Source organism: Pelophylax lessonae (genome assembly GCF_965119305.1).
Source record: "Pelophylax lessonae genome assembly, chromosome: 7".
NCBI lineage: Eukaryota > Metazoa > Chordata > Amphibia > Anura > Ranidae > Pelophylax > Pelophylax lessonae.
In genome coordinates, this window is record NC_138774.1 from 63,847,279 (window position 1) to 64,095,451 (window position 248,173).

Here is a 248,173-nt window from a genome sequence, read left to right on the forward strand (position 1 = left end):
GGGTACTCGGGTACTCTGATGACAGGTACTCGGGTACTCTGATGACAGGTACTCGGGTACTCTGATGACAGGTACTCGAGTACTCTGATGACGGGTACTCGAGTACTCTGATGACGGGTACTCGGGTACTCTGATGACGGGTACTCGGGTACTCTGACAGGTACTCGGTTACTCTGATGACAGGTACTCGGGTACTCTGATGACAGGTACTCGGGTACTCTGATGACAGGTACTCGGGTACTTTGAGTACCTGTCAACGGAGTACCCGTCATCAGAGTACCTGAGTACCTGTCACCTACCCATCAGAGTACCCGAGTACCTTCCACCTGCTCATCAGAGTACCTGACGCCTGAAGTACCCAAGTACTTGCCGCCTGCTCATCAGTACCCATCACTACTAATCAGTACTCATCAGTACCTATCACGTATCAGTACTGATCATCAGTACCCATCAGTACAGTATCACCTATCAGTCAGTGAGTACTACTCATCAGTACCTATCACCTGCCTGTCACCTGCCCATCAGAGTACCCGAGTACCTGTCACCTGCCTATCGGAGTACCCGAGTACCTGCCACCTGCTCATCAGTACCAGAGTACCTGTCACCTGCCCAACAAAGTACCCGAGTACCTGTCACCCTTCATACAGCCACCATGTCCAAGTCCAAAAAGGTTTATATACGTCCTCCGTTTAAACCTAAATACCGGTGTTATGGCAGCAGATAGCTGCCATAACCCTGGTATTTTTTTAAACGGTGGACGGTTGGCTTTCCGATAAGGGTGGTCCCAGCGGCGGATTCGCCGTGGGATCATCCTTCCGGAATGGCGAAAGAGGCGCCCCCCCCCCTCCCGACGCGTTCCGGTCCTTTTCCCCGCTTACCGGACCCGCCGACAGCGGGGAAAACGATCCGGTCCCGAATCCTCACAGACAGGATGTCGAGTGAGGGCAAGCTTGCCCTCACTTGACTCTATGGTCTTGGAGGACCGGAGCTACGGAAAAGGAAAAGGAAAACGGAGCAACCGGTTTAAAGGTCCTTTTATTTTTTTTTTTTCATTTTATATTATAATTATTTTTTTTTTTTCTATCTTTTAGTGTACTTGTGAGATCTGAGGACTTCTTGACCCCAGATCTCACAAAAAAGAGGTCCTGTCGTGCCTATTTCTATTACGAGGAATATTTACATTTCTTTTAATAGAAATAAAAATGATCAATTTTTTTTTTTTTAAACGGTGTAAAAATAAAAAATAATAAATAAAATAAATAGTAAAAAAAAAAAAAAATTAAAGCGCCCTGTCCCCGTTAGCTCGCGCGCAGAAGCGAATGCATACAGAAACCCCGCCCACATATGTAAACGGTGTTCAAACCACACATGTGAGGTATCGCCGCGATCGTTAGAGCAAGGGGAATAATTTGAGCCCTAGACCTCCTCTGTAACTCAAAGATGGCAACCTGTAGAAATTTTTAAATTGTCGCCTATGGGGATTTTTTAGTACCAAAGTTTGTCACCATTCCGTGAGCGTGCGCAATTTTGAAACATGACATGTTGGGTATCTATTTACTCGGCGTAACATTATCTTTCACATTATGGAAAAAAATTGGGCTAACTTTACTGGTTTCTTATTTTTTAATTAAAAAAAGTGAATTTTTACCAAAAAAATTGCGTTTGGAAGACCGCTACGCAAATACGGTGTGATAAAAAATATTGCAATAATCTCCATTTTATTCTCTAGGGTCTCTGCTAAAAAAAAATATATAATGTTTGGGGGTTCTAAGCAGTTTTCTAGCAAAACAACTGATTTTAGCTTGTAAACACCAAATGTCAAAAATAGGCCTAGGCAAGTGGCTAGGATGCATGATGATGCTCCTTGGATGTTAGGCCCCTCTATATGGCTAGGCTGTGAAAAAATCTCACACATGTGGTATTGCCATACTCAGGAGGAGTGGCAGAATGTATTTTGGGGTGTCATTTTTGCTGTGTACATGCTATGTGTTAGGAATATCCTATAAATTGACAACTTTGTGTAAAAAAAAAAAGTTTTCATTTTTTTCCCACATTTTCCAAAAACCTGTGGAAAAAAATGATATGTTCAAACGACCCATAATGCCTCATAGAATATACGTTGGAGTGTTTGCTTTCCAAAATGGGGTCATTTTGTGAACTTTTCCATTGTATTGGTGCTCTAGGGCCTTGAAAAGTGTGATAGGTAGTAAGAAAGTTTTATGTGTATTTATGCTCCTAGAACGCCTGAATGTGCTTCTTGGACGTGGAGTCTCTTTTTGTGGCCAGGCTGTGTAAAAGTCTCACACATGTGGTATCGCCATACTCGGAAGGAGTAGCAGAATGTATTTTTGGGTGTAATGTTTGCTGTATACATGCTATGTGTTAGAAATAGCTTATAAATTGACAACTTTGTGGGAAAAAAAAGAAAAAAAAAATTTTTCTTCATTTTCCCAAGAATTGTGGGAAAAAATTACAACTTCAAAAAACTCACCATGCCTCTTACTAAATACCTTGGACTGTCTACTTTACAAAAAGGGGTCATTTGGTCGGTATTTGTACTGTCCTGACATTTCAGGGCCTCAAGAAAGGAGATAGGCAGTCAGTACATCTGGTGTGATCAATTTTCAGTAATTGGTACCATAGCTTCTAGACTCAATAACTTTCACACAGACTAAATAATATACACTAATTTGGGTTAATTTTACCAGAGACATGTAGCAGTATACATTTTGGCCCAAATGTATGAAGAAAAATTTATTTTTTGCAAAATTTCATAATTGAAACTAAAAAAAAGTGTTTTTTTTTCAAAATTTTTGCTCTTTTTTTGCATATATCACGAAAAAAAAAACCCCAGTTGTGATCAAATACCACCAAAAGAAAGCTCTATTTGTGTGAAAAAAATGATAAAAATTTTGTTTGGTTATAGTGTAGCATGACTGAGCAATTGTCATTCAAAGTGTGAGAGTGCTGAAAGCTGAAAATTGGTCTGGGCAGGAAGGGTGTCTAACTGCTCTGTATGGAAGCGGTTAAAACCCAACTTTTAAAGTTTTTTATTTTTGATTAAGCAGTAAAGGGAACCACTTCAGGTTTTATTGCTGTCTATGTTCTTGTGCCAGAACAGGAAGTGGTGGCAAATCTCTAAAATGGGAACAGAGACAAAAAACAAGCCACATTTTTAATAACTTGGAGAAGTGTTAGAATAAAGTGACAAGACATCTCCAATTTCAGGGGGCTGTTCCTGATTTTAGGAGGCTATCCCTGGAATATTTCAGGGGAATGTTCCTGATTGTACCCCAGGGAGCTGTTGGGGGGTTCCTGGGAACTGTGTGTAATCATCATATCTCTCAACACTGTCCACATGCCTTAGTGTTCTGCTGACTGATATCCCACCCACTCACCCCTATTGGTAAGTAGTGTGCTTCTGGAGGCAGCTATGTGCATCCTTAGGCAGAGGAGCCGGTGTAACGTTAGAAAATCATACCCCATGAGAAAACCATACCCACGGCACTTCCTGTCAGGAACAGCTGAGCAGCGTAGCAGTGCGCATGCTCACAGCCCCGGATACGTCATTGAACAGCTGAGAAGCTGACTAGTGCGCATGCACAGAGGGTATGGATTTTTCACGGGGTTGTGTGTAACGTTACACCGCATCAGATGTTGCAGCGTTTACATTAAAACAGCTCGGCTGCAATATGAGTCCTCTCCGCTCCTATCACTGTCACTTCTCTGAACTCGGCTATTAAATATAAAAGCGGGGGCGGGTGTATGGCGGAGATCTCGGCTCCGTGATTTATCTTTTCATACACCCGCCGCCGCTTTTATATTTACTAGCCCAGATCAGGGAAGTGACAGGGATAGGAGCGGAGATGACTCATGGTGCAGCCGAGCTGTTTTCATGTAACCGCCGCAACATCTGAGGCGGTGTAACGTTATTACACACATTCCAATCATTCCGTACCCTCCGAGCATGACGTAGGTGCACCGGAAGTGGTGCACTGGAAGTGACGGGGGTATGGAATTTTTATGGGTATGGTTTTTTTCACGGAACACCGGGTCTACTTCTATTCTGAAGCTGGCATAGGGGGTAGGAGAGATAGTAAGAGAGGCGGATAGGAACAGTACAGTACAGTGCTGTGTGTATATACAGAGTTCCAGTAGCTCATAGTATTTTATTGGAAAACTACAATTTTTTATGATACACAATGCACAGGGCAAACCAAATGTTCTCCAGTTAGTATTTACATCTACTTGAATGAGAGGTTTTGTAAGTGGTGGGTAAGTGCTAGTCCAGTGGTCGCCAACCTTTTGGATCTCATGGACCACTACTAAACTCACAATTTTGAATCCCATGGACAACTAACATGAATTTTACATGCCTTTACACACAGTGCTCCAGCTCTCTGCCCCACTCCCCCTGGATCACACTGCTGCCTTATACACACAATTCTCCAACTCTCTGCCCCCCCCCCACGCAATCTGCATTACACTGCTGCCTTACACAGGCTCATCATTGGATCTCAACTCCTTATCCAGCCATGTGCTCAAGCTCTGTGCTCCCTCCCACAGTCTGTGATCAGCGCTGGAAGTTCCCTCCTTCTTCACCTCCCACTCTCTGCACTACTCCGGCAACTCCCTCTGAGTTTACAGGAGCTGGAACTACAGGGGAGGCATGAGGTATTAATGCGCATTGACAGAATTGACTGTCAGCACACATTGAGAACAAAACCAGAATCATAATTGGTATACATCTGTCACAATGTTGATTTGCAGAACCCCTGAAGACCACTAAAATTTTCTCATGGACTACTGGTTGGCGACTGCTGTGTTTGGCCAATCATATGGGTGAAGGTGCATGGTGGATCTCATTATTTTCAGTGTGAACACCAAGAACTGTAGTACATGTAGCCCTCTTTGGGGGGTTATGACAAATGACCCTCCCCAAGACTCAGTCAGCTGGTTTGAAAATGTTTGTATCTCACATAGAGATAAAACTTTTATCTGAAAGCCGGCCGTCTGAAAAAAGGTACCGGGGTTATGGCAGCTAGATGCTGCCATAACCTTGGTATTTAACATAAAAAAGACATACATTTACAGTTAGGTGCTCGGCAAGTGGTTTTTCAACAGCCAGAATAGAGGAACGCTTACCTAATAATCTCTGGTTCTGGTTTGGATAAAATACAGTATTTCAGTAATGCAGCTCCTGTATGCGAACATATGTTGTCAGCTCTTCTTTTGCTCCACTTCCTCTTCTAGGGTTTTTAAGCAATTCCCCCAGAGACAGAAAGTGCTAATGCATAATTAAATGTGCTCTGTGTGTGTGTGTGTGTGTGTGTGTGTATCTACAGAGATCCAATCCACTTTACATTAGACATTTTTGGGAAAAAACGAAACATGTTGGTTTTGAGATGCTTTAAAAATAAATTAGTGTGCTAAGTCTTTAAAAGTTGCTCACTTAAGCCAAGTGTAAGTCTCCTGGTATTAGTGGAAAAAGTTCACTGGAGGATGAAATTGCATTACAATAAAATTGTATTGTATGCAACGCCTGGATGTCATGGATAAACCCAAATCTCTTTAAAATTTCCCTCAAAACATTCCCACAATTATTGGTGGTCAGTGGCAATGTAAAGACCCACCCAGGTACAGACCCCCCAGTCTAGCCCCTCAATGCAGACCCACCACCAGTGTAGATACCCCCCCACCATAAAACCTTAGGACAGACCTCCCCAGTACAGACAACCCCCAGTACAGACACTCCCAGCCTAATCCCCCCCCCCCCGGTACAGACAACCCTCAGTACAGACCTGCCAATAAGCCACCCCCTAGTAAAGACAACCCCAATACAGACACCCCCCCCCCCAGTGCAGATCCCCATAGTACACACCCCTCTTTAGTGCAGATCCTCTCACTGATCATCGGCAGTTTAGAGTGAGAGAAGTCCATCCCTTGGCTGTATCATATGACCAAAGCCAAGGAAGAGCCTTCCCTTGGCAAACAGACAGAAGCGGCGCTACACTGCCTAAGATACTAGCACTACAGCACCACTTCTACATGTCTGAAGGCAACAACGAAAATAAAGAAAATTAGCATATTTTTACATTTAAAACTATTAAATCTCATATTTCTAAAACTTTGAATGATCATTTGGCCTTGCATTTTCTGTTTATTGTGTTATTATGTGTTTTGTTATTATGGTAAAATGTAGTGAAAGGGTCTCCCTTAGGAACTAAAGAAGCATTCCGCCCAAAATGGATATTCCAGTTATGGGGGAATGCCTGTGAACTGAATTACCCACTAGCACCTGATATCCCTCAGGAACACCAGAGGGTTCATATTCCAGCTGTTGTTCCTGGCTCTTCCTCCACCCCAGCTGTGGAAATATATCATTTTTAGGCAAGGTAATCATTTAATTCAAACATTTGAATATGGAAAACAAAGTAACTTTGGGAGTTGATGGCGTCATTGGTCTTACTTGTAACTTACAATTAGGAGTTCTAAAATGTTCTCTTATAGTTAAATGTGAGAGGTCATTATACATCTTATACAAGTCATCCGGGATAGAGTTTGACTCGGCTAGAAAATTAGCTGCAGCCTTTATTGTCAAAGGTTAGCAAAAAAGGGCATCTTCTACTTGGAGAACATTGCGGCTCTGTCCTTCGTCTGTCACTTGTCAGATAGCCTAAAGAGGAACTTCACTCTCACACCCTGCTCCAATTTTCCCCTATTACCTAATGCTGTGTTGTACTCAAATCGCATACTCATCCACCCAACGAATCCAACATTGTCCTGCTATGATCAGCTTCTCCGCTCCTACCACCCAGGTCCCACTTAGCCATTTTCTTTTGCCATGTAATGGGGTTTAGGCCCCCAATGAAGTTTCCTGCCTACTCTTACTTTAATGAATGGAAGCCAAAGCCTCCTGGGATACCTGCCCCAGGTGAAAATAATGGTGGAGGACGGAGGTGGGCCAGAAAAAAAGATATATGTTATATGTTCCCCATCATACAGCATATCTAAAAAAAATTGTAAAACATTTCTTACCTTCCTAATTGTTTCTTTGAAGCAGGTGTATACCCTATAGACAGTTTCTGTTGTTCAGAATATCTTTCAATATGCTATTAGGGGACAGACTCTGGGACAGTTTTTTAATGTAGTAAGGAGCTGGACTACAGAAACATGTAGAAGGGGACCTACTTGCACTTTCTGCTGTTATGCTTAATTTTGTGTTGCGCTATTTACTCCAGTCAGCAGGGGGAAAACAACAGTCAGTTCCATAAATATTGGGACATCGACACAATTCTAATCTTTTTGGCTCTATACACCACCACAATGGATTTGAAATGAAACAAACAAGATGTGCTTTAACTGCAGACTTTCAGCTTTAATTTGAGGGTATTTACATCCAATCAGGGGAACGGTGTAGGAATTACAACAGTTTGTATATGTGCCTCCCACTTTTTAAGGGACCAAAAGTAATGGGGCAGATTAACAATCATAAATCAAACTTTCACTTTTTAATACTTGGTTGCTAATCCTTGGCAGTCAATTACAGCCTGAAGTCTGGAACGCATAGACATCACCAGAAGCTGGGTGATGGCCGACGATATTGGCCGATATTTTCGTACAAAAAAAGTTTTTCTTTATTTTTTTTATTTGACAGGTACTCTAAAAGAACCCAAACCCCTCCTCTGCACTTAAAAGCAATGAAAACACCAAGTTTGGCTGTTTTGAATGCTGTAATTTTTTTGAATCTGGCACCAGACAGTACCCGGAAGTGATGTCACTCATGACATCACTTCCGGGTTTTTACATCGAGACCCGATCAGAGCCGAATGCGGCTTTGATCGGGCCTTTGGCGGCCGTGCAGGCTGGTTGCCCTGGTCTCCCGGTGGGACGGGAGACCCGGCCGAGCCGTGGAAGGAGGTGGGGGGGGGGACGTCCCTCCCGCTCCTTGTAATGACAGCCAAGCAGCTTCTCAGCCGCCTCAGTTGTCATTACAAGACAGCCAACCGTCGGCTATGGACACCGGTACCTGGGTGATGCCTCTAGCTGCAGGCATCACTCCGGTACAGCACTTTCCCGAAATATCGTCAATATCAGTCACCGTGGTGGCCGATTCCAATATATCGGGGAAAGTGCAGATCGGCCCTCGATACTTCGGCTTTGCCGATAATCGGTGGATCTCTAATTGTTAGTAGGTAAAAATGTAAGTAACTAACAAGTTATGCTATGTGAATGGTAGTAGTCCAGCAGTCAGTAGGAGCTTTGGCCCGTGTTAAGATTGTGGAGGTGGCCAGAGTTAAGAGCTGAGTTTGCTGACCAAACCAGCCTACACAAATACAGAAGAGGTCTCTTTGGACCAGAGAGGACTTTGTGTGGAATTATATGTCATTTGGAAACTCCTTGTATCTAACGTTTGATATACCTCATGCTTATTAAATGGTTCCTTATATCTTCTTTCTATTTTTTTTTTTTAGTTTTGTGTTAATTTATTTTTACATTTATTTTTGGGTGAATATACAACTTTGACTCAGTTTGCAATTTGTTTTGCACTTTTGGTTTGTTGTTTGATTTATGTTGTCTCCATTTGATGTCCATAGTGGCAACAACCTACCTCTTTATGTAATATATAAATTTGTATTCTTGAATCTTTGAATTGATTATAATTATGTGATTGGCGCCTCATGACTTGTCTACTTTGTCCTAGCAAACTGAATAGAATTCCAGCTTTGTATGTCTCTCAGGGACTCTAATCTACATCAAAATTTCCAGTTCCTTTATGACTACCATGGCCTTTGCAAAACCAAATAATGGAGTCACACCCAACTGATGAATGTTTCCATAAAATGAAATAAAGAAAAGCTTAAATAATTAAGTGTGATACCTTCTTCGTAGGAACAGACACAATCTATTGGTGGGAAATCTCACACTAGAGTCTCAGTGGGGTGCTTGTAGAAGAACTGAAATACCAGTCTTTTTTTTTTTTCTTTTTGATCTTTTCTTCTCATAAACTGATTTGTTAAAACATCTTTTATATAGTTTTTCTATGCTATATTTATTTATGTCTTATGAGACAATAGAAACTAACTTATTTATACTATCTGTCTCTTTTCTGTATGTACTAATTTAAATATTTTATATATATTTTACTTACTACTTTCCACCTAATACATAATTTTATTATTACATTTCTTATTTTTATGATCACTACTATAAATACCACAATTTTTACTATTATTATTACTATTATCATCATTTTTTTTATTCTTTTTTCTGTCTTCTCCATTATTTTTTATTTGCTAACCGTGAAGAAGAGGGGAACCTTTTTCTCCTGAAACGCACTGGAAGGGAAGGTACATACACAGAGCCTATGGGCATACCCCAGCTCATAAAAACAACAGAAAAAAATAGCAATAAAATGTAACAGTAACTAAATAAATTTAAACATCCCAAAACTTGCTGCCTAAAATAAAATGGGAGGTGCTCAATCATGCTTACTGGTATAGGTGTTGGGGAAGCAAACCCCTGTCAGCAACACCTTCAACTTTCACTCATCGCTGCTGTGTTAATACCCTTAGGTGTTTACGGGCTCGATTAATTAGGTATCCAGTGTAGCAGCTGTGCCATACCTATTAACATATGTACCCAACTTCCATCTATAAAGAACTAATTAATGCATATTAGTCACATGGTCCTGCGGTTCTGTCACAGTGACATCAGACTCTAACCCGATGTCCCACACCTTTTTGAATTTTTTTGGGCAATACCTATGCATATAGGTTTCTCTATACAAAGGGATGACCGAATTAATCAGCGACTTCCACAAACTCAGAGAAGGTTCAGAAGAGGCTCTCCACTTAAGTGTAATGCTCTTATAAGTGTAAAACAGAAGCAAGTTGAGTAGTGTGCGAACAGCTCTAGAGGATGCCAGAGCACCTACTAGCCCCAGGATACAAACATCCACTGTCTGGGGTATGTGGACAGTAGTTAAATTGGTGACAAAAGTGAGCACGTCAGTCCAAAAGACTTTCAGGATAGGACAGGACCAAATCATGTGTAGATAGTTGGCTGAATCAGTTTGGCAACACCAACAGCACATTGGGCAGTCTGGGTAGATTTTATGCAATCGGTATGGTGTATAATGGTACTTATGGATAATTTTAACCTGGATAGAATAGACTGGATACGGTCTCTAGAGGATATGAGATGAGAGAAGGGAAGCTCCCACACATCCTCCCAGTCCTCCGTGTCCAGCTACGGCAGTTCCACAACCCAAAAGAAACAAAGGCTCTCCAGTCCATTATGCACAGTCAGTTGTAGTGGCTTGTAAATTGCCAAAAGTGTTTTTATGAGGGAGTCATCACTGAGGAGCAACTCCATATCAGACTGATATAAAGCAAAGGAGTTATATATATAGCAAAAGCATGCCGGAGCTGGAGAAACCGAAAGAAGTATGGGTTAGGTAAGTCAAATGTATTTTTAAGTTGGTGTAACGTCTGCAATGCGCCACCCTCACAAATATGGGACAGATTCCGTATACCATGACTAGCCCACAGACCAGGGTCCAAAATGGACTGAAATTCCTGTAAAGAGGGGCTCATCCATAAGGGAGTATTTAGAGAGTAATGTAACCAACGCCATAGTACCCTGGTTATCCAAAGGAACCTGTAAGTGAGTAAAAACTCTACAAATATTGTTTTACATAGATTTTTCCTGCATAAACCCTGTTTGGTCAATGTTTATTAAGAACGGGAGAACTTTCCTCCATCTGGTAGCAAGAATTTTCGTTAAAATTTTTAAATTTTTAAATTGTAATTTAAAAGCGATATAGGGCGGTATGCTGAACAATATGTGGTGTCCTTCCCGGGTTTTGGAATTAAAAATATATGCGCCTTGGACAGAGAGTTTTCGGGGAGTTTTTCCTCCTTCAGGCATATGGCATACAGCTGCTGGAGTCTTGGAGCTAATTCAGCTATGTACATTTTATACCAGTCTCCCGGAAGGCCATCTGGGTCTGGAGTTTTTTGAGCAGGCAGAGCACGAATTGCTTTCTCTATTTCCTCCACCAAGATCGTGGCTTCCAGAGATTCAACATCTTCCACTGCCAAAATCGACAGGGACAATTGTTGCAAGGTGTCATAGATATCTATAGACACAGGAGGGGCAGGTGATTTATACAGTGAGGCATAATACTCTCTGAATTCAATCAAAATGGCAGTTGGATCAGATGAATGAGGGGAACAACAGTTTGGAACTTGGGTTCCATCACCAGATTGGCAAGACGTCTCCCATGTTTGTCCCCAGACTCAAACAGGCTTGCCCTCAGTAGGTTAGCTTCAGCAGTGGTTGCACTTGTAATGTGTAAAGAAAGCGATCTCCGGGTTTGTTCTAGAGTGGACTAGGTCTCAGAAGAGGCGGCAGCCACAAACGTCGCCACAGCATCCTTCTTCTTAGACTCCAAGTTTGCTAGTTCCAAGCCATACTCCACCCTACCAGACTTGATGGCTGATATATAGTCCCCCTCCCCCGGATAGTGACCTTAAAGGCATCCCAGGTAATCAGTGGAGCTGCCCCACTCTTGTTAGACCCCCAATATTGAGCAATTTTTCCTTTCATGTTTTCTGCAACTTTTTTATTGTTAAGCCAGTGAGGGGCTAGTCTCCAACAGCCCCTCCTGACCCCCCCTCCCCGAGCCGCAGGACGACCTCAATCGGAGAACGGTCCAAAATCCCTGCTGGTAAATAGGAAGCCGCTACAATGAGAGGTAGTGTAGTGGTTGAGCAGAAGGCAACGTCTATCCTGGAACCCGAGCGATGGTCCACATAGAGGTGCAAAAACCGTGTGACATGCGAGTTCTTCCACCTCCATACCTCTGTTAATTGAAGGGCCTGGGCCCAATTGAGGAGGCTTGAATCTGGTAACCGAGTAGGATTGGAAGTGTCCAGCTCCCTATTCAATCTGGCATTAAAATCCCCTGCTATAATCATCCTAGAGGTTAAAAAAGTTTTTGAAATTTTGTCGTAATTGTGGTATAGAATGGATGTGGAGAAGGGGGGTACATACATATTGACTAAAGCAAACAATTGGGCTTCCATTACCAGTAAGCGGATGACAAACAGGCCTTTGGGGCCAGTTATGACATGCTCAACATGACACTGTAAGGATTTGTTTAGTAGATAAGAGACTCCACTGGCGTAGTTGGAGTATGTGGCATGAAAAGATTGCTTGACTCAGTGTTTCAGGAAAGACAATGGTCTACTGCCCGTCATACGGGTCTCTTGAATGAAGAGAATGTGAGGTTTATGGGCCTGTAAGTATTTGAACATTAAAGCTTGTTTAAATCCATTGTTCAGCCCCCGCACGTTCCATAATATTTTGAGTTCTATATCCAGGTGAATTCTAGAGAATTAGCCAGGATGGGAGTCCGAAAGCTGACTAGCCATGCCACACACCCCAACCACCAGAAGATATTATACACCAGCAATAAAATCTGAACATACCAAAAAATAGGAATAATGCAGATTCATATCCTGAGCTTATTAATAGTAAGAAGGCGTAAGCAGCAATATAACAATACCCTACCAACCAACAAGGGAAACTGATGCTGGTTGGTTTCATCCCTAAACTAAAAAAAAAAAACTGTGAGCCTATGGCTTTTAGACTTTTGTCATAGATTGCTTGACTTATGCAGTCACAATTTTCCTGATCCGAAGTCAGGCTCTTGGGGGTCCTCTAAAAAGTGGAGAAGAGGAAAAATGAAGAGAAAAGGTTTATCTGGTCCAGCTCCTTTTTGAAAGTAAAAAAGTACCTGGAAAAAAAAAGAGAATTGGTCCATCCATGCCGATGAAGAACAAGTGCTGGGCGATAAGCCAGGATCGATATGTGAGCCCCAAAAGGAGGCTCTATAATATAGCCATAAGCCCAGCATTGTAGTAAAAACAAAACGGTAACAGGAGGCAAAAAAAAGGAATAAAACTAAACAAACCAACAAATCTCCTTCACAGCTCGGCCTCTTCATGCGATTACAGAACAAAGGTTTTTTCAGTGTGGAGAGCCAAAATTCAACATCCAGGGACTCAAAGAATTTGGTCACCCCAGCGTGGACCACTCTCAGGCGACTCAGGCGAGGGTATACCATACCATAGGGCAGCCCTTTTTCACGAAGACGTCTATGCACATCTTGGATGGTTTCTCTTTTTTTCTGAAGTTCTGTAGAGAAAAATCGGGATAGAAGTGCACAGCCGCTTCACTTAATATGCGATCCCTATCCCAAAAATTTTGAAATCTCACTAGGAATGGACGTGGAGGAGCCCAAGCAATCCGGCGACCCGCAGGAAGGCGATGTACTTGTTCCACAACGTAGGTTGGAGAGCCTGATTATAGGCCAAGGACTTCTTTGAAGCAACTCTCAGCAAACTCAGCAGGGTAGTCGTCCACTGCTTCCTCTGGCAATCTGAGCACCCTGACGTTATTTAGCCTGAGACGGTTCTCAGCATCATCGGATTTTGCCTTAATGGTAAAATACAGCTCTGTTATTTGTCGGGTATGTTGATCTGTCAGATCTTCAGTGGCTGAGACCTGGCTCTCAGATTCAGTAAGGCTGCTGCAGATCTTGTCCTGGTTGGCTCTAATGAGATTACAGTCTTTGGTCAGCTTGTCCATGCAGGAGACCAAGGAAGCTCTACTATGCTCTATTGCAGAGAGAATGGCAGCAGTATCCCCGGTAGGTGCGGGCACTGAGGATGGTGCTGGATGTTCCTGAGATTCAGCCATATTCAGCTCTGCCAGTAGTGTGTATATTCTTCCTGTCAAGATAGTGTCAGGACATGTAGCCGAGACAGGAGGAGGCTTCTTGTTTGGTGTGGAGGCGGCTGATCTGCCTATTAGATCGCATGCCCAGAGTCCCCGTGAGATCACAGACTGTGTACAATGCTGGAGTCAGTCTAGACAGCCCAATGGAGCAGCAAACAGCACCCTGGCAGGCAGTAGATCTGTGTTAGCTGGGAAAATAAGTCTGTCACCGAAGAGCAGGGGAGCAAAGGGTGAATATAGGTGACACTGTGGTGTAAAATGGCAGCCGCACTCAGTGTTAGAGTCGCGCTCCTGGCCTGTCACCAATGCGAATATTATATCTGAAGAGCGCCTCTAAAGTGACCCCAATCAGCGCACTCACAGGCTGGGCCGCACTGGAGGCTGTGCAAGAGAAAGGCTGAGCGCGGAAGGTCTGAGGAGCCTCGGATGGGTACACTTACCTTTGTAGTGTGAACTAATATGGATGCTGCACATGGCGTTGGGACAGGAGCTACGAGTTGACCTCTATGCCGTAGTCTGTGTGTAGAAGCGCTGCTGGGGCAACTCCAGTCGGCACACTAACAGCCTGGGAGGCTCCGGTGGCCGTCTGAGAGATGAGTTGTGAAAAATCTAGACAATTTAAACGGGATGGCAGGAGCTCTGCATGAACATGTCTTCTCAGGTCTCCATCCGGCCATGCCCCGCCCCGCACTGGAATTTTTTTCTCAATGAATATGTTCGAATAATTATCAACCAATTGTTTTTTTTTCCTCTTGAACGCTTTTTTGTGGTGAACAGTTTTTTATATATTATATATCACTGAAGAAGGGGAGGCCCTTTCCCCCCTAAAAAACATTGAATATTGTCATTTAATGAATGTGTTAATAATCATTGAGTTATGTGACCTTACTAGGTGTTCCTATCCCTAAAAAACAAAAAACTAAATAAACACTGGACCAGGGTTTTTCAACCAGGGTTCCTTGAGGAATGAGACAATTCAGCTTCTCTGATAAGTTCCCAGTGACACTTGATCTTTTTAGCTATCTGTAAAGGGGTAATTCTTCCCAATGTTCACAATTGTAAAGAGGATTCTTCCTAATGACCATCACGATAATGTATTGGTTGTAGATATTGTCATTTTTAGCAGGGGTTTCCTGAGACTGGAAAGTTATTTTAAGGGTTCCGCTGTGTTAAAAAGGTTAGGAAAGGCTCTGCTAGATTGATTAATGCCTCGTACACACGTGCAGAACGTCGGCCGAACGATCGGCCGTCTTTTGTCCAGGGCTGTCGTGTCTGTTGAAAAGTGCAAAAGACTGCACAAGAATTTTGTCCGCCGACTACAGCCGACTGCAGAAGTGATGTCATGTGATGGTTAACTTTCCGTGTGTTTTTTCTTTTCTGAGCATGCCCAGTCTTGCAAATCTGCTGTCTGTCGGCCGAATTCTGTATTGACTGGCGAACAATCGGCCGCTCTGGTGTCAGCATACAAAAATTTTAATGCTTGCACGACAGATTCTTTTCGGCCGAAAGTGCGCTGTCGGCTGTCGGAAGCATCATACTAACAAGCCTACAATCGGCCGATCGGTCGTCGGCCGAATCTTTTCGGCCGACAATCTGCACGTGTGTATGGGGCATAAGTGTTTTATCCTCTTTGTTAGAGCAGAGATACAAACTATTGTGGGAAATCTCACAATATGATCCTAAAGGGGTATAAGTGTGATGCTTGTAGAAGAACTGAGATACCAGTTTCGGATTAGGTTGCTTTTTTTTTTTTTTCTTTATGTTCCTGGTCATAATGTTACAATCTATCTAGTTCTGATTCCTGACAATTATGGAAGCTACAGTAAGAGGAAGTAGGCATGAAGATGAGTCATTTGGCACTAAAGTACTTAGGACCAATTTGCTGGAGGAAATTGGATCATGCTTTGCTAGAGTTTTTTGCCTTCCTCTGGATGAACTGGGTATAGAATTGTGTATATTGGATTGTATGGTTGTTTTCTTTTTTTTTTATTGGTTGAACTAGATGGACTTGTGTCTTTTTAAAATCTAACTGCAGTATGTAACTATGTAACCAATCACCTCTCATCACTTCAAACAACAGGAGCAATGTGGTTGGTTAATGTGGGTATTGGCTCCAATTTTCATCACTTTTCATGCGTTAGCCAAAGTTGGTGATCCAAAAACGGAAAGACTGGAATTCTTTGGCTTTTCCATATTTATAATAACATCACTCAGTAGTTCTGGACACAGGGCACAAGTTATGTAACTGAAAGTTCAGCGACAGCCAGAAAAATTATTAGAGGAAATGGAATGTGTTAGTTACAAGGAAAAAGGTGTTCATAATTGAATTGTTTATACAGGATGCATGGCACCTTGTGTGTTCTATTTAAGCCCAACTTTAGCCAAACCCTCACTGATGAGAAACAAAGGCATACCAATTAAAAGAGAAGTATGGGAAAATAAAAAATTAAATTAAAACATAGTCACCTAGATGGCTGCAGCATCGATCCCAGCTGTAGCTGTCCCCAGCCGGCTCTACCCTGAGAACAGAACTAAATCAAACACCGCTGATCACTCAGTTCTCCCCTCCGCTCTGAGCAGAGAGCCGTGATTATCACTGGAGGGGTGAGCTGTGTAGGGGGCGGGAGGGGCTGGCTCAGACTCTCGGGGACTGGCTGTAAGGCGGAGCCAGCTGCCAGTCTGGCATCTGGGTGGGTCCCAATATTAGCCCGCTGTCGTCTGAAAACAGGTCACAGGAGTGCAGAACTAACTGTACTCTGGTGATCAATAGATTCTCCTCAAAAAAAATCAAGCCCAGCAGCGGGCCTTGCCCAGTAATGACACAGAAAGAAAATTCAAGTGAACCTGTGCTTTGGCAATAGATGGCAAAATAACAGGGTCACTATATTGACCACACAGGTGCTGCTGGTTTTTAATTTCCCTTTCCTGCCCCACCTTTCTGTTTCACAAAAGAAGGGTTGATGGAGTGCCAAACCTTAGGGTAAGTATAATTCAGTATGATATCCAGCTCTAAATGGCAACTCTTTATATTATGTGGTTCCTATGGGGGATTTTTTTTTTCATTCCTCTGGATCAGCTTTGGGTATAGGGTTCTGAATATGGCAGATTTATATTCCTTATTATTTATTTATTTTTCCTATTGGTTGAACTAGATGGACATTTTTTCAACCTAACTATGTAACTATGTAGTGCTAGGCAGACAGGAATGCATGTGCAGCTGGGCTGTAGTTGGGGTGGGTCAGGCAAGACGTAGGATGGAAAAGAGAAGAGTCGTTGGTTTTGGGGGAGAAGCCTGCTTTGAGCCCTTGTGGGAAAATTAGGGTCTAAGCCAAGACAATGTTAGCCCACCCAGTAAAGAGAAGTTAAAGGAGATTCTGGGCTGAGTCTTATTCCTAAGGAGGGTAAACCTATACCTGAGGAGGAAAGATTTAAACCTGTCTCAAATGGTAAACTGGCGGTGGCCTGGTAAAGGCGTGTTGGTCAACTTGGCAGTGGTGATAGGGTTTCCAGTGAGACCACCTACCTTGTCATCAGCAATCCTGGTGACTATTGGGTTTGTTTATTCAGCTGGATTCGCAAAAGACTGGGCCTGTAACCACTGAAATCTGAGAAGCTATTTGTAAGTAAGCGAAGATATGTTTCCTGACATGGTCTGCAGATTGAGGAATGTAAAGTTGGGGCAGTTCTGGACTCCCCATTGCTTGAAAAAATGCAGTAAGCATGAGATCACAACAAGTTTGAAACTATGCAAATGTACGTTTATTCATCTTGATAAACAAAGATAAAACCTATGCCTTTTAGGTGCTCACAAATTCCGCTTCATCAGGGCTAAAATATCATAAAATAACATAAAACAAAAACCTATTCTGGTTGGTGTCATGTGACTGTCTCCCCTCCCATGAGGGAGCGCTTGGTGCTTGAACAGCCAATAGCCATGCTTGAGAAATGGCAGACAGGGTAGGGAAAGAGTCCTTAGCCCTGGGTAGGTCCTGACCACGTTAATTTACACAGGCCTCTCTATTCCTCTGCCAATAAGCAGAAAAGCAGGAGAGCAAAAGGAAGACAAATATACCTAATTTAATTAATTAATAAAAATATACAAGTGATACAAAGAATGTATAAACATGCAGACATACATGTAGGCCCTGTTCACACCTCAGCATTTTTCAGCTCGTAAAACGCTCATCTATAAAGTCTCAAAACGCCCCAACAAGCAAAATCCTATTCATTTCAATGGACCCTGTTCACATCTGAGCGTTTTGTCGCCTGAAGCAAAACGCCTAAAGCTCAAAAAAGGACATGAGCTTCTTTTTTGGCAGATTACAAGCATTTTTGTTAGATGTCAATGCCTGCCTCCAAACGCCTGCAATAAACGCCTGAAAAAAGACTGAAAATATGCCTGTAAAAAAGCCCAAAAAAACACCTGAAAACAATATGCTCAGGTGTGAATGGAGCTTTAAAGTGGACCTAAAGTCAAATGTATTTGTTTATGTTGCGTGCATGTAGGTTAAATAATGTGTATTATTTTACATCTATAAAAGGCTTCTATGGAAGAAAATGGGTTTTGACTTTTGATGGGCAGCTAGCTAGGGAGCCATGCTACACCCATTTGGAGGCTTGCCACCATTCCTTTATAGTTGAATACTTTTGGAACGGAATGAATGATATGTTCTTCGTTAGGGGCGTTTGCTCCTTTATTTAAATTAAATGTCAGTATTTTTTGTTTTTCATTTTTATATACACCCTCCGCTGTGTCTAGGTTGCCTTGTTCTGATATTGCTATAGACAATGTAATTTTTAACCTTTGCCTTTCATTAAAGTGATTGTAAAGCTTAGTTTTTTTTCTATAAAATTAGAAAACATGCCTATACCCGCTCTGTGGAATGATTTTGCAGAGAGCAGCCCCAATCCTCTTCTTCTGGGGTCCCCGGCCGGTGCTCCAGGCCCCTCCTCTTCATCAATTTCCCCCAGAGAAAGCGGCCTTCCCTGGGGGCACCTGTCAATGCTTGCTCCTCTAAAGTCCATTGATGCAGACAGCGGGGCTCGGCCCTGCCTCCCGCTCCCGTGTCATCAGATTTGATTGACAGCAGTGACTATCAATCTGTCCAATGAGGAGAGAGACAGTGGCGGGAGCTGCTGCACTCGTGCAGATCTCTAGACTGGATGGGCTCAGGTAAGGTAAATGGGAGGGGGGTGGTCTGGAGAGCAGCTGCAGCAAAGAAAGTTTTTCACCTTAAAGTGGAGTTCCACCAAAAAGTGGAAATTACGCTTATCTAATTCCGCCCCCCCCCCCTCCGGTGCCACATTTGGCACCTTTTTGGGGGGGGGGGGGGTTGAGCGGGTACCTGTTTTTCACCGCGGCGAGGTACGTCACCTGTTCTGCCCCCCTCCTTCTTCCCCTGCTGCCAGACCAGTAAGAGAGCGCAGTGAGCTTTGCGCATGCGCATAAGGGAACCAGCTGTGAAGCTGCAAGGCTTCACTGCTCGGTTCCCTTACCAGCAATGGCAGGAGCACCCAACAGTCGATGGAAACATCGCTGGATTCCAGGAGGGGTAAGTGTCCTAATATTAAAAGTCAGCAGCTACAGTACGAGTAGCTGCGGACTTTTAATTTTTGGAGGGGGAGGGTAGCAGAATTCCGCTTTGATGCATAGAATGCATTTAGGTAAAAAACCTAAAGTGATTGTAAACAATCACCTTGTACAACAACACATTCAGTTAAAAATAGAAATAAAAGGCAGAACATTTTTGTGTAGATATAAAAAAAAAATTATAATTACCTTTTTTCCTCTTTTTTTTTTTATAAATAATCACATTCCCTCTGTTCTCAGCTGCATAAGAGCTGGGGGGAGGAGAAGCAGCAGCGCACGAAGTTTCCCAGTGAATGGCTGTGCAGCGGGGGGGGGGGGGTGTCAGGATGAGATTTTTAATTGGAGGAGAACAGGCTGAGTTCTGACAATATAAATAAAAAGCTAGAGAACTGACAACAGTGTGCTCTCCTGCTTAGTGTGGTCAGTTTTATATAGGAACGCAGAAGGACTGGCAGGATCACCAGGGATTTTACATAAAGGAAGCAATACAAACAGAACAGGAGACTTTCCCATACAAATACATAGTACAGCAGGCACATATCAGGAATATGAAGTGTTGGGGTAACAAATGCTTTAGAACCACTTTAACCATTTTGGGCTGCCCCACGTACATTTACTGCGGCAGGGCGGCCCTTAAATGCAAAATCATGTACCTGTACGATTATTTTTTTTGAAAGGCTCTATGGGACGCGTGCGCACCACCAGAGCCACGCTTCTGCTGTGATTGGACATAGTGGAAGCCAATCAGTGGTTCCGGTGGCCTCCGGATCGTTGGGGAAAATGACAGAAAGGCGGTCTGCCTATGTAAACAAGGCAGACTGCCATTCTGTCAGACAGGAAGAGAGAGATCTTGTGTTCCTACTAATCGGGAACACAGATCTCTCTCTTCCTGCAGTCAGTCTATCCACCACGTAGTTAGAAAGCACTCCCTAGGAGCACACTTAACCCTTTGATTGCCCCTGGTGTTAACCCCTTCCCTGCCAGTGTCATGTATACAGTAACAGTGTATATTTTTAGCACTGATCACTGTATTGGCGTCACTGGTCCACAAAAAGTGGCACTTAGTGTTAGATTTGTCCGCCGCAATGCCGCAGTCCCGCTAAAAATCGCTGATCGATGCCATTACTAATAAAAACAATAAAAAAAATTTAAATACATAAATCTATCCCATAGTTTGTAGACGCTATAACTTTTGCGTGAACCAATCAATATACACTTTTGGGATTTTTTTACCAAGAAGATAAGAAAATTAGATTTTCTACATTTTTTTTATTTGACATGTTTTATAGCAGAAAGTAAAAAATATTGTTTTTTTTTCAAAATTGTCGGTCTTTTTTTGTTTAGCGCAAAATATAAAAACCGCACAGGTGATCAAATACCACCAAAAGAAAGCTCTATTTGTAGGAAAAGAATGACATCAATTTTATTTGGGGACAACATTGTCAGTTAAAGCAACACAGTGCCGAATCGCAAAATATGGCCTGGTCATTAAGGGGGTAAAACCTTCCGGAGCTGAAGTGGTTAAATAATGAATAATGGAAAAAAAAAATATTTGTGTAAGTTTACTACTTCCAGATATTTATTACCTCTCACAGAGATCACAGTACTTCCCTTGACAAATCACAGAATAAGAGGAGACTGAGGAAATGCTTCCGACTGCCTGCAGCAGACTGATAGCAATTTTTTAAATAAAAAAGGTCAGCTTTTCAGAAAAATTATGCTGTCGTTGTAAACTGCGCCCTGTCAGGAATTTATTCATCCAGAAATGTAAACTTACTAAAAAGTTCTTTTTAGGTAAAATTCACCCATATTCAGTATAGTTTTCCTTTAACCACTTAAGCCCCGGAAGATTTTACCCCCTTCCTGACCAGGGGGTATTTCGCGATTCAGCACTGCGTGACTTTAACGGACAATTGCGCGGTCGTGCGACGCTGTACCTAAACTAATTTGACGTCCTTTTTTTCCCACAAACAGAGCTTTCTTTTGGTGGTATTTGATCACCTGTGCGATTTTTTGATCATGTGCTATCAACAAAAAAAGAGCGACAATTTTGCAAAAATAACAATATTTTTCACATTTTTTATATAAAATTCCCCCCCAAAAAAATGTAAAAATCAAAATTTTTTAACATTTTAGGCCAATTTTTTTTTTACCATATGTTTGGTAAAAAAAAAAATCGCAAAAAGCGTATTTTGATTGGTTTGCGCAAAAGTTATTGCGTTTACTATCAAAGGGAAAGATTTTTGTCATTTTTGTTGTTTTTTTTTAACGCGTAATGACGGCGATCTGTGATTTTTTTTGCGGGACTGCGACATTGCGGCGGACAGATCGGACCCTTGACTGACATTTTTGACACTTTTGGGGTTACCAGGGACATTACTACAGTAATCAGTGCTATACATATGCACTGTTACTGTAAAAATGACACTGGCAGTGAAGGGGTTAACTTTATTGGAGAGGGAGGGGTTAAGTGTGTCCCTAGGGGTGTGTTTCTAACTGTGATTGGCTGTGGCTACATGTGTAAGAACAGTGATCAACGGTCCTACATAGTAGAACCGTTTGATCACCAATCTTACACAGGGGAGACTGACAGGCGGCTTTGTTTACATTAGCCTCCTGCCTTTCCTCCGGTGTAACGGAAGATCGCGAGTGCCCGGCGGACATGGGGTCCGCCGGGCACACACACGGGGGGGTCTGTGACCGCGCTGGAGCGTGCCTCTGGCGGCGCGCACTCGCTCCCAAAACCCATACAGGCTAGCGACGTAGTACTATGTCGCTTTCCCTGTGAGGGGCTGACCGCCGCAGTAAATAGTCGTGCGGCGGTCGCCGGTCGGCAAGTGGTTAAGAAGTCACTGAATAATATAATTGTTGCTGTTGGGTTCTTACCACCTTTTCAGTAGACGAAGAGACATTACACATAATGTGATCAGCACCTGTCCATGCCCTCGACCATTCGTATACTTCCACCCAGCCCTGCAGAGCGGCTTGGCCTGAACCTGACCGAGGTTGTGGGAATAATCATTGAATGGTAAGCGAAGCGAAAATTCAGACAAACAGATAAAGTCACGTCTTTGGAGAAACGTGCAGACATGCACAGAGAAGGCCGCTCTTCTTTTGTCCAAGAACAACAGAAAAAGCATCTGACCGCAGAACGCAGCCAGGATCATCTTTGAATGTAAAAAGCCCCATTTAGATGTAAGATAAGAGTCATTACAAAAACGAAAAGCTCCGGCCAAGCAACTAAATACACATTTGAAATACAATACATGCATGTGAGCAACTTTACCTGCTGAGTATTTGTCATACAGAAAGGCCCGGAGTAAAAAATAAGCAAAGCAATAGACGAAGGGCGGGCATGACGAGGGTTAGAGGGGCTTGGAGCATAGGAGGGGGCAGGAAAATTAAGTTGGGACTTTATTTTTGTAGGAGAACTGTGCGGATTGGGCAGAAGTTTGGAAAGATGGAGTTTGGGACAATTAGTGAGGCAACGGAAGGGGAAGGGGGGTGGTCAGTAGTTGGAGAGAAAAAGACAAGGAACATCTGACTGCCCGCCCTAACTTTTTAGAAGGTTGGGTTATGTTGGGTTTCTGAGGTGGCGAGACGTTGGTATTTGTTTGGCGGGGTGCAGGTCCTTTTTAGGTTAATATGGGCTCAAAAAGGTACGGTGTAGGGACCCGCCTGAGGTACGACTCCCTGGTGGTGGGACGTGTATCTGCGAGTTGTCTCCGAGTCGGTGGTTTTGCAGCTGGAGGCCTGAGAGATGACACGCAGGTACAGTCCTTTGGTTTTGATGCCTATTAGGACCTTGTGGCTCCATTCTTTTTGCACTATGTGTTCATGTGATGTTATTTATAGTTATTATTTGTGAGTTTAGTTTTTCATTAATAAAAAGGCTGCTATAGCCAATTAAATCCAACCTTGTGTATGTGGTCTTATTTAAAGGGGTGGGGGTGTTGGTATATCAGTGATCAGCATGCCATATTTGATTCCTTAGTCATGTCCAGTCAGTTTGCTGTCACACTATGTAGTCTGAGGGTAACACTGCTCTTTACAACGTACTGCTCTTCTTGAATCACCTCATTACGTTCTTCTTGCAGTTGCAGCCAAAACCTTTAAAGTGGACCAGCCAATAACTTCTCAAATCCACAATACACAGCAACAGTATAATTTATGAGAAAAACTCCAGCTTGTATCAATAAATAGACATCCTTGAGCTCCAGTCAGTGGCCCTGTCTAGGCTGAGATGATGTAATTGGTTTTCTGCAGGCATCCGGGCAGTGGTGTATTTAGGTTTTGTGCTGCCCTATGCCTGACTAGGTTTGTGCACCCCCTAATTTAAATATGACCCACCCCTCATCTGTACCACAACCCACCCACCACAGACCACAACCACAGTCTATCTGTGCCCATCAGCATAGCCTTATCAGTTCTCCTAAGCTCAGCCTCATCAGTGCCGTCTCATTACTGCCCATCAGTGCAGCCTCATCAGTGTGGCCTCATCAGCGGCCATCAGTACAGCCCGATCAGTGGCCACCAGTGTTGCCTATCAGTGCCCATTAGTGCAGCCTATCATACCGGCAGGTAGCAGTGTGACTGCTTTATGGGGGTGCCAGACTGATTTGCCTCCTGGACCCTGCCCTCTGGCCCAATTCGCCCCATAATACTGGCACTAAACTAAAAGTGTTGCGCAAGCCGGCAGGGACCCTTTTCGTGTGGGAGCTGGGAGGAGGCTGTTTTTTTTTTATTGTGGTGTGCAGCTTTTTTGCTGCCCTCCTGCAAAGTGCCGCCCTAGGCCTAGGCCTTGTTGGCCTAGGCCAAGATACAGCACTGCATCAGGGGCATTTGCTGTCTCTTTTCCACCAGGGATTAAACTGCAACATTGTAACTCTGCAGCAGGTCACAAGGAGAGAGGCTGTAGGGGCTGATGGGCGTTAGCCATTTGTGAACACAGCCATGAACTACACAGGAGGCATCTCAGTCCGGAAAGTATATGGTGACTCTGGATGATGCCTGAATAAGAGAGAAAAGTAGATTAAGGCACAGGGGTTGATTTACTAAAGGCAAATAAACTGTGCACTTCCCAAATTGCAGTTGCACTCTACAAGAGCAGTTGCTCCAGAGCTTAGTAAATGAGCAGAAACCCTGCTGACTTCCATCGTCCAATCATGTGCAAGCAAAAATGTTGTTTTTTTTTTTTTCCTTGCATGTGATTGGGTATTCTTTGCAAAGTGAACCTTCATCTCATTTACTAAGCTCTGCAGCAATTGCATTTGCAGAGTGCAACGGCACACTTTGCAAGGTGCACAGTCTATTTGCCTTTAGTAAATCAACCCCATTGTCAGCGGGAGTACCAAATACATGAAAGTGTTGCATATTACTTACACGATACATGTACTGAACATGAAAAATATATCTTATGATAGGGCTACTTTATTACGGTTACTAATATAGCACCATCAATTTACACAGCACTTACATATGTAGTATACATTCACATCAGTCCCTGCCCTCAAGAAGCTTATAGTCTAAAGTCCCTAACTCACATTCATATATACACATACCAGGGCCAAGCCTATCAGCATGTCTTTGGAGTGTAGGAGGAAACCCACGCAAGTGCAAGAAGAACATAAAAACTCTGTGCAGGTAGTGCCGTGGTTGGGATTCAAACCGACAACCCTTGTGCTGCTAGGCTGCGGAAGTGCTAACCACTTAGTTAGTCACTGGGCTGCCCCTACACCTTACTTTAGGTACATTTAAATCTATCTTTGGTAAGAGCAGAAAAAAGTTTAGCCCTCTTTCAAGATTATATTGTTGCATGTGTCCCTATGGGGGATGCTCAGAGTATGAAAAGAAGCCACCAGCAAGTACATTGCAGGTCCAAATGTTTACTTGTTGTGTGATGTAAAACTGACATCTTAAGGGCACAAAATGTTACCTATAATCCAAGTAAACATTACTCATGCCTTGGCACCTTGATATAGGGATCCTGTGCAGTCCTGAAAGGACAGCATCCTTTCACACAAGTAAACTGCATTTTCCTTGTTTGTGTTCTGGCATCTCTTATAATGGGATGACTGCGCACCCATCATAGGCATCTGTAATATCTGTTGGAGAGATTTACCCTCACTGCCTGTTGGGACAGAAATCATGGTGACCTCTTGGTTTCCATATTGAATGTGTGGATGGGGGAATCAAGTCAGTTTCTTTTTTTGTTCATCCCACTGGTTGAACAAAAAAAAAACTGATTTATGTATGGGCTGCCTTAGGAGCCTGGTTTGGCTGCCAGTAGTTGTGTGCCTGCAGGCTCCAATGCTGGAAATTCAGCCACGGGTGATAGGGAAGGTCAGGCTGATTTACAGTATGTGATAACATCTCAATTCTGCAGGAGGTGATGCCATTTTAGCTATGAAAAGACGTAGATAAGGATTAAGTAAATCCTGAGAATATCCGCTATCTATCTATCTATCTATCTATCTATCTATCTATCTATCTATCTATCTATCTATCTATCTATCTATCTATCTATCTATCTATCTATCTATCTATCTATCTATCTATCTATCTATCTATCTATCTATCTATCTATCTATCTATCTATCTATCTATCTATCTATCTATCTATCTATCTATCATAGTATCTTTTGATCTGTCTATCTATTTATTTATGTATCATCAGTTGTGAATTGGATAAATCTGCACATCTATCTTAAAGCAGGGTTCCAATTGTTTTTGTGTTTATTAAAAGTCAGCAGCTACAAAAATTGTAGCTGCTGAACTTTAATAAACACACACTCACCTGTCCCACGATCCAGCAATGTGGCCCCCCCCGAAGCCTCGATCCTCTCCTTCTCCTCTCTGTGGCGCCGGCATCTCTAGTGTGGGCACCCGGCTGTGACAGCTTGCAGCTTTACAGCCAGGTGCGCGCTGCGCATGCATTGTGAATGGCCGGGCAATGTTCAGATTGCAGGGAGGGAGGGGGAGAGGAGAACTTCCGCTCAAGCCGCCTAGGCGGCCCGAGCGGAAGTGGGAGCGGGTACCTGTCAAAACTAGATACCCGCTCCCCCCCAAAAAAAAATTATGGCATATCAGGGGGTCAGCATAGTTTAAAGCGGAAGTTCCACTTTTGGGTGGAACTCCACTTTAAATATAGGAATAGCAGGGGTCCCCCACCCCCGGACCATGGACTGGTGCCAGTTTGTGGCCTGTTGATGACCAGGCCGCACAGCAGGAGGTGAGTGGCGATCGCGCTCTGCACAGGGCTTTTACAGACCGCTGCCGCCACCCGCCTCCTGCTGTGCGGCCATGCCTATGTATCCTACACCCACCCAGCTGACAATGGCATCCAATCAGCAGGGCAGGGGGTGGGAGGACATGCAGATCGGAATAAAGAGCTCCTCCCACCCCTGCCCTGCTTATAGGATGACATCGTCAGAGTAAGGAGGAGTCGGGAGAGGACACACTGACTGATAATAGGTAGGAGCCCTATGCAGGAGAGGCAGAGCCTGGAATAGGGAAATGTGATGTTAGAGAGGAAAGTAGGGGGGGGGCAGACTGTAGGGGCACTGTTATGGAGGAGGCTGTGATTGCTACGGGCAATATAATATAAAGGGGACTGAACTGTTAAGAGGCTCTGTAATATTTACAGTGCCCCTTTACTGTGCAGTCCCCTTTATATCACAGTGCCCCTTAACAGTGCGGCCCCCTATTCATCACAGCCCACCCTTTACAGTGCAGTCCCCTTTACATCACAGTGCCCCTTTACAGTGCAGCCCCTTTACATCACAGTGCCCCTTTACAGTGCAGCCCCTTTACATCACAGTGCCCCTTTACATTACAGTGCCCCCTTTACATTACAGTGCCCCTTTACAGTGTAGTCCACTTAATATCACAGCCCCCCTTTACAGAGCAGTCCCTGTTGCATTAATGTAAAGGGGCACTGTAATGTAAATGAGAGCTGTGATTTTAAGTAGACTGCATTGTAATGTAAAAGGGGTCTGTGATGTGAAGGGGAACTGAGGACACTGTGGGGTTTATTTACTAAAGCTAGAAATTAGTCACAATTCTGCAGAGAAACGAATCAGCTTCCATATTTTATTGCTAAAGCTTAATTAAAGAAGCTGAGGTTAGAAGCGGATTGGTTTCTCTGCAGAGTTGTGACTTATTTTGCCCTCTCTAGCTTTAGTAAATAAACCCCTGGTTTAAATGGATAACTGTGATGTAAAGGGGGACTGTGGACACTGATATAAAGGGGGAACTGTGATGTAAAGGGGGGTTGTGGTGTGAAGGGGGCTGAGGACAGACTCCGTAAATATCCCCTCCCCCAACCCGTCCACCGGCCAACCTGCTTCTCTTTCCCCCAGAAATTACACAGTGTTTTCAACGTTTTTTTCTACACATTCTTGTTAATCTACATCCAATGCAGGAACCACCTTTAATGTGGAGAACCCCTTTCATTACAGTATTAATAAGCTTAAGTGTTTCCAGCTATTTCTTGGCTGATTCCGCAGACTCTAATCGATTCACTGTGACTTTCCAGTCCTGCGTCATTCCTGCATAGATATCGAGTGATAATCAGATAGAATTTGGAATGAACCTCGTGAAAATGCAGAAACATGAGACCCTGTAGTTCACCCTTTTATGTTACAATGGTGCAGAATGATTACATATCCAGCCATAATGACATTCCACTAACTCCATCTGGAGCTCACAGCATTCCGTCATGAGAGGTACGAAGTTTATAGCTATTATAATGACGAACTTGCTCTGTATAAAGACGGATGTTTAAGTTTTGGCTGGATGTACTCTATATTTACATAAACTCAGTTTTAATTGCTGTCTAATGATGTGATGCTGTGTGAGGTCTCCGGTAGGGGGGGTACTGTACATGGTACTCCAACAAGGCTTGATTGGGAGACCTTGTTGGGGATGTCCCAGGGGGCAGACATGGATTGTTTGCAGGCTTTGTGCTGATATTGTACAGGCTATAACAAACCATATGGATTTCATACAATACAAATGCTATAATTGTCCATAATCATCTTCTTCCCCCTCCCCCTACCCTCTTACGTCCATGGCTCTCTCACCTGTCTTTACTTATCCATGTATGCTGTTCTCTATTCTTCCCTTTCCAATGTGATTGACTCATTTCGTATTTCCTTCCAACTTTTCAAACTCTCTTATTCCCTCTGTCACTCTTTCTCACGCTCTCCTTTTATGACCCTTTCAGTTTTGCAGTATGACACAGCCATAAATGTCTTTGTTCTAATTTTTTCTTTTTTTTCTTCCTTTATCCGTTTTCAGTTTTATCCCTCTTCCCTTCTCTATTCTTTTGCTTCTTCCTTCTCCTTTCCCTTCATATTTATCTTTCAACTTTACCTCACCTCTCCTTGCCTCTCCATCTCTCCTTTCCATCTCACTGCACATCTTCTATCCTTCCCACTCCATACCTTCTATTCTATCCATCCCACTCCATATCTCCTCATCTTCTCCCACTCCACCTATCCTCTCCTCTCCTTCCTACGCCACCTATCCTCTCCTCTCCTTCCCGTGCCACCTATCGCACCCCCCCTTCTACTTCTCATTCCACCTCTTATTCTTACTTCACTTTTCCTCTGTTTCACATTTTACCTTTTCTATCCCTGGTCCATATCTCCTTGCCTTACCAGTTCACCTATAGAGTTGGGGTAAAAGGGTAAGTGGGACCTCAAGCTCCCCAAATGTAGAGGTTCTCACTGGGAAAGGGGAATGGGAATAGGAAAAATTGCTGGATTTTTGGGTACCAATACCTTAACAGTTAACATGAAAGAATGATATTTTCTTTCATGTTAACTGTTAAGGTATTGGTACCCAAAAATCCAGCAATTTTTCCTTGAGGTCCCACTTACCCTTTTACCCCAACTCTATATTGACACTTTTCTGGAAGCTGGTACCATCTTTTTGTATATTATTCTAGGCACTAAATATTCTTACCAGTTCACCTAATCTATCCTTTCCACGCCATCTCTCCTCACATTCCCACTCCAACTCCTCTCCTTCCCATTCCACCTCTCCTCTTCTCTTCCTCCAACTCTTCCTTTCTTCTCCTTCCTATTTTGCCTCTCCCCTCCTTCCAGCTCCGGAACCCAACTCTCTTCTCCTTCTCAATTCATCTTCCTCTCCTCCCCACTCCACATCCCCTTTACTTCCCACTCAATCTCTCCTCTTGTCCCCACTTCACTTTCTCTCTCCTTTTCACTTCATCTCTCCTCTCCTCCCCACTTTACCTTCTCTCTCCTTTCAAATCCATCTCTTCTCCCCAGTTTACCTCTTCTTTCTTTTCCTATTCATCTCTCCTCTTCATCCACTGCATCTTTCACATTACATCTCTCATTTGCTTTCAACACCACTTCTCATTTTCCTCCCATTAATCCTCTCCTTTCCACTCCACATTTCTTGTACCCACTCCACCTTTTCCCTCCCTCTTCTCCACCTCTCTTATCACTTTATCTCTCCCCTCCAACACACTCCACCTCTACTCTCCTACACACTCAATCTCACCTGTTCTCTTCTCCATTTTTACCTTTCCATTCTGTCTCTTCTTTTCCCATTGTCCCCCCCAAGTTCTTTCCAGTTTTCTTTCCTCTCCATCATCAACCTTTTCTTTCCATCTCTCCTCCTCCCTCTTGTGCCCATCTCTCTTTTCCATTTTCAACCCTTCCCTCCTTGTCTCTCTTCTCTGTTGGTCCTTCTTCTCCTCTGATCTTTTCTTTCATCTACCTCACATGTCTCCTCATCCATATCTAATGGTAAAAAGAGAAAGAGGCGCCTCTAAGTGTGGACTGTAAAAATACATTTATTGAATAAATTTATGCACTCACATCTGTGCGTATAAAAAGGCAAATGACAAAACCCTCCTGGGAACTCCAAGACCGGTCAGTAGGGAAAGAAGTCATCCGGTCCGTGCTGCCATCCCGGGGGGACTGATCTCCTCTTCACCGTTGCCGGCAATGACGGCGGAGCAGGAGCGAGGCTCTGGAGTCCTTAGGTGGAAGACGAGGCTTGGTCAGCGGTAGCATATGGATGACGTCACAAGGAATGCGACGCGTCTCTGAGCGTGCGTGCTGCCGAGGGGCAGGCAGCCACGCTCCTTCTTCACAGCAGGAAAATCATATCTATCTAATGGTGCCCATACACTAGACTGAAAATCTTTAGAAAATATGTCATTTGGACAGTTCGTTCATTTTTCGGCCAGTTCATGGACACAAGTCGGTAATCAATTGTGACGTTTTTGAGCCAAAAATACTAGGGACAAGTTTGGAAATAAACAATAAATTGAAAGGTTATGTGTTTCTTGTCCAAACTGTTTGCACTAGGCATATGTGACAAAATGAAGGAAAAACTGATTAATTGATGTCCTTTGAACGATTAACCAATCAAAATTCCATCATCACATGATGGAAAAATTATTTGCTCTCACAGCCGAGTGTTCGTTATTCGGAAATTATTTTGAACGATTTTTCGTATAGTGTATGGCCAGCATTAGTCTCAGTGCTTGCGTTCTCTTTTCACCATTTTTTCCCTCTTTATCTCATCCCTCATATTCTGTCTTTTGTTAATTTTTTTCCAAATGCTTCCTCTTAACCTATGTATCGTTTCCTTCTTTTCACAGGTGATTCAATTGTTTTACAAAGCTACTTATGATGTCCCTCCTTTCATTGTCTCTCCTAATCATCTTGTTTGGAGGATCGCTCTCTGCTCCTCGAACCACCACACAGCCACAGTGCCCAGAGGCAGAAGGGATCCAACACTTGCTGAAACGTCTGCTCATTCTGGAAAAGTTGGTGAGGGACATAAAGGGACAATGTTCACCACCCTGCTGTGGCAATGTGCAGAGCGGTGCCGGTAAGTGAGAAGATTTTATATCACTGATGGTCAACTTGCTAAATTGACAGCCCTTCATTTTCATACCCTATATCACCCAATGGCCTCTTGAAATGTTTAAGGATCCCATCAAACCCTTTATGTAATATACTGTAATAAAAAACATTCACAGGGAGACTGTGATCACAGCCAAAAGGTGCGCATGATGGCATGGGCTAAGACTATACACTGCATTGCACATGCTCCCGAGTAAGTGTATAATTTGTTTTTCTTTAATTGCTAGCGGACATGTAAAAGTCTTTTTTTTTTTTTTTCTTCTTCTTTTTTTTTTTTTAGAAGAGGCTTATACCTTTTTTTTTACTAATTATTTAATTATTTTATGCTTTAAACTTTACAAGAGGGGGCAGTGTATGCCTTGTCATAGTGAAGGAGGAAGGAGTGGTGGATTAGTGACTAAGGAGAATCGATCAGTACTTGTCTGTAATCTGCATATAAAATGCTGGTGAGTTACTTGTGGCATGTAGTTGGAGGTTCCTAGAGGAGGAGAGGAGAAGAGAGAAGAAGGAGAGGAGATGAGGAGAGAAGGAGAAGGAGAGGAGAAGTGAGGAGAAAGAGTAGAGAGGAAGAGAGGTGGAGAGGAGAAGGAGGAGAGAAACAGAGAGGAGACGAGATGGGAAGTACTGGAGAGAAGGAAAAGAAGATGAGAAGAGAGGAGGAGAGGAGAAAGAGAGGATAGGATAGGAGAAGAGAGGAGAAGGAGAGGAGGAGGAGAGACGGAGAGGAGAAGAGAGGAGAAGGAGTGGAGAGAAGGAGAAGAAGAGGAGGAGAGGAAAAGGAGAGGAGAAGGAGGGGAGAAGGAGAGGAGAAGAGAGGAGAAGGAGAGGAGAAGGAGAGGAGAAGGAGAGGAGAAGAGATGAGACGGAGAGGAGAAGAGAGGAGAAGGAATGGAGAGAAGGAGAAGAAGAGGAGGAGAGGAAAAGGAGAGGAGAAGGAGGGGAGAAGAGAGGAGAAGGAGAAGAGAGAAGAAGGAGAGGAGAGACGGAGAGGAGAAGGAGTGGAGAAATTGAGAAGAAGAGGAGAGAGGAGGAGAGAGGAGAAGGAGAGGGGAAGGAGGGAAGAGTAGAAGAGAAGAGAGGAGAAGGAGAGGAGAGATGGAGAGGAGAAGGAATGGAGAGAAGCTGAAGAAGAGAAGGAGAGAGGAGGAGAGGAGAAGGAGAGGAGGAGAGAGGAGTAGGAGTGGAGAGGAGGAGATAGAAAGGAGAAAAGAGGAGAAGGAGAGGAGGGAAGGAGAGAAGAGAGGAGAAGAAAAGGAGAAGAGAGGAGAAGGAGAGCAAAGGAGGGGAAGAGAAGAGAGGAAATGAGAGGCGAGAAAGGGAATAAGAGTAGAGAAGGAAAAAGAGAAGAGAGAAGGGAGAAGGAAATTTTGGGTGTGGAAAAAACTGAACATTTGTAGGTCAGTCTGTGGTAAAACCAGATTGGAGAAGGTTTTATTTAGAATTTTGAACAGTATTATATTTATAATTGAAAGCCCAGGAATGGTTCATACCAATAACTATATGTTCCTGCTCCTTTATTTCTTTCTTCAAGTAATTAGTAAGTAAGGAGAGGCAAAAAAGGAAAAAGAAAATTAAAAGACTGAATAACTAAACCCAAGAACATAAAAGTAATACATTGCAGCCTAACAGTCCTTAGATGTGGTGGCCACATTCATTTTCTTTTTTACATATTTCAAGTACAAATGAAATGTATAAATCTTCCCGAAATCCATTGTCATTGTTGAAAACTTAAACAACATTATCAGCCGCCCTTGTCCTCTGCTGTGGACAACAGAACACCCCCTATATATTATGGAATTAAAGAGAAGGTCATTTTTAGTCCACATCAGGAAGCAGCTTATAGTGACAACGCTGATCCACCATAGATACGGTACAGTGAGGGGGTCTTGTCACCCTAGGACAGGAAGACTGCTACTGGCAGGACCACCAAGTATAAATAAAGAAAAATAAGCTGCAATATAGTATGTTTTTGTTCTTGGTTTTAAATTTAAATATTTGAAAAAGTAATCTTTACCCAGGAAAGGGCCACATGGGGCAAGTTGGTCATCGCTGTTCCATCTGAGATTTTTCCGTCATATATAACAGTAATACAGTTAACACCATACACAACATTACGTGAGCCATACAAGTGTATTAACTTACATTATCATTAGACATTACAGCACGCATATTACAGAAGTATAGACAGGGCTGTTGTAATGTTTAGGGTGGTGTGTATTTTCCAAAGGCCCTTCCTAATGGAACATTTTTTAAAATGGAATATTTTCATTCCACCAGTTATCTGTCACCCTCTCTTGCATCCATCCCCTCCCAAAACAATCTGGTTATAGTCCTTTGAATAGTTTATGTAAAAGCGTTGAAGGTATTCACACGTCCCCCCTGCCCAGAGGGTGTAGTTCTTATGATAGTAGGCAAAGACAAAAAAACATTCCATTATGCCTTTCTGGCCCACAGTGCATCTAGAAAGTCTGGTTTGTAGCACAGACACACACTAATATTACCGTTTATCCAGCTTATATACAGTTGTTTCCAGCTTGTTAGTTTTCATAAGTGTAAGCTAAGTACAAAAGCCAACGTGGATAGCTCATCCCATCACTAGTGTACACAGAGGTCCTCTGGGCAACGGAGAGCATAGTCGGCACCTCCCAATGCAAGGAGACAGTATCAAGCAGCAAGTCATATCATCTTCCCACTCCCAATAAGACAGTTTATCATCAGTTTAAAACTTTTATAAACTTCAGACAAAAAATAAGATAAAAGTGACTCGAATTCGTTATATTCCTTTAAAGTGAATTTTTGCTGTTCTCGTGCTTCTCACTTATCAATGGGAGAAGTCCTGTGAAGTTCAATATCAAACCTATTCGGAGCTTACACAGGGACTAAACGGACAATTGCTAAGCACCTGCCTGCAATTAAAGGCTCATTTACATGACAGATCAGTGCCGTCCTCCATGCAGAGTGCTGGCAGATGCATGTGCATCCACCTCGAAGCAGCCCATACAAGTGGATGCATATAAAGTGCTGGCGCTGACAGGATCGCATATCAAAGTTTGAGGCTGGGTTCACACTGATGCAAATTGGATGCGGGCTTCCCTATATCCAATTGGCATGGCAGGAGAGTGTAATCGGCTCTCAATGGAGCCGGTTCACACAGCTCCAGGACGGTCGCGGTCCACATTGCAGGAGGGTCCTGTGTGTCTTTGGCTCCATTTCAGGTCCGAATTCAGGCAATAATTCGGATCGCATTCACACCTAAAATTGTGAACAGGGACACACTAGACCCCCTGCTGTGGGCCACAGCTGCAGCTAGTGTGAACCCAGCCTCACATGTGGCAGGAGTGGGTGCTCAAATCTGAACGCAGAGGCTCTGCAATCAGATCCATGTACCCGCTCCTGCACGCATGTCAAACTTTGACGTGATTGTGTCAGTGTCGGCACTGCATGTGCTTCCACTTCTATGGGCAGCACCAAGTCTCAGTACTCCTCCTCCTAGGGAAGCCCTCTGCTGTGATGCAAGAAATAGACTGGGTCTTGGGAGGAGTTAAAAATATCAAAATACCTTGATGGGTGAATGTCAGTCTGGAGGAGTGGATATTCCAAGACAGGCTGCATTTGCATGTAAAATGCCATAGGTAAAGCTCATATATGGTCAGGGCCGCTGATAGGGGGGGACCACCATCCCTCTTGTAGGGGGCCCTAGCACACAGGGGGGCCCACACAGAGAGGGGGATTAGTGATGGACAACAATTACAGAAATCTTCCTCCAGCACCTGAATCTGATCTGTCCCTCTCCCTGCTATCAGCTTTTATCTGTTGAGAAAGAGACAGTTGTCCCTCACTAATCCCCCTCCCTTGTTTGCCCCCCCTCCCAGCACTTTTCTCTGCTCAGGAGTTTATTTGTAAATTGTAACTTTGTTTCTCTCTCTCTGTCTCTCTGATCACTGAGCTCCAACTGCACAGCCTGTATATTTTTCTTATCTCATCTTCTTTTTTATTTAACATCGTTTTTTTTTTTTTTTTTAGATTTAGCAGGAATTATGCGAGTTATGTTATATTTGTGTCTGATAATAGTGATTTTGTTGTAATTTTAGCTAAATATATCTTTAATATTTTCTTGAGGGGGCCCTGCCAGGTAGTCTGTACGGGGCCCCGTGATTTCTAACAGCGGCCCTGTGGGTGACTGTCAGTCTGGAGGAGTGGATATTCCAAGATAGGCTGCTTTTGCATGTAAAATGGCATAGGTAAAGCTCATATATGGTGCCGAGACTTCTTGATTAAAATAACTAAAATCCAATCAATGAAAGGAAAGGGCTAGATAATGGTGGTCTTCCTTCAGCCGGGAAAATGAGGCAGGCTCTATTTGACTTTTTTCAGCTTCTAATGCACAATATGAGAAGCTCACAGTGTGCAGTGAAATCAAAGTAAGCAATTTCAGTACAAGAGAGGAGCCTCTACAACTGTCAAGGCTGGAGTTCAGCATTAGTGGAGCAGCGAGAACTCCATAATTTGAGCGGAGGGGGGGCACATGACTTTGAGTAGTTACGCAGCCTGGCTCTCTTCCTCCTATGTTTTCTTTTTTCTCATTCGTTGTTATAAATGGCGCTCCTATTGTGTCAGAGCTCTGAAGCAAGGGGAACATGCACATATGTAAAGCACAGCGCTGTGCTGTGTGCCTACATTCGCACAAAAAATCAAGAGTAATCACAGCGCATTCCTGTCGTTGCAGTGCGATTTGAGCCCATTCCTTTTGAAAAGGTTCATGTTATACTGCATCGCACCAAAGTACTGCATGCACCAATTTTAGAAACGCACTGCAACCGAATCACATGGTCCTTTTGTACCATGCGATCCCATGCAGGCCAATGCAATTTGTTTAAAATCTGCTTTTGGGGTGACATTAACTTTGCACTGACACCCACAACACATCACAAGGATGGTGCGTTTTGAACACGGTGCGGGAAGCAAATCATGGATTTCCCGTACCGTGTTCTAGTGTGAACTGGGTCTTATAAATAGGTTTTCTTTTTTTATGCAGCCATAATGCCTTACCACTAGTTTATAAATGGGACCCTAAATAAATCCATTCTGTATAATATACTCACCTTGTCCTGTATTTCATTGGCACAAAATCTTCCCCATACCTGCGTCCAAACATAAAGCCTAATTCATAGATATTGATCCATGCAGGGTTAGTATAGTACTATTTACCGTCAGCAGTCCTTGCAAACACAATAAGGCAGAGCCAGATAACTTGTATTTTTTTTTTTTTATAAATGGCTGTTTATAAATGGAACCCTATGAACCTACATTCTACAATCACCTTGTCCTGTAGCATCGTATATTTCCTTTGTATGCATCCAAATATTAGGTCCAATTCAAGGCTATTAGTACAGACAAGGTTATTATAGTATCAATTCTCAACAAAAGTTGCTGCAATAACAAAAAAGTAGACTTGGATAAATAGTTTTTATAAATGACTGTTAAATATACTCACCATATCCTGTATTTCTGCTCCAAGAGCAATGGCACCAATCCTTTCCCTGTGTCTGCATCCAAACATAAAGCCCAATTCAAGGGATTGATCCAGACAGAGTTAGTATAGTATTATTTCCCATCAACAGTCCACGCAAACACAATAAGGCAAAGCCAGGTAAATCATTATATATTTACAAATGGCTGTTTATAAATGGACCGTAATGAAACTGGTGCCAAATCCTACCTGTGCCTTGACCCTAAACATAAAGCCCTTTTGAAAGCTATTGATCAAGGTAGGGTTATTATAATATTACTTCTAGCCAACAGTACCTGCAAACACAGGCAATTCGTGTTTTTTATATATGCTTTTTTATAACCGAGACCATAAATTAACCCATTCTACAAAATATACATGCCTTATCCTGTATTTCTGCTCTGAGGGCAGTGGCGCCATATCTTCACTGTTCCTGTGTCCAAATGTAGCACCCTCTAGTGTGTGCTAGTTGGTAGTGTAGGTTTGTTAGTGTAGGAAAATTTAGTTCAGGTCAGGGCTAAGCCTGAGTTCTGGGTCAGGGTTCAGTGAGTCAGGTCTGGATGACTCATCCTGATAGCTCTTCTGATGCCTCCCCCTGGTCTATAAGGTTGTAGAAGCCTCTAAAGCTGGTGGGTGGAGGTTAGGAGGAGCTGCCTGGAATATTTATGAGGGTCTCAGCCAATTCCCAGTAAAAAGGGCTAGAAGGGGACAGGTTCACCTCATAAATAGACACGGGCCATGCCAGCAGGGGCAGTTGGGTGAAAGATGGAGATATAGTGCTGTAGAGAACGTTGGTGGTCCTCTGGGGTACCCCCTATTTTAGGGGTACCTTGACCTGGGGCTTGGGTGCTGTAATGATCCTGCCATAACACATGGAAGAAGTCCTTCCTGGAGGCACAGGAGCAAGAGAGAGGACAGCTGGGGGCTTACAAGGGGGGGGGGGGCGACTGCATATGTAGTCAGTTCTCCCTGAAGACCACGGTGTACCGAGTCTTCATCCCTTCCCTGAGAGATCTCCTGCAGAGCCAGCTGGTTGGGCTGGTGAGAGTCAATCTGGGGCTGTGGAGTAAAGTTAGCCCAGAGGGCAAGTGAAAAGGGCAAATGCAGCCGGTGGGTTTGGTAGTGCCTAAAGAGGTGGTGCTGGGACCAGTAGCAACAGGAAGGAAAATGCAAGCTGATTACTGTATTCTGCTACACAACAAGGGGCTTAGAGTTCAAGTGGGCTGTATATAGACTGTGTATAGAAAGATGTCCCTGAAGTTGTTGCCAAGTTTGTTGCTGAAGTCAAGGGGGCATCCCATATGTTAACTTCCCATCACCATCCAAGTTAATAACCCTGAATAAACTACAAAAACAAAGTCACAGACTGTTCTCTGTCTCTGGAGTTCCTGTGAAAATCCAGGGTGCCTGGCTGGTCAGGGTGGGGGATCCCAGTTCATCTGCAGCCCTTAAGGGGGTGTGCTACACAAACATAATGCCCAATTCAAAGGTTCGGGCAGGGTTTTTATAATAATATTCCTGTCAAAAGTCCCTGCAAACAACAAAGTAGATTCGGGTAAATGTATTTTCTTTCTATTACGGTAATAGCTGTTTATTAATGGGACCCTAAATTACCCCGTCTGCAAAATAGACACCTGTATTTCTGCTCTCAGAGCAATGGCACCATATCTTCTCTGTGCCTGCATCCAAACATAAAGCCCAAATCAAAGCTTTTGGTCTAGGCAAGGTTTTTATAATATTATTTTCTGTCAACAGTCCCTGCAAAAACAAAAAAGCTAGATTTGGGTAAATATTTTTTTAAATAAGTGGCTGTTTATTGATGGGATTAAATGAACCCATTCTGCAAAATATACTCACCTTATCCTGTTTCTGCCCCAAGAGCAGTGGCGCCAAATCTTGCCCGTGCCTTCGTCCAAACATAAAGCCCAATTCAAAGCTATTGATCCCAGCAGAGTTAGTATAGTATTCTTTTCCATCAACAGTCTCTGCAAAAACAAAAAAGCAGATCCAGGTAAATAGCTACTTATTACTATATGACGTGTACATACGACTGTCTCTTTAAAGAACTGAAAAAGCTAGCCAGAGACTTAATTCCGAATTCCTTAGCCAGCGGCTATGGAACCAAAATACCAAGGCCCTTTTTATACAAGAACAGAAGTGCATTCTTCCTTCCCCTTGATGTCCTATAAAGTTTGTATGGATCTTTTTAATTTGGGAGCAACCTAGTATTCACACCGTTCCTGAGATATTATCAGCCATCGGAGTGTGTGGAATGGTAATGTTTTGCTGGATTTGGATGATGCCAAAAGCGAGCATAACCAGGTGCTTTTGTCTTTAAAACGTTTGCCCTTTAGATGCATTGATAATGATCATACTTCTTTTTCGGAATGGAAAGGGGAGTTTAGTCCATTTTTGGCAAAGGTGACTTACAATCTCTGTGTTCCCTCTAGACCCATAAAATTGCTGTTTATCCAGATCCACTGACTGTAGAAATACTCTCTGTAACTGGAGCGGTTTCAGCGCTTTTTCTGTGGGAGTAGAAGATAAAAACATGTTTGAAAATCTCTGCCAGTTTTAAATAGTTTCAAACAGTTTGGGGATTTATTTAGGATCGTTTATACAGTTGGCCTTCAGTCTTTCCTTAATGCATTTTGCCCAGCAAATTCAAGGTTTTAAAGGTCAACTCCAGGCAATGAGTTAATGCAGTCCGGGAAGGGCTAATGCAGAAAACTTTGCAGCTGTGTTAAAGTAAAAATAAAAATTCTTTTGAATTTTAGCTAGTAACAATCAAATTCAACATGATTTGTTTTGTAATGTTGAAGACTAATTAACTCTGGCTATACTATGACTTGGATAAATAAAAACTTTTGCAGACCTGCAGTTTAACTTTAAAATGGCATTTACAAAACAATTACTTTATGATTTAGTAGGGTTCTCACAGTGCTTGTGATGTAGGTCTGTATTTATTTCTCTTATTAATCTTTTCTGTGCAACCTCTCTCCTGTGCCTCTGCCTTTGGTGGTAAAATCAGAGTGGCTTAGTGGGGACTCTGGTTGTGGACCAGGGGGTAGAAGGGAGCAACAGCTGGTCATTGAATATTTGAGTGTGATGTGTTCATATACCATTGGGAGAATAGATAGAGTGGCTCTGTCAGGGTACCAGGAAACCAGACCATATGGTGATGCAGGTAAAATAAAGCAGTTTATTGGAGAAAACAACAATAAACGCACAGCAAGAGTGAGGAAGTGAGAGCAGGAACAAGCCAGGGTCAAGTACAGAAGCGGGTACTCATCCAAGCTGGGGTCAAGTCCATAAGCAGGTAGTCTGCCGATGCCAGGTCAACTGCCGGTGTGAAGTCGAGAGCCTGGAGAGTTGTCAGCCAAGCCAGGTCATACACGGAGGAACACGGAGAACAGAAGACTGCTAGCAGAGATGAACCTTGGAGCGCAAACACAAGGGCAAGGACTGCAACCCATCAGGTGATATATATAGTCAGGTGTGCAGCATCATCACTGTGTGACACCCAAGCAGCAGGCAAGTGATGATGCAAACAGAGTTTATACAGAGCAGCAGTCTGCACATGTCCAAGATGGCTGCCAGCAGAAGGGCAAGGTAAGACCTTGACAGTACCCTCCCCCATCGGCCCCTCCTCTGCGGAGCAAAAAAACGGTTTATGAGGAAAGCGAGCATGGAAAGCACTGAGAAGGGCGGGAGCATGAACATCAGCGGAGGGAACCCAGGAGCGCTCCTCAGGACCATGAACCTTCCAGTGCACAAGGTATTGAACCTGACTCCGGGAACAGACGATAATCCAAGATGCTGCTAACCTAGAACTCCTCATGATTGCCCACAGGAATTGGAGGAGAGCGAGGAAGTGAAGAAGTATAGCGACTGCAAAGACATTGGAGATACGCATGCCAGGAGGAAGACCAAGGGCATAGACCACTGGGTTCACCTTACGGAGGATGCGAAAAGGCCCAACAAAACGGGATGCCGTTTTGGAGTGGGCACCCTGAGGTTGAGATTATGGGTCAACAACCACACCCTCTCCCCAACCCAGTACGAAGGAGCAGATAAATGTCTCTGGTCTGCCTGGAGTTTCTGACTCTGTTCAGAGACCTGTAAAGACTTTCAAATCTGCACCCAAGAGAATGGAGGGCTTGAAGATAATCCTCCACAGCCGGGATGTCCTGTGGCAAGAACAACTCGGGCAATCCAGCAGGTTGGAACCCATAATTGGCCATGAATGAAGACATTTAGGAAGGTGAGTTGATGGCAGAGTGCCTGGAAAACTCAGTGCAGGGTAGCAGATCAACCCAATTGTCCTGATGGTCAGAGATATAGCAGCGGAGAAATTGCTCCAGAGCTTGGTTGGAATGCTCAGCAGCACCATTGGACTGAGGATGGTAGGCCAAGGAGATGGAGAGTCGAATACCCAACTGGGAGCAAAAGTCGCGCTAGAACCTAGAGACAAACTGGCTCCCACAATCCGAGACAATCTCCTTCGGCAACCTGTGTAAATGGAAGACCTCCCTGGCAAACACCTCCTGAGCTGTAGGCAGCCTCCTAAACGGAACACAGTGGCACATTTTGGAGAACCGGTCAATAACCCTGAGGATAACCGTGTAACCTCGAGATGTTCCACAATAAAATCCATGGCCAGGTGAGGCCAGTGATGCTCCAAATTGAGAATTGCATGCAGTAGGCCCAAGGGAAGGTGCCAAGGAGATTTGTTATAGGCACAGACCAAACAAGCAGCTACATACCCAGCAAAATCAGTGCGGAGAGATGGCCACCAGAACTGACAGGAAATAGCCTAGGACATCTGGTTCTTACCAGGATAACCGGCAGTCTTGGAATTGTGGTACGTGCGCAACAGTCTGATGCGCAACCCTTAAGGTACAAAACTTTTGCCAGCAGGTCTTTCTGTGGAAGCATCAGGTTGGGCAGCCAAGAACTGTTCCCCAAGAGGAGAGGTTAAGTTGGTGCGGATGGCAGCCAAGATATGATCTGAAGGTATATCGGCCCTCCCTGGACAACTCAGAATACTGGAGAGACAAGGCATCAGCCTTAACATTCCTGGAGCCTGGCAAATAGGAGACCACATAGATAAAATGAGACAAGAATAAAGCCCGTCTGGCCTGACAGGGTGTGAGCCTCTTGGCCCCTGAGAGATTCGTAAGATTGTTATGATAATAAGTGAGAATGAGAACTGGAACCACAGCACCATTGAGCAAGTGTCTCCACTCCTTGGGAGCCAGGATAATGGCCAAGAGTTCTCTGTCTCCAATCTCATAATTGCATTCAGCTGGAGACAGCTTTCTGGACTAGAACCCACAAGGAAGTAAGGGTCCATCAGGTGTCTGACACTGAGTCAAGAGGGTGCCTATTTCTATCTCAGAAGTGTCCACCTCTAGGACAAAGGGCAAACCAAGATTCGATGAGACAGAATGGGAGCCAAAGCGAAAGCAGATTTAAGGGCCTCAAAAGCTTGGATGGCAGCAGGCATCCAATTATGGGAATCACTGCCCCTCTTGGTCAGATCTGAGATAGCTTCAGCCAAAGAGGAAAGGTTCCTGATACATTTTCAATAATAGTTGGCAAACCCAAGGAAACACTGAATAGAACGGAGACCACTGGGGCCAGACCATTGTAGAACAGCCAAAACCTTCTGAGGGTCCATGGAGAACTTCAGCAGAAATAATGTAGCCCAAGAAGGCAACCTGAGACATTTCTCAAGCTCACAGAAAAGCCCATTTTCATGTAAACTGTTGCAGCACCCTTCTGACATCCAGGTAGTGTGATTCAATGGAGTCCGAGTAAATCAAGATGTCGTCTAAATAGACTACCACGCATTGCTGCAACATATCACGAAAGACATCATTGATGAACTCCTGGAAGACAGTGGGCACATTGCAGAAGCCAAAGGACATAACCAGAGATTCGTAATGACCGGTTCTGGTATTAAACCGGTCTTCCACTCGTCGCACTCCTTGATCCTTACAAGGTTATATGCGGCTCTTAGGCCAAGCTTGGTAAAGACTGTTGCTCCCTTGAGGTGGTCGAACAATTCAGTAGTCAACGGAATCGTGTATTTGATCTTGACCATGATGCAATTGAGGCCCCTATAATCAATGCAAGGTCTCAACTCACCCACTTTTTTCTTTACAAGAAGTGGACTTGCGAATGTGCCCCCGGGCAAGTGCATCTGCAACGTACTCCTCCATGGCCTTATTCTCCACAACTGAAAGAGGATAAACCCTGCCATGAAGGAGAATGGCACCAGGTTGTAAGTCTATAGCACAATCAAACGGATGATGAGGCGGAAGAGTACCCGCACGCACCTTGTCATATACATCTTGATACTCATGATATTCAGTAGGCAACACTGAATCCAAAGAATTACAAAGTACCTTAACAGTCCCATGGATACAAATAGGGCCACACTGTGGAGACCAAGAGAGGATCTCAACCGACTGTCAATCAAAGTTGTGTTTCTGAAGCCAAAGATACCCTAAAACAAGGAAGTAGTGCGGGGACGAAATAACCTGGAAACAGGTCAACTCCCTATGAACAGCCCCTATCGCCATATCAACCGGCACAGTCTCGTGGGTAACCTGTGTCGGGTTGCAGGGGTCTCCTATCAAACACCTCGATGACTAGTGGAGAAACACGAGGCTGCAAGGATATGGAATTCGCAGCAGCATACGTACTGTCACCGCCAGCATCAGGATCTACCAATGCCTGAGTAACCACCGAACGTGCTGCCCAGGAGAGGACAACTGTGATTAGCTGTTTATTTTTACGGGAAACCAGGGATGAGGAATTTCCACCAAAGATCTGCCCCCCGACAGGACCTTAGGTGCGGGCGTTTCCCGAACGGGTTGGACAAGATTTCAGGAAATGCCCAACAAGACCGCAATACAGGCACTGGCCCTCCCTCCTCCTAAAGGCCCGCTCAGCTTCAGAAAGGCTAGTGAACCCCAGCTGCATGGGTACACAGCCAGATGCACCATCCCCAGGAGACGTGGGAGGTGAGGGAGGAATGGGTGGGAAAGAAAACTTAGGAGCTAATCTGGTAGAAGGCCTCCTCAGGCACTCCTTAAACAATGATCTCTCCTTGAGCCTGGTATCAATCAAAATCAGGAAAGAAATGAGAGCCTCGAGCTCGTCAGGAAAAACCTTGGTCGCAATCTCGTCTTTCAATGTATCGGAGAGACCATGAGAGAAGACAGTCACCAGAGCCTCATCATTCAAGCCCACCTCTGCTGCCAGGGTACAAAATTCAATGGCATACTCGGCAAGGGTTTGTGTATACCCTGTTGAATGGACAGGGAAAAAAAAAAAAAGAATGGACAGGAGCTGCTTTGCAGCAGAAGCAGAGTGAGCAGGCACATCGAATACCCTACGAAAGGAGGCAAAAAAAATTTGGGTAATTGAGTATCATAAGATTATCGTTCTTCCATAAGGGATTCGCCCAGGCCAAGGCTTTGTCCAAAAGAAATGAGATTAGGAAGCCCACCTTGGACCTATCAGAAGGAAACGCCTTAGGAACCATCTCATTATAAATGCCCACTTGGTTTAGGAAGCCACGACACTGACTCGGTTCACCCCCATAGTGCTGTGGAAGGGGGGCTGAACCAGTCATCCCTCTAGTAACATTGATTCAAGCTGCAACTGCAGGAGCAACAACAGGAGGAACTACCGGCCTAGCAGCAACAGGAGCAAGGTGCGCTGTGTGTGCAAGTAACGTCTGCAATGCCTGAGCTAACTGATCCAAAAGGTGATCTTGTTGATCGAGCCTGGTAACCAGCATGGGGAGTGTAGGAGTACCTGCATTGTCAGGATTCATCATGGCCCTTGCGTACTGTCAGGGTACCAGGAAACCAGACCACACGGGGATGCAGGTAAAATAAAGCAGTTTATTGGAGCATACAACAATAAATGCACAGCAAGAGAGAGGAAGTCACAGCAGGAACAAGCCGGGGTCAAGTCCAGAAGCGGGTAGTCATCCAAACCGGGGTTGAGTCCATAAGGAGGTAGTCTGCCGATGCCGGGTCATCTGCCCATGTAGGGTCAAGAGCCAGGAGAATCGTCAGCCAAGCCAGGTCATACACGGAGGAACACTGAGAACGGAAGACTGCTAGCAGAGATGCACCTTGGAGCACAAATGCAAGGGCAAGGACTGCAACCCAATAGGTGATAGATATAGTCAGGTGTGCAGCATCATCACTGTGGGACACTGAAACAGCAGGCAAGTGATGATGCAATCAGAGTTTATGAGGCAGCAGTCTGCACATGTCCAAGATGGCTTCCAAAAGGAGGGCAAGGTAAGACCTTGAGAGGGTCTGAGTGTGGTTTGCAGGTGGAAAGGAAGATGCCAAGATGACTATAGCTGGGGGGGGGGGGGGTTAAGAGAGTTAGTGGTACTGGTCATGAACAGTGGAGAGAGGAGTCAGAGAGGTAACTGATCATGGACAGCAGTGAGAGGAGGCAGAATGAGAACTGGTTGATAGGGGCGGAGGGGAGAGAGGCGCAGCAGCTGATCATGTTCAATTGAAAGAGGATGCAGAGGAGAGAATGGAATGGAAGAGGGGAAGAGAGGAGGCAATGAGGGAACTGTTTGTGGACAAGGAGGAGAGGAGGCAAAGAGGGGAAATGGACCAGGGAGTGAGAAGGCAAAGAGAGAACTGATCATGGGCTGGGGGGAAAGGAAGAAAAGAGGGAAGTGATCATTGACAAGGAGGAGAGGAGGCAAAGAGGGAAATGGTCATTGACAAAGGGGAGAGGAGGCAAAGAGGGAACTGATCATGGACAAGGAGGAGAGGAATCAAGGATGGAACTCATCATGGACAAGGGGGAGAGGAGGCAAAGAGGGAGCTGATCATGAACAAGGAGGAGAGGAGGCAAAGATGGAACTGACCATGGACAAGGGAGTAAGAAGGCAAAGAGAGAACTGATCATGGAATGAGGGAAAAGGAAGCAAAGAGGGAACTGATCATGGACAGGGGGGAGAGGAGGCAAAGAGGGAACTGATTATTGGCAAGGGGAGAGGAGGCAAAGAGAGAACTGATTATGGACAGGGTAAGAGGAGACAAAGGGGGAACTGATCATGGATAGGGGGGCACAAGGCAGAGAGAGAACTGTTTGTTGCCAAGGGGTAGGGGGAGAAATGTATGGCAGCTGATTACATTCCTCTGGGAGAGGATGCAAAGGAGGCTGTAAACATGCACGGATGCCTGGAGCCAGGAAGCAGAGAGGGGACTAATCATGCATTGCAAGGGAAAGAACAGTCAATTTCAGTTCATGCTCTTTTTCAGCCATGACACAATGATTGGGGCTTAGTGAGAAGGGAAGGGATTAGCAAATGCATGTCTCTTCCTTTTTTATGAAATGTCATGCAGGATTTAAAATGGACCTGTCAGTAACTTTACAAGACTGCTTGAATAAATTCCTGACATATCACAATATACAACAACAGCATCATATTTCTGAAATGTTCCACGTATAATTAAAAGCCATCCTTGAACTCCAGTCAGTGACTTTGCCTAGGCTGAGAAGATGTCATCAGTCTGCTGCAGGCAGAGTAAGGCATTTTCTCAGTCTCCTCTTCCATAAAAAACAGATTGCAACATTGCAACTTAGTAGAAAGTCAGAGGGTGAGAGGCTGCAGCAGGGGCTTATTTGTTTCAGACATTTGTGAACACAGCCAAGAACCGCACAGTCACCAGAATTTACAATGGCTGTGTTATCCCTAAGCTGGCATCTCAGTCCAGGAAGCAGACGGTGACCCTGGATGAGGGCTGATCAAAGATGGTGTAGTTCTTCTGGAGGCAAAAGCAGTCTGAAGGCATTGTCAGGGGGTGTGCTGTGATCATTACTTAGACAAATTACTTAGCATAATGCACTTAGAATATAAAAATATATTTGATGATGGGTTCTCTTTAATTTCTTCTTGGGAGTTTTTCTACACAATGGCAGGCAGGGGACAGTGTAGAGAACATACTGCACACAGGTAAAGAATAGTGGTCCCTGAAGTTTGCAGCACAACATTTAAAACCTTATGCCCCGTACACACGTACCAATTGTCGGCCGTAAATATTCGGCCAACGTCCGATCGGCTGATTGCCGGCTTGTTAGTATGATGCTTCCGACAACCGACTGCGACTTTTCGGCCAAACAAAATCTGGTGTGCATGCTATATAAAGTTTTGTTGGCCATCACCAGAACGGCGGATTGTTCGTCAGTCAGTACAGATTTCGGCCGACAAAAGCCAGATGAGCAAGACTGGGCATGCTCAGAGAAGAAAAAACACACGGAAAGTAGACCAGAACATGACATCACTTCTGCAGTTGGTTGTTGTTGGCCGACAAAATTCGTGTACAGTCTAGAGCACATTTCAACCAACAAAACAACACTGGACAAAAGACGGCCGATCGGTCGGCCAACAATCGGTGCGTGTGTACGGGGCTTTAGATCATTTATAGTAATAATCTGTAGTTTTAACTCTCCGGATGTAGTCCTTAAGACAGTTTTCTTTCCATATACAAACTGAACATTTTAAACTAGTAGATTTTATTTACACAATAGCCAACCATGAGAAACCTGTCAAAAGCTTTAGTAAATTCCAAATAAGTTACTTCCACAGTCATCCCTCTTTCCAAGTTTCTGCTGCCTTAATAAATCCTTACTGGCTTTCACTTTCGATATGATCTTTGATCTTGATATTACTTTTGTATATGATCCTTACCAAACCCCCTCATGTATTTTTCCCACAACAGAATTTACTTTTTACAGGTCTGTAGTCACTGAATGAAAACCTTGATCCCGTTGTAAATGTTAGTAAAACATTTGCTTTGCATTCCTGCATTGGTACCAGCCCAATACCAGTCTCTAAAAATTAGAAGCAATGGCTTGGAAACAATTGAGCTTAGCTCTTTGAAGACTCTTGGGTGTAAACCATCTGGTCCAGGTGCTTTATTCACCTTTATTTTGTCTAATTGTTCCCAGCATTAAGCCACTGTGCTGAATTTGGGATCATATTAAGAATTATGTTACATTATAAGACAGCTCAAATAATAGAGAAATGTAATATTTTTTTCAGCCAAGGCTAACAAGAAAACCTCTGTGGTTATATGCTGCTCAAACAGAATAATAACATTTATTGTTGCTACCCGTTTTTGTACCATGGGAATAGTTGAAGTGATCCAAAGTTTAGCAATCACGCTTCTGGCTAGCAATATTAGTTCTCTGTAAACTGGAGTAAGGCCATCATAAATTAGAGTGTTTCCTTAAGGCTAAACTCCAGGCAGATAAAAAAAAGACATAAATTAACACAGCTCCGTATTCAGTAATACATCTGTTTTTTTTTTAATTAAATTTCCCGTATTTGACTAAAGCCCCGTACACACGCGTCAAAAATTGGCAGGGAATTTTCGGCCAACGTCCGATCTGCCGATTTTCGGCTTGTTAGTATGATGCTTCCGACAACCGACTCCGACTTTTTGGCCGAATAAAATCTGGTGTGCAGACTATAAAATTTTTGTTGGCCGTCAACACAATGGCCGATTTTCGTGCAGTCAGTACAGATTTCGACAGGGAAAAATCTGATCAGCAAGTCTGGGCATGCTCAGTGAAGAAAGAACACAAAGAAAGCAACCAAACACATGACATCACTTCTGAAGTAGAATTTTGTTGGGCGAGAAAATTTTTGTGCAGTCTAGGCACATTCATACCAACAAAACACAACTCTGGACAAAGAGTCCAGAGAGTCCGTGTGTACGGGGCTTAAGGCAGGCCATAGACGGTGCAAATTTCTTTCCTGCAACTATGGTTTCCCCATCAGCACAGACAGTGCTGACAGGGGAATCCATCCCATTGAGCAATTGTCTTCTCCCGATGGCGGGCGGGGGAGAGGTCAGTGATTATTGCTATAGCAGCCACTAACGATAATAGCAAGTGAATCCGGCAGGCTGGTTCCACCCAAGTTGATATAATGATCAGCTTGGTACAATAAAGAGGTTGTAAACCCTGGGGGGGGGGGGAGGAACCTGTAAGACAAAAACATAATGAGCTATTATGAAATACATACATTAGAACAAAGCTGTCTCAGTGGTGCACACCACTGTGATAACTGAAGGGTGTTTGTGATCCCTGCGCTGTCTGAGGTGATTAGAGACTCCCTGCTGCAGCTCCACTGGTACTGATACTGAACAGTTTAAGTATATTGATATGGGGGTAGTGGTGCGCTTCAGGGGTTAGTTCTTATTAAATCTCTAATAAAGTGGGTATTGTGCAAAAATTCTCAAAAAGGTGCTTATTGTGATCCGTGTGTGCATAAATATTTGTAAAAAGATGGGTGATCAAAGTGCAAGTGCCTGGGGTTGATCTAAAGCAACATATATATAAAAAGATGAGTAACGAATATCTTCCAATTTTCACATAAAATAAAATGTATCAATGTGCCATGTAAAACTTCAATCTCGTTATTAATAAATACACAAATAAATAATATGAGTGCTCAAATAAAGTGCTGCATGCTTCTTCCAATCAAAAAAATGTTCCAAAATATTTCTAATAAGTATAACAATAAGTGAACGTCTCTGTTGCAATATATAAAATATACAATTTCTGTTGTGAAAGTCCAAAATTAAATAAATAAATAAATGAATTCCAAATAAATCTTGTGTATATTTTCTCCTTTGTGACCGTGCTCCAATAATAAAATAAAGTGACTATGTTCTCCTCCACCTGGTGTGTCACCTCTATGTGCGCTAAACTCTCACCTTGAAGGCAAGATAATAATGCCTCTGGTATATATTCAGACTTTTCAATGGATGCTTTTCCTTTTGGGGCTTTGTATACTTCAATCCAGGTCCTAGATCCCTTTTTTTTTTTGAGAGAGGTTTCCTGGATTCCTATAGGTGTCTGCTCGGTCCGCTGTTCTTATCCTATCCTCCTTATTGAGCCTTATAGTGCCTCAGAAACAAAGAGCTTTTATGGTGCAGTATATAATGCCTTTTATTTATATCTATATAAAGTTTCACTTACAGTGTAGCGAAGATAAACAGGCGTATATCAAAACAATCGCCGCTGTGGAGATCGGGCTCCGTCGTAACGTCACTTCCGGGTATAGAGCTCCTCCTACGCGTTACGTCACGAGGTCACGTGACTCCCTGAGGAAGTCACGTGACCTCGTGACGTAACGCGTAGGAGCACCATGAAAGCTCTTTGTTTCTGAGGCACTATAAGGCTCAATAAGGAGGATAGGATAAGAACAGCGGACCGAGCAGACACCTATAGGAATCCAGGAAACCTCTCTCAAAAAAAAAAAAAAAAAAAGGGATCTAGGATCTGGATTGAAGTATACAAAGCCCCAAAAGGAAAAGTATCCATTGAAAAGTCTGAATATATACCAGAGGCATTATTATCTTGCCTTCAAGGTGAGAGTTTAGCGCACATAGAGGTGACACACCAGGTGGAGGAGAACATAGTCACTTTATTTTATTATTGGAGCACGGTCACAAAGGAGAAAATATACACAAGATTTATTTGGAATTCATTTATTTATTTATTTAATTTTGGACTTTCACAACAGAAATTGTATATTTTATATATTGCAACAGAGACGTTCACTTATTGTTATACTTATTAGAAATATTTTGGAACATTTTTTTGATTGGAAGAAGCATGCAGCACTTTATTTGAGCACTCATATTATTTATTTGTGTATTTATTAATAACGAGATTGAAGTTTTACATGGCTCATTGATACATTTTATTTTATGTGAAAATTGGAAGATATTCATTACTCATCTTTTTATATATATGTTGCGTTCAACCCCAGGCACTTGCACTTTGATCACCCATCTTTTTACAAATATTTATGCACACACGGATCACAATAAGCACCTTTTTGAGAATTTTTGCACAATACCCACTTTATTAAAGATTTAATAAGAACTAACCCCTGAAGCGCACCACTACCCCCATATCAATACACTGTGATAACTGACATCTTCCCTGGTGTTTCTTCCAAGTTTGTGAGTGGCCAGAGCTGTGTTGACGTCACTCCCGAGCATGCGCGCGGGAGCCGCCTGTTTGCGGCATGGGTTCTGAAGGTCCAGATGATGACGTCATCAGCTGCAAGCACTCTGAATATCTCCTAAACTGCAGGTTTAGGAGATATTCACAGTACCTACAGGTAAGTCTTATTATCATAGGCTTACCTGTAGGTACAAGTAAAAAGAGAGAGTTTACTTCCTCTTTAGGCATGCCCAATCATGGTTCAGCAGGAACTGTCTATGGCTGGCATTATTATAAGCCTCCTACAATCCCTTGTGTATGAGAGCTCTGCCTGGGAAGGGAAGAAGCAGTACAAAGAACCAGTCAGCTGTGTTGCCGGAACATGTTGATAGGAGAGAGATGAGCTTGTCAGTCTGCTGCTTCTCCATTGACTCTTTGGTCCTGGGGAGGAAGGGGGGGGGACCAATAAGCAATACTTGCAGCAGAGAAAAATCAGGTCTCTTACCCTGCCAGACAGACTGTGCTGTATGACAAAGCTATGTAAATCTGGCAAAAGGGGGATCGAAATGCAGCCAGTTAAGCAGGAACCAGTCGAATTTCAATCCATATATGTCTGTTCCCATGCATAAGAAGTCGATCTAATGATCGACTTTTCGTGAAAAGGCTTGTTGGAAAAGATGTGTTCCATCAGTGCTGCAGCGCTAATCAGCCTACTGGCTGATCGAAAAAAAAACAAAAACGAATGACTGTATGGCCTGCTTAACTTCCAAAATTGGATGAACAGAAATAAGAAATCTTTGTCAGGCAAAACAGCTCCCCTTTATGTATTAATATCTTTTTTTATCTGATTGCCTGGAGCTTAGCTTTAAAGCCCAACATTATCTAAATCATTTTTTCTTATAGTCTTAGCTAGAGTGGAGAATTATTAGAACCCCTGACAGATCAACCCTTGAGATTGTAAACTCGTGCCTTAATGCTTCCTTTTTTGGAGACACCCTGTGAGTCAGGGTGTGGTTGGTTGTCACCAGGACAGGAAGGAAGGGAACATCTCTCCAAAGAGGACACAGACATATTTAAAAATCTGAGAAGTTCTGTGCCTTCCCTACTCCATTCTAAGCAAAGAAAAAGGTTTTGGCTGTTGGGTTGATCATTGATCTTGCCATACTGCCTGTAACATAGATATATGTTAGATGTATACTACATAGATTCCCTAATTTCTCTTTGCTTTTCTTTCAGATGACCCTTCCAGTCTCAAGCCCGTTCCTTGCCCCCAAAACGCTGATGACTGCCCAGAGGGCTGTGGAGGTGATGAAAGGGGTAGTTGTGTTGACGGCCAGTGCCAGTGTAAAGAAGGCTTCATGGGGGACAAATGCCAGCTGAAGACCTGCCCAGAAGACTGCAATGATCAAGGCCGATGCAAAAATGGACGTTGCATCTGCTTCGAAGGATATTCTGGCGTGTCTTGCGGTATCAAAGCTTGTCCAAACAACTGTCACAATAACGGACAGTGCCAAGATGGAGTTTGCATCTGTGATCCCGGATTTTCAGGCGAAGACTGCAGCTCTCGAGTCTGCCCTAGGAACTGTCTTAACCGGGGAAGATGCGAAAACGGACTTTGCGTTTGCTATCCAGGATACGCAGGGGTAGACTGCGGCTCTAGAAGCTGCCCTAATAATTGCAATGACCGGGGCGACTGTGAGGATGGCGCCTGCATGTGTGACACTGGTTTCACCGGACCGGACTGCGGCACCAGAAGCTGCCTCCATGACTGTAATGACAATGGCAAATGCATTGATGGGATCTGCGTTTGCGACCCTGGATACTCTGGGGAAGATTGTGGGTATAAGGGTTGTCCTGAAGATTGTAACGAGCAGGGTCAGTGCATTTCTGGTAAGTGTGTGTGTGATGCCGGATTTGTCGGGCCAGACTGTGGTACTAGAATCTGTTCGCCAGAGTGCGAGAGACGGGGCAGATGTGAAGATGGTGAGTGCATCTGTAACCCGGGCTTCACTGGGGCAGATTGCGAGATCAGAACTTGCCCCAATGACTGTCACAAACAAGGCCAATGTGATGATGGAAAGTGTATATGTGATCCTGGCTACACAGGGCCAGACTGTGCATTAAAGGCCTGCCCCAACAAATGCAACAGCCGAGGCCGATGTCAAAATGGCATTTGTATCTGCAACCCTGGATTTACTGGGCCGGACTGTGCATCCAAAGCCTGCCCCAAAAACTGTAGCGGAAATGGGCAATGCATCAACGGAAAATGTATTTGTAATGCAGGGTTTATTGGCCCAGTGTGCGGGACCAGATCTTGCCCTGCTGAGTGCTCCAACCATGGCCGCTGTGTTAGGGGGACTTGCATCTGCTCACCTGGTTACACAGGAGTGGATTGTAGCATCAGGACTTGCCCCAAAAATTGCCATGACCAAGGTCGATGTGAAGGAGGTGTGTGTTTTTGTGACCCCGGATTTACTGGTCTGGATTGTGGAGCCAAGAGATGTCTCAATGACTGCTATGACCGGGGACACTGTGAAGATGGCGTATGTGTTTGTGATTATGGATTTACTGGGCAGGACTGCGGGTCTAGAACCTGCCCCAATGACTGCTATAACCGGGGTCGGTGTGAAAATGGGGTCTGTGTTTGTGATGCCGGATATAGGGGAGAGGACTGCAATGTCAGAACTTGCCCCAATGACTGCCAGGATCGGGGGCGATGTGAAGATGGGGTATGCGTCTGTGATTTTGGATACACTGGTCTAGATTGCGGTTCTAGGACCTGCCCCAATGATTGCTACAACCATGGTAGGTGTGAAGACGGCGAATGTATTTGTGAACCTGGATATACTGGTCAGGACTGTGCCTTAAGAACATGTCCAGAAAATTGCAACGACCGTGGCACCTGTGATGATGGGAAGTGCATTTGTTTTTCTGGATACACAGGTCCCAACTGTGGATCCAGAACTTGTCCCAATGACTGTAAGGGCAGGGGCCAATGTGAAGATGGCATTTGCATATGTGATCCAGGATATACGGACATAGACTGCGGACTAAAAACATGCATAAATGATTGTCAGAACCAAGGACAATGTGATGACGGCGTATGTATCTGTAATTATGGATACAAAGGCCCAGATTGTAGTGAGAGAACTTGTCCAGAGAACTGCAATAACCGTGGAAGGTGTGAGAATGGAAAATGCGTCTGTGATCCTGGGTACGTCGGTCCGGAATGTAGCTCTCAAGCTTGCCCAGAAAATTGCCATGTTCATGGACGGTGCCAAGATGGAGTCTGTATCTGTAACTCTGGTTTTACAGGGCCTGATTGTTCATCCAAAGCCTGTCCTAAAAACTGTAACAACAACGGGCAGTGTGTCAATGGAAAGTGTGTCTGTGATGCAGGTTTCGTCGGACCTGTTTGTGGTACAAAAGCCTGTCCAGGGAACTGCAGCGGACGTGGCAAATGTATGAATGGCGTCTGCACGTGTAAGAAGGGATACACCGGCCAAGACTGTGCAATAGGTATGTGTTGGAACTTTTACTAGGAAGATGTACAGACAGATGCCTCTTAGTTATCTTGGATCTATTGCATTTTGTTTTAAGCTATACATACTATACATATATATATATATATATATATATATATGGGTCACTGCTTAGGCTACTTGAAAATTAAATGAAAAGAAACTCTAATCTGTTTCTACTAATAGTGTAAAAAAAAAAAAAATAGACCTAGGCAGGTCAAAACTGCAACTTGTCTCAGTTATACCGTAAGGGCTCATTCACATGTGCTTTGATCTCCGCGTTTAGGCCACTCTTCAAAGAGCATTTGACAGGTGGTGAGAAGGGGTTGTATCGCCTCCTCGCCGCCTGCTTTAACCCTTTTGGTCCCGTATTAGCACACCGCTACCTTGTGCGGGAAGGTAAAAGTGGCCCCTACTGACTTGAAAAACAACTGTGAAGTAAAGCATTGCAGACATGGCATGTGTACACCCCCAGCTGCTGCCTGTGCAGCTGAAGAGGGAGCGTTTGCAGAGCAGTAAAACCATGGCTCAACTGCTGGGTTTACAGACCCCCAACCTCTAGTGTGAACAAGCCCTAAAAAAAATAGAAAAATGCATGCATAAATACTATGTTACATTTGTATGGGTTATAAACAGGTGACCAGCATATTCATTTTGCCTTTAATATTCTATATAATACATTAAAACACCAAGGCCACCTAATAAAATACATAAAATGACCTCTAAAATTTATTTTAAAGAGAATGTATTGTATTTTCAACATATATCGATAAACATGAATAAGCTTATTAACAAGACGTGTTAAAGTTTTCAAAATCTTTTTCCTGCGTATAGTTTGTGATTATATAGGTACACGAAGCAGCCAAATTTGCTCAGTGCATTGCTTTGCAGTTCTACACAATAGTTGTGTTTTAATGCTCCATTGAATGTCAAATAGTCAACCGACTTGCTGAAAACCATGTCCACCGCTTGTGGCTGATATTTTAAATTGAATTGATAGCTGTTATATAAAGTAATTGCATGTATCTAATGAGAGATTTTATATATATATATATATATATATATGTTTGAAAAATATACATAGAACCAAGGCTTTTAAACATTTCACTTACACTAATAAAATGAATAACAATAAAGGATATCTTAAACCCTAGAACAAAAATGAAATATATTGCAGCTTAAGAATCCTTAGATGTAGTGGCTGCATTTGTTTTCATATTCCAGGCTAAGAAAATTTTCAGTAAGTACAGAAAATATCTGTTGACCCTGCCAGAAATGCTGTGTAACTTCCTGTGAGCTGACAAACAATGTTATTTTTCCTTCTGTAAACTACTAACCCCCCTCATTACAGCCATGTAATATAAATGAGTAGATAACAACATGTTTGAGGTCCATCTGGGGTAAACACAATGGCTCCATCCATAGATACAGTGAGCATAGCCACTAAGGGACAGGAAATATGTGTTTGGCATTATTTTGGAATTATTAGGTTAAAATAAAGGAACAAAGCCTGAAAAAAAAATCAAACTATTGAACGGTAAGCTGCAAAATCTTACATTTTCAAATTTTTAAGTCAAATTAACACATCTATCTGCATACAGTGCCTTGAAAATCCCCCTAAACATTTCCACATTTTGTCACGTTACAACCAAACATGTAATTGTATTTTATTGGGTTTTTTTTTATGATAGACCACCACAAAGTGGCACATAATTGTGAAGTGGAAGGAAAATGATAAATGGTTTTCAAAATATTTTACAAATAAAAATCTAAAAAGTGTGGCGTTCATTTGTATTCAGCCCCCTTTACTCTGGTACACCTAACTAAAATCTAGTAGAACCAATTGCCTTTAGAAATCACCTAATTGGTGAGTCCACCTGTATGTAATCTCAGTATAAATAAAACCCTCAGAGCTCAGGTGAACAAACAGCATCATGAAGGCCAAGGAACCCACCAGACAGGTCAGAGATAAAGTTGTACAGAAGTTTAAAGCATGGTTAGGTTATAAAATATAAGTGAAATTGAACGCGCTCACAGTGAACAATACTAGATAAATAATAAATGATAAAAAGTGACACGGTGCTCAATAAACCCACAACACAATCCCAAATAATTAGTTGATCTCTTCCTGGATGTTTCAAGCTAAGAAGTCACCCGTGAACTTGTGAATGCCTTCTCCACCAACATCCACATGTACAGGACACTCACCAGATTGTTATGACCCAAATTACAGGTAGTCTAACACAGCAGAGGTAATATTCCATAAGCCTCCAGGGAGAGCCTCTCAATACAGGTACATATGCTTGAGGTATAATATGGGTGAAAAAAGCAGAGATAGGCCTCTCGTGTGCCCTGATGACGTCAGACGTTTACTGATGAAACGCATAGGGTGAGACTAGGACGCAATACGTCACTTCCGCTGTGTGGAATGCAGAGCGGCGTCCCCTGCTATTTTAAAATGCCTGAGAACGTTCATTCATTGTAAGTGGATATTTAATTACTTTAATAAACTGTTCTGATATATTACGCTATGAGAGGCCTATCTCTGCTTTTTTCACCCATACTATACCCCGAGCATATGTATCCCTATTGAGAGGCTCTCCCTGCAGGCTTTTGGGCCTGTTGTGGGATTGTTGAGTACCATGTCCCTTTTTATTATTTATTATTTATCTAGTATTGTTCACTGTGAGCGTGGTCAATTTCACTTATTGTTTGTTTGCTAAGCTTTTATGCTTTATGATGTGGTGCCACATTATATTCATTTAATTACTGTGATTTTGGAATTAACATTCTGCGCAGCTGTGGTGGTGTTTATCACCTTACTCATTTATGGTTAGGTTATAAAAAAATATCCCAAGCTTTGATCTCATGGAGCACTGTTCAATCCATCATCCGAAAATGGAAAGAGTATGGCACAACTGCAACCCTACGAAGACATGGCCGTCCACCTAAACTGACAGGCCGGGCAAGGAGAGCATTAATCAGAGAAGCAACCAAGAGGCCCATGGTAACTCTGAAGAAGCTGCAGATATCAACAGCACAGGTGGGAGAATCTGTCCATAGGACAACTATTAGTCGTGCACTCCACAAATCTGGCCTTTATGGAAGAGTGGCAGGAAGAAAGCCATTGTTGAAAGAAAGCCAGTTTGCCAGAAGCCATGTGGGGGACACAGCAAACATGTGGAAGAAGGTGCTCTGCTCAGATGAGACCAAAATTTAACTTTTTGGCCTTAGAGCAAAATGCTATGTGAGGCAAAACACTAACACTGCACATCACCCTGAACACACCAACCCTTTGAGGAGCTTACCGTGAAACATGGTGGTGGCAGCATCATGTTGTGGGGATGCTTTTCTTCAGCAGGGACAGGGAAGCTGGTCAGAGTTGATGGGAGGATGGATGGAGCCAAATACAGGGTAATCTTAGAAGAAAACCTGTTAGAGTCTGCAAAAGACTTGAGACTGGGGCAGAGGTCCACCTTCCAGCAGAACAACGACCCTAAACATACATCCAGAGCTACAATTAAATAGTTTAGATCAAAGCATATTCATGTGTTAGAATGTTCACAGACACTCTTCATCCAAGCTGACAGAGCTTGAGCTATTTTGCAAAGAAGAATTGGCAAAAATGTCACTCTCTAGATGCGCAAAGCTGGTGGAGACATACTCAAAAGGACTTGCAGCTGTATTGCAGTGAAAGGTAGTTCTACAAAGTAGATATTTATTTGTAAAAAAAATGAAAACTATTTTATCATTTTCCTTCCACTACACAATTATGTTCCACTTTGTGTTGGTCTATCACATAAAATCCCAATAAAATACATTTATGTTTTTGCTTGTAACATGACAAAATGTGGAACGTTTCAAGGGGGTATGAATACTTTTTCAAGGCATTGTAAGTATCTTTTTTCCTTTATTGTGTCCTACTCTATATACTCACCTTTCTGGCAGGAGGCAACTCCTTAAGTCGCTCAACACTTCAAACTCAGCACTTCCAGGAGTCTTGTATGCTACAGTGTGTGGTTCTTTCTGTTGTCCCCTACTAGTCTCAGTTGTTATGTAGGGACTGGCAGGAGAAACCACCGTGCACAGTGGGGGACCAGGGATTCAGCATACCTGGAAGTGTGTCCATTGTGGAAAATCATCCTGGAGAATGTACCTTTAAAACCTTAAAAATGTAAAGACTTTCCACTCATTGGAGAGAAGTAATTCGAAAGAGTCTTCTTTTGCAGGTTGCTTCTTTATCATTTTTTGGGGGAGTGACAGAGTCACCTAATAAAAGTACAGGGTATATACCTGTATTATATATACACATTGGAAAGGCAATCATTAGCTTTAATGTGTCCTTTGAAAGACTAGTTCAGCTCTAAATGATAGAAGTGCCTCAACAGAATATGTACAAAAGTAACTAACTTCAGGACAAAGCATGAATGGAGGTAAATTTGGCTCTCTGCCACGTGTCTGTAGAGAATTGTTGCTCCTATGTGCACTGCAGTTTTTGCTGTTTCCAAAGTTTTCTGAGTTATACTGTGTTTTGTAGAAGTCGTAGACATTGTCACTGTCACTGGTCTTCAGGTGATATCACAGGAAGAATCCGGTATCACCTTGGAGTGGGATCAGCCACAAGCTGCCCCTGATTCCTATGACATCTCTTTCAAAGCCAAGGTATGCACAAAAAAAAAACATTTCCCACATTGATTATCACTGTGTTTATTGTTGAGTATTATGTTGTAATGCCACCAAACAGTCCTTCTTTTTATGTAAAAAGTTGAATTCATCTACATTATGTCCAATATTTTTGTTTTGCTGCTGACATATAGTGCGTCACTTACAGAATACAGGGAACCAGTCATATCACTCCCTGTTCCTGAGCAGATTACAATTTTTTTACCCTGCCCCCAAGGAACATACAGTTCTGTAACCTGCCCCTGCAGAGCTTGATGTGCACTGCCCCAGATGAGCTTTTGATTCTAAAGGAATTCCTGGGGAGCTTAGAATTCTTTACCTGCTCCCAAGGAGCTTATAATTCTGTATCCCGCTCCGAAGATCTTACGAATCTGTACACTGCCCCTCAGGAGTTTCGAATTCTGTACCCTGTTTCTGAGCAGCTTTCAATTCTTTTCTCTGACCTTAAGGAGCTTACAGTTCTGTATCCTGCCCCTGAGGAGCTTAGAATTATGTACCCTGTTTATGAGGAGCTTACATTTTTCTATTCTGACCCCAATGAGCTTACAGTACTGTACCCTGCCCCTGAGGAGTGTACAATTACTACCCTGGTCATACAAGCACAAAGTGCTCCCTCCTTATATCCATAGTATAGACCGGGCTTTCTCAACCAGGGTTATGTGGCACCCCCAGGGTTCCCCTAGTGCTTGCTAGGGGTTCCGAGACCTGTGATCAATTTTTTTCTCTGAGATAAGTAACCTCTGACACCAATGATCTTTTTAGCTATCTGTAAGTTGGGATTCTTTACAATGACCACCAATGTAAGGAGCTTTCTCGCTAGTGACCATCACACTAAAGTACTGTGAGCTTTAGATATAGCAATTATTAGAAGGGGTTCCCTAAGCCCAGAAAGTTAGTTCAAGGGTTCCTCCATTTAAAAAAAAGTTAAGAAAGGTTGGTATAGATAATTGTACAGCATTTGCTCCTATGGTGCCATACACAATCTAGATAGCTTATTTTGATGATTTATGACAAAGAACTGTAGTCCAGGCTAGCCAATTACAGCAAGGCTATATGTAAGAGGCCAGTTAGCCACACAGGCAAAATCTGACTGCCCTTTAGCACCTGTGAATTCAGAGTACCCTATAAAGTAGGTGTGCTGTAAAGAATGTGCAAAGCGACAGGTTTACTTGGAATCTGATTGGCTCTTTTGAATTTTTGAATGTTGTACACCTATCTCAGTATAGGAAATACATTTGAAGCATTTATAGCTAAAATACTCAATTTTGGGGCACAGATAGTTACACAGTTGGTAAAGTTGAATAAAGACTCCAGTTCATTCAAGTTCATTGCAGTTCAATAAAATTCAGCAAGAATGAGATCACTGGTTTATGCAACTGCATTGAATCCAGCTAATATTATGTTATGTTGTTATGCAGAAGGAAAACGGCATTATAACCACCACGATTGAGGGTTCATTGATCTCCTACCATCAGACTGGGTTGGCTCCTGGAGAAGAATATATTGTGAACATCCAACCCCGCAAAGGCTCAACTTTAGGACCAGAAACATCTATAACTGCCAAGACAAGTAAGGGCATATAAGTCCTTGCAGGTTACTCTACTGAAAATAAAATGCTGTCAAGAAAACCCTGACCCTGTGCCAAAAAGTTTAAATAAACCTTAATTTGTGGCATCCCTCCTCCCTTCTATACACCCTGAATTTAAATGCATGGTGCCCATGCTAAAGCCTAGTACACACGGGCTGAATGTCCCCCCCTGTCAGAACACAATAGAATATCACATAGTTAGTACAGCGGCTCCAACCTGAGCTGAACCTGGGTTGAACAGAAAAAAAAACTAGTAGTGTGTACCAGGCTTAAGACTATACACATAAAGATTTCTTTTGTTCACCCCCTCCACTTTACACATTATTTAGTATGCATGCTTTTAACATGAAAAAACAGAAGTTTTATTGCACACATTAGCAAATACATGCGTAAGCCACAGAGCCCCTGCAAGGCATCCCATTTTCTGTGGACCCAACTCTAATTTCTGTGAGTCTCTAACAATGGAAGCACATGCAGATGGACAGGTGTAGGGCAGATAAACCTGAAGGGAGCCCATGCCTTCTTAAAGGCACAGGGGCACACTGAACACCCAGCCCATAGCACCATGGCAGCAAAGGTGTCAGTGCGTTGCCTGACCAGCATAACTCATAGTACAAACAAGTGGGTACTGCCCTCACCTGTAACTGGTCCCTACAGCAAGGAGCATTTGAAAGGCAACGCATATGAAAAAAGCAGAGCTCAAAGCCAACCCTTGAGAGGAAAGATGCTGTAATTCTTATCGGCAGGCTGACTGGTAGCGAGTTATGTGTTCCACAGTTGAAGCTTTATTAGTGGAAATACTGGGTCGGTCCAGCATAACTTGGATCGAATTTACAGATTTTGTCCTTTGGAAAAAAAAATACCAATGAGGCAAAACAGAGTAAAATAGGCTCTTGATGATTCATAGAAAATGTTGATTTACAAGGTCATTAATTTTTTTAGGAAGAAGTAAACATGGACACTGTTACACCGATTTGCACCTCCGTTCGTGAATACCACTGCTGGCATTCTGAGTGCCAAGTGCAGTCAGAAAAAAAAATAAATTGAATTATTTTGTAATAATGCTAGTTTAGTGGGAATCTCACTCCTGCCTTGGCCTGGCTGTATATGTAACAAAACAATTAGCAGATGACATCATTGGAGTAGTAACATTTTAGTGAATAAAGTTTAATTGAGGAAAAAAGTTACATAGTTAGTCTGGTTGAAAAAAGTCCATCTAGTTCAACCACCAAAAGTATGCATAAACTGGCCAATATAAGGTTTGCACCCTTTATTAAAAATGGCTGATGCAGAACTTTTTGTTAAGTGAATTTGTTTTTATATTTCTCGGTTGTCCTAATTTCTTGCATATGAGCCCAATGAAATGCCATAAGCTGTGCATATTCAGTGACATGTTACAATTATTCTTTAGTGAAGTCTCTGTGTTACTCAGTACTCACTTTATTTTTAAGGAATTGAAGCACCACGTGGACTCCGTGTGACCGAAACCACCTCCTCCTCTTTATTCATAAGATGGGATAAACCCCAATTTCTACCTGATCGCTACATTGTGACTCTGATCCATCCGAATGGCAAGGAAAAGAAAATGAGGATCCCTGGAAAGATGGACAGAGCGAAGGTCTCCGGACTGGAGGCAGATACAGAATACAGAATCATACTTAGAGCAGAGAAGGAACAGGAGCAGAGCCAGGACACAGAGGCCAACGGAATCACAGGTGACAAAAGGGCAATGGTGGGGGAGGGCGTGGCATGATGGAGTGTTGTCCTTTATATCTTTATAAAATATTCCCTAAAGGTTGACTGTCCCCGTAGTCTCCACAGTGGATTTCAACTACTGCTTGTCTTCTCAGGAATTTAAAATAAGGAGATAATCAAAATGGGAGAGTGAGACCTTGTTGTAGTGTTCATGCTTATTGCTTGAAGCTGTAAGCCCAAGTTCAGAGATATGAGATGAACAATAATTAAGCCTACTAAAACCTATCCAAAAATATACTTTTGGATGGGCCAACTCTTTAAATTTAGGTAATGCCTATTCAATCTTTTAGTTCTGGATGGAGAAAGACAGGGCTTGATTACCTGCTCTGTTTTTTGCTGTATATGGCCCTGATAGGTTTATCTCAGCTCAATCAGAGCTGTTCCTCTGGGGAATCAGCATTTTAAATACTCCACATCATTGTGAAAATAATGTACTCCAAAAAGGAGAACCAAAAAGCTCAGTTTACAGCAAAACCTTGCTCGTCTTGGCCAGGTTGGTGATATAGAATGATCTTTCTGCCAGGGCCTTGGGCAGAAAGCTTGGGCAGGAGATCAAAGCCTGTATCACTTATCTACTCCACATATGACAGGTAACTCAAAACATCAAAAATTTGTGTTGTATGATGCGTCCTTGTGTTTTCTGTTACAGCTAAACAGGGGGTCTTGCCGGAGATTTTGGACCAGACTTGCAGCTGAATTTATTTTAACACTGATTGCTTCTTTTTGCAGGTCTCCCCTCCCAGGCACAGTGGAGAAAATCTACCCTTCTCATTTCTGCCTTATAAATTCTTCTTATTTCTAAGCTGTAAATGTTTAAAGTTTTGAAAAATGTGCACATTTGTAGAAGTTCCATCTTAAATGTTGGGCGACCAGTTTTCTGTTAGAGTTGTAGATGTGACCCTACTATGTTGGATGGCCAGATTCCTGTTGGATGAATGGCGTGGAGATTTTAACTCCTCCTGGGGGGGCACATTTTTGAGATGGAAAGATTCCTTTTTAACAAAATTGAGCATTCTACAATTCTTTTGGGACAATCTTTGAATTTCTTATACATTGTAATTAGCAACAAGGATCTTCACTAACCTATAGGGTTGCAGTTGTGTCAAATGAAAAAGGTCTTGAGGCCAAAATAACACCGCCTAAAGCCATAATTGATCCCTACAGCAATAATTTTCTTATATGAGATATTCAATGAGTTGTCCGGTTTTAATAATAAGCCATTTGGGACTATATTTATATTAAGTACACACAGAGGGCACCACCTGCTAGTATTCTTAATTAAACAGAATAATCCACGCATATACACTGGTTCTCACAGAGACCCATTATGCCTATGTATTTGGATTGCAATTTGAAATTTCACTGTAGGTAACATTTTTGTGTAAATGCTACTAGTCTTGTTGCAATTCAAGCTTTAGAGAAGGTAAAAAAACCTCTATGCTACTACAATGTTATACAATATATATACTACATTAAGATTGTGGACACTTTAACTATAGGTAAGCTACAAACAAACACTGTAAACTAAACTATAGAACATGACCAAATTTATGTGTTTCTAGAGAAGGATACTGGTAATGCTACAGGACACAAATACATTCTAGACAGTGGTGCATGTCCAAACTTGTGGCAACAGTTTAGGGAAGGCCATTTTCTGTTCCAGCATGACTGGGACCATGTGTAAAAGGCACTGATTGATGAGTTTGGTGTGGAGTAACCCAAGTAGTCTGCATAGAGCCCTGACCTCAGTCCTACTAACACCTTTGGGATAATCTAGAATGCTAATAATGAGCTAGGCCTTCTTTACCTGACCCCACCAATGCTATTTTGGCTAAATGAACAGAAGTGTTCACAGACACATTCCAAAGTTTAGTGTAAAACCTTTTGCAGGTGAGTAAAGGCTGTTATAGCTGCAAAGGAATGGGCAACTCCAATTTAAGGTCCATGTTCATATAGTTGCGATAGTTAGGCATCAGGAAAATGTGGCTATATAGTGTAGCTGAAAAATTTTTTTTTCCATTGTATCCAAACACCAAAACAAAAATGTAATATATTACAGCTTGCCAGTCCTTAGATGATGGTCTACATTATTTTTATTTTCCAGGCTTTTTCCTCTTTATTTTCACCTTATAATCCTATCAATCACACACCACGTGTCCTAGGTTGGCTATGTTCATTTACCCCATTGTATCTATGGAAGAAGCCATGGTCATCACCCCAGTTGGACCTCAAACATGTCTTTATTCATCTCCATTATATTGGGGGTAATTAGTAGTTTACATAACGAAGATAGCATTGTTTGTGTTTTCAGTTCAGCTCGCAGGAAGTGACACAGACACTGCTTTTTTGGCACAATCAACAGTTATTTCCATCACTTACTGAAAATGCTCTTAGCCTGGAAAATTAAAAATACTGCAGCCACCACATCTAAGGACTGATAATATATACAAGTTTTGTTTTGTGTTTAGCAATCCTTTTATTTGGATCAAAATATTAAATAGTCACATTTTATTTCTAATAACATTTAAAAATGATCACAAAGCAATTCATTGTACAGCTTATTTGTGAATCAGTGCTAAATAGTTGATATTAATGGCAAAGGTCAATATGAAATTTTTTTACATAAATCGTTTTTACTTTTGATACAATGCATTCAAATAATAATATTAATAATAAAAAACCTTGACAATGCTATATTCAAAATTTGTCCCAGAGAATATAACACATTCATGTTTGCATACCAAATTCAATCATCTAATAATTACATTTTTTACAGTATTTGTGAAGGTTATTTTTGATCAACTTTAAATAATATAATTAAACGTTGGTAAAGTTTTGCAATAATAAGGTTCTTGTAGATAACTTTTTGCATCTCATATCACCACAGTTGCACCACAGCTGATGAAAGTCTAACTCTTTCTTACCAACCAGGACTGTTTATCCCATCGTGACTTCAGAATACTTTACAGATGTTTACTTTTTAAGTGTTGAACAATAAAGTTCATCTTAGATTTGATTATAAGTAGGGTAACTGTCATCTTCTTAATTTGGTGCTTTACTAGCTGGAGAAGAAAGAAAGCGTTCGAATGTTGATGAGAAAGACAAGGACCGTGGATCAGTGGGAACCTCTCATACCGTCGATACCTCTGAAACTACGATACAGAGAAATCAACATTTTTTATTGGTACCAAAAAAAGACCCCTCATTAGGAGGGGAGGATGATGGTAGTCTTACTAAGGAAACTAAAGAGATCATTACAGAAGGACAAAAAGGAAGCAAATTAATACACACCACAAAAAACATAACAACCATTATTACAACCATATACGAAACCCGTCATCTTAAGAATGGAAAGATAGTTAATGTTCATCCTGAAACTGAGGATTTAGATTATTCTTCTAACATACCATCTCACAGTGAAGAGGAGATGGTAAAAAAAGGTGTGAAGGTGGATGATGATTTAGGCAAAGTAAACCTGCCAGATAGTAATAACAACTTACCAGGAAGGAAGGCAGAGAAATGGATGATTACAAAGAACATTACCCATATCACTACAGTTTCTAAAGAAAGTCCAACTAAATTGCAAGAAGGAGAAATAAAAGATGTTCATCGAATAACAAACACCCATTCTAAAGTTCGCTTTCCTAGTGGTGGACGTCTACCAGAAACCTCCAGTGTTGCCAAAAAGCTTCGGGAGATTGAATTGTTAAAAAAGAAAACTCTAAGTCAGTCTAGTAATGATGAAGAACCCACCCAAGTTTATCCAGAGGCTCCATCTAGTCCATCACAAATTGAAGATACTATCTATAAATTACCACCCACTGTACATAAGGATAATCTGGGTACATTAGAACCTGAAATGACACCAGAAGCACCAGCAAAAAACAATTTTGAAACTGAACAGACAGGAGCTAATGCAGAAAATAATTTAGGAGATGATCAATCTGATCCTACAAAATCCCGAAAGCAGATTACAACTTTAGTGAAGGTAAACAGAATTGTTAACACCAACAGAAGAAATGTGACAAGTAGAGATGAGGACAAGGTAGTCCATAACGAGAGAGTAGTGGTAGGAAGTGGAGATGCTGTCAGGGAACCTGGAGGAAAGGGCAAGAATCAAACCAGGATATTGGGACCACATATGAAGTCTGTAATTGAGAACTTGCCAGAGAAACTTTCTTTATATAATGGAACATTTATTCAGCGTTTGGAGAGTTACTTAAGGGCTACTTCTTACCCACTGAGAGGGAACCAAACAGTTGAATCTATATCCAAGGCAATATTTCTTTACTTAATAAAATGGAAACCAGATAGTTTTACAGGAATGGTGTATGATCGCCTACCTCAAAAGACTCCAGGAGCCAATGGGTACTCTGAACCCATTGGGGCATCACGCTTGCAAGGCAGTTTTGGAAATGCAGAAAATAGTTTGCCAAACTTAGGCAATAATACACATCCAACAAAGGAGGGAGCAGTATTGGTGCCAAAGCCAGACTCTTCAAAAACAGTTTCGCCTCCTCCAATTGTAAAAACACTAGGAAGAGTGGAAGCTGTTGGAGATATAGACGGTTCTTTTTCTGAAGTGACAGATAAAAGTGTGGATGTACAACACAAACCAAAATATGAAGTAATAAATGTGATTGATTCAGACTCATCTAAACCTCTTCCTTCCAAGCCAGTATTAGATAAAAGTAAAGGTTCACAAAAACCATCTCCAAAAAGGCCTATCGCACCCCAGAAAAAAAACGAGAGGAAAGAAGATGAAAAAAAGTCAATTTCTGAAACAAAGAAGGTAGAAGAGACCAACAGTCAAGATGAGTTGGAAAAGTTCCCACCAAGTTCACATTTTACAGATTATGAAACCCCTTCAAGAATAAGCATTTTAGGAAGGCCAACCAAAAAACCCAAAGAGAAGCCTTCTATAAGTTCTGTGGTACAAAGCGGTTCACCAAATGTCGACCAAAGTCCAGATACTAGTTTACCTAACAAGGAAACAGGCGAAAGAGGGCTCCTTTTACAAGTCATAGATGAACCTAATAAAAATCAAGAGAAATCCTTAGTAATTAATCAGATTCCAGGCTCTGGTGAAAGCCACAGTAAAGCGGATCCGATCCAAAGTCCGACCTTAGCAAAAGTCCCAGGTCCTGGGACTCAAGGAAGACCTAGCATCCACCAGAGAAGTCCCACAAGCATGGTCATATCATTAGAAGGTCTTGGATTTCTGTGGGACAGGGTAATAATCCTATATAGTGCATGGCCACACATGGATGGTGTCACTCCCCAAAAGCTGGAGGTGGACAGAGGCGTCAGGCAGGTGGAGATTCAGGATCTTAGCCCAGGGACCAGCTACAGATTTGACCTTCATGGGCTGCTGAGGGGCCGCTCATCCAAGTCTTACTCGTTGGTGGCGGACACAGGTACTACGTGATCTAAGTTGCAATGATTGAGCAGAAAAAGTGGGAAGTAGGGGATACTTTTGGCAATTTTATTAGCTGTCCTCTGAGTTATCTGCTTTTATTTTCACTTTGCACCCAGATCCCATTTTTTGGGATGGTGTCAACCTCAAGCAGATTAGGAAAAGTGTTATTTATGGGTTTTGTGATGACTGGTCTGAATTATATCTCAATGTGCTTTCTTTTCCTTCTTGTAGGAGTGCTAAACATTGGGATCTGTCTTCTTAATTTATCTTCTCTTCCAATTAAATCTTTGTCTTTGATTTAAATTTTTTTTTTTTTTTCAAAATTCTGCTTTACCTCCATTCTGTCTTTACAGTTGAACATGTATCTTAAACCCCTCTCTGTCATCCTGTAAGTGGACCTGTAATTTCAACATTGAAAGATGAAGCCTTTAAACCGATTTTAGAACTACCTAAGTTTTGACTTTTACCAGGACAAAACTATGGAGCCTTAGCTGTAGGTCTCAGTCAAGCTTTCTTCACCCAATCCCGGGGTGAACCCATTCAATTCTATCAGATCTGTGCATACAAAAGCTTGTAAGCTGCATATCAGTAACAATCCAGCATAAGTCTGCCTAGGCCTCTTCTACATTATATGCAGGATCAAAGCATTAAGTGCAGCTCACAGGTTTGTGTTCCTTTTCCCCCACACTTCTTTAAAAAAAATAATTAATTCACTACACGTACATACTACAAGTAAATTAAATCACACATTTACAATGGAAAGAAACTATTTTGTTGGTTGAAAGAAATATTTATGATAACTATGCTAATCAACTAGCAAAGCTGCTTTATAAAGTTGTACATTTTGTATTATACAACTGCAGCTGTCATCTACTTTGTATAAAATTAAAAAGCTAAAACCTGATAGGACATGATGGAAATGCCACAGATATGTATATGTCCCAATGTATGTTGCGGAGACAGGTCCACTTGCGTTGTGTTTTATGTTCAGCAAAAACCCAATACTTGTTTTACCCTCTAGTTTTTGCTTATTTGTATTTGTTCAGTTTTTTCCCCCCTCTGTCTCGATTTCCGTTATCCGTTTGACCACTTACAGATGAATAACAGCACAGTTTTACCTCACAGGCCTCTCTCTTCCTCTGCCGCTCGCTCTGTGCTCACCGTATGGCAAAATGACACCGCGACTGATCTGCTGATAACACCTTTACCCTTCAGGCAATGTGAACGCACAATTGTATATATATCATATTGTAAAAGATGTGAATGTGCAAGGAGCGTGTGCAAGTGTGTGTAGACATACTGTATAGATATACATTTATCTTGTTTATGTGCATTTCATAGAATTGAAGAAGGTCCTGGCTAAATTGCTGTGTGCTCTTGTTATCAGCTGGTAGCTGGAGAGTTTGCAAAGCATGAACAGAATAGGTAATGTAATGCCTCATTAATCGCCACATTGAGCTTTTTTTATCTAGTATAGGGTGATCGGGCTTAAAAGGTCAGTCCATCTAAAAGAAATATCTCAGCTTTTGTAATATGTTAGCTAATAAGCATACGTATTTAAGGATTTTTGGGGACACCAGCATGGAAATTTTCTCTGGAGGCACTTGTTTCCTCGAATGAAATGAAAATGTATCTCTTTGGAGCAGAATAGTCAGTGTGTTTTCTCTTCTCCTGGCTACAGAAGAAGCCAAGAGATAGGGCTTGTGGGATAGTTACATACAATACTTAATCAAGTTACAAAAAAACAGATGTTCTTCATGTTCAACCAAAAATTTGTAAATTTATCCTTGGTTCCTACAGAACCCCAAACCCTCAAGTGATCCAGGGAAAGGAAAAAAAACTTTACAAGGCTTGACCCAATTTGCTCTAATAGGAAAAACTGTTCTTCCTGGTCCACAAAGGCAATAGGATACTCCTAGTACAGTTAAAATACAATTCAATGCAAGATGGTATTGAGGCCCTGCTCTACAATCTAAAGAAGCCTTTGTCAAACTTTTTAACATGGAGGAAACATTGAAGTAACTTTCAGGTCTCAAGGAACCCTTGACAATAATTACTACACTGTATATCTACAACTTAGGGTACAATAATGTTGTGGTCAGTGGGCAGTTTGTTTTTTATATTGGTGGTCAATGAAATGGTTGCTCATTACATTGGTGGTCATTGGGAAGAATGTCCTCCTTACAGATAGCTAAAAGGATAATTGGTTTCAGTAGTCACTTATCTGATAGGCTAAAATTTCTCATTGCTCAAGGAACCTCTAGCAACGTCTGGCAGAACTCTAGTTGGGAAAGACTAAGCTAAAAGGATGGGCAAGTGATACAAAAGATCATGTGTGTGAGTTGATAAAGTCAGTAAAAATTCAGTTGTTAGGTAGAGGTGGGATAGGCTTTCCCGAAGAGAACGTTTTTTTATGGATCGCCAGACTACTAGGAGATAGGTAGTTCCAGAAGAAGGAATAGGCTCAAAAAGAATTCTGGATAATTGCATGGGAGGAGGTGATGAGGGGGGCTAGAGAGCAGGAGGACTTGGCAGAAGTCTTCAGTTTCCAGAATTCAAACCTTTTTCTTCAAGGCATGATGAGCTCACTTATCTTTTGCAGTGAGCCTAACATAAATAAAATGTGACACCTCTTCTCAAAAAAAGGCACTGTGAGGTGAATTATGATGAATGTCAAAATAGAGAGCTAATATCCTTGGTGAGAAATTTCACAGCTGGAGTGCTCAAGATTCCTAAAACTTGGAAGGGGAATTAAAGACAGCAATATCCACCCATCGATCCAGTTACCAATTTTTTTTGGACTTTCCCTTTAAGCAGGCAGAAACTTTTAAAATACTTCTGGTGAAGCAAAATGAAAACCTAGAAATCAATATGTTTCTAAATTAAAACCCCATTCTTGAATTTGCTTCTTTAATGCAAGCATATAATGTATATCTATACCACGCACATAGGTACCGGTATAATGAGCAGTGTAAACGTGTTTGTGTGTGTGTGTGTATGATATATATATATATATATATATTAATGACAGATGTGTATATCTTTGCTTTCCATGCCATCTGTCATTATTTTATGTAACGTATTCTAAAGGTTAATTATAAATAAATGCACCCTATAATCTTGACACATGTATGATATACATAGACCTGGTAATAGTTTATGTATATAGAACATACAATTTCCCTATATATTTTTGTGTATGTGTGGGAGGAGGTTTCATGGACATACATGCACCCTATAGCCACCCATACATACATAATCATATATGCTCACTGCTTTGTAGCATGTCGTTGTGACCATATTGCATGTAATGTTTCATGATTCAGCATGTCATTGACAACAGGAAGTCTGTAGGTATGTTGGGAGGGGGAGGTGTGGCATAGTTGTAGAGTAGACACAATAAAAAAGGAAAAACATTTTGATCAACCACAAAGGATAACATATTTTTTGCCCCCCAACCACAGCCCCATTACCCACTACGCAACCTCCCACTCAGCTGCCAACTGAAAGGAACAATCTGCCATCAACCACAACCATGGCTTCTACAGGTAAGACCAATTCTTTTTAAGGGCCTCTAAGTCTGATATAGAATACATCCTTCTCTGTTGTCATCAATCACTGTTTATAAGTCCCTGTGATCAACAAGGTATGCGCCAGGGGTAATGGGAAAGGATGTAAAATAGTGCTTTCAAATAACTTGTTCTCTGTGCCAGAACTTCCTGTAACAAAGTTCAGCTTTAGGAATAGGGACTCTTTATTGAATTTTGTCTGAATGTATGTGTAGTGCTATCCCCAAACAAGGCGCTGTACCGTACCCAATCCTTTCCTAGGATTAGTTCAGAGGCAGCCAGGCACACAGCAAAAGCTCACTCATTTAGGCTCAGTAATCAGTCCAGGGGATGTCTTTTGAGGATTTTCATTGCTGAAGAACTTGGATGGGATGTAGGGTGATATGGGATACTCCACATTTACTGAATATTTGCAGGAGGACACTTCACTTTGCTAAGCCTTCCCGAACAGTCTCTATGCAGGAATAAGTATACATGGCAGAACAGAGTCCCAGTCAGAACTGCCACTGGCTCTTCTACCAAAAGAAAACATAGTCACGAGAGCCCTGAGCTCAGGTCAGTACTCACAATGTCACAGGATCATCAGATGCGTTCTTCCAGTATCCCTGGACACTCTTCAGTGAGGGGGAGGTTAATGTTCACAATGCCACAGGACAGCCATACCCTTTTCAACTTCCACTGGGCACTCTTCTGTGAGCTCTCCAGACCAGGTCCTTAAGTGAAATCTTTTGATTAGCTCCAGAAAAGGATCTTTAGAAGTAGCCCCCCCCCCCATCTATGCCACAGCTTGGACCTTGATAAACATGCAGTAAACTGCAGAAGGCAGAACCCCTCAGGCTGGGAACTCCTCCAATAGGACAAGAACTTGGCCGTGCCAAGTGTCAGGCTGGGCCAAGCGTCCGGCAAGTGTATGTACTCTTAAGCCACCTACTGATCACACCTCACCAAAGATTGGCTGAAGTCCCATAAATATTCAGGTTGCTTATTTGACATTCCAGCCCACTATATTCTAGAAAAGTCTAGAATATAGGGGCTAATAATCAAACCTGCAACAGGTGAAACACAGAGCAACCCAAATCAATCAACAACTGCTCTACTGATTAGAAAAAGAACTACATTTGCCTAACATTCTAGAAACCTAACTAGGAGGGTGCTAGAGATGTCTATCTATGGAGTACCCCCTGTCTTGGTATAACTGGCATCTCAGTTTCTGGGTACAGTAGTCCTTAATGTGGAACTCCAGCCAAAACCTATTTCCTAAGAGCAGGTAATGGTTAGAAACTTTGTCAGGTTTTAATTGTTCTTTATCATCCCCATTGAGGCCCCCCATACTTCCTTATCCCCAATAGGACACAGGCAGCAATAAAAAAATAGCTTTTGTTTAAAAAATTAAGCAGGGTTAGATTCTCAGTCAGGTATGAAGCACTAGGTATAGGGGAATAAAAGCAACAAGTAAATAGTAGAGTCCAGTTGAAATATACTGACACCCGAAACAAATTTAATTATATTCAAGAGATTCAAAGAAACTTATACCCATCTATATGTTTTGTAAACAATAAGGCCCCTTTCACATGGCTCCGTTCCGTCGACGGAGCCGCTCTGCTCAGCGGGGGATCGATCCGCCGATCCCCGCTGAGCAGGCGGGTGACAGCTCCGTCTCCGCTCTGTGTACGGAGACGGAGGTGTCAGATCCCCGCTGTCCCCAATGGGGGAATTGGATGAGAACGGACCGCCTGTCTGTTCTCATCCGATCCCATCCACCAGACGGATGGAAAATAGGGTTTCCATCCATCTGGATTTGACGGACAGGATCAGATGGGATGTCAGCGGACATGTCTCCGCTGACATCAGCTGCCCCATAGAGATGCATGGGGCATCCATTCAGATCCGCCTGAAAAACTGACAGGTGGATCTGAACAGTCTGTATGTGTGAAAGGGGCCTTATGCTAATAGTAAGTTCACCTAAAAATAAACAAACAACCGAAAAAAAAAGGCCAAGAAAAACAAATCAAAAAATGTCCTTTAAAATGTTCGTATTCATAGGTTGAACTGGATGGACTGATGTCTTTTTTCAACCTCACAAACTATGTAACTATGTATTCTATCAACTGTGACCCATCACCATATTAAGTGGATGGCTGCTACACAGTGAAACAAACATATATTTTCAGTGTAGTGACAACCCTGTTCTCACAGGCCGCTCACCTTACTGCTGTAAGGTAACAGCATTGGGTTGTGTATCTTTAACCATTTGCTGAACAGCCGTCGTACTTATACGGTGGCAGGTCAGCTCTGTCCCATGAAATGACCTACCTGTATATCGTTTCGCGGGAAAGCTAGTAGACCAGGAGAGATTTAGTTCGGCCTTGTTTCTGTTGTCCTGATATAGTATGTTGAATGTTGCAGTATGTTGTCACCTTAGGACAGGAAGGGCAAGATCATCAGGCGAAAATAAAGGAAAAAAGCTTAAATATTTAAAAAAAAATGAATTTTTTTTACTTAACAGATATAGTAAAACTCTTCTTTCAATATCATATTTAAAGTGGAACTTTATTCATATGTAGCACCCTCCTAGGTAGGTGCTAGGTTTAGTGTATATCATTTTTTGTTTCTCTGCTTAACAGGATGACAGCTAGGCAAACGTAAGTGCTGTCTGCTTAACAGAGAGCTGTGATTGTTTTGTGAGGTCTGCTCAGTGTGCTCTGATGCTGCTCATGCTCTCTTGAAAGTTTCACACTGATCCAGTAGCTATGGAGTATTTTGGACAAGATGGAAACCTGGCAGATGAGAGCATGGATGTCTGTACAGCCCCGGCCAATTAGAAGGGGATATACCCAAGGCATGCTGGGTGACTCTATTTATATGTGAAGAGCACATGGGCTTGGGGGTCTTCAGCAGAGAGAGAGGTCCAGGTGAGGGGGGGGGGGCTGTCGCCCCTCCTCCGCGCAGGCTGCCATGCAGCCTCAGGTGGTAACCTGAGGGCCTGAAACATTGAAGTTGCAACCCATGGTTCTTGTGAGAGCTGACTGAAGGGAGGATATTTACGGATCCTGTCTGGTATCACTACTGGTTCTTCAGGAGCCTTGTACAGACCCCCACAGGGGATCTCTGGGACGTGTGCTGTTAGATCCCTCTCTGGGTGCTCAAATTCAGGTGCTGGGTGCAAGCCAAAGGGGACACTGGCTAATGCCTTGAAGAGGCAAAGGCTACTGAGATCCTTCAGCTACAAAGGGACTTGTATTGTCCTACAGATTATCTGTTACCTAGTTCTATAGAGAGTTGTCCTCACCTGTGAATAGTTAATTTGGGGTATCCTACTAAATCCCTTCTCCTATTCAAGTTCTCCAAGTAAAATACAATAAAATGCTAAACAAATCCCCTAGACTGGTCATTGAAGATAACGAGCGGAAGAGTGTGTGCACCTGTCTGTGTGAAAATACCCTCTCTGGCTGTAGAATAATCAGTGGGAGGCCCTGGCAAACCAATATCCAAGCGACACCTGAGGGGGTACCTATATACCTAACAACTTGATAAAAAATAATGTTCTGTACCAAGGAACATACACTCCACAATAATAATTACGCCACCAACATTAGTGTGTGCTTTAAATTGCCTCCAGCATTGCTCCTATTACTTCTTGCTGGAGGCTGTCATTTTTCTGAAGCCCTGCTAACTGTCACCTTTGCTTGTGCCCATAACCAAACTGGCAAACCATCAAATGTCTGGTGTCATAACTGATCACATGTGCAGCACCATGGCAGTTTCAGATCAAACAGAAGCAGCTTCCTTGGCTGTATGGATAGGGGGGTTTAATTCTGCTTTAAGGCTGTCAGCAGATCGACGTCTACAAACTCAGCAGTGCCTAAAAAGGAAGGGTAACTGAGCATGTGCAGAGCAGGGTGAGACAGTGTGTTACTGGATTTTAAACAGAATAGACACTTACTGTATTTTTAATGTTTTACATAGCTATACCTGCAAAAGGGGCCAGCCAGAAGGGACCTAGCAGGACTTAATTTTCTAAACTTTAAGTGACCAAAAAAACTAGCACATACATTTTTTGGGGGATTTTGATTTTGACACTATTATCAAACTAATATACAGTATGAAATGTAAGATATTGCTTCGGTGTACAATTAAATATTACTTATAAAATCTTTAATTTCTCTGATGTTCATTGACGGACACAGCTCCTGATATTCTTATCCATTGGGTTATACTGCCCTCTACAGGAGTAGGACACTAGACAGAAAAAAAGTCTGACTACGCCCATGGGCAGTCCTAGGGGGTATACTCCCACTTTCTGCTATAGGTATTTTCTGCCTAGTCAGGAGTGAGGACCTAGTTCCCTGCTGGGATCTTTGGTCCTAGCAATTTTTTTTCTCCTGGATTTTTCCTGGATCAACTGCTGGACTGGGCGACAGGCTGGATAATCTACATCCAGCGGTCACCCCAGTCTGGCCAGCGAGCGCTCGCACTAGGTCCGCTGGGACATAGCCCCACTGGACGGGGGCTGGCCTGCGAGTTTAACACCTAGCCAGGTTTCATACAACCGGGAATCAGCCAGAGTCGCAGCGTTACTCCTGGCCATCAGCCCCCCATTTCAACGGAGAGGGGTTCTGTCTAGAGCGGTGCCCGCCTGGTTCCTGGTATGGTGAATAGCTGCCCCTCTCTCCCTCTGGAGGGTTTTGGGGTGGACGTGGGCCCCTTCTTGGGATGGTCAGACCCCCAAGTTCCCCTCCTTCCCATCAGGCACCTCCCCTTTCCAGTATCCCCCAACCTAACCCCCTACACATATGCTGAGGCTGTTTGGGTGGTCTGGTCCACCTCATGGGGTGGGGGCAGGGTGCTAGCTGGCGGTGGGGGCTGAGGGGTGCACTGCCAGTGACTGGACGATCGACTGTATGGGGGGGGCTCCTGCCAGGGCCCCCTGTCCTGCCTGGATCTGTCCTTGAGGCCTGGGTTCCCTCCTGGATCCCTGTAAGCCTCGTGGTGCCGTGCTGGGCCACCATTTTGTTGTAGCCTGTGTGTTTCTATACGCCAGGTTTGTATAGTTCGGTGGTCATTTTCTTGTGGTTTGCCATTGGAAATGGCAGCGGCCAGGACAGTGGAGCCCTGTGGGCAGTGATTTAGGCGGTGTGAGCCCCTCCTCATCCCCTGGTGCTGACTCCTGGATTCTTTCAAGTCCTGATCACCGCAAGTGTAGTGCAGATTATCCTGGTGGCTGCAGGTGTCTGTTTTCTGCTGGGTGGTGTGTCTGGTGGGGTCCTCTCCCTCTTCGCTTGGTGCTTGTACCTGGCGACTGGGTGGTGCTGCCAGTGCAGTGGGGGTTGTCTCTTTTCAGTGTTTTTACACTTTTTGTGGGGTCCCCCTGGTGACTCATAGAGTCTTTGGAGCACATCTTCCCACCTTTTCCCCTCTCTGAGGCTGCGGGGCCCTCTGGGTCCTGACCATCCATTAATGCACTGACGGTGGTCCTGGAGTCCTTTGTGTCCCGGGCGGAGGTGGCTTTTGGGCGACGGGCTAGAAAAAAGCACCTCCCCCCCGCCTTTGCCGAGCTGGCAGACCTGCTGGTCAAGGGGCTGCAGTTTTTCTGTGATGCATCTCTGGATGCGGCTCCCCTAGTGGTTCTGCAGTGGTCCTTCGGCATGTCTTTTGGCTCAAGTGCTGGTCTGCGGACCAGACTTCTAAAAAGGCCTTGACTGATCTTCCTTTTTAAGGAGATCACCTGTTTGGGGCTACCTTGGATGACATAATTAAAGGTCTCACAAGGGGGGAAGAGTACTTTTATTCCGCGGGCTATTAAGGGCAAGGAACCTCGTCATAGACGTGGGCCTTCCTTCTCGGCTCATAAGACGTTTTTTCGTCCCTCAGGGTCGACTGACAAGGGCTCGAAGCCTTTCAGGGCCTCTTTTGGAGGATCCAAACAAACCTGGCCCTGGTGCAAGACAAGTGGGTCCACAAAGTCATTCAGTCCGGCTACAAGATCGAGTTTCGCTCTTGTCTCTTGGCAAGGTTCTTTCTTTCCAGCACCTGTCCCCGGACAGCTTGCAGGGGCTGTACAAGACCTGTTACTTCAAGGTGTGAATTTCCCAGTTCCGACTCCAGAACATTTTCAGGGGTTTTACTCATACCTGTTCACAGTTCCCAGAAACGAAGGCAAAGCGTGTCTAATCCTGGACCTCAAAGCGCTAAACTGCTTTGATCGACGGCAGAAGTTCAGAATGGAGTCCATTCAAATGGTGGCGGCATCCCTGCGTCAGGGAGATTTCCTCGCCTCTATCGACATCAGGGATGCCTACCTTCACATTCCAATATGTGCCAGTCACCAGCGTTTTCTCCAGTTTGTGTGTATCAGTATGTGGCATTACCCTTTGGTCTCGCCTCCTCGGGTCTTCACAAAAGTGTTAGCCCCGGTGCTAGCCTTGTTACGCTGATGGGAATCGCAGTACTGGGCTACTTGGATGATCTACTTCTGCAAACTGAGTCTCCTTCTGCTCTGGTACAAAACCCGGAGATCAAAACGTGATCTGTGTGGGAAATCGGCTGGATTCAGAATTTTCAGAAGTTTGCTCTGGTTCCGTCCATGCAGCTGAGCTATCTGGACCTGACTCTGGACTCGGCCATAGCTAGAGTGCTCCTTTCTCTGGACAAACTCTAGAAATTGCAGGCTGCAATTAATTTCCTGCTGATGTTCATTCCCTCCCGACTTGCATGCAGGTGCTGGGCCTGATGGTGTCTACCTTCGAGGCGGTTCCGCTTGCACAGTTCCATACGAGGTCCCTGCAAAGGGAGATTCTGACCAAATGGGACAAGACTCTGCAGTCTCTGGACAATCAGATCCGGCTGAGTCGGGAACGAAGGAGTCCCTTATATGGTGGCTTCATTCTCTGGCGCTTCGGCTGGGCAAATCCTTCCTCCCCTTGTATTGGATAGTGGTCACCACAGATGCCAGCCTATCCAGCTGGGGAGGCCTCCTTGGACTGATCGTCTTCAGGGTTGTCCAGTGCACATTCATTCGGACAATGCCATGGCCGTGGCTTGTGTCAATCACCAAGGGGGCACATGAAGTGTCCTGGCGGCTTTGGAGGTAGACGGCATTCTAGGGTGGGCAGAAAAGTTTGTTACAGCCCTCTCCGCTGTACACTTTCCTGGTAAGGAAAATTGGCAGGCGGATTACCTCAGCCTGCAGGCGTTGGACCAAGGGGAGTGGTCCCTTCATCCGGAGGTGTTTCATCAACTATGTCTCCACCCCCGAGGTGGAACTGTTGGCGTCTCGGCTCAACAGAAAGTTGCAGAAGTTTGTGGCTTGGTCAAGGGATCCTCTGGAAGACCCCACAGACGCACTGCTGGCCCTGTGGGGTCAGTATTGTCTGATTTACGCCTTTCCTACTCTCAAGCTTCTGCCAAGACTTCTTCACACAATCGAGGCAGAAGGTATTCCGGTCATCTTAGAGTCTCTGGACTGGCCTCGCCGGGCTTGGTACGCTGATCTGGTGCGGCTGGTCGCCAATAGGGATGATCAAACTTTTCAAAAGTTGGGTTCGACCAGAACACCCGAACTTCCAGAAAGTTCGGCCCGGATTTTAGAACCCCATTGAAATCAATGGGACCCAAACTTCTGTAATCAAAAAACACCATTTTGAAGCCCTAAAACCCAATAAATGCCCCTAAAAAGTGCCTAGGGTTCTGGGTCATGCCCCAGGGACTATTAATCACACAAAAAAAAAGTTCTTAAAAATTGTCATTTTTGATAGAGAGCCAATTATTGAAAAAAAAATGAGATTTCTTTGGATTTAGTGTTTGGAAATCCACTTCTAGGAAGATCTACCATCATACGTGGAAGACATACATTGTGTGGTGTAAAACTCTTGGGATTCATGCTCGCTCCTTCTCGGTAGCTCGGATCTTAACCTTCCTTCAACAGGTGGGGGGGGGGGGGTTGAACAGAAATTGGCCTTGAGTACCATCTTCTTCCAACGACCTTTGGCCACACACTCCCTGGTGTGTACCTTTCTGCAGGGTGTCCGACATTGGTTCCTCCAGTGTGGGCTCCGTTGCCACCCTGGGGTTCTCAATTTTGTGCTTTTGGTTCTCCAGAAGCTTCTTTTTGAGAATCTTCAGGAGATTCCCCTGCTTATGCTGTCCCAGAAGGTGGCCTTTATGGTGACTATCACCTCTGCATGCAGGGTACCAGAACTGGTGGTGTTATCCTGTCGTTTACCTTACCAGGTGATTCATAGGCATAAGGTGGTTCTTCGCCCCTGTCCGTTGTTCCTTCCAAAGGTTGTCTCTGTTTTTAATTTGAATGAAGACATTGTGTAGCCTTCCCGGTGTCCCAGGCCTAAACATCCGAAGGAAACTGCCTTGCATACATTGGATGTGGTCCGGGCAATACCTGGCAGCTAGGGAGTCTCTCAGAAAGCCAGACTCTCTATTTGTGCTTAAAGATGGACCTCGTAAAGGGTTGTTCGTTTCCTCTGTGACCATTTCTAGATGGATCAGACAGATGGTTATTCAGGCCTATTCCATCAGGGGTCAGGTTCCTCCTTTGCCTGTCAAGGTGCACTCTACTAGGGAGCTTAGTGCCTCCTGACTTTCCGTTATCAAGCATCAGTGATGCAGGTTTGCAAGGCGGCCACCAAGTCATCGGTGTATACTTTCACAAAGTTCTATAAAGTGGATATGTTGGCATCTGTGGATGCTTCTTTTAGCTGCAAGGTTTTTCAGGCTGCTGTTTAACCACTTTACCACCGGAGGATTTTGCTGTCTTACGTCTAGGCCACTTCTTGCGATTCGGCACTGTGCAACTTTAACTGACAATTGGGCTGTCGTGCGACGCCATACCCAAACTAAATTTACGTCCTTTTTTTCCCACAAACAGAGCTTTCTTTTGGTGGTATTTGATCACCTGTGCGATTTTTACTTTTTGCGCTATAAACAAAAAAAGAGCGTAAATTTTGAAAAAATAACAATATTTTTCACATTTTTTTATATGAAATTCCCCCCAAAGAAATGTAAAAATCTAATTTTTTTAAATTTTTGGCCAATTTGTTTTCTGCTACCTATGTTTGGTAAAAAAATCACAATAAGCGTATTTTGATTGGTTTGCGCAAAAGTTATTGCGTTTACTAACTAAGGGAAAGATTTCTGTCATTTTTGGTGTTTTTTTTTTTTAACGAGTAATGGCGGCGATCTGCGATTTTTTTTGCGGGACTGCGACATTGCGGCGGACAGATCGGACCCTTGACTAACATTTTTGACACTTTTGGGGGTACCAATGACATTACTACAGAAAACAGTGATATAAATATGCACTGTTACTGTAAAAATGACACTGGCAGGGAAGGGATTCATTTTATTGGAGAGGGAGGGGTTAATGTATGCCTGGTGCTTACTAACGTGTGTGGGGGGAGGTGACTGAGTGACACAGGGACAGATCGCATGTTCAGCTATGCTGAACCCTGCAATCTGTCACTGTCTGTCACTTAGGAGATCCGCCCGCTTTGTTTACACAAGCGGGCGGATCTCCAAACTCGATTCCCCGACGATCGGGGAAGAGCGGCGGTGATCACCGCCGCTCCTCCCCTGGCCCGACTCCCGCTGTGACTGAATACAGCGGGAGCGAGCCTCCGGCGGCGCGCGTGCGCCGCCCACAAGGGAAGGAGTCCAGCGACGTAGGTCTACGTCGCTGGACGGGAACGAGCCACTTTGCCGCAGTAGAGCTCGAGTGAGCGGTCGGCAAGTGGTTAAGAGTACCTGATCCTCTTTGAGGGTGTATTGTTGTTTTTTTCAGGTGGGCTTCAGTTGGTTTGTTTGAGCTCCTGTTTACCTGGTTGGCTATAGTTTAGCCTTGGGAATTTATTTTTCACTGTTCCCACCCCTCATGTTTTACACTGCTTTGGGACATCCCAATGGTTAACAATATCAGGAGCTGTGTCCGTCAATGAACGAAAGAGAAAATGGGATTTTTGACTTACCCTAAAATCCATTTCTCTGATGTTCTTTGACGGATACAGCAGCCACCCCTCTGTGGAGTTGTAATTCTCCTGACACTGCTTGTATCTAAACTGAGTGCCTATAGCAGAGAGAGGGAGTATACCTACCTGGGACTGCCCATGGGCATAGCCAGACTTGTTTTCTGCCTGGTGTTCTACTCCTATAGGGGGCAGGATAACCCAGTGGTTAAGAATATCAGGAGCTGTGTCCGTCAATGAACATCAGAGACATAGATTTTACGGTAAGTCAAAAATCCTATTTGTTTTTTCTCTAGTGTCTCCAAGATTTCCACTTGGGGGTCTGCAAGTGAGAGACGTTTCAAGTGACAGCGTCACCCTGGTGTGGAAGGCCAAGCCTAATGTTTTTGAATCGTTCCTGGTCCGCTATGAAGACGTGAGTGATGGTGCCGCACCAAAGGAGACTTCTGTTCCCGGGCAGCAGCGTGAGGTGACACTGCGGGATCTGACTGACAACACCAGATATGCAGTATCGGTGTATGGAATAAGAGGAGGGAAGCTATCACGGCCACTAAAGGAAGAGGTGACAACAGGTATGTGGGAATGTAAAAATGTTTGAAAATGAACCCTTGTGTCTTATTGATAACTACACTGCCAGAGGTTTTAACCCCTCCCTACTCAATTCAAAACTAAAATTAAATGTTTTGGCAATACATCCACTTTAAAGTCAAAATATCAATATGGATATTATAGGAATATGGAGCTTCATTACCTCTCTACTGGCTGCAGAGCTGAGGAGTATGACAGTACTAATGGAACTTACTGCCATCTATTGTACAGGAAGCACCCTTACCGAATCTTTTAAAAGCAGACTCCGGACACATCTATTCATCCAGTTTATAGCACCAGTTGCCAAATCCTTCTCTACAAAGATCCTGACACCAGTTTGATTAGCAACTTGAGTCCCAAGCAAAAAAAGAAATACAGAATAAAAATAATAATAATAGTTATTATTATTGTTGTTGTTATTAATATTTTATTGTTATTATCATCATTCTTTTTTTAAATTAATTCAAATTATAAGAATTTGGCGGAGTGGTAATGGTAAAAAGCGATTAGTAAAATGAAAATTGTGTCAGCATTAGATTTTATTTTGATAAAATCTACTAGTTAAACAAATCTTTTCAGATTATCAGAGAGATTACCAGAGCAGCACTATAAAAAGAGGTAAAACAGTAAAACTGTTGGAATCTATATTTCCCATGAAAACAATCAAATATTAATTTGTGGGTCTGAAATGTGTCAGCATGACCATGTGGTTTTATGTCTGTGTAGTTTTATGTCTGTGTAGTAAAGCTGGTCTCTGGGCTGATATATGACAAACACATTGTAGTTCCATCTTTTATTAACAGAAAGACATAATTATATGTATTTATGTATGTATTACAAAAGTGAGTACACCCCTCTTATTTTTGTAAATATTTTATTATATCTTTTCATGAGACAACACTGAAGAAATTACACTTGGCTACAATGTAAAGTAGTGAGTATACAGCTTGTATAACAGTGTAAATTTTCTGTCCCCTCAAAATAACTCAACATACAGCCATTAATGTCTAAACCGCTTGCAACAAAAGTGAGTGCACCCCTAAGTGAAAATGTTCAAATTGGGCGTAATTAGCCATTTTCGCTTCCCGTTGTGATGTGACTCATTAGTGTTACAAGGTCTCAGGTGTGAATGGGGAGCAGGTGTGTTAAATTTGGTGTTATCACTGTCACTCTTTCATACTGGTCACTGGAAGTTCAAGATGGCACCTCATGGCAAAGAACTCTCTGAGGATCTGAAAAAATGAATTGTTGTTCTACATAACAATGGCCTAGGCTATAAGTAGATTGCCAAGACCTTGAAACTGAGCTGCAGCATGGTGGCCAAGGCCATACAGAGGTTTAACAGGACAGGTTCCATTCAGAACAGGCCTTGCCATGGTCGACCAAAGAAGTTGAGTGCAAGTGCTCAACGTCATATCCAGAGGTTGTTTTTGGGAAACAGACGTATGAGTGCTGCCAGCTTTGCTGCAGAGGTTGAAGGGGTGGGGGGTCAGCCTGTCAGTGCTTGGACCATATGCCGCACACTGCATCAAATTGGTCTGCATGGCTGTCATCCCAGAAGGAAGCCTCTAAGCCTCTTCTAAAGATGATGCACAAGAAAGCCCGCAAACAGATTGCTGAAGACAAGCAGACTAAGGACATGGATTAATGGAACCATGTCCTGTGGTCTGATGAGACCAAGATAAACTTATTTGGCTCAGATGGTGTCAAGCGTGTGTGATGGCAACCAGGTGAGGAGTACAAAGACAAGTGTGTCTTGCCTAGAGTCAAGCATGTTGGTAGAAGTGTCATGGTCTGGGGCTGCACGAGTGCTGCCAGCACTGGGGAGCTACGGTTCATTGGGGGGAACCATGAATGCCAACATGTACTGTGACATACTGAAGCAGAGCATGATCCCCTCCCTTCGGAGACTGGGCTGCAGGGCAGTATTCCAACATGATGACAACCCCAAACACACCTCCAAGACGACCACTGCTTTCCTAAAGAAGCTGAGGGTAAAGATGATGGACTGGCCAAACATGTCTCCAGACCTAAACTCTATTAAGCATCTGTGGAGCATCCTAAAACGGATGGTGGAGGAGCGCAAGGTCTCTAACATCCACCAGCTCTGTGATGTCATCATGGAGGAGTGGAAGAGGACTCCAGTGGCAACCTGTGAAGCTCTGCTGAACTTCATGCCCAAGAGGGTTAAGACAGTGCTGGAAAATAATGGTGGCCATACAAAATATTGACACTTTGGGCACAATTTGGACAATTCCACTCAGGGGTGTACTCACTCTCGTTGCCAACAGTTTGGACATTAATGGCCGTGTGTTGAGTTATTTTGAGGGGACAGCAAATTTACACTGTTATATAAGCTGTACACTCACTACTTTACATTGTAGCAGAGTGTAATTTCTTCAGTGTTGTCACATGAAAAGATATAATTAAATATTTACAAAAATGTGAGGGGTGTACTCACTTTTGTGAGATACTGTAAATATATATATATACAGTATATATATATATATATATATATATATATATATATATATATATATATATATATATAAAAATATACACATACAGTATATATATATTTATATGTATAAAGAGCTTCATGTAATTCCTTGTACTGCAGCACTAACATTGTGTCCAGGAGTGACAAGACTCAGTCAGGCTCTAATGAATGTACAGTGCTGTCAGTCTAACACTGGGAAAAAGCTTACCAGCACAGGTAATATCTCATCAGTGTGCTGCTGCTCATCCAATCAGTAGACTCAAATTGATAAATAGTCAGGTACTTGGCTACCATGTGTGGCAGAGGTGCCTAAATCACAAGACTGAACATACTGTATTTACAAGTAAACATTTTAATTGGAGGATGTACAGATGTGTATGATCCTTTTGGCAAGAAGTTCTATATCTTGCGCTTGAAGTTGAATGTGAAGTTCCAGTCAGTTTTCTATATATGACCAGTTGAACCTCTAAAGGAGCCTTTCTCAACCAGGGTTGATGACTGTATAGTTCTGGGCCAACATCAGCATGACACCAATGATCCTTTTAGCTCTCTGTAAGGGTAGCATGTTTCCCACTGGCCACCTACGTAAGGAACATTTTTTTTTCCACTGCCCCCCCCCAAAAAAAAAAAATTGGTTTTGGCAGGGGTTCCCTGAGACTTCTCTGCCTTTTGGCTAAGATCAAGTGTAGTATCTGTTCTTATCAGTTGGTATGGGCCTTAGCTAGTACCAGTATGACCGAAACCCAGAGCGCTCTAAGTATGGGGAGTAGGTCATCTGGGAAAGCATGTGGGGCCCGCCGCCTTCTGATTCAAATGGGTTGAACTGTCCTAACCAGTTTGAAGGGAGCAGGAAAGCCGGTCTGGAGGGTGAGCCCGGTGGAACTGCTCCTGGATGTAATGGGCTGAGGAACAGGATGGCGAGGGGAGGGCTTTCTCTCCTGGGTTTTGATCTGGCTTGCTGACGGGCCTGTCCCCAGTGGTAGGTAAGCTCTCTCTAAGCTGTCCAGGTTCTGATGTCTGCTGGTGGGGATAGGCTACACTCGGTCTGGCCGGGGGCTGAGATTGAAAAAGCCCGTAGTGTAAGTGCCCCTGGGGTGGCAGCCCAGGGGTGCCTTAATTTCTCACTGGTGAGGGGCAGCTCGCTGTGAGTTTTTTCGGCACCTTGGTCACTGCACTATGCACACCTTTTTCACACCTGCCTCTTGGGACAGGCCTTTTGGCTTGCACCAGAGGAATTTTTTATTCCGGCTGGAAGGCCTGCCTTGGTTCTTCACATGGCACCAAAGCACTTTCCCCACTCCCCCTTCCCCCACTTCTTTGTTTGTTAGTCTCTTTTTCTTTGTGGTTTGTCACCTGCACTATCACCTTTGTTTTCCTTATTTGCACGACTTGGAGGGTGTGGGTCCTCGGGCCCAGCCTTGAGTCTTGGGAGGGGGTGGATATGGCCTTTTGGCTTAGTTCGCCCTCTCTCATGGGGTCTCCCCTCGGGGGAGCCCCACTTAGTACTCGGGGTGGGCTGTTTCGGCAGTCCCCCTGGAGAATGGGGTCAGTCTGGTTTCGGCCAGACAGACCATGAGTACCTTAAATCCCTGTCAGGGGTCTTGCGCCCCGGGGGATCTAGGTTCGGGTCCTACCTCTTCGGAGGGAAGACGATTCGTTTTCGCACACCCTGTGCACTTTTTGTGTTCCTTACGTTTGTGTGTGTGCACTTTTTTATGCACCGGGTGGAGTCTTTTGAGTGTGTTTCACACGCTACGGGCTTTAAAAAAAAAAAAAAGGGGTTCCCTGAGACTGGAAAATTTCTTCAAGGGTTCCTGTGCAGTAAAAAGGTTGCAGTAAAAATTGGCTGCTCCAAAGCATAAACCTATCGATTTTTATAAATTTTTAGAGCCACTGGAATTGTTAATAAATTCAGAAGGAAAGAAAGCCTGTTCATGTTTCTAGTGGAAACCTTCAGTGTTATCTTCAGACTGTAACCAGCGATAAAAGGATGACATCTGGAATGTAATTGGTTGCTGGAGGGAATACAGACACTCCTGTCTTCCTGCAAAACATTCCACACAGCCACGGTCCAATTATAAGATACAGTATGTTGTGTAGCACATCTTATTCCTTCAAACCAGGACAAGTCCAAAAACTGCATCTATTTTTAGAGCAACATCTGCAGTTTTTGGAAACTCAACCGCTGGAAGTTCTTTCCCACGAAAGATGTATCATTCCTCGTTCCCTGATATACTGTAGGCAGAGAACCAGCAATAGAGATATAGGTATCTGCAATAGATATAATGATGGCTTTGCCATGGCAAAGTCAAGGTTTTCCAAGTTACAGGGAAACAAAGATGATGGTCTTCTGATGTGTAGGGAGGTTATAGAGACGTTCCTTTGGCAGTATATTACTGATTTTCCAAGGACTCATGGAGGTTGTTGAGAAACAACAATGTTGAAAAAGGGATGATGGTATTCTGATGATATTCTAAAGAATGCGGAGGAATGATCTACAAGGATCCACTGGTAACATCAGTAAAGTCCAGTGTCAAATAAGTTACCAATGGCTTAAAGTTGAACTGTAGGCAAATTTTTTTTTTTTCATTTTGGATAGAGTATGGGAGATTTAAAACCCCTGTCAGATTTGTTTCGCCATCTGTGTCCAATTTGCTTTTGCAGAGATTTCTCTTCACTTCCTGTCCCATAGCAAAACAGGAAGTGAGAGGAAATCTATACAAATTACGGTGTAACGTTAGAAAACCATACCCCGTGAGAAATCCATACCCAAGTCACTTCCTGTCAGGAACAGCTGAGCAGCATAGCAGTGCGCATGCCCACAGCTCCGCATACGTCATTGAACAGCTGAGGAGCTGTCTAGTGCGCATGTATGGAGGGTATGGATTTTTCACGGCAGTGTGTGTAACGTTACAACGACTCAGCTGTTGCGGCGTTTACATTAAACGAGCTCGGCTGCAATATGAGTCATCTCCGCTGGTATGCCTGTCACTTCCCTGATCTTGGCTAGTAAATATAAAAGCGGCGGCGGGTGTATGAAATCTAAATCACGGAGATCTCGGCTCCATGATTTATCTCTTCATACACCCGCCGCCGCTGTTATATTTAGTTGCCGAGATCAGAGAAGTGACAGGGATACCAGCGGAGATGACTAATATTGCAGCCGAGCTGTTTTACTGTAAATGCCGCAAGTTTAACGTTACACACACTGCCGTGAAAAATCCATACCCTCCGAGCATGCGCACTAGACAGCTCCTCAGCTGTTCAATGATGTAGGTGCTGACGTAGGTGACGGGGGTATGGATTTTTTACAGGTATGTTTTTTTCGCGGAACAACGGGAATCCCTTGAGAATGCCCAGGTCACCTGAACTAGTGTCCCCATTGGAAGATTATTATTTTTCTGTAAAATTTGGGATTTTTTAATTTCACTTTTAATTATAATGGTAAACAGGACAACTAGAGAGGGTGAATCTCCTTAACCACTTCTGGAAGATTTTCCCCGTTAATGACCAGGGCATATTTTGCAATTTGGCACTGCGTTACTTTAACCACTTAAGCCCCGGAAGATTTTACCCCCTTCCTGACCAGGGGGTATTTTGCGATTCGGCACTGCGTGACTTTAACGGACAATTGCGCGGTCGTGCGACGCTGTACCTAAACGAATTTGACATCCTTTTTTTCCCACAAACAGAGCTTTCTTTTGGTGGTATTTGATCACCTGTGCGATTTTTTGATCACGCGCTATAAACAAAAAAAGAGCGTCAATTTTGCAAAAATAACAATATTTTTCACATTTTTTTATATGAAATTCCCCCCAAAAAAAAAGTAAAAATCAAAATTTTTTAAAATTTTCGGCCAATTTGTTTTATGCTACCTATGTTTGGTAAAAAAAATCGCAAAAAGCGTATTTTGATTGGTTTGCGCAAAAGTTATCGCGTTTACTAACAAAGGGAAAGATTTTTGTCATTTTTGTTGTTTTTTTTTTTAACGCGTAATGGCGGCGATCTGCGATTTTTTTTGCGGTACTGCGACATTGGGGCGGACAGATCGGACCCTTGACTGACATTTTTGACACTTTTGGGGTTACCAGTGACATTTCTACAGTAATCAGTGCTATACATATGCACTGTTACTGTAAAAATACACTGGTTGTGAAGGGGTTAACTTTATTTGGACGGGAGGGGCTGTGTGTGTCCCTAGGGGCGTGCTTTCTACTGTGATTGGCTGTGGCTTGAGCTGTAAGGACACTGATCAACGGATCTACATACTAGATCCGTTTTATCAGTGTCTTTACAGCGAGGAGAATGACAGGCAGCTTGTTTACACAAGCTGCCTGACATTCTCCCTCTCCCCCGCCGATCGCCGAGTGACCGGCGGACATCGGGTCCGCTGGTCACACGCGCGGGGGGGTCCGTGACCACGCGGGAGCGGGAGCGCGCCTCCGGGGGCGCGCGCTCGCTCCCTAGACCCTCACAAGCTAGTGACGTAGCCCTACGTCACTTTGCTTGTGAGGGGCTGACTGCCGACGTAGATAGGCGTTAGGCAGTCGGCAAGTGGTTAATGCACAATTTCACGGTCGTACGACGCTGCACCCAAATAAAATTTATGTCTTTTTTTTCCCACAAACAGAGCTTTCTTTTGGTGGTATTTGATCACCTGTGCGCTTTTTATTTTTTGCACTGTAAACAAAAAAAGAGCAATAATTCTGAAAAAAAAAACCAATATTTTTCACATTCTGCTATATAACATTCCCAAAAAAAATGTAAAAATCAAAATTTTTTAACATTTTAGGCCAATTTGTTTTCTGCTACATATTTTTGGTAAAAAAAAAATTGCAATACACGTATTTTTTTTTTTTTTTTAAACAAATTTTATTGAAGTTTTACATGCATAAAATGTTATTGAAGTTTTACATGCATACAAAGAATAATACAGGTAGAACACTGAATGAATGCTCTCTGCGCATAAAATGCCAACAACAGTAGAGCCCGAAGGCAATAAAAGTGGGGGGATCCATTACAACTAGCTCAAACACGTATTTTGATTGGTTTGTGCAAAAGTTATCGCGTCTGCTAACTACGGGAAAGATTTATGTAATTTTTATTGTTTTTTTTTATTAGTAAAGTCATTTCAGCGGAACTGCGACATTGCGGCGGACAGATCGGACCCCTGACTGACATTTTTGACACTATTGGGGGGGACCAATGACACTACAGTAATCAGTGCTAAAAATATGCACTGTTACTGTAATAATGACACTTGCAGGGAAGGGGTTAACACAGTAAGTGATCAAGGGGTTAAATGTGTACCTAGGGGCGTGTTTTTAACTGTGGGGGGGCGTGTCTTGTAAAATGATCAAAGACACCTGTGTTCCTATATAGCAGGATCACAGGCACTCTGTGATCATTGTAGAGAGAAGAACGGTCAGCTGTGTTTACAACAGCTGCCGTCCTTCTCTCTCAGCAGGGAGCGATCGCGGGTGTCAGGCGGCAATCAGAGCCGCTGCCGAGTGGGGGCGGCAGGCACGCGACCAAAGTATACCTACGTCAGTTCGCGCAGGAGTGCCACCCTGCCTCAGTATAACTGCGGAGGGTGGTTGGGAAGTGGTTAAGGGGGGCACAGACAGTAAAAAAAAAAAAAAAAAAAACTGAGAGGGGTTCTAATCCCTCTCTACTCTATCCAACAAAAAAAAAAACAAGTTTTTCCTTTAGTTATACTTTAAGGTTTATTTCACTATGTTATTATGTATGTGTTATGTGCCATACCAATCATTATCTTCAGACTTTTTCCAGCTCTCATTAGTTGTCATCACTGAAAATAATAGACTTTTGGGCAAATAGTAATCGCTATAGCTTGGTGGATTAAGCTGATTGTGATGAATACTAAGGCTAAGTTTACACTGCTGCGACTTGGGATCCGACTTGTGAGACCCCAAGTCACATGTCATGTCAAATTCAATGTTAGACAATGAGAGCTTTCCTAATTAGCACTACTGTTGCTCCGATTTTAGGAAAGGTTCCTGTACTACTTTAAGGCGACTTCTATATGATTTCTATTGTATACTTCTATCAAAGTAGTACTCAAATCATCAGGAAGTTGCCTGATAAAGTCCCACTACAAGTCACGGCAGTGTGAACCAACACTAAAGGGGCTAGCATAATTTAAAAATGGCCCACCGTAGACACAGATGATGACAGAGTTGTATAAAGTACTCAAAACCCATACTTGAGTAAAAGTACAAGTGCTCGATCAAAAAGTGACTTGAGTAGAAGTGGAAGTGCTCGATCAAAAAGTGACTTGAGTAGAAGTACTAAAGTATTCAACATTTTTTGTACTTAAGTATTGCAAGTCGTTTTTTTTTAAATTTTGCTACTCAAGTACTGAAAGTAAAAGTACCAGTAGTTTTGAAAAAATAATTGCTACTCAAGTACTGAAAGTAAAAGTACAAGTACTGTGTTATGTAGTTATTAAAGAAAGAAGTCAAAAGTTTGAACATCATATTGTTTTTTATTATTTCAAATGCAGCTTTTATTTATACATACAGTAGCATTTTTTTTCGTATGCGCTGATAATACACATGTTTTGAGCTTCAAGAAACCTGCCATCTACTGTTCTGGCAGTGGCAATTTTTATAAATGTAACGAGTAACTATGCAGCACAAAAAAAAAATATTGGAGTAGAAGTATTGAAATCATCGAAAAAATGTAGTGAAGTAAAAGTGGAAGTAGGAGAAAAAAATTCTACTCTAGGAAAGTACAGATACCGCCTTTCGGTACTTAAGTACAGTAGTGAAGTAGTTCTACTTAGTTACTATACATCTCTGGATGATGATTACCTAGTGATGATCTACTGAGTTCTGTTGCATATGATCAAATTGGGCACAGCTCTTGACCTTAGGCAAAAAAATATTATAACTCTCAACAGTCACATTGGTTGCTAAAGCTGTCCAGTGGACATATACCAATAGAATTTTGTCAAAAAAATGTTTTTAGAACTTTCATCCAATTTTCTAATGGTTAGGCCAAATCAACAGTCATTTTTATTTGCAGTAATGAGAAAATCCAAAGGAGCAGAATGACATTTTTTCTTGAATTAATACAATTCTAGCTGGGTATATACTAGTAGATTTTCTTTCATAATGTTTCGCTTTAAGAGTGTTCAGTGATAAGAAAATTTGAAGGAACAGGGTGGAAAATATTTCTTGAACAAACAAATTTCCAACAGTGTATGAGGTTTTTGTTCGGTAAAGTCCATTAAATCCAAAATCAAATGTTAAAAGCAAATGAAATTTTGAACTATTTTCTAATGACATTCATTAAGACATTAAATGTACTGAGAATTTCTGTATGAATTTTTATAATAAAATCTAAGTGTGTATAGCTAGCTTGAAGTGGATGTAAACCCTTGCATATTTTTTATTTTTTCTGTTTATAATTCTGTCATTGCACAGTTTTTATTAACAGTGTTTTTTCATGTACAATTTTTTTCATATATGCAGTTGCATTTTGCCATTGGGGACATTTTTAGATAGCCGTATAAAATGCTTAAACTAATCTTTATTAGTGTGCGGGCTGTCCTTCAATCCCAGTTGACGCCTTCTGAGGGGAAACGCGTCGGGTGGAGCAGCCGTTTCGTCACCACACACGCTCTTCACTGTAGGCGGCCGTGCACATCTTTCTATGCCAGTTTATGTTGTTCTTTCCTCCTCATTCATTTAAGTGCACCTTATTTGTATAATTAAAAGTTTTTTAAGGTAATGCAGTATTAGCCCTTTCTTTCATCTTCATTCTTACTTGACTACCATACATGCGAAGTTCCCAGACTCATGGATGGCCGCCAGTGAAGGGAAATCCGATACCTGTTAAGGCCGGTTTAATCCTTAAGGGCAGGATCAATACAGGCTTTCGGACAATCTCTTTTTGGTAAGCAGCCACTCACTATCCAGTTTTGGTCATGTGGTGTTGCATGCAGCATTGAATTTCGCAGATTATGTGAATTCACTCAGAGGAAAGGAACTGCCTGTGGAACTCTATATTGAAGACTTTTTTTTATACCACTATCTCCAGAGACTTATGTGCATGTCATTTTTTGCATGTCACCTTTTTTACTCTTTTAAAAGTTCACTTTTTTTATAATGTTTAAACCACATAATTGTCACCTACAGACGTTCTTTACAGGGTTTCATTATGACTTTTTCTTTCACACATTAGTATTGTTCATGCACAATATTTTTTGAGCACAATAGTTCATTTAATTAAACCCTCATATATACGTAGTAAAGTGAACAGCCACAGATGATACACAGAGAAGAAACAAATCTCCCTACATAAGTTTTATTTGTTTATCTGCTGTCTTCAGCTTTCTAGACTCTTTATAAAGTGCACATTGTGTTGGAAATTTTTCCTCCTGTTTCAGCAGTGGGAGGGGAGTCTGGGCATACACTGTGTGTGAGCTTATTGGGAAAGGCACACCCCCCCTCCACATAGGAGGAGGAACGAAGAAACTTGCAGAGCTGTATTGTGAATAGACAAGCTCTCTGCATTATCTCTCTCTAAGTCCCTTCCCCAACACAAATTCCCAGCTGCTTTTATCTCCTGTGTCAGGGAACTTGTCAGAAGTTATCATGCTGATAACAGAGTAATTTAGCAACAGAAAGAGACAGGACTTAGAGCTTTGGAGAGAGATAAGTAAACACTACAGATACATGTTAACCGGTTGCCGACTGCCGCACGACTATATACTGCGGCGGTCAGCCCCGGCCAGGCAGAGTGACGTATGGATACGTCACTCGCCTGTCACTGACTTGCGAGCCAATTGCAGGCGGGCGCGGGCCCGCTGAGGCGCGCGCCCGCCGCGGCTCGTTCACAGACAAGTCAGTGCGTGTGACCAGCGGACTCGATGTCCGCCGGTCACACTACGATCGCTCCTGTGAAGGGAGAAAGGCGGAGCGGCTTACAGTGGGTCTTCTCCCCCGATAGCTCAGTTTGGCCGGACGGCCAGCTCTAGGAAGGGTTCTGGTCGTCCCAAACGTCTTCCATTTGAGGATTATGGAGGCCACTGTGCTCTTAGGAACCTTAAGTGCAGCAGAAATCTTTTTGTAACCTTGGCCAGATCTGTGCCTTGCCACAATTCTGTCTCTGAGCTCTTCAGGCAGTTCCTTTGACCTCATGATTCTCATTTGCTCTGACATGCATTGTGATCTGGAAGGTCTTATATAGACAGGTGTGTGGCTTTCCTAATCAAGTCCAATCAGTATAATCAAACACAGCTGGACTCAAATGAAGGTGTAGAACCATCTCAAGGATGATCAGAAGAAATGGAAAGCACCTGAGTTAAATATATGAGTGTCACAGCAAAGGGTCTGAATACTTAGGACCATGTGATATTTCAGTTTTTCTTTTTTAATAAATCTGCAACAATGTCAACAATTCTGTGTTTTTCTGTCAGTATGGGGTGCTATGTGTACATTCATGAGGAAGAAGAATGAACCTAAATGATTTTAGCAAATGGCTGCAATATAACAAAGAGTGAAAAATTTAAGGGGGTCTGAATACTTTCCGTACCCACTGTATGTAAACAAGCCGCCCGTCATTCTCCCTGTGTAAAAATGAAGATCAGACGGTTCTACTATGTAGAACCGTTGATCTTTGTTTTTACACCAATAGCAATGTCCCTGCACAGTTAGAAGCATGCCCCTAGGACACACTTAACCCCTCCCTGTCCAATAAAGTTAACCCCTTCCCTGCCAGTGTCATTTTTGCAGTAACAGTGCATATATATAGCACTGATTACTGCAGTAATGTCACTGGTACCCCCAAAAGTGTAAAAAATGTCAGTCAAGGGTCCGATCTGTCCGCCGCAATGTCGCAGTACCGAAAAAAAATCGCAGATCGCCGCCATTACGCGTTAAAAAAAAAACACCAAAAATGACAAAAATCTTTCCCTTTGTTAGTAAACGCGATAACTTTTGCGCAAGCCAATCAAAATACGCTTTTTGCGATTTTTTTTACCAAACATAGGTAGCATAAAACAAATTGGCCGAAAATGTTAAAAAATTTTGATTTTTACATTTTTTTGGGGAATTTCATATAAAAAAATGTGAAAAATATTGTTATTTTTGCAAAATTGACGCAATGATTTATAGCGCATGATCAAAACAATCGCACAGGTGATCAAATACCACCAAAAGAAAGCTCTGTTTGTGGGAAAAAAAGGACGTCAAATTCGTTTAGGTACAGCGTCGCACGACCGCGCAATTGTCCGCTAAAGTTACACAGTAAAAAATCGCAAAAAAACCCCTGGTCTTTTAGCAGCCAAATCCTCCGGGGCTTAAGTGGTTAAAGGGTCAGATTTCATGAATGGGGTTTACAGTCAGGGCCATAAATATTGGGACATCGACATAATTCTAATCTTTTTGGCCCTATACACCACCACAATGGATTTGAAATGAAACAAACAAGATGTGCTTTAACTGCAGACTTTCAGCTTTAATTTGAGGGTATTTACATCCAAATCAATTGAACGGTGTAGGAATTACAACAGTTTGTATATGTGCCTCCCAATTTTTAAGGGACCAAAAGTAATGTGACAGATTAACAATCATAAATCAAACTTTCACTTTTTAATACTTGGTTGCAAATCCTTTGCTGTCAATTACAGCCTGAAGTCTGGAACGCATAGACATCACCAGACGTTGGGTTTCATCCTCGGTAAAGCTCGGCCAGGCCTCTACTGCAACTGTCTTCAGTTCCTGCTTGTTCTTGGGGCATTTTCCCTTCAGTTTTGTCTTGAGCAAGTGAAATGCATGCTCAATCGGATTCAGGTCAGGTGATTGACTTGGCCATTGCATAACATTCCACTTCTTTCCCTTAAAAAACTCTTTGGTTGCTTTCGCAGTATGCTTCGGGTCATTGTCCATCTGCACTGTGAAGCACCGTCCAATGAGTTCTGAAGCATTTGGCTGAATATGAGCAGATAATATTGCCCGAAACACTTCAGAATTCATCCTGCTGCTTTTGTCAGCAGTCACATCGTCAATAAATACAAGAGAACCACTTCCATTGGCAGCCATACATGCCCACACTATGACACTACCACCACCATGCTTCACTGATGAGGTGGTTTGCTTTGGATCATGAGCAGTTCCTTTCCTTCTCCATACTCTTCTCTTCCCATCACTCTGGCACAAGTTGATCTTGGTCTCATCTGTCCATAGGATGTTGTTCCAGAAATGTGAAGGCTTTTTTAGATGTTGTTTGGCAAACTCTAATCTGGCCTTCGTGTTTTTGAGGCTCACCAATGGTTTACATCTTGTGGTGAACCCTCTGTATTCCCTCTGATGAAGTCTTCTCTTGATTGTTGACTTTGACACACATACACCTACCTCCTGGAGAGTGTTCTTGATCTGGCCAATTGTTGTGAAAGATGTTTTCTTCCTCCACAGTTGTTTTCTGTGGTCTTCCGGGTCTTTTGGTGTTGCTGAACTCACCGGTGCGTTCTTTCTTTTTAAGGATGTTCCAAACAGTTGATTTGGCCACACCTAATATTTTTGCTATCTCTCTGATGGGTTTGTTTTGTTTTTTTCAGCCTAATGATGGCTTGCTTTACTGATAGTTACAGCTCTTTGGATCTCATATTGAGAGTTGACAGCAAGAGATTCCAAATGCAAATAGCACACTTGAAATTAACTCTAGACCTTTTATCTGCTCCTTGTAAATGGGATAATGAGGGAGTAACACTCACCTGGCCTTGGAACAGCTGAGCAGCCGATTGTCCCATTACTTTTGGTCCCTTAAAAAGTGGGAGTCACATATACAAACTGCTGTAATTCCTACACCTTTCACTTGATTTGGATGTAAATACCCTCAAATCAAAGCAGAAAATCTGCAGTTAAAGCACATCTTCTTTGTTTCATTTCAAATCCATTGTGGTGGTGTATAGAGCCAAAAAGATTAGAATTGTGTCAATGTCCCAATATTTATGGACCTGACTGTATATCCACTTTAAAGAGGATCTCCACTCATTTTTGTGTTTATTAAAAGTCAGCAGCTACAAACACTGTAGCTGATGACTATTAATAAACAGACATTCATCTGTCCCAGAATCCAGCGATGTGCCCACCCGAGCCTCCCCTTCCCTTCATCTTCTGTCCTTGGCGCTGTCATCTCAACAGGGGGCACCCAGCTGTGACAACCCACTGCGCATGGGTGAGCCACGCTGTGCATTGTGAATTGTCCTGCAGTCTACTGGGACCTCTGATGCGCCCCAGATGACTGGGGGGGGGGGGGGGGAGAACTTCCACTCAAATCACCTAAGTGGGAACGGTTACTTGTCAAAACCGGGTGCCTGCTCTCCACCCCCCAAAAAAGTGCCATTCAGGGAAAAGGAGGGAGCAAGGAGGCCTTAAAGCGGAAGTTCCCCCTTTGGATGGAGCTCTGCTTTAACTACGCATGTGGTTTTCGAAAATGCATAAAATTGTACATAGTGTAATGAAACCTGTTAAATACCTTCAGGACTAAATTCAAATAGCAGGCCTGGACGAAATTTTCAGGGCTCTCAAATGTAATAAATTCACTCCATGATGGCAAGAAAGTATGTTTTTTTCAAAATTTGAATTTTAGGAAATTCTAACTGTGTATGGCCAACTTTGAAGTTAAATGATACATATTGTCAGACATTGCTGTTACTTCTTATTAAAGGGAATACTCATTGCAGCCTGTCTGATTTTGCTCACAGAGAGATATAGCATGGTTAATATGCGTAGGTTTTGTACATAAGAGATTGGACAATTCCTATCTCATGTTTATAGATTTTCTCAAACTCTTAAATTTTTGGGTATTGTCAAATGCATAAAAAGCCCAACCACAAATAACTTTTCTCTTCACTGTCTTGAGGGATGTGGCACTTAATGCTGATCAGATTGGGTTGGTAATTGCCGTCTCATGTATATAGGTGGTTTTAGGAATCATGACCCAACACTAATTTAAAAGGCAATGCTGTGGTGATACTCTGTTGTTTAAACAACTGCCATAGTGATACATAATCTACTGACAGCTTGAGGATAGCTTAATGACGTTTTGCTGGTGGTATGTCATATTCTCCATGCACTGTTTGTGTTTCAGTGATGGTCTAATGCTAATGTATTAAAGAGCCAATACAGGTACCAAGTAAATTCAGTCAGTGAACCACCGAACAGTATACTACAGCTATGATATACTCAGATAGTTAACTCTTAAGTTCATCTTAATTTGAGTTTTCTGTTATCCCCTACAGCCAAAAAGCACCTCATAGAGTCATGTGAAGCCTATGCTGTGGAACTTCTCTATAATTCCTAGATCACCCTCACGTTCAAGCTTACAAGGCTGTTTTCAGTTCTACCGTTAGTTAGAGAAGCTCCATAGCACTGACATTAGGCCTGCATTGTTTGGGGTTCATTTACTAAAACTGGGGAGTGCAAAATCGGGTGCAGTTCTGCATAGAACCCAATCAGCTTCCAGGCTTTTTTACAAAAGCTTAATTAAACAAGCTGAAGTTGGAAGGGAAATGGCTACCATGCACCAGATTTTGCACTCTCCAGTTTTAGTAAATCCATTTTTAGTCTGGGAACAGCTCCCCTGCATTACAGCCCTGTGTTCCAATAACCTAAGTTTACGAACAAAAAGGTGGTCTGGACACCTACAGCTATGCCTGGCTGAAGTGCTGAAGCTGCAGCACCAAGCTCTGTTTCCAATATATATATATCAAGTTTCAATTTTGGGGTGTACTTTTGATGGTATAGGGCTCTCCTTGTAATCGGCTATTGAGTCGTCATTTAATATGCCACTGTTGACATATGATAACATTTCTGATCATCAAAATCATCAATATATATTTATATTTGCCTAGCAGTGCACAATAACATCTCAGGGTAGATATACATTTAGGAAAATAATTATTTGATCCCCTGCAGATTTTGTAGGTTTGCCCAACTTACAAACAAATGAAAGGTCTATATTTTTTTTCATAGTAGTATTTTAAATTATTGAGACAGAATATCAACCAAAAAAAGACAAGATCCAAATGTTATAAATTGAGTTGCAGTTCAGTGGGTGAAATAATTATTGGATCCCCAAGCAAACCATGACTTGGTTCTTGATAGAGAAATCCTTGTTGGCAAGCACAGAGGTAAGACGTTTTTTGTAGTTAGTGACCAGGTTTGCACACATCTCAGGAAGGATTTTGGTCCACTCTTCTTTACAGATCTTTTCTAAATCCTTAAGGTTTCTTGGCTGTCACTTGGCAACACAAAGTTTTAGCTCCCTCCATACATTTTCCATAGGATTAAGGTCTGGAGACTTGCTTGGCTACTACATGACGTTAATGTGCTTCTTCTTGAGCCACTTCTTTGTTGCCTTGGCAATATGTTTTGGGTGATTGTCATGCTGAAAGACCCATTCATGACCCATCTTCAGTGTTATGGCTGAGGGATGAAGGTTCTCATCCAAGATTCTACAATACATGGCCCCATTCATTGGCCCCTCAATGTGGCAAAGTTGGTCTGAACCTTTAGCAGAGAAACAGCCCTAAAGCCTATTGTTACCACCTTCATGCTTGACTGTAAGGATGATGTTCTTAGGGTCATAGTCAGCATTTTTCTTCCTCCCAACACGGCTAATCCCCCCTCCTCAAGAAGGCACATGCACAGCCTTGCCAATGAACATCTAAATGATTAGGAGAAGGATTGGGAGAAAGTGCAGTGGTCAGATGAGACCAAATTCAAGCACTTTGGCAGTATCTCAACTTGCCGTGTTTGGAGGAAGAAAAATGCTGATTATGACCCTAAGAACACCATCCCTACAGTCAAGCACGGAGGAGGAAAAACTATGCTTTGGGGCTGTTTCTCTGCTAAAGGTACAGGCCAATTTTGCCGCATTGAGGGGTCAATGGATGGGATCATGCATTACATAGCTACATAGTAAGTCAGGTTAAAAAAAAAAAACACAAGTCCATCTAGCTCAACCAATAAAAAAACAAAAACGAAATAGAAAACACAACCATACAATCCCATATACACAATCCTATGCCCACAGATGATCCAGAGGAAGGTGAAAAAACCCTAGCAAAGCATGATCCATTTTGCTACAGCAGGAGAAAAAAATCCTTCCTGATCCCCAGAGAGGCAATTGGATATTCCCTGGATCAACTTTACCTGTGAATATTAGTGCCCAGTTATATTATGTACACCTAGTAAAGAATCCAGGCCTTTTTTAAAGCAATCTACTGAGCTGGCCAGAACCACCTCTGGAGGGAGTCTATTCCACATTTTCACAGCTCTTACTGTGAAAAAACCTTTCTGTATTTGGGGACAAAATCTCTTTTCCTCTAGACCTAAAGAGTGCCCCCTTGTCCTCTGTGAGGACCTTAAAGTGAATACCTGAACACCAAGTTTACTATATGGACCCCTTATGTACCGGTATTTATAATATTTCAAATCTTTCCTAATAGCTGAGCTCCTCCATGCCTTTTATCAGTTTGGTTGCTATTCTCTGCACTTTCTCCAGTTCCCCGATATATCCTTTTTGAGAACTGGTGCCCAAAACTGAACTTCAAATTCCAGATAAGGTGTTACTAATGATTTGTACAGTGGCAAAATTATATCCTTCTCTCTGCAGTCCATACCTCTCTTAATACAAGAAAGGACTTTGCTTGCTTTGAAAACTGCAGCTTGGCATTGCATGCTATTATTAAGCTTATGATCTACCAGAACACCCGAATCTTTCTGCACTATGGACTCCCCCAGTTTTACTCCCCCTAGTATGTATGATGCATGCATATTCTTAGCCCCAAGTGCATAACTTTACATTTATCAACATTAAACCTCATTTGCCACATAGGTGCAGAAACAGTGCATTGAGGTTGGCTTGTAAGTTGGAGACATCCTGTAAGGACATTATTCCACTGCATAGCTTGGTGTCATCTGCAAAGACTGAAATGGTACTTTTAATTCCAGACCCTATATCACTTATAAAGCTATTAAAAAGTAAGGGTCACAACACTGAACCTTGGGGTACACCACTGATAACCTTAGACCATTCAGAATATGAATCATTAACCACTACTTTCTGAATTCTATCTTTTAGCCAGTTTTCTATCCATTTACAAACTGATCTTTCCAAGCCTGTAGACTTCACCTTACACATTAGCCGTATTGTAAAATCTTGGATAAGAACCTTCTTCCCTCATCCAGAACATGGATGGGCCATGAAGGGATCTTTCAGCATGACAAAAACCCAAAACACACCACCAAGGCAACAAAGGAGTAGCTCAAGAAGAAGCACATTAACGTCATAGAGTGGCCTAACCAGTCTCCAGACCTTAATCCTATAGAACATTTATGGAGGGAGCTGAAACTTTGAGTTGCCAAGAGACAGCCAAGAAACCTTAAGAAATTAGAGAAGATCTGAAAAGAAGAGTGGGCCAAAAACCCTCCTGAGATGTTTGCAAACCTGGTAACCAACTACAAGAAACATCTTACCTCTGTGCTTACCAACAAGGGTTTCTCCACCAAGTTCTAAGCCATGTTTTGCTTGGGGATCAAATACTTATTTTACTCACTGAACTTTATTTATATTATTTTTCTTATGTGTTTTTTTTCTGGATTTTTGGTTGATATTCTGTCTCTATTATTTAAAATACACCTATGATAAAAATTATAGACCATTAATTTTTTTGTACATGGGCAAACTTACCAAATCTGCAGGGGATCAAATAATTATTTTCTCCACTGTATAAAGGTACCCTTTCTTTCATATATCCATAAACAAGACAATATTATAATTTTTTAGTTTAGCTAATGTAAATACATGAAATATGTCTTTAAAATAAGTTAGATCATCCTGGCAGTGGAAGTGATTTCTGTGGTGAAGGTAGCCCATAGAGAAGGCAGAAAATGCAGAATTTCAGACTCTATGCATTCCCGACTGTCCCATAGTGTCCTGTGCAGAGAGAACAGAAATTTAGGTTTGATAGTAGAAGCAGGAGAATACAGCTGTGTATCGCTGACAGCTGGTGTCTACATTAACCATTGGGAACCAGCCTGTGTGGTTTCTGATCATGCAATCTACGTGATAGAAATTCATGATCACCATGATAGAAATTCATGATCCCCATGATAGCCAGTCATGATCACATTAATAAGCAGTGATGATCGCAATCGCAGCAAGAGTGAAAAAGACCCTGCCACTGTGAAAATAGAGGAGAATATGACACAGGGTTTGCATTAAGGGTTAATGCAAGGTTCTGAGATTTGGGCTCTGCAGCTGAAATCCAGAGTGTAAAGTTAGTTGTTTTTTTTTTTCCATCTTTTTTTTCTCTCTTTTACTTAGCATTACTTCTTCATAGTTTAACTCCATGATCATCCTTCCTTCTTCCAGATCTGTGCAGTAATCCAGTATGAAACTTTGCCTTTGTACAGGAGCTTCCTGTAATAAAGACTGGTCACTACTGCTCTCTCTCCTTGTGCAAGGAGGCTGGTCTTGTCTCCGCCCCCTCATGTGGTTTTCTGCAGGCAGTCTGTAGCGGGTGGGTTCTGCTGGGTCCCTCCCATAGCTCGGCTCTCTACACAGGCTATGTAGCGCCCAGTAATGTCAGTGTTTTTCACAGGGTAGTATCTGGGTTTTTAAAGGCATTTGGTATACACAAAGTGAATTTATATTCTTTGTGGCTATTGCGGAATATATTTAAATAGTTTTTTTGGCACCTGGAGTTCAGCTTTAAGGCCTATTGAGCCATTATCAACAGTTTCATTAAAGCATATATACAGCCAATTGTGTACCCTGTCTGTGTCCCCACTGGGTAGATTTTCCCTCTCTCTATATCCTGGTGGCTATTGTAACCAGGAAAAATACTGACGGTAAATTGTTACTAGAAAAAAAGGTTAGAGGAATTTTTGGGGACACCTCTTCCAGTGACAAATTTCTAAAAGGCTTATTTCCCTCCACTCTTCCTATTGTGTCTCTGAAACAAGAAAGGAAGGCAAGTAAAACCTCTCCAGGTGAAAGCAGAAAGCAAAAAATCAACTGTCTATGCAATCCAAAGCTAAAAAATGGGTTGGCTATACATATACTTCAAGCAAGGATACAAAACACCATGCCATAATACAAAGATGGCCACTAGAGGGAGCATTTACAAAATGAAATATAATAATCAAAATATGGAGAAGCAAAACAGTAAAAAAAAAAAACAACGTGAAAGCCATGTAAACAGTTAATTTTAGGTCAATTTTACAACATTAGCCCAAATTGTGTGCTTATTAAATGTACACTACAGTTCCCCTTTAAGGGAAGATCAGAGATGAGATCAGATAGACATTTCACCCCTCTACGATAACAAGGATGGACAATGTTGATAAGAGAGATCCAGTAAAACACGGGGAATCCCACACCCACAACAATATTGTTGTTTTCGTTACAAGTAAATAAATAGCTGTGCAATGACTAATCCCATAGTACATGACAAGCGAGAGCTGCGAAACATCTTCAACATTCCCAGAAGCAGCAAATTTCACATCTCCCCAAACACAAGGACATCACAATGTGGTTCATATGTGAGAAGCATTCCAGCTACATCCATTGTAAATGTCAGTTAAAAGACCAGTCAATTCTCAGGCAGATCTATTGTATTTGCTCATGGAAGAAAAATGTTTCTTATGCTCTGCCTAGTCTATCCAGCCAAAGTCTAAAAACACGCGCTAATCCATCAACACGTTGTACGATAAAGAAAGGTGAACTGAGGTTGTGTATATGATCAAGGCTGCATTTATTATAATGGCATTCATTAGCTAGTGCTTCAAGACCATGGGAATCGTCAGGTTCCTCAATCACCCCCAACGTTCCCACCGCCTGACATTGGGTTCAACTAGACATAGCAGCCATTTAGTAAACAATTAATAATATTATAATGATTATAAATTACAAATAATAATAATCAGCTTGAGAACCTCTTACCAAAATTGGAAACCGAGCCCCAAGGAAACCATGACAAGCGCCAACACGAGAGGACTTCTTACCATCAGATGTTCCCTCCTTTACCAAAAACACTTTGCTGGTTACAAAAGCCAATGACTCCCACCCACCTGGCTGCCATTAAAAAATATCCTGCAAAAAAAAAGACCAAAAGACAAATGGAGCACATGGGCGGGAAAGCTCTAACCACCACAGAAATCTCTGGAATGGCCACCAAAGATCAAAGTCCACCCTTCCTACTTTTTTTCCTGTCTTATTACCATGAGCTTTATCCCATTCACACACTCACATTAACCCCTTTCTTAGCCCCATTAGTCCTCACCCCAGTTATGCAGTCCCTCTGTCCACCCTTGCTTTCTGTGAGGCTAACTTCTAACTAAAACTGTACATTTTTAGATGCTGTATGAATAAAGTAACCAAGAAAGGTGAACCTGTTGTTTAACACACCCCTCTCATATATTGCAAAGGTGACCATAGATATCGGATGACATTTTTTCCAATCCAGCCAGAGTGGACAACAAACTCAAGTATATGGAGCAGCACCCAACAGCACCCGTAATGATCATTGTCCAGCCTTTGCAAGGCTGAGACCTGTCAGTGTCATGGATTGTTCTCAATCATCGTCTGGGAAGACCAGGTGATGTCAATCTCAAAGGTTTTAAATGCCCAGACTCATCTGACCTTGCCCCAACAATCAGCACCATGGGATCTTCTAAGCAGTTGTCTAGAAAACTGAAACTGAAAATAGTTGACGCTCACAAAGTTGGAGAAGGCTATAAGAAGATAGCAAAGCGTTTTCAGATGTCAATATCCTCTGTTCGGAATGTAATTAAGAAATAGCAGTCATCAGGAACAGTGGAAGTTAAAGCAAGATCTGGAAGACCAAGAAAAATATCAGACAGAACAGCTGGCAGGATTGTGAGAAAAACAATTCAAAACCCACGTTTGACTGCACGATCCCTCCAGAAAGATCTGGCAGACACTGGAGTTGTGGTACACTATTCCACTATAAAGAGATACTTGTACAAATATGGTCTTCATGGAAGAGTGTAACGCTCCTGCGTTTTACGTATGATGTGGATTTTCAGCTGCAGAAATATTCCACTTCAGTAGTCATGTAGAGAAACGCTGAGACACCATTCCCAACTCTCAATGACTCATCATGTGTGGATGATCTCAATTCAGCAAGTAAATACACACACTCAATAAGATGTTTCTTAGAGTGACTTATGTATATAGTAACACAGTGATGATACGCTGAAGAGACAGGTTGGGTAGAGATGGTAGATGACAGACACTTGAAAGGAAATGTTCTTGAAAGTAAGATAGTAGCAGATGGGATGCAGATAGGTTTAGCAATCATGTATGGTAGTAGATGACAGAGTAGCAGGTGGACATACAAGAGAGATCAACCCAGTGCAAGAACAGGTGGTAGTAGGCTCAAGAGCTAGCAATCTTAGATAATGCAGATGTAGTAATAGTCCTTAGTATGCAGAGCTAGATAGTGTAAGCTTTAGTTTAAAGGTTATAGAGGTTTCCCCTGTGGGGTACTTATCACTATAAGCAATGTAGCAGAGGAGAGGTTCGGCAAGAGCGGATGATCCGGTAGCGGGATACAGGGATCAGCGCAGCGTGGTTCCGACAGTGAGGTATGCTTGCAAGCATGTGAGCTTCAAGACAGGTTAGCATCAAGGCACAAAGCAGTTTGAACGAACACATGTGAGTGAGAGCCGGCGATCTAAATAGCCATCCAGTCCGGCGCTCAGTGATGACAGCATCAGTCTTAAAGGTGTATGCGCACCTTACCAAAAGAGAATGGTGGGGCGCATACACTTATGAAAGAGTAATTAGGGTACCCAAAGGTACCAGAACATTACAAAGAGTCATAAGAAGAAAACCTCTTCTACGTCCTCACCACAAACATCAGCGTTTGAACTTTGCAAATTAACATATAGACAAGTCTGATGCATTTTGGAAACAAGTTCTGTGGACCGATGATGTTAAAATTGAACTTTTTGGCCGGAATGAGCAAAGGTACGTTTGGAGAAGAAGGGGCACAGAATTTAATGAAAAGAATCTCTGTCCAACTGTTAAGCATGGGGGTGGATCAATCATGCTTTGGGGTTGTATTGCAGCCAGTGGCACAGGGAACATCTCACGAGTAGAAGGAAAAATGGATTCAATAAAATTTCAGCAAATTTTGGATGGTAACTTGATGCCATCTGTGAAAAAGCTGAAGTTAAAGAGAGGATGGCTTCTACAAATGGATAATGATCCTAAACACACCTCAAAATCCACGGGGGATTACATCAAGAGGCGTAAACTGAAGGTTTTGCCATGGCCTTCACAATCTCCTGACCTCAACATAATTGAAAATCTATGGATAGACCTTAAAAGAGCAGTGCGTGACAGACAGCCCAGAAATCTCAAAGAACTGGAAGACTTTTGTAAGGAAGAATGGGCAAAGATACCTCAAACAAGAATTGAAAGACTCTTGGCTTGCTACAAAAAGCGTTTACAAGCTGTGATACTTGCCAAAGGGGGCAGTACAAGATATTAACTCTGCAGGGTGCCCAAACTTTTGCAGACGCCATTTTTTTTGTTTTCTGTTATTTTGCAAGTGTCAATGATGGAAATAAAATCTAACTTTTGTTGACATATTATAAGAATGTCTAATCTGTAATTTGATGCCTAAGTCCCATGTCTTTCTGCTGCTTTGTTCGTCTGTTATCAGCATGAAAACTCCTGACAAGGTCTCCTACACACGAGATAAAAGCAGCTGGAAATTTGTGTTGGGCAAAGGACTTAGAGACAGATAAGCAGAGAGCTGGTCTATTCACAGCACAGCTCTGCAAGTTTCTTTGTTCCTCTGTCTATATGTAGTGGGGGGGAGGGGTGCCTTTCAGCTCACACACAGTGTATGCCTAGACACCACAACCACTGCTGAAACAGGAAGAAACATTTCTAACATGATGTGCATGAAAAAGAATATACAAAGCTGAAGACAGCAGATATACATGTACAAACTATGTAGGGAGATTTGTCTCATCTCTGTGTATCATCTGAGGCTGTTCACGTCACTCGGTATACTGTATGTGAGGGTTTACATCCACTTTAAGGTAAAAAACTTTCTGAGTGCAGCCCCCCTATACTTACCTGACTCGTTTCAGTGCTGTTCACGAAACTAGCACCTCTCTCTGTTCTTTCCCTCCTCATAGGCTCAGGAAGTCATTGGCTCCCACTGCTGTCAATCACAGCCAGTGAGGTGGGAGCAGGGGGCGGGGGCCAGCCACGTTTTATGTGTCAATGGACATATAGAGCGTGGCTTGGGAGCAAACCTGCACAATTGCCCCCACAGCAAGCAGCTTGCCATGGTGGGCACTCGGCAGGGGGGACGAGTCAGGAGCACCCCTGGGGGGTCCAAGAAGAGGAGGATCGGGGCTCCTCTGTGCAGAACCGTTACACAGAGCAAGTAAGTATAACATGTTTGTTATTTTTAAAAAAATTATGGGTTTACAATCTCATAGGTTGAACTGGAAGGACTGGTGTCTTTTTTCAACCTCACTAACTATGTAACAATAATTTTAAAGTGTTCTGTGATTGGAGGAGGGGAGGTCATGGCGCTCATTCATACCTTCTCCAATCACAGAACACCTTGCATCAATTGAAAAGCTTGTAAGATGTTTTTGGAATGGATGAGAAGCAGAGAGAGCAACCCACTGTAATCTGTGTGCCCCAGCCTGTGTAGACTGCACTGTTTGGGGGAATGAAAGTAAAAGTATTACATAATGCTGCATCAGCTACAAATGGAACACACTTCATTAGTGTTCCTTTATTTGTACCATGCAATTGACCATAAATTGTTTTAACACTGAACTCCAGGCACAAAAATTTTAATTCAAATATATTCCTCAATAACCACAAAGGATATAAATTCACACTGTGTGCACCAAATGTCCTTGCAAATTCAGTTATTACCTAGTAAATCTAGCAGTGACATCATCACTGTGCTGTACATAGCCTGGGCAGAGAGCAAAGCTATGGGAGGGGCCAAGTAGATTCCACCCACTCCAGGCTGCCTGCAGAAAACTACAGGAGGGGGTAGAGACAAGACCAGTCACTCTGCACAAGGGGAGAGAGCAGCAGTGACCGGTCTTTATTACAGGAAGCTCCTGGACAGAGGTAAAGTTGCATACTGGATTACTGCACAGATCAAGTAAGAATACACGTGACTCTTGTATTTAAACAATATTTGCTTATCCCAGAGTTCAACTTCAAGCTGTATAGCAATGGATAATGAGATAGAGGTGACAGGTTCACTTTGAAATGAGATTACAATTTTTCAGTCCCTTTAAAAATAAAATATTGATCGAAAAAAACTTCTCTTTTTGTGCAATTGTAAACCTATTCATATCTTATTGTCAAATTTGCTTCAGTGATCGAGGGTTGCTAATATGTAAATTAGCAGATATTCTAAGCTTGAAACTCAGATTATTGAGAGGTGCACTGATCCATCAAACTATTCTGAGTGTAAGGAGCAGCCACAAAGTGATCAGACTATTTGAGTTCTTTCATATACACTGTATTGCCAAAAGTATTGGGACGCCTGCTTTTAAACGCACATAAACTTTAATGGAATCCCAGTCTAAAGGCTCGTACACACCATACGCAAATTGGAAGGAAAATTTTGTCCGACGAAGGATCTGCCGATTTTCGGATTGTTAGTATAATGCTTTCGACAGCCAATTATGGATTTTCGGACGACAAAAACTGGATGTGCAGGCTATAAAATTTTTATCGTACATCAACACAACGTCCAATTTTCATTTAATTAGTACAGTTTTAGTCCGAAAAAAATCATAAGAGCAAGACTAGGCATGCTCAGAGAGGAAAGGTCACATACAAAACAATTCAACACAAGACATCACTTCTGAAGTTGAATTCTGTCGTACGGGAATTTTCGTATAAAAGTAACCTCTTCACTTTCGATATGAGACTAGCATGTAACAAAAAACGGACGACAGATCGTTCGATAATCTGATCGTGTGTACGAGGCTTTAGTCTGTAGGGTTCAATATTGAGTTGGCCCACCTTTTGCAGCTATAACAGTTTCAACTTTTCTAGGAAGGCTGTCCACAAGGTTTAGGAGTGTGTCTATGGGAACGTTTGACCATTCTTCCAGAAGCACATTTGTGAGGTTAGGCACAAGAAGGCCTGGCTCTCAGTCTCTGCTCTAATTAAACCCAAAGGTGTTCTATCGGGTTGAGGTCAGGACTCTGTGCAGGCCAGTCAAGTTCCTCCACCCCAAAATTGCTCATCCATCTTTATCTTTAAGGTCTTTATGGACCTTGCTTTGTGCACTGGTGCGCAGTCATGTTGGAATAGGAAGGGACCATCCCCAAACTGGTCCCAAAAAGTTGGGAGCATGAAATTGTCCAAAATGTCTTGGCATGCTGACGCCTTAAGAGTTCCCTTCACTGGAACTAAGGGGCAAAGCCCAACCCCTTAAAAACAACCCCAAACCTTAATCCCCCCCTTCCACCAAATGGTTTGGACCATAGAACAAAGCAAGGTCCATAACGACATGGATGAGCGAGCGAGTTTTGGGTGAAGGAACTTGACTGGCCTGCACAGAGTCCTGTCCTTAACCCGATAGAAGACCTTTGGGATGAATTAGAGCAGAGACTGCGAGCCAAGCCTTCTTGTCCAACATCAGTGCCTGACCTCACAAGTGTGCTTCTAGAAGAATGGTCAAACATTCCCATAGACACACTCCTAAACCTTGTGGACAGCCTTAACAGAAGAGTTGAAGCTGTTAAAGCTGTAGGGAGTGGGCCAACTGAATATTGAACCCTACGGACTAAGACTGGGATGCCATTAAAGTTCATGTGTGTTTAAAGGCAGGTGTCCCAATACTTTTGGTAATATAATTTATATGTATGACTGTAGAAAAATAAGGGCCCCCTTAACCTCTTGCTGACCACTAACACAAATAAGCGGCAGCAAGAATAATGGGCTTTAATACCCAGCTGTTGCAAATATGCGTCCATGGTGGCCTGAGGCTGTGTGCTGAGAACCTGCTCACTCTCACTGTGTGTTCCCAGCACATTGACCAAGCTGCCACTGACAGCTCTTGGTCTCGGCATCTAATCGTTAACCAGTGGAACCCCTGTGAGAGCCAATCACACTGGTCACATAAAAGAGATGCCTCCTCCTAGGCAATAAAGTCCCCTAATGGGACCAATGAATGGGAACACATTTTTTTCCTGAAACTACATTGTAGCTATGTCTGGCATAGTTGTAAATCATGCCTAGAGGAGTTCTCCTTTAAGCTATCCTTCTCCCTGGAAACTCTCCTGTGTGAATTCTCTTCAGCAAACCGCAGGGAATTTTTAGTTGACGTTCCGCTGGGATTCAGCTCACTGAGATTTCTACATGTGGATGTGTGCCAGACCACGCCGCTGAAACTAGCTTACCATCTGTCATTACAAAATACTGACACCTGCCCTCATGGAACACAGCACCAAGCCAGATGAATTTAATCGCCATAAATTATATTCTTATCACTTCTATCTGTCAGGCACATTTTTTTCTGTTTGCATTTGTGTAATTGAGTAATAGGATAAGAGCACTGTTACACTTTTATGCTATGGACCAACAGCTTTCCAGGAGATAATCTGAACGCAGCAGGATTCTTATGCCCCATACACACGTGCAGATTATCTGCAGACTTTTGTCTGCAGACTTACCTTTTCTATGTAGTGCAAGGGCCTGCCGGATTGCATACAAATTGAAAGTGTTTAGGTTTGACCTCATATTATATGGTTTTGGTAAGTCTGCAGACAAAAGTCTGCAGATAATCTGCACGTGTGTATGGGGCATTAGGTGCTGGATGTTTGGTACACTGTATTCTGGTGCAGAGCATAGTCGGTGTAAATTTCATGTCATAGTGCTGTTTTTAATGGTTTTGGCTGAGATAAGGATTAGGTAAAGGTTTAGATTTGGAGGGTTATGTTACATTTAAAGTGGAAATCTGGCAAAAAGAAAAAAATAACACAAATGATGGAGACTGTAAATAGTATTAAAGCATATCTAAACCCAACGTTGCAGTTTACCAATCTTTATTGTTGGGACTGCATTTGTTTCCTTTATTTTCACCCAGTGATCCGGTCAGTAATACACTCCACATCTGTGTGGCTCCTCTATCAATGAAGGAGTGACCGAGACACTCTTGGACAGCCGCACTGCCTGGAGAGGGTAGTATCAGATGGACTAGTAGATTTAGATTGATTTTACAAATTTAACTAATAAATAAAGCAGTACTCAACTCCCCCATGTTTTTTCCCCACTTACCTATATTGCTCTTCAACGCACATACTCACCCGCACAGAAAATACAGAGTTGTCCCACTGTGATCTCCTGTTTGGGCGCCACACAATGGGTCCTGCGCTGCCATCTTGGTGCTCTTCAGATGGCTGCCTTTTCCAGACAATCAACTCTGATGACCCATCTTTTAGACTGCCCCCCAAGTCCGCCCTCCGATCTGCCCCCCCGCCCACCCTCCGGACTGCCCCCGAACCTGCTCTCTGAACTGACCTCCCAGCCCAGCCTTGGAACTGAACCCCCAGCCCACTCTCCAGACTACCCCCAGCCCGCATCCAAACCTGCCCTCTGAACTAACCCCCCGCCCACCTCCTGGACTTTCCCCCAACTCGCGTTCTGAACTGACCCCATTAGCCCATCCCCGGGACTGTTCCCCCACCTGCCCTTTAGACTGGACCCAACCCGCCCTCCGGGTTATCCCCCCAATCTGCCCTCTGGAGTACCCCCCAGCCACTCTGTGTGCTGATCCTGCAGCCTCCTTGGAGATGTACTGTTAGTATCCCAAAAGGCTGTAGGACCAGTTACATGTCCTTCTGGTTTATGCTAGAATGTTGCGGGGGGGGGGGGCTAAAAATGTAAACATTTAAAAAAATTAAAAAAGAAAAAAAATGAGATAAAAAAAATTCCCTCTATTCTCCTTGGTTGGGGGGAGGGGGTTGTTAAAGTGGCTTTAACTCCCTTTTGTGAGTTAAAGGAGATGCCCTCTTTCGGCTGACATCACAGAGCCAGTCCTGGTTCAAGAAAGATCGTGACAATGAAGTTTGGATCCGCCCATATGCCTGGATAGGCATCTGACCCAGCCTCTCAGCGAGCCACTGAGAGCCTCAGCCAACCGATCCTGCCCCCTCAGTAGCCTAGAGCTCCAGTGAGCGTGGGAGGGGGCAGAGCAGAGAGTCGGGGGGGGGGGGGAATGACAGTCACTAGCTCTCTGCTAAGGGAGCTGCGAGAACCGAGCGTTCGGCGGTGTTGGAGGCGCCGGAGGACCGAAGCAGCATCCACCTAGGTAAAAAAAAAAAAAACCCATACTTCAGTTTTAATTTTCACTTTAAAGTATAACTCCAGCCAACCAGGGATGAGCCAAACTGCAAAGGGTTTGGTTCCAGCAAGCAAGCTTTGGCAAACTTCAAAAAAGTTCTGATGCTGAACTTGAACCCTACTGAAATCCGTGAGAGCCGAATCTGTCAAATCGAAAATGCCAATTTTCTGGGCTTATGGGAAAAGGGTTGTCAAAAAATAGCATGGGGGTGCTTTTAATTGCCAGCAAATCCAATTTCCCTGCTGGCTTCTTAAAATTAGTAATTAGACACAGTGGGAGCTGATTGGCGGGTATTGGGGACTCGATGTCTGCCGACACCTGCTGATGCTTAGATACACAGGCAGAACGGCAATCTTTCTATGGAAGCAAGGCAGATTGCCATTCTGTCACTTCAGAAGGCATGGATCCCGTGTTCCTGCTAAACAGGGACACCGATCCATGCCTTCTCCTAGTAAAATCCCCCCCCCCCCCCCACAGTAGTAAAGCACTGGTCAGGCACCCTTTACCCTTTGTCGCCCCTGATGTTAACCCCTTCCCTGCAGTGTGATTAGTACCGTGCATATTTTTTAGTGTCACTGGTCCCCAATAAGTGGCAAAAGTGGCAGTTAGTGTCCCGACAGGGATCCTTTGTTCTTTCTATTGAGGAACACAGATCTCTGTGTTCATCCACCAAGCCCATCCACAACACAGTTAGAAAGCACCTCCTAGGGACACATTTAACCCTTTGATTGCCCCTGGTGTTAACCCCTTCCCTGCCAGTATCATTAGTACAGTAACAGTGCATATTTTTAGCACTGATTACTGTAGTAATGTCACTGGTCCCCCCAAAAGTGTCAAAAATGTCAGTTAGGTGTCCTATCTGTCTGCCGCAATATCGCAGTCCCGTTATAAGTCGCTAATCGCCACCATTACTAGTAAAAAAAAATAAATAAATAAATAAATAAAAATATCCCATACTTTTTACCAAAAATATGCAACAGAATACATATTGGCCTAAATTAAAGAAGAAATTAGATTTTTTACATTTTTTTAATTGAATATGTTTTATAGTAGAAAGTAAAATATATATATATTTTATATTTTCAAAATTGTCAATCTTTTTTGTTTATAAAAAAAACCCGCAGAGAGCTCTATTTGGGGGGGGGGGGGGGACACACAAAACTGTTGTTTAGGTACAGTGTTGCACGACTGCGCAATTTTCAGTTAAAGTAACAAGTAACGCAGTGCCGCATCTGAAAAAAATGGCCTGGGGGGGGGGGGGTAAACCTTCTGGAGCTGAAGTGGTTACATATTGATACATTTTATCCAATCTATATTTCCAGATGCTGTACTATGATCCTTGATGATCGGGCTTGATATTTGATAGAGGGTTGTTGGGTAATCATAAAATTCCATGCCCAAGGCCTGAACATTTCAGTTCTGCATGGAAGGAATTAACTGTGGGAGATTGTGGGCTTGTATGTTAGTACAACAGATAATGAGAATATGATGTGCCCGGCTGAAAAGAAATGACCCAGCTGTTGTTTGTGGAAGTTTGGTTTACACGCTGTGCCTCCATGAATGTCAGGACATACTTTTACTCACTCTGAAATAAATGTTTCTGCCTGTATCAGTCGCAGTCACTGGAGAATGTGAAGCCTGTATGCCCCAACTGCTGATATACTGTGGCAGAGGTGTAACTAGACCATTCAGGGCCCGGGTGCAAGAAACCATAATAGGCACCCCTGACCACCGGAGCCCTTTCCATCAGTTCCAGGGCCCTTTCTTCTGGTCCAGGGGCCCTTACCTCTAAGCCCAGGGCCTTTCCCTCCAAACCCAGGGCCCTTACCTCCCTGCCCTGGGCCCTTCCCTCCGGGCTCAGGGCCCTTTACTCCTGTTGCGGGGCCCCTTATCAGCCCCAGTTTACACTGCTGCGACTGATCATGTGACTTGCGACACATAGGGGTTATTTAATAAAACTGAAGTGTGCAAAATCAGGTGGAACTCTGCATGGTAACCAATCAGCTTCTAACTTATTCAATTAACCTCTCCAGTTTTGATAAATCAACCTCATAAAGTTGCATGAGAAGTCAAAACACATTCATTTCAATGAGTGCCTTCTTAATCAAAGCAGCTCAAGTAGCAGCAACGAAAAAAAGGTTCCTGCACTGCTTTTCTGCATGTTAGGCTCCATGTACACGGGACGTTAGAAAAAACATGCTGCAAAGCAAGTTCTGACGCCGGGAAAAAGCAGCTGTTAAACGTGCTTTCAGTAGCTTTTTCCATTGGCATTGTTGAGCCTATTGATTTGAATGGAAGTCGCACCGCAAGTCGGATCAGGATGATCCGACTTGCGGCGCGACTTGTGCTGTGAGAATCTTAAGGGGGAACTCCAAGCCAAAAATGGGAAAAAAACGGCGTGGGGGTCCCCCCCAGGTTCCAAACCAGGCCCTTTGGGTCCGGTATGGAATTTGAGGGTAGCCCCACGCCAAAAAAACGGCATGGGGTCCCCCCCAAAATCCATACCAGACCCTTATCCGAGCATGCAGCCCGGTAGGGCAGGAAGGGGGAGGGGACGAGCGAGCGGCCCCACCCCCCCTGGACCATACCAGGCCACATGCCCTCAACATGGGGGGGTGTTGGTGCTTTGGGGCAGGGGGAGCTCTGCACCCCTCACCTCAAAGCACCTTGCCCCCATGTTGATGAGGACAAGGGCCTCATCCCCACAACCCTGGCCGGTGGTTGTGGGGGTCTGCGGGCAGGGGGCTCATTGGAATCTGAAAGCCCCCTTTAACAAGGGGGCCCCCAGATCCCAGACCCCCTCCCTATGTGAATGGGTATGGGGGTACACTGTACCCCTACTCATTCACCCCATAAAAGGCAGTGTATGTAAATAACGACAGTACACGTTTTGGAAAGTTTATTAAAAATCTTCATCTGTTCTTTTCTGCTCTGGTCTTCTCCCTCTCCTGGTCTTCTGCTCTTTTGCCCTCGGCTCTTCTCTTCTTCTTCTTCCTCCGGTCCTCCTCCTCCGATGTCTCCGGTGATTATGCCGGTCTCCGGTCTCTGCAGCTTGTTACATAGCCATTGTGGGCGTGGCATCCCAGTGACGTCACCGGGAGGCCCCACCCCCTTATGTCACAGATGATGTCACATGTGACATAAGGGGGTGGGGCCTCCCGATGACATCACCGGGAGGCCACGCCCACAATGGCTATATAACAAGCTGCAGAGACCGGAGACCGGCATAATCACCGGAGACATCGTCGGAGGAGGACCAGAGGAAGAAGAAGAAGACCAGAGGAGGCAAAAGAGCAGAGGATTGGACAGCAGAAGAGCGGACAGCAAAAGAGCAGAAGACCAGAAGACCGGAGAGGGAGAAGACCAGAGCAGGAGAAAACCGGATGAAGATTTTTAATAAACTTTCCAAAACGTCTCCTGTCATTATTTACATACACTTCCTTTTATGGGGTAAATCGGTAGGGGTACAGTGTACCTCCATACCCATTCACATAGGGAGGGGGTCCGGGATCTGGGGGACCCCCTTGTTAAAGGGGACTTCCAGATTCCGATGAGCCCCCTGCCCGCAGAACCCCCAGAACAACCATCGGCCAGGGTTGTGGGGATGAGGCCCTTGTCCTTATCAACATGGGGGCAAGGTGCTTTGAGGTGGGGGGGTGCAGAGCTCTCCCTGCCCCAAAGCACCAACACCCCCCCATGTTGAGGGCATGTGGCCTGGTATGGTCCAGGGGGGGGGTGGGGCCGCTCGCTCGTCCCCTCCCCCTTCCTGCCCTACCGGGCTGCATGCTCGGATAAGGGTCTGGTATGGATTTTGGGGGGGACCCCATGCCGTTTTTTTGGCATGGGGCTACCCTCAAATTCCATACCGGACCCGAAGGGCCTGGTTTGGAACCTGGGGGGGGACCCCCACGCCGTTTTTTTCCCATTTTTGACGTGGAGTTCCCCCATAAGATTCTCACAGCGTAAGTCGCGCCACAAGTCGGATCATCATGATCCGACTTGCGGTGCGACTTCCATTCAAATCAATAGGCTCCCATAGGGAACCATTGATTTTGAATGGAAGAAAAAAAAGTATAACGTGGCTGAACGTATGTTCATCACGTTCGGTCACGTTTGGTCATGTTCGGCCTCGTTTCTGCGTTTCAAACGCCAGGAAACACAAGTTCGAACGCAAATAATTGCGTTCCAAAAAACGTCTCTGAAGTCAACTGCCTGCAAATGACTGTAAACGACCCTGTGTACATGGGCAGATAAGATAAAATGTAGATGGGTTCAGGGGCTTCTAAAAAAAATGCCCAACTGCTCCTAAACGGCCATTTACAACGTCCCGTGTACATGGAGCCTTAAATCACAAAAGTTGCAAGCAAGTCACAAGAAAGTCGCAAGACTTTGAAGCCATAGCAGTGTCAACTGAGCCTTACGGTCCCGGGCCCAATTCCTGCCATCTTGGGGGCCATCCCTCGGTGGCAAAACACCAGGGTCCGGTCGCAAGTGCAACCTTTGCAACCCTGGTAGTTCTGCCAATGCACTGTGGGGTGCATTTATAAAAAAATTGCTGAACAGTTCACAAAGTAAAAGTACATGTACATTTGTTCTATGCAAATGTTGCTAAAAACAAATATTATTAAGCTATTTCCTATGTTTTTCAAATGGTTTTCATTAACCACTTCAATACTGGGCACTTTTACCCCCTTCCTGCCCAGGCCAAGTTTCAGTTTTCAGCGCTGTCGCACTTTAAATGGTAATTGCGCGGTCATACAACACTGTACCCATATGAAATTTTTATCATTTTTTTCACACAAATAGAGCTTTCTTTTGGTGGTATTTATTCACCATTGGGTTTTATATTTTTTTGCTAAATTAATGAAAAAATTCTTTAGAAAAAAATGCATTTTTCTTCGTTTTTATTATAAAATTTTGCGAATAAATAATCTTTCATCATAAATTTAGGCCAAACGGTTATCTGCTTTTTTTGTTTGGTGAAAATAACCCAAATCAGTGTATAATATTTAGTCTGTAGGAAACTTATAGAGTCCACAAACTATGGTAAATACAGTATTCCTGAAAATTGATCAGTACTGATGTACTGATGGCCTATCTCCTTTCTCGAGGCCCAAAAACGCCAGGACAGTACAAATACCCCCCAAAATTACCCCTTTTTGGAAAGTAGATAGTTCAATGTATTTAGTAAGAGGCATGGCGGGTATTTTGAAGTTGTAATTGTTGTCGCAATTGTTTGAAAAATTAAGAAATTAAACTAATGAAATTAAATTGGTTGTTTCACTTTTTTTTTTTTACATATTGTCACCAGTGCAGTACAGCATCATATAACTGGCGTGACAGTGATCAGGGACACTGACTGGTGACAGTATGTTAATTAAATTTATTTTTTTATTTTTTTTACAATTTTCTTTTTTTTTACACACTGTAACTAGAGCAATACAGTGTTACCAGAGTAACATTGTACCACTCCGGGGAATCAGGATTTTTTTTCTTTTTTACACATTGTGATTGCTTATGTCAGAAAATTTCATTGGTATAAGCAGCCATTTTTACTGAATTAAGTTGATTCTTTTGGTGTGTATTCTTGTGACTATCTGTGATTAGCCACAGCTAATCACATAGTACAGATGGGCTGTGATTGACCCTGTGTGTAGCTTGTGATCAGTTTGACCAATCACAGCTAGCAACACAATTGTACACAGTGAGTGGCATGAAAGGAAGCCATCCATTGTTTATAATTATCATGTGATCTTCTGTGATTGGTCACAGCGATCACATGGTACCAGCAGTAGCCTGGTACAGTGATCAATCATCGGCTGTGTTTTTTTACTGGGCATTTTTTTTAAAATACACCCCTATATAAAATTACTACCTTTGGGGTCATGTAAGATGACCCCCAAGCAGCCTAGAAGGTATACACTTAGAATGCCCCAGTCCACCTACTTTAATTACCAAGGCATGTTCTTGTCTCATGGCTGGCTCTTTGTCTTGTGGTGGGATAACAAAGATGGGTGCCAGTGACTATAGTTAAATCTTGTAGTTTGATTGCTGAACACATGGGGTACCAAAAACACAAAGTAGTCTGTGAACTGTTAAACATAGCTCCACCATGGGCAGAGCCCTGGATAGAAAGAAGAACACTCTAGAAGGTTGCTCCAAATATTTATTACCTTTGCCCAACCACCATCACTGAGCAATCTTCTAAGGGTAACTATTCATGAAATGGCCACACTGATTGCTAGAGCCTTCTCAACAGTATCAAGCAGAAGCAGTCAATGTGAACTAAACCTGAAGAGAAAGTGCTACAACCACCTCTTCAATCCACTGCTCCATTTACCAGGTGCTCAGGCAAGGTAGTTTCTAATAGCCTCCAAAACTATACAGTCCACAAGATAAACTGGCACCCTGGTAAATCAGCACAATTAAACAGCCGATTAAAATTAAAAACGCGTTTCGGCTATCAGGCTTTAGTAATGGCTCATGACTAAGCCATGCCTAAGGCCTGACAGACGAAACATGCTGTCTTTTTAATCAGCTGTACTCCACTATTTTGCAATAAAGGATATCCATTTGTGCTGATTTACCGGGGTGCTGGTGTTATCCCATGGACCAGAAGCAATCAATGGCCTAAGCTAGGACACCACAATGTAAACTGAGCTCAGACTGACTAGAGCCTAGCTGCATCTAGCACATACAAAATAAACCAGAGACTCTGCTGCTTAAAGCAGGGTCCTTTCACTATATGGCCAAACATTCTGTACATCTAACCATCACACTTATATTAGCTTTTTGGACACCCCATTCCCAAACCATAGGAATTTATGAGGAGTTGAACACCCCCACCCCCCATATGGTTTTGCCAGCCTCCACTCTTCTGGAAAGTACATTCTTCCCTACGACCACCAGCATTTTTGAGGTCTGGTATTGATGTTGGATGGTAAGACCTGGCTCACTATCAGAATTCCAATTCATCCCAAAGGTAATCAGCAGATTTGAGGTCAGGGCTTTGGGCAGGCCACTCAAATTCCTCCACACCAAACCCATCAAATCATATCTTTATGGATCTGTGCACAGGGTTAAATTCATGCTGGAGCAGTAAGGCTGGGTTCACACAGGTCTGGCTGCGGTTTGCAGTCCAGTTTCTTGTGCGTTTGTGTTCACCGGTTCAAGTGCAAATTTTTCCCTGAATTTGAAATTAAACCGGACACAAACACGCACAGGACCCTTTTCAAATTCGCACCGCAGCCGCCCCGGACATGTGTGAACCAGCTTCATGGAAAGCCGGTCTTACTAACATCACATGTTATGCAAATTCTATGTGGTGTAAAATGCATCCAATTCGCACATATGTGAACCCAGCCTTAAGGTCCTTTCCCAAACTGTTGCTACAAGGCTGAATGTGCACAATTGTCTAAAACATCTTTAAATGCTGTAACATTACCAGTACCCATCACTAGGAACACGTGGACTGAATAATTTGGAGGGGTGTCTACCTACTGTTGGCCACATATGTAGCGTAGGTGTGATGTTCGTGTGTGCTGTAGATTAAAACACTTTAGCTGATTGAATAAATTAAGAAAGATTGAAAATAAAAAGCATGACACAGGGTGTTGGGGAGCTTTTTTTGTGATCACCTAAAGTCTGAATTTTTTTTCTCTTTTCTGATGGCCTTCTGCGGACACAGGACATTGTGCATGCAGTGTATTTGAAAAGAGGTAACTGAGGAATTTGCTTAGATGTGCTTTCTCACAAGGCAGGTGTAGCGGTCAGAGGAGTAGGGGACCGCAATGCAGAATTCAAGTACGGTACAGCAGACAATGAGGCTGAAGCAGATGCCGGCTTTATTAACCAACAGAGTATAATGGCCGGAGAATGATGTTAACAGTAATAACAGATTACATAGGTTTACAGCAAAGTTAACTGCAACGTGATACATAAAATGGCGCTCCCGCCAACGCACACACAGAAATACAGGCTACTCTGCTATATGATCCTATCTGATTCCCGCTAACCGGGACACGTTGCTGCAACGCTCTGTCTACAGAAACCTGCTCTATGCCCTGCCACAGGTTAGCACCAGTGCACACTCACAGTTCTGTAGGTACAGCTGCTTTATTTCAGTCTCTGTGATGGTGGATGTAGTCAGGTCTCTGGATCTGTCCATTGCTGTCTGTAGCTGCAGTCTCTTATGCACTGGTCTGGGTTTCTTTGCAGGTAGTTTATCTTGTTCTGTCACTTGGAGGTCACTGCAGTCTGGCCCCTTGCTCTGTAACTTGCTTGAGGTGCTCTGGGATGTTCTCTCCTCTCTTCCTCTGGTTCTCAGCTGCTGTCCGTAGTATCACAGTTCAGCTCTGTCTCCTCTGGCAAGATCCTGTTGCTCTGTCCCAGGATTATATAGTCTATATGCCCTCTCAAGGCCACAGCATGCAGTCCCTTTTCTCAGCTCAGCACAGCCATAGAGAGACGAACACCACACCGTTCCAGGAACTTCCTGCTTCCTCTTCCTTTCCAGAAAGATCCCTTCACTTAAAGCAACAACAGTGACATCTTGTGGCTGAAAGATGCATGACAGTCTGTGAGAATTTCTCAATAGAAGTACAGTGTAATGGAGTTTAGTCATTCAAGGGGCTGACCCCCTACACAGGGATGGGCTATGAACGTACAAAAATAATGACAGGGAGTCACTGGCAACATTGTAGACACAGTCCATCTGCCTTTTGCACATTACCACGTGTATGTGCATCTAGACCAGTGTTTCTTAACCTTATTTCCGTCAAGGCACCCTTTAACCACTTAAGCCCCGGAAGATTTTACCCCCTTCCTGACCAGGGCCTATTTTGCGATTCGGCACTGTGTGACTTTAACGGACAATTGCGCGGTCGTGCGACGCTGTACCTAAACTAATTTGACGTCCTTTTTTTCCCACAAACAGAGCTTTCTTTTGGTGGTATTTTGATCACCTGTGCGATTTTTTGATCACGCGCTATAAACAAGAAAAGAGCGTCAATTTTGCAAAAATAACAATATTTTTCACATTTTTTTATATGAAATTCCCCCCAAAAAATGTAAAAATCAAAATTTTTTAACATTTTAGGCCAATTTTTTTTTACCATATGTTTGGTAAAAAAAAATCGCAAAAAGCGTATTTTGATTGGTTTGCGCAAAACTTATCGCGTTTACTAACAAAGGGAAAGATTTTTGTCATTTTTGTTGTTTTTTTTTTTTTAATGCGTAATGGCGGCGATCTGCAATTTTTTTTGCGGGACTGCGACATTGGGGCGGACAGATCGGATCCTTGACTGACATTTTTGACACTTTTGGGGTTACCAGTGACATTACTACAGTAATCAGTGCTATACATATGCACTGTTACTGTAAAAATGACACTGGCAGTGAAGGGGTTAACTTTTTTGAGAGGGAGGGGGTTAAGTGTGTCCCTAGGGGCGTTTCTAACTGTGCTTGGCTGTGGCTTGATGTGTAAGAACAGTGATCAACGGTCCTACATAATAGAACCGTATGATCATCATTCTTACACAGGGGAGAATGACAGGCGGCTTTGTTTACATTAGCCGCCTGCCTTTCTCCCTCTCCACCCGACGATCGCGAGTGACACGCGCAGGAAAGTCCGTGACCACGTGGGAGCGGGAGCGCGCCTCCGGCGGCACGCCCTCGCTCCCTAGAGCCTCACAGGCTAGCGGCGTAGCCCTACATCGCTTTGCCTGTGAGGGGCTGACCGCCGCAGTAAATAGTCGTGCGGCGGTTGGCAAGTTGTTAAAAATAAGGACATTCTCAAGGCACCCATTAAAATTATGGACAGTCTTGAGGCACCCCATTGCAGTATATGGGCACCCTGGTTAAAAAAGGCTGTTTTAGACAAGCCTTTCTCAACCAAGGTTTCTCCAGAAGTTGCTAGGGGTTCCTTGAGCAATGAGCAATTATAGCCTCTCAGATAAATAATCACTAACTCCAATGATCTTTTTTAGATATCTGTAAGATGGTTATTCTACACATGCCAATGTAAGGATCATTCTTCTCACTGAGCATTACTGTAAGGAGCAGTTTTCTCATTAACCACCATTGTAAAGGGCATTCATCCCACTGACAACCATTGTAAGGGGCATTCTTTCCAATGACCACCAATGTAAGGGCATTCTTTCCACCGACCACAATTTAAGGAACATTCCTCCCACTGACCACCATTGTAAGGGGCATTCTTTCCAATGACCACCATTGTATGGAGCAGTCCACCCAATGATCAACAATGTACAGAACAATCTTCCAAGTGACCATAAGACTAATTTACCATTAGTTGTAGATATACTGTAGTAATTATTGCCAGGGGTTTCCTAAGGCCTGACAGTTATGTCCTTAAATCAGACCTTTACCCCCAAAATATATTTATATCCAAATGCCTTGTCATGCTAAGCTACTTACAGGACTGATTTTGCTGAAAAGTAATGATGACTGTTGGTTCATGTCTGTGTAAGATTGCTACAGAACATGTCTGTTTTTTAACAGTATAGGCAGAACTGTGGGCTAATTGACATGTGCATTTACAGAAGTAGAATTATACTGTCAGAAAATATGTTAAAAAATTTAGAGGCACAGATATGCCCCCACAAAACCTCTTTTTGACCCTTAGTGCCCTCAGTCTGATGGCAAGCATCAGTTGGTCTACCTCCTCTGAGCCCAGGATGTCCTAGAAGTTCTATAGACCAAGAATAAAATGCTGCAAAACATTGTGCCCATGCCATGTGTGCAGCCCTGCCCAGGCTGTAATGTTTGAAATGAGGTAGGTGTCCGGGGGGGGGGGGGGTGCAGCCTGAAAAGAAAAGTCGGTCAGTTGCCAGCATGCTGTAGAAAATGACTTTGTAGCTCTCTGTGTGGAAGCAGTGGTCTCTTTGCAAAGGGGTGTCTGACACCCCCCCTGCTGAGACAGAACAATAACTCTCAAATCATCAAAGCTGGAGAGCTCTGGCTCTGAATCAGTAGGGAATGTGCTGGATCTTTGCAGAGAGATAGAAGTGTTTATTCTTGCAAGACAAGACTATCCAAAAAAAAAAAAAAAAAAATCCTTCTTCTTGCAGCATCCAATGGATCCACCCTTGTATTCAGGGACTAGAGTTGTGTCCCCCTACACTGTGTGTATCAATAGAAACTCACAGCCTTGTAGCCTAGGCAAGGCACTCCCCTGCTCCTTCCTCCTGGTATCTCCTCCTCCCTTCTTCAAGCTAACATGATAAAATTATTCTAAAGCCTGAAGGTTTTTAACCTTAATGCAAAAGGTAAAAAAAGATTCTGCATGCAGCTTCCACCCCCTTGTGCACTGGTGCATAGTCATGTTGGAACAAGAAGGGGCCATTCCCAAACTGTTCCCACAAAGTTGGGAGCATAAAATTTTCCAAAATGACTTGGTATGCTGATGCATTATGAGTTCCCTGCACTGGAACTGAGGGGTCAAGCCCAACCCCTGAAAAACAACCCCACATCATAGTCCCCTCTTCACCGAATGATTTGAACCAGTGCACAAAGCAGGGTCCATAAAGACATGGATGGGCGATGAGGGATAAAGGATGAGCGAGTTTGGGGTGGAGGAACTTGACTAGCCTGCACAGTCCTGACCTCAACCCTACAGAAACACCTTGGGGATGAATTAATGCGAAAACTGTGAGCCAGGTCTTCTCACCCAACATCAGTGCTTGACCTCACAAATGCGCTTCTGCAAGAATGGTCAAACATTTCGATAGACACACTCCTAAACCTTGTGGACAGCTTTCCCGGAAAAGTTGAAGCTGTTATAGCTGCAAAGGGTGGACCAACTCAATATCAAACCCTACGGACTAAGACTGGGATGTCATTAAAGTTCATGTGTGAGTTAAGGCAGGTGTCCCAATACTTTTGACAATATAGTGTATCTTTTTATGGATTTCTCCTTTCAATAAATATTTTAGTTAAAATAGATTCCAAACTTTGCAGTAACCACAAGCTCTGTAATACAGACAAATCCCATCTTGATACATCTCTTGGTGGCTTAGCACCTCATTATGAATCCACCACAGTGTCATTACCGGGATTGTTTAGTCATATAATTACCGTGCTGACATTCTCTCAGTGACACAGTTTAGCACCATTTTAGTAAGTAATCTCACTGGAAAAGATCTGATAATGATGTGTTGACTATACTGAGCTTCACATAAAGTTATCAGCTTTGGTTGGGCTGACTGCTTAAAGACAGATGGCCCTTTTATAAAAAAAGAAACTGTTATGTTGCTCCTTGTAACTGGTTGATACCTGCCCTGCGAAAACATCATTTGTTTAAAGTACATGTAAACCCTAACTGAATGAAATTGAGTTGCTTTTTATTATAAACAATTACCTTCTTTTATTAAAATTCTTGTTTTTACCTTTTTATCCTCTGCTGTATCTCAGTGCCACTGATCTCCTGCAGCCACAGTCTACATACGAGGACTCTTAATATGACTTCATGGCATATTTAAGTGTAGGTTTCCATATGGTGACAACAGTGGATCCTGCCTGTGTAATGGGTGTTGAAATGGCCACTTGTAGTCTCCATCTGAAGCAGGGGCGTAACTACAGGGGTTGCAGGGGTTGCAATCGCTACCGGGCCCCATGCTCCAGGGGGTCCGGTAGCAAACCAGTGGGTGAACTTTCAGGATCGCAAAGGTCACACTTGCAACCGGACCCTGGCATTGCACCACTGTGGGGAGGCCCCAAGATTGCAGGAAAGGGGCCCACTGCAGAACTTGTGAAAGAATCCTGCTGCGGGACCGTAATAAAAGGCCATGCAACGAGTGTAAAGAGCCCCAGGATTAGTGGGAAGAGCCCTGGGCTTGAAGGTAAGGGCCCCGGCCAGGGGTCTGGGGGGCCCTTCATGGTTTCTTGCATCAGGGCCCTGAAGGTTCTAGTTACGCCTCTGATCTGAAGCCCATGTGACAGGGTGACAACAACTGTTAGCCAGTGAGAGAAGTAGTATTAACCTATAACAGGAGGTGCCTGAACAAAGACCTTCAGGACGGGATCACATTATTTCATCAAAGTTTAATGATTTAGCCCTTGTTCACACTGGTGCGATTTGACAGTTCCAAATCGCATGACAAGTTGCACCCCATTGTTGGCAATGGAACCAAATTGCTGCGACTCGTGTTGCAGCGACTTTGAAAAAGGTTCAAACACTACTATCTGATTTCAATGTGACTTGCATAGACTTCTGTTAAACAGAGTTGCAAGCCACAATGAAATTGGAGGTGCAAATCGCACTGATCTGTGGCTTTGAAATCTCGCTGCCATAGGTGTGCGCACAGGGTGTGCCCAGGCACACCCTAATCACCCTGTGCAGCACAGATTCCCCCTACTGCCCTGGCTCCCCTCCCCCTTACCCCCACAGCTCTTCCGGCTTCCCTCCTCTCCTCTCCAGCCGGCTGTTGCTGTGGGGATGTTTCAGGCTTCTTTCACACGGGCGTTCCGTATAACCGTATATCACCCCATCCGTTTGCGGGTGATATACGGACATAATGCATGTCAATAGGATTGCGGATGTCAGAGGATGACCATCCGCTGACATCCGATTTGCGCCCTTTCAGTTCTGTTCCGTTTTTTTGGAACGGAACAGAACCCTATTTTTCTTCCGTTTAAAAAACGGAAAGGACGCAAAATCGGATAGACATACATTATGTCCGTATATCATCCGCAAACGGATGGGATGATATGCGGACATACGGACCAGATGACACAAGTGTCATCCGTGTCCGTAAAAAAAAAAAAAAGTGCCGGAGCGGATCGCAATATGGTCCGCTCCGTGTGAAAGAGGCCTTAGGATGAGTGGGGAAAGGGGCCCGTAAATATATAATTTGCCTCCCTTTCTGAATGAACATCGTGAGTGATCGGTAGTGTGTGTTTGAGCTTTGGTGTGCACACCCTAATGCATTAGGCTGCGCACACCTATGCTCGCTGCTGAAGTACTGCAATTTCAAAGCTGCACTGGTGTGAACCAGGGCTTAGGTCCCTTTCACACGGACGTTCCGATCAGGTCCACCTGTCCATTTTTCAGGAGGACCTGATTGGAACCTCCATAGCTCTCTATGGAGGGCCCGATGGGGATCTGTTCCCCATCCGTCTGGGGGATCAGATCAGACGACAGTCGGGTGGAAACATACAGGTGATCCCTTTCCATCTGACTGCCCAGTAGCGAACAGCAGGCTGTTTCCACTATGCAGAGCAGACACGGACCTGTCATTAGCCTCCTCAACAGGAATCAACAGAGTGATCCCCTGCTGAGCAGGTGGATCTGCTGGCGTAGTCCTCTCTGTGTTAATTGAGGTTGTAAACCCAGTTTTTTTTTTCTTTTTTCTTTTTTCACCCTGAAAGAGAAACACATAATGAGCTAGTTGCTAGTATGCATCGCATACTAGCTCATTATGAAATACTTACCTTAGAACGAGCCCCCGCCGTGCCGCCCGCTTACCTCTATGACGAGCGATATGTTCAGTCACCCGTCTTCCGGGATCGCGGCATCCGGCCATCTGATTGGCCGGAGCCGCGGTGACGTCAATCCCACGCACGTGCGCAGGAGCCGACGGTCACGGCAAGGGGCTCTGAAGGAACTGCACCAGCGGCTGTTCCATCAGAGTGCATGCGCCAGTGACGTCACTGGCTGCATGTAAGGTACATATCTCCTAAACGGTACATGTTTAGGAGATATTTACAGTACCTATAGGTAAGCCTTATCATAGGCTTACTTATAGGTACAACTTGCAGAGGAGGGTTTACTTCCTCTTTAAAGGGGCCTTAAAAATGTTAAAAAAAAAAGATTGTGTCTTCCTACACTGGTGACACCTAAATCCCTCATTCCTTGTCTTGGTGTCAAAAGGGATTAACTTGTGAGGAAAATTTCTAATACAACATCTGTACCTATATATGTCGACCATATATACTGAGATATATATGGTCGACAACGTCCCCCACCCCCCACCGCTGCCCGACCATGCATCTAGCAAGGGGATGAATATTTAATTAGCTGCTGATTGGCAGCACTTGTCATGGGCACTAGGGGCTTCCCTAAGAAAAGCGCCTTCACTGGGTATGCAGGAAGAGGGGGGTGCGTGTGAGTTCCCCTGTTCCACCCCATTTGTCTTTTCAAGCAGTGATAGGCACAGCTGGATCCACCACTCAGCGATCCAGCTTTATTTGTTGCTAGGGCACAGGCAGCTGGACCCGAAAGCGCAGTGTGTTTCCATGGTGCAGGCAACCAGGCTGCCTGCACCAAAACTATAAGTGATGCTGTGCATCTTAGCAACCTATGATGGTGTTTAACCAGGCTGCTTGCGTCTCAGCAGCCAATGAAGCTGGATTGCGGGATAGTGGATCCAATTGATCCTGCTTGAAAAGAAGGAGAGGTGGAACAGGAGAACTGACAGGCACACTCACTGAACATACATGGTTCAGTGACATGGTTCAGTGACAACTGAGCTGTACCTGAGCTCAAACTATTTATTACAATTACAATACAATTCAAAACAGGAGGGCTGTGGGGATGATCTGAAGGAGAAAATAAAAGTACAGTTGTTAGGTAGGGGCAGAATAGGCTTCTCTGAAGAGAAGGGTATTCAGGGATTGATTGTCTAAAAGCAAACAGAGTAGGAGATAGTTGGACAGATTGGGGTAGGAAGTTCCATAGGATGGGAGAGGCTCCGGAAATGTCCTGGAGGCGAGCATGGGAGTAGGTGACAAGGGAACCAGAGAGCATGTGGTCTTGGGAGGAATGAAGAGAACGAGTAGGTTGTTATTTTGAGACTAGGTTTGTGATGTAACTGGGGGCCGAGTTGTGGATGGCTTTGTAAGTTGTTGTTAGAATTTTCAATTTTTTTTTTTTATAATATATTTTTTATTGAATTCTATACGAATTATACAAACATGAAGTAGAAAAGAAAAAAGGGGGAGTCTCCCCAAATTATATACAGTTAGGCAATCCCTGCTTGTCATAACTAGAACCAATGCAAAAAAACATACGATATAATTTACCTACAAAAATCAATATTTCTGGGATTGTTAAATATTTTAGTCCAGTTGTTTAAGCGGGGGCTCTCCAGTAGAAAAGGGAAGGAAAGGAAGGAAGAGAGAAAAAGAAAAAAAAAAGAAAAGGGGGGGTCCCTTGGTGTTTTGGTGTTTCACCAGTCTAGACGTTCTAGCCTGGAGAGGCCTCAGCCATATATGAAGCGTATATGTTAGTGTGGGTAAATGTTAACCAACATGACCAAATCTTACGTGCCAGGGGTGCCTGACCTCGAAGATCCAATGTCATGTCTTCCAGATAGTAGATACGGTCAACTGCCCGCAACCATTGAGGTATCGAGGGAACTGTAGACTGTTTCCAATATTTTGGGATTAATGCTTTGGCTGCATTTAAAAGGTAAGGGGTAATAGACTTTCGATACTGGGCCGGAGGTAGTTTAGTGTCATGGAATAAGACAGACAACGGATCCCTAGCAATAGGTAAACCCTGAATTTTTTCAATTAAAGACAATACGCTAGTCCAGAAGGGTCGAATTGCTGGGCAGAACCACCATATATGTGCGTGCGTAGCTCTAAGCCCACAACCTCTCCAGCAAGCAGCCGAGAGAGATGGTGTCATCCTCTGTAGCTTGGCGGGGGAGTAGTGCCATCTAGTGAGAAACTTATAATTGGCTTCTGCTGTCCGCGCCGATGTTCCTGAGCTATGAGACAATTGAAGAATAACCTCCTCCTGTGTCGGCGAAAAAGTGCACTTAAAGTCTAGTTGCCACTGTTTCATAAAGTGTGGGGTGGAATTAGGGCCTAGTGCGTCCAATGACTTATAAAACTTAGATAATAAACCTTTACCTGATTCAGGGAGTACTAGAATTTGTTCAATCGGATTCAGGGAGTGTATGTTGCGTAAGGGGTGAGGCAGTTTTTTTACAAATTGCTGAAGTTGGTGGTATTTCCAACAATCCATAAATGTCTTTGGTGATGCCTGGCATATTTTAGAGAATGGGAGTATTCCTTCCATCCCCGTTATATGATGCAACAGCGTGGCGTTGGCCTGTGGTAGCCACTGGGAGAAAGAGTGGTCTTTATGACCAGGCGGGAAGAGGCTATGGCCTAAAATCGGCATAAGCGGTGAATTATATGGAATTTTATGGAGCCTATTGTGACAGGAAGTCAGCTAAATCTGGGAATGTAGTCACAGGAAGGAGATACATTTCCACCTGATTTAGAAAGTCCATTAATTAATTTAGGGTGTTGGCTACAGAGCTAGCCAGCAGGAAGTTGAAAGGCCTTCACCTGTTCAGAATGAGGGAGTTAAGGCTCTATAATTTGTTCAGAGAAAGTCCTATTGTTTGCTGCCTCCTGTCGCCGTGTAGGCTGGGAGAGGAGGACAGACATACGTGTACCTCCCGACGCCGTGTGGGCATGGGAGAAGGACTGCTGCCGCCTGTCGCCGTGTGGGCTGGGAGAGGGGGACAGTCGGATGTGTGCCTCCCGACAAGCTGGTGAGCATGGGAGAAGACCCCCTAAAGCGATGTGAAGCTAAGGAGGGTAACCACGAGTGAAGACGTCTCAAAGGTGAGAAGACAAAGTGTTCCATGTGAAGAGTGTGAAGAGTAAAGGGACCTGTTAAATGAACTGTGTTCAATGTGAAGAATCTGAAGAGTAAAGGATCCTGTTATAAATGAACATGTGTTGATGTGAAAGAAAACAAAGGGACATGTTCAATGGACAATGTTTGTGCTGTGTGAAAAGCAAACAAATGGACATTTGAGTGTCTGCTGTAGGATCAGCAGTGTCGGCCCAACAGTAGGTTGGGAAGACTTCTTAGGTAGGTTCCAGCGTGAGAAGGTAGCCGCCCACAGAGGCAAGGATTTATTTTGTCTTTTATTTTATTTTGGATGTTTTTGCTGCATGCACTTGTTTGAAGAATAAACCAAAAACTATTGTTTTCAACCTCTGCTCGGCTATCTCTCTGTGAAAACGCACCCCCAAAGGGGTCATCCACGCCTACCACCGAGCTAATCCCTTACATATGGTGGAGGTATGCAGTGGGCAGAAGCAGCAAGATCCCTGCAAGGAAGTGCAAATGTTTGATGAACTTTATCTGGTGCATGAGATTGCACAATCTATGTGTGCAGGAGAGAAGATCCTGACAGAAAAAAAAAAAGTGTTTTAAAGAGACAGCGGTCTCAAAATTATTTGATGAACTTTGTTGTGTCTGGTGCAAGTGACTGCACAAACTGTGTGTGCAGGAAAAGAGATCTTGCAAGAGAGAGAAAAACTACATGTGTTAAAGAGACAGTGGTCTGAAATTTTTGCTGGACTGTGAAAAATTTGTTTGTGGAGTTATTGAAGATGGGGCGTTCAAAACGCCTGAAGAATGCAAAGATAGATGAAATGAGAGACCGGATTCTATGGATGGAGGGGATGTTGCCGTCTGAACCAGCCCCATCCATGCCTAAAGAGAGTCTACTAAAGAGGAAGGTTGTTGTCCCTAGCAACACTGATGAAACCGCTATGGAGACGCAGTGTGCTCAGATGAAAAGTAAACTCAAAATGGAGGAGATGTTGAAACATCTGATTATATCAAATGCAGCTCAACAGCAAGCAAATGCAGCTCAACAGCAGGCAAATGCGGATTTTCAGCAGAGCTTTGCAGCTCAACAAAAGGCTCATCAAGAGAGCATGGCAGGCTGGAAACAGAGACGCCAGCAGCCAATGGAGGCCATCGGTTTGGAGGAAACCGAGTATGTGTGCAGGGCTGAGTTGGATGCCTTGCAACGGAAAATGGAAGAAAAGGAACAAGCCTTGGAATTGCTTAAAATGGAGCATAGAAACTTGCAGGAAATGAATGAACTACTCAAGTCTCATGTGTTACAGTGGGAAGAATCCACTGCTCTTCTTTTGGTCGAGTTGCAAAAACGCAGAGAGACTATAATGGAGAAAGATACCATCCTCATGGAAAAGGAAAGTGAAATTCAGACTTTGCAGAAGCAAAGTATGGCTGATATGTTGGAGTTGCGTAATCAGCTGGAAAAAAGTCTTCAGTGTTTGGAAGTTACAAAAATAGACCTGCAGGAGTCGCAGGAACAGAATGTCGCTCTGAAAGCGACATTGTCTCTCAGCGACAAAGAGAAAAGTGAAAGAGAGGCTAAATTACTGAGTACTGTGTATGAGCTCACTACTTTGAGCAATGTGGTAGATGAATGGCGTGCGGACTGTGAAAGTTGGAAAGATGAAGCCCAACGTGTCCAGCAGCAGTTAAAGGAGAAAGAAGCCTGTGTGGCAGAATTACATTCTTATTCCCAGATGCTAGCCAGTGAGGTGAAAGCTCTTATGCAGGGAAAAGGAGATTCTGAACACAAGAGAAAAAAAGTAGAGGCACAGCTGCAGGAATCGCAAGTCAAGGTGTCAGAAGGTGACCGAGTGTGTGCTAAGCTGTCAGAGAAGGCAACCCGATTGCAGGTTGAGTTGGACAATGTTACAAATCAGCTTTCTCAAGCAGACAGCAAATCTAGAGAAATTGCGGAAGATTTTTCTATCTTGGAATCGCAGCTGCAAGACACGCAGGAACTCTTACAGGAAGAGAGGTGTCAAAGGCTGAGTTTTAGCACAAAGCTCAAACAAATGGAAGATGAGAAAAATGGCTTCCTGGAACAATTAAAAGAGGAGGCGGAAGCAAAGAAAAACCTATCGGAGCAAGTCGCAACATTGCAAGCTCAGATAGCGGATATGAAAAAACGCATGGAAGAAAGCGTTGGTTCATTACAGTGTGTTGAAGATGTGAAAAAGAAGTTTGATCAGATGCTTGGTGAAGAGAAGACTGTGTCTGCAAAATATGCAGAAGAACGCGCACGTGCAGAAACGGAGGTGCGTGATAACGAGAGCAAAGCCCTGTTCTTGGCTCGCTCTTTGGAGGAAGCTCTAGAGTGTAAGGCTGAACTAGAAAGTGTTAAACAGCTGCGTACAGAAATGGAAGAATTGGTCAGCTCCAAGGATGATGTTGTGAAAAGCGTTCAGGAGCTAGAAAAGTCTAAGCGAGCCTTAGAACAGCAAGTAGAAGAGATGAAGATTCCGTTGCAGGAACTGGAAGAGGAATTCCAGGCAACAGAGGATCTGTCCCAAAGAGGGGATAGTGTGCCTGATGCAGTTTTTAAAAGGATCAGTGTTTTGGGGTCTGTCCTGAGTGAGCCTCAGAAATGTGACGACATGTGGCTTGAATCACCCCTTTGGAATAAACCGTTCCTTCAAAAACTTCAAGCATTGGAAAATGTATCATTAGAACTTCAGCAAACAAAGGAGCTGAGTAAGAAATGTGGTGATTTCTCAGTTCAGGCTGAAAACCTAGTGGAGAAAACTAAGGCTGTTGGTGAAAACGTGAAGCAAATGAATAAGTGCCTTTCAGGGAGTGTTTCCAAAATGGAACTGGTGAAAGACGGGTGGCAGAAGTTTGATCGTGATCTTGAAATGCATTCCATGTGGAATTCAGATAGAGAAAAAGAACTAGGTGACCTTGAGCGGTCAAATAGTTCAGCAGAAAGTGCATTGAAGAAACCTGTAAAAGAATGTGTTGCAGTTCCATGCTTCTTCACTGATGCAGAGAGGAGGTCTATAATGGATACCACCCAGATCGCTGGGTTCAACTGTGTTGTTGCCTTTAACCCCTATGTTGGTGGAAGGAAAGTTGATGATGTTCTGGTTGGCTACTTCTGTGAAGAGTTTGGCAAGAAATATAAACTGAATATCAAATCAAATAGTAGGCCTTTACTGCGACTCGCTCAGGAGGGCGAAAAGTTTAAGAAGTTGATGAGTGCAAATGCTTCAGATCTGCCTATGAATATGAAATGTTTGAATGATATTGATATCTCTGGGAAAAGGAACAGGGGTCACTTTGAAGAAATGTGTGACAGCCTGTTGTCTCAATTGGAAAATCCTCTGCACAGCATCTTAGAGCAAGCAAAGCTCAAGAAGGAAGATCATTCCCTTTTACAACAAAAAGTCAATGATTGTGTACAGCTGTATGGAGAGGCAACTCAAGTCACAGAGGGATGTCAAGAGTCCCTACTTGGAACAAAGCTTAGTGAAGCAAAGGTTCTCAAAGTTTTGTGGAAAACATTTATGGATTGCAGAGAGAGGCGTCTTAAGAATGTTGAAGACATTAAGACTAGCCCAATTGAGTTGCCTATGGATCACGGTCCTCCATGGTGGATTGGACAGACGGTTATGAGGGACAAGCTGTCTGACATTTATGAGAAAGCTGTCAATGAAGATGACAGAAACGAGAAGGAGCAAAATGATGCCAAAAATGCAGTTGAAGAATGTGTATATGAGATGAGAGACAAACTGTGTGGCATTTATGAGAAATCCGTCAATGAAGATGACAAAACAGTTTCATCCGGAAGCTTGAGGATAATAGGAGGCTTATCAGTGAGTCAGCAGTGCCTGACACATGCTTGCCTGGAAATATGTGTCCCAACCCTAGGGTTGAAACAAGAGGGGGGGGTATGTGACAGGAAGTCAGCTAAATCTGGGAATGTAGTCACAGGAAGGAGATACATTTCCACCTGATTTAGAAAGTCCATTAATTAATTTAGGGTGTTGGCTACAGAGCTAGCCAGCAGGAAGTTGAAAGGCCTTCACCTGTTCAGAATGAGGGAGTTAAGGCTCTATAATTTGTTCAGAGAAAGTCCTATTGTTTGCTGCCTCCTGTCGCCGTGTAGGCTGGGAGAGGAGGACAGACATACGTGTACCTCCCGACGCCGTGTGGGCATGGGAGAAGGACTGCTGCCGCCTGTCGCCGTGTGGGCTGGGAGAGGGGGACAGTCGGATGTGTGCCTCCCGACAAGCTGGTGAGCATGGGAGAAGACCCCCTAAAGCGATGTGAAGCTAAGGAGGGTAACCACGAGTGAAGACGTCTCAAAGGTGAGAAGACAAAGTGTTCCATGTGAAGAGTGTGAAGAGTAAAGGGACCTGTTAAATGAACTGTGTTCAATGTGAAGAATCTGAAGAGTAAAGGATCCTGTTATAAATGAACATGTGTTGATGTGAAAGAAAACAAAGGGACATGTTCAATGGACAATGTTTGTGCTGTGTGAAAAGCAAACAAATGGACATTTGAGTGTCTGCTGTAGGATCAGCAGTGTCGGCCCAACAGTAGGTTGGGAAGACTTCTTAGGTAGGTTCCAGCGTGAGAAGGTAGCCGCCCACAGAGGCAAGGATTTATTTTGTCTTTTATTTTATTTTGATGTTTTTGCTGCATGCACTTGTTTGAAGAATAAACCAAAAACTATTGTTTTCAACCTCTGCTCGGCTATCTCTCTGTGAAAACGCACCCCCAAAGGGGTCATCCACGCCTACCACCGAGCTAATCCCTTACACTATGTAGCCGATCCCAGACGCGGAAAACCGAACTGGTTAAAGGCGAGATAGTGTCAGCAAAATTTCTAGTCTCTGGCGGTATCCAAAGTTGAGGATATAATGATGTATTTGCCAGCCTGTGCTCCAGCTGAACCCAGAGCTTTTCCTCTGTATGAAATTTCCAGTCGGCTATCCGAACCAGGGAGACGGCATTCAGATATCTCCCAAAGTCCGGCACCGTCAACCCCCCCCCCGGCTTTTGTCCCGCGATAATAGCGAGAGCGCAAGCCGAGGGTGTGATCGACGCCACACGTATGCTCTAACCAGAGAGTTCAAAGTCCTCACCAAATTGACGGGTATATTAAACGGGAGCATTTGAAACATGAAGAGCACCCTGGGCAGCACATTCATCTTGACAACATTCACCTTCCCTATCCAAGAGGTGGCTAAATGATGCCAATTCGCAAAGTTAGCTCTAATTGTGTTAAGTAAGGGAATATAATTTGCTTGCGCTAGATCCTCCACCTGGGCAGTAATGTGTACCCCTAAGTATTTAAAAGAATAGGGTTGCCATATAAAGGGGAAAGCTGGGCTGATGTCATGTGCCATTGCCGGGGCAATTGTAACGTTTAGGATTTCCGACTTCGTTAAATTGATTTTGAAGTTAGACAGAGCACTATATCTATCAAATTCAGAAAGAAGATTAGGCAGGGATATCATAGGTTGTTGTACAAAAAAAAGAACATCGTCCGCATAAGCCGCGTATTTGTGTGGCATAGACCCGACCGTGATACCATGAATCGAGGGATTTGCTTGAATTCTAGCCAGAAAAGGTTCCAAAGATAAAACAAAAAGTATAGGGGAGAGCGGGCAGCCCTGTCTGGTCCCATTAGAGAGCTTAATTGATTCGCTAAGGATACCATTAACCTTAATCTGAGCAGTAGGGGATTTATATAAAGCATTAATCAAACGACACAGGCGGGGGCCTAGACCAAACGCCTGTAGTGTTGCCATCAGGAACTCCCAGTCCACCTTGTCGAACGCTTTTTCAGCATCCGTGGAAAGCAACAGGGTGGGCTGGGAGTGCTGGCGAACAAAAGATAAAAGTGAAATTGTGCGTGACACATTGTCCCTCACCTCACGACCAGGAATGAAACCCGTTTGACTGTTAGCGATACTAGCGGGTAAAAAGGGGAGCAATCTGTTGGCGATTACCTTGGCATATAGTTTAACATCAACATTTAACAAAGAAATGGGACGATAACTAGAACATAAAGAGGGGTCTTTACCCTCTTTCGGGATTAATGTAACATATGCATGCAAAGTCTCCGGGCGCAAAGAAGAGTCTACCAGAATAGAATTAGCATAGGAGGCCAGGTGAGGGAGCAAGGTTTCGGTATATTGTTTATAGTAAAAGGCCGAGAGGCCATCAGGGCCCGGGACCTTCCCCATTGGGGTAGAGATTAAAGCAATTCGAAGTTCTTCCACCGAAATTTCATCCTCCAGAGAATTAACTTTCTCTGGTGGGATAGAAGGGAGATTAGCACTAGCAAGATATTCTGACATCAATGATCTACGCTTTTCTGGATCCGAGATGGCTTTCGGAACAGAATAGAGATTTAAATAGAATTTGTGAAATTCGGCCGCGATGGAGGTGGAGTCGTGCGCCAGAGAGTCATCATGTCGCTTGATTTTAGGAATATAAGAGGCTACTTTTTGTTGTTGCAAGGACCATGCAAGGTGTCGGCCAGGTTTATCACCCCATTCGTATATCCTTTGGGACACCTTGCGATATATGGCCTTGTTTTGTGAATGAAATAGGGCCTTAAGCTCCTCCCGTTTTTCAGTCAGTAACTGTAAGGTAGAGATAGCAAGGGAGGCCTTATGAGAGCGTTCGAGAACCTGTATTTCAGCAACAAGAGTTCTTTGACATGATACGCGCTCTTTCTTCTTCCTTGCTCCTAATTCTATTAGTTTACCTCTAATATAGGCCTTATGGGCCTCCCAGCGAACAGCAGTATTGACCTCCGGCAAGGAATTATCCACAAAAAAATTATCTAGTTCTTTACCTATATTTTGTTTGTCCACAGGGCTCACAATTAGGGAATCATTTAACTTCCATGTGGATTTTTTATAATGGAGAGAAGGAATCTTCAAGGTCAAACAAATAGGGGAATGATCCGAAATAGAAGATGAAGCAATAGTGACAGAGTCAACTAGTTCGAGGTGGAAGTGGTCCACCAATAAATAGTCAAGTCTTGAATAGAAGTTATGTGTTTTGGAAAAGTACGAGTAATCCCTATCTGAAGGGTGGAAAACACGCCAAGCATCTATTAATTGAAACTCATGCAATTGTGTACGCAAATAGTTTAACCGTTTATATGAGATATAAGACTTACCCGAGGAGGTATCCAGCAAGGGGTCCATAGGGACGTTGAAATCGCCTGCCACCACTAATATTCCGTCAGCAAATTCCTGGAACCTGCGCAGGGTGGTCGTTAAATAAGACACTTGATCTTGATTAGGAGCATAAATATTTGCAAAAGAGACAACAGTGCCGCCCAGGGTACCCTTCAGAAACAAATAACGCCCGAATTTATCAGCTACCATTTGTGTGAGTTTAAAGGGTGAGCCTTTACGGAACCCTATGGCGACTCCCTTGGAGTTACGAATATCCGAAAGGCTATAGTACCAAGTAGGGTACGTGGGGGTGGTCAATTTAAGATTTGAAGTGTGGGTGATATGGGTCTCCTGCAGGAACACTACTTCTCCTTTCAGCGCATTCAGTTCTCTATATAAGCAATGCCGTTTAGCTGGAGTATGAAGCCCCCTTACATTATAGGATAGATATGTCACCTTCGACATTGAGATCTAAACCGGATATATACTAATATCCACACCTAGACTGGTGTACACCAAGGGGGGGAAAGGAACAATAGAAGAGATAAGAGAAGAAAAACAAAAAAAAAAAAAAAAAAGGAGAAAGAGGAGAAGAAGAAAAAAAAAAGAGATCGAGGAAAAAAGGTTGTCACCATCGCGACAATATGTTGGTGAGGAACACTCACCAAAGAGCGGAAAAACGGCGATCTCTCAGCCGCGGTCCCACCTGGAGACCCGCTACCTGGCGGGAAACGCGGGTGAGGGAAAGCCGAGCTCCGCTCAAAAATTGGGGAGGGGTGAGCAGCGAGAGGGAGATCAAGACAAAACCAATCAGAGATAAAAACCCTGAAGAAATCCGGGGCCCCTCCGCGGGACTTCGCCAGGTGGCTGAAAAAAAATAATTTATCAAATTATCACTTTTTCTCTCTTTGTATCTACAAGATAGCCCACAAAAAAAAAAAAAAAAAATAGTGCCATATTGTAATTATTAATATTCAAGTCGTATTCAAGTGGGTTTATCAGAGGGAGATTTCCGTGGATTCTATAGATTAGGCGTCTTCTGCCAGATGGCCTCTACAGATGGGGTTATCCAGGAAAGCTTGCCAATATTCAAGTTATAATCAAGTAGGCTTATCAGAGGGAGATTTCCGTGGTTTCTGCGATTTAGACGTCTTCTGCCAGGCACCATCAACAGATGAGGCTGGAGCCTGGAAGGCTTCATCTTGCCAACCCGGAAGGTCAGGTATTGGTATATTAAGCGCCATGCAAAAGCCCTCCAGATCTTCGGGGAATCGCAAAGTTGCAGTGCGACCTTCTCTAGATGCGATTAGACAGGAAGGGAAACCCCATCGATATGTTATAGCGGTCGCTCTCAGCTTTTCTGTGAGGGGCTTTAATACCCTGCGGCGCTCCAAGGTCTCCCTAGCCAAGTCAGGATAAAGCGAAAGGGGTGCCCCATCAAAGTCCAGGTTTTGGACTTCCCGGGCTCTAAGCATTATACGCTCCTTCTCAGGGTAGTGATGAATCCTGAATCGCTTCTCGGCCTTTTGGCTAAGATCAAGTGTAGTATCTGTTCTTATCAGTTGGTATGGACCCTGAGGGTTAGTATCGGCAGGGGCTGAAATGAACCGGGGCGCTCCAGACGTCACTGGGGGACCGGGAAGTAGGCACTGTCAGAGAAAGCCGGATGGGTCCGTTGCCTTCTGGTTTGAATAGGTCCGCCCCTACCAGTTTGAAGGGAGCAAGAGGGCTGGTTCGTCATGGAGGCCAGTCTATATTGCTCCTGGATGTAATTGGTGAGGAATTAGGATGGCGGTGGGAGGGCCTTTCCTCCTGGGTTGAATCTGGCCTTGTAAAAGGCTTGTCCCCAGTCGAAGGCAGGCTCACCCTAAGCTGTCCACGTTCCAAACCTCCTGGTAGGTAAGGGCTACACTCGGTCTGGCTATTGGGCCGGGGTAGAAAAAAGCCCGTAGTGTATGTGCCCCTGGGGTGGCAGCCCAGGGGTGCCTTAATTCTCACTGGTGAGGGGCAGCTCGCCTTGAGTTTTTCGGCACCATGGTCACTGCACCTACACACTTTTTTTAAGCACCTGCCTCTTGGGCAAGGCCTTTTGGCTTCGACCAGAGGAATTTTTATTCCGGCCGGAAGGCCTGCCTTTGTTTTTCACTTAGGCACTAATTCACTCCTCCACCTCCCCTTCCCCACCTTTTTGTTTGTGTGTATTTTTCTTTGTGGTGTGTCACTTCACTATCACTCTTCTCTTCCTGCACGACGAGTACGGTGTGGGTCTCTGGGCCTACCTTGAAAGTCTTGGGAGGGGGTGGACATGGCCTTTTGGCTTAGTTCGCCCTCTCTCATGGGGGTCTCCCTTCGGGGGAGCCCCACCCAGTACTCGGGGTGGGCTGTTTCGGCAGTCCCCCTGGAGAACGGGGTTTGCCAGGTCTCGGCCAGGCAAACCATAGGAAGTACCTCAGTCCCTGTCAGGAGTCTTGCGCCCCGGGGGATCAAGGTATAGGTCCAACCTCTTCGGAGGCCAGACCATTTTCGCACACCCTGTGCAGTTTTTGTGTGTTCACGTTTGCGTGTGTGCACTTTTTTATGCACCGGGTGCTAAGTCTTTTTTGAGTGTGATTTCACACGCTTCGGGCTTTAAAAAAAAAAAAAAAAAAAAAAAAAAAAAAGTGATGAATCCTGAATATGATATCTCTTGGGGTCTCTGTCTGCAGGCTGCGGGGGCGAAAGGCCCTATGGGCTCTATCAATCCTCATTAACTTGTCAACAGGAAGGCCGAGCAGCTTATTGAAAACCCCACTTATCGTCGGGAGCAGATCTGGATCCTTGATGGCTTCAGGCAGACCTCGGATTCGGATATTATTACGCCTGCTCCGATTTTCCTGGTCCTCAATTTTATACAGAGCCATCCTATGTGCTAATGCTTGACGTTTGGAGATATCTTGGAGTTCTTGGATTGCAGCAGCATGTGAATCTAATCTATGCTCGGACTCCTCAACCCGGGTTAGTACCTGATTCAAGTTCTCTCGGACCAAGGATACCTCGTTTTTAATTGACTTTTCCAAACCCCTCAACATAGAGGCTAAATCCGCCTTTGTGGGCAGGCCGCTTACTAGCGCAGCTACTGTAGATCGGCTCGGGGAGACATCCGTCCCGTCCGAGCACCAAGAGGAGGCTGGAGATCTATGGGAAGCTGACGGGCTATGGGGGGGGCCGGAGCGAGCACCCGGCGTATGGTCCGAACCCCCTGCTTCCAGCAGCTCCTCGGTCTCCACTGCCAGGTACTTTTTTATAGAGCCAGTGGTCGGCTTCTTTTGGGGTTGTGTTGTTCTCAAAGTCCTTCTCCCCATAGCTGACAGGCGGCACAACAACCAGATCCGCACCCCACAGGCCCTGCGCGTCTGATGTACAAGCTGCCCGGATTGCTCTAAAGTAAATGTGCAAGGTCAGGGGACACAAAGAACCCCAAACCCAAAAATCTCGATGGCTCAGCGGCACAGCTGCTAGCAGATTCACAGGTCAGCGATCAATCCGTGCGGCAGTTCTCAATACAATTCTGCGACTTAGTAGCTTGGCGGCTTGACGACGGGATTCGGTTCAATTTAGTTTAGTGATCCAGCGACTTGCTGCTTCAAAGCTATCCCACCTCACGATGCACAGCGATGCACAGCAATGCACAGCAACTAACAAGCAGGCTAGCAGATAAATTGAGCGGTCAGACCACCTGGCAGTTCTTAAATAAAGTCTCAGTCACCGCTTAGTCTCTATTTTGTCACTGCTTTGATACTGAGCTTGCTGACCCACTGAGCACTGAGCCCGCTGTACAATCGGCTGGTGGCTTAGGATTTTAACAGGTTTGGCAGCTCTACAGCTCGATACAGCACCACTCCAATGACTCAACTCAACCCCACTCAGGCAGCCCAGGAGCAGAAGGGCTAGAGGTCTAGTCGGGAAGTCTGCCCGGCAATCCCGGCAATCCTCCGCTCCTCCGCTCTGATGGCTTAGCGACTCGGTATAGAGCTGCACAGCGCGGCTTAGTAGCCCGATAGTCCGGTAATCCGGATGGTATTCAGCTCAGTGCAGTGCTGCAGTGCTGTCTTTACAGTCTATGCAGTCTTTGCTCGGTACGGTGCACAGCGCGGCTTAGTAGCCCGATAGTCCGGTAATCCGGATGGTATTCAGCTCAGTGCAGTGCTGCAGTGCTGTCTTTACAGTCTATGCAGTCTTTGCTCGGTACGGTGCAATGCGGAGCGGCGGTACCTCGGCTCAGTATAGCCCCGCTCTATACGGCGGTACCTCTGCTCAGTGCAAGCCCCTGCTTGTGTGGCGGTACCTCGAATGCAGTGTAGCTCCGCTCGGTCCTGCTTGTTTATCCGGCAATATCCTCGGCTCGCTCTCTGCTGTGATCTGCTGTGCACGTTAGCTAGTCAGGCAACAATTAGCAAACAATTAGCCGGCAGACAATGCGAACACCTGGCGGTTCTCACGGAGGGGCTCAGGAGCTCAGGGAATGTGCGTCCTCACCCTCTCATGCTCTCCACTGCTATGTGATCAAGTGGCCAAGGTTAGAATTTTCAATTTAATTTGTTGAGTGAGTGGAAGCCAGTGCAGGGATTGACAGAGAGGAGTAACAGACACTGAATGGTTGGTAAGGTGGATGAACCTGGCAGCAGCATTCATGATGGACTGAAGGAGGGAATAGCCTATGTCAAGGCAATCCCGTGAGGAGGGAGTTGCAGCAGTCATGGCAGGAGATGACCAGGGAGTGAACTAGGAGCTTTGTGATGTCTTGGTTAGAAAGGGGCTAATAACACCCACAAATCAGGCTTCTATCAGGGAAAGAATCAGAGGCGTAACTAGAAACTTCAGGGCCCCGGTGCAAGAAACCATGAAGGGCCCCCCGGACTCCTGGCTGGGGCCCTTCCCTTCAAGCCTGGGGCTCTTCCCACTGATCCTGGGGCCCTTTACTCTTGTTGCGGGCCCTTTATTACAGTCCCGCAGTGGGCCCCTTTCACCAGTTCTGCAGTGGGCCCCCTTCCTGTCATCTTGGGGGCCTCCTCCCAGTGGTGGAATGCCAGGGCCCGGTCGCAAGTGTGACCTTTGGGATCCTGGAAGTTCACCCACTGGTGTCAGAAGCTTTTATTTTTTGGTACTTTAATTGTATTTTTTTTTGTATCATTTTATTTTATTTTTTTACAATGTCACTGACTATGACTCTGTCCATTCAGAAAAGGAAGGAGCTGGTAAATTACATATTTACCGACCCCTTCCTGGTTCTCTATTGTGACACATCCCCTGCAGCAACCGGCAGGAGAGGGAGCACAGTGGGGGGAGGGGGATCAGGGGAGCACACAGGGGCCCAGAGACAGCAGAACACGAGTGAACTGGATAGGAGGAGTGGCAGGGGCAGCATACAGAGGAATCAATCTCCTCCATTTTCCTCCTGCAGCTACAGGAGGAAAAAGGAGGACAGTGATTCCTCTACATGCTGCCCCCGCCGCCCCTCCTATCCAGGTGTACAGGGGAGCCGCACAGGCCCCCTGGAGCACAGGGCCCGGTTGCAATTGCATTCCCTGCAACCCCTGTAGTTACGCCCCTGGAAGGAATAGAGAAGCTGGAAGCAAAAAATAATTAAGGGATTTCCTTCACAGTTCAGTAGCGGCTCATTGGAGGAGCCAATACAGATATTAGACATTAATGTATGGACCTGTATTGAATTGAAAAGCTTATGAGAGTTCTTCTTTACGTTTTTATACAGATGCTGCCCCAGACGGTGGATCCCTTACACCTCCTCGTCTTTCCCCAATATCTGTATCAGATGTGCGAACAGATTCCTTCCGTCTCACCTGGCAGCCTTTGGATGGTGATTTTGATGCCTTTGTCATCCAGTATGGCCCCTCTGGAGGTCCCACCCAGGAGGAGACTCTGCGAGGAGACCAGACAACTTTCTTGGTCACAGGGCTGCTGCCCAGAATTAATTACACCGTACAGATCCAAGGTGTCTGGGGGGATAGTTACAGCAAGCCGGAAACTGCCCATGTATTTACAGGTGAGGCACAGAGGGTAGTGGGGAATGGGGCACATGTATACAATTTGCGTAGAGAGCAGAAGTTTTTAGACAAATCAGATTTCAGCTATTGTTTTTCTTTTTACTTACAATCTTTTTATTGAAGGTTATCAAAAAATTGCAAATTGATTTTCTTTTTAAGCTAACACTTGATGGGTCACTTGGTCATGTGCTAATCTGTTGTCATTTGCAGCAAGGGGATTTGATGTGTTAGAGACTGGTGCATGGGGCATTTTACAAGGGGCGGTTGGTGACACACTGACCCAAAATGTCCTAAAACCTACAGCAATGCCAGACCTACCACTTAACAATATACAGTACTTACAGCCAATACAAATACAGCCAAATCCTAACATCTTAGGCATCTGCTAACCACTTAAGCCCTGGAAGATTTTACCCCCTTCCTGATCAAGGGGTTTTTTGCGATTTTTTACTGCGTGACTTTAACGGACAATTGCGCGGTCGTGCGACGCTGTACCTAAACGAATTTCACGTCCTTTTTTTCCCACAAACAGAGCTTTCTTTTGGTGGTATTTGATCACCTGTGCGATTTTTTGATCATGCGCTATAAAGAAAAAAAGAGCGTAAATTTTGCAAAAATAACAATATTTTTCACATTTTTTTATATGAAATTCCCAAAAAATGTAAAAATCAAAATTTTTTAACATTTTCGGCCAATTTGTTTTATGCTACATATGTTTGGTAAAAAAAATCGCAAAAAGCGTATTTTGATTGGTTTGCGCAAAAGTTATCACGTTTACTAACAAAGGAAAAGATTTTTGTCATTTTTGGTGTTTTTTTTTTTAACGAGTAATGGCGGCGATCTGCGATTTTTTTTCTGCGGGACTGCGACATTGTGGAGGACAGATCGGACCCTTGACTGACATTTTTGACACTTTTGGGGTTACCAGTGACATTACTGCAGTAATCAGTGCTATACATATGCACTGTTACTGTAAAAATGACACTGGCAGGGAAGGGGTTAACTGTATTGGAGAGGGAGGGGTTAAGTGTGTCCTAGGGGCGTGTTTCTAACTGTGATGGGACATGTTTCCTATTGTAAAAACAGAGATCAACGGTTCTACATAGTAGAACCATCTGATCTCCATTTTTACACAGGGGAGAATGACAAGTGGCTTGTTTACATAAGCCGTCCGCCTTTCTCCCTCTCTACCGACGATTGTAGTGTGACCGGCGGACATCGGGTCCGCCGGTCACACGTGCGGACTCCTCAGTGAACGAGCCGGGGCGGGCGCGCGCCTCGTCACATTGCCTGGCCGGGGCTGACCGCCGCAGTATATCTACTTGGTCGGCAAGCGGTTAAATGCTGATGACTTGAGCTGATCATTGGCACAATGCAACTTGCTCATGCAGGGGAGTTGTATCATCACTGGCTACCCACTGCCTGAGTGAAAAAGATATTAAACCATCAGAGAAGATGGTGGCAAAGACATGGACTTGTTGTTACTGAATGAGACGAAACTCAGAGGTAAGTTTTGCCATACCATGCATGCATTGCTCAATATGGCAAGTACTCTTATAAACCCACTACCCATCAGTTTTAACTTAAAGTGGAGGTAAATCCTCACATATACACAGTGAAGTGAACTGCCTCAGATGATACATAGAGATTAAACAAATCTCCCTACATAAGTTTTACATGTATATCTGCTGTCTTCATCCTTATATATTCTTTAGAAAGTGCACACCATGTTAGGGATTTTTTTTTCCTGTTCAGCACTGGGAGTGTAGTAAAACCTTACACCAGTGATCCTCAACCCTGGTCCTCAGGGCCCACTAACAGGCCAGGTTTGCAAGATAACTGAAATACATCCCAGGTGATATAATTTGCTGCTCAGTGATTGCAGTATTCTAGTCTGCATCTCCCCAAGGTAATACTTAAAATCTGGCCTGTTAGTGGGACCTGAGGACCGGAGTTGAGGACCACTGCCTTACACTGTGTGACAGCGGGTTGGATGAAAGGCACACACCCCCACTCCACATAGGCAGAAACATGAAGAGCTCTGCTGTGACAAGACAAGCTCTCTGCTAATCTATTTATAGAAACCTCCCACAACACAAACTTCAGCCTGGTTTTATGTCAGTTGAAGTAGAACTTGTCAGATGTTATCATGCTGATAACAGAAAATTGGAGCAGGAGGAAGCTTTGGGACTCAGGGCTTTGGAGAGAGATAAGAAAACACTACAGATATATTTGCTCCGGTCAAATTTCATGAATCAAGTTTACATCCACTTTAAGATCACAATCAGATATATAGACCCTGACTATCTGTCATACATGGCCCACATTAGTGGTCCTCGATGATGTACCTCTACTATTGTTTGTGTCTATTCATCTACTTTGACAATGTCTATTGGATTGTTTTTTTAGTGTGCGATGCATACAAAATGTTTGTTATGTGCACAGTGCATGTATCTTTTCACATTTCTAAAAACAATATTAATAAAAAATTGTCAAGGATAACAGATATACAGACTCCTAACCTAACCCCCAGTACTGAATTCACCTCCACAGAGGGACACTAACCTTACCAGGCAACTGAAGCATTGATGCTCAATCCCATCAGTTCCCAGGATCTACCAACAATCTTCCCTAAAATTTAGACTGGAAGTCTGATTTTTTATGCCTACCAACCCTGCCCCCCCCCCCCCCCCCCAGGCACCATGACATAATCCAAAGTTTGCTTATTTGCTAATTTCCTGATCTCTTTGAGCTGCGCTCACAAAAATCCAATGTGATGTTCAATAAATATAAATCCCACAGTTGAAATGCCAATGTTGTATGCTAAAACAAAGGAAAAAAAAGAGAACAGAAGATCCACATTATTTAACAAATGGATTATTCCTAAAAAGTTCATGAATGTAGTAAGTGTCCATCACCGTTGATATATCCCATCCTTTTTTTTATTTATCTTTTGGATACGGGGGCGCGCGAGAGAGGCTGTTCTGGTGCGCCGCCATATGACGGCGTCCCAGGATAATAGGTACACCGCTCCGCCGTCATTTGGGTAGTAAGCGGTTAATCAGAATTTTTTGATACTCTTAGGTATTCCTTCTAAATATATAATTTTTATCTTTGGTAAGAATAATCTGTTTGCCAAGATCGGCTTTTTATAAGTAATTATCGTGATATATATTATGTCATGATTACTCTGATGCCTGTTTAGTCATGGCTGCTAGGTCCAAGCAAACAATGACATTATATTGGGTGGATCTGATCTAAGTGACTTTATTCGTCTGGGCGGAAATAGTTCCTTTCTGGCCCTCGGGGTCTGTTTGCACTCTACCGGAAGTTCTTCTCCTCTTCTGTATGTTAGTGATGGTGCGCGCTACACTCCATTACCAGTTGATGCCTGTAAGAAGGGGAAACGCGTCGGACAGAGTAGCCACGCTCGTTACTCTCAAACATTCCGCACTGCAGGCAGCCGTGTTTGTCGTTTTTTGTGAATGCCCTAATACCATGTGTTGGATGTAATAAATTTAGCAATAAATTTGGATTGTTTTAAGGTTAATGCACTCAGCTCCCCTTTTTTGTACATGCTTTCACCCTTTATGGAGAATACCTGTTGCCCTCCTATAGACCTCGGTGCTGGATCATGACATATATTGGAGCTTCACCCTGAGCCAAAGAGTTGTTTTATATCCTGTGGCTTCCTTTTGTCAAGTGGCCCTTTTCTTGTAGATAGAGGCCTAAACCTGTACAGCCAATGCCATTTATTAACACATTGTAACACTTGTGTTCTATCCTGTCTCTGCCTTCTAGAAAAGCCTGAACCTCCACAATTGGAGTCAATTTCCCCATCAGACATCCGCAGCGATTCCGTCCATCTCACCTGGGAGGTCAAAGGTAGCAACTTTGATTCATTTGTTCTTTCTTATCGGGATGGAGAAGGACGACCACAAGAAATTCCTCTGGAAGGGGATGTGAGGTCTTATGATGTAAAAGAATTAAAGGCCGGGAAGAAATATAAATTCATCTTAAATGGCCTTATAGAAGGAAAGAGATCTAAACCGGTGACTGCTGAAATCAGCACAGGTGAGTGGAGGGTGAGGTTTGAGCAAGATAAAAAAGCTGTTTACTCGAACGCTTAGGCCCCTTTCACAAGGGCGATCCAATCCGACCTGCCTTTCAGTTTTTCAGGCGGACCTGATCGAATGCTCCATGCATCCCTATGGGGCAGCGGATGTCAGCGGTGACATGTCCCGCTGCTCTCCAAACCGATCCTGTCCGTGAAATCAGGACTAATGGAAACCCTATTTTCCATCCGTCTGGAGGATCGGATCGGATGGGATCGGATTAGAACGGACAGGTGGTCCGTTCTCATCCGATCTCCCGTAGAGGACAGCGGGGATCTGACACAGAGCGGAGACGGAGCTGTCATCTGCCTGCTCATCGGGGATCGGCAGATCGATCCCCAGCTGAGCAGAACGAACTCCGTCGGGCGTGAAAGAGGCCTAAAGAGTACCTGTCACCGTTCTGTTGGGTTGGGTATTTTTGAAGAGGATATACAGTGGGTACGGAAAGTATTCAGACCCTGTTAAATTTTTCACTATTTGTTATATTGCAGCCATTTGCTAAAATCATTTAAGTTCAATCTTCTTCCTCATGAATGTACACACAGCTCCCCATATTGACGGAAAAACACAGAATTGTTGACATTGTTGCAGATTTATTAAAAAAGAAAAACTGAAATATCACATGGTCCTAAGTATTCAGACCCTTTGCTGTGACACTCATATATTTAACTCAGGTGCTCTCCATTTCTTCTGATCATCCTTGAGATGGTTCTACACCTTCATTTGAGTCCAGCTGTGTTTGATTATACTGATTGGACTTGATTAGGAAAGCCACACACCTGTCTATATAAGACCTTCCAGATGATGATCACAATGCATGTCAGAGCAAATGAGAATCATGAGGTCAAAGGAACTGCCTGAAGAGCTCAGAGACAGAATTGTGGCAAGCCACAGATCTGGCCAAGGTTACAAAAAGATTGCTGCACTTAAGGTTCCTAAGAGCACAGTGGCCTCCATAATCCTCAAATGGAAGACGTTTGGGATGACCAGAACCCTTCCTAGAGCTGGCCGTCCGGCCAAACTGAGCTATAGGGGGAGAAGAGCCTTGGTGAGAGAGGTAAAGAAGAACCCAAAGATCACTGTGGCTGAGCTCCAGAGATGCAGTCAGGAGATGGGAGAAAGTTGTAGAAAGTCAACCATCACTGCAGCCCTCCACCAGTCGGGGCTTTATGGCAGAGTGGCTCGACGGAAGCCTCTCCTCAGTGTAAGACACATGAAAGCCCGCATGGAGTTTGCTAAAAAACACCTGAAGGACTCCAAGATGGTGAGAAATAAGATTCTCTGGTCTGTTGAGACCAAAATATAACTTTTTGGCCTTAATTCTAAGCGGTATGTGTGGAGAAAACCAGGCACTGCTCATCACCTGTCCAATACAGTCCCAACAGTGAAGCATGGTGGTGGCAGCATCATGCTGTGGGGGTGTTTTTCAGCTGCAGGGACAGGAAGACTGGTTGCAATCGAGGGAAAGATGAATGCGGCCAAGTACAGGGATATCCTGGACAAAAACCTTCTCCAGAGTGCTCTGGATCTCAGACTGGGCCGAAGGTTTACCTTCCAACAAGACAATGACCCTAAGCACACAGCTAAAATAACGAAGGAGTGGCTTTACAACAACTCCTTGACTGTTCTTGAATGGCCCAGCCAGAGCCCTGACTTAAACCCAATTGAGCATCTCTGGAGAGACCTAAAAATGGCTGTCCACCAACATTTACCATCCAACCTGACAGAACTGGAGAGGATCTGCAAGGAGGAATGGCAGAGGATCCCCAAATCCAGGTGTGAAAGACTTGTTGCATCTTTCCCAAAAAGACTCCAGGCTGTATTCGATCAAAAGGGGGCTTCTACTAAATACTGAGCAAAGGGTCTGAATACTTAGGACCATGTGATATTTCAGTTTTTCTTTTTTAATAAATCTGCAACAATGTCAACAATTCTGTGTTTTTCTGTCAGTATGGGGTGCTATGTGTACATTCATGAGGAAGAAGAATGAACTTAAATGATTTTAGCAAATGGCTGCAATATAACAAAGAGTGAAAAATTTAAGGGGGTCTGAATACTTTCCGTACCCACTGTAGACTATACATTTGCCAGGGAAATGTCACACAAGGCAATGCAAACATTAAGAAGTGATCCCGTGTGGAAATTTTACACTGGTTGGTCTTTGAATTTTTTTTTTATGGTGCTCACTAGTGTTTGGCGAACAGTTCAGCCCTACCATGAGTTCGGGCTGAACATTGGCTGTTTGCCTTGTTAGGGGAACACCCGAATTTGCAGATGCACAGTACATTCTGTGCCATAATTGGGCAAAGCTTTGCTCAATTACGGCGCAGTAAAAGCTGGTTGTTAAGGAGCGGGGCCGGGAAGCCTGCTGCAGCGTCATTAACAACCGAGGAGTCATCAGCTGTCAATGGGCTTTCCCGTTGACAGCTGACTTACCTATGTAAAAACTGTCAAACAGCAAGTCACCGATTCAGTGGTTGTGGGAAAGAGGCCTTTTTCCACATCAACCGTGGGACAAGGTGCTTTGGGTGGGCCCCAAAGCACCCCCCCTATGTTTAGGGCATGTGGCCTGGTATGGTTCAGGAGGGTGGGGCTCTCTCCGATAAGGGTCTGGCATGGACTGGGCGGGGGTGACCCCAGGCCATTTATTTCTCTCTTTTTCTTCATTACCTGGGTGCTGGCAATTGCAACCATGAGTCAATTTAAATGTGATTTGACTAGTGTTTTTTTTTTTTCATTGTAGAAATGTAATTTTTGCTGCAGCATGTTCTATACATGCTACATATGCACCATTTTACAGTCACACTAAGGCACTATATTTAAAGGAATTTTCATTTTTAATGTTGCACTTTAAGCATCATTAAAATCACTGCTCCTGAAAAAACTATTGTTTTTAAAAAAAAAATGTTTGCATTGATACATGTCCCCCAGGGCAGTACCCGGACCCCCATACCCCTTTTATTGACCATTCAAAATGGGCACTTTTGATTTCTCATGTTCTGCTCCCATAGTCTTCAATGGAGTTCTCTGTTCTGGAGAGAGCTTTTCCCTTGTTCTGCTGCCAACCGAACAGGGGGGTGTTTGGCTCATCTCTAGTGTTCACAAATTCACAAGAGTTTTGCCTATGCTTTTCTAGAAATATTTATAAGACTTTTACACTCTCTGACATAGAAGTCATGTCAAAGTCGGATCAAAGTAGTGCAGGGACTTTTTCTGAAGTCGCAGCAATTTCAGTAGTGTCACGTGCAACAGCTCTCATTGCATTTCACATGTCCTGCAACTTTGGACTCACAAATTGGATCCTAAGTCGCACAAGTGTTAAAGGAGCCTTAAAGTGAATATCCAGTGGAACTGCATACAGTAAAAGGATTTTATAAAATGTTTTTAAGATTCTGGTCCTTTTATTTTATGGAGATACTTATTAAACTACCTACTAAGTGGAAGGGTCTGCTTCATTATCATTTCCTGATTAATCTTTCAGTTGTAACATGAAAAGCACGTGCTTCTAATCTCTTTAGCTTGCAAGACACTTTGGGGTAGATTTTCTAAGTCCCGGTTCACACTGGGACAACTTGTCAGGGGACTTAGCCGCCTGACAAGTCACGCTCCATTCAGTGCAATGGAACCATTCTAATCAGAGCAATTCATGTCGCTCCGACTTAGAAAAATGTTCCTGCACTACTTTGGGGGCAACTTACATTGACTTCTATTAGAGAAGTCATTTGCAAGCCATGCCAAGGTCGCGTTGCACGCGGCAGGTTCAGAGTCGGGCGACTTTGAGGCCGCCCCTGTGTGAACCGAGCCTAAAACCGGAGAGTGCAAAATCAGGTGCAGCTGTACATATTAGCCAATCAGCTTCTGACTTTAGCTTGTTCAAAATTGAGCTTTGACAAAAAAACATGAAACCTGATTGGTTTCTATGCAGAACTGCATCAGAAGTTGCACTCTCCAGTTTGAGTAAATCTCCCCTTTTTAAGTCAGAAATCACACTACTCAGCTGGGTTGAGATGTGCTATGACACACATGTTAATGTGCTTTATCACTTGATTAAAATTATTTTAGGGCTTATTCACTTAGGTGTCTAAAATGCCAAGTTTGGATGCATACAGCATGTAGTATTTTATGCTTACAAACACAACACTAAAGGAATTAATGAGGACGTACACACAGCTGTACGACCGAAAATGTGTGCCGTGTTTAGCAGCATACAAAAAAAGTACCACACTGTTGCACCTAGGGTTGCCACCTCATCCCTTTAAACCAGGACACACATAAATTACACAGGTTCTGTGGCTGATTAAGGTGGTAATTAAACTCACTTGGTGCCTTATCTGCATTATATTAGCCCCAGAACCTGTGTAATGGTTAATGTGTCCTGGTTTAAAGAGGTTGTAAGCTCGTTTAAAAAAAAATTTTTTCTTTTACAACCTGCAAGAGAAAGACATAATGAGCTAGTATGCATCGCATACTAGCTCATTATGAAATACTTACCTTAGAACGAGCCCCCGCCGTGCCGCTTTCTTACCTGTATGACGAGCGACATGTTCAGTCGCCCGTCTTCCGGGATCACGGCATCCGGCCATCGGATTGGCCGGAGCCGCGGTGACGTCACTCCTGCGCACGCGCGCAGGAGCCGACGGTCACGGCACGGGGCTCTGAAGGAACGGCACGATCAGCCGTTCCTTCAGAGCGCATGCGCCAGTGACGTCACTGGCTGCATTAAAGGTAAATATCTCCTAAACCGTACATGTTTAGGAGATATTTACAGTACCTATAGGTAAGCCTTATCATAGGCTTACCTATAGGTACAACTTCCTGAGGAGGGTTTACTTCCTCTTTAAAGGGATGAGGTTGCAACCTTAGCTGCACCCGGGGCAGTGCATTTCTGCAAATTTTTTACGTGTAAACTTTTATACGCATGTACAGTAAAACCTTGGATTGCAAGCATAATTTGTTTCAGAAACATGCATGTAATCCAAAGCACTCGTATATCAAATCGAATTTCCCCATAAGAAAAGTTGGAAACTGAGGTTTAACCACTTTACCACCGGAGGATTTTGCTGTCTTCCGTCCAGGCCACTTTTTGCGATTCGGCGCTGTGCGACTTCAACTGACAATTGCGCGGTCGTGCGACGCCGTACCCAAACGAAATTTACGTCCTTTTTTTCCCACAAACAGAGCTTTCTTTTGGTGGTATTTGATCACCTGTGCGATTTTTACTTTTTGCGCTATAAACAAAAAAAGAGCGTTTATTTTGAAAAAATAACAATATTTTTAACATTTTTTATATGAAATTCCCCCCAAAAAAGATGTAAAAACCAATTTTTTTAAAAATTTTTGGCCAATTTGTTTTATGCTACATATGTTTGGTAAAAAAAATCGCAATAAGCGTATTTTGATTGGTTTGCGCAAAAGTTATTGCGTTTACTAACAAAGGGAAAGATTTCTGTCATTTTTGGTGTTTTTTTTTTAACGCGTAATGGCGGCGATCTGCGATTTTTTTTGCGGGACTGCGACATTGCGGCGGACAGACCGGACCCCTGACTGACATTTTTGACACTTTTGGGGGTACCAGTGACATTACTGCAGTAATCAGTGCTATAAATATGCACTGTTACTGTAAAAATGACACTGGCAGGGAAGGGGTTAATTTTATTGGAGAGGGAGGGGTTAATGTATGCCTGGTGCTTACTGACGTGTAGGGGGGGAGGTGACTGTGTGAGTCATGGACAGATCGGATGTCCAGCTATGCTGAACAGTCCGATCTGTCACTCCCTGTCACTATGGAGATCCGCCCGCTGTGTTTACACACAGCGGGCGGATCTCCAGACTCGATCCCCGACGATCGGGTAAGAGCAGCGGCGATCGCCGCTGCTCCTCCCCTGGCCCGACTCCCGCTGTGAATGAAAACAGCGGGAGCGAGCCTCCGGCGGCGCGCAAGCGCCGCCCAGAAGGGGGAGTGTCCAGTCACGTTAATACTACGTGGCTGGACGATAACGAACCACTCTGCCGCAGTAGTATTACTGTGAGCGGTTGCAGAGTGGTTAAACATTTATTCATAAATCCTTCAGTTTATAGTCCATATAAAAAGATTATAGAATAGGTTGTGTTGTGTAACCATAAAATGTCCATCCACAAATGGCAGCCTCCACAAGGGGATTAGAAGTGTAGCACCCTACAAGGTAGGTGCTAGATAAAGTATAATGGGTCTTGTCTGCTTATCAGCAGGGCCATGATTTTCAGCTGGGCTGTCATGTCTCCCAAGTGTGGCTGTTGAGATTGGGGAGTCTCCCCACTGTACTCCATGAGAGGGTTCTAATTGGGCAGTGGAGGAAACCCAGCCAATGGAAACCTCAGGCCTGTATCTACCCCAGAAAGGCAGATTCTGCCGAAAAGCATTCTGAGAGTGGGTATAAGTTTGAGGGGAGTACATGACGCAGCATCTTTGGCAGGAAGCAGATTCCCAGGAGGGAGAGTGCAGCTGTCTCTCCTCCCATCAGAGGAATCAGGTGTCCCAGGCGGCTTGCCTAGTGAGAGGGGACAGAAGGCTGAGCTGAGCTGCAGAGAGGATCCGGTGTGGAGGACCAGCGGAGCTGAGAGGGGTCCAGTTTCAGGAAAGCATTCCCAGTTCGTGAGTACTGCAAACTGCCTCTGGGGGTCTGCCTAGAGAGAGGGGACCACCCCGGTGAAGGTCGCAGGGATCCAGGAGCTAGCTAGCCGGTGCAGGAGCAAGTGTAAAGGGGTTGCTAGTGTTGACCCTGAAGAGCAAAGAGGGTGCCAATGTGTGGACCCTGAAGTGTAGAGGGGGTGCCTAGTGACAGGACCCTGAAGTGTAGATGGGGTGCCTAGTGAGAGGACCCTGAAGTACAGAGGGGGCGCCAGCGGTTGGGCCCTGAAGTGTTAAAGTGTACAGCGTGCAGTGTACAGTGTTGAGAGTTGCAGCAGCAGAAGCAGTATACAGAGGCTACCTCAGTCAGCAAGGACTGGAGGGAGCTGTGCTCGGGACTTTTGAGCTAACCAGAGTGTCAGAAGTCGAGTTCAAGTACAGTTCAGCAAATCAGTGTTTTAAAAGAGCCAGCAAGCGTTGATCGGCATCCAGCCGGCGTCAAGACAGGGCTGAAAGGCATTTTTCTTCAAAGTGTCCCATTTGTACCTAGTTGAGCCAGAGGAGTATCCCACTCATTCCCTTCTCCCATCCCCAATATAAAATAAACAAAACAAACCAAAGATGCCGGACTGGTCTTTGACTTAAATCTCACACTTGGGTATTCAGCTTAAAGGGGCTGATTGTGTTTCCGGCAACAATGGCAGACCCCCATAAGGCCCAATGCCTGAAAATCTTGCTACAGAAGCAAAATCCAGCAGGAGCTATAGAGTATAAAAAAAGAGAGGCGCCACTAAGTGTAGCAATATGGTTGCATTTAATGAAGGTTCAACATTTAGCAACTCACATGGTTGATGAATATAAAAGGGACATCTAAGTATGCAGGCAGCCGGGGTAAAGCTGTTCACATAGACCATCCTCCGCACCACCGGCTCTCACCACCTTCAGTCTGCAGTCGTGGCCGGAAAGACTAACCTGTAGTAGAACGATCTGAAAGTGAGGCTTGGCGTTCGTGGAGCGCAGTGTGGAAGGGATGAGGTTGATGGCGGTGAGGACGGTCTATGTGGACAGCTTGATCCTGGCTGCCTGCATACTTAGATGTGCCTGTTTTAATCATCAGCCATGTGAGTTGCTAAATGTTGTACCTTCATTAAATGTTACCATATTGCTACACTTAGAGATGTCTCTCTTCTCTTTTATACTTTGTGTCTTGTATACGTTGTGACGTGACGCTACTTCTATATCAGGACAACACTCATTTATCAAGTCAAATTAATAAAAAAAATTAGCTTGTCTTGCAAAACACTCTCTGCCCAAGTTACTCTCAATCCAAGGTTTTACTGTATGCATAACGTCACCATAAGAATTGTACACGTCTTAATGCGAATACTTTAGGCGCCTATTTCATGCATGATGTTCTGCTAGGTCTGCCAGCAAGTACCTGCATTCTGTGCAGAAAATACACATTTGCCTGTGTAAATGAGCCCTAAGATGTATAACGCACCTTCAGAGCAGTTCACATGTGTTGTAGTACATTACCTAGGTGTGTTGGAGTGCCGTGTTACCGCAGGGGATGTCTGTAATTAGACTTTGAGTCTGTAAAGATTTCTGGAAAAAGCAGTAAGCCAATCCTGTTAGCAGGAAATGAGATTTCTGGATGCATACTAAGCAAAAAGCTTTTAGTTACCATGGCTGAATATTTTAGCAATATTCGCAAATCATAACTGGCTGCAGATTGAAATAGAAAGGTCATTTCTAAGAACACTAGATGGCAAAATGGCTTGTGTGGCGATCATATGGAATATATCATTTTTTTCCATAGTTTGTTGTATTAGTCACTGCAAGGTATATAGGAAAAAGCAGGAATATTTACACTTTACAGACCAAAGAAAACAACTCTTGGTTTAAAACCAATAAAACAATTACAGGTAACAACGAAGGGCATCTATGAAACTGGCAGATGCCAAAAACCATGAAATGAATGGGTTGTAATAAAAATATGCAATTTTCTCAAATATTTACCTAGAAAATTGTTATAAAGCATTTGATTGAGTGATAAATAAATACACAGCTCAGAAAAACTACACATACTTACGGAAAAAATGCATTGTGCGTTTGCCCAGACATTGCCTGGTGTCCAGCCTATCCTTTTTTATACAATACCCCCTGCTGAGCATTTTTTCTAACATGGGAAAATTGTTCCTTGACAAAAAGGCCACATATACTGTATCTGCATATTGTGAGACCCTGGTTAGCAGGATTGTGGATGATGTGTATGTGTCACCTAGGTTTCTCACCTATTTATGATGAGGGCCTCCAGGGATTATAAATGATATATATAAAAAAAAAAAAAAATTGTTTTCTCAGAATCGTATTCAATTGCGTTTGAGTTCTTGAACCTGGAGGCTTTGTAAAGCTTTGGGTGGAATAAGCCTCAACTCCTAGGTCCATATTCTGCCTGGTAGCCAGACCTCATTGTTCTGAGTCCTGGAGACTTTGTAGATCTTCAGGTGGGAATAAGCCTTCATTCCTAGGTCCACATCTTACCTGGTAGCCGGACCTCATTATTACTCTTAGCTGTGCATAGACCCTTATATATGTGAGCTGAGTGATGCTCAGTGTTCTCTCTGCTGTGGGAGCCTGCTGCTGGGTAAAAAGGCTCAATGCTGATAGAACATTAACCACTTAAGCCCCGGAAGATTTTACCCCCATTCCGACCAGGGGGTATTTTGCGATTCGGCACTGCGTGACTTTAACGGACAATTGCGCGGTCGTGCGACGCTGTACCTAAACGAATTTGGCGTCCTTTTTTTCCCACAAACAGAGCTTTCTTTTGGTGGTATTTGATCACCTGTGCGATTTTTTGATCACGCGCTATAAACAAAAAAAGAGCGTCAATTTTGCAAAAATAGCAATATTTTTCACATTTTTTTATATGAAATTCCCCCAAAAAAAAATTTAAAAATCAAAATTTTTTTACTTTTTCGGCCAATTTGTTTTATGCTACATATGTTTGGTAAAAAAAATCTCAAAAAGCGTATTTTGATTGGTTTGCGCAAAAGTTATCGCGTTACTAACAAAGGGAAAGATTTCTGTCATTTTTGTTGTTTTTTTTTTTAACGTGTAATGGCGGCGATCTGCGATTTTTTTTGCGGTACTGCGACATTGGGGCGGACAGATCGGACCCTTGACTGACATTTTTGACACTTTTGGGGTTACCAGTGACATTTCTACAGTAATCAGTGCTATATATATGCACTGTTACTGTAAAAATACACTGGTAGTGAAGGGGTTAACTTTATTTGGGAGGGAGGGGCTGTGTGTATCCCTAGGGGCGTGCTTTCTACTGTGATTGGCTGGGGCTTGAGCTGTATGGACACTGATCAACGGATCTACATACTAGATCCGAGTGATCAGTATCCTAACAGCAAGGAGAATGACAGGTGGCTTGTTTACACAAGCTGCCTGACATTCTCCCTCTCCCCCGCCGATCGCCGAGTGACCGGCGGACATCGGGTCCGCCGGTCACACGCGCGGGGGGGTCCGTGACCACGCGGGAGCGGGAGCGCGCCTCGGGGGGCGCGCGCTCGCTCCCTAGACCCTCACAAGCTAGTGACGTAGCCCTACGTCACTTTGCCTGTGAGGGGCTGACTGCCGACGTAGATCGGCGTTAGGCAGTCGGCAAGTGGTTAAAAAGGTAACTGTGTTGCCTGTTTGTTTTGGGGAACTCAATAGGTGGGACATCCTGTTGATCAGGAACTGACATGAGTTTAGGTAAAGAAGAACATCAATTTTACAGTCATCCTACTCCTCCCCCCTACTGTAATGATTGTGACGGTGGCGGGTATCAGACCCCTGGCCTTCTCATCCAACTCGTGACCAAAGACCAAGCAATCTCACACCCTGCCGTCACTTGCGTAACAATGCCACTCTCATCTGCAACCGGCACACAGATTGTCCAGCTTGTGGGACCACAATCTAGATGCCAGCAGACTGAGAACGATTGTCACGGGGCTAATTAAACAATTAACCCTTTCTCTGCCACCACCTCTACGTTATAATGAGCCCACAGGACTCTCGTAATTTTAGAAATACCAATTATGACTTTAGAATAACCATCTGTAACACACACTGTCACCTCAGACAAGAATGTTCAGATGAGTTATCCTAAACAGTAGCGCTCTTTCAGGAGGCAGGTTCTTTTGGGTCAGTTTGCGTTTAAGAGCTTAGAGACAAAGTTAACACTTTTCAAAATAAGGTTTAATTATAAGAAAGGTGAAGATTGGTGCAAATAAAAATATTTACAGAAAAATGGGTTACAAAGAAATAAGAGACACAATACAGCAATTTAGAAATATGAAGATAAAGAGGGAAATACTTGCATTTAAAAAGTCCTGGTATTATCAGAGTTCCAGAAGCTGAACATGTGATCGGTCCTTCTCTTAAGCGATGTTATGGCTTGGATGGTAGAATAAGAACTGACTGCTCTATCAGTTCCTGTCTTTTTCTCTGAGTTTAAAAGGGGCGGTGACGGACACCCCTGACCAATTACAATCAGAGTGGCAAAAGGGCTGTCCAGTGGTTTACGACTATTTCAAATGTAAGTTACTTTTTAATTACAACTTGGCTGGGGGAATTCCACACAGCCTATTGTGGACATCTGTTCTCAGATAGGATTTTACGACCTGGCCGGTCAGGATGCGATAAGATCTGCTTTACGACCTCCTGCTGTGTTTTTGGAGACAGGACTTCTGCTAGAATGTGCAGATAAAGCTTGGTTTGAGTTTGCACACTGATTAGCGAAAGGTGGGGGCTACTTTCGCTCAAGGAGCCTGGGTCACTAAACAAAATGGATGCCGAGAAGACAAGATGGTGTCCTGACGCTCGACACCATTACAATGATATTGGTGGCTTTTTTCATTTTTTTTCTGGGAGCAGGTACCTTTTTCTGAAAGATATCTTCTCTTACTTCCGCAATTTTTGCCTAGGCAAAAATTATGGAAGCTTGTCATTCAAAATTAGCTGAGTCCATGAACGCACCATCGAATGGTCAGATAATTGATTTTTATACTTTCTTGTCCAACCAAAATTCTACAAGTGTTAGGCCAGAATTAGTTGCTCTAACAAGCAGATGTTTTGTTGGTTTTATGCTATGGACTTGCTGTACAAAGCCCCAGCTGAACTGAAACTGTTTGCTGCCTATTTGCTGAATTTAACTACAGCTACAGGACAAACAGGCTTGTGCTGCTCCTGGGTGTCCCTGTCATGTGCATGGCTTCACACTGCCATTACCAGCTGACCTTGTCCTCCTTACGATATAAAGTGAAATTTACACTTTAAATTTATCGACCCGGTTAGACTTGTATAGAACTCGGTATGGCTAATTCAGTGTTGGTCTCCTCCCCTTTGTGTCTGAATGAATTTGAAGATCTTGTTATTATAGAAAACAGATTCCTCGGATGAGAGCTTTGGCTCTGCCATCATTCATGGGACAGGCCGTAAAATTCTGCTTTTTTGTATTCCTAAACTTGGAGCCAGATTTTATCCAAAAACATGTTTTTAATCCGGAGCTTATTGTCATCCTGGGAATCATTCCTGAAAAGTAGATTGTATCTTATTTTGTCCTCTAATAAGTCTGTCTACCTTGAAAACCATTTTAATGTAAAAGTTTAATCTGTCCTTTGTGATCAAAGGCTTGGCTGTGGTTGGAGACTAGGGGCTTCTAAATGAGGGGTCAAATCTCTTCTTCTTTCTTTCATGAACATTGCTGCTAAAATAAAATAAGTTTTTATTAAGTTTTTGAAGAGTGGGGAACATTAGAGCCTCTGTCTTTTTTTCTGTTAGTGTGCCTCCTTAAGATTTTATCCCTCACATCTTGTCAGAACAATAAGTGATGAAAACTTTTTTCAACAGTGACCCAGACAAGACCAAAAACTAATTTTTAGTGGTTCGATGGAGGGTTAGAACACCCAATGGTGTTAATATTGCTGTCTGTGCTTTTCTGTCTCAACTTCAGCCACTTCTCAACCTTATGTAGGGTGTTACAGGGAAAGGAAGTAAGTGGGAAATCTCCCAGAGAGGACACAGACAGAAATTTTAACTCTTTTGGTTTTTAAAGCCAAAATCCAGCTCTTGGTAACCCCATGTGTTTATTCAGGAACTTCACATAGATCTATAATGGGTAGCAGGAATTGCCTGCTTCTCATAGTCCTCTGAACCCAATCACCAGTCTACCATAGAGGCCTCCTAAGCACTGTCTGACTGATCACTGACATGCCCCCAGGTATGCTGGAGCTGGAAAGCCCTACATACTGACTCTAGGGCAGGGGTCTTCAAACTATGGCCCTCCAGTTGTTCAGGAACTACAATTCCAATCATGCCTAGTCATGTCTATAATGTCAGAGATTTATAAAGCCTCATGGGACATGTAGTTCCGCAACAGCTGGAGGGCCGTAGTTTGAGGATCCCTGCTCTAGGGAGTTACTAACAGTGTTGTACATCATCTTTGTAGCCTCCCTTTTCTACCCAGTGCAGATTATAAAAACAGTGGATATTGACAGAGGCATAATCTTTACAGTGGTCACCACCCCAAAGAATGCCTGAATTCTGCCCATTACATGATGTCTTTCTAGCAACTTCTGGACGTTCTGGTAGATCACAGAACACATAGGTTGGGTACCAACACGTGATACACTACCTCCATTCCTACAGTTACTCATTAATTTAGCCCCATAGTATCAAGGGAAACCAAATTTTCGATTACATAAAGGTGCTTAAAGAAATTTTTTTTAATTTCTGATGTAGAATCCTTTTAGTACAAATATTTTATTTTTCGCACAAAAGGTGTTGTCATGTATTTTGCTCCATTTTTCAGCATTGTTTGTACTACATGAACTGAAAGAGTCCCTGAAGAGCACCCGCCCCCACACTCCCTTCAGCATTACAGTCAGATTTACCAGCAGATTCTAAATGCTTTCTAGCACTATTTTTTTATACTGTATAATATACTATACAAAAATTCCATCTGAATTCTGATTGGTAGGGAAAATACAGAAAAATTCCTTTCCCCAGATTTTATCTATGGGTTCATCATTGTGATCTTAGATACTTTCTTCTGCACGGTTGATTTCCAAGTGTTGTCTATAGATTCTGAAAACTAAAACTGACATGTTGTGGGCTTGACATACACTTTATCAATGCAAATTAAAAAAATAATTAAATTTGGCTGGAATTTGTGATCTTTGAAAGCGATGAAATTTACAAAGAAAAAGGTGTTTTAAATTGATTGCAAATTACATTTCCCTCCTGGCTTCTTTCTAAGGCCCCTTTCACACAGGCGCACCGGACCATTCAGATCCGTTTTTTTGGCGGATCTGAACGGTCCCCCCATGCATCTCTATGGGGGATCGGATGTCAGCGGAGACATGTCCGCTGACATCCGATCGGATCCGTCAAATCTGGATGGATGGAAACACTATCGGATGGGATCGGATGAGAACGGACCGACGGTCCGTTCCCATCCGATTTCCCCCATAGAGATTCATGGGGAACTGACAGCTGTCATCCTCCTGCTCAGTGGGGGATCGGCGTCTCGATCCCCCGCTGAGAAAAACGGAATCCGTCCGACGGACGGATAGTGTGAAAGGGGCCTAAAAGAAAAACTGGCACTCAGATCCCAAAGCTCCCCCCATAGTGAAGCCCTAAGGGTCAACAGGTATTTTTTTGCACCTATTGAAGAGATATAAGGTTTTAAGAAGAGGCAGACATTTTTTGAGTATCCTTTTCTTAATAATTTCACTACATCTTATACTCAATAATCATAGTGGATCTTGGAATTTAAATTCTACTGTTAATCATATACTTTCCCTTCTACAGAGAAATCTACTCCTCCTCGTCTGGAGTCACTTTCTGTGTCTGACATTCTTAGTGAGTCCCTCCGTCTCTCCTGGGAAGTGAATGGAGGGGAATTTCACTCATTTCTCCTTCTGTACCGCGATGCGGAGGGCAAACCCAAGGAAGTGACATTGGATGGGGAGCAGCGTAAAATTGCCATTGAAGATCTAAAACCGGGGAAGAAGTATAAATTCATTCTGTATGGTATTACAGGAGGAAAGAGAAGCAAAGCTGTTACATTGGAGACCACCACAGGTAATGGAACAGCCAACAACTGCTATCACCCAATAAGTCGCTCATTTTGAGGTGTACTCTCTAAGTTTTTCCCTATTCTTTTTGCCTTCTATGTGTATTTGTTAATTTGTCAATTTAAACAGATCCTGTCACCAATTTTAAAATTTAGGTAAAAGCACATCAAAATTGGGTATTTTACGTGTTTACATCCAGTGTTTTCCCTTTCCATAATTGGTATTATTATTATTTTTTTTTTACTTACAATGTTCCTGTGAACTTGCTATGGAAATTGGCACCCCAAAAAGAGTTGACTGCTTAGAACAGCCTGCTCCCTCCTTGCATGCATTAGCCCTCTCCACTTCTAGGAGTCTCCAATTGTGCTGGCTCAGCTCTTCATCCCCTCACCTCCTTACGTAACCTTTTAAGTAGCTGGCAGTGGAGTAGCAAAGGGCTATACAATAGAGCAGTGGTTTGTAACCTTTTCTGAGTCATGGACCCCTTTGATAATCTGATAAAAGCTATGGGCCCCCACACCAGAAATGTTCACAGAAACACAACTTTGCATGCAATAAACATATATGTACTTTATTATATTGAAATTTGATTGCCTCATACATATATGACATATACAAGGTTTGAATAAAGTAAACAAACTTAACAAAAAACGCACTCCATTTCATGCAGAAAGTAATGGCCACTCATTACAAAAATTAAAGTGTTACTAAACCCAGAACAATAAAGCCAGTCTGTATATGCACTAAAGCAGGCTTGTTATACTTCCTGTGGAACCAAGGGGTTAATCCTGCTAATTGTGTAAAAAGGCCGTTTGATCCTGTCTTCTCTGATCCTCCTCTTGTTCCACTGTCCCCAAAATCTTTTTAAAGATATTAGAGAGAATGGTTCCCTTACATGTTTGCATTTTTCTTTTTTCAAAGGAAATGCCAAAGGATAGGTTTAGCTCAATCTTCAGCATCTCCTTGCACTTTATTCTCACTCTGCAAGTATCTCTTCCAAGGTTGAGCTTACGATACAGTTCATTTTTTCCAGAGATCTAAGCCTTCTAGAGTGGACATAGTTGGCTTAACCTTTTAGAGGCATAACCAATTAGAAGGATTTACTGCATGTTGACCTTTTCTAACATGTTACATGATTCAAAGGTTGCCATATTTCATATGATGTATATGCCATATTTCATATGATGTATATGACACCAGAGATACAATTTAAATTTTAACCTAAGTACACAAATTAATGTTGACGTAATTCCTATGTTCTACCTTATTGCAGTCCCAAGAAAAGTTGTCCCAACTACAGCTAGTACTCTTGACACTCGTCTGGTGAATTTTAACCCTTCAGAAGTGACAAACTACTCTGTAACATTGACTTGGCTTGTGGAAGGAAATGTGCCCTTCGAATGGATTGTACTGCAGTATAGAGAGCCTGAGGGAGGTATTCGGGAGCTTCAGATTCCAGGGCAAGACACCAGCACCATCGTTCAGGGATTGCTACCATCTCAGAAGTATGAATTCACTGTGTACGGACTAAAGGGAAACAAGAGGAGCGAGTCACTGTCCACTGAGGTCCAGACAGGTACTCCAAATACGAGACCACCAAATTCATTTATTACAACTAATGCTAAGGAAAAAATCATGCTGGAGGCCATAGCAACCAGACAGGTTTTACCTTTCTAACCTTCATTTGGAATAAGAACAGGGAACTCAACCTATTTTCCTCCATTTCCAAAGTGTGTGCTTGAATCCTTTGTGGTGCCCTTAAAGCAAACAACTTACCACCACATCTTCTATATGGCCAGTCATTACTGTTTATAGTGCACATTGTTTGTCTCTTTTCAGGTATAAATACATTCAGTTCAGGTAAAGTGTATGCTCAGTCAAGTTTTTAAAACTTTTTAAAAAGAGTAGGAAAAGCTTAGAACCACTGTGAAGTTTTTATAGCTGTCTGTCAGGTACCTGACTGTGGAGCCTGAGATGATGAGGGTGGCCTTTTTTGTGCATTTCCCGTCCAAGCACCCCTGGTAGTGGAGACAGGGACTACAGGCAGGCAGTGGAAGGATGCAGGGACCTGGAATCTGTAGAAGTGAGCTGTAGTTTGGAGACACAGGAGTCCTTCCAGTGGTGGTGGTGTGGAGTCTGGTCATAAGCCTTGTTCAGCAGGAGCCAGGCAGACAGGTGCAGCATCAGGATCAATTTCAAGGTCAGGAGCAGGCAGAAGTCGGTAATGAAACAAGTAGTAAAATAAAAACCTCCTGCGCTCGAGTGCTGTCTGATGGAGTAAAAAGAGGTGCACTACAAACTCAGATGTAGAAAGAGCTAATGGTCTTGCTGCCCCCTTCAGGATCAAGGGTATCCAGAACCAACTGGTAGAAAAGACAAAAAAGAAAAAGAGGGGCGCACCGACCTAGTGCATTACCATAAAACCATTTATTAAAATATTAAAAAGTGTACAAAGTACTCACAAGACTGGTGTGATACAACACACATCAACATTGCATATACAGTCTCCAAGGTAGCCAGGTCAGCCAGGCCAGCAGCACATTTTCTGGCTCTGAGGAAGGGGGTTCGCCCCTGAAACGCGTCAGCTAGCCACAGCAGCCCCAATGCGACCATCTGCATGTCCATTCGTCACATTTGGGACTTGGCTACCTTGGAGACTGTATATGCAATGTTGATGTGTGTTGTATCACACCAGTCTTGTGAGTACTTTGTACACTTTTTAATATTTTAATAAATGGTTTTATGGTAATGCACTAGGTCGGTGCGCCCCTCTTTTTCTTTTTTGTCTTTTCTAGAAGTTGGTAATGTTCTGACAGTGAGGTACAAAATCAGGAGGTGGAGACGTAGTCATAAACCCAAGCTGGGGTCAGTAACATAAGCGAGAAGCAGATATAGCAGGCAGGGGTGATACAAGAGAGGTGTCAGGCATAGCTGGGTCAGGAACAAGGTTAGCAGACATGGACTAGAATCAGAAACACAGGAACCAAAGCTGAAGACAATCCAGCACTGAAGCCAGGCAGACTCTGTTTAAATAGGCTGCTGGGCGCCAGAATCTGTGGATGCGTGCGCATGCCTAAGTGTACGGCACGCGCTCACACATATGTACTGATGCGCATTTGTGTGCACATTCTAGTCCTTGCTTGTCTTGGGCTTCTATGCTCGTGACTCTGCATATGCGCACAAGAATGAACATTTGCTGCACGGGAATAAGCACCTGCTGAATGGGAATGAGCACTTACTGCATAGGAATAAGCACTTGCTGCATGAGCTCCTTGACACTATCTGGGTCTCTGCTGATGAGATTCACCCTCATTATTTGTCCTGCTTACCACAATCACCAAAACAGGAAATGATGGAAAATCCCAAATTTTAGAACTGTCAAGGGAACAGCAGGTGAGGGACAATCTTAAGCCCCGTACACACGCGTCGAAAATTGGCAGGGAATTTTCGTCCAACGTCCGATCTGCCGATTTTCGGCTTGTTAGTATGATGCTTCCGACAACCGACTCCGACTTTTCGTCCGAATAAAATCCTGGTGTGTAGGCTATAAAATTTTTGTCCGCCGTCAAAACACGGCCGATTTTCGTGCAGTCAGTACAGATTTCGACAGGGAAAAATCTTATGAGCAAGTCTGGGCATGCTCAGAGAAGAAAGAACACAAAGAAAGCAAACCAAAACATGACATCACTTCTGAAGCAGATTTTTGTTGGGCGAGAAAATTCGTGTGCAGTCTAGGCACATTCCAACCAACAAAACTCTGGACAAAAGACGGACGATCGGTCGGCCGATAATCGCTGCGTGTGTACGGGGCTTTACAATGGGCACACTTAATCAGATGAGAACGGATGACAACCTCATTTTGTAGAGGTTTCCTCCACCAATAGATTTCCTGCAGGTAGCCTTTAGTGGGTAGAGCTGCTGGGTTTCTCCTACAGCTCTGCTGTCTGAACAGGCAGGGTGATATCACTGCTAATTTTACAATGTAATAACTGGATTTGCCAACTGGAAGTTGGTACATACAACATTGAGTTATATCTATTGTGACTACTGAGGAATATATTTGAATGAAAGTTTCTCTTTCTGAAGATTAGCTTTAAATTACACAAGTGCAAGTATTTTCCATATATGGTACGGGCGAGATATAACATGTTGCATATATAAGAAGTTCATATTTTTTTTTATATGGGTTTACAATCTGTCTACTTCTTTATTTCTTTTAGGTTATCCTGAGACTGTTGGTCCTCCTGTTGTCACAGACCTCTATATCTCTCCTCGTGGTCCACATGCCATCCATCTTTCCTGGGAGGCTTCAGAGAGCTCTTTCCAGTCCTTCCTTATCCGATACAAAGTCCAAGGTCAAGATGGGCCACTGAACACTGTGACAGCTGATGGCATGGATAGGAACCTTCTTCTGTCTGGTCTACAACCTGACACCCTCTACACAGTCACATTACACGGTATCCGAGATGGGAATGAGCAAAGCAGTATGCAAAACACAGGAAGGACAGCACCTCTAGGTAAAGACAAACAGTCCCCAGATCACTTCTTCTACAAATATCATAGGAAAATTAATGATAATTCATTCGTTCGTAACACTTGTTTCTCCAAAGCAGCTTTGAAATGAAAATAAACATCTCACTGGTTACTGAAAAGAAATACATTTTAGGCTCAGTTAGGGCTGTTCACACTGGAACACATATGTTCAAATGCACATTTTCCCATGCAGTCCTGCATGTTCCAGGTTTTGTCAGCCCAAATATTTCAATGGGCTTCCAAATGTATCTGAACAGAAGAAGCAGTACAAGCACTAGAAAAAAGGGAGAGGGGGTTTCCAGATCTGTTACACCGGAACAGACATGGAACCAAAGGGGATTTGAGTGTGCCACTGATATAATAACTTTTTCCAGATTCAGTCCATATTTAAAATTGTAAAAAGGTTTTTATTTCATATGCATTAAAAACAGATGAACATACATATTTATTATACATTAATATACATACATTGTACATACAATAAAGTACTTCAAATTTGACAACCCTACAAAGGGGTTGTGAAAAAATGTGAATAGTTACTGGAACTACGCGTTTCGCTATAAGTGCTTCCTCAGGCTCCAGTTGTTTCAAAATATTCTTAATATATATATATATGTACAATGTATGTATATTAGTGTATAATAAATATGTATGTTCATCTGTTTTTAATGCATATGAAATAAAAACCTTTTTACAATTTTAAATATGGACTGAATCTGGAAAAAGTTATTATATCAGTGGCACACTCAAATCCCCTTTGGTTCCATGTCTGTTCCGGTGTAACAGATCTGGAAACCCCCTCTCCCTTTTTTCTACAAATTTTTACAATGGGGAAGGTGCCAATATACTACTAAAGATTAATAAAGCCAATCTCTCCCCCACCACAACCACAGTACAAGCACTACTTTTTCAGATCGCAGCGCACCAAACCGCATGAAAGTGCAGTGCCAAGTAGTTTGGTGGCCGCAAATGCGCTGTTTTAGCAAAATACATTTGGATTGCCATTTTTTTGTTTTGATGATAAAAGAGAGCTCTAGATTTCTGATACAGCTCCTTTTTTCCGGTCCCATAGGAAGGTGTTGATAGCAATGGCTAATCAGGACATCTGAGGAGTGGCCTGAGGGAATGTCAAAATGTCTGATTGTGCAGTTGTCATTCTCAGATGATGATGATAGTAGTGATCTTCTACATGTAGTGGAATAATTGTTATTAACCCAATTTAATCACATCAGAGGTTATGAATTATATATAGATTTAGGATCTGAATTCAGAGATATTCAGCCAGGAAATGTTGAATCTTCTTTCCATTGCTTGCTAAAACATTTACGATATGTTGTAAACCTGCTAATGAGCTGTTGGCTTAGACCAATGTTGGCTTAATGGATGTAATGTCTTAAGCCTGGGAGCTGGAACGTTTTACGATGGATATTAAAAGAAAATCTGTTCCACCAGGCTTTCCGTAAAAGTATTTTGGTGGTTGGTGGCTTTAATAGTTTGTATAACACAGGCCTGGATAAACATAAAAATAGGCCTCATTAGCAGATCCATGGTTATTAGTGTTCTACTGATTAATGTTATTGCAGCATCTTTAATAGAGATTCTTTTCAATTGAAATGTTTACTCAATGTAAAATTGTCTGTTGTAATGGAAGTCTGCAGGCCACGGGTATATATAATATGCCAATTCTCTGCAGACCCTACCAGACAAAAATTTCACTCTAACTCGTGTCCCAATCTGGCAAATATAAATGTGTGAGGGTGCCACTGTGTTTTCTGATCCTTATCTTGGGGGTACTCCAATAATTTTACTGTGATTGTAACAACTCTCTAAGTTAAAATTACTATTATTTTGAAGACACTTCCTCTCACTTTCTATGGTGTCTATATGGAAGTGAGAAACAAATCTTCTCGAATGTCACATAGATGTCCAAATAGCCGACATGGGGGTTAACTGGCTTTAGATATATATTTATTTTAACATTTTCAGAAGGAGTCATATTTTTCCCGTTGCAGATCTGGAACCCCCGAAAAACCTGCAATTCAGCAATGTGCAGGAGAAATCAGCCATCGTCACTTGGGATCCACCAAGTCCAGACACAACCACCTTTAAAGTGTCTTATGAACCAACTGATGGAGGTAATAATATCTGTTCCTTTCTCATTAAATAGTCCTCACACCACTAATCTGCAACCATTTCTGAGTTTCTGGAATTTCTATTAAGTGGTTTAATTTATCTTGTCATATGGAAAACTCCTAATATTGTTAGAATAGGGGTCTAGCCACCCTAAAGGTATATGGAAACCCAATCACTAAAGTCTCATTTAATTTTTAACATACCAATGTGATTTTAAAAGCGTTTTTCAATCTTTTACAAATATGCCGCTTTCATTGAAAAAATATGATATGATAAGGTGACAACATTTAGTTCTTATCTCCCAATTGTTGTCCTGTGTTGTCACGAATTCAAATGAACATTCAATGAAGACTATAAACTCCTGTGCTGACACTCATTGCTCAGGAATGTTCTGCCATTTTCACCATCAGGAAGTAGGTATACTGGAGCACGTGCAAAAGCTGGTGGACATCAGCAGCATTGAGATTCAAAAAAGGATGACAAAATTGTGAAAACAGTATTTTCTGAAAGAAAAAAAAAAGGCAATTGTTTATAATATAAAGTGCTTTAGCAAATTAAATGTCATCCGGTTAGGGTTTAGATCTACTTTGAGCCATGGGTGTCCACAGAACTTTTTTCGGGGGGGGCATAATTTCAAGGTCACCCATGCTCCGCTCCTTTTCAACAATGTCATGAAGGGGAGGGGCTTAATCAATATACTTATTTTGAGTATTTGTTTTTAAAGAGCAAATAGCATTTATTTTCAATGCATTTGTTAACCTAAAAAAAAATGTATCCTGTTCCCTTAAAGCATGTTATACAGCACAGTGCTTTGCTGTGTGATTTGGTCCTTTCTATCACCTAAAATACCTGGCTGATCCTGCCTGGCTATGTCCTCCCCTCTGTAAACTAACTACGGTATATCATGGCTGCTGAGCCCTGACACTGTGGTCAGTTTACATGCCCCTGTCATCCGCAGCCCTCCTGTCCTACTCTGTCCTCTCTCCCCCCTCCCTCCCAGCCTGTCTGCTCTTGTGTCAGGGCCCGCCCACCTCCCCTCCTGCTGCTGTAGTTTTATTTAAAGTTTTATATCCTGTCTACAGTCTGTTTAATAATCCTGTGTGCCCCTGTGTCTGTGTTTTATAAAAATAGGCCATTCTTCAGTGCGCCACTCACCGCTCACTAGACCCGCTGCCTCTCTCCTCCTCTCCCCCTCGCCTCCTCCTCCCCTCCCGACTGACATCAGTGAGGAATCCTCAGCCCCCGCCCACTGCAGACAGGGAGAGGAGAGAGCCGACGGGTCATGCAAACGGCGCTTGGCCCTCTGAAAATGGGTAAAAAACGGCTTATTTTTATTAAAAACATACACAGACACACAAGATTATTAAACAGACCAGACAGGATGGTATAAAGTGGCTTAACAACCACTTAAAAGGGGAAGTTGAGATTCCGGGGGGGGGGGGGCATTTGCCCTGCGGATGCCCATGCTTTGAGCTTCTTGTTTTTATTTTATAACTTTATTTGATTGCAGGAGAACCAGAAAGCATCAGTGTGGTTGGGGGCAGCACAACACTGAAAAGACTGACTCCAGGAACACAGTATGAGGTGACTGTTGTTTCAGTCCGAGGTTTTGAGGAAAGCCCACCGCTGACAGGCTCCTTCACCACAGGTGCTTCTGATATGGCTATGCCGTAGTCTGCAAAGACCAATCAGATTTTATTTTCAAGTTACTAGTGGATTTTTCTAATCTTGAGTTTTGTTTCATAGCTGGAGGCGGCCCCCGTTCTTTGCGTGCCCATGACGTGACAGAAGTGTCAGCTCTTCTGCGTTGGGAAGCGCCCACAGGACCTGTGGATCAGTATTTAGTAACCTACAGAGCAGAGAACAGTAAGAGAGATTAATGATTTTGTTTTGTTAAAATATGTTTGTAGGTTTAGGCATAGCTCCCAACTGTCCCTGAATTCGAGGGGCTGTCCCTCATTCAAAACAAAGTCCCTCTGTCCCTCTTTCCTTCTCGTTTGTCCCTCATTTTAATCTGATCTATATAGTTGTGTATAAAATGCACTTCTTATCCATAAAAAAGTTTGCTAAACCTTTCATCCAATTTCTAAATTGCTGCATTTGTAAATTGCAAAAGCCAGTATACAGAAATAGTAGTGCTAAAAAAGCACTTGGGAGTTAAACCAATCATTTTTTTTTTTTTTTTTGTAAAATTCTCCTTTAAGGGGGTGTGGCAGAGGGTGTGTCCTATGCCTACATAGATTTGCTAATAGGTGTCCCTCCTTCCCATCTCAGAAAGTTGGAAGGTATGGCCATACCTCCCACCTTTTTGAGATGGAAATGAGGGACACCCATTTGCAAAGTATGTAGGCAAAAGACACACCCCTTGCCACGCCCCCTGAAAAGAGAATTATAAAACAAAAAAATGGTTAGTTAAACCCAAAAGTTCTTTTCTTTTTTTTAACCACAACTATTCCTTTATACCGTCGTTTTTTATTTTACAAATGCAGCAATTTAGAAATCGGATGAAAGGTTTAGCATTGGGAAACTTTTTGACGTACATTTCCCTGGGCCACATCAGGTTAATAGGGGGGCCCAGGAGGTGGGAGCAGAGGAAGTCCTTTTTTTTCCATTTTCGGGATGTAGGCAGATAAAGTCAGTGCTGCTTTTCCGCTGCACCCCAGGGGGGATAGGTGGGTTGTAGGAGGGGTTGGGGGACCCTTGTCAGGAGGGCTGAATGGGGCCCCATTATTTCTAAAAGCGGCCCTGGGAATAGCTATGAAGAATTTTTAACTGTTGCAAGTACATCACAGGCATAGTGGACAGGATATTTTCAGCTCACTTGATTTCTTGCAGGATCAACTGTATACAGGCATACCCCGCTTTAAGTACACTCACTTTACGTACACTCGCGAGTACGGACACAGCCTGGTCAGCTTGGCATGGCACTACTCCCGTTTTTTAACATTGGCGTCTATAGGAAATCTTGGTCAGCTTGACATGGCACTGCTCCCAAACCATAAGTGACAGGGATACCAAACTTAGGGAGCACCAAGAGGGGACCCAGGACTACAACATATCCTTTTTGTGGCCGGCCAGCTTGCCTAGGTAATCTACCATGTCATAGTCCTGGATCCCCTTAACATGCTCCTCAAGCTTGGTGTCACATGGTTTGGGAGCAGTGCCATGTCAAGCTGACCAAGATTTCCTATAGAGTTAGTGTATTTACATGCATTGAGAAATGAAAAAAGGTATTGCTTTACTTTAAGTACATTTTCGTTTTACATACATGCTCTGGTCCCATTGTGTACTTAAAAGTGGGGTATGCCTGTATATGCACTTATTGAACAGTTATAGCAGAACGCTTCACATCGAATATTTAACAGACCAAAAGGCAGCAAATAGGAGAAGTTCATTGTTAGGGTTTATAAACTCTTGTGCTGCTACTTTCTGGGGAGGAAAATGCTTCCTATGTCCTTTTTAAAGAAAAGACTAGGTGTATATTTGTAGAATAGTAAATGTGACATTCAACAAACATTCACGGCAGGCGAATCTCCCTGATGAATGTGTTTTACATTACGATGATTGATTCACCTGTAGTGAATGTTCGGTGAATGTCACATTTAGACTCAGTTTACTCTTTTCAAAGGATGGTTGACAGGCAGCTTGGAGGCGGTATATTTAACTCTTAAAAAACCTGTGCCACAACCATGTGCATTGCACATGGTTTCACGGTAGTTTAGGTGCAGCTCCACCCACCTGAATGGGTTGATTTCGGTGGCAGGACTGCCCACCGAACAATGACAGGGAGTATAAAATTTGCCATGTGCACAACCCCATCCAGCTGCCTTTGCAGTCTAAGGGCTCTTTCACACGGGCGGTCCTATCAGATCCGCCTGTCAGTTTTTTAGGCGGATCTGATCGGATGCCCCATTCAGCCCTATGGAGCAGCGGATGTCAGCGGTGACATGTCCGCTGAGTCTGACACCCGCTGCCATCCACATCCGATCCTGTCCGTCAAATCCGGACGGATGGAAACCCTATTTTCCATCCGTCCTGGGGATCATATCGGATGGGATCGGATGAGAGCGGACAGGCGGTCCGCTCTCATCCGATTCCCCATAGAGAGCAGCGGGGGCTGTGACACCTCCCTCTCCGCACTGCAAGCGGAGACGGAGTTGTCATCCGCCGGCTCAGCGGGGATCGCAGATCGATCCCCGCTGAGCAGCACGGATCCGCCTACGGAGGCGGACCGTGTGAAAGAGCCCTTCGGCCCCTTTCACACATACGGTCCGTTTGTCTGTTTTTCATCCATCCGTTGACGGATGAAAGACGGACATCAATGCATCTCTATGTAAAAACGGATGACAACGGATGATCATCCGGTAACATCCGTTTTCATCCGCTTCCGTCAATGTCCGTTTTTTGGAACAGATGAATGCCCTATTTTTCATCCGTCAAAAAAACGGATCGGACGAAAAACGGATGTAAACGGACAAACATTCCGTTTTTCATCAGTTTTTGCATTGGTAGTGGATGTAAAAAAAACGGATGAAAAAACGGATGAAAAAACGGATGAAAAACTGATACATTTTGACGTGACTGAACTGATGAACTGAACATGTATGTGTGAAAGGGGCCTAAAAGGGTGGTTGTTAAAACATAGACTCAACTGCCTACTTTTACCACCCCTCTGACTACAAATGTCAACAAGCCCTTACTGCTTTATAAATATGCCCCTAAGCTCCATTTTATTATGAGGCTGAAGATAATCCTGAAAAAGGACAAATGTGACAATAAAGGGAACTTAAGGATTAGTTCCACCTCTGTGATATATACATTATGAACCCTATTGTATCTCCCTGCCATTGCTAATGGAACACCAGCCTCCTATGATGTGTCTTAGATCCATCCTACCTCTAATACAGATGTACATTTTTTTCTTGCAGTTCCGCTGATCACCGTACCGGTTCCTGGAGACAGAACTGAGCTTCCCCTGTCCGGCTTACATCCCCGTACAGAGTACTTTGTGAGTGTGCAAAGTAAACATGGATCCGCAACCAATGCTCCATCATCCACCTCCTTCACCACTAGTAAGCCAGAATTTACTATTCTCATACAGTACATTTTGTGTTCCCTGGTTTCTTTTCATTGATGCATACATCCTGAAAGAACAACTTCTTCAATTCACTTATGTATGGGACGGATCTCTTGCAGTGTGTGTTTTACAGGCAATATGTCCAAGCCTTCTATGTGAAACAATGGTGTTACTGCTCCACCCTATCCAATATGTTAAAGCAGAACTCCAGGCCACGCAACTATTGCCTAAATACAAGAGCTGTGTGTATTCTTACTTGAACTATGGTCTCTTTTTGTATTTCTTCCAGATCTGTGCAGTAATCCCAAATAAAACAACCCCTTCTCTTTTCAGGATTTACCTGTAATAAAGACCATACACTGCTGCTCTCTCTCCTTGTGCAGGGTTACTGGTCTTGTCTCCGCCCCCTCCTGTAGTTTTCTGTAGTATGAACACCTCCTTGGCCCCTCCCACAGTTCTGCTCTCTGTATAAACTATGTACAGCACAATCATGATGTCACATAAACTTTAACAAGGAAATATCTGCGTTTTAACCACTTAAGCCCCGGAAGATTTTACCCCCTTCCTGACCAGGGGGTATTTTGCGATTCGGCACTGCGTGACTTTAACGGACAATTGCACAGTCGTGCGATGCCGTACCTAAACGAATTTCGATGTCCTTTTTTTCCCACAAACAGAGCTTTCTTTTGGTGGTATTTGATCACATGTGCGATTTTTTGATCATGCGCTATAAACAAAAAAAGAGCGTCAATTTTGCAAAAATAACAATATTTTTCACATTTTTTTATATGAAATTCCCCCCCAAAAAAATGTAAAAATCAAATTTTTTTAACATTTTCGGCCAATTTGTTTTATGCTACATATGTTTGGTAAAAAAAATCGCAAAAAGCGTATTTTGATTGGTTTGCGCAAAAGTTATTGCGTTTACTAACAAAAGGAAAGATTTTTGTCATTTTTGTTGTTTTTTTTTTTTACGCGTAATGGCGGCGAGCTGCGATTTTTTTTTGCGGGACTGCGACATTGGGGCGAACAGATCGGACCCTTGACTGACATTTTTGACACTTTTGGGGTTACCAGTGACATTACTGCAGTAATCAGTGCTATACATATGCACTGTTACTGTAAAAATACACTGGTAGTGAAGGGGTTAACTTTATTTGCGAGGGAGGGGCTGTGTGTGTCCCTAGGGGCGTGATTCTAACTGTGATTGGCTGTGGCTTGAGCTGTAGGAACAATGATCAACGGTCCTACATAGTAGAACCGTATGATCACTATTCCTACACAGGGGAGAATGACAGGCGGCTTGTTTACACTAGCCGCCTGACTTTCTCCCTCTGCAGCGATGATCGCAGAGTGACCGGCAGACATCGGGTCCGCTGGTCACACGCGCGGGGGCACGCTCACTCCACAGAGCCTCACAGGCTAGTGACGTTTATAAACGTCACTTTGCCTGTGAGGGGCTGACCGCCGCAGTATATCTACTTGCGGCGGTCGGCAAGTGGGTAAAGGCATTTGGTGCACACAAAGTGGATTTACATCCTTTGTGTCTATTGGGGAATATACTTGTAAGCACCCTCCTAGGTATGTGCTAGAGAAAGAGTATATTTTTGAAACCTTTCTGCTTACCAGAGGGATTGCGGGTAATTTATTATTGTTCTCTGCCTACCAGAGAGCAGGATCTGTTACTGAGATCTGCTCAATGTGCTCAGGTGCAACTCATTCTGTCTAAAGAGTGTTTCACACTGGTCCAATAGGGAGGCATATTGGACTGTGAGAGGAAACCGGTCAAATGAGTGCACAGGCATTTAGTACAGCCCTGGTGATTTGGCAGAGGAAAATGCCTCAGTGCATGCTGGGATACTGTATAAATGCCAGGAGCACATGTGCATGGGGTCTTTCAGCTGGAGAGTGGGATCACGGAGGAAGGAGGTGGCTGCCCCTCCACTGTAGAGGTGCTATGCGGCCTCAGGTGGTCGACCTGAGGGCCTAAAGAGCTAGAGAGGAACTGAACCTGGAGGTCCTGTAAAGCTGACTAGGAGGGGAGGCACTGGAAGGATCTAAATCCGCAATACAGTGAGTACAGATCTGTGTCAAGGGGCCTGACCTGTGGGGGGGCCACCCCTGCAGCTAGAAGAGTCAGTGGACGGGTGTCAGTAAAGGGGATGCTAGTGAGTGTCCTGAAAAGAATGTAGATCACCAAGTCTATTGCTGGATAAAGAGCAAGGAGACCTAAACTTTTCCATACATGTGGCAGTAATGTTTAAGCAGTGTGATTGCTTACACAAGCAACCTGGTGAGGCCAAGAGAGAGTTGTCCCTATCCAATGTACATAGTTCCAGTTGGAGTATCCCACTATTCCCTTCTCCCATCCAAGTTCCACAGTAAATACTAAAAACCAACACCCCTGGGCTGTTTATCCCTAAGTGACTGTGTGCTGGTAATCAGAGGAGGCCCAAGAAGTCATCATACAGCAAGCCTTACGGGGACAGTGCTACATACTGTATTTGAATGAAAGTAAACTCGATTGGCATTCAGCTTTAAGATAAGTGCAAAGTGCTGCAAGAAAACTAGCAGGTGACAAAAGGAACTTATAACCTGAGCAGGGTAAGCTGTATGCATCACATAGCTAGAGAGTGATAAGCGATTCTCAGACGGATCTTGAAGTCCTGCCCAGTAAGGTCTGGCAGTAAACTCTAAGCTCTTGAAGAGAAGTAAATTGGTTTAAGGTCAAATACACTATATTGTCAAAAGTATTGGGACAGCTACCTTTACATGCACTTGAACTTTAATGGCATCCCAGTCTTAGTCCATAAGGTTCAATATTGAGTCGGCCCACCCTTTGCAGCTATAACAGCTTAAACTCTTCTGAGAAGGCTGTCCACAAGGTTTAGGAGTGTGTCTATGGGAGTGTTTGATCATTCTTCCAGAAGCACATTTGTGAAGTCAGGCTCTGATGTTGGACGAGAAGGCCTGGCTCGCAGTCTTTGCTCTAATTCATCCCAAAGGTGTTCTATCGGGTTGAGGTCAGGACTCTGTGCAGGCCAGTCAAGTTCCTCCACCCCAAACTCACTCATCCATGCCTTTATTGGGGCAGGTATCCCAATACTTTTGACAATATAGTGTATCTATTTCTCTATCGCTCATTGACAGACGTAGTCTTCTTGATTCTCAAGAGCTGGGTTATGTTGTCTCCGCAGGAGTAGGACTAGGCAGAAAGACAAAACGTTCTGGCTCCACCTTAGGGGCAGTCCCTGAGGGTATATCCTCCCTCTCTCTGCTACAGGGAATCAGTTTTTTTCTGTCTAGTCAGGAGTAAGGACCTAAGTTCCTTGCTGGGATCTTTTGGTCCTGGCAAGACTTTTTTCTTTAGAAAAAGACAATTTTTAGGTAGTTTTTCTCCAGTGTTTTTCCTGTGAGATCTTCAAGCAAAAACGCCGGACTGGGCGACACTTGTGGTCACCCCAGCCGGCCTACGAGCGCGCGCAGACCATTGCATTGCGCTCGGTCGGCCGCGACACATTCAAGTAAGTATGCGGGGCCGGGCGACGGGCTGGATGTTGAGATCCAGTGGTCACCCCGATTTCTGCCTACGAGCGCGTGCAGACCAGAGCTCCGCGCTGGGTCGGCCGCGACGGAGTCCCAGTGGAGGGACTGACCTTGCGAGTTAAAAGTCTCGCTTGGACGCCAGGAACCAGAGAGTCGAGGCGTCCGGAGTGGTCCACAACCCCCCACCCCGGTGGAGAGGGTATTGTGAAGAGAGGGTGCCTGTCGGTTTGGTATGGTGAGTAAACGTTCCCTTTTTTCTTTCCTCGTTATGAGGCAGTATGAATTATGGGCCCCTCCATACACGGTCAGTATATATCTGATACTAAAAAGTCCCCCTTGTAAATACAGTATGTGTTTGTGGGAAGTGGACTTGGTTTGAGAGCTAACACTCTACCCAGCAGACTGTAACATTACAGCAGACATAGGAGGTATAATCCTACCTTATTTGTAGTGTATCTCCTGTAGATCCATATATCGCCACTTAGCAGAGATGCAGGTGGATGTGCTGGGAAAACGATTTCGGCGGTCCGCCGCCATTTTGCCGTAGACCAAGTGCATGTATGTCCTCAGGTCACGCCGGCCGCCATGTTTTTGGAGTCTTATGTCTCTTCTATGGGGGCGGCCATGTTTCATGAGCCCAGCTACCTCGTGGAGAGCTGGGAACGCCGGAAGGCGTACACAGGGGGCGGAGCCACGTCCTTCTACCCGGGAAAAAGCAACAGCTCCTTCCAGTCTGTAAAAGACAGACGCTGACTGCAGTTGGTTGGAGACTTCACTGCATCGGTTGGTGAGCCTTGGGGGTCCCTCTCTCTCTCTGTGGGGATCGAGAAGCAGGTACTCTGAGGGGCGCTATTGCGCTAGGGGGAGACACACAAAAAAAAAAAAAAGAAAAAGTTTTTTTGTTTTGCTGGCAAAGGTGTCCTGAATTAACATGGACCCTGCCACTCATGTATCTCCTCTGGATCCCCTCGAGGGGTCTGCAGGTTCCTCCAGCACCCCACTGACGATTGAATCATTGTCAGCTATTATGGAAACTTTTGTGTCCCGGGTGGAAGTGGCTTGTCAGGGACAGGGCGCAAGAAAGCGACCCCCGCCTAACCCCTTATTATCTGAAACTTCGGATTCAGACTCTGAGCCTATTTCTGCAGTTGCAGGTACTTCATCTGGGATTGGTGTCTCGGGTCCTGTCTCTTCAGACAGCGAGGAGGATGTTTCGGCATCAGCCATAGCCAGAGAGGAAGCGTTGGTAAACGCACTCATTGTATCTGTTCAAGAAACCTTAAGATTACAGGGTATTCCATCGGAAATAGCTGAAACTGAAATCCCTTTTGGGACTAAAAAACGCATCAAAGTGGCGAAGGTTTTTCCATTGCCCAAATGTTTTGGCAATCCAATCGAAGAATTTACTATTTCTAAACGCATTAACAGACGTTATCCATTTGAGGAAACCCTCATTAAGAAATGGACAGAACCACCTGTGGTGGATTCACCAATTGCTAGATTGAATAAAGCCATTCCTCTAGAAGACACTCCGTCTTTTAAAGATCCAGTGGATCGCATGATAGAAGCTATGTCTCGCACCATGTTTTCCTTGATTGGATCAGCTTTCAGACCTATAATAGCTATTGGTCTGGTTTCGCAGGCTGTAACTGAATGGACCAAGTGGTTACGCCGGGACTTAGAAGAGGTCCCTCAGGCGGTATCAGATTTGTTGGAACAAATGATACAGGGGTTACAGTTTGTGTGTGATGCGGCGTTAGACGCCACTCCATTATTGGCGCGAGCATCAGTCTCAGCAGTGGTTCTCAGGCGTACATTGTGGCTAAAAGGTTGGTTAGCCGACCAAGGTTCCAAAAAAGCATTGGCTAATATCCCCTTTTTAGGAGAGCGTCTATTTGGAGCCAACTTAGATGAGATCATTAAGGATCTCACGGGTGGAAAGAGCACCTTTTTACCGCAAAATTTTAAAGGTAAAGGAACTCGTCAAAGACGAGGGCCTTCTTTTTCTGCTCACAAGAGGTTTTTTCGTCCCGCGGGTGAAAAAAATTAAGTCCTCCAAAGCTCCTTCAGGAGGCGTCAGGGGTCGTTGGTCGGGCAAGCAAAAGCCCGCCCCCTCCAGACCTGAAGATAAATCGTCCAAAGCCTGAAGGTGCGCCCCCACCCATAACTGGGGTGGGGGGACGTCTTCGCCGGTTCCCGGATCCATGGCTTTCCAGAATCCCGGACAAGTGGGTTTGCGAAGTCATAAGGTCAGGGTACAAGATTGAGTTTCGATCTCTCCCACCGGCGCGATTCTTCCCTTCCAATATTCGACTATCCCCGGATCGTTTAGAAGATCTGCGGAGAGCAGTCACAGATTTACTACAACAAGGAGTGGTAGTCCACGTTCCTTGGACAGAACGGTTTCAAGGGTTTTATTCAAACCTATTTACAATACCCAGGAAAGAGGGCAAAGTGCGTCCAATTCTGGACTTAAGGGCACTCAATTCTTTTGTCAACATAAGAAGATTCAGAATGGAGTCCATTCGCACAGTAGCAGCCTTCCTGCATCCAGGGGATGTCCTAGCGTCCATAGACATCAAGGACGCATATCTTCACATTCCCATTTTCGCAGGACATCAGCGGTTTCTACGCTTTTCCGTAGAAGAGAACCACTATCAGTTTGTGGCGTTACCTTTCGGTCTCGCCACGGCTCCGCGGGTCTTCACGAAGGTGTTAGCCCCAATGTTGGCACTACTGCGCCAAAGAGGCATATCGATTCTTGGTTACCTAGACGATCTTCTGCTTCATGCAGAGTCTCCTCAGACCTTGCTACAAAACATAGAAATTACTATGATTTCTTTACAGGAATTCGGGTGGCTGGTGAACCAGCAAAAGTCATTTCTGGTTCCCACCCAGAGGCTCGAATATCTGGGTCTAATTCTAGACACAGTCAGGACAAGAGTTTTCCTTCCGGTAGGGAAACTCCGAAAGATTCAATCAGCAGTCCAGTTGTTACTGTCCAACAGCTGGTCTTCCCTTCGGACTTGCATGAGGGTTCTGGGGTTGATGGTGGCTTCCTTCGAAGCAGTCCCATTTGCCCAGTCCCATACCCGAATTCTTCAGCAAGAGATTCTTCTCAGATGGAATCGGAATCCGGAATCCCTGGACAATCAGATCCGATTGAGCAAACAGACCAGAGAGTCTCTGGTCTGGTGGCTTCGGTCTCCGATGCTCAGCCAGGGAAAGTCATTTCTGCCAATATATTGGACGATAGTGACCACGGATGCCAGTCTATCCGGATGGGGAGGAATTCTCGGTCAGTTATCTGTCCAGGGACTTTGGTCCCCGGAAGAATCCAGGTTACCGATAAATGTATTGGAACTGAGAGCGATCAGACTTGTCTGATTCACTGGACCGAGCAGCTCCAGGGCAGCCCGGTTCGGATCCAGTCGGACAATGCCACGGCCGTGGCTTATGTCAATCACCAGGGGGGCACCAAGAGTGTCCGAGCGGCCAAAGAAGTGGCTTGCATTCTTCGCTGGGCGGAACGATTTGTTCCAGCGATCTCTGCGGTGTTCATTCCGGGGGTGGAAAATTGGCAGGCAGATTATCTCAGCCGTCAGACTCTGGATCAGGGGGAATGGTCTCTCCATCCAGACGTTTTCCACCAGTTGTGCCTACGGTGGGGCACCCCGGATGTGGATCTGTTGGCATCACGATTCAACAGGAAAGTTCAGAGATTCGTGGCTCGCTTCCGCGATCCTCTAGCAGAGACCGCAGACGCACTGATCGCCCCGTGGGGGCAATACCAGCTAATGTATGCCTTCCCTCCTCTCGCGTTACTGCCAAGACTTCTTCGCAGGATAGAGGAGGAAGGAATTCCAGTAATTCTGGTAGCTCCGGACTGGCCTCGTCGAGGCTTGGTACGCCGACGTGGTCAGACTGGTGGCGGACGTCCCGTGGAGACTTCCTCTCAGGGAGGACCTACTGTCTCAGGGACCGATCTTCCATCCTGCTTTACGATCGCTGGCTTTAACGGCCTGGCTATTGAGACCCAGGTGCTGAAGGACAAGGGATTGTCAGCTTCAGTTATTCCTACTCTAGTTGAAGCAAGGAAAGCGACTTCCAGAAAGATTTATCATCGTACATGGAAGTCCTACATTGCATGGTGTGAACCCCTGGGGTTCCGTCCACGGTCTTATTCGATTAGTCGAATATTAGCTTTTCTGCAACAAGGGGTTGAGCAGAAACTGGCCTTGAGTACTATCAAGGGTCAGGTCTCAGCATTAGCTATCTTCTTTCAGAAGCCTTTGGCTACTCATTCCTTGGTGCGGAATTTCATCCAGGGGGTGCGACATCTGGCTCCGCCAGTGAGCGCGCCGTTACCACCCTGGGATCTTAATTTAGTGTTGTCGGTTCTTCAGAAACCTCCCTTTGAAGATATTAGGGAGATTCCTCTATCTACGTTGTCCCAGAAGGTGGCCTTCTTGGTGGCTATTACTTCTGCACGCAGGGTGTCAGAACTGGCCGCATTATCTTGTCGTTCACCATATCTGGTGGTTCATAGAGATAAGGTGGTTCTTCGTCCGAATCCATCCTTCCTACCAAAAGTGGTTTCAGAATTTCATCTGAATGAAGAAATTGTGTTACCTTCCCTGTGTCCTAAGCCCAGTCATCCTCGGGAGTTTGCTTTACACTCCTTGGATGTGGTCCGGGCGATCAGGGTATACTTGAAAACGACAGACTCGTTTCGCAAGACGGATTCACTTTTTGTGATCCCGGATGGACCCAAAAAGGGGTTGCCTGCATCTGCCGCGACCATTTCCAGATGGATCAGACAGACGGTGGTACAGGCTTATTCTATTAAGGGTCGGGAGCCCCCGTTCCCTGTTAAGGCGCACTCCACTCGGGCACTTAGTGCGTCATGGGCCTTTCGCCATCAGGCGTCAGTGGTCCAGGTGTGCAAGGCGGCTACCTGGTCGTCGGTGCATACCTTTACAAAACATTATAAAGTTGATGTAATGGCATCATCTGATGCCGTGTTTGGCCGCAAGGTTTTGCAGGCCGCCATTTGAGGAGACCAGTGGTCTGCCTCGAGGGGTTTTTTTCCGTTGGAAATTTTTCTTTTGAGTCTCATTCTTTGTTTATAATGAGCCTTTAAAACTTCTAGTTTGGCACCGGTTGGGCCTTCTAGATTGGATATGATTTTTGTCAATCCCACCCCTCATTTGTGGCACTGCTTCTGGATGTCCCAGCTCTTGAGAATCAAGAAGACTACGTCTGTCAATGAGCGATAGAGAAAAATGGATTTTTGTAAGATCTTACCGTAAAATCCTTTTCTCTTAAGCTCATTGACAGACGTAGTACCCGCCCCTCTATCATTGAGTTGGGTTGGGTTAAATTCTCTGTTACTGCTTTAGAACAGAACTGATTCCCTGTAGCAGAGAGAGGGAGGATATACCCTCAGGGACTGCCCCTAAGGTGGAGCCAGAACGTTTTGTCTTTCTGCCTAGTCCTACTCCTGCGGAGACAACATAACCCAGCTCTTGAGAATCAAGAAGACTACGTCTGTCAATGAGCTTAAGAGAAAAGGATTTTACGGTAAGATCTTACAAAAATCCTTTTTTTTTTTTTTTTAAGCTAAATTCAAGGCAGACATCTAAATACACAGAATAAATGACATTTATGGGGTAGCTGTTTACTTGGCAAGGGATTTGTATTTTTGTCCATCCAGTCTTTAGAATTACACTGCCCTATCAAACAGCACATCCAGGCGGATGACACCACTTACAGATTCAGAATATCCATGGTGTCCTCTCTCTATCTCCAACCTGCTGACTGGATAAGGAAAAAGAAGCAGCAGACTGATGAGCCCTTGCCCCCTCTGCTGTCCCATCCTATCAGTATGTTCATTGTCAATACATTTGTGCACATCACACCTGATTGGATTCCAGTCCTGACCCTCCCTGATTAATTTCTTTAAAGTACCTGCAGCTACAGAGGTTAGTGAGGGCTTTTTTTTAAAAGCTCTTTTACTGCCTGTTCAGGATATACAAATGCCTTAATGTCTATAGTCTGGGCACAGTTGCACTTTATGTCAGAGACTTTGTCTGACCCATCTGCATTCAAGCCTTACTGTACAATGACATTTATTCTGGGATAGATTTTTTGTTGCGTGGTTTCATTAAACAAGTACAATGCCGTTTCCTCATTGTTGTGTGGCCTTGCATTTCTCACTAGGGCTGATCATAGCCTGAGAGGGGGACACTAAGCAATTCATGTTCATGGGTATATCTGGGGAGAATAAAATGATCGACTAATTTAAAAAGAATGTTGCAATTGTCTTGTTGTTTAGGTGCTGACACGCCCCGGGACCTCACAGCCACTCAGATCACTGCCCGAACTGCCATGCTGACTTGGAAAGCACCAGACGCTGTACCTGATGCCTATCTGCTCACTTACCAAACACCACAAGGTGAAATCAAGGTAAGATGAACTTTTCGGTAAAGATATATACTCCAATAGGTGTATATCCCCCGCACCTATGGATGTCCTATCTGGGGATGGGTGGGTTAAATAAATAAGGTGGGTGAGGGGTGGTGAAAGCAGCTGCTATAGGATAGAAAAATGAGTGAAAATTTGAAAACCCCAAAAACTAGGGGGATTAATATAGCGCTTGCTAATAATCATTCAGGGGTGAGCAATTACTTGTTCATACCCTGGATAATAAAATTGGCAATCAAGTGGTATAAAAAAATAAATATAAATATATAACTTTGTGTATAGGTCACACAGCTAAGTGGTAGTAAACCAGTGATGTTCACAGTTAGTATACATAAATAGAAATGCACATCAACCTTAAATAAATACCTTGATTAACATAAAGTGTAGAAATAGTGCCAACATTTTTCAGAGGACGTCATACGCTCTGACGAAACGCACGTCAGGTGGAACGCATGCTGCACGCTCTGGGAAGCCTGGTGGATCGCAAGCCGGTAGTCACCGCTCTCCATTCACAGGCGCCATCCGCAGCAGCCGATTTTAAACTTTTTTGTACTATTCATCAGCACTATTCAATAAAAGCTACTTTTTAATGGTACTGCACTATTGGAGCACTTTTATTTTTCCCTAAATATCGGACCTGGAGGATCGATTATACCCAAGGGAGCGATCCCGGACCACAGGGAACTACAAGGCCCAGCAGTCACCTCCCAGGCTCAGGAAGCCACAAGGCCAAAAGGTCTTTCTACCATAAGGTATTTAAGACCCACTACCTCTGGTGAGTGCAAACCCCCATTATTTCAAGTCACGCCCAATTTACCAGCAGTTGGACTACTGGAGGACCCAACACTAAGCACTTGCACTTTCCTTTACCTGGCACTGAAAATTTCTACCCATGCACAAAGTCACTTATGAACTGTTTATTGGGACATTTTTTGCACTAATTTTGGCACTATTTCTGCACTTTATGTTAATCAAAGTATTTATTTAAGGTGGATGTGTATTTCTATTTATGTATACTAACTGTGAACATCACTGGTTTACTACCACTTAGCTGTGTGACCTATACACAAAGTTATATATTTATATTTATTTTTTTATACCACTTGATTGCCAATTCTATTATCCAGGGTATGAACAAGTAATTGCTCACCCCTGAATGATTATTAGCAAGCGCTATATTAATCCCACTAGTTTTTGGGGTTTTCAATTTTTCACTCATTTTTCTATCCTATAGCAGCTGCTTTCACCACCCCTCACCCACCTTATTTATTTAACCCACCCATCCCCAGATAGGACATCCATAGGTGCGGGGGATATACTCAGATGTTCCTGAGCAATCATTCATGAAAACATTGTTGTAGTTTGGGAGGGGGATATTGTGGCATTTTGTCATGAATATTATAGGATCCTAACCCACTCCCGGTCGCAGTGTCAAAACCAACAGACATTATTGGCCAAATAGTGAAGTGGGGACTTTGCTAAGCACCTGTGTGTATTAGATGGGAGATGGTATTCTTATTGAGTTGGGATACCTTTCCATCCTTGTCACCTGCATGTTCGAGATGCTCTGGATGATGCTTTATCACACATTTTCTCTTTTCTTTTAGAAAATCAATTTGCTGTCCAATCTTACCTTCTTCTTGTTGAGCCAGCTTGACCCATCCACACAGTACAGAGTGCAGCTCCACGCCCTTCGACGTGGCTCTACATCCGCTCCCATTTCCACCTCCTTTACCACAGGTGAGTGATAACAGCTTCAGTAATCATCTTTCCCAGTCCTGAGTCAAGCTGTTTCTTAGTATATGTTATGCAATAGACAGGTCTTTAAAAGAATTATGCCCAAATTCAAGCTTTGTTCATGAAGACTGGATGAGGATTTGGTTATGTACTGTAGAGCTTCTTTTGGAGCCCTATTAAGCATTGAAAACAGTTATTACACAAAGAAATGTTCCTGCATTACGCAATATCTTTTTTTCTTTTTTTTTTTTCCCAAAATGTCTTTATTGAGAAAAGAAGATATAGTGATGTACAATTACTCATAAAATAAAGGTAACTAACAATTGACATCAGCAATTAAGGAAAGGTGTACAATTCCAGGTATATACCAACATGAGTAGTTCTAACCTCTTCTCGTTTCTATAATATTTTATTGAGGATATTTAAGGTAGGTTTACAGAGAAAGGAAGCCAGGAAATAAATGGGCCCTAGAGAAATACATTCATAACATAACCATCATAACCGTATGAATGGTTTGGCATTTAATCCATATGTAATAATCAAAGGTTGTATTATAAAACTCTAGTGCGATACCATGTACAAAGGAGAGCGGTTGAGGTAAAGAGGTGGATATATATGTTGTATTTCGGAGACAGAGAGGGCCCTACTTATAGAGAAGTCAAGTCCATGTTGAAGTTGACAATGTTGTGAGTTGAGCTGGTTTCTTGAGATAAGAGAGATGAGTTTGGGAGATCTCTGTAGGGTAATGGACGGGAGCATGCTTCTAAGGGTGATTCCATGGTTGACAGACCTGCTGTCAACCTTGTTAGATACATCAGTTGGTTTGGGGTAGTGATGGGGTGTGATAGAGAAGGTGGCAGGAGGGGAGAGGGGGTTGGAGATGGGGGAAGGAGGGGATGAAGGAAATGTGTGTGAAAGTGATAGTGGATAGGACTGGAGTAAGCTGAAACAGGGGGGGGGGGGGGCGAGTGCCTTCTACTGGACCCTGGTTTACGGCCCATTCACACTTGACTACCCCCAGATTCCAACAGAGGGTAGGTCAGTGTAGGGTCACCAGTAAAGAAAGAAAAGGTATCCTGGGTGTTTCCCCTATTCATTTAGGTTTGGAGTCTATGGTTTGTATGTATTCAGTGGTGGTTCTAAAATGATACCAACAACACCAGTAGCTGGTGTGTTTGGAGATATTGTCATGGGAAAAGGCTATGAGCTCCTCCATTTCGGCTGTTTTATCAATTCCGAAACCATCCTTTGATTGAGGGGGCATGGGTTTTGCCCCATAGGACTGGGATACATAGCTTAGCTGCGTTTAGCATGTGCACAGCTAGAGATTTGAGGAGGGCGCATCTATGTGTTGAGATGGGATGCAAGAGGAATTGCGCGGGAGAGAATTCTAATTTGAATGTAGAGATTCTTGAAATTATGGTATGTACTTCCTTCCAAAACTTTTGGATGATGTGGCATGACCACCAGATGTGGATGAGAGAACCTGGTTCAGAGGTACATCTCCAACATAGGTGGGATACAGAGACATACAAAAATCTGGAATATTGCTGCACTCCTTGGTAACTTTATTGAAGTATTAAAATCACATCACAGGTATGAAAGGAACATAAAAGATAATGCGTTTCGCGCTAAAGTCAGCGCTTACTCAAACCTCATATGAGGCTTGAGTAAGCGCTGACTTTAGCGTTAAACGCCTTACCTTTTATGTTCCTGTCATACCTGTGATTTTAATACTTCAATAAAGTTACCAAGGAGTGCAGCAATATTCCAGATTTTTGCATGTCTCTGAATCGCACAGAATAGCTGTGCAGCACCCTGGGATCCTGTTCACAACGTGTGAGACTCGGTCACTCACCTAGAGCTGCATTTCTTTGGCTTTACTGATAGGTTGGATACAGATGGTTTGAATTTGTGGAGAGAGGTCAGGACTCTGTACCAGCATGTGAGGATCTTCTAACCATTTTCCTGGGTTGAAACATTTAATGAGCCCTTAAGGATGGTTTCAAATATTTTTTCCCATTGTTTATATGTGAGGTCTAAGGACAGTTCTCGTTCCCAGAATTGACATGTCTTGTTTTTCATGGGGAGTTTAGCAAAAAGTAAAGAGTAGATGGTTGAACTTTTGTGCCTTTGTGGTGTGTTCTCAGAGCAAAGAGATTCTAAAGGGAGTAAGTTGATGGGACCAGTGGGGTTTTTGGTTCAGACCCGAGAAAAAGTGTTCTATTTGAAGATAAGTCCGTAATGGTAACTTGTGGTCTGTCATTTGGGAAGCCAGTTTTTTGTGGTTTAGGAATAAAGCTCAGTGAAATAAATGTTTAGCCAGAACATGTTTATGTAGCCATGAGTTAGGCAGAAATTGTTTTGACATCCCTGGAGGGAATTCGGGGTTAAGGCAGAGTGGTGTCATGGGACTTGGTATAGAGGAGAGGGAAAATGTAATGCTCGTTTTGTGGAAGCAGCGTAAGGTGGGTCTTAAGAGCAGGTGTATGCAATAAATTTGTGTAAATGGGCACAGATTAGCAAATTAACGAAAATGATTATTCCAAATGTGTGAATCTCTAATACTGTTGACTGGGTGGACATTGAGGTGGATCTCTGCGGTTGGGTGATGTAAAAAGAAGATGGGCAGTTGTTTCTCTGATCATCGTTCATTCTTGACAAAATATCTCTTGTCTGTGGCCTTCAGAGAAGAGCACCAGCTTCACTTTGGCCATTATGAGTGAATTGTTGCTACAGCCTGTAGGTTTCTCCTGCCCTATGATGCCACTGCAGCTTGATTGCCTGTAATTTCAGCTTTTTGCTTTACAGCAAGTGTTATTTATTCTTTGACTTTAAAATGTGAGAGGATCTTCAATTGTCTATAACTAAAGTAGAGACTTAAAAAGGTTCTATCATAAATAATGATGAATTAATTGGTATGATTGTGATTCTTTTGATATGGATTTTGCAATCTGCAAAAAATCAAACAGTTTATGAATCACAGTTGCTTAGATTCCCAGACTGCATGATTTACTGCAGATCAAACAAGTCTATATGTAAATATTTGAAAGTCAGCAATTCTCCTGATTTGATTATTAATAACAAACATGGACTGTCCCTGAATAAATAATAACCCCTCTCCACCAACAAAGTTCTTCTACAGTTCTGGAGGTTGACCTAGCAATTTCGATAGGTTTACAGCACTGGAATTTCACATTTGGTGAAGTCTCAAACTTTTTTCCCGTGGGCCTCAAATCCCAAGTCCATCTTTCATGCACTCTCGGTCCTCACCATTATCTGCCCACTCAATTATCAGCCTGCTCTGTCCCCCCATCTTCTGTCCCCCCCCCCATCTTCTGCCCGTTCTATCTTCACTCTTCTCTGTGAACTCAATTTTCTGCCCATTTCATCATCAGTTCACCTCCCTGTCCTCTCCATCTTCTGCCTACTCTATCCTTGGCCTTCTTTCTTCTCAATTTACCACCCACTCCGTCCAGGCGTCCACATCATCATTGGTTTCCTTCATCTTCTTTTTACTCTATCACTGTCCCCCTCTGTCTACTCCATCTTTAACCCACTTAATAATTGACCCTCTCTGTCCTCTTAATCTTCTCCCTAAATCTACCATCAGCCCTCTCCATCTTTTCCATCTTCTGCTTCAATAGTTTTCAGTAGTTTTTATTGGAAGATTTTAGATAATGCATATCAAACTGATACAAATGTTTAATAGATAGAGTTATTATCCATCTAAATCAACCAATGATAATATACAAAACAGGAGAAGGTCTGAGAATAGGCCTTTACATCAAACCCCCCCCCCCCCCCCCTTAAGTAGAAGGATTCCTAGACTCCAGATAACTAGTCTAGGGGTGTAGTCAAAGAAGTAAAGAAAAAGAAAAAGAGTAAGTAAGGTATTTAATGCAATGACAATACTCCAAACTTGGACTCCAGAAGTGCCTTCAGACTCTACAAATTCCCTACAAGGTGGTTAGTCCAAGGCTTCCAAATCTTTTCGAACTGTGGAATTTTATCATTGAGGATGGCAGAAAGTTTCTCAAGGGTTGGCCTTAATCAGGTCATACAGTAATGTGGGGGATTTCCATAACTTAGCTCCTGTGATGCGGACCGACAAGAAGACAAAAGAGATCAGTTTCCTTATGCATCAACTGGGGGGCCCAGTAAGGCCTCTTGTAGGTTCTTTTTAGGTTAGTGCCCATTAAAGAGTAGAGAAAATTGCAGTCCTAAATCGTGAATCTACAGACTTTCTGACATTCTCACCAAATATGGAGGAACGAGCCATCTTGGGAACAGCCTCTAAAGCAGTGTGGGGAGGCTCCCGGGATTTGGAAGGCCAATCTTGTTGGGATCATATACCATCGAAGCAGCACTTTGTAATTTGCCTCTATAAGCGAGGTATTAATTTCTGGATGTATTTCCTGCTAGTTTGTGCCAATCCTTAAGATCCAACTCCACTTTCAACTCCTGTTTCAATTTTAGCATATACTGTTGTTTAGCAGAAGATGGGGTTCAATAATTTTTATTGGGTTTTCAAGACAGGACACAATTAAATCAATTTTGCCCACACAGGGGCTAATGAAGAAGCATCCCAAAGTGTGAAACACAGTAAGGAGCCTAATAAAGCCTGAACAGTATAAAGTATAAACAAATTAATGGGAAGACCAAGTAGGATACCCCATAATGCAGATCTATGGATACCAGAGAGTATTCTTCCCATCTGTGGTGCAACCAAAAACAAAGAAAAATAAAGAAAAGAACTGGGGTTTAGAAACCACAGGAGTAAGAAAAAGGAAGTAAAGATATTCTTTCCATCTTCACCCACACCAGCCTTGGCCCTGTCTGCCTTCTACAACTTATGCCCACTCCATTATTGCCCCCTTTTGTTTACTTCATCTTCCGCGCACTCCATCATTGGCCTTCTCTATCCTCTTAATCATCATCTCTCTCTGTCAGATCCATGCTATGTGTTTATGTAGTATGGATGGCTCTTTGTTCATTTTATTTTTGCCAAAGCTCAAATCTGTTTGCCGCGGCTGGACTTCAGAGAGCGGCATTCTTTTTTTTTTTTTATATAATTTGCTTTTAATTTGAATGTTTATATGATGAGAAAGAAACCGGAAAATATTTATTTTATAAGTGAAGGACCTCTGAAAAAAATCCAACAATAAAACATTTCATGTAGGAGGATTGTTTTGAATAAGACATCATGCTATAAAGCTACGAATGACACTAATAACACAGGACATCTGTGCTTTTTAATAGACATACTGGGGTCATGCAGTAACCAAATGTGATAACTAAATTTTAAATATCACAACACATTTATAAAATACGCTGCTAAATTCTATTTTTGGATTTTCCTTGTTCTAAGATGTCTCCTAAAAAAGGTGTAAGGCGTCTCTTGCCAGCAGTTGGCTGGTACAATTAAAAGTGTTGTTTTGTAACTGTCAAAGCTTCAGAATACTGAAACACATGCCGAAAGAACACAAAGGCGTTCTTTATCTAGAGTTAACTTGCTTCTGTTTTAAGATAAATCTTTATGTTGCTAAGGAAAGAAAACACTTGGGAAATATGCACTGATGTAAGCAACCATCTCTTGACTCCTATGCCACATAACAGTTGTAGCTTATGGATGCTTCTATCAGACCCTTATCACACTTTGACCTGGTCAGGTTCTACATGGTGCAGAAAGGTTTGGCAACGATAAGTATTTAACAAGCAGAGCTGCCCCAGGTGGATTCTAGCATGAAAATTAAAGCCACTCAACAGGTAGGCTGGTCTCAAGTGAACTTAATTGCAGAACTTTAGTGTTTTGGCTGTAATGTTTCTGTAAAGAGAACCTGTCAGAATAGAAATATTGAAACTGTCATTGCCAACTTATTTGTAAGGATGCAAGCTCCAGTGCTGTCATCCTGATTCTCATTCACTGGTCTGTTATGGCAGAACATGTGAACCTGATCCTAGCAGGAATGAGGATCATAATACATTATTTTCAAAACTGGGTAATTGGCACTAAAAGTTTTCAGTGGAGAGTTTCTATATTCCTAAGGACCCCTAACACAAACCCTTTCTGTTATTTGTATACTAACACCCATGCTGTAACACTAACATGAACCCTCCCTTCTTTTCTAATAATAACACTAATCCTCCCTGTAACCCCAAGGCTATTTCTCCCTGTAACTCTAACACTAACCCTCCCTGTAACTCTGATACTAATTTTCCCTGTTACCATTAAACGTCCCCCCCCCCCCTGCTGTAACACTAAAACAAACCCACTCTGTTACCCTTATATTAGCATTAACCCTGCCTGGAACCCTAACACTAACCTTCCCTATAACCCCAAAACTAACCCTAATGTAGAGCCTTCCTAGTTGGGTTCCTTGGTTTTGATAAGGCAAATTAAGTTTTTTGGCTCTCCTGTAATCAGTGTTTCTTTGGGCTGCTCTGGGTTCTGCAGGTTTGATTATTCTCCCCGGTTTTCTGGGGATTTCCAGAATCTGGTGGGTAGGAGAATCAGGCAGGCAATCTAAATATATTTCTGTAGATCCAGCCAATCCCTGGGGAGTTGTGTCCAGATTATGGTTGGAAGATGCATAAATAGTCTTGAACCACAGAGAGGGAAGTTCCTCTTTCCCTGGAGGAGGGGTTCCCAGTTGTCTGCCTTCCTGGCCATCCTGATAAAGGACCAGGCTGCTTATTGGGATCCCAGCCATGCTCAGCTGGAGGACCTACTCAGCCACAAACACTATAGGGACTAAAGAGGGGTGCCATTACAGACCTGTCCTGGGAATTTCACAGAGGAGTCTATTTGCTGGAGTCTGAGGGTGACATTCCAAGCTTGAGGGACACTGTGAGTACTGACCTAAAGAGGAAGGATTTCAATGACTGTTGCTTCTGTTACTCCTGTCACACAGAGTACAAGGCTTGCCTTGCCTGGGGCATTGCTGCAGGGGCCCCGGTGCTGTCCACTTTTTGTCCCACTGCTTAAAGCTGCTCTTCAGTAATTTTTTATCTTTCCATATATTAAATCTTCTGCCCTTGTTGTTTTAACTTTGGATAATAAAACATTTTTTTTTCTGCCAGTAAATACCTTATACAGCTCACTTCCTCTTTCTTGTCGGGTCATTAGCCCAGGCTAATGACATCATGCACAGCTCTCTCTCTCTCTCTCTCTCTCTTTCTAACTCTCGTGAGAGTTTGCCAGAAAGGGAGGAGGAATTAGTCATAGGAGAGCAAAGGAGAGCTGCAGGGGGCTGGATGAATAACTCACAGAGATAACAGGAGACTGCAGAGAACCATGAGTGTTCATCAAAAGAGAAGAAATGTGCAAGCAAGCAGTGGTGTGAGTGTGTCTGTCTGTGTATATATACAGTATATAATAATCAGTGTGTGCCTCTATATATGTGTATGTCTACAGGCGTGTGTGTGCCTGTATATATGTATATGTCTACAGATATATGTATATGTCTACAGATATATGTATATGTCTACAGATATATGTATATGTGTATGTCTACAGATATATGTATATGTGTATGTCTACAGAGATATATATATATATATATATATATATATATATATATATATATATATATATATATATATATATTATATATATATATATATATATATTGTAAGGGATTAGCTCGGTGGTAGGCGTATGGGTGACCCCTTTGGGGGTGCGTTTTCACAGAGATAGCCGATTAGAGGTTGAAAAACAAGACTGATTTATTCATGCAATTTACTTAACACAATTGCAAGCATCAAAACAGCCAAAATAAAATAAAAGACAAAATAAATCCTTGCCTCTGTGGGCGGCTACCTTCTCACGCTGGAACCTACCTAAGAAGTCTTTCCAACCTACTGTTGGGCCGACACTGCTGATCTTACAGCAGACACTCAAATGTCCATTTGTTTGCTTTTCACACAGCACAAACATTGTCCATTGAACATGTCCCTTTGTTTTCTTTCACACAGCACATGTTCATTTATAACAGGATCCTTTACTCTTCAGATTCTTCACATTGAACATAGTTCATTTAACAGGTCCCTTTACTCTTCACACTCTTCACATGGAACACTTTGTCTTCTCACCTTTGAGACGTCTTCACTCGTGGTTACCCTCCTTAGCTTCACATCGCTGTAGGGGGTCTTCTCCCATGCTCACCAGCTTGTCGGGAGGCACACATCCGACTGTCCCCCTCTCCCAGCCCACACGGCGACAGGCGGCAGCAGTCCTTCTCCCATGCCCACACGGCGTCGGGAGGTACACGTATGTCTGTCCTCCTCTCCCAGCCTACACGGCGACAGGAGGCAGCACTCAATAGATTTTCTCTGGACAAATTATAGAGTCCTTGATCTCCTCATTCTGAACAGCTGAATGGTTTTCAACTTCCTGCTGGCTCTCTCTGCAGCCAACACCCTATAGTATCAGTGAACTTTCAAAGCAGGTGGGAATGTGTCTCCTCTCAGTGACTACATTCCCAGATTTACCTGACTTCCTGTCACATACCCCCCCCTCTTGTTTCAACCCTAGGGTTGGGACACATATTTCCAGGCACGCATGTGTCAGGCACTGCTGACTCACTGATAAGCCTCCTATTATCCTCAAGCTTCCGGATGAAACTGTTTTGTCATCTTCATTGACAGATTTCTCATAAATGCCACACAGTTTGTCTCTCATCTCATATACACATTCTTCAACTGCATTTTTGGCATCATTTTGCTCCTTCTCGTTTCTGTCATCTTCATTGACAGCTTTCTCATAAATGTCAGACAGCTTGTCCCTCATAATCGTCTGTCCAATCCACCATGGAGGACCGTGATCCATAGGCAACTCAATTGGGCTAGTCTTAAGGTCTTCAACATTCTTAAGACGCCTCTCTCTGCAATCCATAAATGTTTTCCACAAAACTTTGAGAACCTTTGCTTCACTAAGCTTTGTTCCAAGTAGGGACTCTTGACATCCCTCTGTGACTTGAGTTGCCTCTCCATACAGCTGTACACAATCATTGACTTTTTGTTGTAAAAGGGAATGATCTTCCTTCTTGAGCTTTGCTTGCTCTAAGATGCTGTGCAGAGGATTTTCCAATTGAGACAACAGGCTGTCACACATTTCTTCAAAGTGACCCCTGTTCCTTTTCCCAGAGATATCAATATCATTCAAACATTTCATATTCATAGGCAGATCTGAAGCATTTGCACTCATCAACTTCTTAAACTTTTCGCCCTCCTGAGCGAGTCGCAGTAAAGGCCTACTATTTGATTTGATATTCAGTTTATATTTCTTGCCAAACTCTTCACAGAAGTAGCCAACCAGAACATCATCAACTTTCCTTCCACCAACATAGGGGTTAAAGGCAACAACACAGTTGAACCCAGCGATCTGGGTGGTATCCATTATAGACCTCCTCTCTGCATCAGTGAAGAAGCATGGAACTGCAACACATTCTTTTACAGGTTTCTTCAATGCACTTTCTGCTGAACTATTTGACCGCTCAAGGTCACCTAGTTCCTTTTCTCTATCTGAATTCCACATGGAATGTATCTCAAGATCACGATCAAACTTCTGCCACCCGTCTTTCACCAGTTCCATTTTGGAAACACTCCCTGAAAGGCACTTATTCATTTGCTTCACGTTTTCACCAACAGCCTTAGTTTTCTCCACTAGGTGGCGTTTGCTTTTTTCTCCCAGATTTATATCACTTGCTTTAGTTTTCTCCGCTTTAGTTTTCTCCACTAGGTTTTCAGCCTGAACTGAGAAATCATCACATTTCTTACACAACTCTTTTGTTTGCTGAAGCTCTAATGATACATTTTCCAATGCTTGAAGTTTTTGAAGGAACGGTTTATTCCAAAGGGGTGATTCAAGCCACGTGTCATCACATTTCTGAGGCTCACTCAGGACAGACCCCAAAACACTGATCCTTTTAAAAACTGCATCAGGCACACTATCCCCTCTTTGGGACAGATCCTCTGTTGCCTGGAATTCCTCTTCCAGTTCCTGCAACGGAATATTCATCTCTTCTACTTGCTGTTCTAAGGCTCGCTTAGACTTTTCTAGCTCCTGAACGCTTTTCACAACATCATCCTTGGAGCTGACCAATTCTTCCATTTCTGTACGCAGCTGTTTGTTAACACTTTCTAGTTCAGCCTTACACTCTAGAGCTTCCTCCAAAGAGCGAGCCAAGAACAGGGCTTTGCTCTCGTTATCACGCACCTCCGTTTCTGCACGTGCGCGTTCTTCTGCATATTTTGCAGACACAGTCTTCTCTTCACCAAGCATCTGATCAAACTTCTTTTTCACATCTTCAACACACTGTAATGAACCAACGCTTTCTTCCATGCGTTTTTTCATATCCGCTATCTGAGCTTGCAATGTTGCGACTTGCTCTGATAGGTTTTTCTTTGCTTCCGCCTCCTCTTTTAATTGTTCCAGGAAGCCATTTTTCTCATCTTCCATTTGTTTGAGCTTTGTGCTAAAACTCAGCCTTTGACACCTCTCTTCCTGTAAGAGTTCCTGCGTGTCTTGCAGCTGCGATTCCAAGATAGAAAAATCTTCCGCAATTTCTCTAGATTTTCTGTCTGCTTGAGAAAGCTGATTTGTAACATTGTCCAACTCAACCTGCAGTCGGTTTGCCTTCTCTGACAGCTTAGCACACAATCGGTCACCTTCTGACACCTTGACTTGCGATTCCAGAAGCTGTGCCTCTACTTTTTCCCTCTTATGTTCACAATCTCCTTTTCCCTGCATAAGAGCCTTCACCTCATTGGCTAGTTTCTGGGAATGAGACTGTAATTCTGCCACACAGGCTTCTTTCTCCTTTAACTGCTGCTGGAAACGTTGGGCTTCACCTTTCCAACTTTCACAGTCTGCACGTAATTCATCTACCACATTGCTCAAAGTGGTGAGCTCATACACAGTACTCAGTAATTTAGCCTCTCTTTCACTTTTCTCGTTGTCGCTGAGAGACAATGTCGCTTTCAGAGCAACATTCTGTTCCTGCGACTCCTGCAGGTCTATTTTTGTAACTTCCAAACACTGAAGACTTTTTTCCAGCTGATTACGCAACTCCAACATTTCACACATACTTTGCTTCTGCAAAGTCTGAATTTCAATTTCCTTTTCCATGAGGATGGTATCTTTCTCCTTTATAGTGTCTTGACATTTTTGCAACTCGACCAAAAGAAGAGCAGTGGATTCTTCCCACTGTAACACATGAGACTTGAGTAGTTCATTCATTTCCTGCAAGTTTCTATGCTCCATTTTAAGCAATTCCAAGGCTTGTTCCTTTTCTTCCATTTTCCGTTGCAAGGCATCCAACTCAGCCCTGCACACATACTCTGTTTCCTCCAAACCGATGGCCTCCATTGGCTGCTGGCGTCTCTGTTTCCAGCCTGCCATGCTCTCTTGATGAGCCTTTTGTTGAGCTGCAAAGCTCCGTTGTTTCAGCATCTCCCCCATTTTGGGTTTACTTTTCATCTGAGCACACTGCGTCTCCATAGCAGTTTCATCAGTGTTGCTAGGGACAACAACCTTCCTCTTTAGTAGACTCTCTTTAGGCATGGATGGGGCTGGTTCAGACGGCAACATCCCCTCCATCCATAGAATCCGGTCTCTCATTTCATCTATCTTTGCATTTTTCAGGCGTTTGGATCGCCCCATCTTCAATAACTCCACAAATTTTTCACAGTCCAGCAAAAAATTTTCAGACCACTGTCTCTTTAACACATGTAGTTTTTCTCTCTCTTGCAAGATCTCTTTTCCTGCACACACAGTTTGTGCAGTCACTTGCACCAGACACAACAAAGTTCATCAAATAATTTTGAGACCACTGTCTCTTTAAAACACTTTTTTTTTTTCTGTCAGGATCTTCTCTCCTGCACACATAGATTGTGCAATCTCATGCACCAGATAAAGTTCATCAAACATTTGCACTTCCTTGCAGGGATCTCTGCTTATGCCCACTGCATACCTCCACCATATGTAAGGGATTAGCTCGGTGGTAGGCGTATGGGTGACCCCTTTGGGGGTGCGTTTTCACAGAGATAGCCGATTAGAGGTTGAAAAACAAGACTGATTTATTCATGCAATTTACTTAACACAATTGCAAGCATCAAAACAGCCAAAATAAAATAAAAGACAAAATAAATCCTTGCCTCTGTGGGCGGCTACCTTCTCACGCTGGAACCTACCTAAGAAGTCTTTCCAACCTACTGTTGGGCCGACACTGCTGATCTTACAGCAGACACTCAAATGTCCATTTGTTTGCTTTTCACACAGCACAAACATTGTCCATTGAACATGTCCCTTTGTTTTCTTTCACACAGCACATGTTCATTTATAACAGGATCCTTTACTCTTCAGATTCTTCACATTGAACATAGTTCATTTAACAGGTCCCTTTACTCTTCACACTCTTCACATGGAACACTTTGTCTTCTCACCTTTGAGACGTCTTCACTCGTGGTTACCCTCCTTAGCTTCACATCGCTGTAGGGGGTCTTCTCCCATGCTCACCAGCTTGTCGGGAGGCACACATCCGACTGTCCCCCTCTCCCAGCCCACACGGCGACAGGCGGCAGCAGTCCTTCTCCCATGCCCACACGGCGTCGGGAGGTACACGTATGTCTGTCCTCCTCTCCCAGCCTACACGGCGACAGGAGGCAGCACTCAATAGATTTTCTCTGGACAAATTATAGAGTCCTTGATCTCCTCATTCTGAACAGCTGAATGGTTTTCAACTTCCTGCTGGCTCTCTCTGCAGCCAACACCCTATAGTATCAGTGAACTTTCAAAGCAGGTGGGAATGTGTCTCCTCTCAGTGACTACATTCCCAGATTTACCTGACTTCCTGTCACAATATATATATATATATTATATATATATATATATATATATATATATATATATATATATATATATATATATATATATATATATATATAATATATATATGTATGTGTGTGTGTGTGTCTGTGTCTTTTGTACATCCAGTCCACAGTTAAAATGGCTGCTGCCAGACTTAGTGGAGGGATATTTCTGTAGCATATTTGGCTCAAGTGCTCAAGTACAGAATCACAGTACATATAAAATAATATTCAAAGTGGTTGGAGGGAAGCTTCAGAATGGCAAAGATGTTTTCATTACAAATTATGTGAGCAGACTGCAGTTCCTCTTTAAGGGACTATTCTGCAGATTTGTTATTGCATTTAAGTTAATCTACAAAAACTTTAAAAAGTCAACCCCTAGACTGTGTTTCCTGATCCAGAAGTGTGGAAGTTATTGTTTGCTTGGCGACTGCACTAGTGGGAATAGAACCTGGGACACAAAACCTGACGACCTCTTGGAGGGGGGGGGGAGAAGGGTTAGCACTACACTACTATAAACCTAACCCTCACACTAACCCTCTCTCTAACCCTGTAAACTTAACACCTTGCTTGCATACTCTCCTCTTCTGTTTAGCAGTGGCAGGCCTTCCAGCACCAGAATCTATTGCTTCTGAGGATTAACATGTCGTTATACATTACCGGTACTAAGAAAAATACAGGGGCAGCTACTGTAGAGCTCTTTCCAAAAAAAACATGAGACTTACTCTTATCTAAATATTTCTTGAGTCACTAACAACACTAACCCAGAACAATCATGCTGATAGTAAAGTCAGAGGAGAATCAGAATTCATGATGTTCATATGTTCAGTGACTCAGAAAGTATTGAAGCCTTTAGATCAGCATAAGAGTCAGGCAACAAGCATTTTCAAAGGCAAAATTCATCAAAAACAGTTTGAATATACAGGCCACCATTAGTTTGCCAATAGCAGCTTCCATTTTTTTCTGTTGTAAAAAGTTCCCATCTGCAGAATTGAATTGTTGAGAAAAAAGACTCCAGCCTATCCCAGTCTGTGCCGAGCTGAGCTGTTGAAATGCCACCGTCTCCTACAACCATGTAAACATGGAGTCTGTGTAATTGTCCAGAAGGGTTTTATTGAATTTTCCCCATTGCCATGTGCAGAACACGTCCTCTGCGTGTTAATCAGGCCTTCTCAGCTGTCATTTTTCCTCTTTCAACATCTGCTAGGCTCCATACTGCATGGCAAAACTGAGCGTTTACTTGTTGAACTAATTGACTTTTGACAAACAGGAAGATATCTCTAACGACTTCAAATTCCTGGCACCCTTTTTGGAAGTTCTGGATCAGTCAGTCCAGAATTTTTGACATCTGATTTATATCATCGGTGTCACGGCAACTAAACTCTGCTGACAAAAGCAACATGCCTTCCAATTCACTTCTTTGGATTGTTAACGACTGTTGTTAGATGAATGACTGGCCTTCTAATTGGAGATGGAGGGTTCTCTGTTCCAAATTATAATTGCACATTAATTACTGAGATGTCTTTTCTGTTGAGTCTGCCTTCTTGATAGGCGCTAACGTTCAAATTGATCTGTACAAATTTCCTGTAGTTGTATTGGGGCACAGAGAGGCTTATTACACTGGTCAAAGTGAGTTCTTGTGACTGGTAACTCAAAAGAATGTGGAATTTTGTTAAAAACTTGAAAATTTTGGTAAAGTTTCATTCTTCAGCTAAATGCATTGGAATCAAATGCATTAACGTAAAAGGGGAAAATAAAGCATAACTAAAGTAAAAAAAGAAATAAATAACACATATCCTTCAAGTTTCTATTGTTACATTTTTCATCCTGTTTATTTAAAATATTGCATACATTTAATTTCCATAAATACCTTAGAATTGTTCCAGAGATCCCCATCTGCATTAATTTATTTTTGCTCCCTAAGGGTCCTTTCACACGGCACAGTCCATTTTTTCATCCGCTCATGACACTTTGGAGTGTCCGTTCCGTATGTCCGTTTATCATACCATCCGTTTGCGGATGATAAACAGAGATAATTTATGTCAATGGGATTGCGGATGACATCTGTTTTTGCGTCCGTTCCTTTTTTAAATGGAAGAAAATTAGAGTTCTATTCCGTTCCAAAAAACGGAACTGATCAGAAAGGACGCAAATCGGATGTCAGCGGATGGTCATCCGCTGACATCCGCAATCCCATTGACATGCATTATGTCTGTTTTTCATCCGCAAATGGATGGGACATACGGACCGCCCGTGTGTAAGGACCCTTAAGCTGGATACACACTATACAATTTTCTTTACATTTTTTCCTTTAGATTTACAAAAACCATATAATATGAGGTCAAACCTGAACACTTTTTTATTTGTATGCAATCAGGCAGGCCCTTGCACTACATATTTGAAGGTAATTCCAAAGGAAATCTACCAACAAAAGTTGTATAGTGTGTATCCAACTTTAGATTTACCAAAACCATATAATATGAGGTCAAATCTAAACACTTTCAATTTGTATGCAATCAGGCAGGCCCTTTCACTACATAGTTGAAGGTAAATCTAAAGGAAATCTAACAACAAAAGTTGTATAGTGTGTACCCAGCTTAAAGGCCTGTACACACGAGTGGTAATTCGGCCGGGAATTTTCGTCCGACGACCGATCTGCCGATTTTCGGCTTGTTAGTATGGTGCTCTCGACAACCGACTCCAACTTTTCGGCCGAAAAAATCCTGGTGTGCAGGCTATAAAATTTTTGTCCTCCGTCAAAACACGGCCGATTTTCGTGCAGTCAGTACAGATTTCGATGGGGAAAAATCTTATGAGCAAGACTAGGCATGCTCAGAGATGAAAGAACACATATCGATGGCATTTCTATCAGCCCATCCCCGCATGCCAAGGTCTTAGGTGTTGTCCTGGACTCTGAACTCTCCTTCAAACCCCACATCCAATCGCTGTCCAAATCTTGCCGCCTCAGCCTCCGCAACATCTCCAAAATACGCCCCTTTCTAACCAAAGACACAACAAAGCTCTTAGTTCACTCCCTGGTCATCTCGCGCCTCGACTACTGCAATTCCCTTCTCATTGGCATACCTCTAAACAGGCTATCCCCCCTTCAATCCATCATGAATGCTGCCGCCAGACTCATCCACCTTACCAATCGCTCAGTGTCCGCTGCTCCTCTCTGTCAATCCCTCCACTGGCTTCCGCTCACCCAACGAATTAGATTCAAAATACTTACAACATCTTACAATGCAATCCACAGCCTAGCCCCCAGCTACATCACCAGCCTCATCTCAAAATACCAACCTAATCGCTCTCTTCATTCCTCTCAAAACCTCCTGCTCTCTAGCCCCCTTGTCACCTCCCCCCATGCTCGTCTCCAGGACTTTCCCAGAACCTCTCCAATCCTATGGAACTCCTTACCCCTATCTGTGTGATTATCTCCCACTCTTTTAGCTTTTAGGCGATCTCTGAAAACCTTCCTTTTCAAAGAAGCCTATCCTACCAGCCCCTAAAAAATGTACCTCCATTTTCTCCATCAACCCATCCCCCATGCTTATTGCCTTTTTGTTTCACTTTACCCTCCCTTCTAGATTGTAAGCTCTAACGAGCAGGGCCCTCTATTTCCTCCTGTTCTGAACTATATTGTAACTGTATTGTCTTCCCTCAAATTGTAAAGCGCTGCGCAAACTGTTGGCGCTATATAAATCCTGTATAATAATAATAATAACACATACAAAGCAATCCATCACATGATATCACTTCTGAAGTAGAATTCTGTCGTGCGGGAAAATTCTAGTCTAGAGCACATTCCAACCAACAGACACCACTCTGGAAAAAAGACAGACGAGCGGTCGGCGGAAATTCTTTGCGTGTGTACGAGGCTTTAGTGATGAGTGATAAGCCTGAGTGAAAGAGCACATCCCTGTCATCTCTGTGGAGGAGCATGTTCATTGGCCATTGGAGGGTGTAGACTTTAGTGTGCTATGCTTATCAGTGGCTTGATTACTGTTCCAGAAACAGGTCTGATAGAATTTAATCAAGCAAATGATGAGCAGACTGCATAGAAAAAGTCCACATCATCCAGCGGCCAGCACCCTCCCTGGAACGTGCACATGTAAAGGGTTGCCAGGGGATGTGTTTTTTCACTTTTGCAATCAGCAGGAAATGTATGTTATGCCTCCCCTGCATCATGTACAATGGAGTACCAACAACCACCACTAGTCCCGCATTGTATGTGATGACGTTCAGGGGCAGCTCACATTCTGGGGTCAGAAGAAAGAAAACTGGAGTAACTGCTGCCACAGGACCAAGAAATAAGTATGTTGCTCTATTAAATCCCCCTATGCAATTCAAACAGTATATCCTGGATAAATGAAGAGGTGGGGTAGAAAAGCTAAATGCGATTTCCTGGAGATTAGCTTTAATGGATTCTTCTGGCTGATCATTGGGAGCCACAACCTGCAAATGCTTCCCTAGGCACTGACTCCTCTCCATCAAGAATGCAACACGTTCAGTGCAGCAAATGACCTCCTGGTGCCAATTGAAGATACTCTATAACTCGTACCCCAACCCACAAGCCAGGCGCTGACCCAAGGCCTTCCTGAGGGAATCACCACCCAGTTGGAATCCCATGAGCTAGGCCACCTGCATCAAGCAAATGTCAGTCATTCAACCTTGAAAGGAGCCAACTGGTACAGGTCAATAAAACCAAAATGACATCTGATAAGCACATGCTTGTTTCGAGTCAGCAACTCTACTCTATGGACCCAATATACAGACGACCATTAGTGGGAGCATTTATGCATAATTTAAAATTAAATAAAAATATGAAACAGCAATTTAAAAAGATCTGTAGCTGATTACTTATAATAAAAGGACACTTACCTGCTCAGATATCCAGTGTTGTCCACACCCAGGTCAGTTCTTCACAGGTCTTCAGGTCTCTGGCGCTGTCGTATTTACCAAGGGAAGCCGTCTGTGGCCTTGTGACTTCACAGCCAGCTTCCAATCACGCATCAACGAGCCTCACTGTTCTTTGTGAATGGTCCTGCAGCCCTCAGAGATCTGTGATGTATTCCAGAAGGCTGCAAGCAAAGGGGGGGGGCTGGATTCTGCTTTGATCATCTAGGCAAACCTAGCGGAAGTGGAAGCAGGTACCTTTCAAAACCAATAACCTAATCAAATCCAAGAAGTAAATATGTCCAAAAGTGGTAGAGGAGGGAGGGAGGAGATGTAAAAATGGAACTTCCCATTTAGGATGAAGTTCCACTTTAAATAAAAGCACACTATAATGTCAAAAGTATTGTGACACCTGCCTTTACTCACACATGAACTTTAATGGCATCCCAGTCTTAGTCCGTAGGGTTTGATATTGAGTTGGCCCACCCTTCGCAGCTATAACAGCTTCAACTCTTCTGGGAAGGCTGTCCACAAGGTTTAGGAGTGTGTCTATGGGAATGTTTGACCATTCTTCCAGAAGCACATTTGTGAAGTCAGGCACTGATGTTGGACAGCCTGGCTTGCAGTCTCCCCTCTAATTCATCCCAAAGGCATTCTATCGGGTCACAGTGTAGGCCAATTAAGTTCCTTCATCCCAAACTCGCTAATCCATTTCTTTATGGACCTTGCTTTGTGCACTGGTCCAAATCATTTGGTGCAGGGGGCAATATGGTGTGGGGTTGTTTTTCAGGAGTTGGGCTTGGCCCCTTAGTTCCAGTGAAGGGAACACTTAAGGCATCAGCATTCAAGACATTTTGGATGATTTCATGCTCCCAACTTTGTGGGAACAGTTTAGGGATTGTCCCTACCTTTTCCAACATGACTGCACACCAGTGCATAAAGCAAGGTCCATAAAGACATGGATGAGCGAGTTTGGGTTTGAGGAACTTGACTAGACACGCTCCTAAACCTTGTGGACAGCCTTCCCAGAAGAGTTGAAGCTGTTATAGCTGCAAAGGGTGGGCCAACTCAATATTGAACCCTAAGACTAAAGCCTCGTACACACGAGTCGAAATTCGGCTGGGAATTTTCGTCCGATGACCGATCTGCCGATTTTCGGCTTGTTAGTATGATGCTTCCGACAACCGACTCCGACTTTTCGGGCGAAAAAAATCTGGTGTGCAGGCTATAAAATTTTTGTCCTCCGTCAAAACATGTCCGATTTTCATGCAGTCAGTACAGATTTCGACAGGGAAAAATCTTATGAGCAAGTCTGGGCATGCTCAGAGAAGGAAGAACACAAAGAAAGCAAACCAACACATGACATCACTTCTGAAGTAGAATTTTGTCGTGCGGTGTCATCCGCTGACATCCACAATTCCATTGACATGCATTATGTCCGTTTATCATCCGCAAACGGATGGGATGATAAACGGACATATGGACCGGATGACACAAGTCCATGACCGTAAAAAAAAGAAAAAAAGTGTCCGCCCCGTGTGAAAGGACCCTAACTATGATTTCAGTTTTTACATCTATTAATCTAGAAATATTTGTGTCCCACGGACAGAAAAAAGGATTTGTGATTTGGACTATAGGATCTGTTTAACAAGAGCTTGTACCATGAATCACTGAACAATGAATACACATGGTCCCATTTTGTTCTGATTTATGCTGTAAGAACATGCCAGGGAGAGAGACGCCAAAATTCAGCTTCCAAATCACTGTCCCATTGGTGGAGAGCCGTGTTCTGACACTTCACAGAGAGTCTGTGATATCTACAGGTCTGAAATCATCTAGGCAGATCCACAAAGTGCTCTCTCCTGGGCTGAACTAAAATAAGATATTTTTCGCTCAACCGCGCCAACACGTGCATGCTTACAAAGCTCCCAAGAGCACAGCGCAGTCACTAGGAGGAAATTAACATTGAACACGCTCTTAAATGAAGAGGAGTTATTGTATTATTTATATGAAGTGGTATTTATATCTCTATTTTCTGCTATGTATTTGTATGGTTACACTTCATGTATTGGTCTACAGACGCATCGTCTGATAGTGATCCGATATCTCTTCTGTCTGTGTGTTCAGGAAGATGCTAAAGCCTCGTACACACGCGTCGAAAATCGGCAGGGAATTTTCGTTTGACGACCGATCCGCCGATTTTCGGCTTGTTAGTATGATGCTTCCGACAAACGACTCCGACTTTTTGGCCGAAAAAAATCTGGTGTGCAGGCTTTAAAATTTTTGTCCGCCGTCAAAACACGACCGATTTTCGTGCAGTCAGTACAGATTTCAACAGGGAAAAATCTTATGAGCAAGTCTGGGCATGTTCAGAGAAGAATGAACACAAAGAAAGCAAACCAACACATGACATCACTTCTGAAGTAGAATTTTGTCGGGCGAGAAAATTTGTGTGCAGTCTAGAGCACATTCCAACCAACAAAACACCACTCTGGACAAAAGACGGACGATCGGTCGGCCGATAATCGTTTCGCGTGTATGGGGCTTTACAGAACTACCTGTAAATTGCAGCTACCCAGCATGGTCGCTTAATGCTGAGGATTGATCTGCTTATATTTTTCTTGTCCTGGTTCCTCCTCTCCCCCTCATCAACATGCTAATGACATTCACTACATACCTTATTTTAACCATTTCAACCCAGAAGGTTTACCCCCCCTTCATCACAAGGCTATTTTTTGCGAGACGGCACTGCGTTACTTTAACTGACAGTTGCGCTGTCGTGCAACGCTATACCCAAATAAAATATATGTCCTTTTTTCCCCACAAATAGAGTTTTCTTTTGGTGGTATTTGATCACCTCTGCGTTTTTTATTTTTTGCGCTATAAACAAAAAGAGACCAACAAGTTTGAAAACAAAACATGTTTTTTACTTTCTGCTATAAAACATATCTAATAAAAACATATCCAATTAAAAATGTAAAAAAAAATTTAATTTCTTCATCAGTTTAGGCCAATATGTATTTTGATACATATTTATGATAAAAAAAAGAATCCCAATAAGCGTATATTGATTGGTTAGCGCAAAAGTTATAGCTTTTTATTTTTTTTTATTTTTTTACTAATAATGGTGATCATAAGAGACTTATAGCTTGATAACAATATTGCGGAGGACAAAACGGACACTAAAGGCCCGTACACACGTAGCGATTGTCGGCCGTAAATATTCGGCCAACGTCCGATCGGCCGATTGTCGGCTTGTTAGTATGATGCTTGCGACAACCGACTGCGACTTTTCGGCCGAACAAAATCTGGTGTGCAGGCTTTAAAATTTTTGTTGGCCAACACCAGAACGGCCAATTGTTCCTCAGTCAGTACAGAATTCGGCCGACAAACAGCAGATGAGCAAGACTGGGCATGCTCAGAGAAGAAAAAACACATGGAAAGTTAACCATCACATGACATCACTTCTGCAGTCGGCTGTTGTTGGCCGACAAAATTTGTGTGCAGTCTTTAGCACTTTTCAACCGACAGGACAGCACCGGACAAAAGACGGCCGATCGTTCGGCTGACAATCGCTACGTGTGTATGGGACTTTAGGCTCCATTCACACTACCGCGACTTGTCAGGCGACTTGTCAGCCTGACAAATCGCGGTCCCTCACGGTCCATTGACTGGTACAGGACCCGTTCTAATAGGAGCGACACAAGTCGCTCCGACTTAGAAAAAGGATCCTGTACTACTTCGGGGCGAACTCGGAGCGACTTGCATAGACATTCATTATATGAAGTCCGTGCAAGTTGCGCCGAAGTCGCGGTGCACGGGACTTCACAGGTCGCTCCCGAAGTCATGCAGAAGTCATGCCGCTTCAGTGTGAATGCGGTCTTACTGACACTTTTTTTGGGGACCAGTGACACTAATACTGTGATCAGTGCTAAATATATGCACTGTCACTGTACTAATGACACTGGCAGGGAAGGGGATAACATCAGGAGCAATCAAAGGGTTAAATGTGTGTCTAGGAAATGTTTAATAACTGTGGGGGAGGTGCTTGTACTGTGGAAAGGCAGAGGTCCGTGTTCCTGCTTAGCAGAAACACGGGATCAGTACCTTCCCTACAGACAGAATGGCGATCTGCCTTGTTTACATGGGCAGACCGCAATTCTGCTTCTCTTCCGAAAGATTGCCGGGTGCTGGCTGACATAGAATCCACCGACGCCCGACGGAGCTGGTTAGCTTCCACTGGTAACAGCCAGCTGGCGGAGCGTGCGTGCCCCAGACCCGAAAGTGCAGACTCACGTAGAGGTACGTAATTCTGCACAGAGGAGCCTTCGCCCCACAGTAAATGTACGTGGGGCAGTAGGCAACAGGTTAAATTCAGTGACATCTTCACTGGGGCTCAGTGCTTCTCTAATTAAGCAGCTGCAGCAAGCTAGCCTGCCACTAGGTGGCTCTGTGTCAGAATAGTGTCTGGTTACAGAAGATAGCGTTATCAGGTGCTTGGCCCCTTTTAGTTAGAGCCCCCCTGTAGTGATGTAATGGGTAAGTAAGGGCCCAATTGTGAGACAGGTTAGGAAAAACCCTAGTGCAGTTGGGGCGTGGGAGCCAAACATCCTACATCTATGCAGATACATAGCTCCCAACTGTCCCTGCTTTCGAGGGACTGTCCCTGATTTGGAACAAAGTCCCTATTTCCTTCTCATTTGTCCCTCATTTTGATCTGTTCTATATAGTTGTATATAAAATTCACTTTTTATACAACAAAAAGTGTTTCCCAGTGCTAATCCTTTCATCTAGTTACTAAATTTCGGAATTTGTGAATTCAAAAGCCAGTATAAAGGAATAGTAGTGGTAACTAAAAAGAACTTGTGGGTTTAATTAATCATTTTTTTGTATAATTCTTGTTTAACCACTTTCCTACTGGACACTCAAACCCCCTTCCTGCCCAGGCCAATTTTCAGCTTTCAGCGCTGTTGCACTTTTAATGACAATTGCGCGGTCATGCAACACTGTACCCAAATTTTTATCATTTTTTTTTTAAACAAATGGAGCTATCTTTTGGTGTTATTTAATCACTACTGGGATTTTAATTTTGAAACAAAAAAAGACCGAAAATTATGGAAAAAAACAAACATTTTTTATAGTTTGTTAAAAATTTTTGCAAACAGGTCATTTTTCACCTTCATTGATGTCCGCTGATGAGGGGGCACTGATGGGCACTGATAGGCTGCACTGATAGGTACTGACAAGGCAGCACTGGTGGGCACTTATAGGTGGCACTGATGGGCGGCACTGAAGGGCACTAATAGGTGGCACTCATGGGCACTGATAGGTGGTACTGATAGGCACTGGAAGGGGACACTGATAGGCAGCGCTAATGATGGGGCACTGATAGGTGGCACTGGTGGGCATTGATAGGTGGCACTGGTGGGCACTAATAGGTGGCACTGGTAGGTGGCACTGGTGGGCACACATGAGGCAGCAGTGGCTCTTCCACATCGGGACTGATGTCCCTCTGACAGCAGCCGGCGATCGTTTTTTTTCTTTCTCCTGAAGAAGCTGTCAGCGTGAGGAAAAAAAGAAAAAACAGATTACCGGCTTTGTTTACATCACATGATCAGCTGTCATTGGCTGACAGCTGATCATGTGGTAAGGGGCCTGGAACCCTTACCACCTCATTGACTTGCTGATCACAGAGAAAGCAACGCGTGCCCCACAGGCAGCTCATGCATGGGGGGACGTAAATGGATGCCCTCCTGGCAATTTATGCCAGCTCTGTAGCTGTCTTTTGGCTATAGTGCAGGCATGAAAAGGTTAAGGGGGTGTGGCAAGAGGTGTGACCTATGCCATCATACTTTTGCTAATAGGTGTCCCTCATTTCCATCTCAAAAAGTTGGGAGGTTTGCAGATATAGCCAGCAAGTGGAGGACCTGGACAGGGCTGGAGGCCGGGAAGACATAGACCTGCACTCAGGAAGAGCCGGCTGTAGTCTTTCTCTCCCTTTGTAAGGTTGAGGCTAGGGTGGGTTGCAAAACTCCTTGTAAGGCAGGCAAAGAGTTCCCTGAGTGAGGCTTTTTCCGTAGAGGACCCAGGCAGAGGTGTACCCATGCAGGAGGTGACTACAAAGATCCTATCCCAGTGAGTACAAATGACACTGGGTGGAAAGAGACTGTTAGGGGAGATGGCTTACTTTAATGGCTGCACAATGCTTTCACGTGTGTCTTCTGTGGATTGTCCACTAAATGTGATTGACAATGTATTGTCAAGTGATCCCAGACCCAGATAATATGTCGGTGTGATGGAACTGTTTCTGCCATTTACCATCAGTAAAATACAGCAACCCTATGTATGTGTGGGCATTCCTTCCTTTCGGGTTATAAAGGTTAACGGCCAGTAATGTTCTAACCGGAGAAGAGTGGGACCGTGATTTGTACTTTTGCTGCCGATTTCCAGCTAATCTCAAGCCCCTCTTACAATTATATGCAGGCAGATAATTATTGGTGGGAGGGGCCTGCACATAGCTCCCTGAAAAAAATCCCAGCACCCCGCCTCAGTACTTCTTCAGTCCTGATGTAAGCAGTGGGCTGGCTCGTGGGAGGGGTTATGCAAATATCAAAATGCCTTGATGGATGAGTGTTCCTAGGCAGACTGCATTTGCATGTATCGCCCTTATGTGATGCTGAGCCTCGGTGATTGAAACTGAATTCCAATGAATGAAAGGGACAGGCCAGAGACGTCAGGTTGGGTGATGGTTAGGGTTGCCACATCATCCCTTTAAACCAGGACACATATTAATTATACAGGTTTTGGGGCTAATATAATGCACATAAGGCACTGAGTTTAATTACTACCCTAATCAGCCACAGAACCAGTGTAACTAACAGGGGCTGCCTGGCAACCTTTGGCCCAGGGGGCAAGTACAAACCAGAGGCCTATGATGCAGCAACTTGGCCCCCCTCTCACTCTCCCTCTTCCTTGCCTTCTCCTGACCCACATTCCAGGCTGAAGCTCTACTCTAGGTACTCTCTACTCACTGGCCGAATCTGGTTTCCCGACCTGGCCAGCAGGGGGCAGTTGGGGGGAGCTGGGGCAGCTTGGTCGGAGCTGCATGACGAAGGAGAGTCTCCAGTGGGGCATGGAGCTGACCTCTACTTAGACACAATTTACACCACCCATGCTGGGGTGTAGGCCTGCCCTCTGTCCTTTTTATCCCGCATTCAGTAGGTCTGCAGTGGGGACTTTTTACTTCTCTTCACCAATAATCTTTTAGGCATGTCTGTGGCAGAAGCGGTGCAGCCTTTTTATGGGGCTTCAGAGCGTACCGGGGGGCAAATGCCCCCCTGCCCCCTGTCCCAGTCTTCTCCTGGTAACTAATGCGTGTCCTGGTTTAAAGGGTTTAGGTGGCCACCCTAGTGGTGGTGGACCTCCTCCAGCAAGGAAATGAGGTTTGCTCTGCCTAACTTGCTGCAGCTTTTAATGCACTTTATGAAAATCTCAGTGTGCAGTGAAATCAGAATATACAATTTCAGTACAGAAGAGGAGTCTGTACAACTGTACAAGACTGGAGGGAAGGCTGGAGTCCCATTCTAAAGTAAATGTATGGCCAAGACTTTTTTTTTTTTATTGTTAGTGGGGCCATATCAATGTTCATTTTTGACTATATTGATTGAGCAAGATGGAAATTTTTTTGTCAAACGAAAACCTTTTTAACCACTTAAGCCCCGGAGGATTTGGCTGCTCAAAGACCAGGCCCTATTTTGCGATTCGGCACTGCGTGAATTTAACGGACAATAGCGCGGTCGTGCGGCGCTGTACCCAAACTAAATTGACGTCCTTTTTTTCCCACAAACAGAGCTTTCTTTTGGTGGTATTTGATCACCTGTGCGATTTTTATTTTTTGCGCTATGAACAAAAAAAGAGCGACAATTTTGAAAAAATAATATTTTTCACATTTTTTATATGAAAATTCTCAAAAAAATGTAAAAATCAAAATTTTTTAACACTTTAGGCCAATTTGTTTTCTGCTACATATTTTTGGTAAAAAAAAAATCGCAATAAGCATATTTTGATTGGTTTGCGCAAAAGTTATTGCGTTTACTAACTACGGGAAAGATTTATGTAATTTTTATTGTTTTTTTTTAACTAGTAATGGCGGCGATCTGCGATTTTTTTTTTTGAGGGACTGCAACATTGCGGCGGACAGATCGGACCCCTGACTGACATTTTTGACACTTTTGGGGGTACCAGTAACATTACTACAGTAATCGGTGCTATAAATATGCACTGTTACTGTAAAAATGACACTGGCAGGGAAGGGGTTAACTTTACTGGTGATCAAGGGGTTAAGTATGTCCCTAGGGGGGTGATTCTAACTGTGGGGGGCGTGGCTTGTGATGTTATCACAGAGACATGCAATCCTACATAGCAGGATCGCATAGCCTCTGTGACTACTTTAGTGAGAATGACAGATGGCTGTGTTTACATCAGCCGTCTGTCTTTCTCCCTCTCCTGCGGGAGATCGCGAGTGGCCGGCGGCCATCGGAGCCGCCGGTCACACGTGCTGGCTCCCCAGGGATCGAGCGAGGGCTAGGTCACTTTGCCTGTATGCGGCTGAGTGCTACAGTAAATAGTCGTTAGGTGGTCGGCAAGTGGTTAACAGTGTATGTGGTTTCTGTTTGGGAAAGTCTATTCACTCAAAATCGATTTTTAAAAGCAAACAAGATTTTGAAATATGTTTGAATGACCTTCGTCATCGAATGTACTAAGCATTTATGTATGAACCTTCGTTCAGAAATCTACTAGTGTATGGCCAGCTTTACACAGGGCTAAGAACTCTTCCCCTGTCCCCAAAAGACAGTGATTGGGCCTGGAAATTGGCTGTATCATGGAAAGAGGGGAGAGAGTCACATGTTACCATATAGTGGCAGAAAATGAATGGAGAATGGGAAATCAGGGCCCATCTTTGGACAAAATCTAATCTTAATACCCTTGGGTCTCAGAGAGAGGTTACTTGTTCAGTGTCTGCTATAACTGCTGAGGAAAATGGTAGAGCTATGTAATGAGGGGGGAGATTTACTAAAACTGGAGCACTCAGAATCTGGTGCAGCTGTGCATGATAGCCAATCAGCTTCTAACTTCAGCTTGTTCAATTAAGCTTTGACAATAAAACGTGGAAACTGATTGGTTTCTGTGCAGAGCTGCACCAGATTTTGCACTCTCCAGTTTTAGTAAATAAATCCCAGTGTAAGATAAATGAACCCTTCCCAACCAATGAGAATTTATTATTTGCTGATTAGAAAACTATAATCTGATTGCTTTATCTGACAATGAATTTTTACTCTACAGGCCGTATTAGATACCCCTATCCTCGGGACTGCTGGGAGCAGAGAATGAATGGAGAGGTGCAGAGTGGTCCATTCAATATATTTCTGGGAGGAGACAGTCAGGAGCAGAGGACAGTATTCTGTGATATGGAGACAGATGGAGGAGGCTGGATTGTAAGTATACACTGTATATTTATACATATGACTGATTGGGAGTTTTAAAGCAGACCTGAACTTAAAATAGAATTTCACTCTCCCAACAAACATTGATTATTTTGCTGCTAGCATAAGTATATAGATAGGAAAATATATAATTTTTTTCACATTTCTTCAGTTACTTCCTGGTTTCTTGCCCAGGCAAATGATGTCATACATGCCAAGAGTCTTCAGGAGGGGAGGAGAGGAGGAGGGGTTTTCTCAGCTAAGCACACTCCCCTGAATGCATGCTTGAGCTAAGGGCAGATGGGATTCCAGGAAGTAAATGCTTCATGAATCATTTGCCCTTACTCAAGATGGCCATGGCCAGAAATGCTAGGAGGGTGTTTTTCCCAGTGATTTCTCAACAAAATAAAGCATGGAGACACGGATGGATGGGGGAGTTTGCTTTGAATATTAAAAATGAAATAGTGTTTTTGGTTTCTGGTGCTCAGATGCAGTTAAGATCCGCTTATAAAAAGTCAAGATTTGCTATATTAACCCCCTCCCATCAGCGCTACAGCCTATATACGGCTGCAGCGCGGACTCGAATTTTCGGGAGGCCGTTTTTAAAAGGCCTTCAGTGACACGCCCCCCGCGCGCTCCCGCGAGCGCGCATCGGGGAGAATCTGTGTCGGTCGTGTCCCTTGGACACGGCCGATCACAGATCGTGGTGAATGGCCAATCACAGCGGCCATTCACCACGTGATCAAGCCGTCCAATGAGAGATGATCTCATATGTAAACATATGAGATCATCTCTCATCGCCGACGCTCCTTCCTCACACAGACACTGCAGTGTGAGGAAGGAGGGGGAGCCGACAGCCGCTGGGGACACAGACAAATGTAATCAGGGCACTGATCACCAGTGCCCTGATTACTGAAGGTAAAAAAACATACACATTGCCCCCCCATCAGTGCCCACAGTGCCCGCCATCAGTGCCCCCATCAATGCCCACAATCAGTGCCCATAGTGCTGCCAGTCAGTGCCCATCAGTGCTTGCTCATCTAGGCACTGATGAGCACTGACTGGCAGCACTATGGGCACTGAGTGTGGGCACTGATGGTGCTGCCCATCAGTGCTCATCAGTGCCGCCCATCAGTGCTCATCAGTGCCACCCATCAGTGTCCATCAGTGCCATCCGCCAGTGCCCATCAGTGCTGCCTATCAGTGCCCATCAGTGCTGCCCGTCAGTGCCACCTCTCAGTGCCCAGCAGTGCCCCCTCTCAGTGCCCAGCAGTGCCACCTCTCAGTGCCCAGCAGTGCCGCCTATCAGTGCCGCCTATCAGTGCCGCCTATCAGTGCCGCCTATCAATGCCGCCTATCAGTGCTCATCAGTGCGGCATATTAGTACCTCCTCATCAGTGCCCATAAGTGCCACCTCATCAGTGCCCATAAGTGCCACCTCATCAGTGCCCATATGTGCAGCCTATCAGTGCCCATAAGTGCAGCCTATCAGTGCCCATCAGTGCCGCCTCATCAGCGCACATCAGTGAGGGAGAAAATTTTATTTTCAAAATTTACTCGCAGAAAATAAGAAAAACTTTTTTTTTTTTTTTTCAACATTTTCTGTCTTTTTTTCTTTTTTTTTGTAAAAAATAAAAAACCCAGAGATGATTAAATACCACCAAAAGAAAGCTCTGTTTGTGTGAAAAAAATGATAAAAATTTCATATGGGTACAGTGTAGCATGACCGCGCAATTGTCATTCAAAGTGTGACAGCGCTGAAAGCTGAAAATTGGCCTGGATGGGAAGGGTGTTTAAGTGCACGGTAGGCAAGTGGTTAAAGTGAACATCTAGAAATGTTAATTTTGATCCATCTATTGGCAGGCTGGTTGTACTGAATCAATCTATCAATCGACTTCAGTAAAACCTGCCTGTTAAAGTTTTTTCTTTCGATCACTGCAAGCAACTGTAACTAAAGTTAAATCTAAATGTGATGCCAAAATTAATACTGGTAGACTAACAATGAAATGTACTAGAAAATGTAGACTAAGCAACAGAGGCGTAACTAGAGCCTCCAGGGCCCCGGTACAAGAAACCATGACCCCCTGGCCGGGGCCCTTCCCTTCAAGCCTGGGGCTCTTCCCACTGATCCTGGGGCCCTTTACTCTCGTTGTGGAGCCCTTTATTATGGCCCCGCAGCGGGACCCTTTCACAAGTTCTGCAGTGGTCCCCCTTCCTGCCATCTTGGGGCCTCCCAACAGTGGTGGAATGTCAGGGAATGATCGCAAGTGTGACCTTTGCGATCCTGGAAGTTCACCCACTGGTGTCAGTAGTTTTTATTTTTTGGTATTAAATTGTATTATTTTTTATCATTTTATTTTATTTTTTTACAATGTCACTGACTATGACTCTGTCCATTCAGAAAAGGAAGAAGCTGGTAAATTACATATTTACTGACCCCTTCCTGGTTCTCTATTGTGACACATCCCCTGCAGCAGCCGGCAGGAGAGGAGAGGGAGCACAGTAGGGGCGTGGGGGGGGGGGGGCAGGAGAGCACACAGGAGCCCAGAGACAGCAGAACACAAGTGAACCGGATAGGAGGAGTGGCGGGGACAGCATGCAGGGGAACCAATCTCCTCCATTTTCCTCCTACAGCTACAGGAGGAAAAAGGAGGACAGTGATTTCTCTACATGCTGCCCCCGCCGCCCCTCCTATCCAGGTGTACAGGGGAGCTGCACAGGCCCCCTGGAGCATGGGGCCCGGTTGCAATTGCAACCCCTGTAGTTATGCCCCTGCTAGGCAATAGGAAAGCCCAGCCTGACATTCTTAGTGCCATTAGGAGTCACTAGATAGATTCTATCAGTCCTAAAGTGGAACTTTAGTCAGAAAATTAAGTCCTGATAGATGACTTCAGGCTGGCCTTTTTTTGCAGGTATAGCTATGTAAAACATTAACCATCTGACCTCCGGAAAGTTTACCCCCCCCCCCTCCCTGCATGACCAGGCCTTTTTTTTTGGGTTGCAGCACTGCGTTATTTTTACTGACAATTGCACGGTTGTAGGATGCTGTACCCAAATAAAATAAATGTTCTTGTTTTCCTACAAATAGAGCTTTCTTTTGGTGGTAATTGATCAGCTCTGCGGTTTTTATTTTTTGCGCTATAAACAAAAAAAGTTTTTTTTTGTTACTTTCTGCTATAAAACATATCCCAAAAAAAAGTAAAAATCTAATTTCCTCATCAATTTAGACCAATATGTATTCTGCTACATATTTTGGTAAAAAATCCCAATAAGAGTATATTGATTAGTTTGCACAAAAGTTATAGTGTCTCCAAACTATGGGATATATTTATGGAATTTTTATAAAAAATTTTTTTACCAGTAATGGTTGTGATTAGCGACTCATAGTGGGACCTCGACATTGTGGCGGATAAATCGGACACTAACTGACACTTTTGGAACCAGTGACAGTACTACAATGATCAGTGATAAAAAAAAATGCACTGTCACTGTACTAATGACACTAGCTGGGAAGGGATTCACATCAGGGGCGATCAAAGAGTTAAATGTATCCCCCTAGGGAATGCTTTCTAACAGTGGGGGAGGAGCTTTTACTGTAAAAGGCAGAGATCTGTGTTTCTGCTTAGCAGAAGCACAAGATTACTGCCTACCCTTGTCACAGAATGGTGATCTGCCCTGTTTACATAGGTAGATTGCCATTCTGTCTGTGCCTCGAATGATCGGCGGGTCCCAGTGGACATCGCACCTGCCAGACTTGCTGATTGGCTCCCGCTGTGTTCAATCACAGCAGAAGCAGGTCGCCGGTGGCGTGCTTGTGTGCCCCAGTCCTGGAAGTGCAGAATAACGTACCTGTACGTGATTCTGCGCAGAGGAGCCGCCTCCCTCCCGGGGCGGTCGATTATCTATAAATGTTCATTTCAATCCATCTATTGGCAGGCTGGTTGTACTGAATCAATCTATCTTTAGTAAAACTGGCCTGTTTGATTTTTTCTTGCGATCATTGCTGGTGACTATAGCCGCCAACAGTGATTATTGTATTCTGCCAATGAGGAGTGTGGGGAGCCTACGGGAGGGATTCTCCCATCAACACTTATAGAACTGTACACACGATCTGAAAATCGTACAAAAAATACCGCTTTCGAAACGATCATATGCTAATCTGATCGTTAGTACACAGCTTTCAAGAGCCGATAACGACATTTAATCTGATAATATCCGATGGAACAAGCATGAAAATGATTCTCGTACGATACCAGATTGTACCATTTTCGTTTAATCAGTACAGTTGTTATTTGAAAATACAATACAAATACATTACAAAACACAACACATCACTTACCAATTTTTTATTCTGTCATATAAGAATTTTCGTCACTTTAGTAAACTTCATTTTCGATATGAGATTAGCATGCAAAAAAATGAACTATCTGTCATCCAATTTTCGGATCGTGTGTAGGAAGGAAATAACAATGCCTATTGTATTGCCTGTTTTAGCCTCTGGAAATTTGGGGTAGGATTTGGTGATGTCATACTGGTACTATTCTCTGTTCTCATTGCTGGAGACTGACATGAGGAAGCAAAGTTCTGTTTCTACCGAGATGGCCTCCTCCACACAAAGACACAGGGGTTGGTTTACTAAAGGCAAAGAGACTGTGCACTTTGCAAAGCGCAGTTACACTATGCAAGTGCAGTTGCTCCAGAGCTTAGTAACTGAGCAGATGCTCTGCTGACTTCCATCATCCAATCATGTGCAAGAAAAAAATGCAGTTTTTCCTTGCATGTGATTGGTTATTCTTTGCAAAGTTTACCTCATTTACTAAGCTCTGGAGCGACTGCACTTGCATAGTGTAACTGCACTTTGCAAAGTGCACAGTCTCTTTGCCTTTAGTAAATCAACCCCATTGTGCAACACAACACTTGGATGTGTGTTGAGGTGCCCTAGTACAAAGGATCATATTCTTTACAAAGTCTTGCACGCCCCCAGGATCACTCCTGTGGACCTCCGTACAGGTACAGCGATTCACGGGAACCTGCCAACCTGCCGCTGTATAACTGCAGCAACTGGTCGGCAAGTGGTTAACTGAAAACGTCATTGGTTGTTAGGGTGCCAGTGTCTAGAAAGTGGTAATGGTACATTATGAAAACCCGTGGCTTTATGTAATTAAAAGGCAGGCTTCATCCACCTGCTGGCTTGTATACAATTTTTGATCAATTTTTAGGCATTTTGCCAAGGCACCCCTGAAGAAACCTCAAGGCACCCTGGGTGCTGGTTGAAAAAGGCTGCTCTAGTGCATTCCATGGTGGTTCTGTTAACGACCATTGCTCAAGCTCTTTCCCTGAAACATGTTGGATGTATCTGATGCTCTTAAAGAGGTTGTAAACCTCAGAATTTTTTTAAAGTACTCCTGAAAGACAAACACATAATGAGCTAGTATGCATCGCATACTAGCTCATCATGATATGCTTACCTTAGCGAAGCACCGACCGCTCACCTCTCCCATGGGTGACATGTTCTGTCACCCTTCTTCCGGGTTCGCGGCATCCGGCCATCTGATTGGCTGGACACGCGATTACGTCACTCCCGCGCATGAACGCGGGAGCCGACGGTCGCGGCACGGGACTCTGAAGGAACAGCACCAGCGGCCGTTCCTTCAGAGCGCATGCGTCAGTGATGTCACTGGCTGCATGTAAGGTAAATGTCTCCTACCTAAACGGTACATGTTTAGGAGATATTTACAGTACCTATAGGTAAGCCTTATCATAGGCGTACCTATAGGTACAACTTGCAGAGGAGGGTTTACTTCCTGTTTAATGGTGACAAGCTTCAGTACCCAAAATGAATCATAGGAAATGCTTTAAATTCCTTTACAGGGGATCGGTTTAGAGTTAACCAAAGGCGATGGACCTGGAGTTATTGTTCTCACTCCAGGCACGGCAAAATAAAATGTGTGCAAAGCCTCATATTTGTTGTTTTTTTTTTTTTTTTTTTAAGAAAGCAGCCACAGCCTGAGTAGAAAAGCCTGTCCCCGACCAGCATGCTATAGAGAAGAACTCTTACTCTCTGTGTGGAAGCAGTGGTCTCTCTGCAGTTGTCTAACATGCGTCCTGCTAAGTCAGAACTAAATTGCTTCAAACAGCAAAGCTTCTGCTCCCTGCTGACTGGAGAACTCCACCTCTGACTTAGCATGCGACGTGCTGGACCCCTTCAGAGAGAGACCACTCTTTCCACACAGAGAGTTGTGCTGGTTTGCACATTATTGTCAGTAAAATGTTCCAGTGTTAATTTAGAAAGCACAGTCCCTTGGAAGTAAAAAGTTTCTCTTTAAGTAAATGATGATGAGGGGAGCTGTTTACATTGATCTATGTAAAGCAGGGCCCTCCAAACTTCCTAAACAAAGGGCCAGTTTACTGTTCCTAAGACTTTAGGGGGCCAGACTGTACCCAGTGGGAATAGACGATGTCCTGGTGTCCAGTGGGAGTAAACATTGCCCTATGTTTGGTGCCAGTGGAAGGAATAGTCCCCTTTTGTTGGTGTTAATGGAAGGAATTCTGCCCCGTCATTGGTGTCAGTGGGAGGAATAGGGGCCCATTGCTGGTATCAGTGGAAGGAATAGTGCCCCATCATTGGTCTCAATGGATGGAATTGTGCCCCAATGTTGGTGTCAGTGGGAGGAATTGTGCCCTTTCATTGGTGTCAGTTGGAGGGATAGGGGCCCAATGTTGGTGTCAGTGGAAGGAATAGTGCCCCATGATTGGTCTCAATGGAAGGAATAGTGCCCCATGATTGGTCTCAATGGAAGGAATTGTGCCCCAATGTTGGTGTCAGTGGAAGGAATTGTGCCCCAATGTTGGTGCCAGTGGAAGGAATTGTGCCCCAATGTTGGTGTCAGTGGAAGGAATTGTTCCCTATCGGTGCCAGTGGAAGGAATTGTGCCCTTTCATTGGTGTTAGTTGGAGGGATAGGGGCCCAACCCAATGTTGGTGTCAGTGGAAGGAATAGTGCCCCATGATTGGTCTCAATGGAAGGAATAGTGCCCCATGATTGGTCTCAATGGATGGAATAGTGCCCCATGATTGGTCTCAATGGAAGGAATTGTGCCCCAATGTTGGTGTCAGTGGAAGGAATTGTGCCCCAATGTTGGTGTCAGTGGAAGGAATTGTGCCCCAATATTGGTGTCAGTGGAAGGAATTGTGCCCATTTGAGGGTGTCAGTGGGAGAAAAAGTGCCTCGTTGTCACTGTCAGCAACAGGAATTATGCCCCATCATTGGTGTTAGTGGATAGAACAGTGCCCCAAGGGCCAAAAAAAGGCAAGCAAAGGGCCAAATCCAGCCTCCAGTTTGGAGACCTTTGAAGTAAAGTAATAACTGGGAACTGAAGTAAGATAACAGAGAAGCTGAGTATTTTATTAGTACAAAACTTGTTACATTATACTGTACTGTATGTATGATATTATCCTTATTACAAAATGTGTCTCTGCTGCCACCTACTGAGCGCTGCGTAAATTTTCAGTTGTGCTGTTTTCAGTAATTGTGATTCTTCTATGCAGGTGTTCCAGAGGAGAATGGATGGCAGCGTAAACTTCTACCGGGACTGGGCAGACTATAAAAATGGATTTGGAAACATGACCTCTGAATTTTGGCTTGGTAAGTGATCACAGGCACATGTGCTTAAAGCCATTTTATTATAATATACAGCAACCTTACTGCCCTAATCACTAAGCTACAATGCATCTGTTATTTACAAGTGGTATTTTCAGCCGTGTGACTTTTATTTCAGCTCTCATTGACTTTCACTTCTGAAAATAACAATCACTATGACCAATAATTGTTTTAGCTTTGTATATTTGGCCTTTAGTCCTGTGGAGCAGAATGTGATGTAAAGGGGCTTTGATGAAGATTTTGATGTAAAGGAGTCTCTAATGGGGACTCTGATGTATGTGGGAACATCTATAGCAGACCCTGATTTAAGGCGGGACTCTGATGAGGACAGATCTAAGTGGGGACATCTAAGGCAGACCCAGATATAAGGGGCACTCTGATGGGGAGCCTGATATAAGAGGGCTATGATTGGAACCCTGATGTAAAAGGTGCTATGGTTAGGACATTCATGTAAGGGGAGCTATGATGGGAACCCCAATGTAAGGGGACTTCTCTTCAAAAAAGATCGAATTAAAACATATTTATTCATCATTTATTATTTATTGATTTATAAAACTGACTTTTTGTTCACCCCCCCCCCCCAATTAAAAAATTTGGAGACCCCTGCATAGAGAGTGCAATGCTTCTGTTTTAGGGCTGGTTTACCCCAGAACGTGGTGCTGGAAAGGTGCATTCTGTGTGCGTTTCCCCACATCATTCTCAATATGCACTGCCTTTGCAATCTGCTGTGTGTGTGCCAGTGTAATGTTAAGGGCATCCCAAACGCAAATCACAAACACAAAACAGTGCATTTGTGGGCAGCAAACCGCATAGTACCGCAGAACCATGCGATTTGGTGCAGTGTGCTTTTTAAACGCAGTGTTTGCGCTACTTTATCCATATTCCAATGCAATTTCAGTCCCTTCAAGTCAATGGGGTGCAAAATCGCACCACTAGGGATTGCACAGGAGTTGCACAGGAACACATGCCGCATTCTTGTGTTATCCTGGTGTGAACTTCAGAGTCTAGAAATGTATGAAACCAGGTCCTTGCCCCTAATCAGGACTGGTTTTTAACTGTAGACACAGTAGGCAGTTGCCTAAGGAGAAAAGCACTTTAAAACTAAAGGCCCGTACACACGTACCGATTGTCGGCCGTAAATATTCGGCCAACGACCGATCGGCCGATTGTAGGCTTGTTAGTATGATGCTTCCGACAGCCGACAGCGCACTTTCGGCCAAAAAGAATCTGATGTGCATGCTTTAAAATTTTTGTAGGCCAACACCAGAACGGCCGATTGTTCGCCAGTCAGTACAGAATTCGGCCGACAATCAGCAGATTTGCAAGACTGGGCATGCTCAGAGAAGAAAAAACACACCGAAAGTTAACCATCACATGACATCACTTCTGCAGTCGGCTGCTGTTGGCCGACAAAATTCATGTGCAGTCTTTTGCAGTTTTCAACAGACACGACAGCCCTGGACAAAAGACGGCCGATCGTTCGGCCGACGATCGGTACGTTTGTACGGGGCTTTACACCTGATTTTGCATTCATACAGTCTTCAAAGCTCTTGATACTAATACTGATGTGTTTTTTTACATCAATGTAGCAGCACCTTTCTAAAGGAACACAATTAGGAATGAGTATGACTTAAGGCAGTAGAACAGAAAAATAGCAGCATGAGCAGTCAATAAACCGGCCCCCTTAAGCAGGAAAGGAAATGGCAACTTTGTTGGGTAGCAGGGGTGTTGGAAAAAAAAGCAAAGTTTTGGGAGCTGCCTTTTTTTGAGGTCTTCTCTAGCATTCCCAGTGCTGAAGGCCATGTGGGCATCCAGGCTAAATGTGCACTTTTCACACACTCATCACACCAGATCGACCTTGTCCTTCCAGCTAAACATGGCCATTACCAGTTAGGTCAGGTATCAAGCTACCACGTTTGGTTTTTTACATGCATGCTGTAGAGGAGAGCCAAAATCAGCTCTTGCATTACTTGGTAACTAAACACTGGAAACTGTAAGACACCACTGACCGCCAAGGACTTTATCCTCATCCTTCAACATGATGGTCTAAAATATCTAAGCACTAACCACCATACAAGTCATAGGCCCAAAAAACATATAGAAAAAGTATAGGCAAAAAAAGGTGAAGGATTCTTCTCCTCCTACAGCACATGGTTGTCCCTGTATGTAATACTAATCCATCCTCTATTCTTCCTCTCTCCAGGTAACATTGCTCTTCATCAGATCACCTCCTCTGCACCCTACGAGCTACGCGTGGACCTGCGTGCTGGAGATGAGTCCGCCTACGCTGTGTATGATGATTTCCGAGTCGATAGTGAAAATCAGCAATTTAGACTGCGGCTGGGAAAATACAGAGGAACAGCAGGTCAGGGGAACACACATTCAGAAATTAAACCTGTTTGTGATAGAATAAAATAAACTTTGCTCATGTTAGTACTACTTCCATATTTAAAATCAGCTCTTTTTTTTTAATTTTTTTTTTAAAAGCCACCCAAGCTTTATAGACTTTTTCTTTTACTTGGCACAATAGTACTTCCTGTGGTTGGTTGCATCCCTTCGAGCACATCAGGATCCACTGATGTACAACATCTAAGGTTCTATGGGCCTAGTTTCTTATCATTTCTGATGGCTGTCTGCTGAAGTGTGTACAGAGGGGTGGGGGGACTACACCTTCTGCTCCATACAGTACATGAAAAAAAGCATCGTCACCCCATTAGCAAATTTTTAATTAAAGTGTTTGTTACCCCAACATTTGATATTCCTGATATGTGTCTGTTGTACCATGTACTTGTGTTAAAGAGTATCCTTTTATCTTTGCATTGCTTCCTTTGTCTGAAATAGCTGGTGATCCTGCCAGTCCCTTTGCTTTCTTATTAAAAACTGACCATGTCAGGCGTAGAAGCACATCCTTCCCTGCTTTGTCAGTTTTCTGGTTGCCTATCTGTCCTCCAATGATCAGACTTGTGCTGACATGCCCACCTTGCACAGCCATTTACTGGGAAGATCAGTGTCCTGCTGTTTCACTCCCAGCTCTCCAATCTCCATGCAGCTGAGAGCAGAAATTATGTGACCACTTTTAAAAAAAAAAAGAAAAAAAATATTTTTTTAAAATATATACATAAACAGTTTGCCTTTCTAACCACTTCCAGACCGCCCACCATGTGTTTAGGTCACTACTTTGATGCTAAATACCGGAGTTCTGGCAGCAATAAGGCCGGCGGTCCTCTTTCACATAAAAGTTGGCAGATTCGCTGCGGGATCACTTTTATGGGCGGCGGGAGAGGTGCCCACCACCCTCTCGCCACTTCCCGGTCGTTTTCCCCGCTTACGGGAGCCGTCGGAGGCGGGGAAAACAATCCAATCATCTCTGGGGCTGGGCAGGAAGTTGAGTGAGGGCAAGATGACCCCCCTTGACTATGTCCTTGGAGAACCGGAGGGACGTCATACGTCGCTTCCGCTCAACGACCTTAAAGGGACAAATTTTGTGAGACCAGAACACATTGGCCCAATAAAAGATGACGAAGGGAATCTGGCCACAGAGGACAGAGAGAAGGTGTTAAATAATTTCTTCTCTTCAGTCTTCACAAAAGAATCGGGGGGCTACACTAACCCAGCTTGTAATGCTAAATTAAATAATACACCTCAGGAAGTACCCCCATGGTTAACAGAAGATAGACTTAGAACTAAACTAGAGAAACTTAACATAAATAAATCACCGGGACCGGATAGCTTGCACCCGAGGGTTCTTAAAGAACTCAGCCAGGTGATAGCCAGACCATTATTCTTGATCTTTACGGATAGTTTACAGACGGGTATGGTGCCAGCTGATTGGAAAAAAGCCAACGTGTTACCAATATTTAAAAAAGGGCCGAGATATATCCCGGGTAACTATAGATTGGTCAGCCTAACATCTGTAGTCTGCAAGATTTTGGAGGGGATGTTAAGGGACTATATACAAGACTTTATAAAAAAAAAGTAAAATAAATAAGTAAAAAAAATGTAAAGCACCCCGTCTCTTCCAGCTCGCGTGCAGAAGTGAACGCATACGCAAGTCGCGCCCACATATGTAAAGGGTGTTCGAACCACATGTGTGAGGTATCACCTTGATCGTTTGAGCAAGAACAATAATTCTAGCACTAGACCTCCTCTGTAACTCTAAACTAGTAGCATGAAAACTTTTTGAAAGCTTTGCCTCTGTAGATTTTTAGTACCAAAGTTTGTCTCCATTCCACGAGCGTGCGCAATTTTGAATCATGACATGTTAGGTATCAATTTACTAAGTGTAACATTATCTTTCACATTATAGAAAACAATTGGACTAACTTTACTGTTTTCGATTTCAAAAAAATTGTGTTTGTAAGAAAAAAATATGGTGTGACAAAGTATTGCAATGATCTCCATTACATTCTCTAGGATCTCTGCTATATATATATATATATATATATATATATATATATATATAATGTTTGGGGGTTCTAAGTAATTTTCTAGCAAAAAAATTCTGATTTTAACTTTTAAGTGTCATAAATAGGCCTAGTCCTTAAAGCGGAGTTCAACCCAAAAGTGAAACTTCCATTATATGTTACGTCCCCCCTCTGGTGCCACAATTAGCACCTTTCAGGGGGAAGGGGGGAATGGGTACCTGTTCCTCGGAAGTTCGGCCCCCCTCCTTCTTCCTCTGTTACCAGGCCAATTGGAAAGAGCAGCGCGCTTCGCGCATGCGCAGTAGGGGACCAGCTGTGAAGCCAAAAGGCTTCACTGCTGGGTTCCCTTACTCTGAATGGCGGCGGCAGCACCTGAGAGCTGATACGAAAATCGGCTTCGGGTGCGGGCATCGCGGGAACCCTGGACAGGTAAGTTCTAATATTTAAAAGTCAGCAGCTACAGTATTTGTAGCTGCTGACTTTTAATTTTTTTCTTGGGGTGGGGGGGGGGGGGAACTCCTCTTTACAAGGCTAAACTGAATTGGTTGTTTTACAAGGTGAGGGTTCACATACTGTATACTTTAAAGCTTTCACAGACATTGCAGAAGAAGGAAGAAGGGTAATGGAAAAACAGATAAGAGATGGGAATACATTTTTTATTTCAGCCTGAAGCTTTAGATACATTGCAAGGCACAACACCCCTCTGTCCCCCTTCAGTGTTGACAGATCAGAGCTGTCCTTTGTTGCCCCATCTGCTGTTGTCAGCATCATCTCCTGATCTTCTTCCCTGTTCCTCTTAAGTCATTGGGTGGCCACTTGATGCAACTCCTGCACATGTGTTCAGAAGTTACTTTGCCCCGGTACCCGGCTTCTCTCTTGGTATCCTAGGGGATAGAGGTACATTTTATTTTTTTTTTTAACAAAAAAGGCATGTGATTATAAACTTTTAAAACGTCCAGGATCTCCAGCAAAGTCACCTGCACAGATGTTGATAGCACTCCGTGACTGTCTGTAGTCAGGTTATTGCTGGGCAAATCGCAGGTCTGCGGCTCAGTTGGCCAGAAATTCACAAAACTACAACATAATCATTAGTGGTCTGCTAACCTGCAGAAAAACGATGTGTACTCTACAGTAACCTTCATTTATATGTAGAACCCTCCTAGGTAGGTGCTAGTGAGAGAGTATAGTTTTTGGCTCTGTCTGCTTACCAGAGGGGCTGCAGGCAAATCTATATTGCTCTTTGCTAACCAGAGAGCAGGATCTGTGAGTTAGGTCTGCTCAATGTGCTCAGTGTGTGATTCATTGTGTCTAGAGAGTGTTTCACACTGGTCCAATAGGGAGGCATGTTGGACAGTGCGAGGAAACCTGACAAATTAATGCATAGGCTTTGATACAGTCCTGGTGATTGGCAGTGGCAGGTTGCCTCATTGCATTCTGGGATACTGTATAAAAGCCAGGAGCACTTGTGCTGCGAGGTCTTTGGCTGGAGAGCAGAGTCCCAGAGGGAGGGGGTGGCTACCTCCTCCTCTGTAGCATTGGCACATGGCCGCAAGAGGTCGTCCTGAGGGCCGGAGAAATGGATGAGAAGAGCTGAACCCAGAGGTCCAGGAGAGCTGACTGAAGGGGAGACACTGGAGACCCTGGAAAAACTGTATTGTGAGTACAGGGACTCGTGCCAAGGGGCCTGACCTGAGGGGGGCTACCCCACGTTTAGGATAGTCAGAGGACGAGTGTCAGCAGTAAAGAGAGAGAGAGGATGCTGAGGAGAGTGTCCTGAAGATAATCAATAGTTCATCAAGTCGTCTTAAGAAAAGAGACTTAATTCAAATTCACCTTTAGTGGCAGGGTGAATCAACAGCCTGACTGTGCCTGAAGATAGAAGTCATCCAACATTGTGCATAGTTAATTTGGAGTATCCCACTATTTCCTTCTCCTATCCCTAATTTATAATAAAACACATAACAACCAAATACCTCTGGACTGGTTATTGGAGCGAGCCAAGGAGGAAAAGTGAGAAACTGTTCATGTCGAGGTTGCTGTTGGTAACTCAGGGGGACCTGCAGGTGTGAAATTGGCAGTCCTTACGGGGGGCAGTGATACATGTAATAAAAATTACCAAAGGTCCACATTTTTTATGATGAGCTGCCTCAATGACCAATGGGAAAGCAAGATGGGCTTGCGCTAATCTGGAAAGTTACAAAAATAAATGAGATCTGCATATCATTTTTAAATTATTGATCATTTTGACATGCAATATTTATTAAGGGAGAATGCTTTTCCTTCTGATAATTTTTTACATATGCTTAGTCTAACGCTTGCCATACATGTTACAGTCTGACTGTACAATACCCTGCCTGATTTGATATGGATTGATAGAACAGATTAGGTAGGCAATCATAGTTTTGGTAAGGCAGAAATTGATTTGGCCTGATTATAACATGTATGGTGAACCATATTCTTCTCATCTTAGCATATTTAAACGTATTTAGCTGCATCTTTATATGTAGCACCCTACAGGTAGGTGCTAGGTAAAAGTATAGTGGGCCTTGGCTGCCTAACAGCAGGGCCAAAATTTCAGCTGGGCTGTCATGTCTCCCAGGTGTGTCTGCTGAGAGGGGAGTCTCTCCACTGGCTCCATGAGAGGATTCTCATTGGGCAGTGGAGGAAATCCAATCAGAGACACATTCAGGCCTGTATCTACCCTAGAAGGCAGATTCTGCCACAGAGGATTCTGGGAGTGGGTATATGTTTGAGGGGAACGCATGACGCAGCGTCTTTGGCATTAAGCAGAGTCCCAAGAGGGAGAGTACGGCTGTCTCTCCTCCTGTCAGAAGGATCGGGTGTCTCGGGTGGCTGCCTGGGAATCCAGAGAATGCTGAGTTGTGCTGCGGAGGGAATCCGGTGTGCTGAGGACCAGTGGAGGAAGAGGAGTTCAGTTCCAAGAAAGAATTCCAAGGTCATGAGTACTGTGAACTGCCCCTAGGGGAATGCCAAGTGTAGAGGGGACCACTCCAGAGAAGGTTCCAGGGATCCAGGAGTCAGCTAGCTGTAAAGGGGGTGCCTAGTCAGAGGACCCTGAAGTGTAGAGGGGCACCAGCGGTTGGGCCCTGAAGAGCTAATGTGTACAATGTGTAGTGTACAGAGTTAAGAGTTTCAGCGGCACAAGCAGTGACAAGGAGCTACCTCGGTCAGTGAAGGGCTGAAGGGCGCTGTTCAGTGACTTTTGAGCTAAATTGAGTGTCAGGAGTCAAGTGTTCTACAGTCCTGGATCTTGTGAGTTAACAAACAAGTTAAAGTCGAGGTTCCAGCACTAGTTCAGCAAAGCAGTATCTTCAAACATCAGGAAGCGCTGGTCGGCATTCATCTGGCGTTAAGACAGCGCCAACTGCATTTTTGTATAAAGTCTCAGCTAACCTAGTTGAGCCAGAGAAGTATCCCACTCATTCCCTTCTCCCATCCCCAAAATACAATAAACAAAACCAACCAAAGATGCCGGAGTGGTCAATGTCTCAATTCTCACACTTGGTTTCACAACTTAAATGTGTTGGAGGTGTCACCGGTAACAATGGCAGACCCACATCAGGCTCAAGGCCTGGAAATATTGCTACATATAGTAAACTTGTCACAGTGGGGTTGATTTACTAAAACTGCAGAGTGCAGAATCTGGTGCAGCTCTGCATAGAAACTAATCAGCTTCCAGGTTTTGTCAAAGCTCAAGCTGAAGTTTTAAGCTGATTGGCTACCATGTAAAGCTGCACCAGATTTTGCAAACGCCAGTTTTAGTAATTCAACCCCACTTTGACAAGTTTACTATAAAGATGCTGCTAAAGAAGTGTAAATATGCTAAGATGAGAAAAGAAGGGTATGCTACAGTTTAACTTTAGCATCTTTATTTTGTATCTTTATTTTAGCCATGTAACTCTTATTTTCAAACTACTTTGGACTCTACTGAAAATAACTGACACTTTTGAAAATAAGTAAACGTATTCTGGTTTGTTAGCTTTGTGAATTGTGTCTAATATGTTTTAGGGGGAGATACATGAAGTGATAGATGGCAATGTAAGAATTATACTGTAAGAACAGGTACTTATATTAGCTGCTGTCTTTCTAGGGGACTCTATGGACTATCACAACAACATGGTCTTCTCAACCCGTGACCGGGACACTCAGCGGAGGATCGTGCCATGTGCCATGTCATACCGAGGGGCGTGGTGGTACAGCAACTGCCATTTTGCCAACCTCAATGGTCTATATGCCAACAACAAAGACCACCAGGTATATTACCCCAAAAATAGAGTTTTACTAAAAAGGGATTGTATTTTTTTGTTTATTTGTAGTTAGAAATAATATTTCTTAGACGTACAGTGCAGGACACAGGATCTTTAGTCTTTAACCATGAGTTATATGCAGCTACCTTCAGGTGATTGGACACTGGCAAAAAAGCTGCAGGGACACACCCCTATATAACCTCTCCCACTCCCAGCTAGCATTTGTTTTTAGCTAGTGTTCTTACAAGATGAGCGACCTCTTTTATGTATGTAGCACCCTCCTAGTTGGGTGCTAGGAAAATTTCGTTTTTGGCTCACTCTGTAGTCAGAGGAGTGGGATTGCCTGCTTGTGTCTGCTGTGTAAAATGATAAAGATTGTGCTGCGCAAAACTGTGTACCCTATGTAAAAAGTTATTGTAAAATCAATTGTCTATACAATCATTATTTATGATGATGGATGTGCGATAAACAGATATATTAAATTGACTATGTGATAAATATACTCGTAGAAGCTATGTTGCTGTGACAATCGTGAAAATGAAATATAACACAATGAACATCAATAATTAATCATTTCCATATTTGATACATTGAAAAGTATCCCAAAAAAGGTGGATTTAAATAAGACAATCGTGCAAAAAAGAAATGTAATAGTAGTATCATATTAAATGACTGGGGAGGGGCCAACGCTGGATTCTGAGTTCGGCTGAGAGCAACATTGTAGCTCACTGAGCAGACAGCGATACTCAGTTTGGGATCCACGCCGGCACACCCGGGCTATAGTTTGCAGAACCTGCTACAGTGTGGTGCACTTCAAGCACCATATAAATGTAAGTGCAGTACTTTGTTTGAATAAAGCACATATTTTATCCAACATTATTTGCACTACGGATACCTTTCTTTTCATCTATATGAGCCACCTCTGAGGGCCAAGAGCACTGAGGCACCATTACATGAGAGGCATACCAGGACACAAGCATATCACTTACTTTCTCACAGGCTTGATTGTGAGAAAACAAGGTGAGGCACCCACCTGAGAGGAGGGAGGGGGGGAGCACAAAGCATTGAGGTGAAATTGTACCTGTTTACTATCAGGAAACCTCCAGGTACTGGTGATTGGGATACACTTCGCACACAGGAGTATTTGATTTTGGACTCGCACACTTTGAGATTGGACACTTAGTGCCGGTTCACATTTGCGAATATGCAGCGTGATCCCGCATCGCATCCGCACCTCTGGCAGTTCACACTGCCATATGCGATACGCAGGGAGTGTCAATTAAAAGTTAACGGCACCCCCAGTTGCGATCGCATATCGCAGTGCGATCTGCAAGTTCACACAGAATCGGATCGCACTAGTGTGAACCACCATGCGATCCGATTCTGCTGCGGATAAAAAAAGCCTCATGTGCGAGTTTAGTGCGTATGCGGTGCCAATTCAGCCATACAAAGTGTATGGCTGAAATTTGCACCGCACATGAGATCGCATGTAATTTAGGAGCAGTGTGCTCCGAATTACATGCGATCTCCGTGATTGCACTAATGTGAACCGGGGCTTATTTAATGTGATACTATTACATTTATTTTTTGCATGAATGTCTTATTTAAATCCACCTTTTTTGGGATACTTTTCAATGTATCAAATATGGAAATGATTAATTATTGATGTTCATTGTGTTACATTTCATTTTCACGATTGTCACAGCAACATAGCTTCTATGAGTATATTTATCACATAGTCAATTTAATATATCTGTTTATCGCACATCCATCATCATAAATAGTGATCGTATAGACAATTGATTTTACAATAACTTTTCACATAGGGTACACAGTTTTGCGTAGCACAATCTTTATCATTTTACACAAAATGCACTCACACCATTAGGGAGTGAACAGTGCTAGCAGCATCTCTGACTCACATCAACATAGATTGCTCGCAGCCCCTTTCATTTAAATTGTGTCTGCTGTGGCCATGGCCGGTGCTTCCACTAGGCAAACTAGGCAGCCGCCTAGGGCGCATTGCCACCTAGGGGTGCAGCCATGAGTCGACACTCTCTCTCCATCATTAATGATCCTTGTGAGCTGAGGGGAGAGGCGGCAGTGGGCGAGGAAGAAGGGACAGAGGAAGATGATGGGTGTCTGGGGAAGTGGCAGAACTACCAGGCCTTGGCTTTCCACAGCTGTTTGGGGGGGCCCCAATAGGCAGGAAGGGAGCCCACCGGAATGCTGCCTGCATGATGATCCTCTTCGGCTGGAGCTTAGTGGCCTAAACCCCGAGCAGGAAGTGATACTCTGCACTGAGCTGGTGAGCAGCCGTTCACGTCCCTTGGTCGATATTAAGCAGGGAGCGGAGGAGAGCTGAACCTGAGCCGGAGCTCGGCACTGACTGCTGCTTCTCCATCCACCACGAGCCGGTTGGAGCCGTGGTGAGCACTGTGGTCCAGGAGAGGAGCGTCCTGGGAAAAGGAATCACGGTGAAGGAGGGCAGAGTGCGGACCACTCTCTTCATACTGCCTAGTGGGTGTCCCCAGAACAGGGGATCGGGGTCCCGGGGTGTTACATGGAGGATCCCTGGTGTGAAAGGGAATCAGGGTCACCAGGTTTGCCATGGTGAATCGGAGTCACCAGGTGTGACATGGGGGATAGGGGTCACTGGGTGTAACAGGGGTTCGGGGTCACCATGTGTGCCCTGAGAAATTGGGGTCCCTTCCTGTGCCATGGGGGATTGATGTCCCCAGGTGTGACATGTAAAAACATCAGGGTCTCTCTGAGTATGACATGGAGGAACATCAGGGGCCCCTGGTGTGACATAGAGGAACATAAGGACATGAAGGAATATGGGGGTCACTGGGTATGACAGCATAACATGGAGGGACCATCATATCAGGGTCACTGGGTATTACATAGAGGAGTTTTTAACCCTTTCCCTTTTTATTTTTATTTTTTGGGGGGGCGCAAGTAGCTGATCTTGCCTAGGGCGTAAAATAGTCTAGCACCGGCCCTGGCTGTGGCTTTACAGGCTGTGGGATTGATTGCTTTCCCCTAGTTATGTTGAAAGACTTCTACAGCTTGAGGCGGTAGGATACAAATCCTCAACTTGAATATTTACTACCCTCTGACCAATCCCTGGGGAGGTGTGCCAAGTGGGTGGTCAGAGAAGGGGATAAATAAACGTATCTTTCTGTTCATAACCACCTAGAGCTTTTACCTGTGGCCTTATACTACTGCATGTACAGCTGGGTGGATACAATGCACTAGATCTCCAGGGTGAGCTCTCTTTTCATTCATATGAAAAGGATCCTTTGATTCAAATTCTGATCAGCAGAATTCCTGTGCAAAAAAAAGCTTCAAGGGGATCCCCTTTGAGGGAGACTGTTTGGTCCTTCCTTAGAATAGTACATCAAGGGGGAAGTATACTCTCCTCTGCCAGAAAAAGAAGATTCATACTTCTGCAGGTTTACCCTTTATTCCCGAGACCAGGAAAAGTTTGCCCTTTTCTGGCCTCCAGCTCAAAGTCTGGAACACACCTTTGTCAGAAAACGTGGACCTCCAAGCCAGCTAAATCTGACTCCAAGCCTTCTTCTCAGTGATGCCCCTCCCCCTCCTCAAGCTGCCAGAATGGGGGGAGTCTGTTGGACTTTTGGCCTCTGGTCTCAGGAAATATCCTTTGTTTAGGTCCAAAGTGTAATTTCCAGAGACTATACACAGGTTTTGGACTAAAATCTCCTCCCTACTTCATGCTCTCAAATTTCCAAAAACCTTTCAAAGACAGACAGATTATCTTGCTGCTGTCACAGGCAGTCATTGCCCCAGTCCCAAACAAGGAATGTTTTTTATTTTATCTATCCAAACCTGTTCACAGTTCCCAAGCCAAATGGTGGCATTCGGGCCATTCTGGATCTGAAAACTCAACTTTTTCCTGTGGGTTCTAAAGTTCCGCATGGAATCAGCCAGGTCAGTCATTGCTTCCCTCCTTCCTGGGGATTTAATGGCCTCAGTTGACATCTGGGAGGCCTATTTGCACATTCAGCGCTATTTGTGTTTTGCTGTGGGCGCTTAGCATTACCAGTTTGTTGTCCTTCCCTTTAAACTGTTCACAGCCCTCTAACGTTCACCAAAAGTCTTGCCCAGGTCCTAGCTCTGCTCTGTCTATGGGCTATACATGTTGTGGGTTACCTGAACGATCTCCTACTAAAGGATCAGTCCTTTCTAGCCCTGTCAATCAATGTACAGTGCAAACTCTACAGAGATTCAGTCAGATTCTCTGCCTTCAGAAGTCATCCTTGCAACCAACTTACTGGGGTACCATGGCCTGACTTTGGATACGGCTCTGTCCAGAATCTTTCTGCCTCAGCACAAACTTTTGTCCCTCCATCCTCATGCCCAGGCCCTTCAGTCCCAGGGTCCATCCTTGATTCATGCCTGCATGAGGGTCTTTAGCCTTAAGGTAACCTCCTTCAAGGCAGTGTCATATGCCCAGTTTCACTCCAGACCATTACAGCTCAACATTATGGTGTGACAAACAGTCTTGGTCCTTGGATTGTCACATGAGTCTGATCTGTAAGGCCAGACTTTCATGGCACAGTGAATTTCCAACCCTGTTCTGGAGTCAAGAAAACCCTTTCCTCCAAAGACATGAAAAGTTTTCACAATTGAGTCTTAGATGCCCTTTTTAGTGCAGGGGATTTCGTAGGAGGCCTGTCTTATTAACATCCTGGAACTCAGGGTGATTCAGTTGTCCTTACAACAATGGACCCCTCAGTTGCAAGGTCACCAAACAAGAATCTAGTTTGACAATGCTAAAGTTATGGCTTTCATCAACCATCAAGAAGGCACCACAGTTTGGACCGGTCAAAGGAAAGCGGACTTGATCCACTCTTGGACAGAACTGCATGTTCTAGCCCTATATGCTGTGCACACTTCGGGCATGGAAAACTGACAGACAGACTTTCTCATTCATCAGCACCTGGATCTGGGGGAATGGCCACTCTACTCTGAGGTGTTTGCCGTAAGGAGCCTTTCCCGATGTTACACAAGTGCCAGTTTGTCCTGAAACCAAAAGCCTCTTTTTTTCTCTAAGGTAGATTCCTTATTCCACCTCAACCAGGACATTGACCTTCCCTCCTTATGTCCTGCTCCGAAACATACCAAGGAAATTTCTCTCTACAGTCTTGACCTGGTACATGTGCTGAGAATCAACTTCTCGGATACAGCCTCTTTTAGGCAGTCAGCTTTCCTCTTTGTGCTTCCCAAGTGTTCTTGCAGGGGACTCCCTGATTCTCACTCTATTATTGCTAGATAGATTAGACAGGTCATAATTATGAAGTTTTGATAATAATAAATAACAATTATTAATAAATAATTATACAATTTGTAAAGTTTTACCAGTTGGATGTTCAGGCCTCTTTTGATTCCAGTTTCAGTCATTAAGGTGCTCTCTGAGTTTTGTTGGACCTTCTTGACCCATTTGTAATGTATGCCTGTTGGCATTTTTTTTGATGTGTTGCCCACTTCCTCAGATAGACTACTTTTTGACATCCCAAGGTTAAGTGCTGGTTCACACTAGTGTGATGCCAGAAACAACATGTGATTTGCAGTGAAGATCACATGCGCTGTCTGTGCGATGTGATTTCAGCCATACAAAATGTATTGCTTAAATTGCATCGCATTCGCACCAAAATGGCGCAGGACCCTTTTTTTGATTCACACTGGACTCGGATCGCATGGGTGTTCACACCTAAGCGATCACATTCCTTCACCATTTCACAGTTCTCATTGCGATCTGCGAACCAATCTGGGGGTGTCATTAACTTTACATTGATACCCCCAGCGATTTGCAGATATCAGTGTGAACCACTGTGTGATTCTGGTGCGATGCGGGAACCGGCACTGATTCGCAGGGTTTCCCGCATTGTACCAGTGTGAACTGGGACTAAGAGTAAAGATCCTGTGTCCTGTACTGTACCACTAAGAAAATATTTTTAACTTACCAGTATAATCCATTTTTTGGAATACAGTACATGACACACGTCGCTCCCCTCTGTTCTTTATTATTTACCCATTGATTGCTAGCTGAGAGTGGGCGGGGTTATAAAGGGGATGTCCCTGCAGCTGTCATATTTGCCAGTGTACATTCACCTGAAGGTAGCTGCATATAGCTCATAGTTAAAGACTAAACATCCTGTGTCTTGTACTTTACCCCTATAAATAGATTTTTACTGGTAAGTCAAAAAAATCCTGTAATATTATTTACTTTCTGTCAGATAAGTATTGTAAATTTGGGGTTAAAATAAAATCAACAGAAGAGATAGGGAACCTGACACCACCAATTCTGAATTCTAGTTCATAGTTTTGATGCTAATTGGTAGTAGTAGATTGCATTGATTTGAAGCTGTACAAATTCCTGCAGACTGCTTATAGGTGGAAAGAAGGGGGAATCCATATAGATGCCCAATATTGTAGAATAGAATGACTAACAGACTCATATATGTTTGATGATTAGCTGTCCACAAGCTCTTGGCCATATAGAGTACCTTACTTTTATGTTGCTATACAATGATGTTCTTCTTCTTCTATAGGGCGTAAACTGGAAGACGTGGAAAGGTTTTGAATTTTCCATTCCTTTCACCGAGATGAAAATGCGTCCACGAGGCATGGGCAACTGGCGCAGACTATAGAACCCCCTGACACAATCTGGAACCACTCAACTGAAAACTGGAAGCGACGTGGCACCTCCCGAAACCCCAGCAGTGCAACCATCCTTATGGGATACCCACCAAGGTTAAAAACAAGGGGACTGAAATATTAAGTGGCTTTAAAATCTTGTGTCATATATAAATTTTTTCTGTCACCTGATTTGTTGTTTGTGGGTAAGAGACTTGGACTCTAGAAGCAACCATAGGCCTACATCCCCCATTCGATTGTTCAAGGTCTTGGAGAACAACTAAAGAATAAGGAATTGCCAGTGCTGTAGCCTGCTAAAAAAAACGGACCATAAAAAACGTTATCAGTAGTAAGCTAAAATGTAACATGAAACTCTATGGAGCATCAGGAGAAAGCTAAACGGTAACTAAACAAGGTAGCTGAGGGATCTAGAATACATATATTGGGAATGTACATTTTAAGGTGTAACACATGGAAAAATGCCATAGTGTCGTATCACCAAACAGCTCTTGCACTTTTTTCTCCCTTGAAGAACAGTTGCTCACATTTCCTATGTTATGGTGCATTTGACCTACAGACAAGTAGAGTTTGGATTAAAATAAATTAATTTTGTACATAACTTGCTAGTAAAACTGCAGTACATAATAAAACCATGCTTGCTGCAGGCGCACCATTGACTCACACAATACAGCCCTGTACACACGATCAGATTATCGAATGATCTGTCGTCCGTTTTTTGTGGCATGCTAGTCTGATGTGGAAAGTGAAGAGGTTATTTTTCCCGTACGACAGAATTCTACTTCAGAAGTGATGTCATGTGTTGGATTGCTTTCTTTGTGTTCTTTCGTCTCTGAGCATGCCCAGTCTTGCTCATAAGATTTTTCCCCGTCTAAATCTGTACTAATGAGACGAAAATCAGACGTGTGTTGACGGAGGACAAAAATTTTATAGCCTGCACATCAGGATTTTGTCAGCCGAAAAGTCGGAGTCGGCTGTCGAATGCACCATACTAACAATCCGAAAATCGGCACATCGGTCGTCGGACAAAATTTCCCTTTCTGAATTTCTTATCGTGTGTACGGGCCTTAAGCAGAGCAAATAGTTTTATAGTTCCAGTAATTCTAGAATAGCCATCTCAGGTGAGTGTTTTTGGGGATGGTACACCACCTCTTCTCCTCCTCTTGGCTCATCTATGACTTTACACCAAATGAAGCCCTAAACTTCCCAATAGAACATTAAGCCCACATGCTCTTCAAATGAGAATTTCCAGGCTATACCATGTTGTTTTCCAACAATAAATAAGTATTACAACCCATTCGAAGGGCAAACCCCAAACCCATATAAGATGAATTGCAAACCAGGGACCTACTCTCATTGCTATTTTCTTTAGCAGTTTGTGGCCATGTTCCTTTTACTCGAACAGCAGAATAATGCTTTCTAAGGACAAAAAAGTCACTAACAAAGATTTATTATAGATCTATAGGAGGTTACAGACCTATACCTAGCAAAAACAGGATAGAATATCTATCCTTCCCTAAACACAAGTTGCCTGCCCAACACTAAGCAAACGGCTACTTTAAGACCAAGCATCTATAGCAGGGATAGGTGTAGGAGGGAAATGAATGACTATATGTTTCATTATGTCTAGGTAACTCCCCCCCCCCTTCTCCTTCCCATTGAACACTCTTTATTTTCTCTTTGACATGGCTGTTCTAAAAGACTAGGGGCCTTCTTTTTTTGTACTACAGCAGTTAAAAGTGCAGCAGCCTGTAGTAACCAATTCAATTGAACCTCTCACATTTTCAGAATGACCAGGACAATAAAAAGTGATTGCTGCATTTTGCACATCGCTATCATTACATAAGCATGTACGTTAAAGTAAATGAATGCTGAAATTTAAAAAAATACAAAATGATGAACCATCAATTAGACATCGGAGAAAATGGAGGGAAGGACTCAGACCCAAGGGCCGGGGAAGAGGAAAGTGCCACGGCATCGCAAAGAAAATGGTGGCAGGATCTAGGCTTGATTTCGACCTATACCCTCCACCTTTATATAAATATATATATATATAACAGATGGATACACTGTCTATTTTTATAAAAGCACAGTAATGGAGGGGGCGTTATGGGAGGGAACAGATGGTAAATGTGGTTTTGTTTTTTTTGTAAACTGCTTTTAATAAAACATGGTGGGACATGACATTTGTGTTTGCGTGAATTGGATATTTAATAGCATTTTGGCTTTTGATCCCATACTCACCCTCATTGATTCCAATTCCAATTTTCAGTGTATAAGAAAAAGTATGTAAACCCCTGGTTTTCCACAGTAATTTGCCATAAAATGTGATCCGATCCTCATCCAAGTCACAACAACAGATAAACACAGAGTGCACTATAACAATTCTAATTTCTCATGTCTTTATTGAACACACCCATTAAACATTCAGAGCCGGTTCACATAGGCGCGACCCGACTTGCCGGGGCGACCTGTGAAGTCGCGGTGCGCAGCTCGCACCGCGACCTCGGAGCGGCATGCACAGACTTCATATCATTGAAGTCAATGCAGGTCGCTCCAGGTTGCCTCAAAGTAGCTCAGGACCCTTTTTCTAAGTCAGAGCGACTTGTGTCGCTCCTATTAGAACGGGTCCTGTGCTAATCTATGGCAGGCGACCCGCGGCGTCTTGTCAGGCGACCAGGTCGCCTGACAAGTCGCCCCAGTGTGAACCGGCTCTCACAGTGCTGGAGGGAAAAAAGTAGGTTAACCCATAGACTAATTACTTCAAGGAAAGCTAATTGGAGTCAGTAGTTTGGACATCTAGAGTCCAATAAATAAAATGAGTTTGGAGGTGTGGATTGCTACTTTGATTGATAAAAGTAATTCAAACATTTTAGGATTGCTGTTCATAAGAAGCTGATGTGAAATGCATAGTTGATCTGCATAAGACTCGAAAGGAATACAAAGCAATCTTAAAGTGTTTAGGTATCCATCAGTCGACCGTTAGACACATTTTCTACAAATAGAGACAGTTTAGTACTGTGGCTACTCTTCCTAGAAGTGGGCACCCAGCCAAGATGACTCCCAAGCACAACACAAAATCCTCAATGAGCTAAGGAAGAACCCATGGGTAACAGCTGGTGGAATTTGGCAAACATCCCTGTTCATGAGTCTACCATGTATGCGTCTTTGAACAGGCAGGGTGTTTTTGGCAGAACATCACGGAGGAAGCCGCTTAAGCTCCGAAAAATACTTTGCTGCATGGCTAAAGTTTGCCAAAGAGCACCTTGGCAAACTGCAATGCTACTGGGAAAATCTTTTGTGGACTGATGAAACAAAAGTTGAATTATTCAGGAAGAATACTCAGCACTATGAATGATGCAAAAAGGGCACAGCTTACCAACATCAAAAGATCATCCAAACAGTGAAGTATGGTGGAGGGAACATCATGTTTTGATATTAAAGCTTTGGATTATTTTACATTAAAATCACACACGTTATACATGCCTGCTCTGTGCAGTGGTTTTGCACAGAGCAGCGCTCCTGGCCCCTCCCTCCTGCCGAGTGCCACCAGAGCAAGCAGCTTGCTCCCAAGCCGCTGTCCATTCACACACAGAGCTGTGGATTGGCCTTGTCTCTCTCTCTCTCTCCTCATTGACTTCCTGGTCGTGATTGGCTCCCGCTGCTGCAAATGAGGGAGACCCCAGGGAGCCAAGACTCTCGTGCACATCGCTGGAAGAACATTGGCCTCTGGTAAGTGGTAGGGGGGCTGGGGGGCTGCTGCAGAGAGGTTTCTTTACCTTCATGCATAGAATTCAAGAAGACAAAAAACCTTCAGCCTTTACAACCACTTTAAACGTATTCTCCCTGGTGAAGAGACGCTTAAGAGGTGATATGGTTGCACTATACATATCTGAAAGGTAACTCTAGCATTGGGAGGAAACTATTTAACCTAAGATCTCTAAATAAACCACATGGGTACAAAATGAAGTTGGACAAGAAGCGGTTCAATCCTCAACTGAGGTAAGGATGTGGACCTCCCTTCTAAAGTTGGTGGTGTCAGTGGGGAGTATAGATAAAATAAAATAAAAACATTTAGATGTGCTTCTTGGGGAACACAATATAAAATTGTAGCAACATATGCATACATATATACGCACACAGGACTGGGGTCTTTACCAACTACTGTATGTATTCATTGAAAAAATAAAAATTGTTCTCTCATTGGCCCCGGTGCAGCGCAAGAAACCTCCTGTATTCAATAAGCAGCAGGGCAGCTGCTCAGCATGGGACCCAGAAGCTAGTGGAAATCACTGTGGTAGTGGTGTCCACTATAGTGACTTCCAGCTTACACAGGGACCAGCCAGGTATGGATCATGCATGAAAGGGTAGAGGTTGGGCGATGGTGTCTGTACCACCCCATCTGCCTGGCATATAATTAATGGGTGGTCAAACCATGGCTCAACCGTCTATCTTTACTGTTTAAATGAAGCCTAATGGGGGCACCAATGTGGCAGGTGAGGAACTCCATAAATAATATACAATTATAGAAGTCATTCGGCCTGTTGGCTTCTAGGAAAGATGAGCTCAGGTGACCTCTGAACTTATCTCCAGCTGAACTTGCACCCTTTTTTTTTTTTTTTTATTACTCCAGTGAGTTGAATGCAGCAAAGAAGCGGGCCGCAGGGTGGGAATGACCTGGCCGCAGCTCTTTGGAGTAAAAAGAGTGGACCCAAGCTCATATCTAGCTTCTAGGAGCCTCCAAGCATGCAGTCTACGGATTCCTGATTGGCTGCCATGAAGTTATGGCGCACCATTGCTCTCTGCACCATCTTATTACACAGAGGTCGATAAGTGGCGATCCAGCGGGACCATTGTTTAGTAATCTGGTTTTATTTCAGACTCCTCTGCCTTTCATCTCCAGAAAACAGAATGAATCATCATGTCATCACGGAGCACAGCTGTGGACAATTAGGAACCCAGATAAACAAAGCTATAAACAGCTCTGATTCATACATTCACAGCAATAAATTGATTCAAAGTGACAAACACAATGCGAGGTGCACTACACCCCGCCACACGTGGTCGGCAAGCAGCGCCCAATGTGTTGCAATTGTTATGAGTTGCAAAATAGAAAGGATGATGCCTCGATGGGGTTACCGTGTCAGCTTAAAGGGAACCCATCTATCCATGTGCTGCCATGGTTGGGTGTTTTAGTTTTTACTAGTTTTAATTGTGCGGTCTGCCATACACATCCCCTGGCTTTACTGTTCAGTAAACCATGAACCCTGACCAAGAGTAGGAATTATAATTTTGCTGCATACTTAATATGGGCCTGTGACTCCTTAAATAGTATAACTGGAAGATAGGGATGACTGGCCAGAACCTTGGGGTGGGTGTAGAAAATCCCAAATTTTGGGTTGTCACCAGAACAGGAATAGAGAGGAGACTAGTTCTGGTGACAAGAAGAGATTCCCTCACTTTGGAGAAGTTTCCTCTCACTTCCTGTTTTGGCTATTGGATGGGAAGTGAAGGGAAATCTCCCCAATGGGACACAAATGGGAAAACAACCTGACAGGGGTTATAACCCTCCCTTACTTTAATTTTTAAGGAGAGATTGTTATGTAAAGGTGCCTGTCTGCCGCCTGGGGTACAGATGACCCTAGACCCAGTCCAACCTAAAACAGATGGGTAAATATTTTCTGATGTTTGGTGTCACATTAAAGTCTAGGCAAGCAGCTAAATTTACAGTTGAAAATACATACTGTATATGTGACCTCATCTACCTGCCAAAACATTTGTGGTTCTGTTCAGCAGACCTTATGATTGAAGCACCAAAGCCTGCTGGACAGCACAGCCTTGTCCTAAACCTCCACTGTAATAAAGATACACTATGACAGTGTGTTCTGGCTCAATCTACGACCTGTGAAATACAAGAGCAGCAGGATATCGATGAGTCCTCACTCTGCTCTCACCTCCTGTGGCCATGCTCCCTGTCAGCACATGTACACTGCAGCTTAACCTGATTGGCTCTCCCTCTCTCCTCTACAGGGGATTACAGGAAGCTGTTATACCAGCTATGTTTAACCACTTTACCACCGGAGGATTTTGCTGTCTTACGTCTGGGCCACTTTTTGCGATTCGGCACTGTGCGAATTTAACTGACAATTGCGCAGTCATGCAACGCCTTACCCAAACAAAATTTACGTCCTTTTTTTCCCACAAACAGAGCTTTCTTTTGGTGGTATTTGATTACCTGTGCAATTTTTACTTTTTGTGCTATAAACAAAAAAAGAGCAAAAAGTTTGAAAAAATAACAATATTTTTTACATTTTTTTTATATGAAATTCCCCCCCAAAAAATGTAAAAATCTAAATTTTTATCATTTTTGGCCAATTTGTTTTCTGCTACATATTTTTGGTAAAAAAAATCGCAATAAGCGTATTTTGATTGGTTTGCGCAAAAGTTATTGCGTTTACTAACTAAGGGAAAGATTTCTGTCATTTTTAGTGTTTTTTTTTTAACGAGTAATGGCGGTGATCTGCGATTTTTTTTGCGGGACTGCGACATTGCGGTGGACAGATCGGACCCTTGACTGACATTTTTGACACTTTTGGGGGTACCAGTGACATTACTACAGTAATCAGTGCTATAAATATGCACTGTTACTGTAAAAATTACACTGGCAGGGAAGGGGTTAATTTTATTGGAGAGGGAGGAGTTAATGTATGCCTGGTGCTTACTGACGTGTGTGGGGGGAGGTGACTGAGTGAAACAGGGACAGATCGCGGGTTCAGCTATGCTGAACCCTGCAATCTGTCACTGCCTGTCACTTAGGAGATCCGCCCGCTTTGTTTACACAAGCGGGCGGATCTCCAAACTCGATTCCCCGACGATCGGGGAAGAGCAGCGGCGATCGCCACTGCTTCTCCCCTGGCCCGACTCCCACTGTGACTGAACACAGTGGGAGTGAGCCTCCGGCGGTGCGCGTGCGCCGCCCACAAGGGAAGGAGTCCAGCGACGTAGGTCTACGTCGCTGGACGATAACGAGCCACATTGCTGCAGTAGCAGCAATGTGTGCAGACGTAAAGTGGTTAAAAAAAGATTTCATTTTTCTTAAATAAATGTTCAACAGCATATATTGGTCTTATTTTTTATCCACCTAACTTTCGACTTTAAAGCTGAAATTAGGCAAAACAAATTATTTCTAAATACAAGAACAATGGCTGTCATTTGGATTTTGGTGTGCTTTATGTATTTCTTCCAGATCTGTGCAGTAATCCAGAAGAGATTTTCCTCTGTGCACGAGCTTCCTTTAACTGCTTCAATACAGGGCACTTTTACCCCCTTCCTGCCCAGGCCAATTTTCACCTTTCAGAGCTGTCACACTTTGAATGACAATTGCACGGTCATGCAACGCTGTACCAAAATGACAGCTTTTGGTGGTATTTAATCAGTACCTGGTTTCAATTTTTTGCTAAAAAAAAAAAAAGGACCAAAAATTTACTTTTTTTAACTTATAAATTTTCTTAGTTTCTGCTAGAAAATTTTAACACTAAGTAATTTTTCTCTTTCACTGTTGTGCACTGATAAGGCTGCACTGATGATATGGCACTAATGGGCACTGATCGGCGGCTCTGATAAGCAGGCACTGAAAGGCAGTACTGATTGGCATCACTGTTGGGGCTGCACTGATGATCAGTGTCCCGATTATCAGTGCAGGTCTCCCCGTGAGGAAATGCTGCCGATCGGCTCTCCTCTCCTCACACGCTGTCAGTGTGAGAAGAGGAAATCCGATAACTCGCATTTCCTTGTTTACATGTGATCAGCTGTGATTGGACACAGCTGATCACATGGGTAAATAGCGTAGAGTGAGTGGGATGGTGTCATGTGACATCATCCCAGAACAAGGGAGCACCCCACCGTGACAGCAAGTGGGAGGTGGTTAATAAAGTCCGGTCACTGCTGCTCTCTCTTTTTGTGCAGGGTGACTGGTCTTGTCTCCGCCCCTCCTGTAGTTTTCTACTGGCAGCCGGTAATGGGTGGAGCCTGCTGGGCCCCTCCCACGGCTCTGCTTTCTGCACAGGCTATGTACAGCACAGTGATGATGTCACTGCTACTTTTCCAAGGTAATATTTGGCTATGCAAAGGCATTTGGTGCACACAAAGTAGATTTATACCCTTTGCAGTCTTTAAATGAAGTTTCTGTGTCTGTAGTAAATCTGTCATTTTTAGTGTAAGGTTGAGAAGGAAACATTACATCAGATGTTACTGATGACTCATCTTGTTCCAGTGTGCACATTTTTCCAGCGTCTGTTATGTCTTGTCAGATTATGTTCTCTGAATGCGGGTAGAGGTTTTCCTGTGTGTAGAATTTTCATTCTGAAAAAGCTGCCCTGGTGACTCTGGCTTTAGTTTGTGTTGAATATAGAGGCGTGAGGTATGGCAAGTTCATAAAGAGGTACCAACATCCAAATTGTGTAACTAGACAGGGAAAGGGAAACCAGGGCCTATGCTCCCCATATAGGTCCAGGGGGAACAGCGAATAGGATAGGGAGATATGGAAAACTGGATTTTTTGGGTACCATAAAGTATATAAACAAAAATTGATAAAATATTATCTTTTAAATTTTATTCAAAGCATATTTAAATCACAAAAAACATAAAGAAATATGATTGTGCAGAAGTGACAGTACATATCAGAACTGGTTATCCCATATTGGAAATATAGGCATCCAGGCGTATATCCCTCAACATGTTTCACGGTATATACCGCTTCTTCAGGAGGATATACAGACTATGCTTGTTCTAATAACGATAATAGGGTATAATTAGCAACAATAATACATATCCTCATAAATATACAAGCAAAGAAGGGGAGAGGTGACCTCACCTGAAACTAATAGCCACCAGGGATCACGCCTATCAGGCCGAGCCACCAAACCTCTCGCCGGCAGGCATGGGAGATGGAATATTAAAAAAGAATAGCGCAACCATGCAAAAGAAATGACTATTAAATATGGAGACAATCCATAAATAAAAATGGGGGTTTAGTCCCACCATATGGTCATATCGTGCTCAAGCATAGTCAAGTCTCCATATTTAATAGTCATTTCTTTTGCATGGTTGCGCTATTCTTTTTTAATATACATGTTGCTTGGTCCATAGCTGCACCGGCTTTAGATATACATGTTCAGGGTTTGCTCCCCCAATTTTTTGCTTGTTTATTATGGGAGATGGAATCACATGCACTCCAGTCACTTAGTACTACGCGACTGGACGCAGCCGAGCCGCCCTGCCGCAGTAAAAAACCTGCAGGCGGTCGGCAAGTGGTTAACTGGCAATTGCTCAGTCATGCAACACTGTACCCAAATTAAATGTATATACTTTTTTTCACAGAAATTGAGCTTTCTTTTGGTGGTATTGAATTACTACTGGATTTATTTTTTTTTTTTTTTTTTTTTGGTATACAGCATAAACAAAGAAATACTGAACTATTTGAAAAAAATTTTTCTTTGTTTCTGTTAAAAAATTTTGCTAAAAAATGATCTTTCTTCATAAATTTAAAATGTATTCTGCTACATTTCTTTGGTAAAAAATAACCCACATCAGTGTACATTAGTCTGTGTGAAAGTCATAGTGTCTACAAACACAGACGGCCTATCTCATTTCTTGAGGTCCAAAAACGTCAGGACAGTACAAATACCCCCCCAAATGGATTTACTAAGAGGCATGGTGCATTTTTGAAGTTTGTGCTATCCACTATTTTTTTTTTTTTACATTTGGTCACCAGTGTAGTACATTGTCATCATACCAATGATGTGGCGGTGATCAGGGATACTGACTGCTGATATGTATGTAAATCATTTTTTTATCTTTTTTTTTTTTCTTTAACATTGAACATTTTTTCTTTTTTTACTATTTTTCTTTACATACTTTCATCAGAGTAGTTTTCAGTTTAACCATAGCTCACAGCATCTGGGTACCGAGCGCCATTATCCGATGTGTCCACCTGACACAGCGCTCACAGGAATGGGCGCCCCAGGGGATGTGCTGGTGTGCATGTGTTTGCCTAGGTGACATACCAATACGACACCTAGCCTGCCTGTGCTGCCTGTCTGCAGTAACTGTACTGTGAGCAGGCACTGGGAGGTAAAATCTATGGGGACTTTGGCAAATAACTTTTATTTTCTCCCATTTGGTCTGTCCTGTGCACACTTCCTGTGCTAGCCCAAAGAGTCTGATGAGCTCCCCAAATTATAACAGATGAGAAAATAATAGGAGGTGCATGGATAAAAATTTATGGCTGTTTATCCATAAAAACTGCTTGTAAAATCATTCTATGCCAGTGGGCCAAGCAATATTCTCTGCAATGCAATTGTGTGAATGGGGAAGATACCACTTTATGGCCACTAGATGGCATTGAGGAGCATATTTATTTTCAAGAGCATATGTGTCAAACACAAGGCCCTCTGGCTGAACCCAGCCCACCAGGCCATTTCATGTGGCCCTCACGCCTCTCCTACAGCTGTGGCACCCTCCTCGTCTCCACCCCCACCTTGTCTCAGCATTCGGCAGCAGAGAGGACGACAGAGCTCCTCCTACAGATCCTGCTCCTCTGTGTGCAGCTGCAGCAACCCCCTTCCCTGATCTCAGAATTCAGCAAAATCCAGCCCTCTTCTGGTCCTCCTCCAGACCCTGCACTTTGATTCTCAGAATCATATTCAAAATATTTTCAATTTTAGGGGAAAATTTAAATCGCTATCAGCCCGTAGGGCTTGCTGTGTGATGACTTCTTGGGTCTCCCTCTGATTACCTGCAGACATTCACTATGGGGATTTTTCATACATTCCTCTTTACTCCCAGTTTCTCGTTACTCAATAAACAGTCCAGGGGATTTGGTTTTACATTTATTGTGGAACTTGGGTGGGAGAAGGAAATAGTGGGATACTCCAACTGAACTTTTTACAGTAGATGGGGACAACTCTCACTTGGCCTCAACAGGTTACTTGTGGAAGCAAACACACTGTTTTAACCATACTCCCACTTGTATGGAAAAATTGAGTCTTCTTGCGCTCTCTATAGCAGCAGATTGATGCAACTACACTATCTTCAGGACACTCTCTAGCATCCCCTTGACTGACACCCGTCCACTGACTCTTCTAGCAGAAGAAATCGCCCTCTCAGGACAGGCCCCACGAAACAGATCTATACTCACTGTAGGCAGAATCAGATAGTTTCCAGTGTCTTCCTTCCAGTCAGTTCGGCAGGACCTCTGGGTTCAGATTTCTCTGACTCTGAGGCCCTCAGGTCGAGCACCTAATGGCGCACAGCAGCTTCTACAAAGGAGGGGCAGCCGCCCCCTCCCCCTGGGACCCTGCTCTCCAGCTGAAAGACCAGGAGCACATGTGCCCTTGGCATTTATATAGTATCCCAGTATGCAATAAAGGGTAATATGACATTTTACGCTATGAGGGATGTCTCATTTATTCCCGCATGACTAGCTTTCTGTATGGAGAACAATGGAGAGGAATTCTATGGTGTAAAGCTGATAGGATTCCAAAGCCGCCTGTGCCTTACAATGATCCACTGCTTTCTTAGACCTTTGTAATGAGGGTCGATGTTGATTGGTAAGAGGCTGTGATATTGGGTGTCAGTGGTAGTCTCCTAATTCACATAATCAGAAAAGTACACTTGTGTCTCTCTTGGATGTGGGCTTTTTTGTGAAACTTATTAGCACTACACCTGATATACTATTGAAATTGTATCTTTTTACAACAGTCAAGATTTTGTGTTAGCTGCTACTTTCACGTCATTTATTTTAATTATTATATTGTACTCTCAATCATTGTTGCCTAAGCGCAGTATTTTGTACTTCGACATAGGACATTACCATTGCCCCTCACTTGGTTTCCCTGGGGGCAGAATGTGGAACTACTTCTTGCTCTGGGTACAAGAATGGTGACTACGATGTTGAGTACAAATAGAGGGGAGAATCTCTGCAATGGGGGACACAGACCAAGATAAAAACTTGAGGGGCTAACTCTTCCCCATTCTATCTAGAAAAATGATTGTCTAGTGATACACATTAAATAAAGCAGTAACTGTATATGTTGGTGTTGTTGGTTACTCCATCACTACAATGGAATAAGTGGATATTTGATTTTGCACCGCCGAGGGCTCTAAGTCATGTGAAGTTACAGTTTCAGCACCATAAAACAATATTTATGTCTTATGGCTGTGTGGTCATGCTTGGCATAGGGTGAAAGTTGACACAACATTATCCATGACTTCAATGTCGCTAAATCACACATGGAGTAATAGCGTGCGTGTTGTCTGCATACATACATACCTTCCCACTGACATCATTCTTCATAATCCCAATACAGACCAGAGGCTCTGTCAGCTGCGTGGAACATGTAATAGTTCACAGCTACCATAATTCCTCAGAGTAACCTTTTGTTTTGTTAGTCTTGATCTTGATCACCATATGTCTCCAACATAACACATTTCAGTTTAGTCAGTTATATTTGCCGCTTAATAAACACAGAGGGGACCACCATTTTATCATTTGAGCCAACACTAAGAATGTAGCCAGTAACCCTTTGCCGTCAGAGCTGTTTTTGCAAAAATTATTTCAGAAACACAGTATTGCTGCGCTAAAGATAAAAAATATAACTAATAATCAATAATAATATGAAAAAAGGGGGAAGCAGCCACACTAATCTGGAACATAACAGATCAAAACAAAAATAGAACAATAGCTGTGGCGCTAAACCCTATAAAAATTGTCCCAAATAAATGAGTAAAAAGCAGTCCTTAGGAATGTATCCCCATGCTGAAGA

General features: G+C 43.6%; 1 protein-coding gene across 2 annotated transcripts; it reads left to right on the top strand.

Annotated features, from left to right (window-relative positions):
- The first annotated feature begins 31,035 nt into the window (after positions 1-31,035).
- Positions 31,036-235,579, top strand: TNXB (tenascin XB). Of its 2 annotated transcripts, XM_082263702.1 has the most exons (24): positions 31,036-31,279; positions 52,085-54,367; positions 58,907-59,031; positions 60,471-60,621; positions 62,092-62,355; positions 65,458-67,812; positions 71,279-71,362; positions 81,654-81,929; positions 142,402-142,692; positions 146,495-146,767; positions 161,288-161,560; positions 162,827-163,129; positions 165,774-166,070; positions 168,099-168,221; positions 169,730-169,867; positions 169,966-170,085; positions 173,148-173,291; positions 183,180-183,310; positions 184,936-185,068; positions 212,174-212,325; positions 219,862-219,958; positions 222,177-222,338; positions 228,509-228,672; positions 235,247-235,579. In XM_082263702.1, the coding sequence occupies exons 1-24, from the start codon at positions 31,075-31,077 to the stop codon at positions 235,343-235,345; spliced, it is 8,643 nt and encodes a 2,880-aa protein (XP_082119828.1). In that variant the 5' UTR covers positions 31,036-31,074; the 3' UTR covers positions 235,346-235,579. The 2 variants fall into 2 exon arrangements, with proteins under 2 accessions (XP_082119828.1, XP_082119829.1); XM_082263703.1 differs by lacking the exon at positions 65,458-67,812.
- Positions 235,580-248,173: the final 12,594 nt, after the last annotated feature.

Excerpts from the sequence above, each read along its gene's own strand:
- TNXB (XM_082263702.1), top strand. The coding sequence starts at position 31,075 with ATGATGTCCCTCCTTTCATTGTCTCTCCTAATCATCTTGTTTGGAGGA. Across the intron at positions 169,868-169,965 it reads GACAGGCTCCTTCACCACAG|CTGGAGGCGGCCCCCGTTCT; the intron begins GTGCTTCTGATA and ends TTTGTTTCATAG. Across the intron at positions 219,959-222,176 it reads GACCTCTGAATTTTGGCTTG|GTAACATTGCTCTTCATCAG; the intron begins GTAAGTGATCAC and ends TCCTCTCTCCAG.